Source organism: Argiope bruennichi, chromosome X1 (assembly GCF_947563725.1).
Source record: "Argiope bruennichi chromosome X1, qqArgBrue1.1, whole genome shotgun sequence".
Classification (NCBI taxonomy): Eukaryota; Metazoa; Arthropoda; class Arachnida; order Araneae; family Araneidae; genus Argiope; species Argiope bruennichi.
In genome coordinates, this window is record NC_079162.1 from 129,622,420 (window position 1) to 129,910,777 (window position 288,358).

A 288,358-nucleotide genomic window follows, 5' to 3' on the forward strand; every position below is an offset into this window, starting at 1 on the left:
ATATTAAATTTCAGTGTTTGTTTATTTCTGAGTTATGGGTATAATTATGTAGTAACAATTAATGACCCTTTTGATAAATGTTGCAGGTACAATAGCCAACAAAAATAACGGGACACCTTTGTAACTAAATTATTTATTATCGTATCTTCACAAAATGAATGTTGATGGAAACTGCTGGAGAAGACAGGTTTATTTAATTCGAAAAATTGATTCACATGGTTAATTGATTAATATATTAGAATTTTCCCATTACGGAAATCAAGATTTTTTAATAGTTCGATCTAGTATGCCTTTTTCTATATGTGTATCAAATTTCGATCCGAAATTCTCTCTAGTTCTTGGCGTATTATAATTTTGTTTGCTTAAAACTCCACCTCAATAGAGCCAATCTATTAATAACCATATATTAAATAAATCTCTTGAGTTTTTAAAGCATAAGATGTCATTTCTTTCGTTTTATTTCACTGATATTCCAAAAAATTAACTAATGCAGATAGATGAAATATTTAGCATGAATATTCATTTCCAAATTAATGTTCACAAAAAAAAAAAAAAAAAAAACCATTGTGACAGTAAATATCAAAGTTACAGAGGTGTCCCATTAATTTTGTTGACGACTGTACTCTTAAAATTACTCGATAGCAGTCTGGTTTTTTCTGTTTGTTACTCTAACCATTTTCAAGCAAAAGATGGCATTAAATTTTATATTTGAAAAGGGAACTTCGAAATGAATGCATATAATTACGCGAAAATATGCCCAATATTTGTTATGAAAGGATATATATACACCTTAATTTCAAAATAACTCCTGTATGTATAACAAAATCTCATTTTTACAAGTTTTTATATACTATATAAAATTTCTGGGAAATTGAATTGACTCGTCCTCCATTATACATTTCAGAGATCATGCATATATCGCAATAGATTTTAAAAGGGCTTTATCAGAAAATAATCATCCATTTATTGATTCTTATAAAATTTCAAAAAATAGTCAATATTATTTCGAAAAATTTACCCTGTGAGTATACGGTGACAAAACCCAATAAGCTTGATAACGAATAACGCTTCTTTATTCCATAAGAAAGCACGAAAATACAAATAACAAAATGGTCGAAGAATATAGAAAGACAGCACCACGGTAATTAACAGCACACGCGCAAACAGCAATTCGTTTTTAAAAAACTGCAACATCACAAAGCCCTCGGAGGAGAAGTCGACGATGATTAATGCTTCAAAGAGAGAATTCACTGAACTATTCATGCATTATGTACTATTGTGTATCTGCTGATATTCCTTCTGTGATACGATATGGTATATTCGATAAGAAGCAACGAACCTCGAGGATAAATAGAGATTTCGCCAAAATTTTTGCACATTCAAGAATCTTCTGATGTATACTTTGTACGCTTCTTGTCAATAGCTTGCTTCAAATTGTTTAACCGAATTAATTGTTTGGTTAGATGGCACTTGTAATAGACGAATGCCCTTTTAATCCCTACCACCACCAATAGAGTCAAACTTCCTGGGAATGGATATTGGCCTTTAGTTTGGTTGATGCCGACTCAAAGTCAAATAACTCCATTACCATTTTCGTTCACCAAAATGAATCCTATCTGTTTATTTATTTTTCATTTCTATTTCTTACCTGTTTAAAAAAAATCAACCATTTTATATATATATATATATATATATATATATATATTGTCTTTTAGAAATAAATTGTTCATGGAAATCGAGTCTTTATTTGTAGGGTGTCCAAACTTCGAAGCTAATATTCATAAATGACCAACATTACGAGCCTCCCTGCTGTTTGACGTATTTGTAATCGGTGCTTTAATATGGTCATCATCAAGAGGGGCTGGCCTACTTGAACGTAGCCAGTTTTAACAATCATAAAATTCATCCCATCTGAATTTCAGAAACCATCTGTAAATTGCTTGTTCGCTTACAGCACTGCCTCCGCAAACTTATATATTTTTAAAGGTTTTAAAAGCATTCTCGACTCTAAGGTTATAAAAAAAAACATTAAATTGTTGAAAATGTACATATAAGTTCTCCATATTTGCATTGACTCTAAAGAAATACAAACCAATGGTGATAATGAAAAGATATAAATACTGACTGAAGAAATACCTGTGCAAGTTTGAGATTCGAACTTGCAACATCACGCGTAACAAAGCCACTAGAAAAAAGTGTACACTCTTCTCCGGAAGTTGTTATCGGGCTTATGATGTTACCACCACAATAGTCCCCCACCAGTGAGTCGGTAGAGTTTATCGCGCCAGTTATGGCGAGCGACGAACGTTGTTATCACGCCAAACGTTATGGCGGGCGACGACGAGCGTGTGTGAGTGGTTGCTGCCGGTAGATGGAGCCACGACAGCTGAATGAAGGATGCGGTTGTTCAAAACCAGAGTCACCAATGTGCAAGTTTCAGATTCGAACTTGCAACGTTAGGGTTCGTAGCCGCGTAACAAAGCCACTAGACAAAAGTGTACGCTCTTCTCCGGAAGTTGTTATCTGGCTTATGATGTTACCACCACATACCTTCAGAAAATATCCAAAGGTTGATAATAGAAATTTAATGTCTAAACATTGATCAGAGTAAACTATCGAAAACCGTTGAAATTTTCAAACAATCCAATACTATCAGAATTTGTAAATTTACGCTCTTCCCAACATACTGTTTGGACGGAGAAGGCTTAATAATTAGGTTTCTAAATATTATATTTAAAATGTCTGAGATCTAGAATGTATAACGTCTGAAAAATATTCTACGAGTGTTGACTCGCATTTTGCGGTGGTAAAAGCAGACTGGAATAAAAATCGAATGCCAAACACGAAAAAGTTCCTCTTCCAGCTCGATGTACCAGATGGATATTTATCTATACATAGTATAAAATGAAGTCTCCTGAAAGCGTCTGTATGTTGAAACCCTAAAAGCTCGAGAAATATTTAACTAATTTTGGAGATATTTGTACCATTTGGTAGGGCATTTATTGGGAAAGGTTTTAGTATATTGAAGTCGTATCAAAATTAAAAAAAAAAAAGGAGTTTTATAATTGCGATTTTAATTATTTTCATACTACGATTCGCGCCTGCGTAAAGCAGCTGTATCTGTGCTTTGCACTTATCCGCGCGTGAGCGGAAATCTCAAACTTCGCATGTACAAATAGCAAGAGCTGTGGTATTCATATGCGATACATTCCTTAACACCAAAACGAAGGCGATTCTCTTATACCAAAATCTCGGCAGAATTGCTGGTTCCACATGGGGTCTGAAAAAAGAATTCAGGCGTCATCTCTACTTCACCGTTGCCGAGAGAATGATCCTACATGGAGCATCATCTTGGGCCTATCCTCTCTCATCCCGACAACAAAGAATCCTAATCTCAATACAGAGAAAATTTCTCCTGAGTATTTCTGGAGCATTCCGAACAACATCCACGGCAGAACTGCAAGTTATAGAAGGAATTCTTCCACTTCACATCAAAGCGTAAGCAGAAGCAACCTATGTAAGAGTAAGTCGTCTTCAATTACCTAGCCATTTTCAGAATATAACATTCCATCCTGAGAACTTCGAGATGAAATGCTCTCACACAAAAATCTTCCCCTCAAACTTTCTTCTTGAGGACATAATTTCCCTCAAACAAGACGGATATTTTTACAGATGGGTCCAAAATCGAGGGGAAAACCGGCTTTGCCTACTGCGTATTCCAAAATGAACAAATTACTCATCAGTGGCTCGGCAAACTGAACGAAAATAATTCTGTCTTTCAGGCAGAGCTGCTGGCCATTAAGGAAGCATGTAAATGGGCTAGCAAATACGATCATAACGCTAAAATATGGAGTGATAGCGAGTCCAGCTTAAAAGCGATCAGTTCATTCTCCACCTCAAGCCCAATTGTTCAGGAAATTCAAGCCATTCTGCTCCTCCAACCTTCTATTAAGTTAGGATGGGTTAAAGCACATGTAGGCCACAACGGAAACGAGGTTGCAGATTCCCTAGCCAAACAGGCCATTTCTGCAGGTACGCCCGTTCAATACCCAGCTCCTAGAAGCCATCTGAAAAGTATTGTAAATGAATTGAGCCTACAGCGATGGCAAGAAGAATGGGATAATGGCTCAACTGGCAGAAACATCCATCAAATCATCTCGAAAGTGTCCTTTAACCCATCATCTTGGAATAGGCTTGACATTATCTTTGCAACTGGTCATGGCCCTTTCCCTTCATATTTCAAGAGATTCCATATTAAAGGATCTGATCAATGTGGCTGCGGCGAAGTAGGCGATCCCCTTCATTATGCCACTAGTTGCCCTCTCACCACGTCTTTTCATCTCAAAAAACCCATCCACGACCTAGAAAATATCTGGTGGACCAACGTTATGAGAAACAAGATGTCCAAGGTTAAAATTAGAAATCTTGTGCGGTTCCTACAAGAGAACGAGGAATTGATTTCTCCAGACCCAAGCCCAGTATAAATTTTCGTTTCATTTCTCAACCAAGCTCTTCTCCAGAGTATATTACCTTCAATAGATTTCATCTACTCATACTCCCCACCGAACACCTCCCTCATCATTATAATATTGTATATAGTTATTGTGTATTGATGATATTTTATGTCTTTTTATGTGTATTGATATTTTATGTCTTTTTTTCTGTATATTGATTTTTTTGTCTTTTTATGTGTATTTCTTTTATCTTAATAAATACTCCCACGTATATCCTTTCAACCGACAGGAAATCCTAGAGATTCCAAGTTCGGGGATATTCTGTGGCGAAAGAAGAAAGACTGTCTATATTGTTCAGATTTAGAAATAGCTTTGATATACAGTCATTTTCGCCAAAAATAATTTATCGAACAGCAGCAATAACGTTTCCAATTTAAAGGTTGCGAGGAAAGCTGCAGCAAATTAACGGAAATATAGAAAAAAAAAAAAGTCAATAAATGCAGTAAAATGAAATGAATGCAAAAAAATTTAATCGAAAATAATGATAGTAAGTAGGAAAAAAATCAAGAGAAATGATCAGGAAAGATCGAAATACAATAGCATACAGTAACATAAAAAAATTGGCGGCCATGTAACCAAAAACAAAGAGCCACCGAAAAATTGCCTACCTCGCAATGCGCCAAATGACTGTATATCAAAGCTTAGCCCTAAATATTTCTGAATATGTGATATAAAAAATTGTTTTGTAGTTATTTTTGATGATTTCTAAATATCTTTTTGATCCCACATGACATATCGGGTGGAGGCTAGACTTAAGTCTAAAGCTAATTTTTCCTTTTAGATGTTATGCCACGGATAACGCTGTGCGGGTACTGCTAGTTCATAATAATGCGATATTCAATTTAAGAAACTCCTGCCTTAAAGGGCGTTCCTTCCAAGAATAAGCTCTTTTCAGATTTTAATACTCGAGAGAGAAGATAGATTCCGCTGATGCAGCGGTCGGGAAAATATACATATAGCATTTTCCTTGTAACATTTTTATCATTTTGTTCTTTTTCTCTTATTTTTAATTCAATCATTTTAATTTTTAAAATTCTCCTCTGATATTCTTTTATTTCGTTTAGAATTTGGGCGGGGGGATAGACCGAAAGTGAAATAAATGAAGCTTTCAATATGTGTAGCGACGCCGTATCGATAGGCGTACATAGAATGGTGCCCCTTCCATTTTTAAAAAACTACAATCTTCATATCCCCCCCCCAAAAAAAAATATGCTAGAAGTTAACTTCAACTTAAATAATTATATATTAAACATTTTTGAACTAATACGTCTTAGCAGCTAGTCAATACATCTTAATTATTTATACAGATTAATGAAACTATTTATAAAAATAAGCAATATAGCAGTTCAAAAACAATTGTTCACAAAAAATATAGTTAAAGCATTTGAAATTATATTTTAAAACGTAATGCCTGACAACAGTGGCGGACTAGTCAACTTGCCCGTAGCAAATGGGCACCCTTTAATATGGGCCACCAGGATTATGTGTGAAAGAGAGATAACGTGAGAAAGGAAAGAACACGCTCCAGCAGTGAATTTTTAGAATTTCTAAAAATTCACTAATCAAAATAGCGAAAAATTATTTTTTGATACAAACACGCAACTTCTTCTGAAGTATGGGCTTTTAAATTTTAAATATTGTAAGTGTCCAACGACGAGAGGAAGAGATATTACACGTCTTTGCTGGAAGTGTGTGGTCTTTGTGAGACGTGACTAAACGATGTGCTTTCTCGCTTTTTTTTACAGTTGCAATTTACTGTTAAAAAATTGTTCTAGAAGCTAACTGATCTTTCTGAAGAAAAAGAAAATCTTCGGAGGGTCAAAATTCTTCAAGAGGTATTTGCCACATATGGGAAAAAAAGGAACACACTTGCCTTTTCACATTCACAGATTTATATGTCTGGGGCAATTTATTTAATCATGTTTACAGTGTTGTCGGGAAGGCAAAGAGACTAAATTTTATCGAACAGATTTCTGTATATTCTTTCGGAGCAAGTAGTTGGAGGAAAATGAGATATTGTTGTTTCAATGAGCAGAGATTAAGTCAAGCCAGAAGCGGCGGAAGAGATTTGCCGACGAGGGGGCAAGGCAACTCCGACAAGGGGGCAAGCGCAATTTCTCTTATTTGGTTTCAGAATAACACATAATAATTATACATTAATGAATTACATTGATTTTATTAATTTTACATTTAATTAACAAAAAATTAAGTATTATTATTTTAAAATAATTATTATATATATATATATATATATATATATATATATATTCCCCCTGACCATCAAAAGACTGTCAATATTTGAGTCTATTTTTTTATGAGACTCTTAAGATTTAATTGCTCTGAGATCTAATTTATTTCATTCTAGATTTTGTATATAGATAGAAATACAAATTTTGCCAGAATGACATGTCATGATAAATGAACAAATGCATACTCTTATCATTTTATATCAGAAGCAATATGAAATGATTATTGAAACTAAATTCAAACAGCTTTATAAAATAAACTTTTTTAGAAATCCAGAATAATAATTTAAAAAAAATTTCGATGTTTTCGCAATTTTTTTTTTAACGTAGTCCTCTACCTAAAATAATTTTTAAATAAGGAATGGAACAACGAGCAGGAATTCAGATACATTTGGAATCCGTACGATGTATTTCGAATGAGTGCGTGGGCTCAACAAAACATGACAATTTAGGACATGAACAATTTAGAAAGCGGTAAAGATATAATGATGTTGTTTCTTATGAAGGTTGGAAAAAATGTTTTGCAAATATATGAACGAAATATTTTATATAAGAAATGAAAAAGGTTCTTGTGAAAAATTGACTACTTAAACATTATATTCTTCATCTATTTATTCTTCAGTGTATATTTAGGCTTAACAAACCAATGCATTTTATTAGAAAACAATTATATCTTGAATAGAACTCCCCTATCTTCATTTTTAGTCATGCGTTCTTATGGTTAAGTACTTTTTCCCCCCGAAGTTCTGCTAGTAAGCTCATAAGCCTCTCAAAAAGTTACTTTTATCCCCTCAGTTACATGTGTTGATTTTTCTTAATCCCATCATATACAATGACAAGTCTGACTCGCGCATAGAATTGCTAAATTTTTAATTTTAAATCAGCAATTAAATGAAAGTATTAAGTAATTTAAAATGCACAAATTACTTGAAAATCCAATATTACCTCAAATACCTTTATATTATTCTAGGGATTAAAATAATAATAATTGTCCCAAAAACGATGTGCCATTTAATTAAGTTAAGTAAATTCGTATATCAAGGGGTTAATATGTTATTTACAAATATTCTATGAATGACTATTTTAATCATCTTTTTATCAAGACATCCTTATCCAAAGTCTATTAAAAATTTAGAACCTGTAATTATATAGTCTTTGCCACGAAGACAAAAAATTGGGGAAAAAAATTTAAAGATACGCTCCCCATTTACATAGTTATAATACTGAATGCAAAGTCTGAAGAATTTAGGTAGTAATTTATTTAACAAATTTAATGCACAATTGAATAAATTTTTTTAGTGTAGCTAAAAAGCTATCATATCACATACATATATTTATTTTTTCCGTCAATTGCGGTCGGTTTTATTTCTTTAGTGTAATAATTGCAGCCTGATAAATTAGACTGCATTAAACAGATATTTTACTGCTAAATTAACTTAATTTTCACTTAAGCAATTTACTTATTCCAGGAATTTATATTGAATTCACATAATTTGGCTACAGTTAAGTAACTCTTCTTTACATGCATATGCACAAGAGTTCGAAAGAAAAGAGTACTTTATGAAATTTAATTTAACCATTAACTAGATTTTTGTCAGACAATTCTCATAGAGAAATAGATAAAAAAAAAAAAAAACACTAGTTCGTAACCGAGGAAGTAACAATTAGATGAAAAAGATGACGCTTTACTTTAGAACTTGAATTTGAATGATGAGTCAGGAAAACCAACTCTATCGCCGTATTCATGTGTAATATAAAAGCTTTAATTTCCCTTATAATTCCACTGGCAGGTAATCGGACTACTCGATGAAAATATTTTTTTTTTTCCATAACCTATGATAACATCTTAGCCGAAAGATAAAAATTAGTAGAAAAAAATTCTATAACTTATTCACTTGCTAGTTTATTGATTATTCTACTAAATGTAGTACAAATTATAAATTGAATGAACGGCATTTAAATCAGATGACTGAAAATTTGCGGACTTAACATCGTCGACATCCCTCGCATTGAATTCTTAGTCGATCGATTAAAAATGTTTGGTAAAATGTGATATATTGTTCACATGCCGCCTTGTCGGTTATATTGCCTAAAGTAGTGCAAATTAAAAGTTTGATGAACGACATTTGAATCAGATGTCTGAAAGTATGTGGATATAGTGCTCAACATTCATTGCATTCAATTCATATTCGGCCGTCCAAAAATTGTCAGCGGAATGCAAATATCTTTTTCACTTTGTAGGACAAATTATAAACTCGTTGAACGACATTTTAATCAAATATTTGAAAGTCTGCAGACTTACATCAACAATCACCACATTGAGTTCACAGTCGACCGACCAAAAATTGTCCGCAAAATGCGCCTATAACTTTGTCGATATCTTATTCACTTGTTACCTTGTCGGTTGTATTTCCAAAAGTAGTACAAATTATAAGTTGAATGAACGATATTTGAATCAGATGCCTGAAAACCTGCGAAGTTAAGGTCTCAATTGCATTCAGTACTTAGTCGGTTTATCAAAAATTGTTTGCAAAATACATCCTCTTATTGACCTGGCACCCTGTCGATTATTTTGCCAAAATAGTCAAATCGCTTTAAACATTACTTGGATATTTGGAAAGTTTACAATATATTAACTTTAAGATGGTTTTTAAATAATCATGTCCGATGATGCGCAACTCTCTACAATCATCCTGAAGTGGTGAAGACTTTTCCCGACAAAACTCGCAATCTCTCGCCAACGGGGGGGGGGCAATTGAACCCCTCCTATCGCCGCCTCTGAGTCAAGCGTATCTTGCAAGATAACTTTTTTTTTTTCAGTTTGTTAAAACAGTTTTATATATTTGAAAAGGATTTGACCAAAAGAAAGTCTTTTACCGTTAAATGAAAAAGTTTGAAGACACCGGTTATCTTGGGAAACTGAAAAAAAAATTAGATATTATTTCATTAAAAATTTCAAAGAACTATAATATACTTTGTTAACCCTTTTCGAATACTAGACATGTTTTATATTACTACTCATGCTCTTCTAATTAATGAGATTCCGAATGTGGTTATTCCTGATTTTATGGAGGAACTTCCTCTAACAGTACCTCCACATGTAGTTACATGATGGATCTCCAGCTCACCATATTACAATTGTGAAACAGTGGTTAAATAACGAGTTTCCAGCTAAGTGAATTGACTTGTATGGTCCAGTCGAATTTCCCCCTAGATCAACTGATTTAACACCAATGGATTTTTTTGTGGGGTCGTTTACGTACAGCGGTTTATTTATCACCTCTCTTATATAAAGCAGAATTGCAACAACGCATTTTAGAGGGTTGTCGTGACATCACCGAATAAGAACTTGATAAAGTGTATAGAAGTGTCATCAGACGAATGCAACCCTGTATTGGCATGGATGGAAAACATTTTGAACAAGTTATGTAATCTTTCCTTTAAGTTATTATTTCTACAAATAATACTTTTGAACCAATAAATAGCAAAATTTTTATTTATTTATTCAATCATTAATTTCTTTGGCAAATTGTGTACGACCCCTAAAACACGAACATCCGACATGATTTTTTCCTCATTGCGAAAAGTGGTTTAAGTCAGCATTTATGTAGTTTCATATCTTCGAGACTTAGTGATAAAATGCTTAAATTTTGTAATGATCTTATTAGTCTATGAAGCACAACTTACTCATTGGTATTTTAGTGTGTGTACGGGGGCCGTATAAAAATTTAAATTTTGTATTTTTATAAGTTTGACCCCTGAAAATTTTAATCGATTTCATAACAGTTTGCACTTCTTTTTAGGCAACTCTGTAATTTACAGTATATCTCTATGATCAATATTTTACAAATAAAAGCTGCGTTCAAGGTTTTTGAGACACACTGTATATATGTTAGTATGTTAGTTTCGGCGAATCCATTACTTATGTCCACAAAAATTAAGGAAAAATTAAATTTGCATAATTGATGGGTAATATTAAAGACAGCACAAAATGACCCAGGATACATATATGTATATAGATATTTTTAATTTTTTAAAAAAGGTAGAATTTTGATAATGTTCATTGTATTTAAAACTACTGTAGTGTATAATTTTAGTACGATTGCATTATGATGGCATTTTCGTGACTACATCGAACATAGTATTCTCGGTAAATTATTCTATAACTATGCTGAATGCAGCAGATTTCACATAGTTTTCAAAGCATATACAAATAAATTTTACACTTTCTCTATAATTTATTTGATTGTTTTAGTGTAAAACATTTGATTGCTTTTGCTTTTAAAATTTTGTTTCCGAGGAAATGGTCAATGTTTTGCACATTCAATAAATAACACGTTTTCTCTTAGTTATTAAGAAGAGAGTGAATATTAGTTTTTATAACGAAAATAATTATCAAAAAAAATTTTTATTAATGATATTTAGCCAAATCATAACATTTTATTTCACTTTAATTTAAATATTTATTATTGATAATAAGTGATCTGGGAAATAACATGAATATTACAAACATTTTAAGTGCGCTACCATGTCAAATCATGTTCTGAATTCTAACATCTTAGAAGTGAAATTTTGCTTTTCATGCAGCAGAAACTATACACAAATTTATGCAGAAATATTGTAGTCTAACTTTCGACATAAAGTAGACGAGCATTTACTGATGAAGGTGTAGAGCAGAGGTTCCCAAACTTTTTTTTCTCGTGGACCACTTTCAAAGTTTTAATATTTTCGGTAGACCCCCTGCTGCTACATTTCTACTGTATTCCCAAAACTCCTAAAAAATATCACCCTAAATTGGAGGTGTTAAGAAAAAAAAAACATTTTCTTGTGTCTTATTTATTAAAATAATACTTGTGGTTATACAAAATTATATTTATATTTTTGAGTACCTACCTAGTGAATGATACTACCTGCCTACGTTGATAGGTAAATCCAAGCCAAAATTTTTGTTCTTTATTATGAAAACCAGAAAATTTTTCGTGGACCCCCGTGTGGTCTCCTATGGACCCTTGGGGGTCCACCTGGACCACTTTGGGAACCTATGGTGTAGAGTATATAACGTTCGAGTTATAAATTGAACTTAAATCTCTAATCAAATAACGTAAACATAGGTATGGTAGGTTTGTACTAGGCGCATAAAACAAAATTATAGTTTTTAGTAAATTCAGCCTTTTTTCCCCCACGAAAAGAGTATTTTGTTGCTGAGAAATCAATAATAAATTTTTCATATGTACTAAACTGTGTTAATTTTTCATTTTCTTTTTCTTTTTTACTAACTAAGGGGCTTCGTGCCCTCCTCGTTTTCGCTCTGCAACCCAATGTTGTCCGATATTGTACCCAATGTTCATTAGTTAGAAAATTTTACTAGCCATTTGTTCAATGTTGGAAGCTTAATCTTTCCATGACGATAACATACATTTGCCAACAAGTCTACTTCTGATAGCCCCACAATGAGAATATTCTTCGCTTATATCTCCAATATCTATATATAATTCAATTTTTCACCTTTGCCGCCAACGGAGCAGCTTTTCTTTTCAAATCAGCAGATTCTAGCTCAGTCTTTCTTCGCAATTTTTCGTCATCTGATATCGTTGGACGTCCCATTACTATTTAAAAAACAATGCAGGGTTAGCTAGTGTATTGCTTAGGTATTCAGATAATTAAAAAAAGTAAACAAAATTATTCATTAGTGTTGCCATAGATGGTATGGCTGAAAGTAGAATTAACAAATGATATTGCTTTTAAGTCATTTGCTGTTCATTAAAGCTTTACTTTTCCTTTTTCAGCACCATATCACTTTGAAGTTCAATATAAATATATACTACGCCTTAATAATATTTCAAACAATACTGACGAAACAAACCTCAAATGTCATGAATCAGACGACTTGCTATCTGCCAATCACAAAGCGAATAAAACGCAATGCTCACATACATTTTTTTTATACAACAGATAAAAAAGTATTAACTTTCAATACAATAGCGTCTTCCAGATTAAAACAAATATGCACATATAGCACAATCTATGCGTAATCAGGATTATGATTATAAATAAACTGCGTTACTCTATGAAACGGCTTATCAAGCGAATGAATATTATAGTTCTTAGGGTTTCTAAAAATATTAACAGAATTTTGACGATTCATGTAAAAAACTTACTAGACTTTCTGACAAAATTTTAGTCTTCACCAAATACTGAACTGAAACAATTTTACTGAATTCTTTGAGAAAATTGCTAGAACAGACAACATCGCCATTAGAAAAATCGAAACTTATGATTCAATGCTTCTGAAAAATGCCAAGAGACCTCAGCTGTTCATTCATGCTTAAGATTTATAATAGCTCTACCACACCGATTTGACTTTGGACAGATTTTGCTGAAAAATACTAATCTAACATTGTGCTTCTTTATCTTTTTTTTTTCTTTCTTTCGGAATATAAGTTATAATCAATTTACTGTTCCATGAAAAATATTCACTTAAAAAAGCACAACCACTTGCTAAGTAATCTCAATGCTAGGTTAATACACATATCTCTTGTTCAGTCCGGGGGTTAATTCCGTGATACACCCATCGTCAAATTCAGACGACCACCATAATTGTATCAAAATGATAATTTCTTACTAGAATATTTTCAGAAAACAACAAAAGATATACAATAGAATGTTAATGCACATGGATTTCCAACGGTATTTGCTAAAGCACACTTATCGACATAATTGTTGATCATTAAATTCACACTCAGATGAGAACACAATTAAATGCCATCATATAATTATAAAAATTTGAAAGAAAACGTTTTATTAATGGTGTGTATTAAAATTGCTGCAATTATAGGATGTACAGCACAAAGTAGAAAATGTATACAATTGAGCAAATTTTACATTATTTTCATTGAAAATGGCTATGTCAATATTCAATTAATTTATGAAAAGAAAAATACAAGATATACAATTTGTAGCTTGATGGAGCAGGGTAAACAAGTATTAAACTAAAGAATGCATTATTCATAATGATCCAAAAATGCATAGAGCAGAGCATCATGGAACTATCAAATTTACTTTTTAACTACATAGTAACTTTACAAAACTATTATATGATAAAGAAGATAGTTTAAAAGTTTGACATAGCTCTTCTACCAATGCATCAAAGTTTACAGAGTAGTTCTTTTAGAAAATGCATATTTTGGATCTAACTATTAATAGCATGCAAATATACTGCAAACTAATTCATATTTTCTAAAGGAAGTTAAACTGCTATCCAAATTGAATACTTTTTAAGTAATAAAAAAAATCAAGATATTATTTTTTAAAAATATAGACAACTCAAATATAATGAATAAGTAAGCAAAATACAAAAATACTCTGATAAAAGCAAACAAATCTAATAACTACACAATTCTAGAATATAATGTAATGGTCATATCAGCATTTCCGATATATGCATAAAATAATTCATAATTAAACTTCAGTATTTTTTAATGAAATTACAATCAAAATAATAAACTGCATACAAAAGTAAGAAGTATGAACAGAATTAAAACCTGTATATTTACAGTAAAATATAATTTAACAATTTTCTATTTTTGCATATATAATGCTTGTTGAATCGGTAGTTTGGCAATAGTGATCATGTTAAACATAAATGTTTTTCCCAAATTAAGATGTTTAATGATTACACAGAAAAAAAAAACATTTTTAAAATTTATTCCCTCCTCCCAAAAAGCTACATTTCATAAAATTGCCAGAAGTTTTCTATCACAGTTTGATAAACAAGTACTTTTTAATACATATTCTACATAATATTTACATTTCCATAAAAAACACTTTAGAAATAAAGATCTAAGCGCAAACCATGCATTTAACACATTTTACAACAAAAATTACGATAGCATTTTATTTCACGACGTCAGACACGTATTTGGCTATGCTGAATTAAATGTAAATTATGAAGTTCTACAGAATAATGCACAACAAAACACCGAAAATCCGGATAACTTAATTAGAAATAAGTACAATTAACACCTATTTATGGAAAATAATAATGCAAACACAAGAGAATTTTCAGCAACGCTCTTTTCCTTCATTTACGAAATGATATGATATTTTACAAATTGTGATTTTTTTTTTCTTCCAAAATAATAATTGTATGTAATATATTGAAATTTTTATACTGAGGATTTCAGTTATATAAAAGGAATTCTATTCCGGGTCTTCGAAGTTTAACGGCAATTTTTCTCTTAGAACTCCATACCCCAGGTCATAAAAATGATTAAAATAAGCTATCAACCTTTACAAAAAGCAATTTTAAAATTCAACGTTCTAGCATTGTGCTTATTAGATGCATGGCATTTTATGCATAAAAAAAGAAACTAGAGAGAACTAAATTAACTATGTTAAAACTAAAAAGTCAGAGAAAGTAATTAGACAGTAAAGCCAATACAAAAGAGAACGTTTCTTTTCATTAAGATGAGCAGATCAAATATGTCAAAATTAATGTGCATGTCAGTCATCCCACATACAATTTTTACGATACAATATAAAATAATTCATACATTTACCACATGAATATAAATACAATTTTTCATAAAATATGATAGTCATTTCATTTTCTACAGCTGAACACTTCTTTACAAAGTGGTTTCAAAATGTTCTCTTAGTAATATTGATATAATCTTTTAAGATATAGTTCATAAGATAAAAGTAAACATCCATTTTACTTCAGAAATTTGAAATCAAAGCTACCTCCAGAAACAAAACAAAATGTTTGAGCTCTACTTATTTCTATTACTTATAAGGGCACTTCTTCAAAACACTTACTTTCATTGCCAATTTTGGCAAGCAGAACGCCATTTTTTTTAAATACTTTTAGTTCCTTCAATGAAGTTTGTATTAAAATGAGATTCAGAATTAAAAAAAGAAACTGTTTCAAATGCACAAAAGTAAAATGAATTAAATCTTTAACTGAAAAAAAAAAAAAAAAAAAGAAAGGAAGGAAACACTTTCAGATAATATTACAGAATCTTTCAAGGCATTACAGATTTTTCAGGTGATAAACCTCATAAGTTTTGCTGCTCTCAGTAGCGGTACTTATACCATGTCAACTAATATAATATAAATGTAAGCCAAAAGGATAAAAATGAATAAAACTGGGCACTACTTCAAAACACAATAAAACTTTTGTTCTTTTTTGAGTTTAGAAAACTATTTATTACCAGACGATAAATATTTATATGATTCCATATCAAAACTGAACAATTTATAAACCCAAATAGAACCGTAAACAGGAACAGTCAGCACTACACATACACACACAAAATAATAATAAGAAGAAAAAACCCGACGAGAAAAATTATTTTATTACAGATGATATAAAATGTCCGGAATTAAATAAATGATATAAAATATTAAAATTATATCAAATGTAGAAGCAACAAACCGATTCAGAAATTTGCATGAACTCAAGATTATATTTTCTGTAGTTGCAACTCATTTGAAATATAAATAACTTAAAAACAAAGAATTGTCATTAAAAATTATGGCTGAATAATTATATATCTAATAATGTAGAGCTAACTTTTATTTAAAAAATACTGCATTGAGACATATGCTTCTAATTACAAAGTTTCATAACATAAAGTGGTCATTAAAATTAAATTAAATTTTTTTACATCACCCATAGTGAAAAGGCTTCAATGAGTAAAGTAACGTAATGAGTACATTTATCAATGTACACACAAAGTTTCACATTTCTATCTACAGACTTTGTAGAGATATGCTTATTTTTAAATTAAAAGGGACTATCACAAAATAAAAGGAAAAAATTTATCTTAGAAATGTAAACTTATTTAGCACAGAGAAAATCATTATATATATATATATAATATACACGCTTGTGTGGTCAAATCGGGCCGAATTTGTTAGTCGTTCATTTGGCAGAAACTCGCAAAATCAAGGCAAGCATGTAAGCATAATTGCTTACATGCTTGCCTGGGTGGGAAAATGCGAGACAAGATTTCAAAAAAAAAAAAAAAAAAAAAAAAATGAATAGTATTATCAAACCAGTTATAACAAATCGAAAATGAGAAGTTAAGATAACTAAAGGTATTGAAGAAGAATCATTCATAAGATCCAATCTGAATAAACAAAATATAGCTGTAGAACGAAGTATCCGAACTACAAAAATATCACCAATTTCATTCGATAGTTTATTTCTCCACTTTGACGTATAGCTAATCAATCAAAATGCTCTATCATTATTGCTCAAGTATAATTTAAAATAATGCAATAAAAATAATATGGAATATTTATGTCATAAGATATGCTTGTCAAAGTTGATTGACAAGCCTATATTAATCCTATTAATAATCAGCGTCTTCGGCAATTATTTCAACATTATTAGTTATGTCAACTTAGTCTGATGAAATGCATCTTATCAAAACAGGGAGGAAAAGTAAATTCAATTCGGATTTTAAACATCTCAGAATTATATATCTTTGCTTTCTAACATTTACATATATATGTAATGATATCTTAATCTTAATTAAATCCTAATTTTTATCTGAATTTTACCCATATTAACTTCATTCTAAAATATTCGCTTATTTCCTGATCCAATTCCCACTTTTTATTTATTAATTCTTTATAAAACTGCCCGTCTCAGTATTTTCCCACTTTTCGAGAGAAATGGATAAAAATTTTTAATGCTTACAGCATTCTTTTAACGATACCTAAGATTCCATATCCTAAATCCACAAGTGTCAAAGAAATCCCTATCAAAATCTCATAATAAAATCACTAAAGGGAAAAACTCTTTGCTCTATCTTATGCACTTGTATTGCGATGTAAACGGAGTCAGCTTCATCATCTCTTCTTGAACATAAAATGCCTCCCGTAGTGAAATAAATCGAAGTATTAAAAGTACAAAAAGTTTCTTCCATTCGGCCATGCAACTGCTAAACATGTTTACATATATCACTCTGTTACCTGAAAATTTTGATTTTAGAAATTGATGAATTTTGATTTTTAATAATTGATATAAAATTAATAATAGCAGTTCAAACAATTTGAAATAAATTTACTTTTAATAATGAACGTATTTATCATTTTTTATTACTAGCAGAGAGGCGTAATTATATGGTGAGCGAGCTGGGATCACTTAGTGATCCCAGAAGAATTACAACGTGATTCTTGAAGATTGGTGAGCGGAGGAGTGTATTCCCCTAGTTCATAAATATTTATCTAGTAGTACATCGTCGAATCACCATGAAATCAAAGAAATTTGCTCTTCACATATAATGTAGTTCATTTTGATTAGTCGACAGTTGCAATATCCAACTTAATATTGAACAGCAGGAAAATAAAATTCATTGCTGCTTAAAAGAATGACATACTATATTAAAAAGGAAGGTTTGAATATGCTGATGATTTAAATTGTTTGTAATGCTGGCCTCGTTGCAGAAAAATACAAAAGTTTATTTCCGAATTTCGAGCATCTTTGTATGAAATTTTTTTACAAATAGTATAAAGCACAGAGAATGAGAAGCGTGAAAAGGAAGTTGGAAGGAAGGAGGAGGAGAGTTCCAAGGAGAATGAAGCGTTATTCATGTGACACAGAAACTGACATTTAGTCTTAATTTTCAAGTTACCTTCATGTTAGTTAGGAAATTAATTGGGCCCAAACTCTGGTAAAATCAAATCGTTCTTTCCGAAAAAAATAATTTAGACAAACGTACGTTGCTTTATTCGAGATAGTACCTTTCTTTTCCAAGTTACCACTTTTCGTATGGTAAAAATCTATTCTTTGTCCAAGAGGCCCATCATAAATAATAATTTTCTATAAACGTATAATTGCTTACCATTTTTAAACTTTAATGACAATCACTACATGCGTTATTATTTCTTGATTCTGCCTTCTTTATAATCTTTCTTATTATCTCTGAAAATCGCAACGAATGTCTCACTCAAAACCCGGTCAGAGGTTTGAAAAATTAGTCTCATTCAATAAGTTTGACTCTTAATATCTCAGCAAAATTTATAGATAGAAATATGAAGCTTTGCATTTATATAGATCGAAACAAAAAATATTTTACTAAATGACACTTTAAAAAAATGCTGTACACCGTATGGAATTTAATTTTGCTAAATTTTTATTATTCCTCTCCACCGAACCAAAACATTTTAAAAATCAGGCATCTTATTTGGTGAGACTTTATTTTTGGAAGTATATGTTTGATTGCAATAGTTAAGGAAATAAACATTTGTTCCATTTTTTGGGACGCTCTGTATATATCTGTTTCATATATATAAACGAAAATACCTATGCTTCTTATCTCCAATTGCAGAAGTTTGGTCTAATGACAAATCGGATCGTCTTTGCACTTCTCCATTGAAAGTACTTATAATTAAAATATACCAATTAATAATAGAAAGGGGAAAAAAAGACAATGATTTAAAAAATCTGTTTTAAATATATTTTAAAAATTAACATATAAGCTTACATACATATAAAAAATAAATATTAGGTGAAGGTAAAATAGATACGTTTGAAATACGACTGCAAGTAATTCCTTTCCAATTTCACACTTTCTTTCTTCTTCTTCTTCTTTCATTTCATAGAAATTTGTACTTGAAATGGAAAGTTTTATGAATTTTCTATAACTAAATTTCACATTTAAAGAAATAGATGAATACTGTATATTGAAAACATCAGAAATGCAATACTATTAGGTCAGCTTTTTAAGAAACATTATTAGCAAATGCTCAGCAATGGATATTCACTTTAGCATAACAGATTTGTGTTTAAAACTGTAAATTATCCAGAAATAAAGTTTCTGATCAATTCCAGTTTTCTGTATGCTACAAATCCTAAATAATATTTTTTCAGAATCTTCGTTCTGATCTGGATTTAAACTACAATGAAAATCAACTCAAAAAGAAAGATCACCGGTTTGAAAGAATTAAAAGCTTTCAGAAGATTGAAAATGGAATTTTACCTTCACTACTTACAGACATACATAAAGATAAATGATTACTATAAAATATTTAATTAAACTAAACATTACAGAATACCATCAGTGAGAAATGAAAAAGAAGATTACTCTAATAAATTATAATATCCACAACGACTTGATGACCAAATTTTAACTGAATTATCAAATCATGAGCTCATTCAAGATAAAAACAAGGCCTAGTGAACTGAAAAGATAAGAGTATGGAGAATAAGAATCTAATTGAAATGTCATCATCTTGATCTCCTTGTGGTTTAATGTTACAACAAAACAGCAATTAAAATACTGTAGTGAAATATTTTATATCGAGAATTATTAATGGAGTATATTTAAGAAGTTTAATAAGATTTTTAAATCTACAACCTCTTACTTTCAATTATCAGTTTGCTAAATGAAACTTATCTGTAGTTTTTTAAGGTGTAAATTCTTCCTATAACTGCATTAAACTGTTAATATTTTTACTTCAATACTCGTAAATCAAGTTTCTTCACTAAATCCTTATATTAAACCCTCTAGTATTAGAATGCTTTAAATAAATATTTAGATGCAACTTATTTATCTAAACAAACCAGTTTAACATACAAAACAGAAGAGTATAACTTAAAAGCAATATCGCACAATTGATCAAAATTCAACTTTCACGGCCTCCACCCCAACTCCCAATCAATGAGTTCATTTAAAACATCCATAAATATCGACAAAATCAAAAGGGGTGTTGAAATACAATTTAAATTTACAATCTAATTCAAGTTAACAATGATAAATTATAAGCTTTTGCAGCCCTGATTCACTTCAAATCGCCCGGCTCGTGTGAATAAAAGATTGCTTTAATTATTATTATTATTTTTTTTTAAATTCGTATAGTAGAACATTTTGTGATATTAGCGCATCGAATATTCTCGAGTAAATAAACTACTATCAATATCTAATATTAAAGGTTGAGATGAACACTCTTCAGAAATCATTTGAAATATAAAGAAATGACTTTACTTTTAGCATTAAGTTTAAATTTTATTTCTACTGCAGATAAAAGGAAACTGTGGCAAAAGCAAACAAATATTTACAAATGCTAATACGATCAATAGATAGATGGTAGAAATTGGAATAGACAGATATCAGTTGCTTTTAATTAAATTATGTAAACTGACAGCTGTGTTAAATGTAACAATTCTTTTATTAAAAAATTACAGGCATTTTATTTCAAATGCATTTTAATTTTTTGGACATTTTTTGCAATATTACTCCATTACGAGTTTAGGAGAAACCATTGTTTTCGCATCCTACCCGCACTTTCAGAGACAGAGGGACAAGAGGCTTTAGAGACGACTGATGTTTAAAAAAGTCTTCAAGGATGACTGCTTACTTTTATAACCAGACAAAAGAAAGCAAGATATGCATAAATACATTTAAGAATCCAAGAAGAAATTTAAGAATGTTAGATTAGATAACCGTCCTTATCATATTTCTTTTTTTGCTGATGTCAAATGGAAATTTCACACAAAGCCATACAAACTCAGAATAGTACTGCAGTGAACAAGACATATAATGCATAAATAAATAATGTTACGAAACTGTTTATAATTAATGCACAATAGCAGAAAAATAACTTCAATCCATAGCAGTTATACAAATGAACACATTGACTAATACATTATCTATATGTCTTATCAAAAAGGTTCTTACATGAAGTACATTAACATATCACTCATTGCAACAAGAAGCAATTTGATATTTTTGACTACAGAATCGGACTAGACTTAAAACAAAAGATAGCTAGCTTCCAAAAGTTAAAAAAAAATTTAAGTCTTACAAAATTTGATTAATATTCTAAACAATATTAATCACCAGAAAGGCAAATTTATCTAATTAAAACAAAAACACTCACATAATATATACGATGCAATTAAAACACAAATTAAAAAACTTTCACCCAAAAACAATAGTGAAATAGATTATACATATTATTTTATGCATTATTCACATTAAAGAAATAAAGAAAGGAAAAAAAAAAAAAAAAAAAACCTGAACATTTAGCAATATTGTTTTGTGATTATGCTCAAGAAAATATACACAATAAAAATCAGAGAATAAAATTTTAAACTATCAAAATGAATTCATATTTTAAAAATAAATGAATCACTATTTATCACAAAATTCATAAAATTCATTCAAATTACAACTAGATAATAGAAAAAGTAATATAAGTAATGTGATTAGATCTTTGGTCTGAGAAGTAACTTCATCTTGTCTTCTAGAATATAAATGATTTGAGAGAGCACATACATAAATAAAACAAAAATTTCTAAATAAAAAAAATGTTCAAATATAAATTAAAACTGATGCAACAGAGACCAAAACTGTACAAGGGTTAAAATTTGCGAATTGAATTTAAAAGCACTGAGTGAAATAAATTAACCAATTTCTATTTATACATGAACTTTGTTTGAATTATGCTGACCCTTATTTTTTGATTAAAAAATATTCATAGCTGCTACTTAAACATAATTTTCATTTGAAAATGAAATTATAAAAGTATTCTGAATATAAGTAATTTTGACAAACATAAACACAGATGATTAGACATTATAATAGATGAAATATAAAAATCTTGTGAGACTCTTTAAGTATTTATGAAAGCTTAAATGCTAGCATTACTTAAAGAATGATAAATAAGAACAATGGAGTGCCGGCTTCTTTATGATTTTTGTGTCCCATCCCGTCTGTACAAAAAATATTGCAACCCATTTTTAACAGAAATTATAAATGAAAAATATTAGCACAGTTACATGATGAATTATAGTCATATGTATTGGAATCAACATATTGGAACCCCAGTTTCAACATATTGAAAAATCAGTGACTCAAAGTATATATTTAGAGAAACTAAAACATTCAAATGAAAGATTAGCTAATTTTAAATGAGTTACTTGATAAATTATAGTCAAACATAATGGAATCATCAAATTAGAACAACTATCATGATAAAATCTGCGCCAAGACGCCAAAGCAAGTTAGCTGCTAATATAAGCACTGATGTGCAGCAATTATAGTTCAAGATATTAACTACGAAAAATTTAATATAAATTTCAGGTTCAGTAGAAAATAATTTCCAAACCTTTGTAAATGTGAGTTATGATTACATTATCAGTTATTACAAAATAGCGATCAAGATATCTTCAGTATCTGAAACGGCAGCTGGGTAGATTTTTCATAATAGCAATAAAAAAAAATTAAAAAAAGGAGCTTTGCCATGCATTATATATATAGGATTCTAAGAAATTAGGGGCAGGGGGGGGGGGACAGGCACAACATTAAAATGAAAAGAAAGATGAAACATGTAGTTAGTAGCCTTACTGTCATTCGTTCTTAACTTTCTCAATTCATTAAAAATATATATGTAACAAATTCAATTCACTCGAGTTCTTTTTATTTTTCTAATTATTTATAACTTCAAAGAAGAATTTCTGAATAGTATAGGCATCTGGTCCACTGTTAAATTGCAGTATCACATTAAGCAAATGCCTATTCAGGTATATTTAGGTGAAATCCTCTTTTCGAAACTACATATGCTCCGAATGCGTTCCAACAACTTCTTAGCTATCTTTAAGCACCAATGCTGAGGGGTTACTACGATGATTGACTAACACAGTTAAATAAAGAAATAATAATAATAAACTATAAAAAATGAATATTTTGCATAATGAAGAAAAACTGAAAAAAAACTATGATTCAAAGACACTTATCTCCTGTTTAATTTCTGGAAGAACATTACAAATCTTTGTTACTTTCTTTCTTCATCTATTCTCTTAAAAATTAAATTCTAAGGAGAACAATTCAGAGCTCTCAAAGGCAAATTCTAATATAAAATCAAACGACTTCAAAAAACTAGAAAAAATGAATATTAAAATGTGAAACAAATTAAAATTGGTTATTTACATTAGAAAGAATAATAAAATCATAAATAAATTAAAATTCTTATAATTCTTTTTCTTAAAATTCATATAGCAAGTATGTAATTCAAAAAAAAAAAAAAAATACCAGCAGTTATACCTATAATTTTGCAGGAAAGTTACAAATGGAACTAATTTGCTAGATTTCCAATTCTCATACTAGGCTAGGAAATCAAGGGTTCCAACAATAAAATGTCTTATAAATGGTTTTTGAATACTTTTTCAAAAAGTTAATAATCGTAATATTGGAAAATGGATTGAAGTAAGCAGACATACGAATTAAAGAGTATAAGTTGTTTTTTTATATATTGGCGAGGGGATAATTTTTAAAGGGAAAGAAATCCGAAATATAGAATGAACACTAATGAAATTTGTATTCACATCACAAATCTGTCATCAGAAATTTACAAGATAATTAATTCAATACAAATCGTCAAGAAGTGGTAAAATTTTTCGTTTACTGATAAATTTATTTTTAGAATCAATAGTAATGTTTCCTAAATATGCATTGCAATCCCCTTCCCCCCCCAAAAAAAAATTCTTTCCTCAACGATATTCCTTTTTAATGAAGCTCTCCTTGTTTTCAACAAAATTATGCAGCAAATATAAAATCAAGTTACATATAACAAAAATTATCATAACTAAAAATCTTCTGAATTATTTGAGAAAATGATAGCAATATGAATACTAGAAGAAATTAAATTTTTTGTTTTTTCATCATACGAAAAAAGTCATTTTAAAAAACACTACAACAGTTTTTGAGAAAGTTTAAAAAGAGTATTATGACAATGAGAATTTAAAAGAAATGTTTTACTTTGATAAATAAAAAATAATCCTTTAATCCTTTCTTTTATAAATCATATAACTGACTTTTAAGTAATGTCATATTGTAGTTACAAAAAAGGTTTATAATATTCAGAGCTGATTTTAGATTTCTTCATAACTAAAGACTCCATTTTCTTTATATAACAGACACAAGAAATAGAAACTTCTTAATAAGACATTTAGTGAAACATCCGTTTTATCCATCCAAATTATAAAGATTTACTACAATATGTTATACTTAATAATAAACGATTTATAGAGTATTATTTTTTATAGAAATTAATACAACATTAGATTCAATACGCGGAAGCATTCGATGATTCCCTTGCATTGAAAGATAAATAAAATTATAGTTTTAAACAATGAGAGAAACAATTTTTTATATTCGAAAATCCGAATCTTCACAGTCAATCATTGATATGATAATATAATTATAACAGATTACAAATATACCAAAACTTTACAGTGTCAAAAACAGCCCCAAATTCTTTCAAATTTATAAAATTAACTTTTACCTTTGGATTTCTGAGACGAAAACTTATATTAAAAACTTAAATAGACATTCCGATATTATTAAGGCAAAACTAATATAATTTCTCATTTATCCTGCCAGCAAAATATTGGAATAAAATTCAATTAAAAATTAGCACATAATAATGAAAAAGGCCCCACTTATTATTTAGGTTGAATTCAACTGTTTTCAAAACATAAATATTACAGTTAGCATTTAAAAAATTGCATGTAACAATTTAGCTACCAAAGAAAAATGTATTAAACGCTAGAAATTCTATAAAATATCTTGAGGCATTTCTAGTTATAACCCGAAAATACTAATTGATTCTATATTAGTATTATGTGGAGAATTTACTCCATCAAATGCCATATACGATGACAAGATAAAATTTATAAGGATATACTGCTAATAAAATAGCTATCAGAGAATATAAAAGCACCACTTTTTTGAAACAATAAAAACATGACATGTAGGAAGGGATATACAAAAAATACTGTGATTTTAAAAATTCAGCAGAAATGAACTTGTACAAAAATATAAATAATATAATAATTAATGCTTATTTAAACTAAAATTCTCTCATTTTCAAAGAAAAGGCATGTTATCTGTAATAAAATGAAAATCACTTTTAACACGTCAAAATAGCCAATATATAAATGTGGTAACTATACAAAACAGTGTAAAGAATCGACTTGTCATGATGACAAATTTTTAGAATTAATGTAATTTCTTTGACCAGTAACACAAGCTCTTTCAGCTTTTTCCTTCATGGCCATTTGATAAGCAACTTCAAAAGCTTGACCAAGAGTTAGAATTATTTCAGAAGCCAATTCCTAAAAATTGCAAATTTATAGAATTAAAAATTAAATCATTACATTCATAAAAATCAAACAAAAGTGAATTTATCAAAAAAGCATCGTAACAAATGCAGTTTATACTTTTCAACACCATAATGCAAAATTTTAATTTTCAGAGCATTATCAAAAAGGAATATGTTATTAATTGCATGAAAGTAAATACTAGGTAAAAAATAAGAATTCAGAGGAATTTGTCAATGCTTGAAGGAGAATTCAGAGGGATTTGTCAATGTTTGAGGGACACCACAAAAGCAGAGGAAATAAATAAGCAGTTAATAGCAAACAATAATGAAAAATATAAAGACACTTGCAATAAGAATTTTGTGCTCCCATTAACAGATATGATCCTGGTGAGAGTATTAGCATTTCATTTAAAGATTAATTACCAAATAAATATCGGACATGTTTTATGTAATTAAAGGCTTTGAACTAAAAAAAAAAAAACATTATGTATTTTAGGGCAATAACTTCATGCACAATAATAAAAATTCTTCCGGAATTTTACCAGAGTTCTTGAATATTAATACATCATTGATAAAGAAATTATACCTAATAATATCATTCTGATATATTTAAAATTTAAATTACCAGCATGAAGAATTTTGAAATCAAACTAATATATAAATAAAGAAGGTGATTATAATCAACCTTTTCTTTCCAAAAAGTTTTACATAATCTTAAATTTGCATTTTTAAGCAACAAATTCCAATGTAAGATTATGAAATTTTGTAAAAAAAATTTTTTAAACATAAAAACAAACCACATACCACTGTATGAGAAGAAAATACATGGCAATAATGATTGTGTGTTTGATGTTCTTTGGTAATATATGCAAAATGTCGCAAATCTTCCGCATCTTGACATGCACAATGAATATTGCGAATTTCATGTTCACAAACCAATTGCTAGAAAATTAAAAATGAAATACAATAAATATTTCTTGATTCTCAAAAATGACAGGATAAAAATTATTTAAGAAAATATAAAAAATTTTGGCCTGATTAAAAAAATTGACGAGCTTTGAAGCATACAATTTTAACTTCACAAGCATTATGGATCAATCCAACACAGCTTAAAATTTTGCAATAAAAAATTGAAGATATAACATAAATGTGTCGGTACACTTCAAAAAACTGTCTTGTACTTGCCCACTGTACTTGGGTCCTTGAACACCTTGACATACAATGACGTTTGAGAGACGTCATTTATTTCATGTATCATTGTAGTATTTGACGTCCCCGAGACACTAAGAACCGTCTCCAACGGACGCAGAGAATCGTCCATTAGCATTACATATCCATTGTCCATTATATATGTATTCCCATTATCATTATATATCAACCTGATAATAAGTTATACATAGAAATGCAAATTTTAAAATGTTCTCTTTCTAAAATTACCCATAAGTGTTTAGTTGAGCCAAATTAAACAGTATTTTTCGGACACATCTATGCCACTTTAATAGGTTAACAAATAAATCACATATTAGCGGTTATAGACAATACATTGTCTTTAAAAGTTCTCTCAAAAGTAACAGCACAATATTTAGGCTTGAATTAGAATAACTAATAAGTTAAACAGAGAATAATTTAATACTACTAATATTTTTTTTAAAATCTGATATAATAAAAATAAGTACCTGGGTTTCAGCATTAATAAACTTCACACCAGAATAGGATATGGATAATATAATACTAGGTTTTTTAGCGATATCTTTAGTAGAAGCTTTCAATTTCTGAATTGAAGCCTTTGTTGATTCTAAACCATGCAATTCTTTCACTAATGTAGAACCTAAGTACTATAAAAGAATGGCATATAATGGAAGTAGTTACAACAAGAAATTCAACAAGCTATTACCGACATGAATCATACAATTTATATAGCAAATATATAAATTTTCGTGCCTGTAACACATTTATTTGCTATACATATGAATAAAATCAACAAAAAGTACAGGGTGTTTATAAAGTCCCGGACCCATTTTGATGTTTAATAACTCATAAAATAATAAAGATAGATTTAAATTAATACCATAAATAGTTAAATAGACTCAAAAAGTTTCATGACCCTTGTCACTGAACTTCCACGTGTGCCCCTTTCGTCGCACGGAGAATATCAAGTCGATAGTCAATTTCACGCCAGGTAGCGTCAAGCATGTCGGCATCCACAGAGCCATTTGCGCACTTTATGGCGATTAACAATGCCAGAAACATGAAAGGATGCTTCATCGGAGAACATTATGCTCTTCAGAAAATCAGCAGCATCTTCTATCCTCCTTAGCATATCTGTTGCAAAGGCCATCCTCCTAGGTCTATCGTTCTGTTCCAAAACTTGAACAATTTGAACTTTGTATGCAAGCAGTCTTAATTTTTTCTTAATAACCTTGTACACCGTCGAAATTGGCATATCCAATTCTGTTTCCGCTGATCTCACAGATATTCTAGGATTGTGTAAAAATGTCTCTCTGACATGCTCAACATCAAAATCACTTGTGCAAGGACGTCTGGAACGTTTCTTATCTTCGATACTTCCAATTTCTAGAAAATTCTTTTTCCACCGCAAGATGCTGTTTTTGGATGGAGGATCTTTTTGGTAAATTCTTCTGAAATTTCTCTGTGCTTGCACTATCGATTTCATTTCTATGAACCACCATAAAATCTGTGCTTTCTCTTGTGGTGTATGCATTCTCCTTAATATCCGCTCGAATAAAACATCACATAAAAAGTACTACATAGAACAAACACATCAAAAGTAAACATAACATTGCAATAGTTGACAAAAACAAAAGAGAGAAAAATGCAATTAATAAGCAGACAATATTTAGAAAAGTACAGATATTTAGATTGGAAAATGAAATTATCTGAAATTAAGCACACGCGCAGACGATATTTACAAAAGTAAAAATATTCAAACCTGAAAAGGAAAATATATGAGTTATTCCATCAATAAATGTCATAAGTGTGTTTATATCTTTATTATTTTATGAGTTATTAAACATCAAAATGGGTCCGGGACTTTATAAACACCCTGTATATTAATTTCTATTTATTAACTACACAGCAGATTTTTATTACAAGACTTTTATTAAGACTGAGACAAGCACACAGTTAACAAAGAATTTGAAAACATAATTCTAATTTTCGAAATTGCAGTTGAAAATACTAGCATATTTCATAAATCTGCAAGTTCTTCCAATCCACAGAATGCAATGCTTTCCTCAAAACTTCTGAGGTTATGAAAGTGTATTATCTTTTGTTCTTATTATCTTAGCATTCGTGTACTTTAAAGACTGACATTTATAATTCAATTATACAAATAAAATATGAAAAATAATGTCAAATATCAGCTAGGTACACTATAATGTACTTTTTTTTTTGTTTATCATTAAAAAAAATAAAGCAATATTTTAGAACATGAATCATAGCTATTCTTAAGCAATACTCTACTCAAGTTTTTGCATGAAATATATCACATTGTTCTAAACGACAGACATGGCACAGGCTTAAGGGGAAAAAAAAAAAAAAAACGAACTTGGTGTGTATATATATATATAAATAAAATGTGCCAAATATAAACACCTAAAAATAAAAGCATGGTTTATTAAATAATAAAATGAACAAATCTATACAAAGAGTGCTTGTGATATTAAAAATATTGCGTATTTATTTTTAAAAAAAGAAAATTAAAAGTAATAAACTTCGAATTCGAAAATGCAGAAATCCGCGGAAACGTGCTATTTCTGAAGATATAAAATGCCATTAACATTACAGTACTTCTGTTAATCCTAGCTAGAATTATAATAGTAATTCTAAATTCAAGAACTCTTAGTAGTTTTAAATCAAACAATGCAATGAATTCTTAATCAGATGCTCATTATTTGAAACATAAAAACACGCAATTAATTGAACATATAACACTGATTAACAAATTCTTTTGGGTGTAAAAGCATGTTACCAACTATTCCAACAGACAAAAGCACTGCTCTAAAGACAAAAACATTCACAACAGAATTATAATTTATTAAAAATGTTCTATTTAAATTGACTATGACTATTTTTTAAAATTAAATATATAATTAAAATGATTATCATTTTATAAGCAACCAAATTATTAAGTAATGATGAGTAGCTTTATTTTATGATTTTAAATTATTTTGTATATTTGTAAAACTTTTCTAGGAAATTATTTCAGCACTTACCTTTGTCATATAATTACAACTATTAATAACAAGTTCATCAGGATGATGACGCCACTGGGCTTCAATCACAGAATAAGGAATCTTTCTCTCTGGATCTCGAGAATCGCTCATTAACTGTGTTGGTGACCTTATACGCAAATACGGTTTGGAAACAGAAGCAGATGAATGACCATCAAAAGATGCATTCATAGCATTATCTTTTCCATAGTATCCTTTATTTATGTTGTCAGCTACTTCCAATTCAGAAAGATCTAAGGTCTTTGAAAAAAAGTTGTTATTAGTCAAAGAAAAAATTAGATTCTATGCATGCAAAAGAACAAATAACCTCAGAATATATAAATGAAATTTTAAGACTTCCAAAATTAAATTTCCTGAAACGCAAAACAGATATAGTTTTTGTTATAATAAAATGCATGCTATCCTACAGATTAACATTCCTTTCCTATAATAAAGTATTAGTTTGTTTTGTTTTTTCTACTTATGAGCCATCAAAACTGAAAGCAAAAAAAGAAGTAAAGAGGCTTAAACAAAAACTATTAAATAATTACAAGACATAAATCCTATGTTTTAAGAATGAAACAGCATTTTAATTTTTAATTAATTGAACATCTCAAGAAAGCTCTCAAAGAAAATTTTATCTGAAAGTTTCCATTGAATAGTCCAATCAGCACAGAAAAGCTCATTTTTTTTTCTCTCTAATTGTCAAATTAAAAATTGTGAGAATATCGATTAGGAAGTATCTGAATAGTAAACTACCTTCTGACTTTCCATTTCAGTACAGCAAATACTAACACGAATTTACAGAAGATATTAAGAACAGGAATATTTCCATCCAATAAAAAATTATCAGTCAATTATTATATACAGTGTTCTGAAAAATGGAAAAAACGTTTATTTCCTTAACTATTGCAGCCGGATATATATTTTTAAAAGAAAAGTTTCGTCAAATAAGGCACCAAATGTATGAAATGTCGACTTCAGTAGAGGGCAATACAAGAAAAAAAAATTAGCAAAATTAAATTTTATACGGTATACGCTATATTTTAAAAGTGTCAATGAGTAAAATATATTTCTTGTATTAATCTATGCATATGTAAAGTTTCATTTTCTATCTGTAAAATTTTCTGGGATATGAAAAGGCAAATTTATCGATTTAGATAAATTTTTCATACCTCTGACGGTGTCTAAGCAAGACATTCGTTGCAATTTTCAGATAATACAAAACATTATTATGAGGACAGAATCAAGAAATAATGCATTTATAAACTTTCAGTAAATTTTTAAAAAATGGTTAGAAATAAAACATTTATAGAAATTTGCTATTTACGATGAACAGATTACAAATGATAGTTTGAAGATTCGGTCTCGCTTAATGCAACATTTGTCTGTCCAACATGCATTCATCATAAAAGAAGAATTTGAAAACACCCAAGAGATGGCCCAGCTGTGAAACTGTAGAGGCCGAATGTGCAGTTGCATCACTCTATAAACACAACGAATACTGTATGGATGCCAGTTATTATATTGAAATGCTCTCTACATTGTCGGTTTTGGAATGCTGAATTATACACCAACTGCTCATATACTAGCATGAAGTCTATTTCTGTATCTAAAATGTCTATTTCTGCATCACATATAACGCCTCACCCAGTCCATTCCTCTCTTGGAAAGTACGGATCCTATAGTTAGTAATCGCTGAATTGTTCTGAAAACACGCTTCTTCAAAACAATGACGAAAATTCATTACACGATGCTCGTATTCTTCGGTAAAAAGATCAGTATTATGATAAGATACAACATAAACCGTCAGCAAATCCAAATGTTACTTATACAAAATATCATACAATTTATTACTAATTTCACATAATTTATTTATGAAATAAGTAATTGTCTTAGGGAACAAATATGAGCAACAGTTTATTTTCTTGCTCAGCATGCTAGTACTTCTCTGAGATAAAGTTTCTCTTCCCTTCTTTATAAATTCGATGTTGCAACTATCAATTAATCAAAGTAAACAACATCATACCTGATTAACAAATTTCTTTCGATTAATAATGATGATTAGATGACATGCTATTAGACAAATATTAATATATGATAGTCTTTCTGTATTGAATAAATTTGCATTCCTGAAATAAATTCATTTTCAAATATTTCATTTCAATTTGTGATGTGTGATTTAAAAATAAAAATATCTCTGCACATTTTGTAATAGAAATGTGAAATATGTGAATAGATGAACATAGGGGAAACATTTTACTAATTGACACTTTTCCTCCATGAGGTAAGTAAAAAAAAAAAAAAAAAATTAATTTTAAAAAAATGTTTAAAATCAACCTTTCCAGAAGCCAAAGAGCTTTCGTTTAAATGTCCATCTTTTTAAACAAAACTTTGCGATTGAAAGTATATGTCTATATACAATATTAGGGATTAATAGGATACCCTGCATGCTTATATATATATATATATATCACCCTCTATATATTACTTTAGGAATAACTGCAAAATGAATGCAGTGTTTATAAGAAGGGGAAAAAAATTAAGATTACATATTCTATACTTTTACTTTAAAAACTGCACAGTTAGAATTTTTTAGATTTCAAATGCAATTTCTTAAGGAAAAAATTGCTTTCCTGCATTTAAATTAACCACTGTAAAAAAATTTCATCAAATTTCCCTATGTTTACCTTTATAAAACATTTATGAATCTGAGTGTATAAGTTTCAATTTAATTTTTATAATAAAATACTATAAAATTGTATGATAGATTTTATTTTTAGTGTCATCCAACATGTATTACAAAAGCAGAGCAAGTGAATTAGAAAAAAAAAAAAAAAAAAGCAGGGCCTTACTAGTTTTGTCAAGTCAAGCTCATTTGAATCAATAAAAGTACCAAAATGTTTGTCTCCAAGCGAAGCCAAAATACGTTTCCTATGACCTAATTTAGATATTTTCAAAACCTATGAGGAAAAAAACAGATTTAAAAATAAGTTTGAAATAATAACTGAAAAGAATAGAAAGAATTATATAAACTGTGTTAAAAAACTCACTGTGTTTAACTCTACTTCCCAAAGTTTCAAAGCTCTGTCCATATCAGTAATATTGTTGTTTGAAAAATTCTCACTGTATTCTAATAGATTGATGGATTTCAGCCATTCATCAACAGATTTTGGAAATTTTTCAGTTCCCCTGTATTTGCTAATAGGTTGCACAGAAGGCAACTTCTGAGCAAAAGTACACAGTTTCTGTCTATCAGAAACATTAAGTATCCCGATTTCTTGCAGATCAACTTCTTCTAATATATTTCCACCCTAAATATTAAAACAAGTTTTGAATATATAAATACTCAAAAATAGCTTCAAATATTTAAACACAATTTTAAAACAACAAAAGGGATTCTCCATTCACAAAATTAATAGAGAGAAAATTTAAAATGCAAAATAACTGATTCATAAAATGTAAAAAGATTCTTACAGTTCAGGTATAAATAGAATTACTGTGAAAGCTATACCTTAAATCACTAAGCAAAGTTAAAAAGTCATGAATATAATTCAAAAAGAATTCAAAATCAGTACATGTATTAGAACAGAAAAATCCTTGAAACTCGAAATTTAAATACTGGTTTATATAGCTCTAATAAGTAATCACAGATAATGTGGGCATTTGTAGTTTTCGCTATAAAAACACTGCTGGCACCATACCACCGTATTTCCCCCTGCCATCAATAAATATAATTTTTGTAGGATTTTTAACTACTTGGTATAATAACTTTTTTCAATAGATGACATGCTTAAAAATGTAGACATTAAGTTAAACAGACTTTAATAAACAAAAATGCCAGTTTTCCTATAATAAACAGAAAAAGCTTATATTTATTATAATTATTGTTAAACGGTTCAGAAAATACTATAATTTTTATGCAAGGAAACATTTTAATTGTGGATATTTTCATAAATTTTGAAGGCGTATTTACATTTGAACGACAGTAAAATAGATCTAAATTGAATTACTCTGAGTTGAGTTGTAACTAGTATCACATATATATAATATCTCCCACTTTACAATTTTATGGAATGCCAGAAATTGCAACAAAAAGAAATAAATCTAGTTTATTACTAATTTTAACATGCTAAACTGCTTTACTGACAACACCAGGGACTTCTTTGATTACTGAATCATCATCTGCACTGGAGTCAATGGCCTGAATTCTTGCGATTTTCATAGCCATTCTGGACTTTCCCACCATCTGATCTTCAATAAAATCTTTGCCCCACAATCGCCAAGATTTATATAATCTGGCAAGAAATATATTCCAAGAGCTGTCATTTTCGATCCACGTTAAGACAACAGTCGAGTCGGTCCAAAAGTATTTTGCATTATATTTTATCTCAATATCTGTCACCTAATAATATAATCTGGATAATATGAGTTATCAGTAGTTCTAATCGAGGAATTATGATTTTCTTTGTAGCTGACACTCTTAATTTACTTTCTACTAGATGCAGAAAAATCTTTCCATTACATGCAGCATGTAAGAAAATATATGTTGCATGGGAGACTTCACTGGCATCACTGAAGACTTATCTGACAATCGTTAAAAGTATTTGAAGTGAATTTCATGAAATTTTGCAATATTTCAGCAAATTTACATGCTACAGTTAAAATTTACTATATATGTCTCGTGGAAATCCTATCCATAATCCTATTCGCGGACGCCAACCAGGATCAATAAATATAATGGATTTTATATGAGAAAACACTTTAATAGCGGATGTTTACTGAAATGTAGAAAGCGTATTTACATTCGAAGGATAGAACAACAAATTGAAAATGAATTATTCTGAGTTAAGTTGCATATGGTGTGACATGAAAGTACAAGTATACATAGGAAACAATCATAATGAATTGAATAGAATGCAACGTTCTATGAAAAAGTTCTTTCATTTTCTCATTTTGGCGACATTTGAATTGGTTTGATCAATAAATGCAGAAATCGAACTTTTAGCGATGAATTATATATGAATCGAATATCAGTTTCTTTGAAAATTTCGGTAGCTATAAAACAGATATGCTCTACTTTACTATTTTGGCATAGGTAAATTTCATAGTTTTAGAAAGAGTAAACCTAAATCTAAACGTTATTTCCAGATTTTAAAATTTACGTGAATGAAAATTTGGTGGCGTTTATACTAATGTAACAATCAACAAAACTTTAATAATTTACTTAGCCATATATTTCTGTAGAGGTAAAAATTAGATAACAACAGCAATACAAAGGGTTTTGCATAAAGGAGAGAGGTCAAGTAGCTGGTTGTAATTAATTTAGATAAAACTGTTATTGAAACTATGGTCAGCATGTATACTAACCTATTCATAAGAAAGAAAACACTTTGTAATTTTGAATTTCAACATTCATCTCACTAAAAGTAGGCGGTGCTCTTAAACAACAACCTGACAAGAGGCAAAGATTATTGGGATGATCTGATCTCTAACATTAAAAATTTCATATAACCAAAAAACAAAAGTTAAAAAAAAAAAAAAAAAAACAGAGCTAATACAGAAGAGAATTAAAATGATTGTTGAAACGAAGTTACATATTCAATATCAATCAGAACAAAAAGTCGCTTAATGAAATAACAACCAAGTGTTTTTCTAGCACCTCACTATCAGATAATATATTTTTCCCGACTATTTAGCCTTTTATAACAAACGATATTATGTCTATAAACAAAAGAAAGTGAGTAGAATGCAATATTAAACTACTAGTTAAAAAAAAAGTTTAATATGACAGCAAATTTTTAGAGCAAAATCTGAGAGCTCTATTGCTTAAAACAAACACACAAAGATAATTGCAATATCTTTAAAAATTTAATTAATTTACTATTTTAATAAACACCAGAAAAAATTAATACAATGTAAAGATTAAAAAAATTGCATACCATGAAATTAATATCATCAAATCCATTCAGAATAAGTAAACTTTCATACTGAGGTAACCCAATTTGTGAAAGCCATTGTTCAAGACTGACTGCACAATAGGAATTCTGAGATGAATCTGAATCTATTACAAGAAAAAAAAATATTAAAAATAGAACTGAATAACTATATTGAAAAATGATGTTTTAACACTGATCAGCTTAAAATATCAAGAGCTTAATTAAGAACTTAACAAGAAAATAATTAGAAAGAAATATTTTTATGTGTCAGAATATTATTAAAGAATTTTCCATCATCTCAGATAATTACTTTTTGCCACTTTTTAATATATATAAATAATTTTACTTTTTCTCTTCTAACAATCTTATCATTTCTTTGCACTGCTAACATAAAAATATTCAAGATTTTTTTTAAAAATCAGAAAAATGAATTACATTATGGCCTGACTAAAGCAAAACTGAAGAAGTCGTGCTGTCATACATTTGGTGTGTTCTTGTTAAAGTAATTCAATCCAAAGTAAGACAACATTTAATATTTACATTTAAATATAACGCTCGTAGATTAACAGAGGCAGTGCTAATGCATATTTCAAATCTTTAGAATACAAGCCAATAAAGAAGGTAGAGTTGAGTTGTTATACAATTTCTAAGTTCAATAATAAAATGTTTTTCTGCTTCTTCGTTGCACCACAACATCTAATACTGAGTTCTAAATATATCTAGTGTTACATCAAAAGCAAAAAGTGGTGCATCTTTCATGCATAATTTTGAAAATTCTGATAAAAAGAATCTGATCCAACTTTTATTTAAAAAGCCGTGGAAAATTATTTTAAGCTAAATAGAAAAGTAAAGATAAATATTGATTATAGACTAGAACATGTTAAAAATAACAACCACCCTCGAAACTCCAATGGAAAACAATAATTAAAATTTATAAACAATATTACATATATAAAAGGTGTTTTCAAAGTATTTTTGTAAAAACAGAGAGAGTTTTAGGGACTTGCCAATAAAAACTGATTACAACTTACTAATATAAATTTTAAAAGATTATATTATAAATATAAATTATGAAGTGATAAATATAAATTAGTGAAAGAAAAATATAGAAAAAATTATTCTGATGCTCTACAAGTACAGAAAGATTCTCAGATTTCTAATTATCATTATAATATTTACTTTGTAGATGCCGAAAATATCACCAGAGTAATACTTTAACAAAAAATGAATATAATTATTTGAAATATTTGAAATTAATCTTCACAGTTAAATATATATAAAATGTATTAAAAAACATTTTGATTTCTATAAAATTTATTAAAGGACAATATAAAGTGAACTCGAATAAACTGCATTACTCTAAACAAGTAAATACAGTATAGTAACAATTATAATTCATCAACTCGGAGATGTCTATAAGTGTAACTATTCTCTTACTGAATTTAAAATGCCTCTTAAAGATGAACTGGTTGTATTATTGCATCATTTTGAATAAATACGATAGCCATTTCAGAACAGATCTCATAATTTTTGAATTTGAGTCAGAAGACAAGGATCTCTCCAAACTTCTATGCCATATCAATGAGAACATCAGGCAGATTATGGAAAATCTTTGGTGGAAGAATCTTTGGTTCAAATTTAACATCCTATGACCTCCCTACAAGGGAACTGCAGTCCATCATAATGAAAGAATAGGAAAGACATTTGACCAACAGAAATTTAATCTGGATCATGAAAAATTAGAAAAATTTCAAAGAAACAGCATAGTTGGGATTTCCCCTTTTGGAGGAATGCCAAGTTTTTTAGAAGTTCAAAATGCAAATTCAACATGAATGTTGAAAAACGAGAAGGCTGCAAACTTAATGAATAGAAAAGCATTAAACCACATTTCAGTAATGTTATAATGGGTGAAAAGGTCAAATTTCTTTCAAATAGTTATACTACAAAAAAATTTCAAAATAGTAAGAAACGAAGATGGAAGGAAGAAACAAAGCTTAACTATGTCCACCCATGAATCTTATGCATGACAGGTAAAAATTGCTTTCTGCCAATTTTTGGAAGTTCTAAAATTTGCTACAACCTTAGCACTATAGTTTCAAATATTAAGTATTTGGATTTCTACAACTGATATTAAAAATAAATATTTAAATTGGTTAACATTTTGTATTGTAATCAATTCCTAATAAAACAATAAAATGGGTATAAGTTGATGTTTGTTTTAACTTAATATCCATTCTGAAATGCCATGGGAACTATTTTGGGATGGATATCTTAATTTTGAACTGAGATGAGATAATGAGGATTACTTAAGGTGGCATTTTACATTCCAAACCTCTATATCTACAAGAAGACATCTGATCTTGAAATGATTGTAAATACATTAGACACTATGTACAGCAAATCAATAGATTTGGGCCTCCAACCTGCAACTCTTGGGTCCTGAAGCAGAAATTCTTCCACAAGTTTTGTAGGATCCCAAATTACACAGATAAAGATACTCCATAACTTCAATATTCAAAAGCCATAAAAGTATGATGGAAAATGTAGTCAAATAAAACTCGCAGTGATAATAGTTGACAATGTTGATTATTGGCAGAAGTCACAAACTGCAGTAACAGAGAAGTTTAAAATGTCACATTGCTACAAACATGCAATTGTTGTCAACCCATAAGGTAGCATGACTTTGGACCTTTTCCCACTGAATTTTGATCCATCAATAGGATCATAGGGTTTTTTTTCCCCCTTTGTCAACCAGTGTTCTTTTCATCTACTGACGTATACACAAGGAACATGCAATTTTCTTTTCTTCGAAGTTCTTTTGAAGTTTCAACCCCGCATTACAAAATCCTGGTAGGTTGTGAAGCAGATTGCCATCTCAAATTACTCTTTGAAAGAGGATTCTTCAAGGACTGTACCAACTGGAAAAAGAAGTAGAAGATCTATTTCCTGTTGCATGAAAAGCTTTTCATGACTCTCTAACCGATGATGCAGTGTTTTTTGCAGAGGAAAGTGGTGTTCACAATAGAATAAAGAGCAGCCCAACTTCCTTCAAAAATAAAGATGAAAAATAGCTTTGTAAAAATATGCCTACCAATGCCGCAGAGGTTTAAAATAGATTTATCATCTGTGGATGGAGGCGGGAGGGGAAAATAATTTTAGCAGTTTTTAAGAACTTGAAAAGAAACTAGACCATGTAAGGAATAAGAATTGAAAAGAAGAATTCCATTTTGGAATTATATATTTTAGTAGAAAGCAATAAATGTGCTATCATTTGAAAAACAATGCTCTTTAAAATTACAAATACATTAATTATAAAGATTAAAAATTTTCCAAGCTGAGGAATAACATTTATTCCACCAACAGGAAATTTCATAACTATTCTATAACAGGTCATGAAATTAAAAGTATATATTACAAAATATTTTAACTACCTGACTGCTAATGGGATAAGAAGCATTCAAAAGGTAATGCAACATCAACAATTAATTTTCACTGGACAATCATTTGAGATAAGTACTAGGAATAAGAATGAAATACTACACAATTTCCTTCCATTTATGAAATGTTACTCTCTTTTTTTTCCCTAAATTATTTATATCTGTATAAATGGTTCTCCTCCCCCAATTTATATTTTCTCCCAATTTTTGGCACTATTCTTCTGGTCCCTTGAAAACAAAAAAGAGGGGCAGTGTTTTAAAATGCTTAATTTTAAGAAATTTAATAATGTATACATTTCTTTTTAAAAGCAAACTTAAATGGATAATTTATGTTACATTTGGAGAGAAAATAGAAATAGAAAGTTTCTAACTTTCGATATTAAGTTATTTTCATAAATTGTATTTTAACCATTACCTGCTTTAAAAGCCTGTGTGAACTGAGATTCCATATCCTTCGCAAATACCGATTCACGTGCAATGGCACCACCAAAGGATGCCATAATGCCAGCGATTTCTGCCCATTCTGCCTTTTCATCAAAAGGACTCATGACTGATAAGCAGCTGCAATTGTTGCTTTGCACACCACAATCACTAACAGATAGAATAACTTTGTTTCTATCTTCTTCCATTGCTATTTGAACATTTTCATAAATATTCCGGGACTTGCAAGAGGAAATATGTTTTTCCCCTTTCTGTATCTGGGTTAAAAATGGTACAGAGCTTTCATTGGTGAATGGTACAGACACAGATCCGTGATGGAGACCTAGAATCAAAAATTGCAACAAATGCAAAGGGAATTTCAATTTAAAATGTTCAAAAGTAAAGCAGTTTATAAAGGATAGCCCAATAGCAATTTATAAAGTGAAATACGCATTTATTTTCTTAACTACGGTAATTAGACGTATACTTTCAAAAGCAAAGTTTTATCAAATAAAGTATGCAAATGTATGAAAATACTTCTATGATAATGAGAATAAAAAGTTATGAAAATTAAATTTTTACAAAGGTCTCATTGAGAAAAACATTTTTTCTTACACTCATTTATAAACACACAAGGTTTGTTTTTCTACTTGTAAAATTTGTGTGATATCAAAAAAGCCTATTCATTGACCTAGATATTTTTCTATACCTCAAACTGGTGTTCGAATGAGTCTTACATTTCCTTTTACAGGGATAACATACATACCACAAAAGCTTATTCAAAGGACAGAATCATAATGCATTCAAATAATGACACACTTGTTAACTTGCATTATATTTTGACAAATAGTCAAATAAAATATTAATTGAAGTATATAAAAAACAAAATGAACAACTTTGGCACCTATAAAAAGTCGCATTCTTTTAATAATACCAGCATACACATGATCTAGTTTATCAGCAGCAACATCAAGGCAAATTTCTTCACCTGTTCGTATCTATGGGAGACATATTATTAACAGAAGAATGTAAACAATTCATAAACAAAAGTGAAGAATGTGATATAAGAGAAAATTAAGCAGTTCCCTGTAAGTCAATCCACCTATCAAAGATTTCATCCTCCAACCATCGTTTTACAGCTGATGTACAATGAGAAAGAGCAACACCTACTTGCGAATATACCTGTAGAAGTACTGTAAAGGGTCATAGAGTTCAGTTATAAAGCAATTCAAAATTAACTGAATACAATAGTCTCCAATCAGCATAATGTTACGTTGTTGTTGTTTCTAATGGCACTTGTCATAGACAAGCCCATTGACTTTAGAAGTCGCAAAATGTTGTACAAAATAGGACCAATCGATGAGTTTATGAAAATGCCACACCACACATTTTTAGAAAATTGTTACTGATGATGAGCCTCATGCAGAAAGAATGGAACATTTTTCTTTTGAAAAGCGATAGTTTTTCAACTGCTGCTTCAAGCTTGATTAATTCCCTTGTACAAATAACAGTTCTGAAGAAAGATTCAGTTCCACCAGAAGTGGAACCTAATTGTAAAACTTAAGGTGCTTGATTGTAGTTGATCATGGAATCCACAAATACTTTTAGGTATGCTGGTAATTAAGTTGAAGCATTCTCAGCACAGCTGTTTTTGGAATATAGAGTTCTCAACTAACTATTTACACACTGGTACGAATGTAATTTGAAAAATAAATACGCCAAAATATAAATTTTTGCTTCATTTTTATAAAGCTTGCAGAAGTAAAAATTCTATAATTTGCAATCACTACAGTGTGCTGCAAATGCATTTTCTAAAAGGAAGGTGAAAACTTGGAAAAAGAATTTAGTATTCTTCTGCAACTAGCATTATGATTACTTGCAGTATAAATTATCAATTTTTCAAATTATTCCTCATTTTTTAATATATCATTCTACTGGTAAGCTTCATATCCAACACACAATTGCAAGCAAAGAATTTTCTTTTATCAGTATTTCACAATTTCTCTGAGATACCTTAATTTCAGTTTCTCAAATTTCTATATAATTATAATGAATGCTTGTATCAAAATTCACATATAATAAATATTTTCATCTAAATTTGTGAAAAGGTCCTCTAAAATTTAAAAATAATCATAGTTCTGCAAATATAAGCATGAAACTTTGTGTGTGCATAAATGAATGTAAGAGAAAAATTTTACTAATTGACACTTACACATGATAAGGGGAAGTATAAAATTTGTTAGCTTTTTAATTTCACACTCCACAGAAATAAAAGTATTTTCATACAATTGTTTCTTTTATTAAGTGAGACTTGCAACTGGAAATATATCTCTAGGCATAGTATCCAGGAAAATAAATGCTTGTTGCACTTTTTAGGGGTATCCTGTATATAAGTATCAATGCATACAAAGTAACATACAAAAATATAATGCAATTGAAACCAAATAAACACAAATGAAAGAAAATATAAGGTAAAATATAAGAAAAACCACAACATAATACAAAGTAAACCAACAGCAAACTGGAGAAAAAAAAGAAATGTAAATTAAATAAAATGAACAAAGGAAAGAATAGATAAACACATAAGCAAAAGAGATGCACAAAAAGCTACAATTCAAGAAACATTGTGGAAATAAATTGTAACATAATAGTAAAAGTCTAAAATAAAATTAAATGAGAACATAATGTCTCCACCTCTACAAGGAAGACAATATCTTTTCACTTCATTGTTCACTATTGTTTGCAGAAAAAACTATAATTTCATTCCTGTTCGCACTATTTCATGGCATGATGAGTGATTAATGCGTTGTTTTATACTCTGCTTTACATTTTATTTCCATTTTTACTATAATTTACATATAAAATAAACAAATGAAATATTATAAATAAAATATAAAAGGATATTCTTACCAGCAAAGGGATTATTTTGAGAACTTTCGATCTCAGTAGAAACGCATTTATTATCAGTAGCTAAGGTAAGCTCAACTTCGCCATGAGGCCCTAATGTTGCAACAAGTTGTTCATCAGTTAAAGTTTCAATATCTCTAGATGGTATTTTTTTCTTTTGGCTCTACAAAAATGAAATAAAATGTTCTGATACAAAGATTTCATAAAAGGGACTTTAAAAAACTTTCCAGATTATCACAAGATAAAAAAAAATGTTGGCACTTAAATATATGCTTAACATTTTCTTACAAATATTAAATTTTCAAACAGAAAACAAGTATATTTAACTTATATATATAAAATAACAAAATAGACATGTTTTTGTATGAATATTGTAGCAAAGAGAAATCAATAAAATATATTTTCATTTTCTTATTCTTGTCAGTTTTGTCAAAATTCTTCAAGTTTTTCTATGAAGCATTACCTATCATAAAAAAAATATCATTTCTGTCATAATTAAAAATCGGTAACTGTTTTTGGAAATAAAGCAAACCACTTATATAAAAGAAATACATTTTATTATTTGAAAATAGGAAGGACAAAGTTACCTGCTACTGAAAAACAAAATAAAATCAATGTTTAAACCCTTTATAGATCAAATATTTGCAGCTTGATATAAGCTTAGTTCTCCTCCCTCTCAGTCAAGATTCACAGTGCAGAATATTTGAAGGTTGATTGTATAAAAAAAAACTATCCTTTCATTAATCAAAGATGAGATTTTATAAATTTGACAACAAACAATCATATACAACAAAGGAAAGAAAGTAAAAAAGTCTTAAAAATAATAGAGTTTTTGATGAAAAGAAAAAAAGTTACTTCAGACATTGCTTTTCATAGGATAATAGAAATATCTGATGTTTGACTGTTTTATAGCAGTGAATATGCAGTTCCAACAATAAGAATTAACTGAATTGGTATAATGAAGAATCAATAACCATTTAGATATGCATCAAATGCAGCCCACAATAGTAGAAGAATTTGCATTATTTCATGAGAACTGCCATTTAAAATTAGTAACCTTTTGAAATTTGTTATATGAATTATACTAATTTGGAATAGCACCTTCTAAGAGCTACTCATCAATTAAAGATCAGTATTTCTTCAACAATGTTTCAGGTAGAGATGAAAGACTTAAAATTATGTTCATTACCAAAACAAGTCCTGCTTTAAAGTATCTAACAATACACAGATTAAGTTGGGGAGGATGTAACACCCAAATAACTCAGCATATAGAAGCAAAAGTATTTGTTTTAGGGGGGGGGGGAGAAACTTTGGCACAACTGGATTAGCATAACACTTAATAATCTTTCTGTATAACTGAAACAGATCACTAATGACTAATATATATATATATATATATATATATATATATATATATATATATCCATCCTAAGATCATTCCTGATTTAGGAGAAAGCAGGTTTGATTTGCTTTTCATAGGGCATAATTTCTTTCATTTTTGATAGAAGAATGTTTAGAATGGTTGGCCAACTTGGTTCTTGGACATAAGCCCATTTAGCCATGTTTGGAACATTCAAGGTTCAGGATTTGCATGCTGTTATTAGAAACAGTATTACAGATGAAAACTTCTTAAATAGAAGGAGAGAACAAAACCTAGTCCTTCCTTGATAACCTTTAATGACTATGCTGGAAAGGAATGGAACACTGCTTTTGAACTGGGAAAACTATGTGCCTTCAATATTCTTTTTTATCTAAGAAATTCAATAATTTATGCAATAACATACACAAGATATGCATTTATAAAAAAAATATTCTTGTTTTCCAACAAAAGACTAGAAGAAACGGAATTATTTCTAGCTCGGAACACGGCTTTCTTTTTATCCACTTTTACAAATTATATCAGTGAATATAATACTATTATTTGCTAGACTCCTCGGGAAAAAAAAAAAAGGCATGATTGCATTTAATAAAATATTTTATCTTAGTTTCAAACCTGAGCTTAGAGTGTTTATCTATAAAAGAAGCATTTATTTATTTTAAAAGAATCATAATTAAATTGATAAAAAACAGATATTTCATTACAAAAAAACTCTCATTAGGGTAATAAAACAGATAAGAATAGAAAATTCCTAATTTTTCCTACTTATATGTAATTTATATTTTTATGATGCAAGCATTCATGTTTATTAAAAATTATCAAAAACAATAAATAGCAATCAAACTTTTATTACCGAAGAATAAAATAAAAAATATAGCTTCCAATACAGCCACAAAAAATTAAAAAAAGCTTTATTTCATACAAAGGTCTAAATACCATAAATGATTTGCAAAGAAAACAATTTGTCAAAGTTGAATTATAATGATAATATGTGATCATGGAATTTTCCACATTTTATTGTATGATTTGCTTTATTATTAAAATAAATTTCATATGCTTATCTACACTTTTCTCTGATTATATATCATTCATAACAGAAAATATTCTTCCAGAAAATGTAATAGTTATTACAAGTCAAAGAGTAAATTTAATTTATTACAAAAATCATATTATAACTATTTTTCAATAATTCAGAGAAAATCTTTTATTAAGCATATTTAGAAGGATTTTTTCATTATTTTCCCCATTTACTATATGTTGTCTAAAAAATAAACAATTCTGATTCTCTTATACTAAACAAATTTTATGACACAAATGAATATAGAAGCAAATTTATCTTTTTAACAAAATAGCAGGACAGCAAAACACATAAAATAATACTTGCTGAAAGTTTTATCATTTACAGTTTAAAATGATATAACTGACAAAGAAAAAGTTGCTTCCAGGTTCCCCCATTACCGCACACATCTCAGCTCCTTAGTAATCGAAACTTTAGAGAAAGAACTAGCAATACCTAAACAAATGTTAAGCAAAGAATATATTATTCTTCAATGCAAATTTTCTTATTCTAGAAACAACCTACATTTAATACTGTTTTTTAATGTAGTTTTCTTGATGAATGTATAATACAATTTTATACCATATTAGGATACTGAAAATAATTAATCTCAACAGTGAATTACGATGGCATTTACAACAGCTTTGAAAAGCTCGGATTTATCAAGGATTTGATGTTACTAACAAGCTTAAAATGAAGCATGTTATGCAACTAATTATAATAAACTAAAAATCACAGATAGTATAGTAAAAAAATTGCAAACTCACGACACAATTACTATTTTCATGGTTCCATCAATATAACAGCATAAAAAAATTAAAGAAAAATTTAGAGCCTTAAGCATATTATTCAAATATTTATAATTATGCATAACTGATAATCAAATTAAGATGAAAATAAATTGCAGCAAAAATATATGAATAAAGTTTCTTAAAACTGATTTCAAAGTATATAACTGAAAATCATTCATTCAGTTATTTTCATTATACAATATATGTTAGCTGAAAATTCTAATTGAAATTATTATGTGATTATAAACCCAACCTATACAGATTTAAGACTCAAAACATAAATTCTGATATGGACATGTTAATCTTGCAACAATGGAAATACGAAGATCCCTGCATCCACCAGTAAAAACAAATATAGAAAGAAGGTTGAGACTGGTGGTAACCAAATCATATCGAACTGATATTAAAAAATCTTTTTCAATGTAATACAATACTTAATGATCTACTAATGAAGTATTTTAAAGATGCATGAAATGCTCCTGAACAAGGCAACTTTAAAATAGTATATATATATATATATATATTAATTATGAAAATATATAATATGTCCACTTATATATATATATACGTAATTATATATCTAAATCTAAATTAAATCCTAATTAATTTCCTAATTTTTATCTTAAATTAACCTATATGAATTCTAAAATGTTCTCTTATTTCCTGATCAAATTCCAATTTTTTTATTTAATTAATGTTACAGAAGCTCTTAAAATGCTTAAATCTGCGGCTCTCACGGTCCGAATGAAGGGATAAAAATCTGTAAATTCTCTTTTACTGTCTAAAGTTTCTTTGGGATGGAATAATATCACTGAATTGCCTATGTAATGCATTTTTCATCATCAAACAAATGAGACAGTAAGTACCCTCTCAGTTGAGCTTAAATAATTTTAACATAGATTTGTAAGAAATTATTTGATTTTGGATTTTTGAGGTTCAGTATATGAACAGTGCATCTAGTTAATATCTGTGATGAAAATAATGCAGATTCATGGTACAATTTATATATATATATATATATATATATATATCCTGATTTTATATTAAACTTATGTGAATATAAGGTAATATTACCCAATTTCAAAATTTTATTTTTAAAGTAATTTGCATACAGAAACTATCTTAGAAACTAAATCTAGCCAAAAGTTCTGCCCCAAGCATGTATAAAAAAATTCCTCTAATTAAAAATAAAGCATATAAACAACCTAGCATTGTTCTGATACTATAATGTTGCTTGAATTTACAAAACCATTATTTATCTTTATTACCTGTAAAGTGATAAGGGAGGGAAGAAGATTTGCATTTTTGGCTTAACAAAAATGCAAAAAAGCTACAACAATCCTCTTTAAGTTACTGTAGAAACTGAAACATTACATAGAAAATTGTTTACTGCAACATGCAGCGATATGATAAAGCATCATCTGTTAGAGATAAGCCTTACATTAGTAGAATTATTTACAGAAAAAGTTCCCCAAGCCTAGCAAGGCTGCCACTCTTCCTCAGCAATGATTTATCAGGATATGTTGTACCTGGGTCCTACTGTGGTCATTATCTTCAAAAAAGGTACAAAAACTATGGCCAGAATGTATCAGGAGGCCATTCTTAAGAAAGTACCGAAACTAATTGGTCCCATTATGTTTAAAAATAAACCAAGGGTTTTACATCAGGACTTAGCACCAACTCACAAGACAAAGATAAGTGAGGAGTAATTTTATGACAACATTGTATTAATCACTAATAGAGATTGGCCCTTACCCAATCAAGAATTAAATCATCTTGACTTAAAGATCTGGTCCTATTTGGCGGAAAAAATTGTCCTTACACTAAGATGACTGTGGTACACTCTACTACTAATGAATGTCTGCATCATTTATGAGCATGTATCCAGGCAATAGCTAACATCTTCATTAAATGTTGTACCCATTAATTTGTCACTTACTTTAGTATATATTGCATTACAATTTCTTTCTCTCCAAGCTTTATTTCATTTTTATAGTCTGCTGTTCTTCCGACAAAATTTATAACCAGACTATGTTTTTAAATTATAAATCTCTTTTGATTTGCTCCAACTGCAAGTCTTAATAAATAGTTATGTGAAAAGCAAATAACATAAGAAAAATATTTATGGGTTCACTCAATTGATAAACACACCATGTAAAAATTTAATTACATTTTTAATTTTTTTTTGTACATGATATAATTGCACCTAGCAAGAGACCGAATTGCACCACGATACCAGCTACACAAAGAAATTTGAAAACACTAATAAAGGGTTAATATCAAACACATCTTTAAAAAAAACTTATAAATTAAAATCCTAACATAGCAGATATCAAATGATAAAAAGTTATTATTCATCTTGATAACATTGAACTTTATGAATAGAATGGTATTAAACTTATTATTTCTTCCTTTCTTGCTGTACATAAAAAAAAGATATAGAAGACAATATTTTCTTTTTGTTTCACAGAAAAATATACTTAACTCTTCATTAGATTCTTATTTTGTTTACTGTTTGATGATAATACCTTGCAGTTCATCCAACCAGTCTAATAAGTACCCCATATCTTAAAAGGTATTACGATAATGAATGTCATTTCGCAAGTGTAAATATGCCAAAATTATAATATATTTTAATTTTACTGATTTGAATTTCTGGTGAAATCTATAATTTTATTCTTCATATAACAAAGACAATAATCGAGATATGCAACATTTAGAGTATTTGTTATTAATAATCTTATACTGTTTAAAAAGTAAAATATTTTATTTTGATATTTTTTTAATACAAACCGCTGAGCTTAGCACAACAGACTTAATGTAAGAAAATTTAACATAAAACAAACTTATGAATGAAAATATTTTTTCATAAAATAAAGCATGTAATTAAAATAAAAAGTATGCATTTACATTTAATATGAAGTTCAAACGGATAAGTGACATTATACTTCAAAAATATTTTAAGATATATATTATATTCCTACAAATTATATAAAAACATAAGAATCTTTACATTTTGCAACAATAAATGTTATTAAAAAATGTCTTAAATTATGTCTTTTTACAATAAATACACCGCTTTTTAAATATCTCCTTTGTTCATAAATTTGTTCACTAATTCTTCAAAACAAATAACACATTTAAACGTTTTAAAAGTAATAATATCAATAAATTTGTTAAAAATATCTGTAAATACAATCGGCAACTGTCATTTCAAATGAGAAAACAAACAATACAAATGAGTTAAAAAGCATTGTATGCCATGCGAAATCAAAATATAATGCAGTCAATCATTACTTAAAGTAGTCAATTCAATAATCAAATATAATCGAAAGTATTTACATGACAGGATACAACAACCAGTAAATTTATGAAAAGACTGTTCAGAAGAAGTGTAATGTGTCATAAATTTGCAAGAAACATATAGTATCTCTAACGCTATTTCATACGATCATAGTGTTTTACAACATGATCGCAACTACGTAATTGTCAGAATAACGTACTTGCAGAAACAGCCGCTAAGAACACATGTATTTGCATTTCACAACAGACCAACTGAGATTACAATTTAATACTACACTTGTTTACTCAAAATCACGTTTTGAAATCAATGTTGCCATACTAGACACCAAAATAATGCAAGACAGGAAAATAATAAAATTTTTTGTTTAGTTGGATACAGGTCGCACTGGAACAAAACACAAAACTGTCGAGAGAATTTAGGATGATTATAAGTAAAGATTAAATTATTCATAGGTAAATTATTTTTGGAATAGTCTTCCATGGTCAGGTTTTGTTTTATACAATTATTTTTTAATTCCTTGAACTTCCTGCGTACTAGTCTGATTTTTGATATAATGCTTTCTCTGTTAGCAAAAAATGATAAACAACATTGTTATGAAATATTTACGATATTGTAAGCTATTCAAAACACCAAACGACATCAAGGAGATAGATGACATCCTCATGACTTTGTAGGGCATTTAGAACACCGAACAACATCGTGGATATATACTACAATATCAAGTGCTAGTAGGGTGAGCAAAAGTGACGTTTAAATATTCAGTAATCGATTTGAAGCTTTATTCGAAAAACTTCGAATAATGTTACAATTTGAGGATACATGAAAATATCAAGCACCATTGTTTTTGTATTAATTATACAGAATGTTTATCTAAAATATGCTCTTTTCACAATTTGTTGCAGCAACAGCTTTTCTATCACTCTTTTTGGCAATAAAAATGCTAAAGAGTTACGAATGAATAATTACCTCTCTTCCGAATAAATCCAAATCAGATGCTGCTTTGTTTTAATCAACTGCTCATAAACATTAAATGACAAAAAGAGTAATAAAAAGGACAAAGAACTCGACGCTTTCTGTATAACAGTCAGACCAATTCATATTTAATGCTCAAAACAATAAACAAATAGATCCAGGGATTACTTAAATAAAAGGTTAATGTACAGAAAGTTTTTATAATTATTCACAGAATATTCATTCGTTCATTGTTAAGGAATTAACTGAAAAGAAAATTCCCGTGATAATTTAATTGCATTGTTTTTACAAACTTCAAACTTAACTGCAAGGTAAAATAATCACTTCTTAATGGAAAAAGAAACATAATAACAAGTTTAGCCATTCATCTTTTGTGGTAGCTACTATTTTGAACCATATCATGAATATAAATATTCTAAATGAACAAGATATTAGAGATTTGAATTTAAATAAGCTATCAGAAGTAGATATTATTTACACCAATATAAAACAAATAAATAAATGAGAAACACATAAATTTGCAATTAATGTATAAGCATACTATACATGTATATCTAAATACACATAATATCCAATGAATAAAAATGAGATTTCTAACAATGGCGAGCAATATTCTCTAGTGAGCGCACATACTATATCCATTACCTCAGTATCTGGCAGAATTACAAGTTTTTTCGTAATTATCCACTCGCACTTTTACTATATGAGTAGATGGAATTTAATTTTTACGAGTGACATTAAAAGAAGTTCAAAATGCACAATGCGCGGTCATGTAACAATCACTGATTTTATACAGCAGCTACAAGATTTACGTATCTCGAGTAAACATTATTACAAGATTAAAAGGAGGTACTTTAAAAAAATGAAATTATTTATGTCTTCATTTATTTAGCCGCTTCTTGAATAGCAAACTCGCCAGTTTCCCACAAACAATCCTTTGAAATGATATTTGAAGACCCCAGTTTCGATGAAAAGCCCCAAAAGAGAGTATTAAGAAAATATTTACATACGAAGTTTTATTTTAAACCCTCGATTTTTTTAACTTCCATGTACACGTCTCGATTAAGTTATTTGGAAGTTTACCATTGTTTGATTTCTCCAGCGTAAAAAATTATAGATCGGATTATACTGTATTACTTTAATCATTGCGAATTCTATCACCTTTCATTTTAGACTTAAATTTAAAAACTAGAAATGTACACACATCGTCTACGCTTTTCCCTTTATCTTAGTCAGTCACCAGTGAAGAATAATTAACAAGAGAAATTTCATCACTGAGTGGCATAAGATTAAATGATAAGCTAATGAGACTAAGATTGAATTATTCGTTTGACGTGAACTCCGTTGACATAGAACTTTGGGAAATAGGAAATTAATTTCATCACAAAACTTAGAGTAAACGATAGAAATGTATAAGGAAGCATTTTTATGAAATCTTTATTTTATGAAATAAAGAAAAAAAAATATTTCCACATCAGATCTTAAAATAAACTTTAAAGGATGCATTGGAATCAATTTTAAGGACCCTATGTGCATAAAAATAAAAAAGACCTACGTCGACCTTGTAATGATGGGGTCAGAATAGTAGCCCAAAACATGTTTGGAAGTGTCACAGAAAGTTTAAATGACAAGCTGAATAACACCCAACAAGAAAGAAGTTTCTTGTTCCCAAAACTGACCTGTGAGAAAATGTGAACTACGAAGAAACACTCATAGTCCGTTTTAAAACAAAATTTATTTTTATCTTATACTTTGACGAAGTCCAATATCATTTCGAAAATAGATAATTTCTCAAGTTCAAATGCCTTTAGGAGCCATAAACAATGTACCATTCAAACATTTTGAGAAAAGATATTCTTTTAAGCTCAGGTGTTTCGGATTTTCACCACTGGCACAGAAAAAGCGGCCATAATAACAAAACAGTATTGAGACCCCCGAAAAATGTTAAAAGGATCTTTAGAGTATTAAACTCATCCCATCAGAATGACTAATTATTGGTGCACTTCATATTTTGAGGCATTCAATTGCTCTTCATAACTGCTTTTAAAAATCTTTTAATATAGGAGGAGTAAAAAAATATTTCAATACTTATTGTATTTCGTTTGACATAACTTTGATTTTATAATTACATTTATTGATTTTTTAATTCAAGTGGACCGGATTATAGCAAGGTCTAAGTGTCTATGCAATTGTAAGACCTCGCGTCATCCTTTATGAATGGACTCAGTTCTTCCACTCTCTAGTTTTGCCATTGACAGCGAATGTTTATCAGACGTCCCTGATTTTTTTAAAACTTTACTCCTGAAAGCTTTTTTGCCACTTGAACTAGCCATATCAATACGAAACTTTGAGTTAAAATAAAATGCGGTCAGAAATGACACAATGATCACATGCACGTAAAAAAAATAATAATAAAATAAACTAAAAAGTCTCTAATGGGGGAAATCCAAGGTCAAAGGTGAATACCGGAAATGCGCTCATCGTTCCGCGTCTCACCCCTTAATGAGATAATCGGCGAAATGTGGTCGTTTCAGAAACCGTTGACGAATAGTAAATAATTCTATTATGCATCTCCCCCCCCAAAAAAAAGCGTCTTACAGTATTTTTTCTTATCCCAACGCAAACAATTATTTAAAAAATGCAATTGTATTCTGATAGAATTGTAGCTCAGTTTAGAATTCTTTTTGAGAAAGTGAAGCGTTCTATCCCATCAAAATGCAAACGATTATTAAAAAATATATATGTATTCTGGTAGAATGGGGTCAATTCACGCTTACGTGGCAGGTACCAAACAACCTGGGAGCAACGTTTCTACACAATCCCGATTATTTGCTCGTAACGATTGTTGTTTACTATTTTTCGGTTGCAAGATCAATCATAAGAACATGACTGATATGATGTGTCGCACAAGGTATTTCCGAAGGAGAACGATTTGATTTGTGCGTTTTTATATTAACTTTTTCATTAATTTTGAATTTTAAGTTAAGAAAAAGATTTCTATTTGTTAAGATTTAAGGTTAATGACTGGATTTGTTGGTTATTTTTTTAAAAAAAGAACAGACTATAAATTTTGGTTTTGAAGTGATCAAAAATTTAACTGTTTAAATTTTTGATCACTTCAAAACCAAAATTTAAGATAATTTTGATTAATTAAGCCATAATTTTGATTAAATTTTTGATCACTTCAAAACCAAAAATTAAGATAAAACCAAAGGTTAAGATAATTTTTCATTTATTAAAAAATAGTACTTTGATTGAACGAAAAAATTTCCAAAATTTTATCTTTTATGACATTTAAAAAAAATTACGTGAAATCAGAAGATGAGAGTGAGGAAACCATAGTATCATTGGAATAAAATTTAACATTTTGTACATTAAGAAAAGATTTATTTGACACAATATGCTATTGCTGATACTGTCTTCAAGTTTAAATGTAGAGCTATTCTGTACATTAACTAAAAAAAAAAAATATCTTACGCATTGCGCGCACGCACACACACACACACACACACACACAAAAAGAAACTTTGCAATTTAAATTTATGCTTTTCAATAAAATTGCCAATTGAGTAATTGCATATTTAGAGTACTGAAAAATAATAAAATGGAGCTATGTATTATTGAGTTGGAAAACAGAAATTGTTTTGAAATGTAAAAACTGCCTTTTTTAAAATAAATAAAATAGCTATTACAATTTAATAAACATTTTTCATTTCATTTGAAGATCTCTTTGATCATTTGAATGAATTTCAATTTTTAAAATTTCAGTTTTTAAATGCGTCAATGAATTTGTCATTTCTTGCTGCTATTTACATTTCGATTTACGAGTTAATTTTACTGTTTACCTTTATTATTTAAAGATGAATCTAAGCTGAGCAGAAAAATATTATCAAAACAACGGAACAACATTTGAGAAAACGGGGAGTTAAGAGAAATTGGCAGATAATCCTTGGGGCGGACCAAGTACATGTTGTAAATGAAGTAGAAGTATTGGCAGCCGACACATCAATGGAGAATAGCAGAGCTCGTAAAAATGGGAGAATAACGGGGATTCCGGAATCGTCGATTCAACATATTCCACACGGAATCGTGGGTCTGTATCCGCACAAGATACAGTAACTGCACCAGTTATTATTGGCAGATATAGATGAAAAACTAAACATTGCTACATAGGCGCTGGCACAAATGGAAGGTGATCCTCAATGGTTGCGGAACGCCATGTAGATGGATGAAGACCATCTTTCATTGCATGCATGATGAGATCAATAGGCAAAACAGTCGTATTTGGGCGATGCCAAATTCTCGCATCTGACCAAGTCACTGCATTCCTCTTATATGACTGTTTATTGTGGTTTCAAAGTGTCTTTTATTGCGGATCCTATCTCTTTCTAAGAAGGTCGTCCAGCACCCGGATGAAAAGCATGTATTATATCATTATAGAATGGTATGTTACGCTTTTGTTTGCATTGCTGGAAAGACATATGTTAGCTGTCGTCACCTACAAGCAAGACAGCGTCTAGTGTCTCGTCCCAAATTGCACGTGAAGTCAAGACGTTCTGTCTGACACTTCAGTGAAGTTCGAGTGATAAGTTGAGGGTATCAGTTTAAGTGGCTTTCACGATCACCAGTAAAAGCCTCACTTGCCTTGTGATGGTAGTCATGTTAAACATCTTTTATTTTAAAAGAAATGCAGAGTTTTATGTAATTGTAATCTGTTTTATTGTCTGTTTGTGTTTGCCTGAATTGCGTAAAACATGACCTGTGAGCAACTTCTTTCGGTTATTTTTCGAATACTTTTTTTAATACATGGAAAAACAATGAAATATCTTTCTGATTATATTCGCAATAATCGAAATCTTTCTCTAGAATTATTTATTTTATTATAAATTTTTGAAGTTGGCACGAATTCATAATGCGCCCTTATAAATGACCGATCACAGCGTTAATGTTGAAGAGAACTTTATTTGAACAATTACAGAAATGTATGAGTTTTGTGTGGCCTATTTTTAGAAACATGAAGTATATACTTCCAATAAGTATATAAAATTCTATCTTGGTAGCAAGGGTCGTTCCCCGGCATTATCAAGCTATCTCGAACTGATAAAAGAGTTTTTATGCTCCGATACATCTGAATCCCACAATTACGGGTTACATATTTGCTCATACAATGCTACATTAGCCAATGCGTTTATGGAAGCAGAAATAAGTCTTTCAAGTGGAAATGGACTTTATTGTCTAAAAATTCAAATATACCACAAGTTTCATCTTTATATAGTAAAATCAAGCCAAATGCTGGCTATAGTTAATTTTATATACTTGATCTCAGTGAAACCAATACTATGCGAATGTCGAGCGTAATGTTATCGATGCAGAAACGATAGAATCATGTTCAAAAGAACCATTCCTAATTCCCATAATACCATTAATCCCATCAGATAGTAAAATGCCTTTTACTTTTAAAAGGAAACGATTCCTTGTAGATTCGGCATCTTTGATGACTGAATAAATCGCAAGGTTTTTAAAAGTTAAGTTTTAAAAGATAAAGTTTTTAAAAGTAAGTAACACTGTTTTTATACACGGCTATGTAGGTTTGTCAGGGCCCAGATCATTTGAAAGTGTCATAGTGGTCTCTCCGACATAAGAGATATATAATTGGGTTTATAGAGAAGTACTATGAACATTTATATAACCCTTATGAGATAGCCCAGTATGCAGTTTATATTTCGACCTGTGACTGTATTAATTTTTTAAATATCTATATTTTTAAGAGAATTTTAAAAGAACATCAATATATTGATTATTTATGTAATTGTTGTTAATAAGGAAATCAGTTCTGTACTTGTTAAACTTTAATAATTTTCATGGATAGTTTCATTTGTCAGTTGAATTTCCTGATTTATCTTCATTAAACAAAAACGGCACTTGACAGGGCCAAAAATTGATTCTGTGTTGATGAAGGCGAAGAATCAATGAGAAACTTAATTTAGGATTTTTATTAATTCACAAAATTCGCTTTCTTATAATTATGCCAAGAAGTCACACAAGTTCTTCATTGCTAAATCTAAATAATTTGTTTCTAGGGTTATCTTTAAATAATCTTGAAACTCTTATCTCCTTTATTTTGAACATTCATAATCTTCTTTGTTAGTCTCATTCATCCTCCAAATGTTTACAAAAATCAAGAAAAAGACAGATTTCAAGGCCAAAATACTTTATTCAGCGCTATTTTGAACTAAGGCATTATAAGAAAATGAATTAAGTTCAACTATAATTGCGTTTTACAATAACTGTGATAGGACGTAGTGCCTTCATTATAGCAAGCGAGGCTAGCAAGTGTGAAAAGCAAACCTCAGAGGATGGTTATGCAATCTTTCGGGGTTGGCAAGCGTCAACGAATCGACAGCCGAGTCCTATAGTGTGTATAAATCAGGAAGAAGAAATAATAGCGCATGGAATAGTAAAATGCACGTGCTCGTTTAATCTCTTGTGATTTTTAAACAGTTAACAAAGTAATTATTTGTTTTTTATTTTATTTATTTATTTTGTTTTATCAATGACATCATTTATCCTTTTAGCCAAGTCTTGCACATCAGGTTTCCGGAATATTCCAGACTAAAAATTCATCTCAAGTTGCGATGATTTTTATTTAATATAACTAAATCGTATTTAAATAATAATAATAAAAGATTTATCAAATTCAATGTTTTTAAAAAAATTAGTTTCTTTAAAATTCCTTTTTTTTTTTCCCCCTCATATTTTACGTTATGCATGATATGGTCGCCTAATTTGTACAAGACAGAAGTAAAATGATTTGACATCCGGGATAAGTCGAGACAGTTCTGCATTTTTGACAGCTTGCCAATAATTTTTATTTATACTGATGAAGTTAAAATTAGAAAAAAGAATATTGAGATTTAATTAAATAACTTCCGAGGAATGTTGCTTCCCAGATTTATAGAGATTATGTTCACCCTAATATGACCAATATGGATATATAAATTGGAAGAAAAAAAAGACGAAAAACTGGTACACACATGTTAACACAAATTTTTTTTAAAAAATTTACATTGTCTGTACAGATACATTTTTGTTGAAATTTTAATTTGAGAATAACGACGCATGGAAATTTATATGAAAGCAATGATTTTTAAGAGAATTATACAAGCAATATTGAAGAAAATTCATTCAGAAACATCGGAGTGTTCTAGTGTTCGTTAATAAAGGTAGGTACTGATTTTCTTAATGGTGACTTTTCTTTAATCAGTTTTATTTGGATTCACATTAACCCTGATTTCCTAACAAAACATATATTTAAGATCCCCCCCCCTCTTCCCTGTGGCAGGTTGCAATTTTATTTTGGTCTATTACTTAAAACAAATTTTCTGTTATCTACTAAAAGCAACGAATGGCAATAGGAGTTCCAGTCGTCTTTTTCTGTGGATTTATTCACGTAGTTGTAGTTCATTTTCACGAGAAAAATTTTTTTAAGAAATTCGAACCTTTCATCCAAAGCATTGTCTATTATGAAGTCTTTGTCTTGACTCTTCTATCATAATTTTATTTTTTAAACTGCTTAAATAAATAGCAGCAATACTGTGTAAAAACACAAAAAATAATTTTAATAATACCGCAACATGCATGCGTATAAAACCAGTAACTTAAAGAATGAAAAGTATTGTTGTGTAATATACTTAAAAAATTTTTAAATTAGAGAACCGTGTTATACGGAAACGAAATTGGTATGATTGAAAAGCTTATTATTATTTTTTTTTTTTCTCCTTTAAAGTGAAGTGCAAAACTCTTTGGTCTAAGGCATGCTGAGAAGTTATTAAAGGGCGGGGAGATAAAATGTTGATAAATTTTTAATTAAAAAACCCAATTTAAAATACAGAAAAATCTTTTCTTTGTGAGCAACGAATTAATTAAGAAGTAACTACTAACTATATTCGGTACCTCTAGTTCTAAATGTTTATTTTATAGAGTGTTTTGAAATTCTTCGGATATCTCATATTCATTTAATCATGATTTATTTAGAAACGTTTTTCTAATTATTATATATCAAAAATATTTCAACAAAATTTCTCTCCATCTCTCTTAGTAGAAAACTAAGAGCCATTTACAGAGAGGTATGTTTTCGTTTAAAAACTGAACATCAATTAATTGCTCATATAATAAAAATATGATAAAATAATCGTTACATACAAATTACATATTAAAAAATAATAAGGGAGAGAAAAAGTAAGTCACTCAGTCTAATCACTGGTTCGATTATGCCAATTTTCGTTTCATATAAAAAACCACGCATTCATTAATGGTGGCCTACCTCCCCCCATCTCCTCGCACACACACCATATATCACAGACGCAAAGTATTTTTGAATTAAACGGATAAAAGGATACGGATAAGCTTTATAAAATATCTAGGGGGATTTCTATACACAAGGTCTAAAAATTTCGTTCCTTCTATTAAAATAATAAGAGGAAATTTTTTCCTATATAATTAGAAAAGTGAGTACGAAAAATGAATCGTGTTCAAGTACGCATAAAAACAGCTAGAAGTATGAGCGAGGAACAAGGTTTGTTCCTTGCGTTGTAGGAGAACTCACAGAAATCAAAGGTGGATTGCGAATATTCAGATGACCGCAGCTGTGACAATAGACAAAAGAAAAGAATTCAGAGGTTGCTGGGAAGTTTGCAACGCAGTAGAGACGAGACTGTAAAATGTCACATCAATTAAAGGATATAGTAGGGGTTTACTGAGTATTCCTCCGCGAAATGGTGAAACGAACGAAACAAAGGAGAAATCGCAGATCTTTTCCTCTTCAAATTATAAGGATAAAATGCAGTTTTAACACATTAAAAGAAATTTTTAATGTGCATCGGAAAGGAGAAAGAAATACAAAAGTTCTTATTTTGCTAATTATATTTTACGCACAACAGAAAGTTTCAAAAATTATTTAAATGTTGAGCATTGTTTAAACCGATAGAGAGACCAATTGAGAGAGAAAAAGAAAATTAACTGATTTTTATTATTTGTGTGCTTCATTCCTGCATTTCTTTATCAGTGTATACTATCCCTGAAATCAGTGCTTTTTACTCAAAAATGGACATGAAATGATACATCAATTTATTTTACGAGTAAAAAAAAAAAAAAAAAACACGTATTGAATTTCAATCACTAATAAATGTAAACCAGTTTTCTGTCTCGCTTTAATGGCAACTTTGTATTCTATATAAATGTTTTTTGAATGCGATGAATTCATTATATGAAGATAAGTATGCAGAACATATGCGTGCAACAGACCTGAAAGGCAAACCGTATATCACTTTATATGTTCATTTACTTTACATATCGTTAATTTCGATTATTGTAAAATTTTTTAAGCTATTATTCATCGTATTTTTGCTGCTTCTGATATGAATAGCAATTTCAAAATAGGTTTAATTACAGGAATAATTATTAATTCTGCTCAAGCTGAAGAAAATCTCTCAGAACCACGACGTTCACCTCCAATGGATCCCATCACACTTAAACATTAGTGGTAATGAGGTCGCTGATAGATTAGCCAAAGAGGGTAGTGAGAATGAAACCGCCACTGGCTCTTCGCTTACTTATCAAGAACTATATTCAAATGAAAGATCTATACTCAATTTAATATGGCGCATTCCACCTACGCACCAGTTGCACACGGGAACATCCCCTGGCACTCTGCCGGAAATCAAATGTGACCGTAGCTCCCAGACTACTCTGGCTAGACAAAAAGTGGCCACCTTAAATGTCTTTCCTTTGAAAGTGGTACAAAAGTCCATCCCACTCGTAAAAAATACTGTGACCATCCAGCTTCACCGGATCACATTCTGGGTTGCATCTGACTTTCTAAGGGAGACAATGTCCGATCCCTTTATTATTATAGATTTTTTGGCGGTCAACAACCTACTGGAGCTGATCTGACATATGTCAGATCTTTTGAGGATAAGCAACAACATTATTATATAATTACGACAGTAGTTATTCCATAGAATGTCTCAAAAAGTAGCCAGTTTAATAATCGAAAATTTATATTAGAACTCATTTTATGAAACATGCAAAATAAATTCAATCAAACTGTCATTTATCTATCAAATATATTAAATGGAGTCATAAAGTCAATTAAAAAAAAGTTACAAATGGTAATGATACATCTAAATGTAATTTATTAAAAACAGCATAATTATATTTAACAGTTTGATAATAGATATACGTGTGTAATTTTTACAACCGCTCTTAAAGGTTTTAAATTTTTTTCAACGGCATATAAGCATAACGCTTTAATACGTTTAAATAGAATTATTCGACAAATCAAATTGTTCATATAATTGAGGTAAAATAAAAAAAAAAATCACCGCAAATATTTTATGAAAAAGTCACTTATAATCTTTGGTCTTCGTTGAAAAATTCAAATCTTTAAAAAAAGTATTAATTTTAAAATGAATTTCCTTCGGAATTTATGCAATTTTTTGGTTATAAATTATTTTTGCTTACCAAGAAAAATTTTGACAAAACTTTATTTTCCACGAAGTTTATTCATTCTGACATGCAAACAAGCTGAAAACTATTGTTTTAAAATTTATTCGATCCATTTCTACTCTTCATCTAAATATTAAGCAAAAAATGCGTAATTTTAGACTTACAAAAATACTGGTAAATTAAAATATCAATTGATATTTCGAGAATCATTAAAATTATTTGAAATTCTCCGTCTTCACATATATTTAAAATAAATGTAAGACATATTTTGCGTTCAAAAATTAATGCTAAATGTATTATCTAATGACATTTTGATGCATGATTTTTTTTTTAAAATTCCATTTATGATTATATGCAATATTATACCAATAACAATTACGGCAAAACTGGGAATTCTCAATTTATAAAATTTGAGACTTTAGTAAAAAATATCGAGCACATAAATAAAAATCCATAAATTTAAACAAACACAAATGGCCCTTTTCTTGTTACATAATATGAAGTACGTCATGCATAAATTATAAAGAGATAATTTGGTATGTATATTGTATAATTAAATAGTTACAAGCCTATAAAGTATTTATTAGAAGATAAAATTCCCATTTTTCAGTAATTTCTTACATTCTGTAAGTGATACTATGTGAGCCGACGAGTAAAGATTTTCGCTTGCCAAAAGGATTGAGACTATACTCCACATTTAAAAGCAGCGACTATTAATAAAATATTACGACAATGGAAAGCATTTTACTCAGATTTCATATTTTCCGCCGCTGGAGATTTTTTTTAACATATTCTTACATTACAACCACCTGAGAAATGATATTTAATTCAAGAAATGTATGATTAGTTGTAGATGAATGCCAAGTAAAATTATGTCGATATTTTGAAATTAATGAATGAGTCCCTAAGTGTATCATTTTGAAACCAAAACAGAAAACTTAATGTAACAGATAAACTACTTGTACGAATGAGCTGAACGTTTTTACGCACCTGTAGAATACCTTGCCCTTTAATTTATACCGAAGTTGGTGTTGCCATTTAAAAATTTTGAAACATTAATCTTGAATTTTTTTCACATATGAAAGATTGCTTTTTAATTATAAATATGTATGTAAATTGCGTAGAAAACATCAAATTTTCATAATAAAAACAGTTGAAACCAATAACTGCATTATTTTTTAATGTACGGATAAAAGTTCAAAATTTAACATAATAGGTTCAAAAATTTTGATAGTTAATAATTTCGAAACAAATAGATCTAAACTACTGAAATTTGGTTTCTGGGTAGAGCTTGTGTTTTAGTTCTGAAATTTGAAGAAAAAAAATGGAAGCTGTTATTACAAATTTTGAAGTTCGTACTTATTTCAATATATAGACGGCTCGTTACAAAAATTTTAATTCAGAATTTTTAAGCATACGTCAATTTCTTTCGAATGACACCCTTTTTTTGAAGACTGTACGATAAAAGATGCGGGAATAAAGCTGTGTGACTTTTTTTTCCGCGACTATATTTTACAAAACGTAGTTGATAAAGAAATCCAATCCCCATATAAATGCTAAATTTTGCGTATCTATAAAGAGTGTTCTCTATAAATATGCCTACAAAGGCCAAGAAGTAGCATAGTTAGACTTCAATCAAATGATGGTCTTTTAAACTAAGACAAAATTTAAACCTTTTGAATGGCAGAAATGTATGTGCTCCAAAGGCAATGTGGAGACTCACTTTGGTCTCTCAGAAAAGTCTCATGCAATCGTGTAGTTAACTGTTCATTGCCAGATCAGCAGCAAACTGTGTTGCAAAATGGCGAAGAGTACACGAAACTGATACAAACTAAGAATATATGAAATAAATACTCAATATCAGTTTTTGTACTCGATTCACACCGATAGGTAATCGTGTCGATCTCATTCGTTAGTCAATCAGATGATATTGTATCTATCTGATACAAGTTATTAAACTGATATATGCTATTCACAGTCTTTTTGTCGACGCTTTGAGTATACATAAAGGTTTTTCTTTAATTATCTACATTTCATTCCTAGCCATAATTGTCCTTCATCCCATGTAACGGTGCACATACTACTTCGAAGAATCCCCCGCCATCTCTTACACTAACTATATCAGCAAAGTCTTTCCTCTTTTGCATGTTCTAGTTCACATTCTACAACAGAATTTTGATGTATATAAAATATTATTTACACATCAAAATAAAAAGCCCAGCTAAAGGTTTTGAGAGGCTTTTCTTTATATATCATAGGAAGTTATAGAGGACAAGCCAAAATGCCCTATTATGAAGATAAACGATATCGAACACTTCAAAGAATTAGATAAGTAATATTCCTTAATTTAATTTAAATCCTACTTTATTTCCAAATTTTTATCTTAAATCAGCTTATGTTACTTTATTTCAAATTTTTCTCTCGCTTTCTGATTCAAATCTCACTTTTTTTATTTAATTCATTCTAGCGAGCACTCTAAAAGAATTGTCAAGTTTCGACTTCCCACACTCCGAAAGAAGGGATAAGAATACCTCATTAACCTAAAAATACATAAGATTCCCTTTCCTAATCGACACGCATCAAATAAACTCCTAAAAGAATATCTTATTAAAATCATCAAGAAAAAAACTTCTCTTGCTTTGCTTTTATGTCGCGATGTAAACAGACGCGTATCATTGCGGTTCTCCGTGCATAATTATTTCCTCTAGTGATAAAATAAATTGAAATTAAATTCCCAAGTTGTTTTCTTGCTGGCTAAGCAGCATCAAAATTATGTTACTGTTCGTTTCAGTATCCTGAGACGACCACTTTTCAACGATTCTATCTCACTAAAGGGCGAGATGCGGAAGGATGAGCGCATTTCTGGAATTATTTGTCATTCTTTGACCTTGATTCCCACCCTATTAGATACTTTTTCGTTCAATTTTTTTTCTCGTGTATGAGTATTAACAGTTGGCCAACAAAGAATTTTTTAAAACGAAATTTAAAAACATTAAACACCAAATCTAACTTGGTGTCCTTTTCATATAACCCCACGATATCTAATTTCTTCGATTTGCAGGCGACATTGAACAGAAAAAAAAATATCTTCATGTATATTACGTTTAAATAAAGCTGTTTTTTTCAGCAACAGAAATATTTAGGTATATTCTTTTATGTGCATCTTTCTCTAAATTAATTAAAACTTATTAACAGGAGAATATATATATATATATTGTTGTTTATTGCCAGTCAATAGAAACTAGTATAAAATATAGTCTTAGTCCTAGGTGTCCGACATAGTGCTTAATGTGTGAAATAAAAAGAAGAAATCTAATAGCGAAAAGCTACTTAAATGTTGTTTTAGTACAAGACATTATTGGATCAGTGCTTAGTTTAAATATCCAAATCCTGAAAAGTATATCCAGAACTTGAATAAATTTAAGAAATAATACTATTTATCAGATTCACTGAATCGGATTTTTTTCGCTAACCACAAGAACATTCACTTTCATGTTTGAAAACTATTTCAAAAATTAAGAGCTAGAAACGCTGCTTCATTGTGCGTTACCGAAATGCTCTCGTTTATATTAATAGTAGCTTATAAAAAGCAAAGGCATTCTACAGAATGTCAAGATAAAATATGAACTATTTGTATACATCTAGGATAATTTAAAACGCTATTGCAATTTAATATTCAATAATAAATAGTTCAAAATCGGCCTTTTTTTTTATAACAGAAATGTTCCAGTAACTTCTATGTACAGAAATGTTCCTAGTATAGAAATCTACAGGGTCTTCCATATCGTATTTTCTGCATTTTTAAATACAACGTACCAACACGATCACGGAAAATGACATGCTGAAAGAAGCATGCTAATAAAAAAGACCTTCAATAAGAGAGACAACTTTAATTAATCCTCATCATCCTACCAAGTCATGCTTCAATGAGTTCGTTGGCAAATGTCTCGCAATGCTATTGCCTGCTGAAGTAAAAAGGGTTAGAAAGAAGGAGAGGGGAAAAGCATTACATAATGCACCGGAAATAAGATCGTATAAGGAGGAAAAAGACAAGTGACAAACACCTACTTAAATATCAGTAAACATTGCAATGCTAGCTAGGACTAAGAAGAGAACATTATAAACTGTTTGAAAAGTTGGAAGGTTTTTTTTTTTTAAATAAGCCGAAATTAACGCTATAATTTCAAACACGATATGCTGTTTATTTTATAATTATACAACACCGCAGTTACACGTCACAAATAATCAATTTAGTATCTTAAAAAAGCAAAAAACTGAAACATATAAACCTAATTCTTATCATTAATTCAATTTCTTTCCCCATTTACATGCAACTGAATTTGAAATAATCTGATTTTGGTGAATTAAATTCGCACTGCAGTTATACAGATGGACAGCCCCATAATTTGTCAATGCGCACGACTGAATAAAATGCTCCCATATGAGCAAATAAGTAAAAACTGATATGCAATGAATAAAAGAAAATTAAATTGAAAAAAATATTTACATTGTCCTGACTTAAATGTTTCTCTACAACGCATAATGTAAAAGTCATCAATCTGAATTTTTCTTCACAGAACGCCTCATATAATTTACAAATTAGGGTCATTTTAAATATAAATAAATTACAAGATATCTAAGTGATAAAGTGTCAAGCCTTAATGTAAAAGTCATCAATCTGAATTTTTCTTCACAGAACGCCTCATATAATTTACATATTAGGGTCATTTTAAATATAAATAAATTACAAGATATCTAAGTGATAAAGTGTCAAGCCTGTTTAAAATTATGGAAAACTAGTAAAGATATGATTAAAGATTTTGATTTGATAAAAATAATTAAAGAGTTATGAAATCTCCCTCCCGAAATTTTAGAGATTTTTTTTTCATATCTCTCTTTGAAAACATTACAAGAGACAACTCTTCGAATATTTTTTCCTGTAGTTCCCAGATGAATACTAGCTCAATTTTCATTGAAAATTTTGTATTACAAGCTCATTTTCCACTTAGCATTTCGCTCGTTTGTGAAAGGTAAAATAAAACACACACGAATCCTTTTAACTTGCATTTTATTTCAGCCAGGATAATACATTTAAACAAAACACAAATTATTACGATCTTCATTAAGTGAATTCTCCATGGTAACAAAGAGAAAATGTTATTTAAGTTAATTGCAAATGATTACCAATTTTCTTATAATAATACAAAGAAAACTGTGTTACCAAGGAGAATTTAATTTTTTCTATATAAACCTTTGCTTTAATGTCCTATTTATGCTTTTTATGTATTTAAGAAGGTGTGAAACAAAATTAACCCTTTAAAGGGCCATTTTTTTCTAGTCATAAAATATTTTTAGGCTTGAAATTAGAATAAGAAAAGGGATTCATTTAGCTAATTAGATAAATTTAATTTGATTAATTAATAATTAAGTAACAAATCAAGAAACATCATTTTGTGTGAGATAAAGAACTGAAGCATTTAAGTTTCTGTCTTTCTAAAAAAATTTGTCAGAACGTATGCCAACCTACATAATTTCATACAAAGATTGATAAATTTGGTAGGAAGCATACTTCCCACGGCCTTAGAAAGGGTTAATTAAAAGAAACTAACTGATAAACCATTAAAACTAAATTTCAAAATAAACGTACTAAATCTTTGCTTCAATAATATTTTAGTGAGATTAATGGGGGATAATCAGTTACTCCGTTTTGCCCAACTTCCAGTTTATTCTGTCAAAGTTCAGCTGATGCATAATTAATATTTATTAAAAAGATTTCACAATGCAGTTTTTTAACTTCAGAACACGTGTTTCTCGGATATAGATTTCCATTCGAAATTGTAAGACTTCATGGGGAAAATAAATATATAAATAATTTTTTTTCAATAAAAATCCAATTACTATTACTCTATTGTGCTTCAGGAGCTTACAATGCGCAGATGATAAATTATTCAATGTTAAAAGTTAAAAATGCTTTTTTCGTACTTACCTGAAATACTATTCATAAAATATCACGTTAAATATGATCCCTCCAAATCCTTCCAATTGCGTAAAGTGATGATATAGTAAGAAAGAGTTTTTGGTCGATGATTTATTTATAAAATTAAAAAAAAATGTAAGACAAACGCATGTTAATCAATTGATACAAACGGATCTGAATATCTAACTAATATCTATTCCTGACCTAAAAACAAAATGGTAATTTGGAGTACTGCTATAAATAAATCACCGAGTTCTGTTTTGATTAACTGGCTGACGTCTGAAAACTGACGTCTGGGAATACAGAAATAAAGTATTGAAATGAAATTTTACTTTAAGCAGTAACCTAAAAAGATTCCAATGTATTGTAAAAACTCTACTTAGCGATTGAATCATTGTAACAATTTGCCTTCACCTTTTTTCTTTTAGATACCTTAGAAGAGAAGCAATTATCAGAAATTATAAATTAATCTTTTTGGCACATGGCATTCAGCTCTACAAATCTCAGAACTTTAAAAATGCGTCATTCAATGATTATTTAAAACAAAAAACGGGGGTGAACGAACGAAGCTCCCTAGAATTACTATACATTCCTAAACTTCATGTCTCTTTTGAATAATTAATATGGATGAACTTCGTATTTAGAACTTCGTAAAAGACCCAAAAATTTATAGTCAATGGCAATTAAATAATCTTCAATATGACCTAGTGTATTTAAAAGTATTTGAAATTGATTAAATGGACGATTTTTTTTTTAGGGAAGGCTTAAAACCCAGATTTTCTAAATATATATATATGAACTAAATGATTACAGTTTTAAACATCATAATCAATATATAATGAAAACATTTTTCTATTTTTAATGGCTCTAAAATGCATATTATGAAATTCACAGCTGTTATTGTTTTTTTTTCTTTTGTTAACTTGAGCTGCACTGACCACAATGCCATATACAAAACGAGAATTAAAAGCAGATATATTACACTGATGTCGCTGTTCGCGCTAAGTGTCTGTGAAATATAGAGTAGCACAATATCACTTGCTTAAAAGATAAAATTTTGAACAGGGTCTCAAAAAATCTAACTGTAAAGTACAAAATGCATCTCTACTTCCACACATGTACATTCAATGGTATGCCTAGAAATTAACTCCACATGGACATATTCACATGAAAAATCTACATCTTGTCACAAATATTTTATACTTTTTACTTGAAGAACTTCTCGAGTGATAATTAAGAACAAAATAACAGTTTTCGACAAAGCGAAGTGGAAAAAATTAATAGCATAAGTTTATAAAATCGAGCAATGGGCAATTTTCAAAATTTCGTAGTAAGAGTTAATTAAATTGAATAGTAAAGGAAATAGATGCAAAGTACATTATAAAGCCAATGCATGGTAGAATAGTATTTCATGCGTATCTCTACCGGTTTCGTTTAAATATATAGCTTTATTTTTCAGTAGAAGTTTCTTTACAAGAAATTATCTTACCAGAATATCTACAGCTTAATTTGAACGGCGAATCGTTTCCTGAATAAACTTCAAATGAAGAGAAACTTTCAATTCAAGAAGTTTCTTCTTTTAGACAGACGAGTTAATATCACATCAACGCTACACAAGTTCAGTAAACTATAATAAAAGAGCCTACTCATAAGAGAAAGGACAAAACATTTCCTCCAACTTCTTTGAGTTCGTTAAATCACTTTCACACAGATGAAAAATAAAGCATCTTTGCTTATCTCAGAGGAAGTGGCGAAAACAAGAAAATGATTTCTACTGATGTTTATTAACCAGATAATCAGATAGCATAAAGTTTCGACGACAAGTCCAGGAAGAAGGAGAAAACGCAAAATTATTTGCAAAATCATCGCAAAGAATGGAATTTATAACAGTATTTTTTAATCTACAAAAATAATTGCAAAAAACTCAACTCACAAATTAAATTATGAGCAAGGTTATATAGGATTTCTGGAACAGACAGAGCGCACATAAAAACTTTATTAACCTATATATTTTCATTTCTTTCTCAAAGAAATTTATTATAAAAATATAGAAGCAACGGAACTGGCATTAAAGCAATGTGTGTTGTTATCAAAATTGGTAACAATATACATTTTTTTTTTTTTTTTTGCTGTTTATGTATTGTTATAAATCGATTTAATTTTTTTTTTTCATACTTAAAACACATTATATTTCTTTTTTTTTTTAAAAAAAAATAATGCATTTTGCAGTGTATAAAAAAGGAATAATTATTTTTCCCTCCCAAAAATATCTGGAGATCAAAATAAAAATCGCAAAAGAATGATACACAGATACAAAATAATTACTAAATAAATAATAATTTTACAAAAACGCCGAGGGCAAATAACAAAATAGTGCCCTTCTCCTTTTTCTAAAACAGCAATCGGTCATATTCCTCGCAATCCCCCCGGTTTTTTTAAATCTTTTGCTTAGGAGAAAACTGGTACTAAACTTAATTACATATTTATTATGCAAACAGAATAGCTAAACGAATTATAAAAATAAATAATGCAATCATTTTGCTTAGTGCTTTTTCAACATAAAAATATCATAAAAGGGCTTAAATAATTATATTAAAGAAAATAATTTATTTCATGAATAATAAATTTATTTCACAATCTTTCGCCTCTGATACTGGTGCCCAGAGTACCTGCCTTGTTTATTTCACCTGGTTACGCCACGGCGCAGACAGAAAAGTTTAAAGTAAATTGGTATCTGAATCACATCTATAAGTTACTTTAATTTTTCTATAATGAATATTTGGGACTTTTTGCTACTTATGATATTCTTTCATTGCCTTCTCCCATAGTTTTCTATGCCTCAAGCTTTTACAATTTTTTTTTTTTTTTTGTTTGATTTTTAGGTTTTTATTATTTTTCCCCTTAGTAATATACTGATAAAACATTTTTGAAAAGTTTTTTTTTTATCTATTCATTTCTAGTTTTTAGTTCTTTTTATCCCTTATAATGTTCATTACGATTTTATAAATAGACATAAAATTCCTAAGCCTTATCTGGAAATCGAAAGCAGGCACACTTATGAAGGTGAAACGTCGTACGCAAATCACTATTCAAATGGGTCGGCTACCTTTAAATTTACATCCATATTCTAAGAAGTCAAAAAATTTCATTGTAATGAAAACTGCTTTCTAATTATATTCTAGAGTTCTGTGAATAAATATTCTAATTAATTCTAATTTATACATAATCTATGTAAGATGGCAGTTCCTCTCCCACTTCAATCTCCGATTGACAATAAAAAAAAAGGGGGCAAGATTAGAGAACAGAATGAATTTATTACCAAAGTTATGCACAATCATGGGTCTTTTCAACAAAACCGTCCAGAAGATTCATGTCATTTGTCGTATTGGTGGATAGCCGACGTCATAGCCTAGGAGTAGAGCGTCTTCCCCACGATCTGGGCGTCCCGGGTTCGAGTCCTGGTTATTTTTTACCATTTGCTCTATCTATGAGGTGCGTGAAACAGCCTCTGTAAAAAGAGGTTGTGCAAGCGAGTGTGTGAGTGTTATCTTCTTATGATCTAGAGTCAGACTTCTTCCTTCTGCCCTCGGGTGCTCATGGGTCCTTACCCTCAGAAGCTACTGCACCCCCTTTCTCCGATCTCTTGGACTTGGTTAGAATTGGAGTTCAATCCAAGGACGATAAGCAACAACAACATATCGGTGGATAAGGTTTCCTATTTCATCTTCCAAAAAATATTGCCGTCAGAGATGTGAGATGGGTCTTAACCCATTAAATGCCTTTTTTTTTTTTTTTTTTTTTTTTAACTTTTTGGCCTGGTAAGTTTATATATATCGTTATAAAATGATGGATAAAATCATTTCAACAAAAACAAGATTGAGTAAGTGCCAGATCATTACTATAACCTCTAAATTACATATTTATGCACGGTATTTCATTACAATACAAAAACCAAACCAAACCAAAAAAATAATGCTCCAAATATGTCAATTCTGTTCATACAAATTTCAAATTTGTTCGCTTGTTGCAAAGAAACGAAGCACAGAATACACACTTTCTGCTACACACAATATTGTAGAATTATAATACATAGAATGAAACTAAATGTCAGGCTACCAAATACAATATTTTTGGCGCCGAAAAGGTGTACATAAAATTCCAAAATCCCCAAATGGGGATAATAGGGATTATGGGGGAATGGAGATTATGGCAGCTAATGGGCTAATATTTCTATGAGACTCCTCATTAGTTTGGAATAATTATTTTGGCATCTAGTCGGTTCTTCAGCACAGAGAAGACATGACAATCGCTTGGCTGTAGGAAGCATTCTCCACGAAATGGGACTAGAATGCAAGATTATCACAACATAAGATCTTGTTCAATGAATTGTCGTTTGAAAGATACGCAAGTTGCTGAAATCTTAGGCAAAGAGTTGGTCGAACAGCATCCCAATATTGCGACATATTGCATATCTGAATAATTTTCTCTTATTTGTCGATTGCATTCTAATTGTCTCAGAATTGAAAGCCTTTTCTAAAATATTTAACGTATTGCAATACTCTTTCATAAATGTGCTGACATTCCATAATGATATTCATACACACTTCAGAATTACTATTTTTAATTTCGAAATTTTCAAACCAAAAAATTCAATTCAAAATTATTTTCAATTTCAATCGAAGTTACTTGAATCACAATATATGAGCGGATTAGAAATAAAAGATTATGTACAGATAAAATATAACTGATTATATACAGTGGTGGCCAAAAGTGTGGACATTTTTTGAAAGTTTCATGTTTTTCAACTTTGCGTGCTTGTAGAATATATTAATTTTCACTTAAATACAAATGTTTATATATCAAATTGAAGGTAATTTAATGTAGAATTTAATAACAAAAACAGTATTACAATATCTGTATTACAAAAAAAGTTACGCTTATTTTAGTAGAACAAACAAACACAAATCGTTTTGAATAATGACATGTTTTGTAATAAAAGCGTACTAGCCAATCACAAAACTGTTCTGAGGACCAATCAAATGTCTGTAACTATAGTTTAGATTATTTGGATGGTAAAAGAGTTATTGTTGTGGAAATATTTTGCAGAATGATGCATACTAGTACAATTAAATAGAGTACTGCTGTTTTTTAATATTTTAAGTCCTTTTTTTTAATTAAACTAATTTTAAACAATGTCACCAACAAGAAGAACTGATTGGACATCTACAAAAAGAAGCCGAATTGTCATATTGAGAGAAAATGGCCTCTCTTATGCTGAAATTGCAAGACAAGTTGGTGGTTCAGTGACTTGTTCTGGTGTACGAAAGTTCTGTTTACGTTACGAAAAAACGAAATCAGTGGGAAATAAGGCCAAATCAGGTCGAAAAAAATGCACAAGTGCTACTGCCGATAGAAAAATTAAACGGCTATGCCTTCAAGATAGAAAAATTTCATCAGATGCCATTAGATGTGAAATGAGTGCAGCGGGTATTGCAGTAAGTTCAAGAACAATAAGAAGAAGGTTATCAGGATTTGGACTACAAGCTACAATTCTAAGGAAAAAACCATATTTAAATCAAAAGCAACGCGAAAAACGAGTTAAATGGACAAAAGAACACATTAAATGGTCAGAAAATCAATGGAAGCAAGTAATCTGGAGCGATGAGACTAAAATATCGCTCTTTGGTAGCGATGGTAGAAAATACGTGAGACGTAGAGTAGGTGAAGCGCTTCATCCTCATTGCATTGAAGCAACTATGAAAACAACAACAAATGCCATGATTTGGGCATGTAAGTCTGCAAATGGTGTGGGCCGAATTCAAGTGATTGATGGCATTCTGAATGCCAAAAAATACATCGAAACTGTCCTGGAACCAAAATTGATACCTTCCATCAGGGATTTCTTCCCCAACAAAGTACCATTTATTTTTCAGCAGGATTCAGCTCCATGCCACATAGCAAAAGTATGCAAAGCATGGTTTCAAAATAAAGGCATATATGTATTACCATGGCCAGGAAACAATCCTGATCTCAATCCAATTGAAAATTTGTGGCGACGTTTGAAAATTCTTGTACGACAAAAACGTCCATCCAATAAAAGACAACTTATTGAATCTACAATTGATTCTTGGCACCATGTTATTCCGAAAGATGAACTCCAAACACTCGTTCACTCGATGAAAATACGCTGTGAAGCTGTCTTAAAAAATAAGGGTTATCCTACTAAGTATTGATTGTGTAAGTATCACTTTAAAAAAATGCAAATCTAAGATACATCTTACTAAAATTAGCGCAACTTTGTTTGTAATACAGATATTGTAATACTGTTTTTGTTATTAAATCCTACATTAAATTACCTTCAATTTGATATATAAACATTTGTATTTAAGTGAAAATTAATATATTCTACAAGCACGCAAAATTGAAAAACATGAAACTTTCAAAAAATGTCCACACATTTGGCCACCACTGTATGTTACGGCCAAAGCCCGATGTACGGCCAGTTCGCGAATTGGCTGGCCAAGAGGTTTGGTCAAAGTCCGAAATACTTGCAAATAATATTGTATTTTCTACTTTGGCTGGCCATTTCGCGAAGTGGCCAGGAATCCTTGGCCAAAGCCCGATGTGATAATTTATACTTATAAATAAAGTTCAATGTGTGTTTACGTGAGTGCGTGCGCGTGTGTGAGTTGGCGCTCTACAGTCCAAACCGTTTAACATACAGTTATCAAATTTGGCATATATATACCTTGGAGGTCGGAAATGTGCACCGTGGAGCGATTTTTAAAAATTTTTAACTAGAATTTTAATTAAAAATTAAGCGTAATTTCGGCGTTTTGTTGCTATAACCAGAAAATAATACAGCACAAAATCGATTTTTGCATCAAATTAAAGCTTAAAAAATTATCTTTTTAATGATACCAATGTTTTAATTTATAAATTATGCTTAGATTTTTAATGAATTTTTAAAGAAATATTTTAACCATATTTTTCAATAACATATTTTGCTCAAAATAAAAATAAAATTTAATCTGCACGAACACGTCAAATTAAATTTTTAAAAAAAAAGCTTTTATCAACATGTTGCCATTACATTGATAGAAGTTTCAATTAAAAAATAAATCGACTATTATTGCAAATTTAATAAATAAAATTGTAATTTGCGGCAAGTGTCTGTATAAAATGAAAAAAAAAAAAAATGAAATAAGATATTTTCTGAAAAGTAAAAGTTTTCTATGAGCTTTGACAATACCTATAATATTAATTCAATAAAACAATTTAATTTAAGGCAAACATAGTTAAATATATACTTATAATCATTCTAATCAGTGACCATCAGCTAATTTGGGGCATACATTTGCTAACAAAATGGTCTAAAGGAACTAAATAATTATATTTAATATAACTTTAGTCAATAAATGCTCCGATGAATCAGGAATTTTAAATTTTTACGTAGGTTCTCTGACCTTTGAATCATATTTAACAAAATATTCTTGAGACACCAATATTTTAAATAAAAATTGTTGAACTCCAACCAACTAAATCAATCACTAAAACTGATTGATTTATGAAATTTCAATATCACTCTTCTATAAAAACTGGCGATTTTAGACAACTTCACCGCCTGTCTCAATGAAGATACGCTTATCTTCTGCCAGGATTTCTCGACAGTGATTGACCTGTGATTATGAAAATTTTGATTGTTCTAAAAGTGAAGCATAAAAACTTCATAAATCGGTCAGATTCATCGCAGAAGATAGGGCCGTTTGTTTATTAATTTAAAAGTTGAAGTGTCAAGAGTATTTCGCAGAATATGATTCCTTGGGACCAAAGGACTGTGTAAAATTTAAAATTCGTAATTTTTTCATAAGTTCATTTTTGACTGAAATAAAATAAAATATTTTTATTTGCATCACTTAAATCTTTTGAAAGTAAAAAATTAATTTTACGATGAACCAGAGAAATTTTTGTTGAATAATTATTTTATAAATTATTCTGCAGTGACAAAATAATTTCACTGCCAAACGACTCTGATTTCAATTTTCATATTTAAAAAAAGACATGGTTAGCTTCAATATAAAAAGCTTTTATATTGATTGCAGTTTAACATTTCCCCTTTCATTTAAAGTAGAAATTTTATGGATACTGACAGAACATTAGAGAAAGTAGTACAATGAACAGAACTGTTTAAGGCCTACATGCTCCTACATAAAAGTATGACTGAATCATATAACTACCAAAATATGAAGCTCAAAAATATTTTGCAGAAAAAGCTACTAAGAGAACAAGTTACATTAATTGAAAATTTTAGTGATCATTTAATACTGGCAAACCGGCTGGTCGCCAAAGGTCGCCCAAGTGGTAAATAAATACAATGGTATTTATGTATAAAATATAAATAAGGTCATGTTGTAGGTGAAATTCGACAGATGGCGCCAACAAAGAAATGTCTTTAAATGATATTAATAACAAAACTATATTTCCTTCATATTTGTTTTAATTAGCCCTTATATTTACTATTTGTCTTTGCAAAAAATTTCATATTTTTGAAGCGACATTTCGGAAGACAATGTGATCTGGGATCTTTAACATTACGTCCATGAAGCAGAAAAAGACTAAGGATCACCCTTAAAGGTAATTGAAAACTGAGTACTAAATTTGCCTTTGTATTCATACACGATATGCAACGCCTTTGCTCAAGATATAATTCGTTCATTTTGACAGGCGCAAACATAATCTTCACGCTATCACGTTGTTAAAGCATATACGTTCACTGAATAATTTCTATTATGGCTTTAATATGAGAACAGAATAACATGATATCATATTTTTATATATTACAAGCTTATTTTCAACTCAGAGGTGTCACTTATATTTTAACTCGTTTCTGAAGCAATTGTACTTTTAAAAAAAAAACAGTACACAGAAGTACTCATTTTTAAATACTTCATTTTTAACAGTGTGTAAAACAATCTGCTCTTGATTCCTTTCTGCCTATTTTGGCCGATCGTCCCAAGCCACTTCGCGAATTGGCCGGCCAAAGCCCGAAATCAAGAAAAGATCGGACATTGGCCGGTAAGTTTACAGCAACGTTGGCCAGCTCGGGAATTGGCCGCCCAATTCGCGAACTGGCCGATTTCGGGCTTTGGCCGTAACATATATACAAAATAATAGAGAGATGGAGACAAAATTTGTATTTATATTGATGAAGTTTTTTTACTAGATATTTTACGAATTACAGTCTATCTCAAAGAAAGCAGACAAAAGAAAGAGAGAGAGATAAAGGGAAAAATGAAAATTATTTCTAAAAAGAACAAAATCTGAAAAATGAAGCGGATGTGATATTTATTGAAGAGTCCCTCTATGTATGAACACAGATTACTTTCAGCTGCTAATGATATATCAAGAACTTGGAACTCGTTTTCATCATTGAAACATCACAGAAAGACATTTTCTGTCAGGAGGAATCATAGTGTGAATGTGCACCATGTTGATCAGTCGAACAGGCCTCCATACCTTTGAGATAAGGTTTGTGACAGTTAAAAGCTAAAGATATGAAGTTCTCGATCCTTATATTCTCTTGTTTCGAGGTGCTGCCGATTCTGATTTCATATTTATGGTTGATAACGTGTCTGACACTATGCGAGCCTGATCGGCGATTTCCAAGGAACAGAAAATATCCAATGCATACTGAGGCTTGTTCACTCACCTAATCTGAATTCTATCGAGAAACTACAGCCTTTCCACACCTATCAAACTCCGTTTCAGAACTGAAAGAACTCTTCGAGCCCACAACTCATCCACAATTTCATAGCAAGTATGAGAAATCATTGTACATAGTGCCTGCATGTCCGAAGTGATCACATATCTTATAAAGCTGCAGTAAAAATTTTTTTATTTTATTTGCATTTCACTAAAATGTGAACTTCTCTTATGCCACGTTTTCTTTTAAACTGTTTCTTAGGATAATAAAATAAAAGTGACTACTATCGTTCTTTCGCAATGTTTTCTTATTTTATGATCGTTTTACATTTGCGTATAGTATTTCCCACAATTTCAATTTAGACATTCTACATTATTCCCATAAATACCAATTATGTTTATTTTTTGGACACCAGTGAATATATCTTATTCTATGTTACTAATTAGCTTTGGTTTTCACCACACCAATAAAACATTAAAACTAAATTCCTCTTTCTTTCCAAATGAACATTTACTTAGCTCTTCAATATAAATACCAGACATTCTATGACAGATAGATAATTTGATACCTCAGATCCATCATAAAATAAGAAAATGGAGAAAAAAACCTTTGTTCCATAAAGCTAACTTTTCCTTTTGTTTTTAAACCTCAAACGTCTTTAAATATAACGAAATATGCCTAGATCATTCCAAAACTTCCTTTTTTTTTTTTTTGCATTGAAAACAAATACATGAACACATACAAATACATTCACACAGTATTCTAAGAAACAGAACCACTAATACATTAAAACATACAAAATAATACACTTTCCCATAGAAACAATTAAAGTATCACGCTCAGAATTGGTTGACATAAATTATAAACACTTCATATTACGTTTGTTGAAACTGTAGTCTCAGGCAAGCTGGTGCAGTTTATATCAGTTCATAAATTCCCCATCAACCAATATAAACTAAAAGTATTTTCCATCTAAAAATATCTTAGCGTTTAAAAAAATAAAATGCATATCATTTATCGATCTTGAAAAAAAAAATTGTGTTTCAATTTAAGATATTACATACTCTGATTTATACTATGACTAACAAATATCTATGACTAATAAATAATAGGATTTTGACATATAGGGGAGAAATTTGATATAAAATGAAAATATCAAAAAAATTATAATCGGCGTAGACGACTGTAATCAGCAAACTCATAAAAGATAGTAGTGTCAAAAAGGTTTTAATGTAATACAATGACCAGGATTAGGTATTAGATAATTTTAATATTTTTCAAACGATTTCGTAGTCTATTGTTCTACTTTAGATATGATTTCAAGCTATACTAATGTTTCGGCAAATTCTTGAAAATTATAAGTGAAGTTTGCTACTTAAAATAGAAGGAAAATCTCGAATGTACTTCGACCGAATCTCAGTCGCCATTACCATATAGAAGAAGAGAATCTAAGTATAACCATTAAAGAAAAGCCTGAGGTAATTCTTCCTTTAACACAATAATTTTCACTCAAGGGAACCATATAAAATAGTCTCTACGAATACGTTCAACTTGGTTATTTTGATAACGTACTCAAAGCAAGGAATTCCTGATCTACTTTTACTGCCAACAGATCATTTTACTGATTACAAAAATTAATTATTTGCTACACAGAAAGCCTTCTTGCATAGCACACGTTCAAATATATAATTACTAGAATCAGGGTTATTAGGCAAAAATAATGATGATAGAATTGTGCTAAAAAAAATCCATTCGATATTTTGAAAATATAAATCCACATGCAAGATGCAATGTTAGTAAATGCACAGAAAGAAAACAAAGACGTTTAAAAATTTCACTTAAATAAGAATAATTTATAAGAGGTTTAATCTAAATAATAAAAAAGTTGAATTAATGCAAGCTAAATTTCTTTATGTTTTTACACTTTTAAAGATGAAATTGTTACAATTCATCAAAGCTTTTCTATGGTTGAAACTCCTTACTAGATATTTTAGTGCAAATCGAATCATTCTGGCCATTTCCATACAACAATGGCACTAACTGGTTTAAAAAATGAAGTCTAAATTATCATGTACGTTTTGCTTTCTTCCATAAAATGCTCAGAAATCAATAATAATTATACAAGATGCAACATTTTAAGCATTTGAAAGACAAACAGCGTGGATAAATCATTTATTGAAATGATCTGTGAAACTGTCTAAGCTATAACATAAAATCAAATACACTTCTAGCTGTTTATAGAATTAAAAATAGGCCTTCAATTTGCCCTTCTTTATCTATATCCCTAAAGAAGAAACTCATCCAGCTATTTCATATATAGTGAGCAAAACACACACAAATATACAAGCAAATATACACAAGCAAAATGTTTTATTGCTTTGTTTATTAACTTCATATTCATCCAAATTTATCTCATAAGTTTTAATAATTTCTTTTATCTATATACTGCATGAGAGTTTTTTTTCTTTTCTATTAATAATGTTTCTGTTGTTCAACACTGCTTTTAAATTTTTCTTTCTTTCAATATTATATCACATTATTTTATTGTTATAATATTTTCTCAGCGTCTTACATAAATTGAATTTTGGCTTCTCTAGAAATCTTTATTCAAACGTGCAAAACAATTTTCAATAATTTGAAATAATAAAATTTGCTAACTATCAATTAAATTTATTTAACAGTTAAACAAGACAGTGTGTAATTATTATCCTGGTACAAGATCCATTCTCTAGATAAACTGCACCGATATTTAACAGCTGAGATCTTTTCCAGTTACCTTTAATATGCTTGTTAGTAGTGTTAATAATTTCATGTTGTTAAAGTTTTAAATCAGAGCATGAAAATTCAACAAATTGTATCATTAATATGCCAACAATATCTAATCAATTTGTTCTTCCAATAAAATTGAAAACATTAAAAAGTACTGTAATGCTTATTTTACATAAAGAAGAAATATTTCAAATCTTGCTTATTTTACATAAAGTAATAATGTAATGCTTATTTTACATAAAGAAGAAATATTGCAAATCTTCACCTATTCAAAGAATAATGATTATTAAAATTAAAGAAAATGAAGTAGAATGAATAATGTTTGACAGCTTTTTCAGCACTACAAACCTTTGAAATTTTGATTTTAATAATAAGATGCAATGTATAAAATGTTTTTTAAAAAGAAAAAACAGTCTGAGTAGAAAAAAAGTAAAGAACAAATCTTCATGAGAATTCGAAGGAAATCTACCAGTACAAACAATTCAGTTGCTGCGCTGATGATATCACCATAAATGACGGCATTTAAATTTACATTAAAAATTTTAACTCAAACTACTGAACTATTGCATTAGTTACATAAAAAAATCATTCGTTCCCAACGGATCATCACTCATGTTACATATACAAATGAATTTGACGATGGTTAAAACACTTGGTTTCATGAATTAATGTTAAAGGGTGAGCACAAAGTCTTTCTCTGACAAGTTAGTATAAAATAATCATTGAAAATATTGAAGAAAAAATTTCATCACTGCCTAGTTCCACTCTCACAATTTTATTTTTTTTTAAATCGTCAAAATCGGTTCAACGATTCAGCGATGAAACAAAATTGATTTTTTTAATGTCGTCAGCGAGGGAAAACATAATGCATTTTGTGGTTCCTCAAAATGTACACAAGGCACTCCACAATGGAGGTCTGTAGCTTGCCTGTTCCTAAATGCAAAATTTTCTGGCAAATGGCTTGGAAGAGATAAACAGTGGGCTTCAGGTTCTTTCGGTACTATTCCTCTTGATTTCTTTTTTTGAGGATTACATAAAGGGTCCTTGCAACACCAGTTTTCGATACTTAAACATTAAAAACTAAGATAACAGATAATTTGTCTAATGTTCCTATTTAATACTGGACAACATATGGCAATAACTAAAATTTCACTTAACATTCTCCGGACTATGGACATTCGTTTCATTACAATATTTACAAAAATAAGTATATGTCAAACAGTTTTTGCACAACATAGATTTTTTAAAATATTGAAAGACCGTTTTCATTCTGTATTAGATATCAGATATTTACTGCAATTCTTAAAAAAACACATATTTCTTCCAGTTCAGAAACATTTCTAAAAACGCATTTTCTCATTATTACTGGGGAGAGAGATAGAATCTAGATGAAGAAAAACCAAATCCAGTAATTTTTAAGACATTTTCAAAGAATAAATTAAAAATTTATTGGTTTCAAGCTTTTCAAAACTAATTAATTTTCTAGTAAAATCTGAGTAATTCACACTCTACTGTTTTTTTTTTTTTTTTTTTTTTTTGTTTGTTTTGTCACCCTACTAGTTTTTTACATAACTAAAAAAAATATCTGAAAAACATAATCCTAATATTAACAAAAATCTGTCTAAAGATAAAAATTGGAACACAAAAGAATACAATTAATATTACCTGTCGAACAGGATGAATTTTCTCGTGTATTCCTATCTCTGCAGTACCAGGAGATGGTGGTGGATTGTCAGGTGTAGGGGGTTGATCATAATTTGTTGGACTTGATGGTATGTGAACAGAAGCTCTTTTCTTGTCAATGTTTAAATTAGTTGGCTTTTGAAAAGGATACTCTTTACTAATAGAAGGAACAACTTGATCTAAAGTATGTCTAGAAGCATGGAGTGCAGGTGTACTCTTTGATGGCATTAAATTATTAAAGGAACTCCCTTTTCTGTAACCATCTTCATAAAATAATGAAAAGGGTAGAACTTCAGAAAATTTATTAGTATAGGAAGAACAGACAGAATCCTTTTTATCATCACTACCGGATGATGTTCTATTTACATCCAATCCATTGGCACATATAATGTCATGGTTTTCGTATGTAGCAATAAACTGATTTGGTAGAGACATGTCCACATATTCTGTTTTGTGATAAGGTTTAGCATAATCTGAACTTTTATTATTTTTATTTCTATCAAGGAACTTCGGTGAACAGTCATGTAAGCCACTAGTTGCAAGACACAGAAATTCATAGCTGTTTCTTTGAGATGAAATGTTTTTCGTTTCTGAAGAATGTGGACTCAAAGATTTTCTAGGAGGTTTAGCTGGAGGCTATTAGAAAAATAGAAATATTTTATAACAAAATGTTCCAGCATGTTAAATTATTATGCAAAATGAAACTAAAATCAAAATTAAAATAAAATCATATGTACACAGGTAGTCACAAAAAGAAGATTGAAATGTTAGCTAAAGATAAATAATACAAATCAATGTTTAAAAAAGTAATGATTATTTTTCTGTGAAATGTGACAACATAAAATTACACAATTCGGATAGTGTGGAATTCATGTACATATACAAAACTACACAGAACAAATGTCCGCATTTTACGAATGACATTCACTATCAGTTAAATTCCGAAAATACAAAAAAGAATTTTTCGTGCAAACGAAGAAAATTAATATCTTGAACTTGCATAAAATCAAACAAGATTTCTAAAAATATAAAGCTTTTAAAGACATTACGAACTAAATACATTAAACTGATGCTTGGTGACACAATCACTTAAGATGACCCTTAGTTCACAAAATTCGAAATGTATTGATGTAAAAAAATAATTAAAAACGAGTTGTGAAAATGTATTTACAGTATTTTAATCCACAGTTTGCAAAACACAGTTAAGTTTTTTAAACAAGAAAATTTTAGTTTCTTAATCACTGAGATTTTGAAATTTTTTAAAAAGGAGATTTATTATGTTTACGGATATTTGTTTAAGTAAAGTGACTGAAAATTTTGCTTTGAAAATGAAATAATGACAAACAGCTGACTAATATCTGCAATTTTTCTTATTCATTTCTATTGGAAATTATTTCAGAGGAATTTAAAATTAATTTCAAACAAATGCTTTGAGGAGATAAGAATATCATTAAATTTATATTTATGTTCAATATCATCATTTACATACTTGAGGACGGCTGTCACATGAATTAGCAGGTAGCATTGGAATGTAGCTGTTTTGTAATCTCCAAGCAGAAGAATCATAACAAATATCTGGAAGTCCAAAACAAAAAATGACAATTTTTCATTGGTATTAAAAAAAAAACTTGTATATATATATATATATATATATATATATATATATATATATATATATATATATATATATATATATATATATATATATATATATAAAACATATCTGAATCTTCAATGGATATTTAAAAAATCCTAATAATTTGACTACTTCTCACAGAAATAAAGGTTAAAAAACTTACTGTCAAATAAATATATATCTATTACTTAATATCAAATATTAAATAACTCGAATAGTTAAAAAATAATTTATTCACGACTCATTTATTTCAGTATATTCGGCCACACGTATTTCAAAATTCATACATGAATTCTTTTCACTTATTTGAATGAATAAATTTACAGCATTAAATTGCAATAGATTTCATTCAATATCATTAAAATATAAAGATCGCACTAAACTACCCCAATTTAAAGATGTCTATGGATGAAATTGTTGTTCAGAAAGTTTTGAAATTTTGCGTAGGACATAATGAATGGATGGGATTTTGTTTGACAGAATAAAAAATTAGTTCAAAACTTCACCGTTAAAAATGCATTTTTTAATTACACACTTAGCATACATTTTCGAATTTTAATATAATAAAGTATATTCAGCATGACAGTCATCATTCTCGGCTACCATCTGGAATAAAATAGCATGTTCCACAGTTGACCCCAGTGTGTTCTGGGATATGCTATGAACATCTCGTAAAATGCAGTTTTTAAGATCAGAAAATACTCTTGGATCATCACAACTTACTACATATTTCAAATATATGCCCCTAAAGCCAAAAGTCGCATGAAAAGCGGCTGGGGGGGGGATCGAGGAGGCCACAGATTACGCATTTGGCGGCTGATGACACATTCTTCTGTGAAGGGATTTTTTAAGGATGTTCTAAAACACAAAGGCTAATGAGTGGAAGAGTTCCATTTTATATAAAAATTACGCGTGAAAGACACTAACGAGCTAACAGATCCACAACAATTTTATTCTATTATAAACATGCATTCGCTACGCGGTGGTCGAGCAGACAACTGGATTTCTAGACTTAATTCCTCCGAAAAAATACAGGCCAAGAATAAATGCAATAAACCCACACCACACCATTACTTTTGGTGACTGCAGAGAAAGTATTAACACTGAATGCGGATTTTTTTGGTTCGCAAATTCGACAGTTGTGAGTATTCACCGAACCGTCCAAACTAAAGTGCGCTTCGTGTTAGGAGGATATTCCAAAGCCATTCTAAATGCGAGCAAGAAACTGAAATGAGAGCTAATGTGGAAGCAACTTCTGCAAAAGTTGAAGTTTGAACGTATAATACTGGAAAATACTCCGCATTATTTTCTAGACAAATAGAACATATCCATTTTTTCTGGCACACAACGGATACTAGACGGACTGCATGTTGAATCATCTCACTTGTCCTCTAATACCTGATAAATAAATTTCTCTTATTTCTGCGAAAAGGGGTTTTCTTAATGTTTCAGAAACTTTTCTTCAAATTGGACTACCATAAACAATCAATTGATCTTTCCTCGCCTCCTTCAAAATTCGATATTTCTGTTGAGTGTCTAGTACTGAATTAAGCCTTCGGTAAGATAATTTAACTAAAATAAGCTCGATCTATTAAATGCAACATTCTGATTAGCAACAGCGACATATTGACATATATGACAACATATTGACAAGAAAATTTCTAGATTATGTGATGTTATGCTGTTACGTGATGCGGATAAAAATTTGCATTTCTGTATCTCTTCCTTCATTTATTCAAATTTTTTTGTTCGAAAATTGGTTATCAAACTAGTTTTCGATCATCGCACCTTGTGCTTCACAGTTGCTCGCGCATTCAAAATTTCATAAGAGAACTCAAATGTCTACATCGAAAGACATTTCGCCGTTTGAATGTTTTGTTTTTCTCGTGTTAACTGTCAAAAGGACTATTTTTTTGTGCGTTTTGAGAGCAGTGAACTCCAGTATGTTCGAAGGCATTTGCTATCGAATGTGTAATTAAAAGGGGTTTAAAATGTTTTAATTAAAGTTTTATAATTCCCTTTAGAGATTGTGTAATTTAATAAGCATAAGCTATTGATTTTAAGGGGCCTATAGATAAAAAGGTGGTAAAATTTAAATAGGTAATTCCTTAAAAAAAACATGTAACCCTCTGGCGGCGAAATTCTGATTTTTTTTTTTTTTTTTTTTTTTTAAATTTGCTCAAGTTTTTGTCTCTTTATTCGTCTGGTGACAGTATTAAAATAGGGTTATTTAATTAAGGACACCACATACTTCACATGCAAAAACCCTATAACATACTATTACAGAAACTATGTTTTTACTATAAACAATAAGTTATAGTAATAAAATTAAAATAATAAAATAATAATAAAAGTTAATAATAATAATAAATAATAATAAAATAAATAAAATTTTAATAATAATAATAAATAATAATAAAATAAATAAAATTTTAATAATAATAATAAATAAATAAAATTTCAATAATAAAATTTTAATTAATAAAATTAATAATAAAATTTTAAAAGTTTGTAAACTAATTAATATAGCTGAATGGCATGAATTTGATTTATTGACAATAATGATAGGAACAAAAAAGAAAATTTAGGACCGAAAATTAAAGATTTATGTAATAAATACTAAATAATATGCAAGCAATCAAGACTCCACAATAATGAAAAAACTTCTAAAATTCTATATTCTTTATTAAATCTACATTAATTCCACTGAACGCACAATGAATTCTTTACAGGCGAATTAATAATCTAGCTAAACAGATGATTCATTTTATTTTAGGTCATTTCTTTTAGACATTTACAACTTTATTTTTAAATGTGAACTAAAATCTTTTGAAAAGTTTTTAAGTAAATTTGCTTGAAATATTAAATAATGTTTATGTGTTTTATTTAAAAAACCTAATGAATTTAAAATATATATTTTATTGTGTTTATTTCCCTATTATAGAAGTTTGAAAAATACGACCACAATACTACAAGAAATGTAAGTTGTTAAATTAATGTGGCACAACTAATAAAACAAAAATAATATTTTTCACAGAATATCTAAATGTTTGAAACTGAAATTAAAAATAGAATACAGCATTTCGTGATATGGAGTCAACACTATTTATTACAAGCACTAATAGTTATGTACCATTTAGGAAATATAAGATATATAAGACATTAAAGGGCAGAAACACTTTAAATAAGAAGAATTAGAAAATGCCTTGCCAATGTAAGACAAAAACAAAATAAGGCACTTCTATAATAATAATAATAATAATAATAAATTCACCTTTTCTTTCATTCATATCACACAAAGAAACATTCTGATAGATTGAACACTGCTGCAAAGGATCTGAATACCGTTTACTAGTAAAAAATGATGGCGGAGGAGGTATTTCATACAATAAATTATCGGCATCAACATTTTGATATATATTATTGTCAAAAGCTGATGATTCTTGAGGATCACATTTTGAAGGGCTGCAACTGCTGCACGAAGTTTGATCAAAAGACGAATCCTGAGACTGGGAAGGAGTGACTGAACTAAGGCTATCATTTATTCTGGAAAAAACACAAATTAAATTCGATTAATGAAAGATTTTTGGAAATAAAGAAAGAAAAAAAAAAGGCATTATTTCATATTTAAAAATTGTAATGCAATACTTCTGATGAGTACGTGCCCTAAATAAGAATGCTTTTCAGTTTTTACACAAATAATTCATTTCTTGAAAAGCAACACACGAAAACATAATTTTAATCACCAGCAATATTAGTCTGGTAAAACCGTAAGGTTGTCGTATGAACGGCATGTTTTAATTATAACAAATTTATTCACCATTAAAATTATTTCGTATGAAGTTTACTCTAACCATCTTAGTTTAGATTTTAAAAAATTGAAGATATCTGATTAGATATTAAACAAGCGAACTCTCCCTGAAACTTTCCCGCATACTCTCCAAATAAGATTTCCTCCCATTCTACCACATAAAATTCTGGACCTCGGGTAAGGCCGCGAATAACCTGCATGGCATTGATGAACTGCAATAACGAAATATAGATCCTTCGGCGTGCATCTAGTATTTTTACGGAATCTATTGCAAGAATAAGTACTCTGGGCCAATGTCACCAAAATTTGATACAAAGCTACAGTTGTAGTCACAAGATAGCATACTGAACTTCATTGATTTAAATCACTGCGTTATTACTTTTATATGCATGCGAAAGTACAGACAAACAGACGGTCAACCGTTTGACGGATTTGGTTCAGAATTTTAAAAAAATTCTATATTTTAGATACTAAACCTGTGTACTAAATTTTATCAACCTAGCTCATTGCGTTTCGTAGCTATCGAATTCATCCGTACTCGAAAAGTCAGACAGACAGGCTTCCTGTGAATGGATTTCCCTCAAAATTTGATATAATTATACAATTTTGGTCGTAATTTCAATTTTCGGCCGTCTAGCTCAAAACGTTTTTGAGTTATTGAGCTCACAGACAGACATAATTTTTTTTTAAAGTGTGCTTTTCGGACTCAAGGAGATCATAAACGTGGAGACTCATCAAAATTTAGTCTGGATTCTTTGATGATTGCAATACTTTCAGTACGCTTCGTGTAAAAGAAAATTTTTTTTAAAAATGAAGAAAAATCATACTTTTCGCACATTTTAAAAAAAATTCTGTAATTTTTTTCCAAAGCATAACAAAATTGTATTTTTAGGCCTATTGTTAAAATATATAATCTGGGCTTTCCTCTTTTGAAATAATAATTGTGGACCGTGTAATCTATAAAAAGAAAATAAAAACGTTTCATAAATCTGTGCTGTAGTACATTGATTACATGGTATAAAACAAAATTCTTAAGTTTTCCCGATGGTAATTTTAGTATTTTAAATAACGTACTACTTTTACTGGGGAAAGATATCAATATTTTTCTGATACGCAGAAATATAGTCTTATACCTCTGAAATTCCTAAAGTAGCAAATCACTTATACATCTTTAAATAAGCATCATTTGAACTATCAAAGAAATTTCACAAAGCATGTTATAAAAATGAATTTTCACAGCACAATATTTAGAAATTCTACCATACTATATTGCCGCATTCTAGCTAAGGAATCGGTAACCTAACGGTTAGAGCACTACTCTACCATCCCAAAGGGCCCGAATCCAAATCCAAGAACGATTGTTTACATTTATTTCCTTATTTAATTTATATGCAAATTATTATTTATGGAAATTTAATATATGTAAATATTCTCCCTAGTTGAGTGTTCTAGAATATTTCTCCAGGTATATAAAAAGACTACAGTTGAATAAGTTTTCAGTTGTGGTGCTGTTCGTGTTAAGTACTACAGCAAAATAAATATGTTCAGAAATTGTATCGCACTGCAAGTTCATTATTACGTGATAATATGATTACATACATTCGAAACACTGTTTACAATGGAAAAAATTACCTACATTTTAATTATTTTATGATTAAGTGCTTTTCAATCGTAATATTTCAATGGCTATTGCAATGGTAATTCAAAGCCCCATTCACCGACAGTATTCACGATAGCGAAAATTCGCGTGAGAAGACTTGAAGTCAACATTTTCCACAACAATACCTTAACGGATACTTATTTTTTCTCATCCTCGGTTTGAAATCATTCAGTATACAATAGTGTATTTTCACAAAAGTGACTGGTATCAAAACTGAGAGTCCCCGAGCAAAGAAATACAATTACTATACCAAGAGGATAGACTGTGGGCATTATACCACCTTCTAACTTGATAAAGTATGCTACTTTGCCAAGCAAAATTCTTAACGTAGGTTTAAAATTGAATCTAGGTTTAATGGATTTATCAGTTTAGTGCACATATAATTTCTTTTGATACAATGAAACTATTAACACAATATTGTTACATAAAATAGTGATGATTCATGAGATGCCATTTCTTATTAACATTATTTAAAAGATTACCTTGGAGAACTTGAGTTTACTAATTTCGGGGGAGGCGGTACATCATATAAACCTTCATCAAATGTAGGAGAACAAAACTGTCGAGGAGGTGTAATTTCAGAAAGGCTGCATCTTTCAGGCAATAGTGACTCTAAATGTGATCCCATTACAAATCCCTGTGGTGGCAAAATTGACGGCAGCGATTCATTGCTCCCAACATCAAGTTTAATTAATGTCATATGATCTATAAAGAAAAGGAATAAAAGATTTAAATTTTGCTGAAAAAGAAGGATATATAAAGATTGTAAAAGCATATATAATTGAAATCCTTGCAAATTACACTCATGAAGCACTCACAAATAATTTATATTTATGTTTAACATAGCAAGAAGACAAAAAAAAATTTTGGAAAATATATAAATCATTGGATTAAACTTTTTTTGCATCTATTCGCAAGATCACTTTTTCAATTTTACACAAATTTTATTGAAGAATCATAAGAATTTATTATATTCTTATGACATATATATACATATATATAATGATATTTTAAACTCTGATTTCAATTCTAATTAATTTATAAAGTTTTATCTTAATTTAGCAAAAAGTAAGTTCATTCTCTTATTTCTTGATCCAATTCCACTTTCTCTACTTAATTAATTCAAGAAAAGCTTTATAAAACTGCTGAATCGGCTACACGCCGATGCATTCTCATGTTCCGCGTGAAGGGTTAAAAAAAATGTCAAATAAGCACATTCTTTTTTAAAGATCCCTGTGTTTCCCTTACTTGTGATTGACATGCGTCAGAAATTCCTATCAGAATCTTAATATATTAGCACTGTAAAAAAATATTTTCCCTATCCATATCTCATGTTATATAAGACGAGGGAAAATTTGTTTCGCTCTTCTTCCCGACTTCTGCTTTTGTGGCGCACTGTGGCGGACATGTACCTTGTCCGCGCCTTCTTGTAAATAAATCATGTCTGCCTTCCGAGAGAGAATAAAACGAACTTAAAAAGTCTCTTCCCTGCTTATCGCACCTGCATTCTGCTTCACATAAAATAATGAAATAATGCTTATATATATATATATATATATATATATATATATATATATATTATAAAATGTAATTTAACTTACCTCTTATGACTTCTTCAATTTGTTTTGCAATAGAAGTGTTTAAATCACCCAATATATCGAAAACTACTCTCTTTCTTGAATTTTCAAGAGTTGGATCGCACCCTAAATAAACACAAATAATATAGTAAATAAATATATTTCACTGATAAATAATGATAGATAACTTTAGTAAGTATAAGATTTAGCGAAATGATAACCAAATATTTCATCTTCCTGATAAAGATCAGGAACATATTTTATTTGTTAAAATTATTCATGATTATTTTCAAAAATTAGTTAATACATCTGATAACACTTCATGTTCACATAACACAAAGAATTTTTTTTTTACAGAAGATGAAATTCAAAATTTTAAAAATATAAAAATTATATAAATAAGACAATTAAAATCACATATGTTATGTAATATGAAGTTGAAATTACTTTTATAATTAATGCACAGTTATACCATTTTAAGCTATTTTCCTAATCAATTAATGAAATTTTAGGCACTCTGTTAAAAAGTCTGTGCTATTTCCCAAAATATAGTTTTAAGATGAGAGGGAAAATAAAGAACACCATAAAACGTCACTAAACATTTAAATGCAAATAAAATAAAAGAATATTTTAGGGGGGAGGGAGAGCATACTGCTATAACACATCAAAGTTAAAGTCCCTAAACAAACTATAATCAGAATCAGAAAACTATAAATACTATATTATTACATAAAACAGGGAATTTCAAAACTGACTATATCCACTTGCTCCCTATGTTTCCAATGAAGGAAAACAATCGAAAATAAATGAACAGTAATTTACTATAATTGAATGGATGAAATCACACAAAAATGATCTTATTCATAATTTATTAATGACATGAAAGTTTTTTTGTTGCAATTAAATAGCTGATTAATCTTCTTTCTTAAAATAGAACAATGAAAATATTCGTGAACTTATAAAATATTTAAATAATAAATGCACATAGGGAAAAAACATCAGACTAAAGTCCCATAACCCAAATGGGGAAATCTGTATGACTTTAAAGAGAGGAATTTTACATACCATAATCCAAGAGCAACTTCACAACTTCTAATTTTCCATACATAGCTGCCTCATGTAAAGCTGTACCAATATCGGTCTGAAAGAAATAAAAACTCAGCATTCTTCTTTCTTCTCGTTTAAAGAAACTGTTTACACAAAAAAAGTTTTTGTATGTAATTTTCTAAAATCGGAAATATCAAACAGGATTTACAAAATTCCAAACTAATGAAATCACACCATTCATTTTGCCATGCATCACAGCTACATCTATTTTTTGAGTTTTACTTAGCCAACAAAAATATGAAATACAAATTGATTCTTGAATATTAATTGTGATCATAAATGACAGTATTGTTTCCATACATACTCTCTGAGCTAATAACACAGAAGTAATAATTGGTTTTTGTGTGCTGTAATGTTTCAATGCGATCATCTAATATGTGCACTTTAAACATTATCTGATTTATTCTGCAAAATTAAGCAATATAATCAAGTGATAACGGGTCATCTTCCAGTTCCACTATAAATTATACAACAATGTTGCTGCAAGTGAAAGCTTAAAATTAATAAAGTTTATGTGAAATATGCGTCCTTGCATGGAGACCTTGATGAAGAAATATACATAAAGCAACCACTATGACATGAAGACGGTATTCAAAGCATTTGTAAGTTAAAAAAAAAAGGCATTTATAGACTAAAACAAGCACTAGGATACTTGGATCAAGAATATAAGAGTTTTCTACATATTTATAATCTTCAACAAAAGGTTAACGACCTTTGTTTGTTTATAAACAGAGACACATAAACCAGCTTACGTAGATAGCAAATCAATAACTAGAAAACAGCAATAGTGCTTAATCTGCGAACACAATTCCAGAGAAGATTCGATTCTTTGTGTGAGCGCCTCGCCTTATGTCTCCTACAGAATGAGACGTCACATGGAATACTCCAGATCTCGGTTCCTAACAGAGATAGAACAATATCGCATTTTCCAGAACCTTCATCTTTCTCATCTTCGACAAAATTTACCAGAATTGCCGCCAAGATCAGGAATCATTCCTCAGGCATCCCTTAAAAATCGCTGTAAATTTATATTTCTTATCGTAAAATTAACATGAAGTGGAAGATGTATAGCAGATTCTCAACAATACGGATAATGGAAAAGTAGCTATGAAGAAAAAATATAGAAATTCCTAAATTATTTAAAAGAAAATTTTGTAGTCAGCAATGAAACAGCAAATTATTTTTTGAAAATGCGTATTCCACATTTAATGATTCTTCATTCTCTAAATATTTCAAAATTTTAATCCTGTTTCTATGCATGCAGAAAAAAATCTATCAGGTATAGAACAATCGGAGAAGCTACGTGAGGATATATATACCTTACAGAATAGACAGACAGTTTAATGTTCAGTTTGCGTACTTTTGCAAGTCTTTGACAAACCATTAAAAGACCATTAGAGTTCTGTCAAGAAAGTATTGTGAAGTATTTGAGAGGAAATTCTAGATGGGGAATTTTGTACAAATGGAGCCTCTTACACATTATTGGAAATACTTAGTGATTCAGACTGCACCGGAGATATTTCAACTAAAAAGAAATCATCAAGCTATATGGTTTTCAAATTTAGTGGAGTTGATATAACCTGAGTATTCCGACGTCAAAAGTACATATTGTTGTTCACTCTGAAGCTGAATTTGTTGCAGTTAGTCAAGCATCCAAAGACGCTGTTAGGTTGTATAGACTCCGTAACGACAAATGGCCCTAATAACTCATTTTAATTTTTTGTAGGTATACAATCAAAATGCATTCTGCTAATTAAAAATCCTTCCGTTTCATAATCGAACAAAAATATAGACATTCGATACAAATCTGTTTGTGAAAAATTTCAAAACGGACAATTTTAGTAGATGTCCAGTATTGTGAAAATACTAAACAAGACTCCTCATATATTTGATTGAAATTCGCACACAAAAGGCTGAGACATATAACTGGCATAGATAGTTTTCAATTTGAAAATATACAATTTTCTGATTTTATAATAATATTTATGTATCTAAGAATGTATTTAAGTAAAATGTTAAAGATACATTCATATCTAAGTATTAACTGTGATTTTAACAGTCAGTTTTGTTTTGATTCATATTTTCTGATTAGACAATTCAAAAATCATCTTTTGCACTTGTATGTTGTGATGTTTAAATGTAGAAATGTAATATTAAAACAGATATTTTAATATTAATTTATTATTAATTCTGCTATATTAAGCAGTAAAATAAGCACTGAAATATCAAAATTATTTTTAGACGCATTATTGGGAACTATATATATGGGCACGTATAACTCAATAATACCACAGCCTTTAGAAACAAAAGAGAATTAATTAAAATTTACTTATCTCTCAGTTTTCTTAATTGTACTCAATTCGTCTCTTGAAATACCTTAATGAATACCAGAGTATATGCATTACATCTTACATTATTAAAGTTAATACAACATTATAATTTCAAAAAATTTGAATATCGTAGTGTAAAAAAAAATTAGAGAAATTATTCAACCATAGTGTTAGTTACACTCCCTGGCTCGCTCCGCTCATCAATCCGCAAGAATCAAGCGATATTTTTCCCTTCACTCACTCGCCCTATTGTTATGCTTTTCTGCCAATAATAAAAAAAATTAGAAACACATTATTTATTAAAAGTAAATTTAAATTATTTCAAATTGTCTCAACAGCTGACATTAATTTTTCATAAATTATTAAAAACAAAATATAATTCTAAGATATTTAAAAATCAGAATTTTTTTTTCTTGTTATGATAAGATATATTCCATCATATTTCGGTATTATTCGTTAATAATCTAATCAATTCAATTACCAAGATAAATCAACTTTGATGAGTATATCTTATTACATAACCTTTATCATATTATTTTAAATTATATTTGAGAAATAATTCCTTCTAAGTGGTCAGCTGTATTTCAAAATCGCGAAATTAACTGTAATGAAAATTGGCGTATCTCAGTAGTTCGGAAACTCCAGTGTCCCATTCTAGTATCTTTTGTATCCTTTGTTGTGTAAAGTACAAAGCATACACCACAATTTCATCCTTTCTGACTTGATCTTCTTATGAATGATTTTTCAATACTTTCATTTGCCCTAACTTCCCATTTTCAAAGACTTCGATTCAATCGAAACTATATGATTTGCACTCATTTTTTCATATTATTCAACACCTATACAAGTATAATCTCAGATTTTTCCGCCGAGACAATCATAAACAATTCAAATATGCGAGCGGTATCCAAATGACGATTAACAAATTCGACTAGATTTTGCATCCACATAAGCGTTTTTTATAAATATATATGCTAGAGTAAAAACCCAAAATCAGTCAATACCGGAATTAACAAGGTAAAACGCGTTCTAACTGACAGCGCTGGCGGGAACCCGTTTTATTCGTGTTTTGACTGATTTGTTAGACAATATTATTTGTATTTATTCATGTTTTGTGGCCACACGTGGACTTTCGATAACACCAAAACTTCCTCAATTGGTATATAACATTTAATGGGCTCATTTGAAGAAACCAACTTTTTTACTCCATTGATTTCAAGAACGGTAAACCTTTATAATCTGTGGTACTGAACAGAAGTCTTACTAATGGCAGATTTTGCTTCTTCAACCTCAGATAAAAGAGTGTTGTATCCATGCTATGTTATAACATTAAAGTTACTCTATTTTTTATGTAACAACTGTAATTGTTTAAGAAATATATTTTCTCAATTTTTAGCGCAAAAAGCATAACATTTTCTTAATTCCTCATAAATAAATCAACCAGCCCAAGCACGTTTCAGCAAGAATTAAACTAAAAGACTGCACTTGCTTTGAACATTTCACAAGCAACAATTCGTACGGTTTTAACTGGTAAAAAAGCAGAAATAACTAGAGAAAAGTGGTTCTCCCTAGCACTGTCAATTAGAATGCGTTTTACCTAGTTAATACGTGTTTTGACTGATTTCAGGTTTTCATTGTAACATATATACAATTTAAAAATTTACTACAAGGGTAGGGAACTTGTAGAAATTTCGTGAATTCCGCATGACCAACCCTTTTCCATAATTAAAGTTTAAATCTTAAAGATTAACATAAGATAGATTATAGCAATACAGGTAACATTATTCGTCACATCAAAGAACTCAGAGACTTTCATTCTATCAACAAATGATTATTTCCCATTTAAAAAATGACTGTTCATTCAAAAGCTACATTTAAAATTCCTGTTTAGTTTCTATATCACTGTATTATTATGAAAGGCAAATTAAACAGAAAAATTTCACAAAGTTTTGCGATATATATTAACTAAACAAGGATGATATCATTAACGATTAAAATTCATTCCTTTGATTTTTCGTTTTACTACTTTAGGTTCCTTCATCTTGGTCATCGTTAAATTTTTTTCAGGCTCATTTTTCTTACACCAATAAATAATTTGGAGTAATTCGCTCACTTTCATTTCTTCATTCACCCAAAGCTTCCTCTGAACTTAGTATTTAAAGTTATAAAATACTTTCCATATCAGGTAATGGTCATTCATTAAAGATTCAAGTACCAACTAACCAGAGCATCATTTTCATCCGTAAGCGGAATATTTCATTCCAGATCAGTAATAATACCGAGGCTAGTGAAATGGTGACAACTGTTGCTAATAGTTGGAGATTTATGCAGCGAATATTGCAAAACATTAAACGCATTTATTTATACAGCAACACACACACACACACACACACACACACACACACACACACACACACACGAAGACATTACAGTAAATTGGTTAAAAAAAAACATGAAGGAAGGTTAGGAGCAGCATATGAAGGCATTCTCAAACATGAAGAAAACTTGATACCAACGTCTAGCATCTCATGTATGCGCAGCTTAGACACCTTACATAACGTCATATTCTAAGTTAGGATTAAGGAAGTTAATGAAGGGAAAATGGGCATAGATATAATTACGCTTACAGACGCAAATAGATCAAATAGCTACAATCCCAAAATAAAAGCAAATAATATCAGGATTAGCAAACTTTCATAATACCAAACAATCATTTATTCAAATGGAATAGTAACTGTTAAACAGGACTAGGATAACATTAAATCATGACAGAATTCGCAAACTTTCCCAGACAAGCTAAAGATATCAGTTATTTCATTCCAATCCCATTTTATATTTAAATAAAATATGAATTAAAATTAGTAAGTTTAGTATTCAAATAAATAAGACTGGGACTGATAATAAAACACCAAGGGATTCGCAAAATTTGTCAAACTGCATGCATTTGCTATACATTTCCAAAACAAATCTGCCCAGACATACTGAAAGCTTACCAGAAACTTTCTTTAGCTGCTCATATGTACAAATATACTGATACCTATAATGAATGATAATAAGTTTATGTTATACAGCTATGTTAATTCCTTATAAAATTGTAAAAGTTATAAGAATGCACATTTATATAAAACAACATTCCCATATAAATTAATAAAACTCTTTATTGTAACTCACTATTTCACATAAAACCGAAGAAACAAATAAGTGTTTCAAAAGTACTCCCTTGACAATCATATAAAAAACATGCATTATAAGGAAATTACAATTTTTAGTGGTTTATTAAGAATTATCCATGCATTTATATACAAAATTTTTTAAAAAATTTGTGACAAATATTTAAAATGAATATAGTAAGTTAGAACGTTCGATTCGCAATTTAATTTAATGCTGTCAGAGTGAGAGATAAATAAAGAAAGCTTTTGCTATATTTTATTACAGAAATTTTTCAAACAATCCTTAATTTTTTTTCATGATATTCTTGTTACATTAGTAATCTTAAATCATTCGCTTTGTTACAATCAAATTAAGTAAGATAGAACACATTCATTCCATATATATTTTTAGTAAAAAAAAAATTAAATGATTTTCTTCCATTCCCCGGCAACTTTAAAATTTATAAAATATATAACTTCTACCATTATTTTTTGGAAGGGGGGAATGGGGAGAACTTCGTAAAACTGAGCTTTTGTAAATCCAAGATAAGGCAAGTAATGAGAAAATTTTAAATTTATATTATAAGAAATTAGAAAATAAAACATATTGAATGACCATTTGCTTAAAGAAATTAATTTTACATTTAAGGTTTCCCCAATTCCTTTTGAAACTAAATTCTATAGATTTAAATTCTTCCCACAGAAAAAAAAGAATCATTATATTAAATTTAAACCAGTTTTCTGAAATCAAACACGCCAAAAAAAGAGGCTTCATTTGCATCTTCCTAGGAGTTTTTACAGAATGGTGTAACGCTAATTAACTACAAGATCTTTACTTTCCCGAGGGAACGGGGCGGGGAAGATTAAGCATAAATAAAATGATGCAGAAATTGACATCTTGGCTTATTTTTCAAAATACTCACATGCTAGAATGCATCAATTCAGAAATAAATAGTCCAAAAACAATAGAATATGAAATATTTCAAATTAATAACTGGCATCCATATAGTATTCGTATAGTCTCAGGACTGCTACAATAGTTACATGGTCAATTAACGGTCGACGTCTATAACAATGGGGCCCTATTTTAGGTTTAAAAAAATTCTTCTTTCCTCCGAAACGTAATTTGAATAGACAAATGTTGTTTTAATCGGGATAAAATATATAATTTTCAAAATTATCATTTCTGAACGGTAAAATTCATTCTTTGCACAAGAGATTCACAATCGGTGGCAATTTTCTATAAGTGTATGGTGTGGCTTTATAGAAACTCTTTGATTGGTTCCATTTTATAAAACAGTGCACTAAATGGTGATTGATATTACCAGTTAGTTTTGATTGACATATGTTTGAACTAAAAGATGAATTTGTTTCGGCAGTGCACGCTATATAGACAGACTAATTCAAAAAGTCCAACTTTAAGTTACAAGAGATGAACTCGTCATACATGAGCAAGTATTGATAAAAGAGAGCAATTTTGTATAGGTGTCGATGGTGCACGTTTTAATTTACTTTAATTTTTCTGCACTTCAAGTAATGCTTATCTGATCATTTTTTTTAAAATTTAATGGAAGTTCATAAATATGTTATTATTTTCTGATACTGCCCTTTTAATAATCTTTCGTGAAATGTATGTTATCCCTGATATTTGCATAGAAAGTATAGCTCAAACCACTTTCAGAGGTATGAAAAAATTATCTAAGTCAATATATCTTAGGAAGTCTTACTGATCGAAGCAAAGAAACTTTGTATCTTTATATATGAGTAAAAGAAAAACATTTTACTCATTGCTGCTTTTTCACCAGGGAGATGTACAAAATTTTAATTTTTCTATATCTCCCTCTACAGAAACTAAAATATTTTCATACATTTGGGTGCTTTATCTCATGAAAATATACAATTGGTAGTATATATTTAATTGTAATAGTTAAAGAAATAAACGCTTGCTGCACTTTTTGGGGTACCTGTATACTACAAATTATAAAATGGTTAATTGTATAAATATAATTTGTAATCTGCGACGAAGATTGTTAATAAAAAGTTTTTAAAAATTACATTTTAATACAGTCTTTATAGTGCAAAAAAGTCAATTAATATAAGATTTCTGTTCACACTTTCATCTGTTGAAAAAAACTAAAAAGCAAATTTATCACCTTAGATCACTTATTCATACCTGATGCTCATGTTTGAACAAATCTTTCATTTCGGATATAACACACATAATCATAGGTTATTAAATGGACGGAATCAGAAAATAACAATGCGTTTATTAAGTCGTATTAAATTTTTTTTAAAAATAGTCAAGTAATATATGAAGTATTTACAAAACTTATTCAAAATGAACATCTTACCGATAAAGAGCTACATTCTTATAACAATGCTTGCATATATTTGAATTTACAATACGATATCGATACAGAGCTGCATTTTTATAACAATATTTGCATATATCTGCATTTACAATACGATATCGATACAGAGCTGCATTTTTAAAACAATACTTACATATATCTGCATTTACAATACTATTACATACAGTATAAATTGTCATTTCAAAACAAGATGTTCATGTTTCAATAATAATTCATGTTTTTGAAACATGACAAATTTTAGGAAAGCTTAATATCGCGCACATAACTGCGAGCAAAGAATTTTATTTTTCTTGTCCGAAATTATACAACTTCTCAGACATACTTTAAATGCTCTATTCCTCAATTTTCTTTTCCCTATTTTTATCACATTGAAATTACAAATTTCAAACAACTAAATTAAACATCAGTATGTGTGATAAGCAGATTTCTTTAAATCATGATCACAGCACATTTGCTTATAACCATTTCCATGCACTGAATAAATCTGCATCCCTAAAATATATGTTTCCATCTAAATTGAAATAAAGCCTCTTTATATTTAGAAATAAGCATATCTTCAAAAATTTTACAGATAAGATAAAAGCCCGAAATTTTGTGAGTGCACAGAATAAGAGACGTTTTATTAATTGACATTTTTGCAATATGAGGGCAATATAAAAAATTTTTTTTTTAATTTTTATTATCAACATCCACAAAAGTCAAAATATTTTCATACAATTATCCACCTTATTTAATTAAACTTACTGATTGAAAGAATACGTCTGACTGCAATATTTAGGGAAATAAGCGCTTTTCCCATTTTTTGGGATACCTTGTAATTTAGTGGGAACATATAATTTAAGCTACAGGAGATTATGTGGCTGAATAAAATTGCACGAAATTAATTGGTGATTATTTTCACTATTAACAGTGGCATGAACCTTTTTGGATATCTAATAGTTGATTATGATTTAATACATCTCGCAATGAATCCTTAAACGCTTAGAATTTTGATGTATCTTGTATTCGTTCACATTTATCTAGCTATATTTTTATTAAACATATTAAAAATTATTTGTAACCTTGTATTAAATAAATCTGGAAACACCTATTTTATCAATCAATCATAAACCTACTATAAATTCAACCTTACTCTCACAAATAACAGATAGATTTATATTTCGAAAAAGATTTATAAAGTCCCTATCCTAAATCTAATCATATCCAAAAAAACAAGAATCTTGACAATTCAGAAGAGGACTTTGGCTGTTATCATCAATGCAGCCTTCTTATTAGTCCACCATTTAGTTAAAAAAAGAAAAAAATCTGTTCCCCTTGAAAAGTAATATAATTTTTTCACGGCTATTTTTTCATCAATCTGAAACAGTTTTTCAAAAAATCTAAAACAGTCTTTTTTTCAACATAATCAAATCGCGTTTTTTTTAATTCATGTAGCCATGCGAAGAAGAAAATCAAAATACAAAAATTTTCCATCAATTGCTTTTATAAATAAGAACATCGATGAAAACAGACATTTTTATACTGTCTTCGCAAAACAATTAATTGTACATAATTAAAAAGATAAAAAAGTTACCATGTAATTAACGTCAAATCCTGAATCCAGAAGAAGTTTAACTACATGCTTGTGTCCATTTTTTGCAGCCAAATGTAAAGGTGAATGACACCTGACTATGTCATTCAGCAAACCCGGATGAGAATTCAGTAGACACTCAACAGTTTCTAGACGTCCGTACTGGGAAGCTAAATCCAAAGGTGATTCGTTTCTAACATTCCTAACAGAAGGATAACATTTGTTCTGAAAGAAAAACAATCTATATTTGTCATAAAGATAAAGTAATTCTGAATAATAAAAGAAACAGAAACTCAAAACAATTAAATTCATGGTATGCTTTAATTTGACTACAATAACAATTTTAAAAGATAAATATATTTTTCACTTTTTTTATTGTTGTTCATAAAGGTTTTGCGATTTTGAGATTAAAATATGCAGAATTTCATTCCATCTAATTTTAATTATAAAATGAGGATTATAATTATAGTGAAAATTAGCATCCCTTTACTTTCAGCTATACAATAGTAGCATTAAACAAAAAATTCTCCAAAAATTTTGCAATTTCACAATCTCAGAAAGCATGTATGAAATTCACAGTAAAATAATTTATTACAAATATTTTTATAACCTAAAATTATGTTTCTAGGAATATAAATGGCTCGGTATTTTTATGCAGAATACAAGTGATATAATTTCTTTATGAGTAGCAATATAGGTCATAGTCGTTTTTCAAAACAAAACCCGTTAATATACAATTTTTTAAAAAACACTGTAAGATGATATATTTAAGTCATAATCACATTTATTGCAGTGAATCATTGCAATAAAAATATAAAAATTAAAGAACTTAATGATTTTTGATGGAATAAATTAATAGAAATCATTGCACACGATTTTTTTTTATTTCTTTCAATGACAAATAACAATAATAATTACTTAATTTTAACTCCCCAGATTTATCAATGGATGGCTTTTGAAAAATGAGAAAGGCGACTTTTAATACTTCCTATTTCAGGATTAATTAATTTGATATTAATTATATTCAAATCACATATCGATTAATCAGATAGCTTAGAAAATGAAAAAATTATAGATGAGACACGTTTGTCAAACAAAATCTCATGTGACAATGTATCAAAATATCTTATAAAAGAATTCAAAAATAATTTTAACCCTCAATAAAGAATGTTCATGTCTAAAAGACATATCAAACAATAATCATTCTTCAACAAGAAAGTGTTAAAAATATAAATCTAATCAATGGTGTAGTGACTTGGTGGCAAGGGAAACACAGATGGCCCATGTAGAATTCTTAAAATAATTACATTAATGCGTTTTTATATCATCTTTTAAATGAAATATCATATAAGGAGAAAAAATAATGTATTCTCGAGGAAACATTTACACTGATTATGATTGGGGCAAAAAAAAAAAAAAAAATCTTATGTCCGAAACTCTGTTTACACTCGTAACATTAATGAATCTGAAATAAGACTTGCTTTGTTGAACTTGAGGAGATCCGGTGCATTATTCTTCAATGTTTAATAACTATTGCATTTTTTGATATTATTGTATTCTGTATTTTTAAAAGCATATTTTATTTTAAAAATTGAAAATATGGAATTAATAACATAACGAGTTTTTGAGCTCAGCAGAATTTATTGGGGGGAAAAAACTGATAAGAAAATAATATACAAACCTCAAGTAAAAGTTTTACTATTTCAGTATGCCCATATTGAGCAGCAGAATGAAGAGCACTTTCATGGTCAAAATTCTAGAAAGAATGAAGATATAAATTCATTAAAATTGCCATCGACAGTAAGCTTTTTATAGTCATAAAAAAGTATTACAGAACACGCAAAAACTGATATATTCAAGAAATAATTGCAGGAATAACTGCTCGATAAAATTTGATTAACGGATGAGCGATTGTGTAATCTTTTATTTTAAGAAATGAAAGGTTGTTATTTGAGAAACGAAACTTCCATGATATAAAGGTTTCATTTCTCAAATTGGCTGGATTTCAATTTCAGTTAAATGTGACATATTTTATGCAGCCATTTAAATTTTGTGAAGGTTAGTACTTTGAGAACGAACAGATGTATGATCGCAAATAATTGTTTAAAACTTATTCACAAAATAAATCTGAAGGGTAAAATTTCTATACATTTTTTATCTCCTAGTCGTATACAACATACACGAATCGCCAAAAGCGTTGCTCAAAAATATGAGTCCCATCTATATTTCTTATGATAGAGTCAATGCACATAAGTAGTATTAGAAATATAAAGGAAATACTCAAAAATAAATTCTTCTATGCAGTACCATAGAAACACATAACTCTCAATTCTTTTTTAAGAAATTCAAATTCATTCTAGTACAGAAATTAAATATTAAAACTTGCCATATGATTTACACTTGGAAAAGAAGGCCCATGAGTCAAAAGCAGTTCAACAATATCTGTATTCCCTGACCATGCAGCTAGATGTAGAGGTGTACATCCTTTGTGATCAACAATATTAGCAGAAGCTTCATGTGTCAATAGCAATGCAACAATTTCTCTGAAAAATAAATAAATAAATAAAAAAATTAAGCAACAGCAACAAGTAAAAAAAAAAAAAAAATCTTAAATGGTTTTCAAATCCTCCAGTTTTCAAATATTTTACAATAAAAATATAAGAAATAAAGATAAAACACCATCTATCAAAACTGGATGGCGAGATGGTGTTTTATCAAATATTAGATAGATTTAAATCACATTCACAGAATAAAGATCTATGAATTAAAACTTCAGCATTTTATTCTTGATTAGAAGAGGTTAATGCAGTTGGTGAGTAAAGAAATTATTCTCAAAAAATTTGCCAACGAAAAGTAAGGGGTTAACCAAGTTTTAAGAAATGGAGAAAAGATTCTGGCGTCATTAAATGTTTTTGGTACTTTATTTTTTAGGCAATGAAACAAACAACTTCGGAACATCAGTTGTGTTGTGAAAAATACTAAAATCTTTAAAGTCATTAAAAATTATTAAAATACACCAATCAACCGAAGGTAGCTCATTGGTAAGTGGAAACCTCCTTTTAAAGTGGTGATATTGGGAAACATTTCATTTTCAGTGCTGCATAAGTTTTATGCGCAAATATTGTCAAGGCCAAAATTATATCTCTAATATCGTAGTAATATTCATCGTCGAAGATCACAATGATATTATACAATATAAGCAGGAATAATTATACTATTTTGCATCATCCAGATAGAAAAATTTTAAGAATTACAGCATTAAAAAAATTTTTTTAATGGAATAGTGTCCGGAACCTATACAATTGACAGAATGCGAATTACAGTAATATAGGAATCAAGGACTGACTAAACTGGCGGGCATGATTCCTAGAAAAGAATAATCCTTTATGGGTTATGATGACAATTCCAAATTGATTAAGATGCAATGCAGTGCGGATCTTCCTGAGTAACTGTAATTGGAATTAATATCTGCCAATAAGTGGATAACCTGAAGTATTATAAATCTCCCATAAATTAAATATCAAATATAAAACCTCAGATATTATATACATTCTATAATATTATTAATTATAAATATTATATACTCGACAGTACGCTGACGCTCGAATCCTCCTTTTTCTCATATTATTTAGAAAGCATCATTTATTCTCAAGCGTGAAATGTATTTTTAATTCCCTTCATAAGACTGCCTTTGGAAAAACGGGAAATAATGTTGGACAGTCTCTTTAACTCTTTAAACTCAACATTACGGATCTAAAATAATACAAAATAAAATTGCATAACAAATATGAATTTTTCAAAGAGATAAATTAAATAAAAAGAGATAAAAAATATAAATAGGAAGAAAAAAACTTACTTATGACCATTTAAACAAGCATGATGCAAAGGTGTATACCCATTATTGTCTTGGATATTTGGTCCTGGTCCACGCCTTAAGCTAGAGGGAAAAAACGGAGGGAAATGCATATTAAGAATCACAATAAAAACAACTCACTGCAAATAATAATAATCCATTAGCTTAAAATGCTGGTTCTGAACTGTTTTATCTAATGATTAAAATCACAGATACATACAAGAACTTCCTGCATTAAATGACTTTTATATGAAACCCCTTTTAATTCGGATTAAAAAAAGTTTTCAAATAAATATTTTTTTTTTTAAATTTCAATAGTTGATCTCCAAAGAGATTTATGCATTTCATAAAACTTTTTACAATGTCGTATGAATGATTTTACATCTTATTAATGAACGAGCTAATGAAATTACTACAAAATAAAATGTGATGACTAGTAATTCCTAGACGAGTTTTTCGGATTCCCGATTAAATTATATTCACAGTTCCAGAAGCACGAGAGGAGATGTGAAGATACGAAGCTAAATCCGTTCGATATACAGAAAAAGTACAATTCCAAAAAGCATCCTTGTATTAGAAGTGAATCCCCCCTCCCCAGGTTTTAAGAAAGCAGTCAGTCTCCCATTTGTACATTTGCAGAATCAGCTAATATTTATATTAAGAACTAGCGAATAGCGACCGGCAAGATGGCAATGTATTGAATCTGAATTTATAATGCTTATGGATATTTCTTTGGGCCTTACAATACTGAATCACTAGAACAGTTATATTAGAAGGACGTAACTTTGCCAACATCCACAAGAAAAGATTCCAAGGAACTTCAATGGTAAAAGATTATTATGGAATAGTGGAATAGAAGTAATAATCCTTTCACGTCTTTTTTTAGACCTCTATTTCTAGCATTAAGTTCTAATAATGTAATCAGTTATACAATCGATTAATTTCTTATTATATATATTTCAAACTGTGTGCAAAGAGAAAATATCTTACATGAGTAATTATTTCAGTACGCCAGGTTCTACAATTTCAGGATATTTAAAAAAATTAAAATCTTAAAAAGAAATTTTATTAATAGTTTATACTTTATAACTATCAAAAGTTTATGCCATAATGTAAATTTTATATGATTTGAAATGGAAAATAATACTTAAAAAATATTTTTTTTAACAGTGTGGTATTACATTTTTTGACAAAAATGCATTACTACTGCAAGGAATCAAATGCAGCACTCATATTTGAAATTGAAAAGCTCCAAAAATTATAATTTCAATTTTTTTATTCCAGTCCAATTTTCTTTATAAAAAATAATTATGAAATAAACGGAAATGCAGTGAGGCGAATTGAATGGAGTGTGACCTTGAACCTTTACCCCAGATTTGTTTTCCCCCTAATCGGCATTTTAGTTAAAACGCATCACTAAATTTTAGAATAATAATTGAATGCAATATTTATAAAAGGACGTCGCTCAAGTTGCGACATTTTACTATAATTTTGTCGAAGATTTCATTTACTGACGTATCTTGCTAACTTTGTAAAACTATGTTTTAGTAGAGTTTTCAGATGAATCTGATTCATGTGAATGCTAAACTCGCATTCATCAAAATCGACACAGATTCATTAAATTTCGCAAAAAAAGTTTTTAAAATCCATTTTTATTAGTGCACTAAAAAGTATAATTTTGTATATTAATTATAATTGACTTGTTATTCTTTTGTTATAGTAAATATTATGGAAGCTTGGAGTCAATTTTCTCAAGTTCACCACCAAATGGCATCGGATGTAGGTAATCAAAATTTGACTGAATTATTCGATTAACTTAAAATTAAATGGAAATATTAAAACTGTAAGTTTTTAATGAGAACACACAAGAATACAAAATTTCAAAACTTTAGCGCATCAGGAAGTGAGTAAAATAACCGATTACAAAATTCTATCTTTAAAAAATGGACCAAGTGAAACTAAGTAAAAGTTTATAATAATAAAGATAAAAAAAGTTTTTTAAAAATTGCTTTTTTATCAGTAAACGAAAAACTAATTTTTCTTCAAAAATCTGAAGGTCAAAACAAAAATTGCAAAGGTGAGAGTCACAACGAGAAATACTTAAAGTAACTTGGAATTGTAACCTCACTTATAATGTATTTACAGCGTGATATAACGAATGTTTAAGAATCTTTTGTTATGATAATCATTGAGACATAATATCTTTAATCTACTGTTTTTTTGCACCTCGCGCTTTTTAATTTTTAATATATCGATAAAAAGCATTTCCTTCGTTTTAGTAAAATACTCAAACCTTATCCGGAAATCGAACCGGGTTACTCTGGTGTTATAACAACTCGCAATCAATCTTACCAAATGACGTGTTCTCTTGAAGTTTACATCCAAATTATATAAAATTTCCTCTTGAAGAAAATTACTCTCTATTGACATTTCTAGAAATACATATTGTAATTCGTATGTGCATTTAATATTCCATTAAAATATTAAATACTATAGTTTGCATCAGTAATATTCTGATTACTAAAAATAAATATTTTGATTATCATCTTCTTGTAATTTTATTTATTTCTAATTGTTTATATACAGATTACTGTATATAAAAAATTTGAAAGCTAAAACAAAATCGTAAAATTGCTAGATTCTGATAGAAACACACTAAGTAAATTGAAATTTTAATTACATTTATAATACATTTTAATTTTTAATAAATGTCCAATCATTTCTTTCTTATGATTTACGTTTTGTTCAAAATTTCCTTATAATAATGCACGATTTCTGACAAATATAATTATTTCCTACTTTTTATAACTCTGATAAAAAGCGTTTAAAAACGTTATTTTTACTATTTTCTAATTTTAATCTTTAACAAATTCATAATTATAAACATCGTAGAATTTAAAAATTAATATTACTTAAATTTAATATTAGATGGAGTCATCCATATGCATTAGTATTTAGTTAAAATAATATATTCATTGGTAATTAAGTATAGTATTAAAATAATATATCATCCCAGGGAACAAATAATTGAATAGTGAACATGACCTATCATAACAATAAAACATTTCAAGGGGGGGAAAAAAGCGTTTATATGCAGTCTTTTCTGTTATCGATAAGTAAATAGTTAATAAACCTGAGGAGAACTGGCCCCATTGCAAATCGACCCCTTACACTTAAGAGTATGGCTTCCTAGGACGTGAATATCAGCTTGAAATTTTTCTAGATCTCAACTACACGAAATTAATATTACAGCAGAGTGAACCTTGGCGGACGGGGACAAAATAAATATCTTCACAGACAGTTTGTCTTCTGTGCGAATATTAAAAAATGTTGCAATCAAATTCACATTTATATTTTATGTGGATATTATATATAAATTTTTGAATGAAGTTTTGTAAGTCAGAAATGCGTCGGAGGACATTTAAAAAACCTTAGGAATAGAGCTGACAGATCAATTTCATGAGATTGTATCCAATTATGGTTAAATATTAAAAATTCTAATACCTTATTCTTATACAGTGTTTCTAAATTCATGGGCCAAATTTTAAGGGAAGGCAAAATACGTATAAAGAAGCATTTTTGTACAGCAGTATGTGGTCGAAAATGAAAAGTGTAGATGGAAAAAACAAGAAATGCAGAGGAAATGAAAATAATAATAATAATAATGAAAGAAAAAAAAAAGCACTTCCTTCACATAATATTTATAGAGCAGACGACATTCAAGTTAAGTGATATAACTTTAAAAAATGAATTTTAGGAAAGAAAAATGAAAAATATTGAAAAATGTGGTTTATTTAGTTTGCGTTTCAAATCGTCTGCGAAACAATTTTATTGAGTTTGAATGGCGAGTTCAAATGATTCTTTACTGTTAGAGAATAATACTCTGCGTGATAGTACAATTTACGCTCACTGAGAAAGCAGACATGCATCTTATGTACAGGGCTGCAAAGGAATGGAAGAGAGGCGTTTAGACTTTACCATAAACGATTCCTCAATAGGACAATGCCGAATCACAAAATTATTCCGCGTTTACATCGTCAGTTTTGCAAGCGCAGTTTATTTCATGTCAAGAGACCGAATGCGGGTTGATTTTGGCATGTAAGAATTCTAGAAATGAAAGAACGTAGTCTGAATGAATGTGAAGATAATCTAAGCCCTAGTACAAGATCGACTGCATGAAGTGCGGGTGTGAGTAAACACACTGTATGGAACCCTAAGCATTTCTTGTTTTTCCTCCCAACACTTTCCATTTCCGACTTCATATTGCCATACAAAAAAAAAAAAAAAATGTTTATATGTATTTTACCTACACTTAAAAGTTTGGCCCATGAATTCAGAGACACCTTGTATATAAAATACTTCTAAACGTCATATTTGTCAGAAATTTAATGAATTTTGAATGCATTCTTCCACATATATTTGAGAAACTATATGCCTACTGATTCTAATAACCTTTTAAAAAATTAACAAAGATTTAACTGTCCCAATAAATCATAAAAGATCTCTTCATATTTATTTAGATTTAAATTGTTTAATAATTCCACTTATGCTTGACACGCTTTCTCTGTAATGCTAACAACTATTGCTTGCTTTTCATCTACCGCTCAATTCAATTTTCTGATTGTGTGGATCTTAATAAAACCTGAGTGGACTGAAATAAAAACTTAGTTATCAAAAGAGAGAGAGACCAACTGTACGAATCAATTTATATGTACATATATAACAACTGAATCAATTAGCTTTTTAAAAACATTTTATGGCATACTATCAGTTTTTGAATTTCTGATTCTTTCTTTTCAAACAGTTATTTTGTATTTATTGTGCAATTTAATATTTGTTTGTTCGTTCGTTAATTGTTTATATATTAGTATATTGTGATAAGGCATTGTATTGAGGGTTTTTATTTTTTAAATTCCTGTATGCAGTTGACTGCATAAAATACATTTCCGTATTCTTAATTATTAATATTTGGCTAGGAAATATTTTTAAAAAAATATTAGACAAATTCGTTGATGGTTTAATTAAAAGTTCTGAAAATAAAAGTATGCTACACAACCACCAAAAGTGCACTTTAGTCTCAGTTATAAAAATTATTATTATAATTTTTTTTTTCTTCGGACAATACTTATAGTACGTGCATACTGTAATTAGTAATACATATAACATATTTTTTAGATTAGGAATGGATTAGATTAATTTCACCTTTTTGTGACTTATTTTTCATATTTACCTACTAGTTGATATTCTGAAAACAAACACATGTCACAAGCGTTCACATAAACGTTTCTTATTCTTTCGTATTAGCACGCACATTTTTAAGAACTTATAGCATGACAAATGACACATTAGATCAGTTGCTGTTAGATATGTGCTGTAAGCATAGTTTGAAATATATATATATATATATGAAATAATAGCACTGGATAGAATATCAACGCAGAAACAATAATTTTTTTAAATATATACAATATTTTAATGTGAAAAACACAAACATACAGGATGATTCCAAATACACGCTACAGACTTAGAGGGGAGGGAGGGAGCAAGGATACGAATAATATTCACATAGGAAACACAAGTCGCAATCCCATTCTTTAGTCGTAAATATAGGGCGTCTCAATTCAACTGAAACAAGATGTCTTGTTTCTAACTTCTATACTAGAGAGGATATTTTAATGAAATTTTTATAAGTGGGACATTTATTTAAAACAATCATTTATTGAACAGAAATGTATTGGCACAAGTGATGTAAATAAGAGAGGGAAAGAAAGACAAAGCGTTTCCTGACGGCGTCATTGACAAGTACAGTGTTTACAAAAACTGTTCAAATTGCGCCCACTTACAATGATTCATATTTGACAGCGTCGGTTAAGCGACTGGCATACACTGTCTAGATGCTAGGTATTTCACGCGTGCGACAACTGCTGATATTTTGGGGACAACTGAAGCCTCGTAAACTCTTCAGATGTTCCCAGACAAAGTGCTCGATGAATCCGGAGATTGGGGTGGCGCAGGGACCACGCTATTGCTGAAAATTACATTAAAATATCCTCACTAGTGTAGCAGTTAGAAACAAAACATCTAGTTTCAGTTCAATTAATACACTCTATATTTATGACTGAAGAAATGGATTGCGACCTATGTGAATATTATTCGCATCCTTGTTCTCTACCTCCCCTCCAAGTTTGTACCATGTATTTGGAATCATCCTATATAAAATAATGAAAATTTAATATTGCAGAAATTATATTTATATCTTTAGGCTTCAATTCACGCAAATTCAAAATTCGATCTATGTATTATTAAAACTGAATGTAAGTATGAGTTGTAGTATTATCTCTTGGTAACCAATATTTTCAAACACAGAGCGCCAGTGAACAGAGCTACTTAAAATATCTGCTCTAGAGTCGGCATAATCTACAAATAATATAATCATAGCGATTTATTGACAGACTATTATGATGCTAATGACAAACAATCATAATCTACATTATATTCATCATTCCTAATCTTACATGGAAATTTACAATAAATGAAAAAATATGCCCCGAAATATTTTTTTTTAATGTCGCACAAGTAACTTTTTTTAAAAGTTGCATAATAACTACATAAATGACTACATAAATTTTCGAACTGTACATATTAAACTTGCATCGTCAAAATAAAAATAAAAAAATCTATAACTTTCAGGCATTGAGTTGGAGTTTGGTAGTAGGAGAACTAACTAATCAGGTTTTACAGATTCATACTACAGATTACCAAAACAAATAAAATAAAACACACCAAGAAAATTGTGCTCCAGTCCTTCGATTTTGTAAGAAATATAAAGTTCGGGGAATATAACGGTATCAAGAAACTCTTCTGATGTTGACTTGATAAGTTTTTAGAGAAAAGAATTCAAAACTGTGTTGATGTTTTCATTTTATGCATTTTAAACGATTTAAAGAAAACTAGTTCAAAGTTTGAAGCTTACCAAAAAGTTTGCTATTGCTGCAAACAGAAACAATTGTCTAATTATATTAGTAAAATCAATGAAAGAATCTTATTCTAAAAATTTCTATAAGAATTAGAATATTTAAATGTAAAATAACAGATGCATTTGAATTCAAATGAAAGATGTGGATATTTTATAAGCAGCATTTAAATTACAAAACGCTTTTTCTTCTGCTTACAAAATTTTTCCTTTCATTTATATTATTTTTATCTTTACTATATTGTGATAGAAATGTATTTCCAAGATAGTTTTTTCGTTTAATTTCAAAAAACATCAGCAATACGATGCCGTTCTTTTCTTCAAAAGACGTAATGGACAAACCTGACATTCGCAATATTGTAAAAACAAAATGCCTCAGTTAAAGCTTAGTAGAGTCAAGACATAAGCCAAAATTTCGTTTTTGTTTCCTTTTTCTTTTTTTTTTCTTCCCAAAAGAATATTGTTACTCATAAAAGATTTATTTTTTTAATCAATGTTTTTGTATTTACTCTCATTCATAATTATATATGAATTGCAATTTTTAACATCAGACTATGCAATTTTTAACATTTTTGATACTTGTAATTTTTAAAAGTGAGACACTCATTATGCCTTTGAAAGCAGGTCTTTTTCCGTTTTGCTACTATACATTTTTTGACATCTTTTCTTCATTGAAAAAGTTTGAAATTTTTGAAGAAAGAATTCACTTTAAGAATATCTTAGCTCTCGATTAGCTTGATCTTTTTTCTTATTTGTATTTATAAATTTGAAAAATTGGCACTATAAATTTTCTCGATATACAACAAAGAAATTAAAATCATAACCACAAATGAAAGGAGATAGTGGTTAAAATAATTTATAATTTGAATAAAGAAATTCTGCATTAAAATTGCTTTTGAAACAAACTGCTGGCATAAGAAAAACATTTTAATTCGAATTGAAAAGGAAATAAGGAACAGAATAATAGAATTTTGAAAATAAAAGAAGAAAAATTGAAAAACGATTTTTTTCGTCGCATTTTTATGGTATAAGTCTCTAATCACTTTATACCTTACAAAGGACAATTTTCCAACAGAACAAAAGGGCTTATATTTATGGACGATATACACGAATATAACTGTAACACATGTAAAAAAATCCTTTTTTCATACTAGCCTTTCAAAATATCATAATTACTTCAAAGCTTAATCATCTGTCGTCAACTCAGGGCTTCTTAAAAATGTCGAATCAGCAGCTCCTGCAAAATCGCATTCCTCATTTTTATATATATATATATATCCCTCCATCAATTTTTAAATTAAATTAAGAACTTCAGTAAAAAGCATTTATTTTCTTCCCCATCGAATTTATACTCATACTTCTAATTTCAAAGTTTAATCAAATAAGATACACAAGTACAAAAAAAGATTTCGGTTTTTTGTAGAGACTGAAAATAAAGTTACAAAAATTAAATTTCTACACAGCCCCCATAGCAAAAAAAACCTCGATGAGTTAAACGCTTTTTTTATACTCATGTATAAGCACACAAAGCTGCTTAAATGTGTTGAAATATTAAAATGCAAATTTAATGAGTAAGATCACTTTTTCATACCTCGTACTGGTCTTTAAGGAAGTGTTTCGTAGTCTTTTTCAGAAATAATAAACATACTACAAAAAGTTATTAAAAGGTTGGAGTCATAATGCATTTATTAACTTTCATTAAATTTTGAAAAATAGACAAAATAAACATTAAATGAAATACTTATATACTTGTTCATTTAATATTTGTGGCATAAAGACAGGTTTTTTGAATTCTAGAAATCTGTTGCGTCTACAGGAGACGCGTTCAACAAAGACGAACGTAAGAAATGCCATAAATAAAATTCACCAGGCGTCAAGTCAGGTGATATCCAAGAAAATTAACAGATTCTTGTGAGCCAATCCACCTATCAAAAAATTTAGCATTCAACCATCGTCTAACAGCTGATGCATGGTGAAGATGAGCACCATCTAGTTGAGACCAGATCTATAGAAATACTGTCAAAAGCCAAAGTTTCAGACATAATTCCATTCAAAACTAAACGAATATATCGGTCACCACTCAGTATACTGATGAGCAAAATAGGATCAACTAAAGTTTCTAAATATGCCACACCACAAATTTATAGAAAATTGTTACTGATGATAAGCATGTTAAACGAAGAATGATCGTTTAAAAAGTGATCGTTTTGACGACTGATTTTTCCATCTTGATTTAAGCAACGTTCGTCTGTCCAAATGACATTTCTGGGGAAACAAAGATTCGATTTCGCATGAAGTGGGGCCTAATTGTAAAGCTCTAGATGTTGACAGGGAATTGATCATAGCTGTTCAAAAAGACTGTATGAATGCTAATAAATATATTGAAGTAATTTCTACACTGCAGTTTTTGTAATGACGAGTTCTGACAATTCGTATACTAGCATGATGGGAACTTCAAAAATAAATTATGAAAAGCTAATTATACAGAAATAGACCAAAATGACAGTTTCTTTATCACATATATTTCTGTATCACCCCAGCCTCCCCCTGGGAAGTTAAAATCCTGCAATCAGCAGTCCAATAAATATATTTTTTCAAAGGATGCGGAAAACTTTCCTATTCTTTTGCAGCATTATGATTACATACAATATTAATCATCAACATTCATCACTCTTTTGGTAAGCTAATACACACAAGCAAAATATTTTCTTTCTTCTTCCACTATTTATCTGAAATATTTTCATTTCAGTTTTCCAAATTTCCATAGAATGAAGGTTTATATCGTAATCTGAATAAAATAAGTTAGCCATCTTTGGCGACCAGCTTGTTCGCCCATATTATTGATTTATTTATTTTTGGCCTGCTAAATATTAATGTAGAATGTATGTATTTTTTAAAAATTAGCTTTATTATTTGATAAAACCGAAAAGCATGAATTTAATTGAATAAGTCAAAATAAATGACAATGCATGCTGATTAAAGAATGTATATATCGTCATTTTCACTGAAATAAAAAAGCGGAAGTGAAAAGTCTACTTCGGATTTGTTGTTCAAAGAAAATATTTTTTAAATCTTATCTTTGACGTTAGTAAAAGCACGCGATTGAATGCTCTGATGCAAAAGATTGAATTTCATAACACTGAAAATTGCTACAAATTGTGTATTACATTAAAAAAATCATTAAAAATATGGAAACTACTGTACAAAAATAATTTTGTTATCATTATAATACTAATTTTTTGAATTTTAAGAGTATAAAAACCATTTTTGTGAGATAATAGCTTTGAAAGATATGGTCATCAATATCCATTGGTAAATCATAGCAATTATCCATCTGGTAACAGTTAAGCCGATTTTTGCGCCTCATTAAACTTTGTTTGGAGCCTGTATCTTAATTTTTTTTACTCCTCCTTTCTTCTGAGTAAATAAAACTTTCGATGAGCTTTACTCAAAGCATTTCTGATAATATTTTTCAGCTTCATTAATCAGCGAAGCCTTGAATGCAGCTGTAAAAACGCTCACTTGAAAATGTAAAATTGTATATATGCTTAGATGGAGAAACATTTTAACTAAAACTGAAACACTATGGGGGCTGTATAAAAATTTATTCTTTAACTTTTTTAATATCAACCTTCAGCTGAAATGTTTTCATGCAATTGTTGACCTTATTTAATGAAATTTTGGAAGTATATGACCAATTATCATAATTAAGGAAAGAAACACTTTGCCCACTCTTTTGGGACATCTTGTTTATATGCTAGATAACGGATGTTGCGCTGTAGAATCTTGTATCAAATGCAATCGTTCATAACTCAGTTGATTGAAATTTTTAAGATTAAAGATTAATTATAAATGCAGATCATTAATTATCTCAGTGATTCCGAGCCATGACCGTTGGAAAGCAAAGTGACACAGCTTAGGTGCTAAGAAAAAAATATCAAAAAGAGAGTGAAAAAAGTGGCGACCTTTTAATAGCTCAGAAAGTAGGACCCTCGTTTCGCGAGTGAAGCTAGAACCGGACAAAAAAAAAAAAAAAAAAAAAAAAAAAAATTGCTTGGACAGCAGTTTAAGACAGTTAAAGTTACAGTTATGACATTCGGAAAGGAGTGGGAAAACTGCGCAAATCAGAAGTTTGCTTGTTAAAGATTGAATTTAAATGGCTAGAAAATAGTTAATTTTAAGAACACGGTTAAATTAAAATTATTACATACATATACTACAATCTGCAAAAAAGAGCAACTCTTTAGGTTTTACGACACAATAAATAGAAGGGGAGAATCCCGTAGCATACAATCACTGCATTACGAGATTTCTATGTTCATTCCTTTGACAGCACTTTGCTTTATCCTAGTAACTTTAATTTTGTTTTAATTCATTCAATTTCATTTTGTATTTATTTAACAGAAATCGATCAAATTTTGTCTTTATCACAAAGATAAGTCAATATCAAAAATCATCATTATATATATATATATATATATATATATATATATATATATATATAATGTTGTTTTTAAAAATTTAATTCAAACTTAATTAATTTCCTAACTTTCAGTTTAATTTAACCCATATCAAAGTCATTCTAAAATATTGTCTTATTTCCTGATCCCATTCCACTTTTTCTACTGAATTAAATCAAGAGAAGCTTTGTAAAAATGCTTACATTTGCACTTTCACACACTCCACGTGAAGGGATAAAAAAAGGCCAGCAAGCACTTTCTTTTAAAAAGATCCCTGTGTTTCTCTTGCTTGTGATTGACACGTGTTAGAAATCCCTATCGTAGTCTCATTGTGTATAGCATTGTGAAAAAATATTTTTCCTATCAATATATCATATTATATAAGACCAGGAATAATTTATTTCTCTCTCTTTTTACGCTAATCTGCTCCTGTGCCGCGCTGTGAGCGGACGTGCCTTGTCCGCACCTTCTTGTGAATAAATTATGCCTTCCCGGGATGAATTAAAGCGAACTTAAAATTTCAAAGTGTCTTCTTTGTCTTCAAAACTGCTTCTGCTTCAAAAATTATGCTTATATATATATATATATAATCATTTTCGTGGCCGAAGAGAGAGAAGACACTTTGAATTTTTAAATTTCGCTTTTATTCCATCCCAGAAAGCATAATTTGTGTACAAGCAAGAAGCGACGAGATACGTCAATCTAAAGCACGACACAAGAGCAAAACAGTGAAAGAGAGACAGAAATATTTTTCCCGGTGATTTCATATTATGAGATTCTGATACGGATTTCTTTACACGCGTCGATTTAGGTAAGGTATATTTTAAAAGAATTTACGTAGTTTGACAGATTTGTATTCTTTCACTCGGAGTGAGGGAACTTGCCGATTTCAGCAGCTTTACAGAACTAGTTTAGCATTAATTAAATAAAGAAGGTGGAATTGGATCAGGAAATAAAAGAACATTTTAGCATCAAGTTAATATGGATTAAATTAAGTTAAAATTAGGAAAATAATTAAGTTTAAATTAGATATAAAAATATCATTATATATATATATATATATATATATATATATATATATATATATATATATATATATATATATATATATATATATATATATATACACAAAAACTGAACAAGAATTATTTGTTTGCTTGATCCTGATTAATTTTTAATTTTCGTGTTTTCACTTCGGTTGCAGAAATTGTCTTTATTTATTTTTTAGGATTTCAATGATATATTTAATATAAAGCTTCAATGATATTCAACAAAAAGCGTATCCTCTGTGATAATAAGTGATAATTTAGAACAAAAAAAGATTTAATTTGTGACAAGATTTAAAAATAACGAAACAAAAAATATTTTGCAGAACTAGTCGAAGGTACAAGTAATAATCTAGATACTGTAGCTTTCAAATAATACCTGAGATATTTTGCTTTTAAAAGATTAAAATACATAAAGAAACAAAGACTTCTCTAAAAAGTCATACAATTGTAAGAACTTCGTACTTTACTTTCGATAATAAAAGGGGAAATTGGTTGGAAATTACAAAGAAAAAAGAAAACATCTGATCAGCAAAGCTAAAACACATCAGAATATGTACCGACTTTATTTCCGTATAATTTGATTTAATAAAGTTCAAAACAGCGAATAAAAAGAAACGATTTATTAAAAATAACAACGTTTAAAAAAAAGCATAGTTAAACCAAAGAAAAATACAATGGTACAAAAAAATAGTTCCAAATATAATTACATGTATCTGTTTTATGAGTATGAATAAAATTACATTTAAATACCTGCTTTTATAAGTACTATCAAAATTACAACTAAATGTCTACTTTTATCAAATTGCCCGAGCATAGTACCATCTCTCGATGAAGATTCAACAGTCTCAATCACTATCTTAGAAACAACAAGATGAAAAATGAGAAGTATTTAGCAATATGTTCTGAACCATCTTGGTCGATGTTTTCTTCTTTTCTTCGATTTCCTGAATAAGTCCGGAAGACTGATAGAGATATAACGGAAAGAAAACCATGAAGTCTTGTTTCACAAATAGTAATGATTATTACGAAATGTGATCATTTTCATGATTATTGCTCACGAACTTTCATCACAGTTTAGGAAATGTTTACTGATTCGGGATAGTTTTCATCGAATTTCTAGTTTTATGTCGTCATTTTCTAATTGTATTGTGACTCAACAAATGTCATTCGCTGATAACATTTCGGAAAATATCATAGCTTAAAGAAAGAATTTCATTAAGATGTATATTTGAAACGCTATATACAAAACTGCATCCATGCAAACGCATGTTTTCATTTCCGATAAAACATTTACATTATTTATTTTCAACCATTAAGTTGCCTCGACTTAAAATAAAGTATAAGATTCTTTTAAAACAATTCGGAGACTATTTTAATGAAATGAAACATCCGTATACAAAACATACGCCATGTCAAACTTGCATTTTTTTAAAGCAAAATCTCGGCGGTTAAACTAAAATAGTCAAATCAGGATTAAAAAAAAATAACAATCGTGATCAATTTCCTATCGTAAAGATTATACTTGGAAAATGAATAACATCTCTAACTACGGAAAATGATAAACAAAAAATCATCTCAATGATACTGGTCTAAGAGATGAAACAAGCATCAAACAGCATTATCAGTTGAATCTCTCTATCAAGCTCTGATATAATTTACCCTCCAATTATCAAAGAAAAGCACTATTAATGAAGCATCACTACTTACCACTCGAAGTTCGAAATATAAGAGCGATTATAAAATGGCACAGAACTCTATTAAGACTTTATGAAATTTAAAACTGAAGTCAAAATGCTCTGAATATTACTGAGCTGACTTCTTTTAAAACTCTACTCAGTCACTTTGTTACTGTATTTATATCCACTAGTCTAAGCGATTTCTAGAAGCTTATGGGATAGTTTACATTCAAATAGACATAAAGAGCGTCCTCCCAAAAAATGGAACAGTAGTTTATTTCCTTAGATATTGCAATCAGACATATAAATTCCAATTGTTAAGTTTTAATAAATAAGATAAGAAGTTGCATGAAAACACTTCGGTTTCTGTAATAAATAACAATAAAAAGTTGTTAATAAAAATGGACAAAAATGAAATTTTCCCAAAGTCAGTCAGTTTTCAGTCCCCAAACTGAAATTCAAAATTTTCTTCTTGTATTCATAGCACACAGAGTTTCAGGCTTCTATCTGCATCATTTGGAGATATATATTTATTTTCAAATTTAGAGGGATTACTACAAATTCAAATGGATATATAGGTTAACAAGAAATGAGTTTTTCACTTCATATGGCAATAGAATACCTTCTATCAGTCTCAATGAGACATATATTAAATTAAAAATTGTGCTTGCCATATATTAAATGAAAAATGACAGTACTAAAATTCACCAGTAAATGATGTTATAACACAAATGGTATTTACTTGCATATGCTAAAAATGTGAAACATCGTTTGCGTTATAACACACGTCTATTAGCATTATTTTTTGGATAAAAAGAATGGATTCTGCAAGAACATTAGTTACTTCTCTGCACATCATGTTTACGTTACAAGAAAAAGCACAACTAGTAAAATATTCCACCAGAACAAGCAAAACTCCGTTGCAGCTGTAAAAGCATCCCGTTGTATGAAGCGGATACGAAGAAATCCAATGTATCCATGCGCTCTACGCAAGATGATACAGAAATTTGAAAACTTAGCATTCTTCCAGGTAGAGGACGAAAGAAAGTCCTGTTTTCTAGAGTCGAAAATACGACTACAGTCGGCGCATGGTTGTGTAAGAGTGCCACTTTTTTTTCGTATTTTGGATATGCCGTATTTCATTGTATGAAAAATCTTACGGCTGATTTTACACTTAGTATCCCTACAAAATCAAGCCAGTGCACCTAATGTAGGGCAGGGATTCAGAGGTACGTAAAACTTATGCACTTTATTTCAGTGCTGAAATGGTGGTTGACGTCACTAGGCCATGGAACATTATGTGGAGTGATAAGCTGAGGGATTTTGTAATACACAATTTCTATAGTGTGAATGTCTTCAGGATATAATTTTTACGCAGAATGGCGCACCTCTTCAGATTAAACATCGTGTAAAGCAATTGCTAAGAGAGCATTTCATAGATGCCCGGGTGATTTAGCAGTCATTTTTCAATAGCATGGCCGCCTCGTTCGTCGGATATTGCCCGCTGCGACTTTTGGTTAAGGCGTTTTCTAAAGGACACTATCGCCTGTCAAAAGCCAACATCTGCGCCAGATCTGAAGGACAGCATTTGGCGATAAGTTCTTGATATTTCGACAGACATACTCCGATCAGCTGTGAAAAATACGATTCTACAATTAGAGCACATTACTGAATATGAAGAGGGATATATTGAGTAGTTTTAATGCTATTTTTTTATATTATTGGACATTTATAAATAATATTAAATGTTTTTGTGTGCACAGAGCCATCAACCGGCGGATTTTTGTAATAATTTTGTTTGTTTGTTTGTTTAATAAATGTCACATATTATTTGAATTATCTGTAGCTCAAATTTTATCTGATTTAAACTCTCTGAAGTGGTAAACTTATTTCTTCCTAACCTTGCATTTATTTTAGAAATACAAATTTATTCAATGCAGAAAAACTGCCACACGAAAAGTTTTCTGTGTTCATGAATCTGAAATGAATCGATATAAACGAAATTGTAAATTTTGTAATAGTATATCTTCCAACATCATAATATGAAAGAAATTTGCGAATCGGGATACTGTCGATACTATTGTTCATTCTGATTGGTCGACAGTTATAAATTCCATTTTATGAAAAAGAGAACTTCAAAAAGAAAACATCAAAGGAGTAATGCATACTGAGTTAAAAAATAAAATTATTTCAGCCCGACAGTATATATTAACTAGGGATTGCAATACCGGACCAAAAGTTCAATACCGGTATTCGGTATTTTTTAGATCTTAATACCGGGATACCGGTATTAATACCAGTATTAGAAATTTTAGGAAAAGAAAGAAAACACGGGTGTTTCTTTGTTTTATTTACCATTTTTATTAGAGAATGTAAATATCACAAAAATAATTTGTAGCATATAAATTATAACGGTTTATAAAGAATCACAAAAAAGTAAAGGAACATCTTTATTTCAATCACAAAAAAGTGCTGTTGTTGTCTCTGATCCAAAGTGGTATAGCTGCACTATACCACCTCCATGAAACCAAAGATCTCTAAAAAGCCCAAAAACAATAGCGGATCCCTTAAAATCTCAAAAATCGTAAAATTTAAGAATATGATTGGGGGAGGCTTGATCTGCCTTGCACCAAGGACATTCAGCAAAGATCTTCCGTCCGTGTTGGAAGATGAGGGATTTGGTGTGTCCACTTAAAAAACGAGAGAGAGCCGTTTGCTGTTTTCTAGAGATATTCAGACGGTGACACCAATCGGGACTCTTACCAAAGTACCAAGGGTGAGCAGGTGGAACTCTCCAAAGTGCACTCGACTCCATCTTTTTGATAGAGGAGATTTCAGAATAAGTTAGTGTTGCATCACCATGAAATATGTCTGCTGAGGCAGTCTTAGCTAAATTATCCGCTATCTCGTTACCATTTAAACCAACATGTGAGGGGACCCACTGAAAGTGTATAGAGTGTTCAGCGGTGAGCCAGGCAATAATAATGTTTACATAAACAAAAAAGTGTTAACATCACTATTCAGTCTGTAGTACTATTACAAATTTTTGAAATGTGATCTTAAAAACATAATGCATCAATTGTACTGTCATTAAGCCTGGAATGTAATTTTGGGCAAAAATTATCAGCTGTCGAAAACGCTCTTTCGGCATCTACGATAGTTGGTGGTACTGTTAGCAATTTGTGATATACTTTTTCCAAATATTTACTTCTAAATATCTCATCTTCAAATAAATCGATTACTCGTCGGATGGTTTTGAATATAGCTGATTTCTGTATTGTATTTTAGTTTGTTGAATATTTTTTATTTATCGCTAATTCTAATTTTTGTTCAAGGGACAATTCCTTTTCATTATCGACATTTGTGCCATGATAATCTCCGATAACTTGATACGAATCTTGTACCGATAATCTCCGATAACTTGTACCGTATTCTTCTGAATGTGGATAGGTTTGTGAGTAAAAAAATTTTAAGATAATTTACTATAAACTTGATCAGATTTGAATTGGTTAGTCTCTTTTCTTCTTTTTCATTTTTAAAATCATTATAATTATGTAAATACCATAAGACATTTTCTATTTCGGTATGCCTTTCTTCTGTGCGATTTTTCAATGTAATATATAATTCTTCAGATAGTGATGTGTGCTGTTCTTTCAGTGACTGTAACATGAAATTTATTGTTGCAATAGCTGTTAATTAGAATCTCTCCGACATAATGCCTCAACAGCCAGTTTTAATATTAAGTTTATATTAAGTTATAACAACCTGTTCTGGATATTAAGTCGAATTCACTATCTGAAAAATTAATTTGCTGGTTTAAGTCGATTATTGCTTTTTGGATTGGATTTCTCAGTTTCAAAAATCGTTCCATCATTAGGAGTAAACTGCTCCAACGTGTTTTGAATCTCCTCCTAAACATCTCCTTTCATCTTTCCTCTCACTCCTATTTTGTTAAAGTAAACCCATACTAACGCATGCGCAAAAGGTGGAGACTTTAACAATCCATTGTCATACAGTATTTTATCCCTTCTCATGATTGTACGATGCAACTTTGTATTCACAGTCTAATTAATTTCGCCCGTTAGGGAGACATAAAAACAAAAACGTATACTATTTTGCTATGTTGGCGATTCCTGAACAATTTTAAAAATTACGACAATTAAAAAAATTTCTAGTAAATACCGAAAAATCGGTATTTAAACTTGTGAATACCGGTATTACAAAATTGTACAATTGGCTCAAAATACCGGTATTCGGTATCAGGGTATTGCAATCCCTAAATACATCTATTACTCCTAATTGAATTCCATGTGCATAGCACAATTGCTGATTTGCACCAATCAACTTTTCAACTTTTTTCATAACTGTTGCTCCATCAGTCGTTACGGATATAATATCTTTTTTCGGGGATAATCCATGTTTCGCTAATTTAGATTTAAGCAATTAATTAAGCCATTCATTAACTAATTAATTTCGCCCGTTAGGGAGACATAAAAACAAAAACGTATACTATTTTGCTATGTTCGTGATCCCTGAACATATAGTGGAGACAGTTTTAAAAATATTTAGTAAATACCGAAAAACCGGTATTTAAACTTGCGAATACCGGTATTACAAAATTGTACAAATGGCTCAAAATACCGGTATTCGGTATCCCGGTATTGCAATCCCTAATATTAACCTTTACTAAAAAATGATGTATTTCAGTAATGAGAAACTTTTTGAAATACTGACGATTTATGCTACATGAAATCGTACTGCTGACCTAGCTGCAGAAGAATACAAAGGCCGTTTATCGAAATTCCGGCGTTATTCAATAAAAAATGTATTTTAGCTCATCCAATTAAGACGCCCAAATATAAAACCTTGGAAATAATTATCGTGAAGCTAAATTTTACCCTATTGATAGACTACTATTAGAAGAGTACTTTTTATAAAAATACACCTGGAGCTCTTCCCCGTTCAAAGATTCAAAATGCCACTATTTAGGGAAAGCCATTATCTCTGTGACTAATTATCGAATCAAATTCGTCTATTTTGTCCCTTGCTTTGATATTAAATGGCCTACAAGAAGGCTTTGCTTTATATTTACTTTAAAGCAAACGGTCATTTATAAATTTAGAATATATGTGAAAAAAGGTTTCTTTGCTTTCAGATTTTTGATTTTTCCATTAAATTTTTTTAATGTAATATTATGTAAAAAACGCTTTCTTAAAAGTTACAGCTTACACTTTCTTTAATCGATGTATATATATTTTTTTATTTATTTATGTGCAATATTATGTGCGGAGGGAAGTGGAGAGAAGCGAAGAAACTTCAGCGTAAACATGGCTGTTGCATGTAGTGTACGGAAGTAAAGTGCGAGACATTGAGCATGTTCAACTATACAATTAAATCTTTCATTTATAATCATAAATTTATACTGCTTAAAAACCTTTTTTATTCATAAATATAGACGGATATCTACAATTCTTTTGAATGAAATATATTTAGAGAGTATTAAGTATCGGAAATCTCGCAACGAATATACGCTGTACTGCAAGCTCCTCCCGATGTAAAAGACTCTATGCAGTTTTTGGCTAAATATTTCAAATAACTAGAAAGAAACAAATAAAATGAACAATAAAATTTTTTCTCCCCCGAAAATCTAAAGTGATCGAGGCTTCGTAAAAATTAAATGACTGCTTCAAAAACATTCAGTCTTTGAATAGAACAACCAAGTTATGAGGTACCATTTAGAAGTGCACTGGCCTCACAAGGCAATTTATTTTTGCTGAAACAACCGGAGAACGGAATTTGCATTTGAACACAACCAATGGGGGCTTTTATAAAAATGCCCCTCAATTAGTGATACACCAATAAGTTACAAACTACAGAATCTTTACTTCCTCGAGAAGTTTGAGGCGTTATACAAATGATACAGAAATCAACATTTTGACTTATTTTTTACCCTGCCTTATTAGTTCCCACCGGAGGCATCCTAAAATTGGGGATAAGGAACTTCCAATTTGTTGGTTGGCTCTCGCTTTTATGGTGGGTAAAGTAATGGTGTGGGGGTCACTACCTTCATACCAATGACGGGACATAACTCTTACGCGAAGGGTTGCACTATGGTCATTACGACTCAAGAATAGTTCTCGCCAGAGTGTTGTCGCGATGATGATGATGGATTTGCCGATTTGATGGATGTGTCACGGTGTTCTTGAAGGTTCTTAACTTCCGGGCATCTTTCAGTTTATCCAGAAAGCTACTACAGGGCGGAGGCAGCTCTTTTGTGGTTACCTCATGGTAGTGTATAAACAGTCAGTTCAGAACTCAACATTAAAAAAACGACAATGTAGAAAATACTTCTACGTAATATCTGGCGTCCATGCAGTATTCGTAGACGCTATGAACAGCTACTATCAAATCATGACATACGTTTATAATTTTGAAATTGAGACCTACTTCAACTAGAATCAAATCTTTCCAGAGAAAAATGATTTGGACAGAGGAATGTCGCCGTAATCTAGATGAAAGCATTAATCTTCAACACGATTATTTTTAGAATGATAAAAACCTATTCTTCGCAAACATCAAAATAATTCTTTATAAACAGGTGATAAGGCAATTTCAGAAATGTGTTGGCTGGACCCACTTTGTACACAAGTAGACTGAATGTTGATTGATATATTCAGTTAGTTTTAAACTGCATTGTGCCTGAAATAATGAACTGGTACTACTTCCATACATATGGCTGCAATTACATGGCGCTCTTCCACACTACAAGTCAGCTGTAAGACGACAGTTGAATGCAGAATGCCCTGGTTCCTAGTAAACCTGAATTGGCTTACAAAGATCTATTGAATTTCCTCCAAGATTATCTGATATGGTACCACCCAACTTTTATTTATGGGATCGTTTAGTTCTGTGTATAACAGGCCTTCTGTAGAAGTAGTAGATGTTTACCGACGAATCGAAGAAGCTAAAGTGATGTCCCAGGTTAAGAACTGCATCGCAAGTATTATTAGAGGAATAAAAATTTGTATAGTTATCAAACTTGGTCATTTTGAACACGTTTTGTAAAAAAAAAAAAAAAAGTATTATTTGTCCCTTTTTTAAAAAAATTAATAAGAGTAAACAATTGCACTATTATCTAAGTTTTCTAAATAAAATATTATATGAGTATTATGCTTGAGACGTGCAACGAAAGATTCGTTAAATCATCATGAGTTATGAATATGTATCTGTTATGAATCTGTAGTAAGAAAATAAACGCTAGTCCCGATTTTTTAGCACATTTAGTGTAGTTACAGAGAGATACTTTTTAATTATAAAGAGACATGCATTTCTCATATTCTGTTCGAGCTACTTGAAGTAACTAAATAATGTAAAAATCGGGTATGAAATTAATTAAATCATCACCTTAAAAAGTCATCATATCTATTTCTCTCGTCGTTTCAGACTGAAAGAAATTCATGAAGTCCCATAAAATATTTTAAATTCTTAAATACTCGTGCATTAAATCAAACATCTTTCCATTTATATGAATTGAAAATTATTTTGAAATAAGATACATAAGCTACATTTTTCTAAAAGCTGAAATTTTTTAATACCTATGCCCATCATATAAAGTATAGAATGAGTAAACAATCTTTTAAATATAAGAGAAATATAAGCCTAAGTAGAATAAAAAAATTAACCGAAAAATACAGCTTTATATTTTCCCGAAATAAATCGCATCTAGATGTTATTTAACTAACAGAGTAATTTTAGATGACCATTTATTCCTAACAATTGTAAAACCATATTCACTACCTAGAATATTTTCTCACATTAACTTGATATCATGTTTAATCAATATATTCAAAGCAAGATAGCTCAATGCATTATGTTTTATTTATTTACACTCATGCAACAGCCATTACGGCAGAAGTTGTCTGATCAGCATGAGATACTAATCAGACAACTAAAAAATAAGATAACAAATAAATAAGAAAGATTTAATTACAGTTTTTGAAAAGATATATATCTAGCAGCTAGAAAAAATTTTCATTAGTGTTTAGCATTATTTGCATCATTTTATATTATTTATTTTTTATTGACTTAAAAAAAATTAATGATAAAAAATGATAGCATTTAATTTTAAAATTTAAAATGTACGCAGTCTATTAAGTTGAATTGTATCACAATCATATATTTATTATTTAGAAGCATATTAAAGTTCAAGAACAACTTCACAAATATAGTGTTGTAGATTGTAATATTTTGAATTCTATTACATAAAGTCATAGAACTTTTGTACAAATTTCGATTTTCTATGCATCACGAAGATTAAATGGTCAAAGATTCACTCTAATTATGCTTTATTATTTTATATAATTTTTCCATTGGCAGTTGAAGTTTAAAGCTCTTAGATATTGCAAACAAATGAGTCATGTTTCAAAGTGAAGAAAAAAACCTCACAATTAAATAAATCAAATGTATATCATGCTAATTTAGTTTGATATTACAAAGTAGTCTGTTGAAATAAAGGTAATACAATGCAGAAGATACAATACTTCGCAGAAGAATTTCTTTTGCATTTCAGTATTTAACCATACAGAACTTAACATTTAACCTTTTTGCATTTCCTACTTTAGTATGTTAATCTAATACTAGACATTAAAAAATATATACACATATAATTCCAAAAACATATTGCAATTATTCAAACTTTTTCTATATTATAACAGATAAGCTTCAAATTAAAAGCAGACAAATACTTCCAGATTATTTTCCCTAAAATCTATATCAATACATTTTTTCAACGGAATATGGTTTTTCATTCACAAATCTAAATAAACAAATCAATGTAGCGTTCATAGAATTATATCTTTTTGCTTTGGGAAAAGGGCAGTGTACTGCTATGATCAACACATTAAGTTTTATATTTAGCAAATGGAAAAGGATTAAATTAAAAATTTCAATTGTTAATAAAATGTTTTGATGATAAAATAAAGTCATATTATTAAATAAAATTTCAAAAAAATAATTTTTACAAATTTAACTACATTATATATGAATCAATTTAAATTACAGCATATCAACTAGTAAACATTCTAACTTAATCCATTGAAATAAAAATTATAAAAATAAAATACAAAAGAAAAATGATAAGATACAGTAAAAGTAGATACACATAAAAAATCACTTTACAATGTAGCATATAATTATTAATCAATTTCAAAACTTCATGAAAATTAAAAAGAAATCAAATATTAAATTTTAGCATTGTAGTCAACAAAAGCTTTTGTTATGTTATTAAATATAGAAACCAACAATGGTGCATTTCTCACTCATCAGCTGTTGAGGACTAGTGGTCTGAGACGGGAGGAAATACAGATACTTCCCTTAAAAAATGTTATTAGCTTAGTTGCCAAATGAATAAATACATATATAAAACATACAAAGCTGTATGAATTATAAAATATTAATATTATTATAAAATCTTATTATTATATTAACATTGAATAATTTAAATCATCAGTAAATAATTTAAATTATGTATAATATATTGGAATATTGATGATTTATCGAATTTGTTATGTTATAATCCACTTGATCAGTTCAATATGATAATTTTTAATGACAATATTTGCTTGATATTTAATTTTTTCATTAATTTATCACAATAATTAAATATTTTTCCTTTTAAGGAAATCATTTAACAAATAATTAAAGTTAATTTTTCAGGCATATTATTATTTCACTTTCACCCCCTTGATATGTATATTAAATAAATAATATAACTAAAATAAATTATTAATATGTTGATTAAATTAAAAATTAGTTGAAATGTGTAACTAAATTGAAGTTGTTAAAAAGCAGCCTCATAATGTGCAGTCTGAAACTGTAAAATGCTTAAATCTGCCACTGGGAACCAGTAAACAGTCTATTACCATAATATGCAGGAATTTTAGAAGCTACTCTGATGATAGGCTAATTAGTTATATTTCTAAAAATATTTGTTAAAATTTTGTCTGTAAATGGCAAAAATAATAATAATCTGTAATCAGGCTGTAGCAATGCTAAAGTATATTTATAGTCCATTTCTGCACACTAATCTAAGAAAATCTGCAGGTGTATTTGCTTTCTCTTTTAAAAATGCAAAATTTTATCCAGTACTATAATAAACTCATGTAGATGAAGATCATTTTTACATACAATGGGTAAAATAATTACCATAGTTTTAAAACACTTAAAATTGTAATTACTGCATCAAATTAAATTTATTCAAAAGTTATAATTCCATATCATCTTTCAATTTGCTAAGCTCCTTGTTTGTTACCACCTCAAACTACAAACTCTAACAAAATCGAAATTGTTCATCTTCTGTAAACTATCAAATATTGATGTGCATTCTATCAAATTTCCAAAATGACAACAAAATCTGTTCAGTTCTGAAACAAAAATTTCAAGATCAAAATAAATAATAATTTAAGTACAAATAATTTAAACATATTTGTAAATCACAATCTAACCTACTGATGGTAAAACTCAAATTTTATTTTCATACTTTTTTTTTTGTGTGTGTGTGCTCTAATATAAATAAAGAATTAAACGGGTGGGCTAGTCAAACAATTTTCTTTTTAAATTATTCTGAAAAGCAATAATCTTTATTAAAATGATTTCTTAACTCATTTTTTAAAGACTAAATCAAAATAGTACTTAACACCAAATAATTTATTAAAGGAAGCACCATCAAAAATGGTTCAATCATTATTGAAAAAACTATTAACTATTTAAATAACAGGAAAAAAAATTGACAGCTGCTGGTCTTAAACGAAATACTATTTCCCTGCGTATTTGCAACCCCCCCCCCCAAAGCAGTTGATTTTGTATTTGCTAAATGCAGTAACATCCTTATCCCTAAGTTCCTACCTGAATGAAATATAGAAGCTACAGGTTCTGATTTCAGCAAAGATTCAGATTAAGATTAAGGCTTATGCAGTTTGAATTTCTAGTAATTCAAACATCTTCATAGACATCAGCAATGTAAAGAACATTTCTGTTATATGTATCTTCTGCCTACATGATGACAATTCATACTCTCATAAATTTTCAAAATGGGATGTTAATTTATAAACTGAACATGAATCCATCATACTGACACCAAAAGGGTTTACTGTTTCCGTTTGTGAAAACACTGAAAGTGCATGCTCATTCTTATTCTTCAGCATCAACAAATAAAAGTAATAAAGAAAATACTTTAGATATGGAAAGTCAATTACTATCCACCAAATAACAGCTTAATTTTTTGTAGCTGGTCATTTAAAAGATCATTTGTTTGCACATGTGGGATGGTAAGAAAAAAATTTAAGAGATAATGAACCTAACGTTATGTTGCATAATAGCTGATATAAGATATTATACATTCTTGAAACAATATGTAAGAGCCCTCTACTTAGTGAAATTGTCACATTTATATACATACATATAATGTCAAATTCAAATGGTTAATTCTATTTTATAAAACAGCAACTAACTAAAATCGAACAACATATATTAATAAAAGTCAAATAACTTTTAGCTTTAATTATTCACACTATATACAATTTTAACTAAATGAATTCTTTCCTTTTTTCCTACCACTAATACATCTGTTTTTTGCTTTTTTTTTATATATATAGTCCTTTTATTTACACTAAAACAAATAAAAGATAAGTTTTAGACACAAAATGCGCAAAAATAACCTGTAAACTCCAGTAAAGAAACATAAAAAAGGTAAACTGCAATACAAATACAAATGACTCAGTTTCATAGACGAAATATTAAAAGAATGATTGATATGAATCAAACAGAACATCACTCTCAAACTTTCAGCTTTATGTTAATTAATGCATTTGTAATGAATGGGAATAACAAAATATTAAAATTATTCAGAGAAAATTCATTCTAATATTGCATATACATTGTTCTGAAAGGTTTTGTCAACATCATAGGTCACAGTAAGAAAGAATGAACCCATTTTCCCAGAGAAATTTTCTTTTAATTGGTTTCCTCATAATTAGTTATGTTATATCAGCATCTCATTTCGAAGTTGTCTGAGGCTTCATTATGATGGACTTCATAATTCTGAATTGAATTTGAATGATGAGGAGGACAACTGAGCTTGCATCTCACTCCAACTACCACACAGTACTATAACTAGCCAGTGAAGTCACACAAAACCCACTTGAAGGAAGGGAAACACAAAATGCTGTTCACAAGAAATTAATTTTTTTAATTTGTCTGGCCATCCATTGCATAATTCAGTGATTAGATTTTGTCTTATTTACACACTAGTCTCTACTCACCAACATAAGCATTCACCAACATAAGCATTCACTGACATTTTCAACATGCTTATGTTAACTTGCCAAACTTGGGTTTAGTTACAGTATGAATATAACGAAGCAGTCACTACACTTGCATTTTCATGCAAATATTTTAGTGAAAACATGTCAAAAACCAAATAATAAAAGTATTGATTGATTATTTGATTTAAATTTTATTAACAGACATATGATGAATGGGCTCAGATCATAGAGTTGAAACAGTAATAGAGGAAGTGAAACCCTATTTTGGCATAGGACAAGATAAAATCGCATGACATTGGAAGAGAATTTGTATTCGCTTTAACCACATTCTTCATTCCCCATTATATTTCAAAGGCAGATTATTTCTCGCTTTTAAATGTTAAACTTTAAAGCTTATTTAAATAATGGTTAACTCTTGTTGGGCAATTGGATGCAAAGAAAAAGCTTTTAAGAATAGTCCTATATCATTTCACAGCTACGTACATTAAACATATTCTATTTATATCCATTTTAAGTCACTTTAAAATTTCCTAATTTGGATCACTCAGTGATTTTGATATTATATCTGAATAATATTTCATAGTTTAGTTTAGTTATTGTATTTAATTTAGTAAACTTGTTATTAAGCTTAACTTAACCTGATATAACTATACTATATTTTGCTACTTGCTTTATTTTAATCTCGAATATGTTGCATATGCTTGGCTGCAAGCTGGCATGATTTTTTTCTCACCAATACAAGTAGAAATATATAAACAATATATAAACATTATTGACCGATAAATAATTGTGTATTTATTTTAATGCAAATAAAGTTAATTATTATTTCCGATGTATTGTTCCTTTTTTACCATAAATATTCTAATTGTATTATACCATGAACAATATTAAATCATCATTGTGAATGAAATAGTGAAACTAAAACATACGTTTTATTGAAAACGTTGCATAGTAAAATTTCATAAAAGTGCAAGTAATAATTTCATGTTTTTATAAATTTTAATTAAGATCTAAAAAGAAACTAATGGATATTCTAAAGATAAACTATTAAAGAAAGAAATGCTATCTTTACAAATAACAATTTTGAATGTCAACATTTATTAATAACTTGCAGTATGTGCATACCCTAAAATCACCGTTTTTGTAAAGATTTCGAATTTCTTTATTATTTTGCATTAAAGTCCACACATTTAAGATTCTAAAAATGACTTACTTTTATTTCTGTGGTAGTTAGAAGCAAAGTTATTGGCAGAATAATAAACCAGAAGTAAAATTTTGTAAACTGATAACTAACAAGAGGAAGGCATGAGGTTGAAAATTGAGTTTGGGATGAGATTTTATATGATAGTATATATTTAGAATGTTCATTCATGAAAATATAAAGGCTCAAAAGTCAGCCAATTTTTAGAAAATAGTCCTGAAACTTTCAACATAGCTTATATTCTAATAATGTGTCACTGTGAACAAACGCTCAAATAGCATAGTGGTTAAGGCTCTGGCATAGCAATCACAAGACCAGGGTTCGGTCCTACACTAGTATTTTTTGTTTTCTTTTTAATTTATTTCAAAATAAGTCAACAGCTTTATTTAATATCCTTTTCATTTTTTATGCAAAAATAAGTATTTATTCTCCAATTTCTTGGATTATAATTTAATTTTTAGAAGGAAATATAAATATGAATGCATTTTTTTAAATATTCATAAAAAAAAAGGACTTAGGTCATTTTTATAATCTGTTTTTATAATTTTTTTTAATCTGAGAATGATAATGATAGAAAGTATTTGAACATGCAGTGTAAAATTAAAAGATACTAAAAGATGTTTTAGGTGAATGAAAGAAAAAAAAATGTTTACTTAAAGAAAAAAAAAATAATCATTTTTAAATAATGCAAAAAAAAAAAAAAATCTCAACATGATTTAAATCAACAAACTCAGCTACTGATGTTATGAAAAAGAAAGCATTATTTTCGAAACTGGTTTACTTAGTTTTCAAAGAATGATAATCTCAAAACAAGAAGATACAAAAACCTTTTCAAGAAATGTTAACCGGAAAAGAAAATCGACCGGACCCAAAGCCAGAAAGCAAAAGATTGTATGACAGTTTCTGAGTATGCCAAGATTTGTGATATGGTAGAAAAAAAGTTATTCTTACTCTCAGATTCTCCTTAAGTCATGTGACTCATGTTGGTCACACTTGTTTTGATAAGAAACAGGCGACTAGCCCTCGCCCCCATTTATATCTCAGCTCTGGGCTTAGAAAACTCATTCAATTTTGTTATGTTGAGTTTTTGCCATTTCTTAGGAAATTTTATACTTCTATATTGGCATAGGGAAGTTATTTGTGATGTTTTTGTGTAATTGTAGCCCATTTCGTTTAAAACTCAAATGGTACATTTAGAGGTACTAAAGTAAAATGCGACAAACCAACGATTTTTTAGTTTTTTTTATCATTTTCTAAAAATTGTTTATTTAGAAGAAATTATGGAATACAAAGGCATCGAAGCAGATGATATTTCATCACATGCTTAAACAGCTCTAAATATAACAACTAATATATAGTTCAAAGTATCCTATATGGATCATATCAGAAGTATCATACTAGTACAATAGAAGTATCATACTAGTACAGGTAACAAGTTAAAAATATTTTTTTTAGTTCTAGTTTTAAAATGCTTATGCAACTTTGACATGCGCAAAAGAGAAGTATACAGAAATGAAAATTACAAGAATGAAGCCAATGTTATAACAATTTCTTAAATGGCAAAGAAAAGAAATGCCATAAAAAAAAAAGAAAGTGTTGCAGCAACTTCACAAGCTGATGAAACAAAACTATATTTGAATCTACCACTTCAAGGAATAGTAATTTTCAGAGAAACAAAAAGAAAGAGCCACCGCAGAAAGAAAAATCTGTGACTTCACTAGATATTTTACAATAGTTGCCCCATATTAATTAAAAAAAGATGAGCCTGCACTTAGTATTATCACACAGATCGATAATACTGTTCCAAACATGTGCTTGACTATGTCAGAAGAAATACTAAAAAATTACATGATATCCATTCTTAGTATGGTATTACAAATTAATCAACATATTCCCTTCTCCAAATTAAGACACCAATATTAACAAGTTGAAAGCAAAGGATTTAGGGAGAAAATTTACAGAAGACCAGTTTTATGTTAAACAAATTAATGAAGTAACTGTTAAAAGAAAATGGATTTTACATTCCATTAATCAAAAGCTAGTATTCTGCAATCCTTGCATGCTTTTTGGACACAAGCTGAATCCTTCAGACACTTAAAAAGGATTTCATGATTGGAGGCATTTTGTTTGGTTATTTTCCAACATAAAATTCTTCAAAGTGCCGAAATTTGTATGCAAAATGTAAAGAGAAGGGGGGGGGATTTCAAATTAGGAAATACAACATTAATACAATTATGTACTGAATAAAAAAATGATATAACATGAAATATTAAAAATAATATTGGATGTTATTCTATACCTAAAATAACACTGCACTTAGAGGTACAGATAAAATTACTAGCAATCATAATTTTATAATATTTTTCAGATTTGATTGAATTTGCTAGCTATTATAATACTGTTTTAAAAGAACATACTGAAAAACATGTAAAAGTTAAGTTTCTTATTTCTCAACTACCACTCAAAATGAAGTAATAAAAGCAGTTGGGGGTCAAAACTAAAAATGACACAATTAGTACCATTTTATTACACTACACCTCTGATGTTCCAGGAGAAGAGCAAATGAATTCAGATTAAAACATGCCCATATTGACTGCAACAGAATATAATATAATACAAAGATCTTGCAGTTTTTTAAAGGCTACAATAAAAATGAGTGATAATATAGGATAAAGCAAAAAAAAAAAAAAAAACATAACATGAATACACAAAGTATGGGAATCTTGCACCCAAAAAAATAAAAATTGATGTCACTCAAATCTGAAGCTTAGAAAATCTGCATTGTGTATTATGTATATTAAAAAATGCAAAAAACTTGGAGAAATTATCTTTTACAGATTGATGATGAAGTTACAGGATATATCTTTAACTGCACATAATATTACATCAAATATGATTTAGAAATGATAAAATTTTTATAATGTGATATTATAGATTTGCACAATAAAAGATCATAATAAAATATATATTAGAAAAAAAGTAAATAAAATCTTCAAACAGGTCAACATTATACGAATAATGACAAAAAGTGAATGGCATCAGTAATTATAAAACAAAATAAACTATAGAGCAGCAGCTATTAACAAAGAGAATTCGCTGAAAAAACAAGGAAATATGAATGTAAACAAGATGACAAGATCTAAAATTTTTCTAGACTGTGAAAAATATTGTTTAACAAAAGCATTTTACTAAATTTCAGTTCTAAGTTATGAATGTTTTTTTATTTAGGATAGTTTATTCACACATGTCAAATTAATAAATTTTAAATACACTAAACTTGACGCAGTCCCAGAAAATATTGTTATTTGTGGATTAGTACTTGTATGTGTGCTTTTGATTTATATTAAGATCGAAATAAATATACAAACGTAATGAGGAATTTTGAAAAGTTCTATTTATTACACTGCTGCTTACATAATCTAATCCGAATTCAGAAATACATCTAAATTAACACATCAAAATAAACTTGCATTTAGGCAAGTGAACTAACAAGAATGAACGATTAGAATATAATTATATGAAAACTGCATACCTAGCGAGAGGCCCAGATTTCTTCGCGCGCTGATTTAAAATTCGTTCAACTACGGCGTAGTTTCCGCATCTAGCCGCATCTAATAATTCTTGATCCTTCCCCATTTTTATTAAGTCCGAAATCTAATTTTTGGGAAGCTCTTCATCAACATTTTACCTTGAAAATCCATAGCGGGCAAACAATTAGATTTTGAAGATAAATGCATGGGAAATGTTGTAAATATTAACTTGCACGACTGTCTATAAGATAAATTAAATAATTCTTCATTTAATAGTATCTAACATCATCCATAATGTCTCTTTTTTTAATAATCATCAAGCAAAACAATCCTTCAGGAAAACGAATAAAATAGAAGTTTTGTTTTCAGATTACATGATGACATGAAACTAGTTCTACACAAATGTAAACAGAGAACAGTAAAAGTGAAAACATGAGTATTCAGTTCACTTCAGCTGATTTAGTTGAATGTTTGTCAGCACATAAACCAGATCAACTTGACAATATTTTTTCTGCATTGAAAGCCTCTTCAGTAGTAATTTGATAAAATTTCTCAACTGGTAAATTCTCGATTCTGTTTCAAAAATGCTTGTATATCAGATTCTGGGTCAACTTTTTCAACCATCATCTTTCAAACAAAACTGCCATGATAAAATTTTCAATAAAGTTTCATAATTATATCCCGGAAATTCTTTTACATAAATAAGATAATTTGGATTTGACACGACAATCTTAGGTAAATAATTTTAATTCAGCCCATTTCGTCACCCGATATAGGTACAACTCTGGAATATTATTTATTCAATAAAACAGAATTTTCTTGTTCCAAGCTTCAAAATCAGTTTTTAAAATTTCACTGTAATACCATTTGTTCTTCTTAAACTGGAATTATGCTTTAATAAACAGAAATTTCCATCGAAAGGATTTTAGGGTTTGTGATTTTCTAAATTTGTATTGTGTTCGTTTAATATTAGTTCTTTATTACGCGAATAGCAAGATGGATAAAAGCAGTACTAAGTGGATTTTAGTCAATCCGATTGAAAGAACATTACTCTAAACCTTGCCATTTATTAATTAAATTCTTATATGAGTCAGCTATTCTCAAAAGCGTTTTTGAGTTGTTATCCTATAGTCCCTGTTAGTGTAAAGTACCCGACAACATTATCACGATATCTCATAATATTATCCGTCATTCAAATTGCTGAACAACATCGAGGAAATATAGTATAATAACTTGTGTCAATAGGGATAAAAGACTTTTCATACTTTATCTCATATTTGATGCGAATATAGAGCAACTATTTTCAAAAACTATTTACTTTTCTCTGCAGCCACTCTGTATATACCGTCAAACACCTCATTCAGTTATTAAATTTCCATAACAAATCTTTCTCTTTTTGTTTGTATGTTTAGTTCTATGTCCAAATCTAATACAGATTAGTTATAGGCAAACTTTCTTTTTCTTACTTTCATTTAAAGACTGAATATCGAACACCTTTTCTCCAAATATTCCTCAGTTTCTATTCTATGGTATAAATACTTCTTGTTTTCATACATGTCCAATCCTCTTATAAACCAGCTACACTAGAAAAATCATCCATTAAGGCAAAATGCTCTCCTGTTAAAAATAAAAGAGGTCTTTGGGTAATTCTTTGCAAGTGTCATACCTTCCCCTTCTTGCGCACGCAACCTTTGTCTAATCTAGTATTAACCGTTATTCAACTCTTTCGCTGTGTTTTGCTAAAGGATGACTGCTCGAAAGTAATTGGAAGTATTCGAAAGTTAAAGCAAAAGCGGTAAATAGTGTTTGCCTGATTGTTGAAAACAATGATTGTATGACTAATAAGAATTTGGTAAGTTTTCTGAGGCCCGCACATTCTTCCTATGAGATTAACATCAAATTGCTGCCATAATTGGGTTAAAAACTTATTATATATTCTTTCAAAAGTAAAAGTACTCAAAAGCTGCCTATTCATGTAGTTTCTTTATGTTTTTAGTTCCTCTCTATCAAATTGATTTATTACATCATCATTTTATTCTTTTCTGCTATAGTTTGGATTTCAACACTTTTTTTTCTTTCATTGCGATACCGTAAGTACAATTGTTTACTTTATGCATTGATTAAAGTACTTAAACATTTTGTTATTAATCCCTATGTATTCCAACTTGTACTACATTTTTTCAGTTCGAGAATTGTTGATATTTTTAAACACGATAACGTTTTTTTTTTTTTTTTTTTTTTTTAAATTTATTCCTAAACCGTTAGCCATTAGAAACATGAGCATTGTCTATTTCTTTAAAAGCATCCTATTTACAGATATAACTTCAAATTCGGGAATAAATCATGTCGAATATACATTTAAAAAAACAGTGTGTTTCTTTCTGTGAAAATCTCAAATGAATTATAAGGAACAATGAAACCAGAAAAACTAGTTACAAGAAATTACTTTAAATTAAAACTCATATTTTCTCTTTCTGATTTATTCAACTTCAGTTCTCTTTTATATACTTATTTAGCATATCTAGTAAAAAATATAACACTTTTATCACAATGATAGTGAATTTAAATTATGTTAAATGTTCTAACAGAACTTATTGTATACATACATCTCAAATTAGATAAAAACCTCCGCTTTGTCACTTATCAAGTGTAAAAGTACTATTATTTGTTGGACATAGAAAAATAACTCAGAACAAAGCATCAGCTTATGGAGAAAAGTTTTTATTTATTCAAAATGTTTCTGTACATAGTGAAATATGTGCATTTCTATTTGATGGTATTTCTTCATTAAGTTGATAATTATGCTGAAAAGCTGTTTTTTTTTGTGTGTGTGTGTGAAAACAAATATTGTTTTGTTCAATATTCCTAATTTCTAAACAATCTTCTTCATAAAAGCATTTGAATTTTGTTTCTAAGCTTATTCTTTGTGAAATTACATTCATTTTTATACTTGTATAATACATTTTAGTGTTATTTTGCATCTTTAAATGCTATTTTCTCAAATTCTAAATTTTGATTGAATTTTCTTTCAGAAAACATTGAAAATTAGAATATAATGCATATTTTTTTTTTTTTTTTCCAAATTTGGTATCAAAGTTTCTCAATGTGTTCTGCAGTTCCTGAACTGCAGAATAATAAGAGGACTAGAAAATAATCATTAAAAAATACTCCACAGTTTTTTTTTTTTTTTTTAATGTTGCTGTTTCCATATGAAAGAAATTGAAAATTTCATGTTACTTATCAGTTGAACTCCAATGTTTAAAGATTGGATAGAAAATGTTTTTTCAGTTCAACAAATAGGAAATACATTAAGATATTTGTAAGATTTTGAGGAAATCATTTGATAAACTTTTAAACAAGGTTTTTGCTTTGTACCACTTTCTAGCCAAAAAAAAAATCACATTTAACTTTTTAAAAATATTTTGACATTTAAAAGGTATAATTTGGCTTCATTGATGTTTTTTAAATATATTTTATGCACAAATTCAAAAACATAAAAATTTTACATCGTTTAAAAAAATTATTTCGAACATTGTCACATATCTGAAAAGGCTGTTTCCTGCATAAACTTTTCGTTGGAGAGGCCATATTTCGTTTTGTTTACGTCGCTACCTGGGTGAAAGGCCCACCAGAAAGCATTGCTTTCCTCCATTTTCGTCCCTGAATTTGGATAGCTATGTACTTTTGAATCCTATTTCTAAAAGGATTTCCTTGGGTTCTTGAGCTGTTGTTTTTCATTCTACCGATTTCTTTAACAAGTTCGTTATTACGGCACAAGTCTGATATTGAGACCACCTCTCTAATTAGACGATAACTTCTTTACTATCTGTTAATTATAGTAGAGAAGGAGTCATCGTATTAGATAGATGATTTGGAACATTTAGAGAGTAGTGGTGACCCACGGGTGACGCTCATGGCAGTGAACGTGTTAAACGACTAAACTGCAAGGTTCATCGCTTTTATCTTTTGAAATCTTAAGTGTTCTTATTTGACTGTTTTGAAGTTTTTATTTATTTATAATTTTAATGTCTTTTTTTAAAAAAAAAATCTTATATTTAAGTGCTTCAACAGTTTAGAAATTTATTGAGATTTTATAAATAGGGATTTTATTCCAGAAACTTTTATGAATGATATTTTTAGTGCTGTATAATATTTAATTTTTTAGTGCTCTCTTAAATTTTAATGATTGCTTCTCACTAAGCAGTTAGATACCTTAGGAGAAATAAACCGCTACTATTGTTTATTTTCCTGAAAACTCTACAAAATATAATTCCAACAAGGTTCTGAAAACTGTGACATCGAAATCCCCAAAAAATAAATATTTCAAGATGACCTAAAAATATCCTCCTCCTCCTTGAGAATAAATTATCAACAATGAAGATTCATAACAGTGTTCTGAATTTAAGATGTAATTAATGAGACTGGTTTTGAGGATGGGGTGGATACTCTGCTATGGAATAATAAAAAAATATTTATTAATTAATCCGATAAATTAACAGAAATCTTAATATTGGAATATTAGAAAAGTTATCTAGATTCCTAGTATATCTATGCTCAGATTAAAATAACACAATTCGAGACGCTCAGTATGAAAGAATAAAATTTCAATAATCATTTAGCAGCACTTAAGACAGATGCTACTCCTAGAGCGAGATAACATTAGTTTAAGAACCAGCATTGAAGAACAACGTGCTGTAACGGAAATTCTCTACAAAAAGAATCAACTCAATGGCCTTACAAAGTGTGGGGCCTTATTAGGAATAACTTTTGATACAGCTTGGTTGGCAGATAAATTTTATCCGGAATATGAAATAAAGTGAATTAAAAATCATTTTAAAAGCCCCTTTCAATAGTGAATTAAGAAATAGAAATTTCTTATTTTGATTGCTTTTGACTGCTTAGTCATTAATTATTATTATATACATATTACCACATGCAGTGGTGTAGTGAAGGTAAATGAAGCCCGGGTCATGATATTTCTTTTTTGTCCCATATCGCATTTAACTTTTAAAACTAGCATAATCTCATTATTGTTTTATCACCATGGCGCCCTTTAAGACTGGCATCTGGAACATGCACACTCTTCTTGCTTCCCTGTCGTCATGCCACTGCTCACGAAATGAAAATTTAAGTAAAGTTAAGATCAATTCATAAGTAAAATCTAAAGAAATTACAATTGTGTCAGTCAGAGGGAATACAAACGCCTCTAAGATTACAAAACTCAACCGTATCAAGAATCGAGTGAAAATTCCATTATAAAGATAGACAATCCATTAGTTATATAAATTGGGAATTCCCTTTTAAAGAACACTGTAAAGAGAAGAAATGTATATCAAATGTATGATTCATAAAAAAAAATAAAAAAAATCTAGATTTAAATCCAATTTTTTTATTATTTTATTTCTGAAAAAAAAAAAGAGTTAAATCATGCTATCTAAACTGGTATAAAGGACAAAAAAGAATGACTTTGAAGAAAATAAATAAATTTTAAAAAAAACTGTTGCGAAAGTAAGCTCAAGCTGAATTTCCATTCGTCATTATTAATCTATGGCATTCAAACAACAACAACAAATCCTTACTTCTTATCCAAATATGTACACATTTTTCCTTTCTTTTCTGATTTGTTTATTTTATGTTGAGCATCCAATGGTCCTTTGTATAATTTACAGAGCCATTTTAGATCTATCAAAACAAATCATGTTTTTGTAAGTAAAAAATGCAAAGTAAAATAATGAAAAGAATGGACTAATTTGAAGCTGTTTCAAAGATTCGATTTATTCAAAAATTTGAATTAAAAAAACTTGTAAAAAAGAAGCAAGTGTAAACGAGGAATTTTAAACTAAAATTGGCAAAGAGTAATTCATAATATTTAATAATTTTAGTAAATAGTACTTAATAAATAAATAAACTATGAAATTTTAAAGAGCAATAAAATAATATTTATTGATAAAAATTTTGATAATTTTATAATAATAATTATAGTAAACTTCCTTAATTTTCTTAAAACATCAGAAATTAAAAATTTATTTTATTAGATACGTTGAATAACAGGAGGGAATTAAGAGCATTAAAAAGTTATATATTTATGTTAGCAGTGGACATAAAGGGCTGATGTATTTAACTAATAAAAACAACCCAGAAATTAATTTTTTTTTTTTTATAATCTTGGCTTTAAACAAAATAAATTCCTCTTATAGAAACTGTATAAGAAGAATTTATTAATAGGAGATTCAGAGGGCCAGAAAAAAAATGAATAGCCGAAGAATAAGAATTAAAAACATTGAAATTAACCTCGTTACGCAGTAATAATAATGAATTAACACACATTTTATAAGTATGATTAGTGTAGAAGTTGATGTATGTGTTTGTCATAGAATTATTTTTCAGCTTTCTGTATTGAAATAAAAATGACTTTTCTAATCCACAATTTTAACCTTAGTAGTAATTCGAAATATTTGTCCAATTAGAATTTAAGGGTTTTGAACTGCATTCCTTGACCGTAAATCTAATGGAGTCATCAACATCGAACCTCTTTTTTACAATGAAACTTTGATAAAAATGAGACACTTCACGAGGTTACCTCCTTAAATGTAAAAGTTTTAAAATGAGACCATTCTCCACACTGAATCATAAACAGCCGCAATATCGAGTTTACCAATATGCTGTATTTCTTATCGTTATTGGCGTTAATAATTTTGTAAGGGATGATAGATAAGAATAAATGTACGGAAGAAACCCGGCATGCTCGAGTAAAATTTGGATGATGAGAAACGAATTATTCTTTTGAGGAGCATATTTTCAAAAACATTTCACATCACAGAAATGAGAGAGATTGAGCGAAAGGAAAAAAGATCTTTATTTAGTTCGCTTGATTTTCGAATAGGGAAGATTTTTATAATTTTCCAAACTTCGAGGATACCTTTATTTAATCGTCACAATATATTAACAAGTTTTCAACGGAATTTAGAGGCATAATTTTAAGAATAGTACTGATTTCATCAACTACTGAGGACGAAATGTGTGTTGAAGATATTGATTAATTTATTTCTTTAACTGAAAAAGGACAATTATAATTTTTCTGTTTCAACAGACAAATCAAAGGATAGGAAATGATTTGCTGTTGTTTGATAATATTCAACAAAAAGATTTGTTTGGATGACTAGATCTGTAATATGGTTATAACCTGAAATCTAGATATCGTTAGAATTATTTAATTTCGTTTCTATGTTATAAATGCTTTTAATTATTTTATAGATTTTTTTTTCCAGTGTTGGCTACATCTTCACAAGTTTCATCTGAAAAATTATTTTATCGGGTTTTGGCGAACCTCCCAAATGTTGATGATTATTTTTTATATTATATCCAAAATGTTGCCACATATTGAAACTAGCTAATCATAAAAATCGCTCCTCTTTTACCTCTCTCTCTCGTATATATATATATATATATATATATATATATATATATATATATATATATATATATATATATATATATATATATATATATATATATATATATATATATATATATATATATATATATATATATATATATATATATATATCGAATCCTGTCGACTAAATAATGTGCAACATATTTTGATTGAAGTAGAATGCAGGTTCGAAACAGTGAAGAGACTTGGTTTTTTTTAATTACGTTTTATTCTATTCCGAGTGGCAGGCATGATTATATACAAGAAAACGCGACGCGGCACACACAGAAGTAAGAAAAGGGAAAAAAGGGACGAACAGATGATGACTTGCCTTATATACCATAGGATTTCCGGCCACGCGCCGAGGGATTGACATTTGATATCTTTTGAAGGGTACCGAAGTATCACTCTCATTTGAAACGTAGTTCTTGATAGTGCATTATTTTTATAAAGGGATTAATTAAACCGAAAGTGGAATTGGATCACGAAATAAGAGAATATTTTAGAATGAAGTTACTATGGGCTAAATTAAGATAAAATCGTGGAAATTAATTAAATTGAAATTAGAATTAAAATATCATTATATATATATATATATATATATATATATATATAGGATTCTGAAATTGAATTTTGAATTATTTTGACAGTATCGAACAAAATGTATTCTTCTTCTGTACATTTGTGCTTTTTCTGTCACATTAAGAGACATTGATTGGATAATGATAGCTACCAAAAGGAGCTCGATGAACGAAGAACGACACCACTTAAATCAAGTAAAGTAAATTAGTTGTTGACAGAGTAAAAGGGGATGAAATCAAGGTATTAATTATAATCGAATCATTACTTGAAATCGAATCAATAAAGTTATTTGCGAAGGTAGAAGATACTTTTTATCCAACAGCTCAGTGATTAATATTGAGGTCTGATTAATATTAAAAAAGGTCTTCTTAAAACTCCAGTACGAATTTTGAGCCATTCTTAGCATTCGGAAAATAAGCGAAATTACAAGACTACCTAAAGCCTTAATTTATAGAATACTTGAAAAACATAATTGGCATTCATTTTGTATTCATGGATTTCAAGCACTCAATCCTTCTTATTTCAACCGGCACTTAGTATTCTGCAACTGGCTGTTAATGCAAAAAGACACAATTTCGAGCTTGTTAAAGAACTTTATGTGAACTGATGAAGGTTTGTTTACTTAAAATGAAGTAATAGACACGCAACGATCCTTATTGGAGTAATACAAAACCATTTTTTGTGCAACAAATACATCACCACCAAAAGTTTTCTGTGTTCGTATGTTTCGGAATTTGGAAATGAAAAACTGATTGATTCTGTGCTTTATGAAGGTACGCTTATAGCCCTAAAACATATGCATCTTATTTTAAATGATATAGTAACAGAAATTTCGAAGAATACACCCGTATCATTAGTAAAAATTATGCATTTTCCATAAGATGGAGCGCCTGCACATACCGCTAGAAATGTGACAAACTGACTAAACGAAAACTGATAAACAATGGGTCGGTTTGAATAGAGCCACAGAATACCCACCACAGATCCCCTTGCTAACGCAACTTTTATTTGGGGGGGGGGGGTTGACTTCGAACACTATAATACTCGGCCCCTAAACGCATCTGACCATAAAAAAAAAGATAATCGATATTTCCATCAATATTACTACAATATGTTTACAGAAGCATTATGAAAAGAGTTCGATTATGTATTGGATTGACAGGAAACATTTTGAAAATGTTTTGTGAATTGCGTTCTTTTTTTTAGTTATATTTCTAATATTTTTTATAAAAATTTCCTCCATTAAGTCAGTATCGCTCTCACTAAAAATCCTTCAAGATCCAAAATTTAGAATGAAAGTGAACTTGATAACCACCCTGCCGTATTTGCAGTCATATGTTGAAATATAATTATGAACTACAATTACATATAATAAATAAACATAATTTTTAATTTTTAAACGATGTTAATGTTTCAGTATTATATGAATTTACGGATAATTTTACTAATTTTAATTGGCAATGAAATCTTTAATAAATGTAAATATTAGTAATACGATAGTGCATATTTGTGAGAAAATGAAACTTGCTTAACAATGTTAACGAGTTTGCAGATTTTCCTTTGTCTTGTGAGATATGTATTTAATTTGTATTATTTTACATGAACTTCAGATAAAATTGTTTGACTAGAAAGTTTTAAATTGGTTTTTACACAAGATGCTAAATTCGAAATATATTCTTTCTAAATGTATGTTCTGTATTATTGTTTTTTTTTGGTATTTTTATTGAACTAGAAATTAAAAACAATCGCAAGATCTTTCTAAAATATATTTAATAAAATATCTATCTATTCGTATGTATATATTTTTATTTTGTGCGCCAATTGCCAGACCGAAATTGAGGGCCGCATGCATCCCACTGCTCTCATAGGCAAACCACTGGTTATCTCTGCATATTAAAGCTTTATTTAGGGAAATGGGGATTTTTTTCTTTACTTACGCTAACGCATTTTTGATCTAAAAATTTCCAATATCAATTTGTTTATGGCTCCTCTTTTCACCGAAGAAACAGCATTTTAAGTTATGTAATAATGACATAAGTCAATTTTTCCTGTATCGTAATTCATTTGGTTTTAAAGATACAGTTATGAGGTTTTTCCTTGAGGGATAAAAAAGAAAAACTTTCTAATTGACGAAATTTTTTAGAGGGGCAGCATAAAAATTTAATAAGTGTAACTTTTTGAAAATTAACGGTTAATTTTTTTATTAACTTAGTCTTGTTTTGTACCTTATTTTGAACTATTTTGCAGTTTACATTGTCGTCTTATCTCTAGTGGGTAAAGAATTAAACCGCGTTTCAATCTCTTTTGGATATCTTGTTTATACATTATAAGTCTTTTACTAATACAATTATTTCTGTCTCCCTTAAAAGCTCTTAAAATTAGCTTTTCGAGAGAAGCTGTGGCAGGGACACGAACTTTAATCATATAAAATGGTCGGAAAGTGGTAAATTTTTTTCTTTCAAATCCTAATTCTGATACACTGGGTTTTTTTTCTCTCTCTCTACTAAATTTTAATCTATGTAGGAACGGTGGGCTTAATAAAATGAAAAGAGGAGTTGAGAATAAACTGGATTCCAAAACCATCTTAAAAACGATTAAGTATAGAAGCGGACTATCCTTGTTTGGGTTGTAAGGCAGTGCAAGAAGTAAAATGTTTGGGCTGTACGACAGCACAAGAATTAAAAAACTTTCCTTGGATTAAAAAAAGAAAATATTTTGTGTATTAGGTACCGATAAAATAGAATTTAAGTCAAACTTTGTCTCCCAGCGACGTAACTACCTCAAACACATTACGGAAATTATAAAATTATATTTCCGATACCTCTGTATGCAGTACCTAAAGACTTCACCCAAACGTGTACAACAGCAAAAACGAAGTTAATGTGGGAGCCAAATGAAGGGGGCATATGAGGGAGAGTCCGTTTCCTTCTGAGGGAGGAGATCGTATTAAGAGAATTCGACTTTTCTTCAAACATGCCATCGTCGATTGAGTCGATACTTCCGTTTTTAATAATGTAAGATCGCTTAGTAAAAATTGTATTATAATATTTTTCTAAATCAGTGAAAAAACTCTAAATGCAGTAAGCTAAAGCAGCAATTAAATACTTAAGAGAATAATTACTTTTTTTTTAGTTTCCCCAAATTGAAATCAGATGGAAATCCAAGCCAATTTGTAATGCAGACGGAAAGCGACCTTTATTTATTTTAAAACACATCAAGAATTATCTGTGGAATACTATGAATAAAGCATTTAAATGAGCTGTCACTCTTATTTATCGAAAATGTGATGCAGTATAGGAATTACACTATAAAAAAAATCTAGATAATTTTTCCTAGTTTGGAAAGTGATAATTAGTATTTCGATGCTTTCAATATCTATTTATACACTGAAAAAACAGAAAAAATTGTACGCTTACCTAATATGTACAGCCCCCAAAAGTACGCAGAAATGCTGCAAAAAGACTTGGTATGAACTCGACAAACATCTGAAGGTATACTGGTGGCAATTCACGTCATGAATTCCGCAGAGCAGCCCACAAATCTACAGGAATGTGATATCGTGGAGGTCTTTACTGAAAAGCATATTGTAAGGCATCACATATATGTTTAATAATGTTCATGTTTGAAGATTTAGGTGACAAACAGAAGTGTATAAAGTCAGAATATTCCTCATTAGCAATTCTCGAGGAATTATCGAAATACTTCAAAACGTACTATGGATATAGGAGAATGGACAAGATTATTACGTATACCTTCACTTGCCAGGGTCCTCTCTCAACATATCAGGTGATCTATATCACGCCAACTGCATACGTCCCATTTATCTCAACTTTTACAGCAATGAAATAAACAGGAATTATTATTTTGAAAAAAAGTTTTATTTGCACAAATTTACAATACATGTGAGAAATTCACTTCATTATTCAAATCTGAAACTTTATTTCTTTTATTTTTATTATTTGTTTTGCTTATTTTAAATTAATTTATTATTGGAAATGTTTTTTACATTTCAAAGAAAATTAATTGTAAAATTACCTTTCATTTCAAAGCAACTCATTTAGAAACATGGAATTCCCTCCAATTACAAAGAAATTTCAAACTTGTCCAAAAATCTCGTTTCAAAAATTGCGATTATGAAATGCAGAACAAGTATAGTTAAACTCTTGCACAAATATTGAATCTAAGAATAATATAATGGAAATGGCAGCCATGAATATACTTAGATTTAAATTTAATGACTATACTGATTCGGCAGAGTTAACTTCTAAACATTAAATCGCATAGATACTAGAAATTTTTTTAATAAAGCAAAAAAAAAAAAAAAAAAAGCTTTGAAATATGGCGAAAACCAATTTCCACTTATCAAAATTTTGTTCACGCTAATCTAATACATAAAAATGAATTTTGCTTGTTCGGATTTTATGCGCTGCCATACCGTTCAACCGATTGCGATAAAACGTGATCACCTTATTGCTTTCACCTGCGCGAAGGTTATAGGCATAGTGCAGTTATCATATCAAATATATAAAAATGAATTTTTGTTTGTTTTGTTAGAATTTTTTGCACTTCGTACCAATATATATATATAATGTAAGCATATAATTTTTTTTTAATCAGAAGGCAGTTCCGAATATATTGAAGAGACTTTCGATTGTTTGACGTATTTTTATTTCATCCTGGAGATTCACGCATTATGTACAAACAGGAGCGACGAGCACGCACACAACACAGAAAGAAATGAGGGAAAACCTTTATCCCTGGTCTTATATACTGTGATGTTTCAATAGAGATTTCCATCGCATGTCAATCAAAAAGCAAGGGAAACACAGGGATCTTTTAGAAGAATTTGTCAAGTCAGCGGTATTTTGTCCCTTCACTCGGAATGTGGGAACGTTTAGGCTTTTAGCTGATTCAGCAATTTTACAAAGCTTCTGTTGAATTAATTAGATAGAAAAAGTGGAATGGAATCAGGAAATAAGAGAATGATCTAGAATGAAGTTAATATGGGCTAAATTGAGCCAAAAATTAAGAAATTAATTAAGTCTAAATTAAATTTTAAAATATAATTACATATATATATATAGCAGAAATGGAATAAATATTATTTATACTTCTCCTTTATACATCCTTCAATTTCAATGAATATATTAATTGTCTACAAGAAAATTAATATAATTCTTTCTATCATTTCTAATTAAACAAGATAGTTATTTCAAATGATATTTCCACAATTATTTCTTCTGCAGCAAAACGCGCCGAGTACCAGCTAGTCACTTGTAAAATGTTCTGCGATTTTTCGAGTGAATTAAGAAAATTTTTAAAATCATTCTCTTACGATCACTGAAGATGCATAACAATACAGACATATCTACATAAAACGCTAACGTACGTTGCACAGAAATCGTTCCTATTACTTATTGTCGAATGGGAACGAATTACATTATGCACATGAAGATTTTGTACAGTTTCCAATAAGAAACTCTTGATATCTAAAGAATTATTTTATATTACACACACACACACACACAAAAAAAAAACATTTGAATAATAGCGAGTTTTACTTATCCAGATCAATTACAAATCCCGAGACTGAGACGGGAAGATAGGGACCAGTTTTCGGCCCTCTTTCTCTCGCAAAATCTTGATTAAAACTGGATTGCTCTCCAAGACGTTTTTGTTTTACATTCCGAAACTCTCCAGAATCCTTAACGAAGGCATCTGGCTCTCATTTCTTGTGACCAGAATTACATCTCCGAAGAATGTCGCATACGTGCCCCTGGGTCTATAAACAAAACTCCTGCAGACTATCCATACCTCACCGCAAATCCTCATTTTGGTACATTGTACAAATAGCAAAATTATGTACACTATTGCAAGTTAGATTTCTCACATTAATTTGCCAAAAATGTTGCCTAAATAAATGTAAGACCGTTTGGGTCACCAACACAATTTTTTCCTAACCTGAATGTCTTGCAAAATTATTTTAGAAATAGCATGATCTATTGATGAGGTAAATCAGAATCATGCAAACTACTACCAACTCTAATTACTTCTGATAAATTATCCAAAAATGGTGACAGAAATTTTAGTTTATTTGCAGGGATTACCTGTTGTTGGGTATTTACGCTAATAAATTCATCAGGAAGACCCAATTACTGGCACCGATGAAAGAAGCTAATACTCACCTACTTGAATAGCTAGGTCTGATGGAGGACCGTTTTTATTTTGATTCTTACAGTTAGTTGCTTATGAATCTAAGAAGAAAACTAAAAGCACATATTACTTTTTTATAATTGTTATTGATATTCAAAATGGTAATTGAGAATTCAAAAAATTTAGAGGCAGTAAATTGTAAGCTTTTAGGTCCTTGAATTCACACAAGAATTGAGAGTCTGTGAATGTATCAGCTAGTTGTTGGTCGTTAAAAATTCACATGAAGGAATGGTAGATCATCTCACTACAAATTTTGTTCTGCCATTTGTCTCAGAAGTGCTCTTGGAAGCACATCTACTGAATTTAAATTTGATGGCACATGCTGCCTTTCAGGTTTCAGTCAAAAATTGAATCTTAACTGCTATGTGAACCAAAAATGTTTTTAGACAATGAAATGGTGTCTGGTTCTAAACCAACAAGAAGGCTGAATCAGTGTACATCAGGGTGCTGTTCTATTCGACGGTTGATTGCCTGTTCAACCTTGGGTTTTAGTGGAGCTGCTAAAAGACACCAACAAAATTAAAGTCTTGGAGTAGATAGGATTCAGAGTGGGATGATTCGGGATACGCTTGCTTCAAATTTAGGGATTAAAGTATTATAGCACATGACGTATTAAAAGTAAATAATCGTGCCATATGCAGCCTGTGACTCGGAGAAACAACGTAGCACTAATTTCTGAGGGTTGTCGATAAGAATCCATCTAGGAATCTTTACCTGTTCAATCGCTTTTAGTGATGGAACTAAATGATTCCACTCCACTGCAATGGTTTGAGGGAGAAGGTCATGAAAACTCACTTTCTCCAACTGCAACTTTTGAAGAGAAATCTTCATATTGCAGGCAACTGGCCCAGCAAACCTATTGGATCATACAGCCTTGCTATCACAAAGGGTACATTTCTTTTGTGATTAGGTTCATATTTAGAGTCAACTCTAAAAATAAAACAATTGTCTATGTATAACGAGTTCATGCCTAATATTTTTGAAATGTGGATATTGATAGGAAAGGTATGTTCTTAGTTTGAGCGAAGATAACTATTTAAAAGTTCCCGAGAATTCGAGTTCTGTTGATGCCATGCCATGTAAACTTTTGCGAACATATCAATCAGCTGGATTTGTAAAATTAGAACCATTTTTAAATCATTTGTCCCAGTAATTCCATTGTCCATGTAAAGCAACTTCTGAAGCTGATGGAAAATTTGATGACTCATCTATGGCGAGCTGTTTTACTGCGAGTATTGCATAAAAGGATGCATAGCTAGTTCTATATGCAATCATGTTAAGTTTGAATGTATGGACTGACACATATTTTTCTCGAACCATAAAAATATATTCTCTTTGTCTGTGTAATCTCTTTGACGTGTAGCTACTAAAACTTGTTAGACCGTCTTCTGGGTATCAGATGTAAATGCCAACTTATGTTTCTTGAAGCTAATTGTTAATTCAAAAATGTCTTCGAATACTTCGCCGTACAATAAAATATCATTTAGAGAAACTCTAAATATTTACTGCGGGATGTGGCGGCCTTAACGACTACTCTCAGGGGAATAGTTGTGGATTTTGATTTGAAAACTCCGTAATGAGATAAATCGTGATTATCACTAACAATTTTCATGTGACCTAGAGTTTTATACTCCTCAATGAATTAAGAATAAAGAATTGTCATATGAGAATATTATGAATATTAGAAAGGTTGTCAAATGAGAATTAAATATATATCATATTTAAATATATTTTTACACATTAAATAAATATATCATGCGCTATATATTTTGATTCACCTCTAAAGGAAAAAATTTTTTCATTGCCATTTCTACAATATATCTACTTTCATTGTTTCTTTTATGGGATTTCTTAAATTGTTCCTCACAAAAAATCACTTCTGAACTTAAAGAACGAGGAAGATGGGAGGAAATGTGTACCTCAGAATGTGTACTAAAATTCACTTTTCTCATTGACCAATCCCAGCTCGCGAAAGAAAGCCGCTACATATATCCATGTATATGAGCAAAGCAATCGTACATGTGATTGGCTAACGTGCAAACGTGATTGATTGTGTATGTTTATATTTCGGAGATACTAGCGGCTAAAGCTCAACACGGTTGTGGATTGGATGGGCGAATCTATTTTATTCGTAGGTAAGTCCGGTTATCATACGCAACCGTGTTGCTGCTTTCGTCCGCAGCTATGTTGTTGGATAAGCGTTAAAGCATAATCGAGGGTTGAAGGAATCTTACTTCATTGAAAAGGCAGATTGGGTTTTTTTTAAAAGATTGATTTTTTATTGTTTTGTTTTAAAGCCTATTTATTTGGATCTCCACATCTGTGTTTTCTTAATTTATTTTATGAATAATAGAATTCAAGTAATGTAATTTTTTATAGAAATACTGCATCCGAAAACGAAACCGAGTATTTTCCATCACTTTATCAAATAAACACTATTCAAAATTATAAATTAATTTACAATTTGATCTACCAGCTCATTTTTATCTGTATCGGAATACTTTAGTGAATGTTTCCACCACAATTTTAAAATAAAAAATTAATTAAAATTTAAGTAGTGAATTAAATTAATTTTATATTACTAATAATTTACTACGATTGATTGAATGAAAATATATATTGCAGGTACATTACCTACTGATTAAATACCATTTAAAGGCGCTCTTTCTGCGATTTAAATGTTATTTACAGATATTCTAATTGTGGATTAAATTTCTTTTGAAGTTACGAGTAATTTACGAAGATTCCCCCCCGCTTACCTTTAAAGAAGTATATATTTATATATATTGTTGTTGGACTAAGACTCAAACCATTTAACTCAATCGCTTTTTAAAAAATTTTATTCAATCATTAAAAACTGCCATTAAGATGTTATTTTTTTTTAAATATCATATGGGTTTTCATACAAGAATTATGTTTTTCATTGATTTTTCATGTTTTAAGGAATTTCTCAATACTTTCCCCTTTAAAGTATATTTTGATAGTAATTAACGACGGAAGGGCCAAAAATCTAAATGTAACACCAAAGTGCATCAACCTATAAGCGATAAATTACGAGAAGAAAACAAGCATTTGTATGTGCTGTTTATACAAAAAAAAAAAAAAAAAAAAAATCGTATTATCGCCAACGAATCGCCAATCTTTCTCTGTCAATTCATAAGTACCACATTTTTTGTTATTGTAATGAAACTCAAGGCTTTTTGTATTGTTTATTCAAATATCTATTCTCTTATTTTCATTCAATTACTTAAATCTATGTCAACATGTTTTTTTTTATTATTATTATTTTGCACTCCTTTAAATGAAATAAAGAAAAAATTAAATTAAATTAAATTAATAACTAGGCAGTCCTTGTAAATTTATAAAAATTTCAAATAAAAAAATAGAAATACTTTATTTATATGTAAATAAAAAAGAAAAAATACACACGTTTATACAGAAATATACATTTTCCAAAATTTCTATTAAAGTCTCTCAAGGACTAATATTTTTAATATAATTTAAAATAACATTTAACTTAAATACAATAATTAGTTCAAAAAATTGTTATTGATGATTTTGTTTTGATTTTTTCTTCTTTACTATAAATTTTCTTTGTTTGCTAATATGTTTGTTTGGTGGAGCTTTGGATACTTTTAACATTTCCTTTTCTTTATGAAAACTACTAGTCGAAGCAGTGGCTACCTGAAAACTTGTTTTTATGGCTTTGATTTTTTCTTCCACATTTGGAAGAGGATGTAATGTGTCCCATTCTAATATTATTGACTGCAGTTCTTTTAAATGTTGAATCATTCGATTTTTCCTAATATTTAGGTCTTCAGTGATTTCGATATGTATAATTAAATTGTCTTCAATGTTATCTACATTTTGTTGTGAGTTATCATTCGTTTCTAATTTTTTACAAATATAATGAATATGTTTGCAAATTAAAAATTTTATTGATTCAGGTCCAGATCTGAAATTTTTAAAATGTTTTCTTAACATAAAATGTGCTCTTATTAATGAAATGTGCATTGTGAAAATCACAAATAACAGCACACACACAAAAAAATCACTGGACTTTCTTTTGTTCATCGAACTGATCAGAAGATTGAAAATAGAATAAAAAGAAAAAATATTTCCTTACGAGGAAAATACATATAAACTATGCACCATTTGCTAAGTGCTGTGTAACAAGGGAGGCACCAAATATCATTCATGCCTCAAGCAAAATGAACTTTAGATCAGACTTTGGTTAAAAATGTATGTCAATATATAGTACAGAGTATGGAAGCTCTAAAACTTTTAAGGATTTGTAACACTAAAACAATTTAAAAAACATGAATAATACAAATATTTATTATAATGAAATTTGCTGGAATTAAATATATCTGTAGCTAGATAGATACAAATATGTCCCTTGCCACATGCAAATAAACTTTAAATGTAACCTTGTTATTATCTAAATAATAAAATAAAAAGTGTCTAAAATCACACATGTAATGCATTTGAAGCAATAAAATATGAAATATTAGTTATTACTTGTCGCACATTGTGCTGGCATATTAAGTCACACTTAGTATAAACATTAAGGCGCCCAGTTGATTTGTGTGTTTTCTGAACACGCCTAACTGTTTCTGATTTTTGTTCATATTCTTTAATCCATTCCTAAAATATGTGTTACAAAAATGCAAGCAATAAGTATTCAAAAGAGATATATAAACTATATATATATTTATAAATCTTGATATTAAGTTAATAACTAAACAGAATTCAATTCTCTGTTTTCTGAAAATTCCAGCTTGCTGAAAAAGAATTTCCTAAAAGTTTAGAGCTCAAAGAAAAGTCAGAAATCTCTGGGCAATCCTTAAAAAATGAAACCATTGGGAAGGTTGTTTCTTCATTGCAAGATAAGTCAGAAATATTGCGATTTTTATCCATACCAGAGTTGAAATATTCGAGGAGCAGCTGGTGCTCACCACTTTACAACATTTATCTGCTATCTGTTTCTTGATACATACCATCAACGTTTCATATTTTAGAAAATGAAGTAATTTTTTTATTGCCAAAAGTAAGAATTTTATATTTAAATTTTAAAAAAAATAAGCAAAAGAAAGTTTGATTTTTAATTCATTTATTTTGAATCTCTCTTGATTCAATATGTCTCCTCTTGTGATATTTTATATGCATATTCAGTGTGAATTGAAATAATTTCTGTACCATTTAATTTCATCCAAAATATCTTAATAAATATAATGCATTTGCAGATAGACATCTAATGGTAATAATTTTAATATAAAATTAAAAAATAAATCTCTTCTTGCACATGCATATTCAATAATAATTATAATGATTTCTATACCGTTTAATGTCATCGAAATATCTTAATAAATATAGTATATCTGCATATAGATATTTTATGGTAGCTTATAAAAGCTTGAGTTTCAAGTCTTATTTTTAATTCTTCACGCTAATTCTTTATTTATAATATCGGAAATACGGAAAACAGCCAAATTTTCATCAATCCCAATTACTTTATACTTATATTTCTCTGGAAGATTTATTTTCTCCATTTCGAAAAAGAGCAGACGAAAAAGTACGCATAAACCAAACTAAACAACACGTATTGGTTGCAGCAAATACAGCGCAGAAAATTCTGTGAGAAAGAAATCTACCAATTAGAGCACAATTTGCGAACTCCTGCAGTTTTGTAAACAAAAACTAGTCTCTTCCTCTTAAACCTTGTCCCTACAAAAAAATTCGTCTTTCAATGGACTCGTCCGTCTCATACACAGCGTGTTGTGATTTAGCCGCTAGTTTCGGAGATGAACAGCAAACGTGTGTCAGATTCTGTCTGGTTAATCGTTGAAAATTCACAGGTGGTTTGAGACACAGAAGTGTGAAAGAATTTATGAGCAATTGTTGGTATATGTGGGATAGTAAACATAAAAATATAGTTCTTTTTATCATGTACATAATGTTATTCCATTTACATTAACTTACAAGTCCTCAGTAACATGTGGGATGATTATGATTTAAAGTATATTTGTATGTATCACCAAATAAGTAGCATATTTAGATAAATGATTTTTTTAAAAATATATTTCAAAGATTTTATTTTCTAGTGATTATTATTTTTTTTTTTCGTGCAGAACATGCAAAGAAGGCTTTCTATCAATATCATGTTTTCATAAGTATTGAGTCATAATTTTTAACAATGATTATCATATTCATATTTAACTATCAGAACTTTAATTGCTGCAGATATTCATATTTCCTCAATTTTAAATACTTTCATCTCTTTACTTTTTGTTCCCCTTTGTTTCAATAACACTTAGTTCCCTTAAGCCCAACTAATTATTGACATTCTTATTAAATACTAATTTTACCAAATTGTTACATGACAAGTCGTAATAAGCATTGCCCTTTTTTTGTTTATTTATTTATTTTGCATTGAAATGGAATATGTAGGGAAAAAAATACTCATATATTGAACATATTGAAAGTGAAAAGGAAAATTTGTATTTTAAAAATATAAAATTGGTTTTTTTTTTTACTTCTTAAAATCAACTACATAGACTCAAACATTGATTTCTATTTATATAGCAATTTCAGCAGAATTAGTCAAACAAATGTCTTTCTCAAACTATAATGGCACGGCAATTTGTGCAATTCTTAATTGCTATTCCTTCGATATAAATTATGAAGATCAAGCAACTCATATATGTGTGAATTTTTGAATTGCTTGTATGTGAATTTACATTGAAATATTTTAATACCATCTGCTTTTACTTTATTTCATATTAACCATTTTAAAATATATCTAAATTTATATGAAAGACATACTTCTAATAACATGTTTTCTGTATTTTACTCAATATTTTGCAATACATATATATATAGTGTAATTTTAAATAGCCATGTTATATTTCTTCAAAAAATTTTTCAGCATATTTTTTTCTGAATTGGTTTGAATTAGTTCTTTTAATAACATATATATCCAATACAAAAACTTTCATATTCCAATGAAGGTAAAATATGCCAATCAATTGAATGCCTTTTTTCGTGTAAAGGTGAATATTTTAAAATCCTGTTATGGAAGGCTTTATACAGATTTATGAGGCCTCATATAATGCACTTAGAATTTTAATACAATATTTTACTTGTTAAAGAAATATAATGATCATCGTATGATATTAAAATGCATACATGTTACATTTTTCTTAAAGGATTGAGAAATTATGTATATTTAAAATATACTATACAGAAGTTTCATGCAAGGATAATAAATAGTAGTTAGTTCCTAATAATTTGTTTTAAATACAATTAAAGTTGGTACCATTCAGCAACTACATTTGTTGACGATTATCTCAGTGTCAAATAAATGTTTTAAGATTTAAGTTCTTAAAATATCTCTAATTTTATATAAACCTTGTCCTGGTTTTATATTAATCTTCAGTTTCTAAACTTTTACATTACATTGCAACTTCATCTCTTCACATAATATAGTGAAGCAAAAAAAGAGTAATATTTATTTTTCATTCCTTTTAACAATTTGCTATTTTGTTAAAATTTGTTTTTAAATTAAAATAGCTTTCTAACAAATAAGATGCCAACATTCTTTCTCTTGAAACTTAGCAAAAATTAAATGCTTTGTTATTTCATTTTCTGGAAATATTTAAGTTAAACAATATTAATAAATAAATGTTGTATAATCCTGGTTCAATGTAAACTGATTTTATGAAATATCTCTGATATTGCAAATTCAAAAAACAAATACTTATTGTAGGGAAATAATTGGAATTCTTCCAATGAAATTGCAAAATTTCTGATTTTTTTATGAGTAATATATATGCTATTATTCATATACTACAGTTTAGAATTCGTTTTGTATTCAAAACATTTCAGATCCCCCCCCCCAAAAAAAAAACTTGTATTGCCTGCCTATATGCCTCTACAGAGTTTATTTTTGACCTGCTATCAATTATTAGGTTCTAATCCATTCAATTTTTTTTTTCACTTACTGCTTATTGTGCTAACAAAGAATATAATATTAATAAAATAAAAATGATACAACATGTAACAAAAATTTAATGAACCCAAATGTGGTACATAGTGCAAAGTTTGGATTATATTTCTAACATGATAACGTTTATAGACTTGTGTACTTTTTATAATTTCAACATGCATGACAAAAATCATTCAAAATGGTTTACAGAACAGATCATCGCATCTACAACTACAAAATCCGGCATGTAGTTACTTCTTACGTTGCTGATGCTCATTAACCCTTTCAAGAGATATGGAAAATATGCTTCCTCCCAAATATTTCAATTTTTGTGTGAAGTTATGTAGGTTTACTTAAGTTCTGACACAAATTTTCTATAGTATGGTATAGTTTAGGTTTTCTGGCACAAGGTACGATTTAGGACAAGCTGTGCAATCCACAAGGATATTTAAGCAGCTCCATCATAAAGGTGTAAATAAAACAAGAATACATTGTAAAACGTCAAAAGTTTAAAAGGTCTATGATTTATAATGATTTGGCACAAGAATAAAAATAAATCTCAAATTTTAAATGCTATGAAAGAAACCAGTGGCTTTTAAAAAGTCAAAAATTTTCAGTGAGGTTTCTCACCCACCAGGTCCTGTAAATTTGAAATAGGCGAATGAAAGTGAGTTAAACGATCAGAAGTAAAATTAGGACATTGAGTAAGAATATGTGCAATAGAATTGATCACTCCACAGTTCGTACAATGAGGAGCTTCTTCACCAAACAGCAAATGTCTATGTGTATACCTTGTGTGTCCAATGCATAGACGAATTAATTTCACATCTGCACATCGGTGTGGTAAAACTGACCACAAAAGTAATTCGGTCTGAGAACTAGTACATTTTAATGTTGAACTTATGGCGGCACTATAATAAGGCCAGGTTTGGGTGTTCTGTCTAAAACAAATTTTTTCGCTTCTGCGTATGAAATATTTCTTCTAACTTTCAGGCTTTGAATTACTTTTTCCGTTTTCCATTTAGGACAGTCACGGAAATAAGCAGGATGGAGCCCAGAGCAGTTTAAACATTTGAAGGTCTGTGAGCTACAAACTGAAGTTTCATGAACATCAGCTGAACATTTGGCACATCGACGGCTGCCATGGCAAGTTCTCTGCGAATGTCCGAATCTCTGACACTTAAAGCAACGTAGAGGATTCGGTACATATGGTTTAACTTTGGATTGTATATAGCCAACACGTATAAATTTCGGAAGTTCCAGACTACTGAAAGTCAGAATGACATGTTTTGTTTGGAATGAATGAACCATTACGTTCAATTTTTATACGATGAGCTGCACAAACTTTTTGGGAATGCAATTCCCGAATGAGTTCATTCTCCGAACAATCAAAAAGATCTAAATCAGAGATGACTCCTCGAGAAAAATTCAGTGTCCTGTGAGGAGTTACCTCTACAGGGAAGTCTTCAAGTTTTGTCAATTTCTGCATCGTAGCAATCTGCGTTTTTGATGAGGTCTCAATAAGAAGATCCCCGGATGGAAGTTTTTTAGTAGATTTGACATCACCAATAAATGGAGAAATCAATCTTTGAACTATGAAAGGTCTCTGGTGTGCGTAATATTAGAAATCTAGTATCTTCAGTGATAGGTAAACATGGCAAAGTGTCTCAAAACTCATGCAAAAAGGGAAAAAAAATTCAGGCCACGACGACACCGCCTTCCACGGAGCCCAACAAGGGAAGGCAGCCACTGGCTCTGGCCATTCCCAGCCTTAGCGCTTATCATGGCGCTAGCTGGAACCTATACGCTGAGAGTCACCCCCGGGGACAGTCACCACCCTTAACGCCAAGCCCAAGGAGTAACCCCTTCGCTTGATCCCCTTGAGCAGCCCAGTCAAATATCTGGGATACCGGCCGATTGATGCATCAGGGACCGACATGTACCACCCGTTTAGACGGTTGGTACATTTCGTTTAGACCCTTAGAGGGTCGCCACGCACGGCGAACACGAGGAATTTTTGGCTGTTCATGCGAAGAAAGAAGCAAACAGAGCAGCGACAGCTTCTCATGGAGAGCTCCCTCGCTTACCGTCGAGAGATGGAAGAATGAAGAAAACAGAAGGGGAAGGGGGGATTTTAAGAGAGAAGGGGATAAAGAAGAGAAAAGGGATAGAGGAGTAGGAAGAGAAAAGAAAGAGTAAAGATCCCTGGGTACCTCGGGATTGGGACACCTGTACCCACTTAAAGAAGGTGAGCCCCTGAGGGGACAAATTTTCTATAAGACAGGAACTTAGATGTTTCAGTTCCTTATTTCACATAAAATAGTGTGTCTTGATTTGTTACTTAATTATCAAGAAACCAAATTTAATTAATGTAATTAGCTAAATGAGTCACTTTTCTTAAGCCAAATTCAATCCTAAAAATATTTTAACAAATCATGATTGTGTAAAAAAATGACCTTTTAAAGGATTAAGAAAGAGTTTTTCAAAATTTGAATTAGATTTTTCACCTAAACATTATTTAAAACTTTAAATTTTTCCTTCAATAATTTTGAAGCATATCAGACACAAACCATTTTTTAAATTATTTTAAAAATACAAAAATGAGTTTTTCGATGAAATTTATTTTATTGCCGTGCGTGTTTTTACTTGTAATTTATATAAAATTTTTAAAATATTTTTTAATATACTTTATAATTTTTTATCTGTAGTAACTGGATTTATACTCACACACATTCCAAAGATATTAAGTATATTCGTTAGTAATTATTTTCGGTACAATAAAATCAGAGGAATCAAACATAAAATATTCCAGTCGAATTATCATGTAAAGTACCAAAATGTGGAGCAAGTTCAAGAAAAAAAATAATTTAGGAGCAATAATCCCCTCTCCTTTCAACACGTCTCTGATCACAATGTATTCTTAAAGTCGAATTAAAGGACTTAGTTGCAATTCTAAAAAATTTAGTTGAAACTGATTTTCTATCATTGGGGCAATTGTGTTTTTAGTAGTCAGACAGAATAACGTTTACTGAATTTTAGAATGAAAGTCTTTAAAGGAGGCTATGGAAAAATAAACCCATTCATCGTAATAAAAATTCTTATAAAGAACATTTCCAAGAAGTTGAAGATCTTAAGTCAGATAGTGAACCGAACTAAAACGAAGTCTTCGAATGCCAATTAAACCCTAAAAGGGGTCGTTTCTCTTTTCCTCGCCTCAACAATATCTATATAAACAGTTTTAAGAAAAAAATTTCATCAAACTGAAATAACAAAAATTTTTATTGCGGATCACTTTCTAAAGTTCAGTATATCGCAATGCCAAATTAAATTTTCGAAAAATTCAACACAAAATAAGTTTTAAGACTTTTTAAAGTCAATCTAAATAATATTTAATTATAGATTTGATATATTTATTTTAAAATATAATGCAGCTTTTTTTTTTTTTTTTTAATTATGGAACAACAAAATATAAAATTTTCGGTAGAACAATGCTCTAAAAGTAAATAACGAACTGCTAGAAAAATATTCTAAAATTAATATCAATAATTATAATAATAATTAAGTTTGCACGGCTTTTGTACACTAGGCGACAGTACAAAATGAAACTATCGGAAATACCACAAATATATATATATATATAGAGAGAGGGACCTAAGCAGTTGTCTACTTAATAAAAAGGTCATATTCAGGCACTGCAGAATTGTATTCAGACTATCAACATATACTCTGTTGAAGATATTTTTCATTAAAATGAACTTTTTTTTACACGAATAAAAACAATGCAAGGAACATAAGTTGCTAAACTATCAGATGTGAAAAATTACTAAAAGAAATAACCGCATGATTGACTTCTTAAAAAAAAATTGCTTAATATTTCAGTGACAAGTTGTTTCATTCATCATTTAGATAAAAAGAAATAGTTTGTCTTCAATATTAGGATATAAATTTCTTGGATAAAAAATTCATACAATTATTAATTCTTCAGACTGTTTGTGTTAAAAAAAAAACTTGTCAACACTATAATGAAACCTCATTTCTTAAAAAATGAAAATTACCTTAATTTTACAGAGTTTTTTAGATCCAATATATTTAATTCACCCAAAAAAAATTGCATGCAATAATATAGCCTTCAAATGAAATTTGGTAAGGAAAAACTAGTCCAAATATAGTATTCATATATTATGAGAGACTTCCTTTTTTACAGAATTTTAACAGAGTTTAATTATTTTTTTTTTCTATAAATTTGGTACTCATTCTTTCTGAATTTCACAGAAAAAACGGAATATCAGCTCTTCCCTAGAAAAGAAAAGAAAAAGACAAGAACTCATTTTTTCAAGCTGAAAGTTTAAAAGCAGGAAGTATAGTCATAAAATCCAGTATTCACATTCTACCTTTCTTTTTTCCATTGAAATTTCCCACTCACACCCTATGAGCATAAACAATCAATATCAGCATTTGGCAGGAAAAGTTTTATAACTGAATGAGCTGATTTTTTAGTGATTCACTTGTTACTACATTTTAAAATTAGGATTTATCACATACCTATTTTGCTTATAAAAAATCTTAACTCATAATTAAAAATTTTACAATATTTAACAAATATCTTCATTACATTATGAAAAAAAAAAAAGACTAAAAAGATGTTGTTTATTTATTCTTAACTTCATAGACATGGCCTTTTACGTTGGATATTGGCAATAACCTAGTCACATTTTCCAAAAAATATTCAGTCAACCGACTCCAAGCAAGACACTGCAAAAATGTGCTGTGTAGTAAATTATATAAAACATAAAATCAGGAAACAGTACTTTTTTCTTTACCTTGCTAGATAGTTTATTGCCACTGTAAAATTCATTTTTTAAAAATACAAATCTTCAAAATCATAAATAATTTTGTTAAATATAAAATTTGTTTCTATTTTGACACTTTTATTTTATTCTTTCAAGTTGTAAATATATGATATTCTCTCAGTACTCCAATGTGCCAAAGAAATAGATGAATTTTATTAAGTTCACTAATTTTATATACTATTCCAAGCACTTATAAATTTGTTTCATTTGCAAAATGAAGAAAAAAAAACTGTATCTGGGAGACATTTATAAAATTAATTGATAACCAAAGATTAACTATATTTATTAACTATGTAAAAAGAAATCATTAAGTAATAAGTATAAATGGAAAAATAAAATAACAGAGAATTATTAAAAATCTGTAATTTGTGAAAAGTAATAATGTAACATATATTCTTATTGTTTTGTTTCACTTCAGAATGTGAGAACTATACATCTTGATATGAGCTGAAAGAAGAAAAATCAAGCTCAGCAATATCCTTGCAGATTTTTAACAAGCATGGCAAAGTGATGAAATATGCAGACAATGAATAGATCTATATATATTTTAACCATCTACATCTAAATAATTTTTATACAGATTTCTATGCCCCCCCTTTATAAGAATGTACACTAAACAAATGAAATATAATTCTTTTCATATTATCTAAATGATCTATTTTAATTTTAAATACAACACAGCTACAGCATGGAAAATGTTTCATTTCTTAGCTGTCACTTACTGTTTTATTTCTTGAATTTTTGTTTGGATACATTTGTTAGTTCAGAGCCAGGGTCACCAATGAGGAAGATTGATGAGGACGAGGAGCAAACTCGTAACATTGGGGTTTGTAGCCGAGTAACAAGACCACTAGACAAAAATGTATACTCTTTCCAGAGGCTGTTATCTGGCTTATAAGCTTCACCACAATTTCTTGTATGGATTTATCCTGATACTAAATTTTTTTTTTTCATAAAGGAACTTCCTAAAAGTTAAAAGCTTAAAAAGAAAGCCAGAAATTTCTGGACAACCTTTTCAGCTAAAACCATTGGGAATTTGTTCCTTTATTTTAAGACAGTAGAAAATAAATTGAAATACATACAATATAACAATATAAACTGCAGTGTAAAAAAATTTATTTTTCTCATAAATATGTATACTATTTTGGTTACAATGAGCTTTTATTGATATACTGATTCAAATTACATTCACTAAATGACAAACAACATTTAATAAACCCATTAAAATGAGACAAGAACAATTTAAAGTAACACAATCATATATTTATATTAAAAGTCATTTTTAGTATATTGCTTCCATTATGAGCTTGTTTCTTCCTGTTTTGAATATGTGATTAACTTAAATTTTTGAATTTAGTCACTTACCTTTTCTTGACACCTTCAAAGCACTCCATTTCCAAAATTATCTATTCTCACCGACATTAGCAATCATAACTTGCATTAAATCTTCTGTGAAACTAATAATAAAAGTTAAGCTTAAGAGAAAGCTAAAAATAAAATCTTTAGACAAAATTAACCATTGGGAATTATTTGTTTATGGTGTTTAAAATTTAGAAGGGATAAGGGATAATTCCCATTAAGTAAGATTAACAATTAATGAAATTTATTATTTTTAAATTAATATCAAAATTAATATTTTCACAATAAAAGATTTAAAAATTTAAGTTTTTAGTAATCTGTTCAAACATTAGGGCTCTAAATGAAAGTATGTTGAAGTCCTGAGTTAAAGAAAATTTATTCAATTTTTGACGTGCATAGAAAATTATATAAACTCCACAATTAAAATCATCAGTTTGTTTTATATGAGGTGGAAAAAACTATCTGCCACTGGCTTTCTGAATTAAATAATTTATTTAAAATCCTAGACCACTTCCTTATCAAAATTGCAGTATTATTATCTGGTCTGCCACCAAGTGGATCAAAATATTCAAATGTTTTATATTAACAATAATCAAAGTCCAATGACAATTTAAATTGACAGGGATAATTAATAAATCTAGATTTGGCAACTCCTGAATCCAAGAAAATTTAAGAATATCTTTCTGATTAAAAATTAAAACTGATTGCAAGGATTCTATTGCTTTACAATTTCTGAATTTCTCAGTTAACAGGAAAAGAAAAGCATCTATAACAGAATCATAAAGCCAACCCTTCTTAAAGCTCGGTGACACAGATAATTCTCTTCTTTCAGAGTAACAAAAGGATCTAAAGATTTTAATATATAAAAAGAAAGATTGATATTATTAATAGTTACTACTGTTGCAGTGGGATTATCTGATTCATCTTACTAAATTTATTAAATATATTAAGGCTAGTACATACAGAACTTTCTTTAGCAGAATAAGCTTTTAAAAGGAATAATTTCCTTTTTATGACCATCAAGATCATCACTACTTTTTTCATCATGACTAAAGCATTTAGAAATTTCTCCCGCAGGATATGATTGTAAAGGTGCAATCTGCTCTATAATACTGTCAGGTTCATCAATATTTTTTTCATTTACTCTTTGCCGTTACCCATTTTCTTTTTTCACGAAATGATTGTCTCCTCTTATGTCTTTGAGAAGTTTTAAAAAAATTTAATCTGCGGGGGAATTTTTTGATTGGGAGCAACATATACCTGAGGCGTGACAGGAGCAGGATCATTTTTATGACAGACAACTCCACGCATACCAGATACTAAAGTATTTAAACAATTTACTACATTAGTTAGCATTGTTTCTTGAATACGAGGAATTTTAATTAATTCCAAAATCTTAGAGCATAGTTTTTTTGCATTCAGCTTCTTTTGTGTTAAAACATTCAGACAAAACATCACCTTTCAATTTTAAATTTAAGATTTGAAGGTCAATTCCTTGTGCATTTGTTTCATTTTCAACAGCATAAAAATCATCTGTAATGCATGTTTTTATTTCAGAATACAATAAATGTACTTTATACAATGATCTAATAAAAGACAAACATCTGTAATTTTTTTACTGAGTATACTATTCCCTTTTTTGTCTGTGAATTTACCAACCATTGATCATCATGTTTAACTATATCATTAATGAGAATGTTTACACCCATTTCATGCTTTTCTTTAATAGTTTTATTGAAATTTGAATTTAATGGAAATTTATTTACAACATTAGAAGAATATTTTAAAAACCTATCCATTTCCATCTTTAAAAGAGTTGAAATTAGCTCATCTATGCACCTATTGAATTTACGCTCAAAATATGCAGTTTTTAACTGATTATGAAACGATTCACACTAATTATTTGTATTGGTATCACTATGAGGAAACTGCCTATAGCAGGTAGTCCATAATGCTTTTCTAGCAAAATAATTTTTTTACAAAATAATCAACAAAATTTTGGCATTCATTTAAATATTTACTAATGAAAATTGAAACTTTATTTTCAAAATCCTCTAGAGACTTTCCATTCATTATATTTAATAATTCATACGAAGACATTTATCATGGACTTTAACAGTCAACTGCTTTTTCCAAGCACGGTATAGTACATGCCACTGACGCAATAGATGCTTGATATCGGGACCAAATACAGAATTGAAAGCATTAAAAGTAAAACCATCATCATCAGTCATGACTGTATTCACTTTCAAATTAGGAATTCGACAATGTAAACTAGAAAATAAAGCCACCAATGTACGAAAATCTAAATCATTTGTAATAAAATGTGCAACAGGATATCCCTGACCATACTCATCTTGCACATGCAATGAAAGAAGAAAAAAATCATACTGGTTTGTGCCATGGGTAGCATCACTGCAAAGGATTTTATGGGAGTGTTTCATAAGCATGTCTTTTTGAGCTTCAATTTGAAAACCTAATGCAAAAGAATTTTCACGATTTGGTAAGCTATCCAAATAAGAAGGTTCAAAAATAGTATCTGACTTTTGTAATTTGAAAATTAAAATGGGATTATATTTTTCATTTTTTAATTTCTCAACAGTACAGAAAACCGACATGGCATCATTAATCAGCTTTACTGTATTACGTAGATGCCTTGAATAAGACTGTATAGTCTTCCGAGAAATAAGAACTTTTATTCAGCAGAAATTTCTTTTATCTCAACAGCCTGCATCACCACGAATTAAGCTTATTATTTTCGAAACAGGAAATGATAGCAATAAATAATCCTTGTGAGAGTTATTAATGTCCAATACAATACAGTTACTTTTAACTGGTAAACGTGATACAGTTTGAACCTCAGATATACAGCAACGCTTTAAATGATAGCTAAAAGAGGATTTAAAAGAGTAAGACTTTAAACATAATTTACAAATTCTAGGATATGTATTTTTAACTTTGAAAGGATTTTCAAATTTTTGACAAACATCTGAAACTGAAGATGTTAAATTAACATCTCTACTTGCTTGTAGATCCTTTGCAGGTTTTGCCACCGATTCTGTCAGACATGCATTTGTTTCCAAAACCCTACTGTAATTTTTTCCAGGTTGGGATAAGAAAACACGAGTTTTTGATTTGCTGCATTGATTTAAATGGTTTGAAAAAGAAGATTTAGAGGAATAGGACTTCAAACATATTTCACGTAGTTTAGGATAACAGTCTTGAGCAGGTTGCAGGCATTTAAATTTCTTCAGGTAATTTGAAAATGAGGACCGTGCAGAATATGTTTTCCCACAATAAACACAGTTTTTTAGAATAGGAACAATTTCGAGGGCCTCCACCATTTATTTCATGCAATATGTTATAATTAGTTGACAAAACTGAAACTTTATTTGATGTGGGAATACTACTAAAAAACATTTTCACTAAACTGATAGAATGGAATGCATGGGTTCACAGAAAGTATAAATTCAGTATTACCTTTAGAAGATGGCAGAGAAGAAATATCTTCCGTGAGCAGAGCAGCTGACTGCTGCATGGGTGTAGAAATTAGCCGAGCAGGTTGCACGGGCCTAGAAACTGGCCCGGCAGACTCTTGCTTTGGCAGAGCAGGTTGCACGGGCCTAGAAACTGGCCTGGCTGGTCCTTGCTTTGGCCAAGCAGAAGAAACAAATGCTGTGGGAAAAGATGACAATAGAGGAAACTCTGAATCATCAAAAGAAAAACCAGAGTTGGAAGACCGAGTCTTTACAATCTGTGAAAATAAAACAAAAACCAATTATAAATTATCGACTTCAGGCTTGCATGAATTTTTAAACTCATTGCGAAAAAAACAACAAAAACAATGTATTCATACATACCTTTTTAGATGCTATATCAGCTGAAATGCATCCTGTTAAGGATTCAAGAAAACAACCTACAAGCAGCTTATTACCCCATTTATTTAAATGCAAGCCATCTCTTGCAAGATAATTTTTCTAAGATGGCTGTTAAGAACTGCAAAAGAGAAACGTTTGGTAATAACATAGTTCTTTGAGTGCACAGTTTATGGCTCAAATCTTATAGTTTAGTGTCTGTAAATGATACTGATTCCTTATACTCCTTTCTGTAGAAATCAAAATGTGGCCAAAGCTCTATATTTTTTAAGTATTACTTTAATAGTATCCAAAGATGCATTATTTGTGCCAACATGCACTAAGACCCAGTCATAATTTTTGTGTACAGAAATATTATTAACTAATCTTTCAATAGTTGCACCAGGATAAGAAACAATGTCCAAATGAAAGTCAAGTGATTCAACAGATATATACTTATTCAAGTATTTGATCATGGAATCGCTAATAAAAAGAGCCCTCATTGTAAAACAGTGAGATAAAATGGAATTCTTTCAAAAGCTAGTAATAGTAACAAAACTCTGTACAAACTGCCAAAAAAGCACAAAGCAAAACAGAAAAAATATATATATTCAATACACAGAAGATGTTCCAAGATTTTTTATTAGATACCACAAATAAATTTAAAACTATCAAGTTCAATATACCACTGAATAATGAGAAAATTGAAATAATATACAAATTAAATACAAAAAGTATGAACTTATCGTTTGATTTTCAATTACACTGGTGGACAAAATTAAGAGATGGAAGACATTTTCCCAAATATCTCAAAAAATACTGAATATAAATAAATGAAATTTGGTATGGATATAGCTTATACCATGATAATAAATCATGCGAAACAAAAATGAAAGTGCCATTCACTGGCAAGACCTATTGCCAATAAATCCAATGTAGTCTGAACTTAAGGATAAAAGATGACAATAAAAGTGAGGCTTGTATAGTGTGTGTTGCCTCTAGTATGGTGTATGGTCACCCCTGACAGACAGACAGCATGCACAACGAGTATGCATGCTGTTAATAAGGAAGTTAAGGAGGGGTTGTGGAAAACCCTCCCATTCTTCCACCAGAGCAATTTTCAACTCTAGAATTGTTCTGGGGGGAGGTTGGCGCATCGCAATATCTCTCCCAAGCATGTTCAATAGGATTCAGGTCAGGGGATTTGACTGGCCAATCATTTGTTGAATGTCCTCGCTTTCCAGATACTCATCAACCATGAATGCCCTATGTGGTCGCGCATTGTCGTCCATAAAAATGAACGCAGGGCCAACAGCGCCCCTGAAAAGACGCACATAGGGCTCTAGGACCTCCTGCCTGTACCTCTGGGCATTCACGGAACCATTGTCAAACACATGGAGCGGTGTGCGGGTATCTTGCATGATCCCTGCCCAAACCATGAGTCCTCCACCAGCATAATGGTCCCTTTCGATAATGTTGCTGGGATGGTATCGGGTTCCAGGTTCCCTCCATATCAATAACCGTCCAGAATCAGGTTGTAGACTGAATCTGGACTCATCGGTGAAGAGAACATTAGCCCATTTAAGCTGTGTCCAATTCTGATGTTGTCTGCACCATTCTGCACGCGCTCTTTTGTGGGAAGGAGTGAGTGGGATGCAAATAGTGGGCTTCCTGGCATACAGCCCTCTTTCATGGAGTCTTCTGGAAACTGTCTTACTCGAAATTGATGTTCCTGTAGCAGCCGCGAGGTCCCTAGACAATTGAGTGGCTGTAGCCGTCCTCTGGCGCTTAGATGAAAAGAACAAATACCGGTCTTCATTGGTCGTTGTAGCCCTCGGGCGACCTTGTCCTGGTCGTCTGCATACTGTCCCACTAGTTTTAAATTGACTCCCCAAATTGGAAATGACGCTTGGTGTTATATCTAATTCCCTAGCAATCTAAGCTTGGGACTGGCCTGCCTCAAGTATACCCACAATTCTCCACCTCATACCGTCATCTAAACGATGATGTTCACTCATTTCACCTAAAACCCAGCAAGAAACAACACGATTATTCAAAAAATGCACTAAAATCTGCAACTGTATTGAAGAGTGGAATGAGATGAACAGCTCGATGCGGACTTTTATACCTCCTGCTGGCTTAGCAACGCCCACAAGAATGCGTAAACTTATCTCAGGGTCAATAGCGCTACAGTGACCATATATGGCAATCAACTGCCCAGGCTTTGTGCGGTAGTTTTAGAGAAATGTGCGAAAATGCTTTCCATCTCTTAATTTTGTCCACCAGTGTACAATGTAGAGAAATATCGTGCACTTTTATGAATTAATGTCTGAATTAAGATCTTATATGGTGCTGTTTTGTATATTTCAATTACAACTATCAACTAGAGTAAAAAGGAATTTTTGAAAATCATTACTTTTTAACAAAAAATATATACTTCGGTGTTGTGTATGAATTGGGAATTGCCTTAATGGCATACAGTAGCTGGACATAGTCAATAAACTAAAGTGATATTTTTGGCGATTACTTGCTATTATTATTTAGTACAAGTACACATACTTTGGTAAAAGTTATAATGGATGCATTTTTAATAATACAGCATATTCTAATTTATGCGATGCACATCAAACAAAAGAACTGTCAAATTAACAAAATCTTCGAAATAATAAATGAATTTTAATTTAAAAAAACTGATGTTTACTGCACAAAATATGCAGATTTAATTTTAAAAAATTATATTTCATGAATAAAATATTGCACATTATAAATCAGCATTTAAGCAGTAATTTACTTTATGGTCTGGCAAGATAAATGGCATCCGGTTAGTAAATTAATTAATCACTATAATAGGCAAATTCATCATAATTTCTTAGGATAGCAAATTATGCCTTTAATCATTCCGGCAGTACATATAATAAAGAAATATTTGAATTGCATCAATGTAATAATCCATCCCAGCTAATTAGCAAATTATAAAATCTTTAAATATAATATAAAAAAATTATATACATCAATATACGAGATCAATAACTAATGCGAATTTGATTATTTTATTTAGTACTCAAAAGTTTTACGAACATCCATTTTCTGCCGTCAATAAAAAAATAAGTGCTTTTTCACCAAATTTTTAGTACATTTTATGAAAAATATGAAATTTAAAAATATTTACCCTCTAAAATTCGAAAGCATATCATGGCTAACGATAAGCGATTATTTATTAATACATATACAATAGTCAAAATAAACATAAAAATTATACTTTATTCGTACTGAAGGTCAAAAATTTTTTAAAAAAGGGTCGGTATTCATCTCAAAACTGCCAGCATAATCAGTCATTCCTCAGCGGATCAGGACCCACAGTTAAGAAGCACCGTTATTCAACAACTTTTGTTTCAGTAACTGAAAATCAAATGGCAACACTCCCGTTTCTTCATTTCCACAGAAGTTGAATTCGACATTTGAGAAGTTACCATTGATTTGAAACAACTGCCTTGAAGTTAATAAATAAGCAAAAATGGATAATGAAAATATTTACGGTGGAGATATTCCATCGATTAGTGAACTTTTACAAGTTGTAGGCCATCAATTAACCCGCCGTGACATCATCATTCGTGTGGTTGCATTCGCTACGGGATTTTTTGGAGGATGGATTCTTTAGTAAGTATAAAACTGAAATATCCAAGTCATTTATATTTCACAGAAAACTTATGTGCACATAAATACATATATTATGCATGAAAAGTACCAACTATAAATTCAATTTTTACTCCAAAAGCTATTGTTGAAAGCAAAGTGTCATTCTATTTAACAAATCTCAGTTAAAGCATGAATTATTACAAATTTGCAAATAGCTATATCATATAAGATTTTTTTATTCATTATACTACAAATTGAAAACGAAACAGAATCAAACAACGATAACCACATAAGGTTGGAGTACTGAAATGGCAACTTATTTAGCCACCATGTTAACAATTGTCAACTGTAAAAGGGGCAACATTCTTATAAATATAACGTGACATTCGCGATAACTCCATTTTTATATTTAAAAAGCGCATTCGGAATCTTAAGTTTAATAAATTCATCCATATATTGCCTCTTCTTTCCTTTTCTGTGTAAATCTCAAAGCAAAGATTTTTTGTAAGAAAATAGAGGTGACAGACAGCATGAATAATTTTTTTTTTTTTTTTTTTTTTTTTAAGTTCTTTCTCCTCTCTTTGCAGTTATGTTGGGAAAACGTTTCTTTTGGAAGGAAACCAATGATGGATGAAGAAAACACAGCTGACCAGGACTTCAAAAATTGTGTCAAAATTAATATCAATACAAAATTACTTCAAAATTGTCTTCAGAAAATATTTTTCTTTTGTTTCCGTTATCTGTTCATGTATGAATCTACAATATCTTTAACAGCTGTGGTTAAATAAAAATAAGTCCCAAAATTTGCTGTCTTTCTTGTTATAGTACTGTTGTGCATTTTTTTAGTATACATTAAGTATTGGTTTTAGATGTCTGACACATGAAAAACTTCACAAATAATAGCAATATCAAATTTTATAATACTTTTCACAGATGTTTACACATCAAAGTTTGTAAATTATTTTTGTGCAAAACTATAAACTTATATAAACAACCTAATTCTGTAGAAAAAAATCAGTGTGCCATTAAAATGACTTTACATAGTCTGATAGGAAAATTAAAGAAAAATATCAATTAATATATAAATTTTTTGAAGAATTGTATATCCTACATGTAATTCGTTCTAAACTATTTTTAAATTCGGGTAAAAAATTTAATTTATTTAGAATTTTTAAAATACCAAATTGTCTTCTTTTTACTAATTTTTGAAGCACTAAACAAAACATAGTAAAATTAATGCTGTTAGAGTTTGGAGTGACTTGAAGAAAATTTTGCATGAAACAAATAAAACTAATAAATATTTCTTATTTATAAAACTTTTTAATCTATATATTCAAAGAATAAATATTGCCAATTATATAGACAATAAAAATGCAGAAATTACTGCTTAGGCTTTTTTTTTTTTTTTTTTTTTTTTTTTTTACATTTGAAAAAACAATGTCGTCATCTCTGGGCAAAAAGTGAAGTCATTATGTAGTTAAGTATGTAGCTTATAAAACACTATGTATGAAGACAAAGAGGAAATTTGTATTAACAAACATTTTGAGTATATGTGATCTAATCCAGGTGGGATGCAGAAACTGTTTGCCCAAAATTATTCTGTAATAGGTATTTCAAATCAATTTCACTATTGAAATTAACCTTGAATAGTTTAAGACAATAAAATATTCTTTTTCTCAACAATATTAATAAATTTAATACATTCTTCTTAAAAATAAAATTTTTTACACACAGGATACATTTTAAGAATAATTAATTTTAAATCCAAATATGGATTTCAAGGTGTATTTTTGTTAATAACTTTTTCGGTGTTCCTCACTATCTATTACAAAACTATAGTTAAGAAATAAAAAGAAAATCCCTTAAATGCAGAATAAATGGAGGAAACTATTATCATATTTATTCATAAAAAATGTGTAAGGTGAAATTATATATAAAAAAAATTTGAATGGATATTATTAATTGTATCTTTAAACATTATTCAATATAAAATCCATGATTTTCTTATTTAAAAAATCAAGTTTTATATAAGTGAATACTAAAAATAATGCTTATTATTTTTTTAATAATTTTAATATAATCCTATTAATTACATTTTTTAAACAAAGAAGATACAGTTTACAAATAATTCATTTTAATTCCAAATATGGATTTCAAGGCGTAATTTTATAAATAATATTTTCTGTGTTCCTCACCATTTATTACAAAACTACAGTTAAGAAATAAAAAGAAAATCCCTTAAATGGAGGAATATTTATTCAAAAAAAAAAAAAAAAAAAAAAATGAGCAAGGTAAAATTATATATAAAAAAATGAATGGATATTATTAATTGTATCTTTAAACCTTATTCAATAACAAATCCATTATTTTCTTATTTAAAAAATCAAATTTTATTTAAGTGAATATAAAAAAAAATGCTTATTATTTTTCTTAATAATATTAATAATTTTAATATAATCCTATTATTAGCATTTTTTACACGAAGAGGATACACTTTATAAATAATTAATTTTAATTCCAAATATGGATCTCAAGGTATATTTTTGTTAATAACTTTTCTGTGTTCCTCACAATCTTTTATAAAACTACAGCTAAGAAATAAAAAAGTAAATCCCTTATATACAGGATGGGTAATTGTTTCTAAAAAAAGTTCTTTCCTGTCTTTGCAGTTATGTCGGGAAAGTTATTCCTAAAGAAGGAAACTAATGGTGATACAAGAGTCAGCTGATTTAAATTTTTAAAAACATTGAAAAGGAAGCTTCTTTTAAAATTGTTTCAAATAGAATTGTCTTTTTCCTAGAAAATAATGCCTTTCTATTGATTTCGTCATTTGCTCATGTATAATCCTACACTCTCTTAAACAGATATGGATAAAATAAAAATAACTCTCAAAATTTGCTTTCTTTCTTGTTCTGGTACTGTAGTGCATTCTTTTAGTATGCGTTAAAAATTGGTTTCAATTGTCTTACACGTGAAAAACTACACAAATAATAGCAATATCAAATTTTATACTACTTTTCATAGTCTCCTACATATCAAAGTTTGTTCATTATTTTTGTGAAATACTATAAAAATATGTAAACAACTAAATTCTGTAAGATTTTGCTTCCGTTCTGTTTTCAAGATAAAACATGAACGTATATTATTAATCATGTCTCTAAAAATTATTTCATTTTTAAAGTTCATGATTATTTTATTAAAATAATTAAGTTTCATTTAAGTGAATATTACAAAATGTTTCATTCATTGAAACCACTTCAATAATATATAACTTATCCTCACTTTAAGCACATTTCAGAAGATACTTTATTATAAAAATGTAGAAATAAAAATTAAAGCTTATCCACTTACGCAGTTATGGTAATTATTAAGATTAGTGAACTATTGGTGAACTCATTACTACTTGTTATACTACTTATGAAGATTGGTATGAAGATCATTATACTAAATTTTTATGCTTGCCTTGAGGTTTTTAAAGTCATAATTATTGACATTCTTTAAGAAATTATATTCTTCTTATCTACCCGGATTTTATTGCAAGACAAAACTTTGTAAATATTGGGTCATAAACTCAAATAAGAATAAACAAAATAATTTAAAGTATCTAAACATATTCAATGTTCTATCTTTCAGACCATGATAATCAAAAAGAGTTGAAAAAAATCATTTAAGTTATAATGATTGTTATTCATATTAAATTAGAAGAATAAAACATTCATATTTTATTTATCTCCTATTAAATCTTACTTTTAAAGATTATTCTAATGTCTTAATTTTTGTTTGAAAAGAGAACAATGCAAGTGAGAGAACAAAATGAGTAGAAAACACCATTGAATCTCTTAATGCTATGTTAACAGAACAATATTAAATTTAAATGAAAATGTTATCAACAGTTTTTTAATTTTCAAGAAAATCTTGACACTATTAAAGCTTTCATTTATATTTAACATATGCAAGTCAAAATTAAAATTTTTCCCGTTCTTTTTTAACAATCCTCAATTTATGTTTCCGATTTAAAGTAGAACTAGTTTTTAAACTATTTTAGAATGTTGTAACAATGAGAAAAAGGGCTTCCCCTCTCCTTTAAAAGTTCATTTGAAATAGTTCAAGTCCTATAAGTCATTCTAAATCAAAAAGCAGCTATTACACTTCTCAAAAACAGAACTTTCCCTTCTCAAAAATGCAAAATATATTTCATTATCAGTAAAGAAATAAGAAATAATTTCTTTTAATAATTCATTATTCGTTTTCTTCTTTTGGATTAATATCATTAATAAAATTCCTTTCCATTCCTCCATGATAATAAGCTTTTATAATACATTAGAAACATCCTGTCATTTCGATAAGAGAAAATGTAAGCTGATAAAAAGGAGAATAAAAAATAATAATGTCTTCACTTGTATGGTTTAAATAAATATAGATTCATTAATAGTATTCATAAAAATAATGATATTCAATAATAATTTAAACATTGTTTAGAGATAAGTTATATTATTAAGCAGCGATTTTAATTGAAAAACTTAATTTTTGTAATTATATATTTTTTTAATTCTTAATGTCAAAATAATATCTATTAATAATATTTATATAATTTATTTTTTATTTATATATTTATTAATAATAATTACTAGTAGATTAAAAATTAGCACTTAAAAAAGGTAAAATTACAATGAAAATATCAGAGAAAATTCACTTAGTTGTAATTAATTATTTGAATATTGGAACTCAAAATATTTTATGCTTTCAGTTCTGATACAGTTTAAAAGATCGTAATATAATTTGTTGTCTTTATATGAACTTGAAGGCATGTTTGAAATCCATTGATTAATGCACATATAATCAAGGCAATTTAAAAGTTAGGGTAAATTTAAGTAAGTAAAAAAATCTTGTGAAAAATTCAATTCGAAGAGCGAAATTTCTAGAGCTTCCATCTCAAATGCTTTAGATATTCAAACTGCGGGAGGGGAAGAATTTCTTTAGAATTTTGAAAATATCAAATTGTCTTATTTTAACTAATTTTTGAAGCACTAAACAAAGTATAGTAAAATTAATGCTGTTAGAGTTAAATAAAATCTAGCAATATTAGAAAAAAAGAAATGCAATTTATGTGAGTGAAATAAATAACAAAAAAAAAAAAAAAAAAGAGGGCGATACAGAAATCTCATAACAGAACAAAATAATAAGTGATAGAATGGCCTGGAAGAAAATTTTGAATTACTTTTGCATAAATCGAATAAAATTTAGAAGTATTTCTTATTTATAAAACTTTTTAATCTATATATTTAAAGAATAAATGTTGCCAATTATATAGACAGTAAAAATGCAGAAATTACTGCTTAAACTTTTTTTTTTTTTTTTTTCACATTTAAGAAAGCAATGTCATCTCTGAGCAAAAAGAGAAATCGTTACGTAGTTAAGTATGTAGCTTATAAAACACAATGTATGAAGACAAAGGGGAAATTTGTATTAACAAACAGTTTGAGCATATGTGATCTAATCAAGGTGGAGTGCAGAAACTGTTTACTCAAAATTATGCTGCGACAAGTATTTCCAATCAATTTCACTTATTGAAATTAACCTTGAACAGTTTAAGACAAAGTTAATAAAATATTCTTCTTCTAAACAATATTAATAATTTTAATACATTCTTCTTAATAATAACATTTTTACACAAAGAGGATACATTTTATAAATAATTAAATTTAAATCCAAATATGGATTTCAAGGTTTATTTTTATTAATAACTTTTTCTGTGTTCCTCCCCATTTTTTACAAAACTACAGTTTAGAAATAAAAAGAAAATCCCTTAAATGCAGGAAACTATTTTCATATTTATTCATAAAAAATGTGTAATGTGAAATTATATATATAAAAATGAATGGATATTATTAATAGTATGTTTAAACATTATTCAATATAAAACCCAAGATTTTCTTATTTAAAAAATTAAGTTTTGTTTAAGTAAATGCTAAAAAAAATCTTCATTCATTGAAATCTTTGCTATAGTAAATAACTCACTTATATTATACTTCAGATGTTATTTTATCCTCCAAATGTTAAAATAAAAATCACAGTTCCTCCACTGATGCAGTTATGGCAATTGTCAAGACTGGTGAAAGATGAATCATTCTGAAAATGGTAATTATTGACTTGCTTCAAGAAATTATATATATATTTTTTAATCTAATCAGATTTCATTCTACGTCAAAACTTCTTAAATATTAGGTCACACTTCCAAATAAGATTAATTTTAAATATCTAGACATTTTTATTATTCTTTCATTCAGATCATGATAAGGAAAAATATTTGAAAAAGGATTGTTATTTAAATTAAATTAGATGAAGAAATAATTCATACTTCACTTGTCTCCTATTTAATCTTATTTTTGAAAATTATTTTAACTCTACTGTTTGTTTGAAAAGCGAACAATGTAAGTCAGAGATGAGAAAATAACAATGAATCTCTTCATTGTTATTTTGTTACTTGTTAATAGTATGCATGTGTTATTATACTAAAACTTGAAACGAAAAATGTGTGGTATGCAGAGAAAAATATGAGCAATATAATTTCTAAAATTCAGAATAGGGAAAAAAATTAGATACTGAATAATGATTTTTCAGAAACCACAAACAAAACATTGCAAAAAATACACGCTAATAATAAATTTTAAACAAATCAAGAAAGCTTGTCACAAATCTGTGAATCGGTATGTTAATATGTTATATAAAGAAAGAGGATTCATGGCTGAGATAGTGAAGAATATATAGACAAGTTACATTAGAGACTATGTTCTTATATTTTTCTTTATATTTTAAGGTTAAAAACTTATTTACATCAAATTATTAGAGAGCATTTCCATGTGTTTTTTTAAAGTAATAAATTCTATTTTTAAATGAAGGACATAAATAAATAGTTAATTTAATATATAGTCTTTTTCGAATTTAATAGATAGGGCATTTTCGAAATAATGCTCTTAACTAAATTGTGATTAGATGATGCAGACCACATCTGCACTGCAAATCAATTTCCAAAACACACTGTTAAGACATCGGACACAAGATTGATAACTCTATTTGCAACCAGAAATTCCTCACTAACAGGCCCATATAGTTTTCATATTGAAGATAAATAAATCATCTTTATATTTTAGGACTGGTAATGTTCACAAAGGTGTTTTTATTAATTTTTAATTGACCAGAGAGCAAGGATAATCGTCTTGAACAGCATCTTAAAGGAAACAAATAAATCTCATACAATATCCTTGCATAAAGTGTTACTTTGTGGACAATGATTATTAATAAATGCAAACACCAAATGGTATGGGCACGTTTTGATTTCTTAAGATTCCTATATTTCATATGTTTATAAGTGGCGATTGTCTAAATAAATTAAAACATAATTCAAAGAAACATGTGACGTTTTTGTAAATATATTGTCTTTTTTTGTGTGTGTGTATGTGCAATCATTTTTTAACTTTGGAAATCGGAAATGCAAGAGATGTCAGTATCTATGGGACTAATTCTCCAAACATGAGATGTTAATAACTGATTTTTCACTATTTATCCATTTTCGAAAAGTTCCTTCAGTGAGTAAACTCTTGTAAATGTTATTTAATAAACGAACTGAGGAATTCAACGAATTTTTTTAAATATTTCTTTCACATGTATGCTACATATTTAAAGAAATGTTCCCGAAAACATAGGACCTCTTGCTTCCACTGCATGGATCATAATGATGTTTATTCCACCACAAAATAATGATATTCAAAAATAATGTATGAAATAGAGCACCTTTAACACTATTAAGAGACAGTTATATTATTATGTAGAGATTTTAACTGAAAAATATATAAGATTACAAATTTATTAATGTAAAAATAATATTTATTAATAATAATTATCAGTAGATTAAAATTTAGCATTTAAAAATGGTATAATTAGAATGCAAAATATATCAGAGAAAATTAACTAAGTTGTAATTAATTATTTGAATATCAGAACTCAAAATATTTTACACTTTCAGCTCTGATGCGGTTTCAAATAGCATAATATAATTTGTTGTCTTTATATGAACTTGGAAGACAAGTTCTAAATCCACTGATTAATGTAGAAATAATTTAAGGAAATTTAATAGTTAGAACAAATTTAAGTACGTAAAAAATCTCATGAAAAATTCAATTCGAAGAGCGAATTTTCAAGAGCTTGGATCTCAGATGCTCTAGATATTCAAACCGCCAAAAATTACACGTCAGGTAAATTTTCCAACTCCTTTAATACCAGCACAATTTACAAATAACATAAATTAATTAAAAAATTACAACATCGAATATACATATGATTAAAATGCCGCAATATTTATTTAAATTTTTAGCCTCCTGAACGGCCGTTGCAGTTTTAAAATTAATAAAAAATTAAATATACAAAATTTGCATTATTATATTTTGAAAAAGACGTCGATAGAAATATACAAACTATACAAAATTTGCATTATTTTGAAAATGGCGTTGATAGAAATGTATAGACGTAATAAATCCAACTGTCCCCACTGGAAAGAAATGCTTGGTTAATTAAGGAAGTCAGTTAATTTTAACAGCTTTCCCCCTCCTCCCAATTGGTAGGTTACTGAATGTTCACCGAAAACCAGAAAATATGCTAATTATCCAAGACTTCGGAAGCATGCCAATGACTTTTCTAACTGCATAAGGTTAGGTTTTTCTACATTTTTTTGTAGAAAGGTGAAAGGGAAGGAGCAGTGCAAAACTGCCTTTGAATTTCCCACGCGCCCTGAAAGGAGTTCCAACTCTTATTTGGAGAAGGGATACACAATAAACGCATTTCAACAATAAAAGGGAAATTTGTTTAGGGGCGGGGAAAACGGGTGATGTGCATTGCATCGCATGCGCGAAAAAATTCGACAAGATGATTTTATGAACTACCATATTTACAATATATCGTACCTTGCATTTCCATCACACATACGTATTGTATATCTAAAAAAGTTATCCTTCCCGTATAAAGTTTATAATTTTATATTTTTTTTTATAAAAGACGGCGCTCTTCGAATTTAAACGAATTTGTCTACCGATCTATGTTTTGATGTAAAACTCAATTATTAGCAAGGTCAAATTAACAGCGTCTGATTTATGAAATTCAAATGCACACACACACGAAAAAAAAAAAAAAAAAAAAAAATCCAGAAACCTGTTTGCGAAATACGGTATTAATAAATGAACATGAGAAACGACTAAGTTAATGCTTTATTCCTGAAACTCAATAATTCCAAAAGTCAATCTAGCTCTCTTGTTTCAAATCTAGCAGCCAAACATTTACAAAATTCATTCAGGCGAAATTCAATGGAATGTTTCCCTTCGAATCTGTATACAACTGGATCACCATCAATGTATTAGAATTAGTAATCGATCACTGGCCAGTGATATTTATCGTAGTTCTTTACTTCTTGCTACCATCTAGATGAAAGCACAATTTCTATTTCTTATTACCTCAATTCAACGCTTGCTGCCATCTGAAATGATTCGAGCTTACGGCCAGGATCAATATCCATCTGTCATGGATTTTCCAATTATTTTTCGATTACTGCTAGATTTTTAAATACAAAATTTAAATTTACCCAAACTCGGTGAAACAAGAAAATTATTAGGTTAATTAATCTGTTATATCAATTGATTTCAATAATCTTAGGAAGATTATTACCCGTTTAGCTCAAGTTCTTCCAACCAGTGGTGGAAAAATAATCCTCCATGCGTTCAGTGTATTTTGGCCATCTATTATTAATCTTTCAATTACCTATTCATAAATTAATTCAGAAATTATAAGATAAATTTATTTGCTGATAAATCACTTTCCATCGCAAGGAAGAAAAATCAAACTATTTCATGTTGCCTGTAGAGTTTTTAAGAAATCAACAATAGTTGGCATTCGTTGATAAGACATTTAATTGCGAACTTGAATCTAATGGTTATTTCCTTGACATGGAACCCATATGTTTAGTTAACCTTTTCATGCCGAAAGAAAGTATCATATCTTTGCGAGGAAGACCGGTCCAATTTGACTTTGCTAGGATTTGAGAAGATGCTCATAAAAAAATAAAATAAAAATGTTTGCAAATTCAAAAAGGAACATAAAGAATAAATTGATACCTGTTGTATTTCAATAATTTTTGAAAATTAAGGCACTCGCCTACATAACGATATATCGTCGTTAGCATTTTCCCCAAATAGTTTAAAATCATCGTTTTCGATAAATCGAATTAATTTTGTAGTCCACATTGAAAATTTTCTAAACCATCTATGTGAATTACAAATGAAGTTAAAGTTGTTTTATTTCCACGTCACGAATCTTGTTTTGTGTCTTATTGAAATTTTAAATGAATTTTCTGGAAAACGATATTTTTAAAGAAAACGTTCTGAAATGGGAGACTGCTCTCTAACTACAGATTTTAGAGGAAAATTTAAAGCAAAGATCAATACTGAATATAAGTAACAATTTTGCGTATAAATAAAAAGCAATTTTATAAAAAATTGCTAGTTTAATAACTTCGTCAGCCATACCTCAAAAATATTCTTTGAATTACATGAAATACTTTAGAGAATGCCACAGATAACTATCATAAAAATGCACTCCTGCAAGGTTTTATGCTTGTTTAGAATATAATTTTGCCTATGACTGTTTACCGTCAGGGTGATAGTTTTTTTTTTTTTTTCTTTTCTTTTTTTCAATTTTCTCAATTTTTTTTATATATCTTGAAAGCATAATTTTAACATATTTTTCAAAGTTTTGAAACATGTGGAGTTGAAAAAATAACATTTAAGTTATTGTTCAAAAAAAAAAAAAAGTTCCAAACACAGTCGGATATCATAAGAGAAATGCTTCGTTTTAAAGTTACACGGCCAACAATTATTTTCCGACGAACGTCGAAATTTTGAACAGATGATAGAGGACAATACATGAGCATACAGTCCCCTTTCCAAACTTCTCCATCACACCAATGGGAGAAAGTTTGCATGCCCCTGACCGGTATAGAGTACAAAAATATTCTGTAGAACACATATCAAGACCCGTCATGAAACATCAATGGAGCAACATAAATGCAAGACTAAATTCATTTAATTTAAATGTAATTATTAAAAACCATTTCACATACTGCTCAAAGAGACTCACTTTTTTTTTTCTCTTCATAACTTCACATTTGAATTTTTTATTTGAGGTGGGGGGGGGGCAGGTACAGTTTTCTTTGTATCAAACAAGATAACTGAATAGAAAAATGCGCCGTTTCAGAACTGGATAAAAATTAAAAAGACGGCAAATGATCCTGCACTTCCCACTCCAATTTTTCATATCATACCAAAGGGCAGGGGGAAGAGTTTGCGAACGTGTAGATATTGTTGGCCAAATTTCTCTTCTGCCTACCTTCCAACACCTGCAGTAGATTTATCCAGAATACGCCACGTCATTGACGGATCCAAATTTTTTAAAAACTGCTCTAACGTATTAGAAGAGAAATTTCACTTTCTTGTATACGAAAAAATACAAAGAGAAAGTATCGTAAACGTCTCAAAAAATTCGGACTCGAGATTTTCATAAATATGCTCGTTTCAGACCACCACGAGTCCGAAAAACTCATTTTTGGAATGTCTGTCTGAATACGGACACTCAAAACGCCTTGAAATTTGATGTGTTGTCTCTAAGCTAATTCATAGACTCCAACTAAATTTTGAAGAATATGCATTCACAGAAAGTTCGTGTGTCCGAGAGTACAGGAACGCAATAAATGCACAATGCAAAGTGCTAGGTGGGTAAATTTCAATAAAGTTTTAGCATTTAAAATGTACATCCGAATCAAATTTTGAAACCAAATCCGTAAAGGAGTTGACCATCTGTAAGTCTGCACATTCTCAAGCATGTAAAAGTGATAACTTTAAAAATTCAACAATTTAGATTTACCAAAGTATCAGATTTGTGTAGGATTTCGATTTCGAAAAAGTATCCAAAATGCCTACATAAATTTCTTCCAAAAATTACGAAGTACAAAAAGCTCATGTACAAGACTCGCAAAAATAAAAATCTGAGAACTAGTGGCCATTCATGATTTTGCCTAAATGCCCCAATTTTTATGCAGGATGGAGGGGGTAACACTTTTATTAGGGAATTTGTAAAAAAGTTCCGGAAAAACCACTCCCACTGGCATCAACATCACTAAAATATCTTAATTACAGCCAGATAAAAAAATAAGTTTTTCAAATTGTCCAATTGGGCAGAAATACAAAAATTTTGACTTACTGACTGAATGAAAAATTCAGTCACTAAAATAAAGTTCGTGGTATGTTGAAAAACTAGAAGTATATCGGTAAGAAGAGAACTAACGGAAAATCCACAACAGTTAGCGGTTCGGCTGTATTGCTAAGTGGGGTGAAGATTCATCACAAGTATATAACAGCCGTTCAAACTGTAATATTGGGGGGGGGGGGGGGGAAGACAGCTGATATTTTTTTCTTAAAATAAAAATATGTGAAACAGCTTAGTTCACCTAAAAAATTATTAAACGTGAAAAACTATTAAACTGTAAAATTATTATTCAAAAAATTATTAAACGTGATAAATGCAAAAAGAATAAATTACATTTAGTTTATTTATATTAACGCACCGTTAAGAAGCAACAATAGCCTTATTTTGGGTCGGATATCGTAATTTTAAATTCCGGTCAGGGGATGAGCACGATACCTGGTACCTTCCTTTCCAAACTGGCGCATCATACCTGCAGGAAGGAATTTAGGCCCTAAGGGTTGAACTAATACCGAAAAAACCTACGCCATGATGTTTCGGTGGAATCGGGTTTCGAACAGGGAAACTTCTGGTTCTGGTGCCCACGACTAAACGGTTGTAAAATACCGAAGCATATTGTACTCACAAAATATGCCTCGAGTTTTGAAAAATAAGCCTAGGATGAAATATGATACATTGCGAAATTCTTGGAGTTGACAAGAAAAAAAGAAAAAAAAAATCCGAGTTCACATACTAGATAAATCTCATGTTTTTAAATTACGTACAGATTATGGTGTAACTGTATATTCTGATCTGTGATCAGATGAAAAAGACATCTGATCCGCCATCGCACTCTCCTACCTTACAATCCATATCCAATTTAAGGATGTGATACCCGACAGATCTACAACGTGCAATAACTTTTAAAATGGGTCTCGAATGGTATTAATTATCTTAACAGCCCGCTTGAAAGCAATAATAGGGCTATATTTCGAAACGGGCTTCATAATTTTGAACCAAGGGTCAATTGACGGGAATGATACCTGAGGTAGAAACTCCCCCCCCCCCATCGCAGTCCTGAAAATATAACTAAAATTAGAAGATGGACTTCTATGTATTGAATCGTTAACTCAGAAAAACACGCAATTAGCAAACAGAAAGCCGAGTTTGGATAGAAATCCATCCCCGTCAGGCCCCGTCCAAATGGATGAGGCCCATTCCAAGTACGCAATCCTTACTTAAATAATTTAAAGAAAGTTTGGTTAAATAAAATTTATGTACAAATATACTTACTAAAATTTTCATAATATAATTTTTTTTTCCAATATTAAATATTATTACACCTGTCATGACTTCTTGCATTTTCGTAATCGAAGTGCTTAGACGTGCGATAAAGATGCCTCGGAAATCACGATTCCACCCCCCCACCACCACCACCACTTATCCACACACATCTTGCATTCTTCCCGATAGGAATCGACAAATACGACGGGAAAGGGCGAAAAATAACTGCTCGGCGCCACCTATCCTCCCTGACTTCGTCTCCATCAAATCTTACACAAGAATCCCTGAGAGTGGGGAGGAAAAAAAAGAAACATGGAATGCTCTCACTGAAGTTTCCTCGCAATAAAAGTGCGATTACCATCTCTTCCGCATAAAATTTTGGGACTTAGGACAGAAAAGTGAAGGCCACGAATATTCAGCTCTTTTTATTTTCAGATTCCCAAGCATGAGCGTTTTATGCTTCGTAGCATAGTGAAGACAATCCCATATACATTTTGGACGCCTTTTTGTCGACTTATTGAAGCCAAAATTTGACACAGAACGGCAATTTTAGTAACAAAGTTAAAAGAAATTTGATATTTAATTAAAGCGTATATTTCACAGTCATGCGAATATACAAACAGACTGTCACCTCATTTAGGGATATAGTTCAAAATCTGATACCGATCTACATTTTAAACGCTAAAATCATGCGAATATACAAACAGACTGTCACCTCATTTAGGGATATAGTTCAAAATCTGATACCGATCTACATTTTAAACGCTAAAATTATGTACCAAATTTTATACACTTAGTTCTTAGTATTTGGCAGTTAACAGATTTTTTCGAAATTTGAAAGAAATCTGCAAATTTTGTATATTGCACATGTCCAATTTCATTGGAGAATGAAGACCCAATATAAAGGTAACTTTTGTACAAACACTGCTTATTTTTGCCTTATTTGCTGAAAAAAACGCAGCATGGCATCAGCCAGGGATGGCGAACGAATGGCACGGGGTACAATATTTTGAGCACACCGCCAATCAAAACGGTTTGCATTTTAGTTCAAAATGACAATGTTCACTACAAAGTATTATGAACAAACGCCAGTGTTCCCATTCCATTTAAAAAAGGGCACATATATTTGTACCGCAGTTAAAAATTCGCTTTCCGAGAAAGAAATTGATTTGAAAAGAATTATTTCAGTAATTGATGGTATTCCAAATATGGTGGGAAAAAAAAAAAAAAAAAAAAAAAAAAAAAGGCTTCATTAGTTTATTTCAAACAGGCGCAGGTCATTCGATTCTTTAGCTCCACTGCATTATTCTCCACAAGCCTTGTGTTCTAAGAGTGGTTTAACATCTCTTGATAATGTAATGGCGTTAGTCACAAAAACAGTCAACCTCATATCGTCGCAGGCTTTAAATAAGTGAAAGTTTGAGGCATTGTTGGATGAAGTCAACTCGGTGTATAATGGCCTTCTAATGTATAATATGTTCGCTGGTTGAGCAGCGGGAACAAAATGTGGGGGGAATTCAACAATATCCACAATTGTTGGATGTAATGTGGCTCTCAAAATTGATGATTTTTATAGACATGTGCCAACATTTCAACGAACTGAATGCAAAGCTTCAAGGCACAAATAAAACAATTATCATCGTGATGGATCAAATTCGCGCTTTTGACGCTGGATTGCATGTTTTAAGAAGGATATTATTAAAAAAAAATACAAGTACTTCCTAAATTTAAATATATATCAGATTAGATGTACATGAGAAACCAGACGAAGAAAAAGTTATTGAAGAATTTAATTCTGTAATTGATTCGTCAATCAAGGAATTTTTAACCAGATTTTCTCAGTTCAAAGTATTATCGGAAACGTTCAAGTTTATTATGTATACTGATGTGATTTCATTTCATAAACTGAACTTGTCCCAATTCGATTAGTTGCAAATTGGAGAATTTGAAATGCAACTGATTGATTTCCAGTCTAGTTCAATATGGATTCAAAAATTTATTTTAACGAAAGAGTTGGAAAATTGGTTTAAACAGAAAGATTAACAACAAGCAATATACGTAAAAATGCCAGTACCGACATTTTGGAAACATGGAATTCGATTCCAGACACATTTAACTGTTTGGAGAAGCTGCTATGCTATTTTAACCATATTTTCATCTACCTATGCCTTTGAGTCATTGTTTTAAGAGATGAATAACATTAGACTCTCTTAGAAACCGTTAGGCAGGTGACTCCAATTCAGCATGGATTCTGCCAAAAGCAACAACTTGCAATCCTAATCTAAGTTATTTGTCATCTAATCTGCAACAAAAGAAGTGACACTAATGTTACTTTGATTTGAATTACACGTATAACTAAAGCCTTTACTATTATACAGTGCAAATTGTATTGTTTCGTTGTAAATAAAGAGTTTTGAGTTGTTAGTATTTAGTTTTATTATTTTCCCAATAATCACAAGTCAAAATTACTGACGCCACGTCTATACCTCATTAAATAAGTCTTTAGAAAAAATGGCATACTGATCCATAAAGGTTAGCTACCCCTGGCATAAGCTGAAACATAGAATGACATCACATCAAGGTGACGGAACTCTCAATTTTGACCGATAGTTGCATGTAGGAACAGAATAATCAACCCACTCTCCAAACTTCGATTACAACGCCAGGATATTAGACCAACAAAACGTACAGCAACAACCCATACACTCTGTTGATATTTTGATGAATGTGATCAATTTAAGACCCTCCAGTCCCAAATTAAAGATTCTGCCAATGTGACGGCCCTAGGAGAAAAAATTCTCAGCTTGTTCCCGTAAGCGAAAATGCAGTAAATAGTCTTATTCTTTCAAATGCCAACGCTAGATAAGGGAAACCTTACACAAAATAATAATCAATTTTAAAACATTTATTCTGTGAAATATTTCAAAATTAGTTAGAGCCGGATAATTTTGAAATATTCGGCTATATCATAAGCCCCCTTGTATTTTCTGTTTTAGATACTGAAAGAAATTAGCATTTAGAAAATTTTTTAGAAAGATATAGGAGTTAAAAGAAGGGGAAAAATTGGGGGAAAGAAAAAGAACGGGGAGTATGAAAAGGGAGTTTAAAAAAAAAATGAAAAAAAAAGTGAAAGAAAAGGGAGTTTTAAACTAGCACTAGATTTTTAATTCCTTGATGCTCCACTGCTGCACAAATACTCCACAACATTTAAATGCTTTATAGCCAGTCACTTCCCAACCCACTCTGATTAAAGAATTAGTCGTCAAAATTAATATCACGATAATATACAATAACTTTTTCATACACTTAATAAGAATAAATGGCGGTCAGGATATTTTTTTTTTTTTTTTGTCTCACTCACCATATTTGATTTTAAAATGAAGTAAAAGGCTTGATATTTAAAAAATTTGAAGTAAATGTTTTTATATTTTCCTTTCGCCACTCCAACAGTGGCAAATGGGGCATTAATACGCTTCTTATTCTCATGTCACTACACCACTGCTCACATTATTAAATGGGATGCAACATGCTAAAACGCGTTTTCGGTTTCGATTCCACTTTATGCAACTTCCTAAAAATTTAAATTTTAAAATTCAAAATTTTTTATTATCGATTATTAAAATGCACGAATCTTCATATTTCATTGTTAAGATTAATTACAAAAATTATTAAAATCAACACCTTTTATTAAATAGTTTATTATTAAATGATTCATCACCTAAAAAAATTGAACGATTTATCACTGTATCCCCAACTAATGGGAAATATAAAACAATTCCTTATAAAATAAAAACCACTTGGAAGATTTTTCAAACACAAATACCAATTTTTCCCCAAATCACTTGAATGTTTGTTCATCATTAACAAAAAAGTGACGTAACCATAATAGGAAACCGGAAACACATATCACCACCAACTTCGTATAAAATAGATCACCTGTCAAATTGAGACGCGTCCAAGTCAAGGGATCGAGGGTGAAAAAATGAACTTCCAAAAGATAAATTAATTAAAATTACACCAAAATTGCTCCCCAAAAGCGCTAGATGATATTTTTACCGCCATTTACGTTCAAAAAGGAAATTTTTAACATGTTAAATAATACAATATGTAATAATATTTTTCTATCAAAATTAATTTTTTTATCAAAATATTATCGATATTGCGATTATAATTTCCGGCGAATAACGGTTTTTTGCCATTTCAATTTTTGACTTTAATGCTTAGTATGAGCATTTTTTAGTGAAATTTCGTTTTTTAGTTTCAAAGGCTGTTGGTAAGTCCTTTTAAAATTTTAAAGTGCATTGAATTTATTTATGCTACCAAAAGAATTTATTTTATGCTTAATCTGCTTATGCTTTTGTGACAAATGGGTCTATTGAACATTCTTATAAGCCATTCTTTTGTATTACTAAATTTTGAGGCTGTTTATTCTATTTTTGAAGAATTCTAGGGATTTCCGTTCTAGGCATTCACCAAGTTAATGATGGGAATTAAAAGCCGTTACTTGTCATAAAGTATTAGTAATCGAAATAAGCGTTATTAACATGAATTAGATTATTGAATGTTAATTGAATGAACATAAATTCTTTCATACTTCTTTTACGTACTTTGAAATCGATATGAATTACATCTTTAAATATAATTTGAATTAATATAAATGATTATTATATTGCATGTTGTTATAAATTTTTTTTGCTTGCTGCAATTAAGTATGAGCATTTCCGTTTCGTTTTCGTATCTCTTAAGCAAAGCCAGCGTTATAATGATCTAGCCTTTTGTACTTAAAACTAAGTCTTTTTTTTTTTTTTTTTCAAGCATAAGTTTCAAGGAAGCATTAGTAATTTTTTCCCTCCCTTCAGAGCCAACAAATACAATTTCAAAATGAATACTCATTCCACATAAGGGCAGCTCGATAGTGACATTTTTACTGAATTACATTTTTATTTCTAAAAATTTAGATATTGCAGTTTTAAATGTTTTGTCACATTGATTTGTACTAATCCAATTTATAACCCCCCACCTTATTTTTTTTTTTTTTTTTTTTTTTTTTTTGCAAAATCCACAATTTTGTAAGGTTTTAAGAATAGGTAGTATCACTGCAATATAGAATATTAACATTGAAATAGGCATTTGGTATATTGATGGACACAATAACATATTGCTGCAGTTTAGAGACTGGAGCATCAGGTTAAGTAGTCTTGTCATATGACCAAAATTCCAAATTACTAAGCCCATTCTTAACAGCACTTCAGCAGCTTTAAAATTGGGTTTCATTCAAAAATTGCTACAGATGATAAAAATTAAATATCAAATTTTTGATTTCATAGCTCATAGATCACATTTTATAATTCTAGAATTTGAATACTAATTTTGGTTATTTAATAAAAAATTATTTTTAATTTGAAAATCTTGATTTTTAAACTGGAATGATAAAAACATTCAACAGCAATTACAATGGAAATAGAATAATATGGATGGACATATTTTGAGTACATAATGCTACATAATTCAATTTCATTTTAAATACTTATAATTTAATGCAGGCCTTAAATGATAACATTCAATGAAATATCTGAAGAAAATCAGTTTCCATACTATAAGGAAATTCAAATTCATGACTAATGAATTTTTTTTCAAGATTTAATAATCTATATGAGTTTTAGTTTCATAGATATAGTTTTAGAGAAGATTTTGTAACAATTATTTTTTTTATTACGAACAAAACTAAATAAAAATTAAATGAAAGTATTTTTTTTTTTTTCTTAAACCACAATGGTTATATCATTAATCACTCAGATGTTTTCTATCAGATTGCTGGTTTTTAAGAGATAGAGTTGATTTGTAATATTTTTAAATCTATCTTCAATCTGTACAACAATAATAACAATTGCAATGTTAAAAAATGACATCTCGCTCTACCGGGTTTTCTATAACTTCATCTCCTGCCATTTTGGAATATAATCTTCCTTTTTGAAATTCATTAGTTAAATTTTGCTCTTAGATTTTAATTTAATTTTACTTAGTAATAATTCTTAGACTCTTAATATTTCTTAGATTTTAGATTTAATAATGACTTAATTAAATTAAATCAATCAAGAACAACTGTTTCTGCTCGAAATAATTTATTGATAATGTCAATTTTGAGCAATATTGCCAACCAATTAAACATAAAATAAATAGCATTTCTCGTATTGAAACCAACAGACTTTGAGCTTCGCCTGCTGCTGCATTATCAGTATTTGCATCAATAAATTCTTCTAGGGCATTACAAGTTTGTTCAAACTGTGTGCAAATTGCTTGAACAGAATCTATTTTGCTTCCCAAAGAGTGTCGCATAGTGGCTTAAGAGTAATTTTTTAAATGATTTTGTAGAATTTATTTTTTGTATAAGAAGAAAATTACAAATGTTGCAATATCCAACAAAAAAACAACATATACTACTGGGTACATCACAAATTAATAAATTAAAAGAATGTGATAGGCAAGGCACATAAATTGTATTAGGGTATAGAGCAATTATTTTAGATTGTACATCATTTATATTTCCCTTTCATGTTGCCACCGTTGTCATATGTCTCTTCTATACAATTCATGATATCTCTAAAAGAATTTCACTTATTCTTTTCAATAGAGTTTAGCTAGTCCTTCTCGAGTTACATCAGTTACTTAAAAAAATCCTATAAATGATTCATTTATAGTTAGTCTTTTTCTTTAAAATTTATATAACTAATAATGACTTACTTTGTTCCTTACGGGAAATATTAAAATTGCAAACCATTTGGACACAGTATTATGTGGCTACTTTTGCATCATTGATTTTGTCTAGAACTTCATTTCCTAATGCAGGAATAGTTTGTCCTTGTGATCTATGGGGTAAATTATTCACAGCTCTATTTTTTGAATTTTTTATATCTGTTTATATGATCCATTAACACAGAGTCCTATTTACTTAATAAATCGATTAACAAAAATTTCCATTATTAAGAGTTCCTATTATTTCATGGGTATCTGGAAGTGGAAGATTATTACATGTTAAAAATAGAATCACATTTACAATTCTTTGAAATAGTAATTTTAATTGTTCCGTTTCTTTATATATAGTAACTTGATTTGTTGTATCAATAGTCAAACTTAAATTTCGTCATTTTAGTAATTCTTTCCCAGCAATAAACGGATTAAAGTGTCGAATGCACATAATCTTGAATTACATTTGTCGGCTATCTCCAATTACTATAGCCACCAATAAATCATATAGACTTTTCATTTCTTCTTCTTTTGGAAAATAGTATACAACTAAAGCAAAGTATTGAGTCTCTGGTATTTGAATACATTAAGCAGCTGCAAAGCAGGGTTTCACCATTTGACATTTTTTTTTAACCATTATGTAGAGGAAAATGATCCACCTTCAGCATTCTTTGCTAACAGCATATCAGATATATGATAGCTGCAGCCATTCAAATATTTTTATAGTTTTTTTTTTTTTTTTAAATAAGTTTCTGTAAAATTCTAAGAAGTCGCCACTAGTGAAAAATAGTACAAAACTAAAAAAATGAGAAATTTCATTTAAATTTAAAAGCTAATAAAAAATTGGAGGTGGTGCATTTTTGTAAAACAAGCTGTTTTAAAACATGCCTCTTGAACTAAATTTTTTATCTACATAATAAATCAATAATCAACTATTTTGTAATCTATTTTACACCTATCTAAATGCAAATTATTCAATAAAAATCTCATCTAAATTAATTTCAACTTTCAACAATTCCTACTTTTACATAAATTTCCTCAAAACATTTGCCCAAAAGTTTTTCCGATATGAGCCTTTGCATTTTAATAACTCAATCATGCAGTACATTTTATATAGGTATAGTATTTTCAATATTAATTAGCAAAACATAATGAAATCAAGTTAAATGAGTCAACTAACTTTATTCAAGTGTAAGGCCTAATAGATAGGTCTAATAGACTTGATCACATTTATTCTTATATGCTGGATTAACACTTTCTACTATCATTGTGCTGTAGTTAGTTATGGTAGGATAAAGTGTAATTAGGTTCCTGAGTCGCGGACTGATGATAAAAATGAACAGTATCGTGTTCTGCTGTTCAAAAAAAAGTAACCAAAAGTTTTAAGCAGAAATAATTGCAAACGTAACTTAAATGATGATAAATATTAATAAAATTTCTGAATTCTGAAAATTTCATTAAATTTTTGATTACATACAAGAAACAGAAGGGTTTATCGTAAAAAAATTTGAAACAAGATTGGATATATTTTGATATCTTGCACAACTGATCAATAATTGAATATCCATAAGAGAAACTTTAAAGGAAGCGATTAGAAAAAAAAATTCATTTACCTTCAAAAAATAATTTTTTCTGCTTAAATATAAAATTCTGATTCCAGTATTAGGTGAATGAACATTTATTTTTGAGAGTGATTTATTCTGAGAACATTTATCTTTGATTGATAAAAGAGAGATATTAATTAAAATTATAATTTCATTTAAATATTTTTCAAAAGAAAAACATATTTATATCTTTAATTTAAAAAAAATTATAATTCAGTTATTAAAAGAAAATAAATTTATTTTTCCATACAAAGGGGAGTATCATAAAATTAACAATCTAAAGATGGTTTCAATTAAGTAATTCTGAATATAAAAAAAAAACATTACAATTCTTTTTTGGGTATCGTTAATATTACGTCAGAGCTTTATCCACTATTCTATTTGGGTCTCAGCAACAGCGACTCTTTATTGGCATATAAGCTGGGCTAAAAGTTTGAGGGCCATTTTCTCGAAATTGGCTGGTTATAGCACTTTAATATTTTCATGAAGGAACATTCTAAATGTATACTACCATTTTAGTACATCTCATCTTGAACTCAATTTCAAACCTCGTCCTTCCTCTGTCCGACCTTTAGCAGCAGCAGCTTGTCAATGCAAAATCCATTAGTGCTGCAAAAAGATATTTTTCAGATTGTACATTATCTGTTCAAGACAGTGGGATAACATTTTGCAAATTTTCTTGGATATTCACACAATACTGCATGCTTTGTGCTTAACCTTATATAACACAGAGAATCAAGTAACAATTTTGGATTTCTTTCTATTACCTTATTGGGAGTCGAAATTTACAATGTTGATGTGAATTACAAATATCAAAATTCATTTAACTCCAAAATAAAATAAGTATGATAAAGTGTTTACATACATGATGATTAAAGTCTACCCAATTGATGGATATGTCAAAAGTTAGGGACATACCAATAATTTTAAAATGTTATATACCAAAATTACTTCATCTAGCTAGTTGCAATTGCGAGTTACCGCATTCACACTTAAACAAACCAATCAACAATCTTCTGACAGATTTGTACCTAAATTTGATATAGACTTTAAATTCTAGTAACAAAACCACATATTTAATTTCTTCTATCTAACTTGCAATGCTTTTGAGTTACTGTGCTCACATGAATGGTCATGAACATAATTATTTTCTTTCAAAAAAGTTTTGATCGACTGGTCTTTTAGGAATTTAGTTCTTTACAAAAGAGCATATTAATTATTTATTATTAAAATGCAACAAGAAATTTATTTTATGTGAAACACATCAAAAGTGTCAATTTATTACTTATCCAGAACTATGTTTTTAGATCATATAAATTCTATTTACATCTTTAAAATTACAAATTAATTAAAAAATATTCATAAACAAATCAACAATTGTATATATATATATATATATATTATTAAAACAAATGTTTCTTTACGTACATTTGTTAGTTATATATTTTTAATATATTTGAATACTGCTATTAATTGATATATTTCAATAATATTATAAAGAGATTGCCTTGTGAATTAATTTTTATTTCTTAAATGCTTTAAGAGTAATGTATTAAATAATTATATTATTTATATAGTTATATTAATTAAATTATATTTTAACCTTAAACTATATAAAAATCATAAAATTATAGGACAGTTAAAGATTTCCATGAAAAATAGAAATTGCATGATTGAAAATTTTCAATACAAAGTATTAAATTAGATACAATTATTAAGTGAACTTTTTGACCCAGTTTCACCTCAGCTTTTTCAATATGAAATTACCTGTTTTAAAACTGGGGGAGGAAGGATTGTCATTGTACGAGATAAATTCTCATTGCAGGATTTATTACCACAATGACATACACTTATTATACCAAATTAAATGAATTTTACAGCAAAAATTTAAAATATTTTTATTCCATTCAAACCAACTGGGGTGCAAATATATATATAGTTCACTAACCGATTCCATAACATTTTTCAAACATGTGATTTCTATTTTATTGCTTATTAGGATTATATTTATAATTTATTTACTAAGAGTCTGTAATTTAGAAGTGTAGAAATTACTTTTACAAAGTATTAAATTAGATCTTTTTATATAAATTTTCTGACCCATTGTCACTACAGCTTTTCAATTTGAAATGCCGTTTAAAAACTGGGGGATAAAATTGTCATTGTACAAGATAAATTCTCATTGCAGAATTTATTGCCACAATGACATACACTTATATATCAAATTAAATGAATTTTACAGCAAAAATTTAAATGTTTAAAAAAATATATTACATTTAAATCAATTGGGATGTAACTATATACAGTGAGAGAGAAAAGGAAGTAAAAACCCATGATTGATATAGAAAATGTTTTATATTAGATATATTATTGACTTGTACTATAAAGTAGATATATACAAATGTTAACTTATTCATGTAGGATGCAACAACTTGTAAACGTTTAATTAAATCAAAATGCAAGAAGAAATAATTCAACTGACACAGAAAAATATCAAATTTCCTAAATCAAAAAAAAAGGAAACAGAACACTGATACTGACAAAAACCATAAAAATTGTAATGTTAATAATTTGTTTGCAGTCCTTTAGATTTTATAACTGCCTTTAATCATCTAGGCATACATGTGACCAGTTTTTTTGTTAGTTTGGGAGGGATTTTTTGACATTCTTCTGTGACAATTTGTTTCAATTCTTCTCTGTTAGAAATGGTTCTTTGACACAAATTTTTCTCAAGTTATGCCCATAAATTTTCAATGGGTTTAGATCTGGTGATTGTAGATGATGGTCCAAAGTCATCGCAACACGATAAGAGTTACCATTCTTTCACAATCTTTGATGTGTGTTTGGGATCATTATCATATTGGAAAATTCAGCTTCTTGACAGTATCGAATTCGTAACATTATTTTTAAAAATATTTAGATAATCCATTCTGTTCATTGTAGATATGACAAATAAATTCCCGATTCCTGCAGCCACCATACACCTGCAGATCAAAGCAGATACACCTCCATGTTTAAATGTCTTAACTGAATACTGATTGCTAGATTCTACATTCTTTAGTCTCCATATTTTTAAAAGTTTCTGTGCACATAAAAATTCAATTTTTTTCCCTCATCACCAAATAAAATGTCCTTTCAAATATCTAAATTCTTCTTAAGGAGCTTTTCAGCAACGAGCAGGCACTTTTTCTGGTTCGATTTTGTGGTAAATGGATTCTTACGTTTAATCCTGCTATGTAACCCATGTTCATGAAGAGTCAGTAAATGGTCTTGGTCTCCCTGGTCTATTTGGAATAATTACTTTTCTTCAATGTTTGTGTTTAGAATATTTGTTACAAAAAATTTGATCGCTGTACAGTGGCTTCTTTCAACAATTTTTCCTATTTCACGTAAGAACTTACCATTTTTCTTTAAATTTGTTAACAATTTCTTTCATTTCTAGTGTTTTTGTTTCCCCATTGCAAAATCTCTAAGATTTTTTGAGGTATTCACATAAATTCAGGCGGAATATAAGACTTTCACTTATATCAAGATCCTCTATGAAAAAAAATGATATCTATAAAATTAAAACATTTGAAGTAGAAAGAGTTATGAATGTTTACTTTTTTTTTTTTACACATAAAATCTGATGATGTTACTTTCAAGTTGGTTTATTTCTTAATGTATTTTACTTCAACTGAATGTTTTGAACTTGTTCAATCCTGTTTAAATAAGTTCATAATTTATATATATATATATATAATAATCAATAATATATTTGAAATAACACATTTTCTAAATTAATCATGGGTGTTTACTTTTAATCGACTCTTACTGTATATAGTTCACTGTCCTATTCCATAAAAATTTTTAAACATTAATTTTCATTTATGCTGGTTATTATGATTAATTTTATAATTTATTAAGTAGAGTAACGTGCAAGTGCCAAAATTACTTTTACAATGGATTAAATACGATATCATGTATAAATATAGACCTAGTTTCACTACAGCTTTTTCAATGTGAAACTGCTTGTTTGAAAACTGGGGGGGGGGGGGGATTGTCATTGTAGGAGATAAATTCTCAATGCAGGAGTTATTACCACAATGACATACACTTATTACAACTTTAACTAATTTCACTGAAAAAATTTAACATGATTAATTCATCTAGTATTTGGTTTCAGTTTAATATATATTATAAGAACTATTCATTGATTGTACTTTTGATTCAATGATGAATATGAATAATATTGACATATAGAATTTATTTAATAGTTTTAATAAAAATAATACTCTTATTTATCATGTATGAAGTCTAAGTGAGTATATCTAGTTTATAACTAAATATAGTATTGTATTCATAGGTATAAATACTTAATAATAAAGCTTTTTGTCTAGGGTCTTCCAGCACAGTTTCTTTCTAAAAGCTAACTGCCCCCCCCCAAAAAAATAAGACAACATTAACTGGTATCATAAATTCTGTCTACAGTATTTATTAGAAGCTAAACAAATAATTATAAGAAAAAATATTAATGAATTTTAAGAGAAAAATCTGAAATCTTATATTTCTTTAATTTTATATGTATAAACAGAATTATATGAACAGATAACAGAATTAACCCAAAGGCATTACAATGTTTGAAAACTATTGTACTTTATTTTATATTCTCTTTTATGAATGCATCCAAGGTTACATTAACCTCAGATTCTATCTTTCAATAATTTGAAAATACAGAAAGTACATTTCTTTTTCTCCGCTAAAATCGTCTTCTTAAAAGCTAGGCCATAATCTAAAGTCAACAAATAAACACACAAAGTTACTTTTGATCCCACCATTTCTCTCATGAAAACTTTATTTTTGTTTTGGAGTTTTTAGTTTTTCAAAATGTATAATGTTTATTTCCTGCAACTTGAGTTGCTCATCTAGAATTTTGTGCAATTTATGAAATGAGATTAGTTTAAAATAAATTTAATTATCTTAGGCACTAACAAGTCAGAAATAATTTATTTTATTCTTTGTTGTAAATAATTCTTCTATTCTGAATGTAAATATACATAACATATGTTTTAAGAACAAAAATTTACTTGAATAAAAAAAATTTCAATAATAAAACAAAACTGAAATCAAAAGTATTATTTGAAGATAAGTACTTTAATTTACGAATAATTAAGATCATATGAAAAATAAGTAACCATGTTAAGGAAGATCTCTTGTAAGTAAACAATTCTTTAATATATGCTAAGATTTCACGGTAAAGATCAAAACTTATTTAATGGAAATTAATGGCTTGACATGTAAATTTTTTCATTAATGAATAGACAAAAAATTCTTGTTAAATAATTACTACTTAGAGATATAATGGAGATACAGTAGAATAATAGGTTTAATTCTTTTTCAACTATGAATTCCTGTTATTACATACAGTGCTAAACTTATAATGGTATAAAAATTTAAATATTACAATTTATTAACATTTCTTTTCAAAATTTAAAATAGCACCATTTAAATGATTTATCATTATTTAATCTGTCAAATTATCTTCCTTTTGTTTTTAACAACAAAAAGGGGCACATTAGAAATTTATTTTCTTCCTATGATTTAATGTACCATTAAGTTTGTACTTCGCCGAAGTTACAGAATATTTCAAAATTATAGTCAACAGCAAACTTCAATAATTTATTAACTAAAACTTACGATTAAATCGTATAACTTGCTTCATTTTTTGATGATGATGGGCCAGCAAAGGAATTAGCAAAAAATATTTTTCAAGTATTTAAGTAAAAGCAATGAGATATGAATTAAAATGCAGTTGAACTGAAAGCCTTGATAAGAATATATTTTTTTCATAAAAATATAGAAAAATTTGCTTCGACTAATGATTTCATCACAAATACACTTTGTAAAATAGAAATCTATATGCTTAATAAGTAGGATGATATCCAAAGGCATAAATTATTCAATAAACCGTTTGGCTTTTATTTCATGGTAAAGAATGACGATCAGAAAAACTGACAGCCAATCCAATTTCGTACAGAAAAATCTTGAAGATTAAAAAAAAAAAAATTCCCGATTAATCAGCTCAGCCAATAAAAATATAAACACAACAAATTCAAAACATTACAAATGAAAGAAACTACTTGTTATAACTAAATTAAAATAAAATAAATCGTAGCTCTCTTCTATTTATTAAAAATGAATTCCAATTATTTAAAATTATCAAAAAATAAAATAAAACTGCTCATTCCTTTAGAAAATGTGAAAGCAGAAAAGAGATCGAATAATTGATTTTTATTTAATCATTCAATTTAAATTTAAATACCAGTTTTTTTTTAAATAAAATGAAATGTTTACAATAAATAGAAAGTTGAATCCATAGATCAAACCATATTTATATATAATTACCTTTTATGCAGGAAATTCTTCACGTCCAGAAAAATTTGAACGCCGGTGATGGAGAACGTTCCCCTTCTACTTTTGTATTAGTAAATAAACATATAATTTTACTCAGTATTCGACCGCCAGTTATACATTCGATGAGTTAGAACTTTAAATAAACAACGTTTTTAAAATTATACTCAAATTCTAAAAATTTTGTTTTGAGAATAATAAGCAGAATGTTGAGCATAATAGAACTTTATATAACTTAGAAATCGAACTATCTCTCGGGCGTAATGATACAGTGTTCGAATGGAGAGTAAAATGGCTAAACCTTTGCGAATAGAGGAGGGAAGCAGTTACTCGGCAACTGCGCTTGCGCAATAACTTGAATTTGTGTTGAAATTTAAAGTCATGTTGTTAAAAGAGTTTATTTTGCGATACTTTATTTCCGAATTGTTTTTTTCCACAAAAATTTAATAACTTTGAAACCTGATTGTATTCGTTAAAAATAATTCAATATATACTAATGCGAATTGTGAACAGGTTGCATTTAAAAGAAATTGATATAAATCCATGCTCGAATTAATTATAAAAAATTTCATTAACACATAATTTAAGTGATATATTACTTTTTAGCAAAACAAAAATTTCTTTCTGTTGACTTGATCTATTTTCTCCTCTGCGCACACTCAATTATGCAATATTAACTCCCTCTTAAAATCATCAGTTATAATATCTTATTACACTATTCTGTTGCCAATCATCTATGAACAGTTTAAATTTAACAAATTTTGCGGGGGGGGTATTTATTTATTTTTTATTTATATATTTACCACTTATCTAAATTTGGATTTGTATGTATATGGCTAAATCATGAGTACACAATGTTTTGTTTAAGTCAAACAATTATTCTAAAATTAGAACCAAATGTTGTAATTACATTGTCAGAAATTCTTAAAATTAAGCAAAACGTTTACTCACTTAAGAATTTTGACATTTTTTGATAGCTAAATGGAAATGGCACGCTTTCGGCAAACGAAAGCCTTTCTAAGCTCAAATTCCAAGACACTACTATACAAAGATATACCATTGTTTAAAGTCACGTATATCTAAGTTTTTAGTCGTTGTGAATATTTAAAGAGACACATCAAAGGTTGTGTTCATGTATCGCAATTATACTCGTTTCTTTCTGAATAATTATCTAAGAAATTGAAGAAAAAAAAATAGTTTTAATAGGAAATAATTTTTAGTTGCGATTTCGAAACTGTTCGAAACTGATTTCGTTTTCAAACTATTTCTTACTATAGATTGGTTGCTTGTTCTTGCATTTGGTTGGAATTAAGCTGCAGGTGCGCTTTTCCACGAACTGCAAATTTTTAAATATTTTTAATAGTTTTTTAAAGGGTTTTTCTAAAGGTTTTTTTTAATATATTGCCTAAAAATTTTTAAAATTTTCAGATCATTTTCCTGAATTTACTTTTTCGAGAATTCCATGTTTTATGGCGTTTGGGAGATATATTTTCATTTTAATAAATAAATTAAACTATGAAAGAAGTTAATAACGAATTTATCATAGCGCATGGCCCGTCGCGCGCTCTACCGAGGGGCACTGTGGATAGCTTTGTGTCAGGAGCATTCACGGAGAAAAATTTACTGACACAATCGTTTTGTTTAAAAAATCTTAAAAATACAAAAAAAATATAAAATGTCTGGAAACGGGAAGTGTAAGACATGTCCATTATCAGGTAAGGAACAGATCAATAATGCAAACTCAAAATTACAAATATTCTGTAAAAACAAAAACTTGATATATCTCCTTAATTGTTCAGAATGTAATTTAAAATATATTGGCCAAACTAGCACCGAGCATAATTTAAGAATTAACAATCACAGATCCGATATAAAAAACTTCATAAAAAAATAGGACCACTGACTTCGAACTGGAGCATTTTCAAAAACATAACTTTAACAATATTAGTATCTGCATTCTAGAAGACAATATTAACGAATTAAACAAAAGATTAGATCTGGAAAACATTTATATTTGCAACCTGAAAACTTTATTTTATTATGGTCTTAATAGTAAATTAAATGGGGAAGGCTATGCAGATTTAAACAATAATTGCATTTATGACAAATTTAACATATTTAAAAATTTTCTAAATAAAGATAACTTTTCTAAAAGATTTAAAAGAGGTAAAGGGAAAGGAGGCAATTTTCAAATTATATTGGAGGAATTTCAAAATTACTGTAATCTGGAACACAATAGTGAAAACATTCACAAAATTAGGAAATACATTTTTGATCTTAAAAATAATAAAATTAAATGGTTTTTAAATAATAAATTCGGGGATTTAGAGTTTAAAAATTCATACACAAAATGTATTATTCTAGATCTTATTAAATGTAAACTTAACATTGGAAAAAACGATTTACTTTTTAATAATAAAAATAATGTTTACAAAGAATTCTGTGTGATTAAATTCTTGGATATTTACTTCGAATATCTAAAATTACCCAAAATTATACATAATAATAATATATTTTTTCCTCTTTCAGATAAAACAACTGTATCAGTAGCGTTTAGTTACTCTTCAACTTTAAAGAAAAAAATTTGTAATTATAATTACTATAGCAAAGATTTAGATAAAATAAATAAAACAGATTGTTTCTGTAACAAAGAAAGCTATAAAGATTTTATAGATGTAGATAAAGGTCATATTATTACAGGTAATTTAAAAATTATTGAATCCAACTCTTTAAGAGATTTGATGGAAAGAGGAACAAAATTTAGATTAAGAGAAAAAATAAACCATAACAAAATTTTGATTTCTATTGGTAATGATTTGGATGTTTTTATTGCTAAATTATCTAGAAAATACCATTGGCCTGCGAAAGGTTTCGGGAATGGAAAGTGTGAATTTTAAAGGAAATTAAAATAAAAATGAATAATGATTTTGACAGATCTAAAGAACGTGGGATTTATTTTAGTAAAACATTAAAAAACGAAATAAAAAATTAAAAGAAAAATTTGTTATTACAGTAATAGATAAATCAGCAAATAATTTCTGTTTAATTTGTAAATATTATTATAAAAAACTTTTAATTAATGGATATAACTCTAATGCAACTTATATGTTAAAGAACAAAGAAAAAGGAATTAGATAAAAAAAATGCTAGCTTTCGCTAAAAAAAACCAAAACTAAGACTTGCTCTCTTAACTATCCTTATTTATTCCCAACAGTTAAATTTCATAAAAATCCATTAAAATTCAGATTCGTAACCTGTAGCACTGGCAGTTATAATTACTATACGGGTAAACATTTCTTTAAATACTTAAAAATTATCCTGGACAAAATAAAAACTGAAGACAACTTTATTATTTCTAGTAACAAAGAAGTACTGGATTTTCTTAAAGATAACAACATTAATAAACTTAATACTTTTGATTTCGAAAATTTATACACTAATCTACCTCATGAAAAATTAATAAAGGTCTGCACTTTTATATATGACGAATATTTAAATGAAAATATCATTCCTAAAAATAACTGGCTTGAGTTATGTAATTTTAATATTACTGAAAATAACGTATTTAATGGTATTAATTTTTATAAACAAGTCAAGGGCATTCCAATGGGAACAGCTTTCTCAAGTGCTTTAGCTAATATTTTCCTACATTACTATGAGAAAAAAATAATTAAATATAATTTAATAAACGGGTGGAGATATATTGATGACCTACTTTTGATTAACTTCGACAATACTAATATTATTACTAATTGCTATCCAAAAGATTTAATTCTTACAGAAACAAATAAAAATCAACTTGAGGCTACCTTTCTGGATTTTAAAATCGAAATAGCTAATGATAAAACAATAGTTGGTATATACGATAAAGGGGATGAATTCAACTTTAAAATAACAAAACTATGTAACTACCATTCCAATCTAAACTCTAAAATTTTCAAAAATCTAATTTTCTCACAAGTTAACAGGATCAAAAGGGTTTGCAATAATAAAAATTCTTATATTGAAGCATCAAACAACCTCCTTAAAAATTTAATTAAAAATGATTTTCCTAGAAATTACTGTAATGTCAATTTTTTAATTAAACAAGGTATGGTTTGGGATTAATCCTTTGGCTTAAATAAAAATAGAACTTTCCTTGCATATTAGATCACTTAATAGATGGCGCTGGGAGCCTTCAATTTTTTTACCTAATTTACCGTTAGATTTTTTACCGTTTCTGTTTTTAAAAAGCGGGAATCACAATCGGTAGCTTAAAATTTCCTTGACTGCTGATGGTATACTGGCCTTTTCGTTTTTTCCTTTAATGCTATTTTTTGTTTTTATTGTTATTTTTGTTATTGTATTTTTACTTTGTAGTGGTTATGTTTTTCTAATTTGTTGTTTTGTTTTTTCCTTTCTGTTAAAATGGTATATCTCTTCGGCCTAATTTCAGGGGATTTTCGGGTCACGAGGAATCATTATTAGACCAATGTCTGCATTCCTTCACAGAAAAAACCCCTTTCTTTGAATCCCAGCCTGAGGGTGACCCTTGAAAAAGTCTTCAGGCCGGATTCTTTTTTATATTTTTTTTCGTTTAATTTTTATTTGGTTTTTTTTATTTTCCTATTAACTTGATTTTAATACTTTTGCATGTATATATATATATATATATATATATATATATATATATATATATATATATATATATATATATATATATATATATATATATATATATATATATATATATATATATATATATATATATATATATATATATATATATATATATATATATATATATATACATGCATATATATATATATATATATATATATATATATATATATATATATATATATATGCATGTATATATATATATGCATGTATATATATATATATATATATATGCATGTATATATATATATATATATATATATATATACAGGATTCTGAAATTGAATTTTGAATTATTTTGACAGTATCGAACCAAATGTATTCTTCTTCTGTACATTTGTGCTTTTTCTGTCACATTAAGAGATATTGATTGGATAATGATAGCTACCAAAAGGAGCTCGATGAACGAGGAACGACACCACTTAAATCAAGTAAAGTAAATTAGTTGTTGACGAAGAAAAAGGGGATGAAATCAAGGTATTAATTATAATCGAATGATTACTTGAAATCGAATCAATAAAGTTATTTGCGAAAGTAGAAGATACTTTTTATCCAACAGCTGAGTGATTAATATTAAGGTCTGATTATAGAATACTTGAAATGGAATAGAATTTATAGAATACTTGAAAACCGTAATTGGCATTCATTTTGTATGCATGGATTTCAAGCACTCAATCCTTCTTATTTCAACCGGCGCTTAGTATTCTGCAACTGGCTGTTAATCCAAAAAGACACAATTTCGAGCTTGTTAAAGAACTTTATGTGAACTGATGAAGGTTTGTTTACTTAAAATGAAGTAATAGACACGCAACGATCATTATTGGAGTAATACAAAACCATTTTTTGTGCAACAAATACATCACCATTTTCTGTGTTCATATGTTTCGGAATTTGGAAATGAAAAACTGATTGATTCTGTGCTTTATGAAGTTACGCTTATAGCCCTAAAACATATGCATCTTATTTTAAATGATATAGTAACAGAAATTTCGAAGCATACACCCGTATCATTAGTAAAAATTATGCATTTCCCATAAGATGGTTCGCCTGCACATACCGCTAGAAATGTGACAAACTGACTAAACGAAAACTGATAAACAATGGGTCGGTTTGAATAGAGCCATAGAATACCCACCCCAGATCCCCTTAGCTAACGCCACTTTTATTTGGGGGGGGGGTTGACTTCGAACACTATAATACTCGGCCCCTAAACGCATCTGACCATAAAAAAAAGATAATCGATATTTCCATCAATATTACTACAATATGTTTACAGAAGCATTATGAAAAGAGTTCGATTATGTATTGGAGTTGACGGGAAACATTTTGAAAATGTTTTGTGAATTGCGTTCTTTTTTTTAGTTATATTTCTAATATTTTTTATAAAAATTTCCTCCATTAAGTCAGTGTCGCTCTCACTAAAAATCATTCAAGATCCAAAATTTAGAATGAAAGTGAATTTGATAACCACCCTGCCGTATTTGCAGTCATATGTTGAAATATAATTATGAACTACAATTACATATAATAAATAAACATAATTTTTAATTTTTAAACGATGTTAATGTTTCAGTATTATATGAATTTACGGATAATTTTACTAATTTTAATTGGCAATGAAATCTTTAATAAATGTAAATATTAGTAATACGATAGTGCATATTTGTGAGAAAATGAAACTTGCTTAACAATGTTAACGAGTTTGCAGATTTTCCTTTGTCTTGTGAGATATGTATTTAATTTGTATTATTTTACATGAACTTCAGATAAAATTGTTTGACAAGAAAGTTTTAAATTGGTTTTTACACAAGATGCTAAATTCGAAATATATTCTTTCTAAATGTATGTTCTGTATTATTGTTTTTTTGTATTTTTATTGAACTAGAAATTAAAACAATCGCAAGATCTTTCTAAAATATATTTAATAAAATATCTATCTATTTGTATGTACATATTTTTATTATGTGCGCCAATTGCCAGACCGAAATTGAGGGCCGCATGCATCCCACTGCTCTCATAGGCAGACCACTGGTTATCTCTGCCTATTAAAGCTTTATTTAGGGAAATTGGGATTTTTCTCTTTACTTACGCTAACGCATTTGTGATCTAAAAATTTCCAATATCAATTTGTTTATGGCTCCTCTTTTCACCGAAGAAACAGCATTTTAAGTTATGTAATAATGACATACGTCAATTTTTCCTGTATCGTAATTCATTTGGTTTTAAAGATACAGTTATGAGGTGTTTCCTTGAGGGATGGAAAAGAAAAACTTTCTAATTGACGAAATGTTTTATAGGGGCCGCATAAAAATTTAATAAGTGTAACTTTTTGAAAATTAACGGTTAATTTTTTTATTAACTTAGTCTTGTTTTGTACCTTATTTTGAACTATTTTGCAGTTTACATTGTCGTCTTATCTCTAGTGGGTAAAGAATTAAACCGCGTTTTAATCTCTTTTGGATATCTTGTTTATACATTATAAGTCTTTTACTAATACAATTATTTCTGTCTCCCTTAAAAGCTCTTGAAATTAGCTTTTTGAGAGAAACTGTGGCAGGGACACGAATTTTAATCATATAAAATGGTCGGAAAGAGGTAAATTTTTTTCTTTCAAGAAATCCTAATTCTGATGCACTGGTTTTTCTCTCTCTCTCTCTCTCTCTACTAAATTTTAATCTATGTAGGAACGGTGGGCTTAATAAACTGTAAAGAGGAGTTGAGAATAAACTGGATTCCAAAACCATCCTAAAAACAATTAAGTATGGAAGTGGACTATCCTTGTTTGGGTTGTAAGGCAGTGCAAGAAGTAAAATGTTTGGGTTGTACGGCAGCACAAGAATTAAAAAACTTTCCTTGGATTTAAAAAAAAAAAATTGTGTGTAAGGTACCGATAAAATAGAATTTAGGTCAAGCTTTGTCTCCCAGCCATGTAACTACCTCAAACACATTACTGAAATTATCAAATTATATTTCCGATACCTCTGTATGCAGTACCTAAAGACTTCACCCAAACCTCCAGACCTAAATGACATAGAAAATTGTGGTTTCAGTTAGAGATATTTATTCATGACATGACTTGGTGACTAAATGGGATTTGAATAAGGTCTTAAGAGAAGAATAATCTAAAATTTCAGTTGAAGCAGCCTAAACGTTGCTAGATTCAAGTCTAAAAGTTGATAAGTTGTGATCCAAGTGAAAGGATTTGTATTTAAATATTAATTTGCCTATATCAATAAAATTAATAAAAATGCATACTCAATTTTGTGGAATTGTTCCTCATCCGAGTGGTATATTTATTCATTTAAAGAACTTGATTACAAGATTTTTTTTCTGCCCATATTGAAAGTTGATGAGCAAGAGTATCAACAGTAAAAGTCACGATATACCTAAATCAAAATTTATTCTTTTAATAAAATCATTTAAGTATGCATTTAGTTTTGAGACTCACAGTGTTTTATATTTCTGTAATAGATTCGTAAGTATTAACTTAAAAATAACTGATTAAAACTCTCCTAAATAATCAAATTCCTTAAATTTCAAGTCACACTTCAATGCAAATTTTTGAATCAAACTGGATCCTTTATCTGAAGTCGGTTCACACACTAAATAGGAGAAAATAATGAATTAATAGCACGAAATAGTGGACACATTTCTTGGACACGTTGTATACATAGTGGCGGTTTTCTGCACTGGCATTTGAGGCCGTCGCCTCGTACTCAAGATCTAGAGGGGTCCTTAAAATCTCTTTTACCCTTTTCGCGAATTTTTAATGTTCTACATTACAATTTTGTTCATTAAAAATTTTCCGCCCTTACTTTTTCTTTAAAAAAAGAAAGAAAAAAAAAGTTGAAAACGGACGAAGGAAAAGGGCCAGCGTACAGGAAAATAAGCACTAAAGAAAACATGGGAAAAAATAATACCAATAAATAATTGCAAAAGTGGGGATATTTGAGAAATTTCTAAGCTATGAAAAAGATATTAAGTCAACAGTGCCTTTAAAGCTAATCGCATAAATGCAATTGCTGTTAATCCTTTATTTGTTCAATGGAAGAGATACATTTTGAGTATAATCATCTCTATTTCCGGTGTTCGTACTTCAAATTTTTTTTTTCTTAGAATCTGCTTAGCTGGTATTGAGGGATGGATTTTAAATACTTTCCTTGAGTGCACGTCTACTCAGCTCAGTCTGAAAGTAATTTTGTAACCTTAAGAAGTAAAAATCTTGAAAAACATTCAAAAAGTTGTCATTATTCCAAATTAGAGGAAGAAATAAGTTGTAAATAAGAACACTGGTGAGAGCTGTAGGGAAAATTCGACGAGTACAACAGCAAAAACGAAGTTAATGTGGGAGCCAAATGAAGGGGGCATATGAGGGAGAGTCCGTTTCCTTCTGAGGGAGGAGATCGTATTAAGAGAATTCGACTTTTCTTCAAACATGCCATCGTCGATTGAGTCGATACTTCCGTTTTTAATAATGTAAGATCGCTTAGTAAAAATTGTATTATAATATTTTTCTAAATCAGTGAAAAAACTCTAAATGCAGTAAGCTAAAGCAGCAATTAAATACTTAAGAGAATAATTACTTTTTTTTTAGTTTCCCCAAATTGAAATCAGATGGAAATCCAAGCCAATTTGTAATGCAGACGGAAAGCGACCTTTATTTATTTTAAAACACATCAAGAATTATCTGTGGAATACTATGAATAAAGCATTTAAATGAGCTGTCACTCTTATTTATCGAAAATGTGATGCAGTATAGGAATTACACTATAAAAAAAATCTAGATAATTTTTCCTCGTTTGGAAAGTGATAATTAGTATTTCGATGCTTTCAATATCTATTTATACACTGAAAAAACAGAAAAAATTGTACGCTTACCTAATATGTACAGCCCCCAAAAGTACGCAGAAATGCTGCAAAAAGACTTGGTATGAACTCGACAAACATCTGAAGGTATACTGGTGGCAATTCACGTCATGAATTCCGCAGAGCAGCCCACAAATCTACAGGAATGTGATATGGTGGAGGTCTTTACTGAAAAGCATATTGTAAGGCATCACATATATGTTTGATAATGTTCATGTTTGAAGATTTAGGTGACAAACAGAAGTGTATAGAGTCAGAATATTCCTCATTAGCAATTCTCGAGGAATTATCGAAATACTTCAAAACGTACTATGGATATAGGAGAATGGACAAGATTATTACGTATACCTTCACTTGCCAGGGTCCTCTCTCAACATATCAGGTGATCTATATCACGCCAACTGCATACGTCCCATTTATCTCAGAGGCCCCATTAGATTGAACCGTCCCCTATTAAAGTATCTATGGATGGATTTAAGAGGTTGTTTCCATACCCGTACACATCTATCTATCCCTGCGATACAAGTAGAAACGAAATTCGTCAGACAATGGCTCATATCTGACGAATCTCGTTTCCACTTGTATCCATTAGAGGTGTTGGTGTCCCAGGCAAATGACCTTGGCAACGTCTTGGTTGAAACAGTTTCAAATTCGGCTTATTCTTCTTCACTACCTCCAAAACACAATGATCATAGATATATGTTCAGTTCTGTGGGGTTCTATCCACTTCGTGTGAATAATTTTTAATATATACACAATTATTTCTACACAAATGAAATAATTTATCTGAACTGACTATTGTAAATTATTTTTCGAATAAACAAACAGCAATTATTCTAATTTAGATAATATTAGAAAAATTTCATTTATTTCTACATCAGGATCAATTGTTCATCTCGTTATTCTAATCTTTGTTTTCTTATATTTGCAGTTATATTGATGGGATATCGAGGAGTACGCCAGAACGTTGAACTAATTTGGATTCATACGAAGTGCAAGATCAGTTTCTAACTGCTACTCCATCATTTAAAAAACACTACACCTCATATCAGCTTTAAACTGAGTATCATCTTTATTTTATTTAAATAAGGCTAAGAAAATAACAGCTGCAAAAATCATGGACGTTACTTTCTTTCCTTTCCCTGCACATACACCGATTATGAACTATGCCTTATCTATTATCAGTAAACGCGATATCAAAAATCTGATTGGAGAATTCAAAGTTTTCGACAAAAACAATTTTGGTTGGACAGAGGTTATTGACCAAGAACAATGGAAATATTTGGGTGGATTGGCAAGGAAGGAATTATCCAAGATTAATCACTCAATGCATAAAGCATGGCAAGACAGAGTAGTAGGTTTAGTTAGACCCCTTTGCGTTGAGATTCAAAAATGGATGGATGATCACCGATATATAGAGATGATTGGTATTGAAGACAGCTTTTATTGGTCCTATGTAGGGTTGATTAATCGAGAGAAGACTGCAGAGGAATTGGTAAGAAATGAAAGTTTGTCTATTCAAAGCCGTTATGAATTGGCATGCAACTACTGCTTCATGTACCATATCGAAAATTTATGGAATTTAATGACCGAATCGGAAAAACGACGTTATTCTGGAATGTATAAGCAGAATAACAGGATTATAGAATTTTGGACAAAATGGGTAATCACAGGAGCTAGGAAAGATTTGTTACTCTCTCCAGATAACGATTTTGATCAACTATGCTTCAGTGCCTATTACAGTAACTCGGCAACTTTGAGTTACTTTCTACAGTTGCTGACAACGGAAGATAAAGAGCAATATTTGACCAAAATTGCGCGAGAGAAATATTTGATACCTAACGTGATGCATTTCTGTCTCTTAGAAATGGACTGTAACCAAAAAGCTGAGATGTTTAAGAAAACTCCTTTCAAAACACTGAAATGTTTTTTGGATTATCCTTGGCAAAACACATTCCTGATCATGTCAAGGTACATGTGGCCATATCTCCAAGAAACTGAGTTCGTGAATTTGATTTATTTCATTATCTATGAGAGAATAATTCCGGAATGGGACGACTGCAATTATGTAGAATTGCTTACTGAATTTTGGTTTCAAAGTCCTGACCATTTTAAGGCATATGCACATAATCAAGATATCTTTAAATTGTTGAATTTTTTAGTAGATGAAATGATTGTTCAGGGTTTCGTTAATACTATAGATTTGAATAATTTTTTGAGTAATTTTATTTTGCCTGAAGCCGTTGAAAAGAGATACCAGAAGGCTTGTCGCTCATGCTGAATTATTTCTGCTTTTAAAAACTATTAATTTTGTTTATAAAAATTTATATTAAGAACCAAATTAATGGTATATTCTTATTTTTATTAATGTTTTAAATTCTTATAATTTTTAAATATCTTGACAGAACATTTTTAAGATGTGAATTTATTTTACTAAAAATTTCCTCATTCGTTTCATTTTTTTTGAGTGACCTTTCCTGTGAGAAATTTTTCTATTGCATTTAATAAAGAGTATGTATGGATTAATTTTGGTTCTTGAGTTTTCAATTTTATTTCAATCTTTCTGAGTTTCTTTGAATGCATAATATGACTTCTTCTTGTCGGCCTGGACAAAGAATTTATTTGTGGCACATTATATAATTTTGTCTTGGGCTGGAAAGATCTAAATATCAGAATAAATAAACTTTGCTTAGAAATTAATTGATTTTCGTCAACGAAATGGGAAAAAAAAAATGTATCGCTGTATGTAATATCTGAATGCAGATTCCTTTTACAAAAAATACAATCGAAAAATCTTTTCATTACTTTTAAAATTTACATGAAAAATAAAACGTATTTTTGGTTTTTATTCAGATTTCAATATGGTTTCAAGATACGTAAAAGAAGACAAACAATATGGATATGATCTTTTTAGAATCATTAACCTTCAACGGACTCACTTAATAAGAAACATATTTTGAGAATAAGTCAGCACATTATAAACTGATGTTATAATGGGGTCATTTCAAACTTATGTGACAATTATTCGATGACACGCTCTAACCAAAATTTTGAAGTTTCTACGCTTCTATGAATATCTGTTGAATTCCTACAAAAGCAAAATATTCTTACGTCAGAAGATTGATATATATTGTGCTTCGCATTTTTTAATTAGAATGATGGAATTTTTTATTAGTTAAAAATTGTTGATTTCAATGATTTGTATAATTTTCTAATCCATTTAAGATTGCTTTCTCAGTAGCATTAACCAATATAATTAATTTTGTTCGTTTGGTTGTCTAATGTATATCGTATTCAAGTTTTAAAAATTAATGAAAAAATGAAACTTAAATTAATCATTGAATAATTTTTTAAATCATTTGCTTTGTTTTATTAATTCATTATTCGTAAAATGTGAAATACGTGCCACTTTAGAAGGACCCTTTTTCTATTTCAACTGATAGTCTAACTATATTAGAAAAGGATTATATGCAAAATTTAAATTTGTTATTAAGTTTATCATATAGTTTAGGCTTTCTTTTTTGTCGAAAGTCATAGATAGTGCTGAAATATCCTCTGCTTATTCTACTTCATTTATGGCAACATAATCAAATCGTTGGCTTGAACTTTCTGCTGCTGTATTTGAAATCAGGTAAAAACTATAATTAAAAAAAATATTTAGTTGTTATTATAAACTTAGCTAGAGTTTTAAACTTAAACAAATTTTTTTTTCGTAGGAAATTTGCAAGTATAAAGTGATCAGCAATTAAATTTTTATATTTGATTTTAAAAAATATAATTAGATTTGTTCATGGAGATTTTATTTTTTTCTATTGTTGCCAGTAAACCGAGTTACGAAATAAGATTCTAAAACTTAACTAAACTGTAGATCAACTGATGTGTTCCTAATTTTATGATGGTTAATGATGAATAAGAATATAGTAAATTCTTACATAAAGGGAAAGCATATTTTACTTGCAGTTAAAGCTTGATTTAAAAAAATCTAATAATTATGAAACGATGTAGGTCCTAAATTTTTATTTGTGAATTGACATTTCATTGAGGGCCTTTGAATTCTATGAAATGTGTTCCTATCTGATTTTATATACGACAATATTTGCTTTATATGATTGTTGTATTGCATTTTCTTCTAAAAAAACTGATTTTCAAAGAAACTGCATTGTAGTATTTAGATCTGCTCGATAATTTTCGATCGAGTAATGTTTCAAAGAGAATACTTTTCACTGCTATTACGGACTGTCCAATTATATTTTGAGAGATGTAAAGCTTTGTTTTAGATTTTTAAAAAACGCATTGCTATTTTTTATTTTCACTACTTTCATATAATTTGCAAAAATTAATATAGCTATTGGAATGCTTTTGAAATGCTATGTTTTTCTTTTTGTTGATTAGAAATTCTATTTTTTGTACGTTTAAAATTGTTTTAATTTGTAACTGAAGTTCGTGCATTTAAAAAAATTCATTTAACTAGAATTTTCACTCAAGTCTCTCTCTATGCTTATTAAATTGATTTTTTTTTTTTTTCAATTCTCAAACTAAAAATCAATAAAACCTGAAATTAGAACAAACTTAATTATATAAAGAAACACTGCAAACTTTATCACATGAAAACACATTTCAAATATGTGTAAGTAACTTTATTTACAATTTAGTTTCATTGGATTTTTCACATATTTTAAAATTAAATCAAAAACATCTTGTCTAAGTTCATATACCATACGTATCATTGAGCGTTTAAGAATTTTGGCACATTCAGACTTAAGTAAAACACCAAATTTCACTTCACACCAAATTTCAGAGTGAGAAACCGGTTTTGATGAGCAGGTTTGCTCATACCTAAAGACGCGTTTATACGAGGCCAACTATTGCTCGAAATGGAAAGCCACCCTACCTCAGGAGCATCACGTGACACCAACGGGGCCATGTCAAATGGTTGTCTCATCGATACAACTATTTGCCATTGTCCCATTGTGGTCACAGGATCTTCCTGAAGTAGACGTGGCCTTCTCTTGCGTGCAATAGTTGACCTCGTGTGAACGCTGCTTTAGGTATGAGCAAACCTGCTCATCAAAACCGGTTTTTCACTCTGAAATTTGGTGTGAAGGGAGCTTTTACGTAAGTCTGAATGTGCCAAATATATATAATTATAAATACATATGCAATTCTAATTCATATACAATTAATACATATTTAAGCTACATTACAAGTGAATAACAAATTAATTGCTGCAGATATTTTCATACATAAACTATGAGAATAACCATTTTGTGAAATGCCCAAATACATACATTTATAGAAAGAAAAAAATCATAGCTACCATTTAAATCATTCATTTACATAAAAAAAAATACATCACCACCCAAATACGATTCCGAAACATTAATGATCATTTGTTCTTAATAGAAAACACATTAACATTGAAAAGATATAAAATATCTAAAGTGTCAAACTTTTGACAAAAAATAGATCTAATTTATGTAAAAAAAAAAATTAATCATTGAAATGACATACGGTTCAAATGATTATTATAATAATCACATTTCCTTTGGTGATTAAAAATTACTTATTTAATCTAGTATTATCGTATTTCCGAATGACAAATTTATAGTTACAGGTTCTTTTAAAATAAGAAGAAATGGCATCTTATGAAATCCATAGTTAAAAATATCTATATTTGAAGAAGCTATAAAAATCTTCAAATCTCTTTTAATATTACAAATGAATTCCTCACTTTTGTACTTCCTGGTAATAGCATTCAGGGCACATTCCCTCCCTGCCGCACTCAAGTTTCCCTTCTGTAATGTGATACTTTTTAGATTGAAAAGTCATCCGTTTTTTATATCTATAGTGAAAATATCTTTATTAATAGTAAAAGGCAGTATTATTTATAGTATCTATTGATAAATAGTTTGACTTAATGTTATTAAATTATAATTAGCATAAGTATATTTTGGAAGGTGGGAATGTGCACCTCGAAGAGTTTATTTCGAGATTTTAAACAGAATTTTAATTTGATTAAAATGTAAATGGTAGTTTCAAAGTTTCATGTTGAAAATGTCTGAAAATATTATCGCACAAAAATAATTTTTACATTATCACAATATTTCAAATATTATCTTTTCAATGATTATGGGGCTTCATTAAAATAATGTTATGCCAATTAAAAGTTCGCATTTTGAACGGCGTATCAGTTCAGCAGATAACAGAATTGATAGTAAGCACTTTGCAAGAGATTATTTACCATTTGGACATCTGCAAAATCATTATTGAAATTTCACTGAACTTCATCAGGCTACAACGAAATGTGAAGATACTCCCAATTTAAGTTAAGCAATTGAAATTTATAACCTGTTATCTATGATTTGCTGAATTAAGTCAGTAAATCTGGAAACTTTTAATCCAGACTCACTGCATACGTTTTTACATCTTGTGCATTTACTTACTTCGGTCTTATTAATGTGTTTTTCTTTAAAGCATTCAAGGTTTGTTAATGGAAACACTGAGATTTTCCCATTATCAATGACAAAAATTCGAAAAAAAATTTCGTAAATATTGGTATACAATTTTATTTCTTTTATTTCAAAAGTAAAATTCAGAAATTCACACATCTGTGAGTGTAATTCCAGAGGAAAATTGTGTTTTAAAACTAAAAAAGTATTCAAATGGGTATCGTGTTGTATTTTAATATTTAATATTTATAATTATTTAATATTAATAATTATCGTGTTGTATTTTTTTTTCAATAAATTACGTTCGAAATCAATAATCTAAATTATATTATTGATATCGATTTTTAACAAGAATGAGTGAAATTTGCTACAGTAGATGTTAAACGGATGAGAAATCGTGTATTTGCATCCCCAAACAAATGCACTGAAATTCTAGATTCTAACTTTCAATCTAATCCAATAAAATTGCTTGCCTAAGAAAAATAATTAGCCTATGAGAGATGACTTTTTTGCTCCATAGTATACAAATGGTGCAGAAATTAAGGACATAGATATGATAAAATTATCAGAAACAGCAGTAATTATTAGTATGGTTATTCAGAAAACTATTTCTATAGACATTCGTAATAAAGTGTGCTTTATATGTGATGCTATCACTTCAAGTCAAATTATCAAGTCCTATAAGTGTTACGAAGGTTGTTATCTGTTCCTTCATAAGTAACGATAAGAACTTAACTGTGAAGGGAATGAAGCATTGTGGGAAATTCATGTGTAAAAATTCTTATGTGACCACATGTTAACATTTTCAAATCTGATAATACACTTCCACAATTTCACTGTATTTTCGGTAGCAGAAGAAAAGATATCATTCTGGGTTCGAAAGTCATTCCCCAACATTTTAATTTCACTTAAATTGTAAATTAAGTGTAATTAGTTTAAAATTCAGTTTTGAAATACATCTGCAAAAAATTTTAGTTTATCTTATTAGAATAGTGTAACTTAAAATTTCAAATTGTATTAGAAGCAAAATAATTAGAAATAAGACGGGTTAAAGGCGGGCATTCAAAATCAAAATTTTTATTATATAATGATAAAGAAGATATTATCTGTCTTATATCCGGAAGAATTTTATTATTTCTATAAAATCCTAAAGCGAATTAATACTCACAACAAGGACAAAATTAGGATAATGGCACATTCAAATTTAACTTTTACAGCAATGAAATAAACAGGAATTATTATTTTGAAAAAATGTTTTATTTGCACAAATTTACAATACATGTGAGAAATTCACTTCATTATTCAAATCTGAAACTTTATTTCTTTTATTTTTATTATTTGTTTTGCTTATTTTAAATTAATTTATTATTGGAAATGTTTTTTACATTTCAAAGAAAATTAATTTTAAAATTACCTTTCATTTCAAAGCAACTCATTTAGAAACATGGAATTCGCTCCAATTACAAAGAAATTTCAAACTTTTCCAAAAATCGCGTTTCAAAAATTGCGATTATGAAATGCAGAACAAGTATAGTTAAACTCTTGCACAAATATTGAATCTAAGAATAATATAAGGAAATGGCAGCCATGAATATACTTAGATTTAAATTTAATGACTATACTGATTCGGCAGAGTTAACTTCTAAACATTAAATCGCATAGATGATACTAGAAAATTTTTTAATAAAGCAAAAAAAAAAAAAAAAAAAGCTTTGAAATATGGCGAAAACCAATTTCCACTTATCAAAATTTTGTTCACGCTAATCTAATACATAAAAATGAATTTTGCTTGTTCGGATTTTATGCGCTGCCATACCGTTCAACCGATTGCGATAAAACGTGATCACCTTATTGCTTTCACCTGCGCGAAGGTTATAGGCATAGTGCAGTTATCATATCAAATATATAAAAATGAATTTTTGTTTGTTTTGTTAGAATTTTTTGCACTTCTTACCAATATATATATATAATGTAAGCATATAATTTTTTTTAATCAGAAGGCAGTTTCGAATATATTGAAGAGACTTTCGATTGTTTGACGTATTTTTATTTCATCCTGGAGATTCACGCATTATGTACAAACAGGAGCGACGAGCACGCACACAACACAGAAAGAAATGAGGGAAAACCTTTATCCCTGGTCTTATATACTGTGATGTTTTAATAGAGATTTCCATCGCATGTCAATCAAAAAGCAAGGGAAACACAGGGATCTTTTAGAAGAATTTGTCAAGTCAGCGGTATTTTGTCCCTTCACTCGGAGTGTGGGAACGTTTAGGCTTTTAGCTGATTCAGCAATTTTACAAAGCTTCTGTTGAATTAATTAGATAGAAAAAGTGGAATGGGATCAGGAAATAAGAGAATGATCTAGAATGAAGTTAATATGGGCTAAATTGAGCCAAAAATTAAGAAATTAATTAAGTCTAAATAAAATTTTAAAATATAATTACATATATATATATAGCAGAAATGGAATAAATATTATTTATACTTCTCCTTTATACATCCTTCAATTTCAATGAAAATATTAATTGTCTACAAGAAAATTAATATAATTCTTTCTATCATTTCTAATTAAACAAGATAGTTATTTCAAATGATATTTCCACAATTATTTCTTCTGCAGCAAAATGTGCCGAGTACCAGCTAGTCACTTGTAAAATGTTCTGCGATTTTTCGAGTGAATTAAGAAAATTTTTAAAATCATTCTCTTACGATCACTGAAGATGCATAACAATACAGACATATCTACATAAAACGCTAACGTACGTTGCACAGAAATCGTTCCTATTACTTATTGTCGAATGGCAACGAATTACATTATGCACATGAAGATTTTGTACAGTTTCCAATAAGAAACTCTTGATATCTAAAGAATTATTTTATATTACACACACACACACACAAAAAAAACATTTGAATAATAGCGAGTTTTACTTATCCAGATCAATTACAAATCCCGAGACTGAGACGGGAAGATAGGGACCAGTTTTCGGCCCTCTTTCTCTCGCAAAATCTTGATTAAAACTGGATTGCTCTCCAAGACGTTTTTGTTTTACATTCCGAAACTCTCCAGAATCCTTAACGAAGGCATCTGGCTCTCATTTCTTGTGACCAGAATTACATCTCCGAAGAATGTCTCATACGTGCCCGTGGGTATATAAACAAAACTCCTGCAGACTATCCATACCTCACCGCAAATCCTCATTTTGGTACATTGTACAAATAGCAAAATTATGTACACTATTGCAAGTTAGATTTCTCACATTAATTTGCCAAAAATGTTGCCTAAATAAATGTAAGACCGTTTGGGTCACCAACACAATTGTTTCCTAACCTGAATGTCTTGCAAAATTATTTTAGAAATAGCATGATCTATTGATGAGGTAAATCAGAATCATGCAAACTACTACCAACTCTAATTACTTCTGATAAATTATCCAAAAATGGTGACAGAAATTTTAGTTTATTTGCAGGGATTACCTGTTGTTGGGTATTTACGCTAATAAATTCATCAGGAAGACCCAATTACTGCACCGATGAAAGAAGCTAATACTCACCTACTTGAATAGCTAGGTCTGATGGAGGACCGTTTTTATTTTGATTCTTACAGTTAGTTGCTTATGAATCTAAGAAGAAAACTAAAAGCACATATTACTTTTTTATAATTGTTATTGATATTCAAAATGGTAATTGAGAATTCAAAAAATTTAGAGGCAGTAAATTGTAAGCTTTTAGGTCCTTGAATTCACACAAGAATTGAGAATCTGTGAATGTATTAGCTAGTTATTGGTCGTTAAAAATTCACATGAAGGAATGGTAGATCATCTCACTACAAATTTTGTTCTGCCATTTGTCTCAGAAGTGCTCTTGGAAGCACATCTACTGAATTTAAATTTGATGGCACATGCTGCCTTTCAGGTTTCAGTCAAAAATTGAATCTTAACTGCTATGTGAACCAAAAATGTTTTTAGACAATGAAATGGTGTCTGGTTCTAAACCAACAAGAAGGCTGAATCAGTGTACATCAGGGTGCTGTTCTATTCGACGGTCCATTGCCTGTTCAACCTTGGGTTTTAGTGGAGCTGCTAAAAGACACCAACAAAATTAAAGTCTTGGAGTAGATAGGATTCAGAGTTTTGATGATTCGGGATACGCTTGCTTCAAATTTAGGGATTAAAGTATTATAGGACATGACGTATTAAAAGTAAATAATCGTGCCATATGCAGCCTGTGACTCGGAGAAACAACGTAGCACTAATTTCTGAGGGTTGTCGATAAGAATCCATCTAGGAATCTTTACCTGTTCAATCGCTTTTAGTGATGGAACTAAATGATTCCACTCCACTGCAATGGTTTGAGGGAGAAGGTCATGAAAACTCACTTTCTCTAACTGCAACTTTTGAAGAGAAATCTTCATATTGCAGGCAACTGGCCCAGCAAACCTATTGGATCATACAGCCTTGCTATCACAGAGGGTACATTTCTTTTGTGATTAGGTTCATATTTAGAGTCAACTCTAAAAATAAAACAATTGTCTATGTATAACGAGTTCATGCCTAATATTTTTGAAATGTGGATATTGACAGGAAAGGTATGTTCTTAGTTTGAGCGAAGATAACTATTTAAAAGTTCCCGAGAATTCGAGTTCTGTTGATGCAATGCCATGTAAACTTTTGCGAACATATCAATCAGCTGGAGTTGTAAAATTAGAACCATTTTTAAATCATTTGTCCCAGTAATTCCATTGTCCATGTAAAGCAACTTCTGAAGCTGATGGAAAATTTGATGACTCATCTATGGCGAGCTGTTTTACTGCGAGTATTGCATAAAAGGTTGCATAGCTAGTTCTATATGCAATCATGTTAAGTTTGAATGTATGGACTGACACATATTTTTCTCGAACCATAAAAATATATTCTCTTTGTCTGTGTAATCTCTTTGACGTGTAGCTACTAAAACTTGTTAGACCGTCTTCTGGGTATCAGATGTAAATGCCAACTTATGTTTCTTGAAGCTAATTGTTAATTCAAAAATGTCTTCGAATACATCGCCGTACAATAAAATATCATTTAGAGAAACTCTAAATATTTACTGCGGGATGTGGCGGCCTTAACGACTACTCTCAGGGGAATAGTTGTGGATTTTGATTTGAAAACTCCGTAATGAGATAAATCGTGATTATCACTGGGTAATCGTGATTATCACTAACAATTTTCATGTGACCTAGAGTTTTATACTCCTCAATGAATTAAGAATAAAGAATTGTCATATGAGAATATTATGAATATTAGAAAGGTTGTCAAATGAGAATTAAATATATATCATATTTAAATATATTTTTACACATTAAATAAATATATCATGCGCTATATATTTTGATTCACCTCTAAAGGAAAAAATTTTTTCATTGCCATTTCTACAATATATCTACTTTCATTGTTTCTTTTATGGGATTTCTTAAACTGTTCCTCACAAAAAATCACTTCTGAACTTAAAGAACGAGGAAGATGGGAGGAAATGTGTACTAAAATTCACTTTTCTCATGGACCAATCCCAGCTCGCGAAAGAAAGCCGCTACGTATATCCATGTATATGAGCAATGCAATCGTACATGTGATTGGCTAACGTGCAAACGTGATTGATTGTCGGCAACGGCAACGTCGTCAACGTCGTGATGTTTCGGAGTTCCGCGATGTGACAAAGTGGTCACGAGCACCTCCACATCATAATTTGGAATAGATTCCTTATTTTGTTAGTTTAGGGAAAAGTTAAATTTAATTGAACTAGTTTGGACGAGCGCAATAAAGCTCTAACGTCATGAAATTTGGTATTTAATTCATATTATTATTATTTATGATACAATTAATTAATTTAAAAATAATATTTATATTATTTATGGGGTAAAATAGAACTTTAGTGGAATTACGTTGCACGTGCCATAACTATTGGGGCTTTTTTGGGAATAAACTTTCTGAAGGAAAAAATTTCAAGAAATTTCACGCGTGTAGCTCATCGTAGCTATCTGAGGCCAAAACAAATAATTTTGATAAATTTAATCCACCAGATTGGTAACAGAGTTAATTAATTCTCAGTTTTTTGACTGAGGGAAAATTGATATAGACATTGTCTATTGCAGCTCTAGGTCTTTTCCTAGAGCTGGGTACTGCAGGATCATATGCAGGTAGATTAAGTAACTTGTTACGAATCTGGGGCAGTTTTTCGAAGAAATTTATTGATGTTCTTCTAATAAATTCCGAAACAGGTTCAATTTTGAGATCGTCATGTAAGATCTTTCTCCTGATATACCAGGGGGCGTTAACAATCTTCATCAGGTGCCTATTTTGAAAAACTTGCAACCTCTTAATGTTTGTGGCTGATGTCGCCCCCCATATTTGGGAGCCGTACATCAGTATTGGTCTTAAAATAGCTTTGTAGAGCAGAAGCTTGAGCCTAATCGATAGCTTGCTCCTAGGAGAAATTAAGCTGTTGAGTTTAACACTCATTCTAGTAGCTTTGGTGAGGGCTGCTTTAATATGACTATTAAAGCTTAATTTTGCGTCTAAAATTAACCCTAAGTATTTGTATTCATTTACAAAGGGGACGGGTTGGCCGAAAATTTGGATAGGGGCTAGGTCAGGCATATTCACTTTTTTAGTAAACAGGAGGCACGCGCATTTACTTGGGTTGACTTTTATTTTCCAGCCGATGAGCCAGCACTGCAAAATGGTCATGTACTGTTGAATGTTTGCTATGACTATGTTTGGGTCCCTATGCTGTGTAAGAATGGCGGTATCGTCTGCAAAAATTGCTAAGTGACAATTGCTAGCTCTAGGTAAATCGTTAACGTAAATGTTAAAAAGAGTTGGAGAGAGTAAACTTCCTTGCGCACAACCGCTTCGGATTGGTCTGGGGGAAGAAATTACATCATTAACTCGTACCCGAAAATTACGAGAAAGTAGGTACGAGCGTAAAATTTTGACAAATTGCGCCGCAAATCCAAGTCGCATGCACTTGAATAAAAGCCCTTCGTGCCAAATTTTATCAAAAGCCTTGGCTACGTCCAGAAAAAGTGCACCTGTGGTTTGGGACTTCTCAAAGCCACTGTGAATCAATTCTGTAACACGAATTAGCTGGTGATTCGTCGACAGATTTTTACGAAATCCGAATTGCTCGGAAATTAAAATATTTTTGTCGCTGAGAAATTGATTCAGGCGTTTGAGGAGCACAGATTCGTACACTTTGCTCAAGCTACTAAGTAGCGAGATGGGACGGAAATTTTGAGGTAAAGTCAAATCAGAGTTTGGTTTTGGAATAGGGACAACCACAGCTGTTTTCCAGCAATCGGGAAAATAACACAATTCCATTAATTTATTTATTAAAAGAGTTAAATATAAAATAAATCTAAAAGGGAGGTTTTTAATCATGCGATTTGTAATTAAATCCAATCCTGGCGATTTATTCGGCTTAAGGTTATTCATGAATTCCATGATTTCCTTGGGCCGAACGGGTTGAAGGTTGTTTACGTGTTGTTGCGATAAGAAGCTCTCCAGCTGATCTGTGACGAATTTCGTCAGTGGGGGGTTCGCCAGCCACGCGTCCGCGTGGGGGGCGAACTGGTCTTGTAGGCTATCTGCCAAAGTTTCCGCCTTTTCAATGGGAGCAAGAGCGAGTTCTCCCGTCCCCCCTCTGAGGGGGGGGGGATCGGGGAGAATGGTTTTCTGATAAAGGAGGAGCGGCGCCAGAGGCCTTGCGTGTCTAGGTTCTCTAATTGACTAGCTCGCCGTTGCTCGAAGTGACCTACTTTTAACCCTTTGATCTCATCCTGGGTTCTGCGAAGTTCCGTTCTCACTTGAGGGTCGCGAGAACGTTGCCAAATTCTTCGCAGGTGGTTTCGCAGTTTAATTTTGGTTTGGATTTCGAAAGGAAGCTTTTCTGGAGGTTTGTTAAATTTTGGTTTTGAGGCTTCTGCGAGCGCCTCCGTTAGAATTTTTCCTAGACTTCCAACTGCAAATTCAGCGTCATCATTGCTATTAATTTTGAAGGGAGGGAGGGGTTTTAAATTTAAAATATGCCGAAAGTTCTCCCAGTTGGTGGAGAAATGTGCTGGTGAATTTAGAGAAAAGGTTCCAGTATCAAAAGTCAAAACTACTGGAAGATGATCAGAATCTAAACAATTTAGCACTCTAATTTGAGAGTGGAAAGGAATTCGCTTTAATATTGCGAAATCTATGACGGAGTCATTTGAGCTAACTTGATTAATGTGGGTTGGAGAGTGGGGCGCCAAAACATTGACTCCGTCCTGCGTTGCAAGAAAATTAAACAACTGCATTCCATACCTAGTTGATTTATATATTATTCCAAGCGATATGACCTGCGTTCATATCGCCCGCAATGATGACGTTTGGGCCTAAATTTAAAAGTTTTTCTAAATCCTCCAGAGGGAACATGTACGAACTCCCAGATCGTACATATGCTGACACAATTTTGAGAGGGGGGAGATTTCCTAATTTAACCTCAATAATTGTCGCGTCTATCCTCTCTAAAACGGGAGTGGGGATGACGTGATGTTCAATTATTGATTTCACATAAATACAAGTGCCTCCATGATTGCCTGGCCGATTAACACTATTTCCGGATCTATCCGGGGGGAGTCGGGTCTCTTGTACCAAAAACACATCAAGATTTTGCTCTGAAACAAAGTCTCTTACTTCCGCGATCTTGTTACTCAAGCTATTTGCTTTCCAAGTGCAGACCTTAAGATTATGCAAGTTTATTATGTTGTTGCGATTGAATGTTAACGTTGGGGACCGCAACTAAGACTGACGTATTCGTTGAATAGAAAATACGCCATATCAGCACCGTGGGATGCAGCACGAATTGCTGGTAATGCCTTTCTAAAGGCTTTATGTTTATATTTCGGAGATACTAGCGGCTAAGAACGAGGAAGATTGGATGAAATGTGTACCCCAGAATGTGTACTAAAATTCACTTTTCTTATTGACCAATCCCAGCTCGCGGAAGAAAGCCGCTACGTATATCCATGTATATGAGCAATGCAATCGTACATGTGATTGGCTAACGTGCAAACGTGATTGATTGTGTATGTTTACATTTTGGAAATGAACAGCAAACGTTTGTCAGATTCTGTCTGGTTAATCTTTGAAAATTCACAGGTGGTTTGAGACACAGATGTGTGAGAGAATTTATGAGCAATTGTTGATATATGTGGGATAGTAAACATAAAAATATAGTTCTTTCTATCATGTACATAATGTTATTCCATTTACATTAACTTACAAATCTTTAGTAACATGTGGGATGATTATGATTTAAAGTATATTTGTATGTATCACCAAATAAGTAGCATATTTAGATAAATGATTTTTTAAAAAATATATTTCGAAGATTTTATTTTCTAGTGATTTTTTTTTTTTTTTTTCGTGCAGAACATGCAAAGAAGGCTTTCTATCAATATCATGTTTTCACAAGTATTGAGTCATAATTTTTAACAATGATTATCATGTTCATATTTAACTATCAGAATTTTATTGCTGCAGATATTCATATTTCCTCAATTTTAAATACTTTCATCTCTTTACTTTTTGTTCCCTTTTGTTTCAATAACACTTAAGCCCAACTAATGATTGACATTCTTATTAAATACTAATTTTGCCTAATTGTTACATGACAAGTCGTAATAAGCATTGCCCTTTTTTTGTTTATTTATTTATTTTGCATTGAAATGGAATATGTAGGGGAAAAAATACTCATATATTGAACATATTCAAAGTGAAAAGGAAAATTTGTATTTTAAAAATATAAAATTGTTTTTTTTTTTTTTACTTCTTAAAATCAACTACATAGACTCAGACATTGATTTCTATTTATATAGCAATTTCAGCAGAATTAGTCAAACAAATGTCTTTCTCAAACTATAATGCCACGACAATTTGTGCAATTCTTAATTGCTATTCCTTCGATATAAATTATGAAAATCAAGCAACTCATATATGTGTGAATTTTTAAATTGTTTGTGTGTGAATTTACATTGAAATATTTTAATACCATCTGCTTTTACTTTATTTCATATTAACCATTTTAAAATATATCCAAATTTCAATAAAAGACATACTTCTAATAACACGTTTTCTGTATTTTACTCAATATGTTGCTATACGTATATATATAATATAATTTTAAATAGCCATGTTATATTTCTTCAAAAAAATTTTCAGCACATTTTTTTCTGAATTGGTTTGAATTAGTTCTTTCAATAACATATATATCCAATACAAAAACTTTCATATTCCAATGAAGGTAAAATATGCCAATCTATTGAATACCTTTTTTCGTGTAAAGGTGAATATTTTAAAATCCTTTTATGGAAGGCTTTATACAGATGTATGAGGCCTCATATAATGCACTTAGAATTTTAATACAATATTTTACTCGTTAAAGAAATATAATGATCATCGTATGATATTAAAATGCATACATGTTATATTTTTTTTAAAGGATTGAGAAATTATGTATATTTAAAATAAGCTATACAGAAGTTTCATGCAAGCATAATAAATAGTACTTAGTTAGCTCCTAATGAATTTGTTTAATTATTAATGAATTAGTGAATTTGTTTTAAATACAATTAAAGTTGGTACCATTCAGCAACTACATTTGTTGATGATTATCTCAGTGTCAAATAAATGTTTTATGATTTAAGTTCTTAAAATATCTCTAATTTTATATAAACCTTGTCCTGGTTTTATATTAATCTTCAGTTTCCAAACTTTTACATTACATTGCAACTTCATCTCTTCACATAATATAGTGAAGCAAAAAAAGAGTAATATTTATTTTTCATTCCTTTTAACAATTTGCCATTTTGTTAAAATTTGTTTTTAAATTAAAATAGCTTTCTAACAAATAAGATGCCAAAATTCTTTCTCTTGAAACTTAGCAAAAATTAAATGCTTTGCTATTTCATTTTCTGGAAATATTTAATTTAAACAATATTAATAAATAAATGTTGTATAATCCTGATTCAATGTAAACTGATTTTATGAAATATCTCTGATATTGCAAATTCAAAAAACAAATACTTATTGTAGGGAAATAATTAAAATTCTTCCCATGAAATTGCAAAATTGCTGATTTTTTAATGAGTAATTGATATGCTATTATTCATATACTACAGTTTAGAATTCGTTTTGTATTCAAAACATTTCAGATCCCCCTTCCCCAAAAAAAACTTGTATTGCTTGCCTATATGCCTCTAAAGAGTTTAATTTTGACCTGCTATCCATTATTAGGTTCTAATCCATTCAATTTTTTTTTCATTTACTGCTTATTGTGCTAACAAAGAATATAATATTAATAAAATAAAAATGATACAACATGTAACACAAATTTAATGAACCCAAATGTGGTACATAGTGCAAAGATTTGGATTATATTTTTAACATGATAGCGTTTATAGACTTGTGTACTGTTTATAATTTCACCATGCATGACAAAAATCATTCAAAATGGTTTACAGAACAGATCATCGCATCTGCAACTACAAAAGTTACTTCTTACGTTGCTGATGCTCATTAACCCTTTCAAGAGATATGGAAAATATGCTTCCTCCCAAATATTTCAATTTTTGTGTGAAGTTATGTAGGTTTACTTAAGTTCTGACTCAAATTTTCTATAGTATGGTATGGTATAGTTTAGGTTTTCTGGCACAAGGTACAATTTAGGGCAAGTTGTGTCATCCACAAGGATATTTAAGCAGTTCCATCATAAAGGTGTAAATAAAACAAGAATACATTGTAAAACGTCAAAAGTTTAAAAGGTCTATGATTTATAATGATTTGGCACAAGAATAAAAATAAATTTTAAATGCTATGAAAGAAACCAGTAGGTTTTAAAAAGTAAAAAATTTTCAGTGAGGTTTCTCACCCACCAGGTCCTGTAAATTCGAAATAGGCGAATGAAAGTGAGTTAAACGATCAGAAGTAAAATTAGGACATTGAGTAAGAATATGTGCAATAGAATTGATCACTCCACAGTTCGTACAATGAGGAGCTTCTTCACCAAACAGCAAATGTCTATGTGTGTCCAATGCATAGACGAATTAATTTCACATCTGCGCATCGGTGTGGTAAAACTGACTACAAAAGTAATTCGGTTTGAGAACAAGTACATTTTAATGTTGAACTTATGGCGGCACTATAATAAGGCCAGGTTTGGGTGTTCTGTCTAAAACAAATTTTTTCGCTTCTGCGTATGAAATATTTCTTCTAACTTTCAGGCTTTGAATTACTTTTTCCATTTAGGACAGTCACGGGAATAAGCAGGATGGATCCCAGAGCAGTTTAAACATTTGAAGGTCTGTGAGCTACAAACTGAAATTTCATGAACATCAGCTGAGCATTTGGCACATCGACGGCTGCCATGGCAAGTTCCCTGCGAATGTCCGAATCTCTGACATTTAAAGCAACGTAGAAGATTCGGTACATATGGTTTAACTTTGGATTGTATATAGCCAGCACGTATAAATTTCGGAAGTTCCCGACTACTGAAAGTCAGAATGACATGTTTTGTTTGGAATGAATGAACCATTACGTTTAATTTTTATGCGATGAGCTGCACAAACTTTTTGGGAATGCAATTCCCGAATGAGTTCATTTTCCGAACAATCAAAAAGATCTAAATCAGAGATGACTCCTCGAGAATAATTCAGTGTCCTGTGAGGAGTTACCTCTACAGGGAAGTCTTCAAGTTTTGTTAATTTCTGCATCGTAGCAATCTGTGTTTTTGATGAGGTCTCAATAAGAAGATCCCCGGATGGAAGTTTTTTAGTAGATTTCACATCACCAATAAATGAAGAAATCAATCTTTGAACTATGAAAGGTCTTTGGTGTGTGTAATATTAGAAATCTAGTATCTTCAGTGATAGGTTAACATGGCAAAGTGTCTGAAAACCCATGCAAAAAGGGGAAAAAAAAATTCGGGCCACGACGACACCACCTTCCACGGAGCCCAACAAGGGAAGGCAGCCACTGGCTCTGCCCATTCCCAGCCTTAGCGCTTATCATGGCGCTAGCTGGAACCTATACGCTGAGAGTCACCCCCGGGGACAGTGACCACCCTTAACGCCAAGCCCAAGGAGTAACCCCTTCGCTTGATCCTCTTGAGCAGCCCAGTCAAATATCTGGGATACCGGCCGATTGATGCATCAGGGACCGAAATGTACCACCCGTTTAGACGGTTGGTACATTTCGTTTAGACCCTTAGAGGGTCGCCACGCACGGCGAACACGTGGGGTTTTTGGTTGTCCATGCGAAGCAAGAAGCAAACAGAGCGGCGACAGCTTCTCATGGAGAGCTCCCTCGCTTACCGTCGAGTGATGGAAGAATGAAGAAAACAGAAGGGGAAGGGGGGATTTTAAGAGAGAAGGGGATAAAGAAGAGAAAAGGGATAGAGGAGTAGGAAGAGAAAAGAAAGAGTAAAGGTCCCTGGGTACCTCTGGATTGGAACACCTGTACCCACCTAAAGAAGGTGAGCCCCTGAGGGGACAAATTTTCTATAAGACAGGACCTTAGATGCTTCAGTTCCTTATTTCACATAAAATAGTGTGTCTTGATTTGTTACTTAATTATCAAGAAACCAAATTTAATTAATGTAATTAGCTAAATGAGTCACTTTTCTTAAGCCAAATTCAATCCTAAAAATATTTTAACAAATCATGATTGTGTAAAAAAAAAATGACCTTTTAAAAGATTAAGGAAGAGTTTTTCAAAATTTGAATTAGATTTTTCACCTAAACATTATTTAAAACTTTAAATTTTTCCTTCAATAATTTTGAAGCATATCAGACACAAACCATTTTTTAAATTATTTTAAAAATACAAAAATGAGTTTTCCGATGAAATTTATTTTATTTCCGTGCGTGTTTTTACCTGTAATTTATATAAAATTTTAAAAATATTTTTTAATATACTAATTATAATTAATTTATACTCACACACATTCCAAAGATATTAAGTATATTCGTTAGTAATTATTTTCGGTACAATAAAATCAGAGGAATCAAACATATCATATTATCATGAATAACATATTATCATGACATAACATATTATCATGACATAACATATTATCATGAAAAGTACCAAAATGTGGAGCAAGTTCGGGGAAAAAAAATTTAGGAGCAATAATCCCCTCTCCTTTCAACACGTCTCTGATCACAATTTATTCTTAAAGTCGAATTAAAGGACTTATTTGCAATTCTAAAAAATTCAATTGAAAACGATTTTCTATCATTGGGGCAATTGTGTTTTTTAGTAGTCAGACAGAATAACGTTTAGAAATTTAGAATGAAAGTCTTTAAAGGAGTGCTATGGAAAAATAAACCCATTCATCATAATAAAAATTCTTATAAAGAATATTTCCAAGAAGTTGAAGATCTTAAGTCAGATAGTGAACCGGACTAAAACGAAGTCTTCGAATGCCAATTAAACCCTCAAGGGGTCGTTTCTCTTTTCCTCTCAACAATATCTATATAAACAGTTTTAAGAAGAAAATTTCATCAAACTGAAATAACAAAAATTTTTATTGCGGATCACTTTCTAAAGTTCAGTATATCGCAATGCCAAATTAAATTTTCGAAGAATTCAACACAAAATAAATTTTAAGACTTTTTAAAGACAATCTAAATAATATTTAATTATAGATTTGATATATTTATTTTAAATTATAATGCAGCTTTTTTTTTTTAATTATGGAACAACAAAATATTAAAGTTTCGGTAGAATAATGTTCTAAAAGTAAATAACGTACTGCTAGAAAAATATTCTAAAATTAATATCAATATTTATAATAATAATTAAGTTTGCACGGCTTTTGTACACTAGGCGACAGTACAAAATGAAACTATCGGAAATACCACAAAAATATATATATATATATCTAGAGGGACCTAAGCAGTTGTCTATTTAATAAAAAGGTCATATTCAGGCACTGCAGAATTGTATTCAGACTATCAACATATACTCTGTTGAAGATATTTTTCATTAAAATGAACTTTTTTTTACACGAATAAAAACAATGCAAGGAACATAAGTTGCTAAACTATCAGATGTGAAAAATTATTAAAAGAAATAACCGCATGATTGACTTCTTAAAAATAAAAATTGCTTAATATTTCAGTGACAAGCTGTTTCATTCATCATTTAGATAATAAAATAGTTTGTCTTCAATATTAGGATATAAATTTCTTGGATAAAAAATTCATACAATTATTAATTCTTCAGACTGGTTATGTGTTAAAAAAAACTTGTCAACACTATAATGAAACCTCATTTCTTAAAAAATGAAAATTACCTTAATTTTACAGAGTTTTTTAGATCCAATATATTTAATTCACCCAAAAAAAAAATTGCATGCAATAATATAGCCTTCAAATGAAATTTGGTAAGGAAAAACTAGTCCAAATATAGTATTCATATATTATGAGAGACTTCCTTTTTTACAGAATTTTAACACAGTTTAATTATTTTTTTTTTCTATAAATTTGGTACTCATTCTTTCTGAATTTCACAGAAAAAACAGAATATCAGCTCTTCCCTAGAAAAGAAAAGAAAAAGACAAGAACTCATTTTTTCAAGCTGAAAGTTTAAAAGCAGGAAGTATAGTCATAAAATCCAGTATTCACATTCTACCTTTCTTTTTTCCATTGAAATTTCCCACTCACACCCTATGAGCATAAACAATCAATATCAGCATTTGGCAGGAAAAGTTTTATAACTGAATGAGCTGATTTTTTAGTGATTCACTTGTTACTACATTTTAAAATTAGGATTTATCACATACCTATTTTGCTTATAAAAAATCTTAACTCATAATTAAAAATTTTACAATATTTAACAAATATCTTGAATACATTATGAAAAAAAAAAAAAAAGACTAAAAAGATGTTGTTTATTTATTCTTAACTTCATAGACATGGCCTTTTACGTTGGATATTGGCAATAACCTAGTCACATTTTCCAAAAAATATTCAGTCAACCGACTCCAAGCAAGACACTGCAAAAATGTGCTGTGTAGTACATTATATAAAACATAAAATCAGGAAACAGTACTTTTTTTCTTTTCTTTTTTTACCTTGCTAGATAGTTTATTACCACTCTATAATTCATTTTTTTAAAATACAAATCTTCAAAATCATAAATAATTTTGTTAAATATAAAATTTGTTTCTATTTTGACATTTTTGTTTTATTCTTTCAAGTTATAAATATATGATATTCTCTCAGTACTCCAATGTGCCAAAGAAATAGATGAATTTTATTAAGTTCACTAATTTTATATACTATTCCAAGCACTTATAAATTTGTTTCATTTGCAAAATGAAGAAAAGAAAACTGTATCCGGGAGACATTTATAAAATTAATTGATAACCAAAGATTAACTATATTTATTAACTATGTAAAAAGAAATCATTAAGTAATAAGTATAAATGGAAAAATAAAATAACAGAGAATCATTAAAAATCTGTAATTTGTGAAAAGTAATAATGTAACATATATTCTTACTGTTTTGTTTCACTTCAGAATGTGAGAACTATACATCTTGATATGAGTTGAAAGAAGAAAAATCAAGCTCAGCAATATCCTTGCAGATTTTTAACAAGCATGGCAAAGTGATGAAATATGCAGACAATGAATAGATAATATAACATTATAAATTTCTCTATATATTTTAACCATCTACATCTAAATAATTTTTATACAGATTTCTATGCCCCCCCTTTATAAGAATGTACACTAAACAAATGAAATATAATTCTTTTCATATTATCTAAATGATCTATTTTAATTTTAAATACAACACAGCTACAGCATGGAAAATGTTCCATTTCTTAGCTGTCACTTACTGTTTTATTTCTTGAATTTTTGTTTGGATACATTTCTTAGTTCAGAGCCAGGGTCACCAATGAGGAAGATTGATGAGGACGAGGAGCAAACTCGTAACGTTGGGGTTTGTAGCCGAGTAACAAGACCACTAGACAAAAATGTATACTCTTTCCAGAGGCTGTTATCTGGCTTATAAGCTTCACCACAATTTCTTGTTTGGACTTATCCTGATACTAAATTTTTTTTTTCATAAAGGAACTTCCTAAAAGTTAAAAGCTTAAAAAGAAAGCCAGAAATTTCTGGACAACCTTTTCAGCTAAAACCATTGGGAATTTGTTCCTTTATTTTAAGACAGTAGAAAATAAATTGAAATACATACAATATAACAATATAAACTGCAGTGTAAAAAAATTTATTTTTCTCATAAATATGTATACTATTTTAGTTACAATGAGCTTTTATTGATATACTGATTCAAATTACATTCACTAAATGACAAACAACATTTAATAAACCCATTAAAATGAGACAAGAACAATTTAAAGTAACACAATCATATATTTATATTAAAAGTCATTTTTAGTATATTGCTTCCATTATGAGCTTGTTTCTTCCTGTTTTGAATATGTGATTAACTTAAATTTTTGAATTTAGTCACTTACCTTTTCTTGACACCTTCAAAGCACTCCATTTCCAAAATTATCTATTCTCACCGACATTAGCAATCACAACTTGCATTAAATCTTCTGTGAAACTAATAATAAAAGTTAAGCTTAAGAGAAAGCTAAAAATAAAATCTTTAGACAAAATTAACCATTGTGAATTATTTGTTTATGGTGTTTAAAATTTAGAAGGGATAAGGGATAATTCCCATTAAGTAAGATTAACAATTAATGAAATTTATTATTTTTAAATTAATATCAAAATTAATATTTTCACAATAAAAGATTTAAAAATTTAAGTTTTTAGTAATCTGTTCAAACATTAGGGCTCTAAATGAAAGTATGTTGAAGTCCTGAGTTAAAGAAAATTTATTCAATTTTTGACGTGCATAGAAAATTATATAAACTCCACAATTAAAATCATCAGTTTGTTTTATATGAGGTGGAAAAAACTATCTGCCACTGGCTTTCTGAATTAAATAATTTATTTAAAATCCTAGACCACTTCCTAATCAAAATTGCAGTATTATTATCTGGTCTGCCACCAAGTGGATCAAAATATTGAAATGTTTTATATTAACAATAATCAAAGTCCAATGACAATTTAAATTGACAGGGATAATTAATAAATCTAGATTTGGCAACTCCTGAATCCAAGAAAATTTAAGAATATCTTTCTGATTAAAAATTAAAACTGATTGCAAGGATTCTATTGCTTTACAATTTCTGAATTTCTCAGTTAACAGGAAAAGAAAAGCATCTATAACAGAATCATAAAGCCAACCCTTCTTAAAGCTCGGTGACACAGATAATTCTCTTCTTTCAGAGTAACAAAAGGATCTAAAGATTTTAATATATAAAAAGAAAGATTGATATTATTAATAGTTACTACTGTTGCAGTGGGATTATCTGCATTCATCTTACTAAATTTATTAAATATATTAAGGCTAGTACATACAGAACTTTCTTTAGCAGAATAAGCTTTTAAAGGAATAATTTCCTTTTTATGACCATCAAGATCATCACTACTTTTTTCATCATGACTAAAGCATTTAGAAATTTCTCCCGCAGGATATGATTGTAAAGGTGCAATCTGCTCTATAATACTGTCAGGTTCATCAATATTTTTTTCATTTACTCTTTGCCGTTACCCATTTTCTTTTTTCACGAAATGATTGTCTCCTCTTATGTCTTTGAGAAGTTTTAAAAAATTTAATCTGTGGGGGAATTTTTTGATTGGGAGCAACATATACCTGAGGCGTGACAGGAGCAGGATCATTTTTATGACAGACAACTCCACGCATACCAGATACTAAAGTATTTAAACAATTTACTACATTAGTTAGCATTGTTTCTTGAATACGAGGAATTTTAATTAATTCCAAAATCTTAGAGCATAGTTTTTTTGCATTCAGCTTCTTTTGTGTTAAAACATTCAGACAAAACATCACCTTTCAATTTCAAATTTAAGATTTGAAGGTCAATTCCTTGTGCATTTGTTTCATTTTCAACAGCATAAAAATCATCTGTTATGCACGTTTTTATTTCAGAATACAATAAGTGTACTTTATACAATGATCTAATAAAAGACAAACATCTGTAATTTTTTTACTGAGTATACTATTCCCTTTTTTGTCTGTGAATTTACCAACCATTGATCATCATGTTTAACTATATCATTAATGAGAATGTTTACACCTATTTCATGCTTTTCTTTAATAGTTTTATTGAAATTTGAATTTAATGGAAATTTATTTACAATATTAGAAGAATATTTTAAAAACCTATCCGTTTCCATCTTTAAAAGAGTTGAAATTAGCTCATCTACGCACCTATTGAATTTACGCTCAAAATATACAGTTTTTAACTGATTATGAAACGATTCACACTAAATATTTGTATTGGTATCACTATGAGGAAACTGCCTATAGCAGGTAGTCCATAATGCTTTTCTAGCAGAATAATTTTTTTACAAAATAATCAACAAAATTTTGGCATTCATTTAAATATTTACTAATGAAAATTGAAACTTTATTTTCAAAATCCTCTAGAGACATTCCATTCATTATATTTAATAATTCATACGAAGACATTTATCATGGACTTTAACAGTCAACTGCTTTTTCCAAGTACGGTATACATGCCACTGACGCAATAGATGCTTGATATCGGGACCAAATACAGAATTAAAAGCATTAAAAGTAAAACCATCATCATCAGTCATGACTGTATTCACTTTCAAATTAGGAATTCGACAATGTAAACTAGAAAATAAAGCCACCAATGTACGAAAATCTAAATCATTTGTAATAAAATGCGCAACAGGATATCCCTGACCATACTCATCTTGCACATGCAATGAAAGAAGAAAAAAATCATACTGGTTTGTGCCATGGGTAGCATCACTGCAAAGGATTTTATGGGAGTGTTTCATAAGCATGTCTTTTTGAGCTTCAATTTGAAAACCTAATGCAAAAGAATTTTCACGATTTGGTAAGCTATCCAAATAAGAAGGTCCAAAAATAGTATCTGACTTTTGTAATTTGAAAATTAAAATGGGATTATATTTTTCATTTTTTAATTTCTCAACAGTACAGAAAACCGACATGGCATCATTAATCAGCTTTACTGTATTACGTAGATGCCTTGAATAAGACTGTATAGTCTTCTGAGAAATAAGAACTTTTATTCAGCAGAAATTTCTTTTATCTCAACAGCCTGCATCACCACGAATTAAGCTTATTATTTTCGAAATAGGAAATGATAGCAATAAATAATCCTTGTGAGAGTTATTAATGTCCAATACAATACAGTTACTTTTAACTGGTAAACGTGATACAGTTTGAACCTCAGATATACAGCAACGCTTTAAATGATAGCTAAAAGAGGATTTAAAAGAGTAAGACTTTAAACATAATTTACAAATTCTAGGATATGTATTTTTAACTTTGAAGGATTTTCAAATTTTTGACAAACATCTGAAACTGAAGATGTTAAATTAACATCTCTACTTGCTTGTAGATCCTTTGCAGGTTTTGCCACCGATTCTGTCAGACATGCATTTGTTTCCAAAACCCTACTGTAATTTTTTCCAGATTGGGATAAGAAAACACGAGTTTTTGATTTGCTGCATTGATTTAAATGGTTTGAAAAAGAAGATTTAGAGGAATAGGACTTCAAACATATTTCACGTAGTTTAGGATAACAGTCTTGAGCAGGTTGCAGGCATTTAAATTTCTTCAGGTAATTTGAAAATGAGGACCGTGTAGAATATGTTTTCCCACAATAAACACAGTTTTTTAGAATAGGAACAATTTCGAGGGCCTCCACCATTTATTTCATGCAATATGTTATAATTAGTTGACAAAACTGAAACTTTATTTGATGTGGGAATACTACTAAAAACATTTTCACTAAACTGATAGAATGGAATGCATGGGTTCACAGAAAGTACAAATTCAGTATTACCTTTAGAAGATGGCAGAGAAGAAATATCTTCCGTGAGCAGAGCAGCTGACTGCTGCATGGGTGTAGAAATTAGCCGAGCAGGTTGCACTGGCCCGGCAGACTCTTGCTTTGGCCTAGAAACTGGCCTGGTAGGTTGCACGTGCCGAGAAACTGGCCTGGCTGGTCCTTGCTTTGGCCAAGCAGAAGAAACAAATGCTGTGGGAAAAGATGACAATAGAGGAAACTCTGAATCATCAAAAGAAAAACCAGAGTTGGAAGACCGAGTCTTTACAATCTGTGAAAATAAAACAAAAACCAATTATAAATTATCGACTTCAGGCTTGCATGAATCTTTAAACTCATTGCAAAAAAAACACAACAAAAACAATGTATTCATACATGCCTTTTTAGATGCTATATCAGCTGAAATGCATCCTGTTAAGGATTCAAGAAAACAACCTACAAGCAGCTTATTACCCCATTTATTTAAATGCAAGCCATCTCTTGCAAGATAATTTTTCTAAGATGGCTGGTAAGAACTGCAAAAGAGAAACGTTTGGTAATAACATAGTTCTTTGAGTGCACAGTTTATGGCTCAAATCTTATAGTTTAGTGTCTGTAAATGATACTGATTACTTATACTCCTTTCTGTAGAAATCAAAATGTGGCCAAAGCTCTATACTTTTTAAGTATTACTTCAATAGTATCCAAAGATGCATTATTTGTGCCAACATGCACTAAGACCCAGTCATAATTTTTGTGTACAGAAATATTATTAACTAATCTTTCAATAGTTGCACCAGGATAAGAAACAATGTCCAAATGAAAGTCAAGTGATTCAACAGATATATACTTATTCAAGTATTTGATCATGGAATCGCTAATAAAAAGAGCCCTCATTGTAAAACAGTGAGATAAAATGGAATTCTTTCAAAAGCTAGTAATAGTAACAAAACTCTGTACAAACTGCCAAAAAAGCACAAAGCAAAACAGAAAAAATATATATATTCAATACACAGAAGATGTTCCAAGATTTTTATTAGATACCACAAATAAATTTAAAACTATCAAGTTCAATATACCACTGAATAAATAGAAAATTGAAATAATATACAAATTAAATACAAAAAGTATGAACTTATCGTTTGATTTTCAATTACAATGTAGAGAAATATCGTGCACTTTTATGAATTAATGTCTGAATTAAGATCTTATATGGTGCTGTTTTGTATATTTCAATTACAACTATCAACTAGAGTAAAAAGGAATTTTTGAAAATCATTACTTTTTAACAAAAAATATATACTTCGGTGTTGTGTATGAATTGGGAATTGCCTTAATGGCATACAGTAGCTGGACATCTATACTTATAATAAAGTTCAATGTGTGTGTGTGTTGGCGCTCTAAAGGCCAGGTCATTTGACATACAGCTACCAAATTTGGTACATGTATACCTTAGAGGTCGGGAATGTGCACATGGGGTCTATTTTTGAATTTTTAATTAGAATTTTAATTATTAATTAAAAGCTAACTTTTCCGACAAAAAAATATTCATTTTCCCCACCGCCAAATGAGTAAGGCTTCAGTTTTTTCCCCCCAACAGTAATGAGGCTAGGCTTGAGATTTTTCGGCGGATTATTTCAAACGATTCTGTTTATTTTCTTAATGTTTTATGCATTTAAAATTAAACATTGTTAATTAATCCGTTTCAGATTCATTCTGAAGTACTTTTGAATTAAAATAACACAGAATAAAGGAAATTAAAAATGTATAATCTGCATAGCATTACCCCAACTAGCGTAGAAAAATTCACGCATTTGAGTTACCCAACTGGCGAAGAAAATTCACGCATGCGCATTGTTCTGATTGTTGTCATGACAACCACTATCAAAGGATTATTTAAATTATTTTTAGGTTAGTTGCATGCTTTTGTAAGTAAACCGTATTTATGTTAGTTATATATTTTTTTGTATATGCTTACAGTTTTAAGTACATCATTTTTTAAGTAGTTTTTTTAAACCTGCTTTCGACCGATTATTTTAAAAGATTCATTTTATTTTCTTAGTGTTTGATGCATTTAAAATTAAACATTGTTAATGAATCGATCTGTTCATGATGAATCTGAGAAAATTTTGTTGACAAATTCTTGAGATATTACATAAATTAAGAAAGATATTCTTTAGTGCTCATAAAGTTTAAACGCTCAGTGACTCTGTTATCAGCAATCATATTATAAAAAAATGCTCTGTTTCAGTAAAAAATATTATTATATTAATTGCAGATTAATTCTTTCCATTTTAATTTAAAGCATAAATTCTAAGAGAGTTAGCAGAAAATTAGAGAGATACATATGACGTTATGACTGAAGGCCTTTATAATATTATGAGTGAATTATATGACTATCAAAATTTAAAATTTAATATATTTTGATGAAGAATCTATTAAAATTGGAATTGCGTAAAACATTTAATTATAAAAATTTAAACGAACATTAAGATTGGCGAACCGACTGGTCGCCAAAGGCGGCTAGTAGTCAATAAACTAAAGTGATATTTTTGGCGATTACTTGCTATTATTATTTAGTACAAGTACACATACTTTGGTAAAAGTTATAATGGATGCCTTTTTAATAATACAGCATATTCTAATTTATGAGATGCACATCAAACAAAAGAACTGTCAAATTAACAAAATCTTCGAAATAATAAATGAATTTTAATTTAAAAAAACTGATGTTTACTGCACAAAATATGCAGATTTAATTTTAAAAAATTATATTTCATGAATAAAATATTGCACATTATAAATCAGCATTTAAGCAGTAATTTACTTTATGGTCTGGCAAGATAAATGGCATCCGGTTAGTAAATTAATTAATCACTATAATAGGCAAATTCATCATAATTTCTTAGGATAGCAAATTATGCCTTTAATCATTCCGGCAGTACATATAATAAAGAAATATTTGAATTGCATCAATGTAATAATCCATCCCAGCTAATTAGCAAATTATAAAATCTTTAAATATAATATAAAATATTATATACATCAATATACGAGATCAATAACTAATGCGAATTTGATTATTTTATTTAGTACTCAAAAGTTTTACGAACATCCATTTTCTGCCGTCAATAAAAAAATAAGTGCTTTTTCACCAAATTTTTAGTACATTTTATGAAAAATATGAAATTTAAAAATATTTACCCTCTAAAATTCGAAAGCATATCATGGCTAACGATAAGCGATTATTTATTAATACATATACAATAGTCAAAATAAACATAAAAATTATACTTTATTCGTACTGAAGGTCAAAAATTTTTTAAAAAAGGGTCGGTATTCATCTCAAAACTGCCAGCATAATCAGTCATTCCTCAGCGGATCAGGACCCACAGTTAAGAAGCACCGTTATTCAACAACTTTTGTTTCAGTAACTGAAAATCAAATGGCAACACTCCCGTTTCTTCATTTCCACAGAAGTTGAATTCGACATTTGAGAAGTTACCATTGATTTGAAACAACTGCCTTGAAGTTAATAAATAAGCAAAAATGGATAATGAAAATATTTACGGTGGAGATATTCCATCGATTAGTGAACTTTTACAAGTTGTAGGCCATCAATTAACCCGCCGTGACATCATCATTCGTGTGGTTGCATTCGCTACGGGATTTTTTGGAGGATGGATTCTTTAGTAAGTATAAAACTGAAATATCCAAGTCATTTATATTTCACAGAAAACTTATGTGCACATAAATACATATATTATGCATGAAAAGTACCAACTATAAATTCAATTTTTACTCCAAAAGCTATTGTTGAAAGCAAAGTGTCATTCTATTTAACAAATCTCAGTTAAAGCATGAATTATTACAAATTTGCAAATAGCTATATCATATAAGATTTTTTTATTCATTATACTACAAATTGAAAACGAAACAGAATCAAACAACGATAACCACATAAGGTTGGAGTACTGAAATGGCAACTTATTTAGCCACCATGTTAACAATTGTCAACTGTAAAAGGGGCAACATTCTTATAAATATAACGTGACATTCGCGATAACTCCATTTTTATATTTAAAAAGCGCATTCGGAATCTTAAGTTTAATAAATTCATCCATATATTGCCTCTTCTTTCCTTTTCTGTGTAAATCTCAAAGCAAAGATTTTTTGTAAGAAAATAGAGGTGACAGACAGCATGAATAATTTTTTTTTTTTTTTTTTTTTTTTTAAGTTCTTTCTCCTCTCTTTGCAGTTATGTTGGGAAAACGTTTCTTTTGGAAGGAAACCAATGATGGATGAAGAAAACACAGCTGACCAGGACTTCAAAAATTGTGTCAAAATTAATATCAATACAAAATTACTTCAAAATTGTCTTCAGAAAATATTTTTCTTTTGTTTCCGTTATCTGTTCATGTATGAATCTACAATATCTTTAACAGCTGTGGTTAAATAAAAATAAGTCCCAAAATTTGCTGTCTGTCTTGTTATAGTACTGTTGTGCATTTTTTTAGTATACATTAAGTATTGGTTTTAGATGTCTGACACATGAAAAACTTCACAAATAATAGCAATATCAAATTTTATAATACTTTTCACAGATGTTTACACATCAAAGTTTGTAAATTATTTTTGTGCAAAACTATAAACTTATATAAACAACCTAATTCTGTAGAAAAAAATCAGTGTGCCATTAAAATGACTTTACATAGTCTGATAGGAAAATTAAAGAAAAATATCAATTAATATATAAATTTTTTGAAGAATTGTATATCCTACATGTAATTCGTTCTAAACTATTTTTAAATTCGGGTAAAAAATTTAATTTATTTAGAATTTTTAAAATACCAAATTGTCTTCTTTTTACTAATTTTTGAAGCACTAAACAAAACATAGTAAAATTAATGCTGTTAGAGTTTGGAGTGACTTGAAGAAAATTTTGCATGAAACAAATAAAACTAATAAATATTTCTTATTTATAAAACTTTTTAATCTATATATTCAAAGAATAAATATTGCCAATTATATAGACAATAAAAATGCAGAAATTACTGCTTAGGCTTTTTTTTTTTTTTTTTTTTTTTTTTTTACATTTGAAAAAACAATGTCGTCATCTCTGGGCAAAAAGTGAAGTCATTATGTAGTTAAGTATGTAGCTTATAAAACACTATGTATGAAGACAAAGAGGAAATTTGTATTAACAAACATTTTGAGTATATGTGATCTAATCCAGGTGGGATGCAGAAACTGTTTGCCCAAAATTATTCTGTAATAGGTATTTCAAATCAATTTCACTATTGAAATTAACCTTGAATAGTTTAAGGCAATAAACTATTCTTTTTCTCGACAATATTAATAAATTTAATACATTCTTCTTAAAAATAAAATTTTTTACACACAGGATACATTTTAAGAATAATTAATTTTAAATCCAAATATGGATTTCAAGGCGTATTTTTGTTAATAACTTTTTCGGTGTTCCTCACTATCTATTACAAAACTATAGTTAAGAAATAAAAAGAAAATCCCTTAAATGCAGAATAAATGGAGGAAACTATTATCATATTTATTCATAAAAAATGTGTAAGGTGAAATTATATATAAAAAAAATTTGAATGGATATTATTAATTGTATCTTTAAACATTATTCAATATAAAATCCATGATTTTCTTATTTAAAAAATCAAGTTTTATATAAGTGAATACTAAAAATAATGCTTATTATTTTTTTAATAATTTTAATATAATCCTATTAATTACCTTTTTTAAACAAAGAAGATACAGTTTACAAATAATTCATTTTAATTCCAAATATGGATTTCAAGGCGTAATTTTATTAATAATTTTTTCTGTGTTCCTCACCATTTATTACAAAACTACAGTTAAGAAATAAAAAGAAAATCCCTTAAATGGAGGAAACTATTTTCATATTTATTCAAAAAAAAAAAAAAAAATGAGCAAGGTAAAATTATATATAAAAAAAATGAATGGATATTATTAATTGTATCTTTAAACCTTATTCAATAACAAATCCATTATTTTCTTATTTAAAAAATCAAATTTTATTTAAGTGAATATAAAAAAAATGCTTATTATTTTTCTTAATAATATTAATAATTTTAATATAATCCTATTATTAGCATTTTTTACACGAAGAGGATACACTTTATAAATAATTAATTTTAATTCCAAATATGGATCTCAAGGTGTATTTTTGTTAATAACTTTTCTGTGTTCCTCACAATCTTTTATAAAACTACAGCTAAGAAATAAAAAAGTAAATCCCTTATATACAGGATGGGTAATTGTTTCTAAAAAAAGTTCTTTCCTGTCTTTGCAGTTATGTCGGGAAAGTTATTCCTAAAGAAGGAAACTAATGGTGATACAAGAGTCAGCTGATTTAAATTTTTAAAAACATTGAAAAGGAAGCTTCTTTTAAAATTGTTTCAAATAGAATTGTCTTTTTCCTAGAAAATAATGCCTTTCTATTGATTTCGTCATTTGCTCATGTATAATCCTACACTCTCTTAAACAGATATGGATAAAATAAAAATAACTCTCAAAATTTGCTTTCTTTCTTGTTCTGGTACTGTAGTGCATTCTTTTAGTAAGCGTTAAAAATTGGTTTAAATTGTCTTACACGTGAAAAACTACACAAATAATAGCAATATCAAATTTTATACTACTTTTCATAGTCTCCTACATATCAAAGTTTGTTCATTATTTTTGTGAAATACTATAAAAATATGTAAACAACTAAATTCTGTAAGATTTTGCTTCCGTTCTGTTTTCAAGATAAAACATGAACGTATATTATTAATCATGTCTCTAAAAATTATTTCATTTTTAAAGTTCATGATTATTTTATTAAAATAATTAAGTTTCATTTAAGTGAATATTACAAAATGTTTCATTCATTGAAACCACTTCAATAATATATAACTTATCCTCACTTTAAGCACATTTCAGAAGATACTTTATTATAAAAATGTAGAAATAAAAATTAAAGCTTATCCACTTACGCAGTTATGGTAATTATTAAGATTAGTGAACTATTGGTGAACTCATTACTACTTGTTATACTACTTATGAAGATTGGTATGAAGATCATTATACTAAATTTTTATGCTTGCCTTGAGGTTTTTAAAGTCATAATTATTGACATTCTTTAAGAAATTATATTCTTCTTATCTACCCGGATTTTATTGCAAGACAAAACTTTGTAAATATTGGGTCATAAACTCAAATAAGAATAAACAAAATAATTTAAAGTATCTAAACATATTCAATGTTCTATCTTTCAGACCATGATAATCAAAAAGAGTTGAAAAAAATCATTTAAGTTATAATGATTGTTATTCATATTAAATTAGAAGAATAAAACATTCATATTTTATTTATCTCCTATTAAATCTTACTTTTAAAGATTATTCTAATGTCTTAATTTTTGTTTGAAAAGAGAACAATGCAAGTGAGAGAACAAAATGAGTAGAAAACACCATTGAATCTCTTAATGCTATGTTAACAGAACAATATTAAATTTAAATGAAAATGTTATCAACAGTTTTTTAATTTTCAAGAAAATCTTGACACTATTAAAGCTTTCATTTATATTTAACATATGCAAGTCAAAATTAAAATTTTTCCTATTCTTTTTTTAACAATCCTCAATTTATGTTTCCGATTTAAAGTAGAACTAGTTTTTAAACTATTTTAGAATGTTGTAACAATGAGAAAAAGGGCTTCCCCTCTCCTTTAAAAGTTCATTTGAAATAGTTCAAGTCCTATAAGTCATTCTAAATCAAAAAGCAGCTATTACACTTCTCAAAAACAGAACTTTCCCTTCTCAAAAATGCAAAATATATTTCATTATCAGGAAAGAAATAAGAAATAATTTCTTTTAATAATTCATTATTCGTTTTCTTCTTTTGGATTAATATCATTAATAAAATTCCTTTCCATTCCTCCATGATAATAAGCTTTTATAATACATTAGAAACATCCTGTCATTTCGATAAGAGAAAATGTAAGCTGATAAAAAGGAGAATAAAAAATAATAATGTCTTCACTTGTATGGTTTAAATAAATATAGATTCATTAATAGTATTCATAAAAATAATGATATTCAATAATAATTTAAACATTGTTTAGAGATAAGTTATATTATTAAGCAGCGATTTTAATTGAAAAACTTAATTTTTGTAATTATATATTTTTTTTAATTCTTAATGTCAAAATAATATCTATTAATAATATTTATATAATTTATTTTTTATTTATATATTTATTAATAATAATTACTAGTAGATTAAAAATTAGCACTTAAAAAAGGTAAAATTACAATGAAAATATCAGAGAAAATTCACTTAGTTGTAATTAATTATTTGAATATTGGAACTCAAAATATTTTATGCTTTCAGTTCTGATACAGTTTAAAAGATCGTAATATAATTTGTTGTCTTTATATGAACTTGAAGGCATGTTTGAAATCCATTGATTAATGCACATATAATCAAGGCAATTTAAAAGTTAGGGTAAATTTAAGTAAGTAAAAAAATCTTGTGAAAAATTCAATTCGAAGAGCGAAATTTCTAGAGCTTCCATCTCAAATGCTTTAGATATTCAAACTGCGGGAGGGGAAGAATTTCTTTAGAATTTTGAAAATATCAAATTGTCTTATTTTAACTAATTTTTGAAGCACTAAACAAAGTATAGTAAAATTAATGCTGTTAGAGTTAAATAAAATCTAGCAATATTAGAAAAAAAGAAATGCAATTTATGTGAGTGAAATAAATAACAAAAAAAAAAAAAAAAAAGAGGGCGATACAGAAATCTCATAACAGAACAAAATAATAAGTGATAGAATGGCCTGGAAGAAAATTTTGAATTACTTTTGCATAAATCGAATAAAATTTAGAAGTATTTCTTATTTATAAAACTTTTTAATCTATATATTTAAAGAATAAATGTTGCCAATTATATAGACAGTAAAAATGCAGAAATTACTGCTTAAACTTTTTTTTTTTTTTTTTTCACATTTAAGAAAGCAATGTCATCTCTGAGCAAAAAGAGAAATCGTTACGTAGTTAAGTATGTAGCTTATAAAACACAATGTATGAAGACAAAGGGGAAATTTGTATTAACAAACAGTTTGAGCATATGTGATCTAATCAAGGTGGAGTGCAGAAACTGTTTACTCAAAATTATGCTGCGACAAGTATTTCCAATCAATTTCACTTATTGAAATTAACCTTGAACAGTTTAAGACAAAGTTAATAAAATATTCTTCTTCTAAACAATATTAATAATTTTAATACATTCTTCTTAATAATAACATTTTTACACAAAGAGGATACATTTTATAAATAATTAAATTTAAATCCAAATATGGATTTCAAGGTGTATTTTTATTAATAACTTTTTCTGTGTTCCTCCCCATTTTTTACAAAACTACAGTTTAGAAATAAAAAGAAAATCCCTTAAATGCAGGAAACTATTTTCATATTTATTCATAAAAAATGTGCAATGTGAAATTATATATATAAAAATGAATGGATATTATTAATAGTATGTTTAAACATTATTCAATATAAAACCCAAGATTTTCTTATTTAAAAAATTAAGTTTTATTTAAGTAAATGCTAAAAAAAATCTTCATTCATTGAAATCTTTGCTATAGTAAATAACTCACTTATATTATACTTTAGATGATATTTTATCCTCCAAATATTAAAATAAAAATCACAGTTCCTCCACTGATGCAGTTATGGCAATTGTCAAGACTGGTGAAAGATGAATCATTCTGAAAATGATAATTATTGACTTGCATCAAGAAATTATATATATATTTTTTAATCTACTCCGATTTCATTCTACGTCAAAACTTCTTAAATATTAGGTCACACTTCCAAATAAGATTAATTTTAAATATCTAGACATTTTTATTATTCTTTCATTCAGATCATGATAAGGAAAAATATCTGAAAAAGGATTGTTATTTAAATTAAATTAGATGAAGAAATAATTCATACTTCACTTGTCTCCTATTTAATCTTATTTTTGAAAATTATTTTAACTCTACTGTTTGTTTGAAAAGCGAACAATGTAAGTCAGAGATGAGAAAATAACAATGAATCTCTTCATTGTTATTTTGTTACTTGTTAATAGTATGCATGTGTTATTATACTAAAACTTGAAACGAAAAATGTGTGGTATGCAGAGAAAAATATGAGCAATATAATTTCTAAAATTCAGAATAGGGAAAAAAATTAGATACTGAATAATGATTTTTCAGAAACCACAAACAAAACATTGCAAAAAATACACGCTAATAATAAATTTTAAACAAATCAAGAAAGCTTGTCACAAATCTGTGAATCGGTATGTTAATATGTTATATAAAGAAAGAGGATTCATGGCTGAGATAGTGAAGAATATATAGACAAGTTACATTAGAGACTATGTTCTTATATTTTTCTTTATATTTTAAGGTTAAAAACTTATTTACATCAAATTATTAGAGAGCATTTCCATGTGTTTTTTTAAAGTAATAAATTCTATTTTTAAATGAAGGACATAAATAAATAGTTAATTTAATAGATAGTCTTTTTCGAATTTAATAGATAGGGCATTTTCGAAATAATGCTCTTAACTAAATTGTGATTAGATGATGCAGACCACATCTGCACTGCAAATCAATTTCCAAAACACACTGTTAAGACATCGGACACAAGATTGATAACTCTATTTGCAACCAGAAATTCCTCACTAACAGGCCCATATAGTTTTCATATTGAAGATAAATAAATCATCTTTATATTTTAGGACTGGTAATGTTCACAAAGGTGTTTTTATTAATTTTTAATTGACCAGAGAGCAAGGATAATCGTCTTGAACAGCATCTTAAAGGAAACAAATAAATCTCATACAATATCCTTGCATAAAGTGTTACTTTGTGGACAATGATTATTAATAAATGCAAACACCAAATGGTATGGGCACGTTTTGATTTCTTAAGATTCCTATATTTCATATGTTTATAAGTGGCGATTGTCTAAATAAATTAAAACATAATTCAAAGAAACATGTGACGTTTTTGTAAATATATTGTCTTTTTTTGTGTGTGTGTATGTGCAATCATTTTTTAACTTTGGAAATCGGAAATGCAAGAGATGTCAGTATCTATGGGACTAATTCTCCAAACATGAGATGTTAATAACTGATTTTTCACTATTTATCCATTTTCGAAAAGTTCCTTCAGTGAGTAAACTCTTGTAAATGTTATTTAATAAACGAACTGAGGAATTCAACGAATTTTTTTAAATATTTCTTTCACATGTATGCTACATATTTAAAGAAATGTTCCCGAAAACATAGGACCTCTTGCTTCCACTGCATGGATCATAATGATGTTTATTCCACCACAAAATAATGATATTCAAAAATAATGTATGAAATAGAGCACCTTTAACACTATTAAGAGACAGTTATATTATTATGTAGAGATTTTAACTGAAAAATATATAAGATTACAAATTTATTAATGTAAAAATAATATTTATTAATAATAATTATCAGTAGATTAAAATTTAGCATTTAAAAATGGTATAATTAGAATGCAAAATATATCAGAGAAAATTAACTAAGTTGTAATTAATTATTTGAATATCAGAACTCAAAATATTTTACACTTTCAGCTCTGATGCGGTTTCAAATAGCATAATATAATTTGTTGTCTTTATATGAACTTGAAGACAAGTTCTAAATCCACTGATTAATGTAGAAATAATTTAAGGAAATTTAATAGTTACCGCCAAAAATTACACGTCCTGTAAATTTTCCAACTCCTTTAATACCAGCACAATTTACAAATAACATAAATTAATTAAAAAATTACAACATCGAATATACATATGATTCAAATGCCGCAATATTTATTTAAATTTTTAGCATCCTGAACGGCCGATGCAGTTTTAAAATTATTAAAAAATTAAATATACAAAATTTGCATTATTATATTTTGAAAATGACGTCGATAGAAATGTATAGACATAATAAATCCAACTGTCCCCACTGGAAAGAAATGCTTGGTTAATTAAGGAAGTCAGTTAATTTTAACAGCTTTCCCCCTCCTCCCAATTGGTAGGTTACTGAATGTTCACCGAAAACCAGAAAATATGCTAATTATCCAAGACTTCGGAAGCATGCCAATGACTTTTCTAACTGCATAAGGTTAGGTTTTTCTACATTTTTTTGTAGAAAGGTGAAAGGGAAGGAGCAGTGCAAATCTGCCTTTGAATTTCCCACGCGCCCTGAAAGGAGTTCCAACTCTTATTTGGAGAAGGGATACACAATAAACGCATTTCAACAATAAAAGGGAAATTTGTTTAGGGGCGGGGAAAACGGGTGATGTGCATTGCAACGCATGCGCGAAAAAATTCGATAAGATGATTTTATGAACTACCATATTTACAATATATCGTACCTTGCATTTCCCTCACACATACGTATTGTATATCAAAAAAAAGTTATCCTTCCCGTATAAAAGTTTATAATTTTATATTTTTTTTTATAAAACACGGCGCTCTTCCAATTTAAACGAATTTGTCTACTGATCTATGTTTTGATGTAAAACTCAATTATTAGCAAGGTCAAATTAACAGCGTCTGATTTATGAAATTCAAACGCACACACACACGGAAAAAAAAATCCAGAAACCTGTTTGCGAAATACGGTATTAATAAATGAACATGAGAAATGACTAAGTTAATGCTTTATTCCTGAAACTCAATAATTCCAAAAGTCAATCTAGCTCTCTTGTTTCAAATCTAGCAGCCAAACACTTGCAAAATTCATTCAGGCGAAATTCAATGGAATGTTTCCCTTCGAATCTGTATACAACTGGATCGCCATCAATGTATTAGAATTAGTAATCGATCACTGGCCAGTGATATTTATCGTAGTTCTTTACTTCTTGCTACCATCTAGATGAAAGCACAATTTCTATTTCTTATTACCTCAATTCAACGCTTGCTGCCATCTGAAATGATTCGAGCTTACGGCCAGGATCAATATCCATCTGTCATGGATTTTCCAATTATTTTTCGATTACTGCTAGATTTTTAAATACAAAATTTAAATTTACCCAAACTCGGTGAAACAAGAAAATTATTAGGTTAATTAATCTGTTATATCAATTGATTTCAATAATCTTAGGAAGATTATTACCCGTTTAGCTCAAGTTCTTCCAACCAGTGGTGGAAAAATAATCCTCCATGCGTTCAGTGTATTTTGGCCATCTATTATTAATCTTTCAATTACCTATTCATAAATTAATTCAGAAATTATAAGATAAATTTATTTGCTGATAAATCACTTTCCATCGCAAGGAAGAAAAATCAAACTATTTCATGTTGCCTGTAGAGTTTTTAAGAAATCAACAATAGTTGGCATTCGTTGATAAGACATTTAATTGCGAACTTGAATCTAATGGTTATTTCCTTGACATGGAACCCATATGTTTAGTTAACCTTTTCATGCCGAAAGAAAGTATCATATCTTTGCGAGGAAGACCGGTCCAATTTGACTTTGCTAGGATTTGAGAAGATGCTCATAAAAAAATAAAATAAAAATGTTTGCAAATTCAAAAAGGAACATAAAGAATAAATTGATACCTGTTGTATTTCAATAATTTTTGAAAATTAAGGCACTCGCCTACATAACGATATATCGTCGTTAGCATTTTCCCCAAATAGTTTAAAATCATCGTTTTCGATAAATCGAATTAATTTTGTAGTCCACATTGAAAATTTTCTAAACCATCTATGTGAATTACAAATGAAGTTAAAGTTGTTTTATTTCCACGTCACGAATCTTGTTTTGTGTCTTATTGAAATTTTAAATGAATTTTCTGGAAAACGATATTTTTAAAGAAAACGTTCTGAAATAGGAGACTGCTCTCTAACTACAGATTTTAGAGGAAAATTTAAAGCAAAGATCAATACTGAATATAAGTAACAATTTTGCGTATAAATAAAAAGCAATTTTATAAAAAATTGCTAGTTTAATAACTTCGTCAGCCATACCTCAAAAATATTCTTTGAATTACATGAAATACTTTAGAGAATGCCACAGATAACTATCATAAAAAGGAACTCCTGCAAGGTTTTATGCTTGTTTAGAATATAATTTTGCCTATGACTGTTTACCGTCAGGGTGATAGTTTTTTTTTCTTTCTTTTCTTTTTTTCAATTTTCTCAATTTTTTTTATATATCTTGAAAGCATAATTTTAACATATTTTTCAAAGTTTTGAAACATGTGGAGTTGAAAAAATAACATTTAAGTTATTGTTCAAAAAAAAAAAAAAAGTTCCAAACACAGTCGGATATCATAAGAGAAATGCTTCGTTTTAAAGTTACACGGCCAACAATTATTTTCCGACGAACGTCGAAATTTTGAACAGATGATAGAGGACAATACATGAGCATACAGTCCCCTTTCCAAACTTCTCCATCACACCAATGGGAGAAAGTTTGCATGCCCCTGACCGGTATAGAGTACAAAAATATTCTGTAGAACACATATCAAGACCCGTCATGAAACATCAATGGAGCAACATAAATGCAAGACTAAATTCATTTAATTTAAATGTAATTATTAAAAACCATTTCACATACTGCTCAAAGAGACTCACTTTTTTTTTTCTCTTCATAACTTCACATTTGAATTTTTTATTTGAGGTGGGGGGGGGGGACAGGTACAGTTTTCTTTGTATCAAACAAGATAACTGAATAGAAAAATGCGCCGTTTCAGAACTGGATAAAAATTAAAAAGACGGCAAATGATCCTGCACTTCCCACTCCAATTTTTCATATCATACCAAAGGGCAGGGGGAAGAGTTTGCGAACGTGTAGATATTGTTGGCCAAATTTCTCTTCTGCCTACCTTCCAACACCTGCAGTAGATTTATCCAGAATACGCCACGTCATTGACGGATCCAAATTTTTTAAAAACTGCTCTAACGTATTAGAAGAGAAATTTCACTTTCTTGTATACGAAAAAATACAAAGAGAAAGTATCGTAAACGTCTCAAAAAATTCGGACTCGAGATTTTCATAAATATGCTCGTTTCAGACCACCACGAGTCCGAAAAACTCATTTTTGGAATGTCTGTCTGAATACGGACACTCAAAACGCCTTGAAATTTGATGTGTTGTCTCTAAGCTAATTCATAGACTCCAACTAAATTTTGAAGAATATGCATTCACAGAAAGTTCGTGTGTCCGAGAGTACAGGAACGCAATAAATGCACAATGCAAAGTGCTAGGTGGGTAAATTTCAATAAAGTTTTAGCATTTAAAATGTACATCCGAATCAAATTTTGAAACCAAATCCGTAAAGGAGTTGACCATCTGTAAGTCTGCACATTCTCAAGCATGTAAAAGTGATAACTTTAAAAATTCAACAATTTAGATTTACCAAAGTATCAGATTTGTGTAGGATTTCGATTTCGAAAAAGTATCCAAAATGCCTACATAAATTTCTTCCAAAAATTACGAAGTACAAAAAGCTCATGTACAAGACTCGCAAAAATAAAAATCTGAGAACTAGTGGCCATTCATGATTTTGCCTAAATGCCCCAATTTTTATGCAGGATGGAGGGGGTAACACTTTTATTAGGGAATTTGTAAAAAAGTTCCGGAAAAACCACTCCCACTGGCATCAACATCACTAAAATATCTTAATTACAGCCAGATAAAAAAATAAGTTTTTCAAATTGTCCAATTGGGCAGAAATACAAAAATTTTGACTTACTGACTGAATGAAAAATTCAGTCACTAAAATAAAGTTCGTGGTATGTTGAAAAACTAGAAGTATATCGGTAAGAAGAGAACTAACGGAAAATCCACAACAGTTAGCGGTTCGGCTGTATTGCTAAGTGGGGTGAAGATTCATCACAAGTATATAACAGCCGTTCAAACTGTAATATTGGGGGGGGGGGGAAGACAGCTGATATTTTTTTCTTAAAATAAAAATATGTGAAACAGCTTAGTTCACCTAAAAAATTATTAAACGTGAAAAACTATTAAACTGTAAAATTATTATTCAAAAAATTATTAAACGTGATAAATGCAAAAAGAATAAATTACATTTAGTTTATTTATATTAACGCACCGTTAAGAAGCAACAATAGCCTTATTTTGGGTCGGATATCGTAATTTTAAATTCCGGTCAGGGGATGAGCACGATACCTGGTACCTTCCTTTCCAAACTGGCGCATCATACCTGCAGGAAGGAATTTAGGCCCTAAGGGTTGAACTAATACCGAAAAAACCTACGCCATGATGTTTCGGTGGAATCGGGTTTCGAACAGGGAAACTTCTGGTTCTGGTGCCCACGACTAAACGGTTGTAAAATACCGAAGCATATTGTACTCACAAAATATGCCTCGAGTTTTAAAAAATAAGCCTAGGATGAAATATGATACATTGCGAAATTCTTGGAGTTGACAAGAAAAAAAGAAAAAAAAAAAATCCCGAGTTCACATAATAGATAAATCACATGTTTTTAAATTACGTTCAGATTATGGTGTAACTGTATATTCTGATCTGTGATCAGATGAAAAAGACATCTGATCCGCCATCGCACTCTCCTACCTTACAATCCATATCCAATTTAAGGATGTGATACCGGACAGATCTACAACGTGCAATAACTTTTAAAATGGGTCTCGAATGGTATTAATTATCTTAACAGCCCGCTTGAAAGCAATAATAGGGCTATATTTCGAAACGGGCTTCATAATTTTGAACCAAGGGTCAATTGATGGGAATGATACCTGAGGTAGAAACTCCCCCCCCCATCGCAGTCCTGAAAATATAACTAAAATTAGAAGATGGACTTCTATGTATTGAATCGTTAACTCAGAAAAACACGCAATTAGCAAACAGAAAGCCGAGTTTGGATAGAAATCCATCCCCGTCAGGCCCTGTCCAAATGGATGAGGCCCATTCCAAGTACGCAATCCTTACTTAAATAATTTAAAGAAAGTTTGGTTAAATAAAATTTATGTACAAATATACTTACTAAAATTTTCATAATATAAATTTTTTTTTCCAATATTAAATATTATTACACCTGTCATGACTTTTTGCATTTTCGTAATCGAAATGCTTACACGTGCGATAAAGATGCCTCGGAAATCACAATCCCCCCCCCACCACCACCACTTATCCACACACATCTTGCATTCTTCCCGATAGGAATCGACAAATACGACGGGAAAGGGCGAAAAATAACTGCTCGGCGCCACCTATCCTCCCTTTGACTTCGTCTCCATCAAATCTTACACAAGAATCCCTGAGAGTGGGGAGGAAAAAAAAGAAACATGGAATGCTCTCCCTGAAGTTTCCTCGCAATAAAAGTGCGATTACCATCTCTTCCGCATAAAATTTTGGGACTTAGGACAGAAAAGTGAAGGCCACGAATATTCAGCTCTTTTTATTTTCAGATTCCCAAGCATGAGCGTTTTATGCTTCGTAGCATAGTGAAGACAATCCCATATACATTTTGGACGCCTTTTTGTCGACTTATTGAAGCCAAAATTTGACACAGAACGGCAATTTTAGTAACAAAGTTAAAAGAAATTTGATATTTAATTAAAGCGTATATTTCACAGTCATGCGAATATACAAACAGACTGTCACCTCATTTAGGGATATAGTTCAAAATCTGATACCGATCTATATTTTAAACGCTAAAATTATGTACCAAATTTTATACACTTAGTTCTTAGTATTTGGCAGTTAACAGATTTTTTCGAAATTTGAAAGAAATCTGCAAATTTTGTATATTGCACATGTCCAATTTCATTGGAGAATGAAGACCCAATATAAAGGTAACTTTTGTACAAACACTGCTTATTTTTGCCTTATTTGCTGAAAAAACGCAGCATGGCATCAGCCAGGGATGGCGAACGAATGGCACGGGGTACAATATTTTGAGCACACCGCCAATTAAACGGTTTGCATTTTAGTTCAAAATGACAATGTTCACTACAAAGCATTATGAACAAACGCCAGTGTTCCCATTCCATTTAAAAAAGGGCACATATATTTGTACCGCAGTTAAAAATTCGCTTTCCGAGAAAGAAATTGATCTGAAAAGAATTATTTCAGTAATTGATAGTATTCCAAATATGGTGGGGAAAAAAAAAAGAAAAAAAAAAAGGCTTCATTAGTTTATTTCAAACAGGCGCAGGTCATTCGATTCTTTAGCTCCACTGCATTATTCTCCACAAGCCTTGTGTTCTAAGAGTGGTTTAACATCTCTTGATAATGTAATGGCGTTAGTCACAAAAACAGTCAACCTCATATCGTCGCAGGCTTTAAATAAGCGAAAGTTTGAGGCATTGTTGGCTTCAGTCAACCCGGTGTATAATGGCCTTCTAATGTATAATATGTTCGCTGGTTGAGCAGCGGGAACAAAATGGGGGGGAGGGGGAATTCAACAATATCCACAATTGTTGGATGTTATGTGGCTCTCAAAATTGGTGATTTTTATAGACATGTGCCAACATTTCAACGAACTGAATGCAAAGCTTCAAGGCACAAATAAAACAATTATCATCGTGATGGATCTCATTCGCGCTTTTGACGCTGGATTGCATGTTTTAAGAAGGATATTATTAAAAAAAAATACAAGTACTTCCTAAATTTAAATATATATATATATCGGAGATTAGATGTACATGAGAAACCAGACGAAGAAAAAGTTATTGAAGAATTTAATTCTGTAATTGATTCGTCAATCAAGGAATTTTTAACCAGATTTTCTCAGTTCAAAGAATTATCGGAAACGTTCAAGTTTATTATGTATACTGATGTGATTTCATTTCATTAACTGAACTTGTCCCAATTCGATTAGTTGCAAATTGGAGAATTTGAAATGCAACTGATTGATTTCCAGTCTAGTTCAATATGGATTCAAAAATTTATTGAAACAACGAAAGAGTTGGAAAATTGGTTTAAACAGAAAGATTAACAACAAGCAATGTACTTAAAAATGCCAGTACCGACATTTTGGAAACATGGAATTCGATTCCAGACACATTTAACTGTTTGGAGAAGCTGCTATGCTATTTTAACCATATTTTCATCTACCTATGCCTTTGAGTCATTGTTTTAAGAGATGAATAACATTAGACTCTCTTAGAAACCGTTAGGCAGGTGACTCCAATTCAGCATGGATTCTGCCAAAAGCAACAACTTGCAATCCTAATCTAAGTTATTTGTCATCTAATCTGCAACAAAAGAAGTGACACTAATGTTACTTTGATTTGAATTACACGTATAACTAAAGCCTTTACTATTATACAGTGCAAATTGTATTGTTTCGTTGTAAATAAAGAGTTTTGAGTTGTTAGTATTTAGTTTTATTATTTTCCCAATAATCACAAGTCAAAATTACTGACGCCACGTCTATACCTCATTAAATAAGTCTTTAGAAAAAATGGCATACTGATCCATAAAGGTTAGCTACCCCTGGCATAAGCTGAAACATAGAATGACATCACATCAAGGTGACGGAACTCTCAATTTTGACCGATAGTTGCATGTAGGAACAGAATAATCAACCCACTCTCCAAACTTCGATTACAACGCCAGGATATTAGACCAACAAAACGTTACAGCAACAACCCATACACTCTGTTGATATTTTGATGAATGTGATCAATTTAAGACCCTCCAGTCCCAAATTAAAGATTCTGCCAATGTGACGGCCCTAGGAGAAAAAATTCTCAGCTTGTTCCCGTAAGCGAAAATGCAGTAAATAGTCTTATTCTTTCAAATGCCAACGCTAGATAAGGGAAACCTTACACAAAATAATAATCAATTTTAAAACATTTATTCTGTGAAATATTTCAAAATTAGTTAGAGCCGGATAATTTTGAAATATTCGGCTATATCATAAGCCCCCTTGTATTTTCTGTTTTAGATACTGAAAGAAATTAGCATTTAGAAAATTTTTTAGAAAGATATAGGAGTTAAAAGAAGGGGAAAAATTGGGGGAAAGAAAAAGAACGGGGAGTATGAAAAGGGAGTTTAAAAAAAAAATGAAAAAAAAAGTGAAAGAAAAGGGAGTTTTAAACTAGCACTAGATTTTTAATTCCTTGATGCTCCACTGCTGCACAAATACTCCACAACATTTAAATGCTTTATAGCCAGTCACTTCCCAACCCACTCTGATTAAAGAATTAGTCGTCAAAATTAATATCACGATAATATACAATAACTTTTTCATACACTTAATAAGAATAAATGGCGGTCAGGATATTTTTTTTTTTTTTTTTTGTCTCACTCACCATATTTGATTTTAAAATGAAGTAAAAGGCTTGATATTTAAAAAATTTGAAGTAAATGTTTTTATATTTTCCTTTCGCCACTCCAACAGTGGCAAATGGGGCATTAATACGCTTCTTATTCTCATGTCACTACACCACTGCTCACATTATTAAATGGGATGCAACATGCTAAAACGCGTTTTCGGTTTCGATTCCACTTTATGCAACTTCCTAAAAATTTAAATTTTAAAATTCAAAATTTTTTATTATCGATTATTAAAATGCACGAATCTTCATATTTCATTGTTAAGATTAATTACAAAAATTATTAAAATCAACACCTTTTATTAAATAGTTTATTATTAAATGATTCATCACCTAAAAAAATTGAACGATTTATCACTGTATCCCCAACTAATGGGAAATATAAAACAATTCCTTATAAAATAAAAACCACTTGGAAGATTTTTCAAACACAAATACCAATTTTTCCCCAAATCACTTGAATGTTTGTTCATCATTAACAAAAAAGTGACGTAACCATAATAGGAAACCGGAAACACATATCACCACCAACTTCGTATAAAATAGATCACCTGTCAAATTGAGACGCGTCCAAGTCAAGGGATCGAGGGTGAAAAAATGAACTTCCAAAAGATAAATTAATTAAAATTACACCAAAATTGCTCCCCAAAAGCGCTAGATGATATTTTTACCGCCATTTACGTTCAAAAAGGAAATTTTTAACATGTTAAATAATACAATATGTAATAATATTTTTCTATCAAAATTAATTTTTTTATCAAAATATTATCGATATTGCGATTATAATTTCCGGCGAATAACGGTTTTTTGCCATTTCAATTTTTGACTTTAATGCTTAGTATGAGCATTTTTTAGTGAAATTTCGTTTTTTAGTTTCAAAGGCTGTTGGTAAGTCCTTTTAAAATTTTAAAGTGCATTGAATTTATTTATGCTACCAAAAGAATTTATTTTATGCTTAATCTGCTTATGCTTTTGTGACAAATGGGTCTATTGAACATTCTTATAAGCCATTCTTTTGTATTACTAAATTTTGAGGCTGTTTATTCTATTTTTGAAGAATTCTAGGGATTTCCGTTCTAGGCATTCACCAAGTTAATGATGGGAATTAAAAGCCGTTACTTGTCATAAAGTATTAGTAATCGAAATAAGCGTTATTAACATGAATTAGATTATTGAATGTTAATTGAATGAACATAAATTCTTTCATACTTCTTTTACGTACTTTGAAATCGATATGAATTACATCTTTAAATATAATTTGAATTAATATAAATGATTATTATATTGCATGTTGTTATAAATTTTTTTTGCTTGCTGCAATTAAGTATGAGCATTTCCGTTTCGTTTTCGTATCTCTTAAGCAAAGCCAGCGTTATAATGATCTAGCCTTTTGTACTTAAAACTAAGTCTTTTTTTTTTTTTTTTTCAAGCATAAGTTTCAAGGAAGCATTAGTAATTTTTTCCCTCCCTTCAGAGCCAACAAATACAATTTCAAAATGAATACTCATTCCACATAAGGGCAGCTCGATAGTGACATTTTTACTGAATTACATTTTTATTTCTAAAAATTTAGATATTGCAGTTTTAAATGTTTTGTCACATTGATTTGTACTAATCCAATTTATAACCCCCCACCTTATTTTTTTTTTTTTTTTTTTTTGCAAAATCCACAATTTTGTAAGGTTTTAAGAATAGGTAGTATCACTGCAATATAGAATATTAACATTGAAATAGGCATTTGGTATATTGATGGACACAATAACATATTGCTGCAGTTTAGAGACTGGAGCATCAGGTTAAGTAGTCTTGTCATATGACCAAAATTCCAAATTACTAAGCCCATTCTTAACAGCACTTCAGCAGCTTTAAAATTGGGTTTCATTCAAAAATTGCTACAGATGATAAAAATTAAATATCAAATTTTTGATTTCATAGCTCATAGATCACATTTTATAATTCTAGAATTTGAATACTAATTTTGGTTATTTAATAAAAAATTATTTTTAATTTGAAAATCTTGATTTTTAAACTGGAATGATAAAAACATTCAACAGCAATTACAATGGAAATAGAATAATATGGATGGACATATTTTGAGTACATAATGCTACATAATTCAATTTCATTTTAAATACTTATAATTTAATGCAGGCCTTAAATGATAACATTCAATGAAATATCTGAAGAAAATCAGTTTCCATACTATAAGGAAATTCAAATTCATGACTAATGAATTTTTTTTCAAGATTTAATAATCTATATGAGTTTTAGTTTCATAGATATAGTTTTAGAGAAGATTTTGTAACAATTATTTTTTTTATTACGAACAAAACTAAATAAAAATTAAATGAAAGTATTTTTTTTTTTTCTTAAACCACAATGGTTATATCATTAATCACTCAGATGTTTTCTATCAGATTGCTGGTTTTTAAGAGATAGAGTTGATTTGTAATATTTTTAAATCTATCTTCAATCTGTACAACAATAATAACAATTGCAATGTTAAAAAATGACATCTCGCTCTACCGGGTTTTCTATAACTTCATCTCCTGCCATTTTGGAATATAATCTTCCTTTTTGAAATTCATTAGTTAAATTTTGCTCTTAGATTTTAATTTAATTTTACTTAGTAATAATTCTTAGACTCTTAATATTTCTTAGATTTTAGATTTAATAATGACTTAATTAAATTAAATCAATCAAGAACAACTGTTTCTGCTCGAAATAATTTATTGATAATGTCAATTTTGAGCAATATTGCCAACCAATTAAACATAAAATAAATAGCATTTCTCGTATTGAAACCAACAGACTTTGAGCTTCGCCTGCTGCTGCATTATCAGTATTTGCATCAATAAATTCTTCTAGGGCATTACAAGTTTGTTCAAACTGTGTGCAAATTGCTTGAACAGAATCTATTTTGCTTCCCAAAGAGTGTCGCATAGTGGCTTAAGAGTAATTTTTTAAATGATTTTGTAGAATTTATTTTTTGTATAAGAAGAAAATTACAAATGTTGCAATATCCAACAAAAAAACAACATATACTACTGGGTACATCACAAATTAATAAATTAAAAGAATGTGATAGGCAAGGCACATAAATTGTATTAGGGTATAGAGCAATTATTTTAGATTGTACATCATTTATATTTCCCTTTCATGTTGCCACCGTTGTCATATGTCTCTTCTATACAATTCATGATATCTCTAAAAGAATTTCACTTATTCTTTTCAATAGAGTTTAGCTAGTCCTTCTCGAGTTACATCAGTTACTTAAAAAAATCCTATAAATGATTCATTTATAGTTAGTCTTTTTCTTTAAAATTTATATAACTAATAATGACTTACTTTGTTCCTTACGGGAAATATTAAAATTGCAAACCATTTGGACACAGTATTATGTGGCTACTTTTGCATCATTGATTTTGTCTAGAACTTCATTTCCTAATGCAGGAATAGTTTGTCCTTGTGATCTATGGGGTAAATTATTCACAGCTCTATTTTTTGAATTTTTTATATCTGTTTATATGATCCATTAACACAGAGTCCTATTTACTTAATAAATCGATTAACAAAAATTTCCATTATTAAGAGTTCCTATTATTTCATGGGTATCTGGAAGTGGAAGATTATTACATGTTAAAAATAGAATCACATTTACAATTCTTTGAAATAGTAATTTTAATTGTTCCGTTTCTTTATATATAGTAACTTGATTTGTTGTATCAATAGTCAAACTTAAATTTCGTCATTTTAGTAATTCTTTCCCAGCAATAAACGGATTAAAGTGTCGAATGCACATAATCTTGAATTACATTTGTCGGCTATCTCCAATTACTATAGCCACCAATAAATCATATAGACTTTTCATTTCTTCTTCTTTTGGAAAATAGTATACAACTAAAGCAAAGTATTGAGTCTCTGGTATTTGAATACATTAAGCAGCTGCAAAGCAGGGTTTCACCATTTGACATTTTTTTTAAACCATTATGTAGAGGAAAATGATCCACCTTCAGCATTCTTTGCTAACAGCATATCAGATATATGATAGCTGCAGCCATTCAAATATTTTTATAGGTTTTTTTTTTTTTCAAAAATAAGTTTCTGTAAAATTCTAAGAAGTCGCCACTAGTGAAAAATAGTACAAAACTAAAAAAATGAGAAATTTCATTTAAATTTAAAAGCTAATAAAAAATTGGAGGTGGTGCATTTTTGTAAAACAAGCTGTTTTAAAACATGCCTCTTGAACTAAATTTTTTATCTACATAATAAATCAATAATCAACTATTTTGTAATCTATTTTACACCTATCTAAATGCAAATTATTCAATAAAAATCTCAACTAAATTAATTTCAACTTTCAACAATTCCTACTTTTACATAAATTTCCTCAAAACATTTGCCCAAAAGTTTTTCCGATATGAGCCTTTGCATTTTAATAACTCAATCATGCAGTACATTTTATATAGGTATAGTATTTTCAATATTAATTAGCAAAACATAATGAAATCAAGTTAAATGAGTCAACTAACTTTATTCAAGTGTAAGGCCTAAAGGATAGGTCTAATAGACTTGATCACATTTATTCTTATCTGCTGGATTAACACTTTCTACTATCATTGTGCTGTAGTTAGTTACGGTAGGCTAAAGTGTAATTAGGTTCCTGAGTCGCGGACTCATGATAAAAATGAACAGTATCGTGTTCTGCTGTTCAAAAAAAAGTAACCAAAAGTTTTAAGCAAAAATAATTGCAAACGTAACTTAAATGATGATAAATATTAATAAAATTTCTGAATTCTGAAAATTTCATTAAATTTTTTATTACATACAAGAAACCGAAGGGTAATTATCGTAAAAAAAATTGAAACAAGATGGATATATTTTAATATCTTGCACAACTGATCAATAATTGAATATCCATAAGAGAAACTTTAAAGGAAGCGATTAGAAAAAAAAATTCATTTACCTTCAAAAAATAATTTTTTCTGCTTAAATATAAAATTCTGATTCCAGTATTAGGTGAATGAACATTTATTTTTGAGAGTGTTTTATTCTAAGAACATTTATCTTTGATTGATAAAAGAGAGATATTAATTTAAATTATAATTCTATTTAAATATTTTTCAAAAGAAAAACATATTTATATTTTTAATTTTAAAAAAAAATTATAATTCAGTTATTAAAAGAAAATAAATTTATTTTTCCATACAAAGGGGAGTATCATAAAATTAACAATCTAAAGATGGTTTCAATTAAGTAATTCTGAATATAAAAAAAAACATTACAATTCTTTTTTGGGTATCGTTAATATTACGTCAGAGCTTTATCCACTATTCTATTTGGGTCTCAGCAACAGCGACTCTTTATTGGCATATAAGCTGGGCTAAAAGTTTGAGGGCCATTTTCTCGAAATTGGCTGGTTATAGCACTTTAATATTTTCATGAAGGAACATTCTAAATGTATACTACCATTTTAGTACATCTCATCTTGAACTCAATTTCAAACCTCGTCCTTCCTCTGTCAGACCTTTAGCAGCAGCAGCTTGTCAATGCAAAATCCATTAGTGCTGCAAAAAGATATTTTTCAAAGATTGTACATTATCTGTTCAAGACAGTGGGATAACATTTTGCAAATTTTCTTGGATATTCACACAATACTGCATGCTTTGTGCTTAACCTTATATAACACAGAGAATCAAGTAACAATTTTGGATTTCTTTCTATTACCTTATTGGGAGTCGAAATTTACAATGTTGATGTGAATTACAAATATCAAAATTCATTTAACTCCAAAATAAAATAAGTATGATAAAGTGTTTACATACCAAATTGTTATATACCAAAATTACTTCATCTAGCTAGTTGCAATTGCGAGTTACCGCATTCACACTTAAACAAACCAATCAACAATCTTCTGACAGATTTGTACCTAAATTTGATATAGACTTTAAATTCTAGTAACAAAACCACATATTTAATTTCTTCTATCTAACTTGCAATGCTTTTGAGTTACTGTGCTCACATGAATGGTCATGAACATAATTATTTTCTTTCAAAAAAGTTTTGATCGACTGGTCTTTTAGGAATTTAGTTTCTTCACAAAAGAGCATATTAATTATTTATTATTAAAATGCAACAAGAAATTTATTTTATGTGAAATGTATCAAAAGTGTCAATTTATTACTTATCCAGAACTATGTTTTTAGATCATATAAATTCTATTTACATCTTTAAAATTACAAATTAATTAAAAAATATTCATAAACAAATCAACAATTGTATATATATATATATATATATATATATATATATATATATATATATATATATATATATATATTATTAAAACAAATGTTTCTTTACGTACATTTGTTAGTTATATATTTTGAATATATTTGAATACTGCTATTAATTGATATATTTCAATAATATTATAAAGAGAGTGCCTTGTAAATTAATTTTTATTTCTTAAATGCCTTAAGAGTAATGTATTAAATAATTATATTATTTATATAGTTATATTAATTAAACTATATAAAAATAATAAAATTATAGGACAGTTAAAGATTTCCATGAAAAATAGAAATTGCATGTTTGAAAATTTTCAATACAAAGTATTAAATTAGATACAATTATTAAGTGAACTTCTTGACCCAGTTTCATCTCAGCTTTTTCAATATGAAATTGACTGTTTTGAAACTGGGGGAGGAAGGATTGTCATTGTACGAGATAAATTCTCATTGCAGGATTTATTACCACAATGACATATACTTATTATACCAAATTAAATGAATTTTACAGCAAAAATTTAAAATATTTTTATTCCATTCAAACCAACTGGGGTGCAAATATATATATAGTTCACTACCCGATTCCATAACATTTTCAAACATAAGATTTCTATTTTATTGCTTATTAGGATTATATTTATAATTTATTTATTAAGAGTCTGTAAATTTAGAAGTGTAGAAATAACTTTTACAAAGTATTAAATTAGATCTTTTTATATAAATTTTCTGACCCATTGTCACTACAGCTTTTAAATTTGAAATGCCATTTAAAAACTGGGGGATAAAATTGTCATTGTACAAGATAAATTCTCATTGCAGAATTTATTGCCACAATGACATACACTTATATATCAAATTAAATGAATTTTACAGCAAAAATTTAAATGCTTAGAAAAATATATATTACATTTAAATCAATTGGGATGTAACTATATACAGTGAGAGAGAAAAGGAAATAAAAACCCATGATTGATATAGAAAATGTTTTATATTAGATATATTATTGACTTGTACTATAAAGTAGATATATACAAATGTTAACTTATTCATGTAGGATGCAACAACTTGTAAACGTTTAATTAAATCAAAATGCAAGAAGAAATAATTCAACTGACACAGAAAAACATCAAATTTCCTAAATCAAAAAAAGGAAACAGAACACTGATACTGACAAAAACCATAAAAAATGTAATGTTAATAATTTGTTTGCAGTCCTTTAGATTTTATAACTGCCTTTAATCATCTAGGCATACATGTGACCAGTTTTTTTGTTAGTTTGGGAGGGATTTTTTGACATTCTTCTGTGACAATTTGTTTCAATTCTTCTCTGTTAGAAATGGTTCTTTGACACAAATTTTTCTCAAGTTATGCCCATAAATTTTCAATGGGTTTAGATCTGGTGATTGTAGATGATGGTCCAAAGTCATCGCAACACGATAGAGTTACCATTCTTTCACAATCTTTGATGTGTGTTTGGGATCATTATCATATTGGAAAACTCAGCTTCTTGACAGTATCGAATTTGTAACATTATTTTTAAAAATATTTAGATAATCCATTCTGTTCATTGTAGATATGACAAATAAATTCCCGATTCCTGCAGCCACCATACACCTGCAGATCAAAGCAGATACACCTCCATGTTTAAATGTCTTAACTGAATACTGATTGCTAGATTCTTCATTCTTTAGTCTCCATATTTTTAAAAGTTTCTGTGCACCTAAAAATTCAATTTTTTTCCCTCGTCACCAAACAAAATGTCCTTTCAAAAATCTAAATTCTTCTTAAGGACCTTTTCAGCAACGAGCAGGCACTTTTTCTGGTTCGATTTTGTGGTAAATGGATTCTTACGTTTAATCCTGCTATGTAACCCATGTTCATGAAGAGTCCTACTTATAGTGCTTGCTCGTACTGTCTTCGCTAATCATTGCAAGATGCTTGGAGATATTTTAAAAGAACTCGCAGCTGGATTACCTTTGACTTCTTGTCTTGCTGCTTTCAGTACTGTATCAGTAAATGGTCTTGGTCTCCCTGGTCTATTTGGAATATTTCTTTTCTTCATTGTTTGTGTTTAGAATATTTGTTACAAAAAATTTGATCGCTGTACAGTGGCTTCTTTCAACAATTTTTCCTATTTCACGTAAGAACTTACCATTTTTCTTTAAATTTATTAACAATTTCTTTCATTTCTAGTGTTTTTGTTTCCCCATTGCAAAATCTCTAAGATTTTTTGAGGTATTCACATAAATTCAGGCGGAATATAAGACTTTCACTTATATCAAGATCCACAATGAAAAAAAATGATATCTATAAAATTAAAACATTTGAAGTAGAAAGAGTTATGAATGTTTACTTTTTTTTTTTTTACACATAAAATCTGATGTTACTTTCAAGTTGGTTTATTTCTTAATGTATTTTACTTCAACTGAATGTTTTGAACTTGTTCAATCCTGTTTAAATAAGTTCATAATTTATATATATATATAATAGTCAATAATATATTTGAAATAACACATTTTTAAAATTAATCATCGGTGTTTACTTTTAATCGACTCTTACTGTATGTAGTTCACTGTCCTATTCCATAAAAATTTGTAAACATTATCTTTCATTTATGCTGGTTATTATGATTAATTTTATAATTTATTAAGTAGAGTTTCTTAAACGTGCAAGTGCCAAAATTACTTTTACAATGGATTAAATACGATATCATGTATAAATATAGACCTAGTTTCACTACAGCTTTTTCAATATGAAACTGCTTGTTTGAAAACTTGGGGGGGGGGGGGATTTGTCATTGTAGGAGATAAATTCTCAATGCAGGAGTTATTACCACAATGACATACACTTATTACAACTTTAACTAATTTCACTGAAATAATTTAACATGATTAATTCATCTAGTATTTGGTTTCAGTTTAATATATATTATAAGAACTATTCATTGATTGTACTTTTGATTCAATGATGAATATGAATAATATTGACATATAGAATTTATTTAATAGTTTTAATAAAAATAATACTCTTATTTATCATGTATGAAGTCTAAGTGAGTATATCTAGTTTATAACTAAATATAGTATTGTATTCATAGGTATAAATACTTAATAATAAAGCTTTTTGTCTAGGGTCTTCCAGCACAGTTTCTTTCTAAAAGCTAACTGCCCCCCCCCCCAAAAAAAATAAGACAACATTAACTGGTATCATAAATTCTGTCTACAGTATTTATTAGAAGCTATACAAATAATTATAAGAAAAAATATTAATGAATTTTAAGAGAAAAATCTGAAATCTTATATTTCTTTAATTTTATATGTATAAACAGAATTATATGAACAGATAACAGAATTAACCCAAAGGCATTACAATGTTTGAAAACTATTGTACTTTATTTTATATTCTCTTTTATGAATGCATCCAAGGTTACATTAACCTCAGATTCTATCTTTCAATAATTTGAAAATACAGAAAGTACATTTCTTTTTCTCCGCTAAAATCGTCTTCTTAAAAGCTAGGCCATAATCTAAAGTCAACAAATAAACACACAAAGTTACTTTTGATCCCACCATTTCTCTCATGAAAACTTTATTTTTGTTTTGGAGTTTTTAGTTTTTCAAAATGTATAATGTTTATTTCCTGCAACTTGAGTTGCTCATCTAGAATTTTGTGCAATTTATGAAATGAGATTAGTTTAAAATAAATTTAATTATCTTAGGCACTAACAAGTCAGAAATAATTTATTTTATTCTTTGTTGTAAATAATTCTTCTATTCTGAATGTAAATATACATAACATATGTTTTAAGAACAAAAATTTACTTGAATAAAAAAAATTTCAATAATAAAACAAAACTGAAATCAAAAGTATTATTTGAAGATAAGTACCTTAATTTACGAATAATTAAGATCATATGAAAAATAAGTAACCATGTTAAGGAAGATCTCTTGTAAGTAAACAATTCTTTAATATAAGCTAAGATTTCACGGTAAAAATTAAAACTTATTTAATGCAAATTAATGGCTCGACATGTAAATTTTTTCATTAATGAATAGACAAAAAATTCTTGTTAAATAATTACTACTTAGAGATATAATGGAGATACAGTAGAATAATAGGTTTAATTCTTTTTCAACTATGAATTCCTGTTATTACATACAGTGCTAAACTTATAATGGTATAAAAATTTAAATATTAAAATTTATTAACATTTCTTTTCAAAATTTAAAATAGCACCATTTAAATGATTTATAATTTTTTAATCTGTCAAATTATCTTCCTTTTGTTTTTAACAACAAAAAGGGGCACATTTGAAATTTATTTTCCCCCTATGATTTAATGTACCATTAAGTTTGTACTTCGCCGAAGTTACAGAATATTTCAAAATTATAGTCAACAACAAACTTCAATAATTTATTAACTAAAACTTACGATTAAATCGTATAACTTGCTTCATTTTTTGATGATGATGGGCCAGCAAAGGAATTAGCAAAAAATATTTTTCAAGTATTTAAGTAAAAGCAATGAGATATGAATTAAAATGCAGTTGAACTGAAAGCCTTGATAAGAATATATTTTTTTCATAAAAATATAGAAAAATTTGCTTCGACTAATGATTTCATCACAAATACACTTTGTAAAATAGAAATCTATATGCTTAATAAGTAGGATGATATCCAAAGGCATAAATTATTCAATAAACCGTTTGGCTTTTATTTCATGGTAAAGAATGACGATTAGAAAAACTGACAGCCAATCGAATTTCGTACAGAAAAATCTTGAAGATTAAAAAAAAAAAAATTCCCGATTAATCAGCTCAGCCAATAAAAATATAAACACAACAAATTCAAAACATTACAAATGAAAGAAACTACTTGTTATAACTAAATTAAAATAAAATAAATCGTAGCTCTCTTCTATTTATTAAAAATGAATTCCAATTATTTAAAATTATCAAAAAATAAAATAAAACTGCTCATTCCTTTAGAAAATGTGAAAGCAGAAAAGAGATCGAATAATTGATTTTTATTTAATCATTCAATTTAAATTTAAATATCAGTTTTTTTAAATACCATGAAATGTTTACAATAAATAGAAAGTTGAATCCACAGATCAAACCATATTTATATATAATTACCTTTTACGCAGGAAATTCTTCCCGTCCAGAAAAATTTGAACGCCGGTGATGGAGAACGTTCCCCCTCTACTTTTGTATTAGTAAATAAACATATAATTTTACTCAGTATTCGACCGCCATTTATACTTTCGATGAGTTAGAACTTTAAATAAACAACGTTTTTAAAATTATACTCAAATTCTAAAAATTTTGTTTTGAGAATAATAAGCAGAATGTTGAGCATAATAGAACTTTCCATAACTTAGAAATCGAACTATCTCTCGGGCGTAATGATACAGTGTTCGAATGGAGAGTAAAATGGCTAAACCTTTGCGAATAGAGGAGGGAAGCAGTTACTCGGCAACTGCGCTTGCGCAATAACTTGAATTTGTGTTGAAATTTAAAGTCATGTTGTTAAAAGAGTTTATTTTGCGATACTTTATTTCCGAATTGTTTTTTTCCACTAAAATTTAATAACTTTGAAACCTGATTGTATTTGTTAAAAATAATTCAATATATACTAATGCGAATTGTGAACAGGTTGCATTTAAAAGAAATTAATATAAATCCATGCTCGAATTAATTATAAAAAATTTCATTAACACATAATTTAAGTGATATATTACTTTTTAGCAAAAAAAAAAAAATTCTTTCTGTTGACTTGATCTATTTTCTCCTTTGCGCACACTCAATTATGCAATATTAACTCCCTCTTGAAATCATCAGTTATAATATCTCATTACACTATTCTGTTGCCAATCATCTATGAACAGTTTAAATTTAACAAATTTTGCGGGGGGGGGGGTATTTATTTATTTTTATTTGTTTATTTACCACTTATCTAAATTTGGATTTGTATGTATATGGCTAAGTCATGAGTACACAATTTTTTGATTAAGTCAAACAATTATTGTAAAATTAGAACCAAATGTTGTAATTACATTGGCAGAAATTCTTAAAATTAAGCAAAGCGTTTACTCACTTAAGAATTTTTACATTTTTTGATAGCTAAATGGAAATGGCACGTTTTCGGCAAACGAAAGCGTTTCTAAGCTCAAATTCCAAGACACTACTATACGAAGATATACCATTGTTTAAAGTCACATATATCTAAGTTTTTAGTCGTTGTGATTATTTAAAGAGACACATCAAAGGTTGTGTTCATGTATCGCAATTATACTCGTTTCTTTCTGAATAATTATCTAAGAAATTGAAGAAAAAAAATAGTTTTAATAGGAAATAATTTTTACTTCCGATTTCGAAACTGTTCGAAACTGATTTCGTTTACAAATTATTTCTTACTATAGATTGGTTGCTTGTTCTTGCATTTGGTTGGAATTAAGCTGCAGGTGCGCTTTTCCATGAACTGCAAATTTTTAAATATTTTTAATAGTTTTTTAAAGGGTTTTTCTAAAGGTTTTTTTTAATATATTGCCTAAAAATTTTTAAAATTTTCAGATCATTTTCCTGAATTTACTTTTTCGAGAATTCCATGTTTTATGGCGTTTGGGAGATATATTTTCATTTTAATAAATAAATTAAACTATGAAAGAAGTTAATAACGAATTTATCATAGCGCATGGCCCGTCGCGCGCTCTACCGAGGGGCACTGTGGATAGCTTTGTGTCAGGAGCATTCACGGAGAAAAATTTACTGACACAATCGTTTTGTTTAAAAAATCTTAAAAATACAAAAAAAATATAAAATGTCTGGAAACGGGAAGTGTAAGACATGTCCATTATCAGATAAGGAACAGATCAATAATGTAAACTCAAAATTACAAATATTCTGTAAAAACAAAAACTTGATTTATCTCCTTAATTGTTCAGAATGTAATTTAAAATATATTGGCCAAACTAGCACCGAGCATAATTTAAGAATTAACAATCACAGATCCGATATAAAAAACTTCATAAAAAAATAGGACCACTGACTTCGAACTGGAGCATTTTCAAAAACATAACTTTAACAATATTAGTATCTGCATTCTAGAAGACAATATTAACGAATTAAACAAAAGATTAGATCTGGAAAACATTTATATTTGCAACTGAAAACTTTATTTCCTTATGGTCTTAATAGTAAATTAAATGGGGAAGGCTATGCAGATTTAAACAATAATTGCATTTATAACAAATTTAACATATTTAAAAATTTTCTAAATAAAGATAACTTTTCGAAAAGATTTAAAAGAGGTAAAGGGAAAGGAGGCAATTTTCAAATTATATTGGGGGAATTTCAAAATTACTGTAATCTGGAACACAATAGTGAAAACATTCACAAAGTTAGGAAATACATTTTTTATCTTAGAAATAATAAAATTAAATGGTTTTTAAATAATAAATTCAGGGATTTAGAGTTTAAAAATTCATACACAAAATGTATTATTCTAGATCTTATTAAATGTAAACTTAACATTGGAAAAAACGATTTACTTTTTAATAATAAAAATAATGTTTACAAAGAATTCTGTGTGATTAAATTCTTGGATATTTACTTCGAATATCTAAAATTACCCAAAATTATACATAATAATAATATATTTTTTCCTCTTTCAGATAAAACAACTGTATCAGTAGCGTTTAGTTACTCTTCAACTTTAAAGAAAAAAAATTTGTAATTATAATTACTATAGCAAAAATTTAGATAAAATAAATAAAACAGATTGTTACTGTAACAAAGAAAGCTATAAAGATTTTATAGATGTAGATAAAGGTCATATTATTACAGGTAATTTAAAAATTATTGAATCAAACTCTTTAAGAGATTTGATGGAAAGAGGAACAAAATTTAGATTAAGAGAAAAAATAAACCATAACAAAATTTTGATTTCTATTGGTAATGATTTGGATGTTTTTATTGCTAAATTATCTAGAAAATACCATTGGCCTGCGGAAGGTTTCGGGGAATGGAAAGTGAGAATTTTAAAGGAAATTAAAATAAAAATGAATACTGATTTTGACAGATCTAAAGAACGTGGGATTTATTTTAGTAAAACATTAAAAAACGAAATAAAAAATTAAAAGAAAAATTTGTTATTACAGTAATAGATAAATCAGCAAATAATTTCTGTTTAATTTGTAAATATTATTATAAAAAACTTTTAATTAATGAATATAACTCTAATGCAACTTATATGTTAAAGAACAAAGAAAAAGGAATTAGATAAAAAAAATGCTAGCTTTCGCTAAAAAAACCAAAACTAAAACTTGCTCTCTTAACTATCATTATTTATTCCCAACAGTTAAATTTCATAAAAATCCATTGAAATTCAGATTCGTAACCTGTAGCACTGGCAGTTATAATTACTATACGGGTAAACATTTCTTTAAATACTTAAAAATTATCCTGGACAAAATAAAAACTGAAGACAACTTTATTATTTCTAGTAACAAAGAAGTACTGGATTTTCTTAAAGATAACAACATTAATAAACTTAATACTTTTGATTTCGAAAATTTATACACTAATCTACCTCATGAAAAATTAATAAAGGTCTGCACTTTTATATATGACGAATATTTAAATGAAAATATCATTCCTAAAAATAACTGGCTTGAGTTATGTAATTTTAATATTACTGAAAATAACGTTTTTAATGGTATTAATTTTTATAAAAAAGTCAAGGGCATTCCAATAGAAATAGCTTTCTCAAGTGCTTTAGCTAATATTTTCCTACATTACTATGAGAAAAAAATAATTAAATATAATTTAATAAACGGGTGGAGATATATTGATGACCTACTTTTGATTAACTTCGACAATACTAATATTATTACTAATTGCTATCCAAAAGATTTAATTCTTACAGAAACAAATAAAAATCAACTTGAGGCTACCTTTCTGGATTTTAAAATCGAAATAGCTAATGATAAAACAATAGTTGGTATATACGATAAAGGGGATGAATTCAACTTTAAAATAACAAAACTATGTAACTACCATTCCAATCTAAACTCTAAAATTTTCAAAAATCTAATTTTCTCAGAAGTTAACAGGATCAAAAAGGGTTTGCAATAATAAAAATTCCTATATTGAAGAATGTAACAACCTCATTAAAAATTTAATTAAAAATGAATTTCCTAGAAATTACTGTAATGTCAATTTTTTAATTAAACAAGGTATGGTTTGGGATTAATCCTTTGGCTTAAATAAAAATAGAACTTTCCTTGCATATTAGATCACTCAATAGATGGCGCTGGGAGCCTTCAATTTTTTTACCTAATTTACCGTTAGATTTTTTACCGTTTCTGTTTTTAAAAAGCGGGAATCACAATCGGTAGCTTAAAATTTCCTTGACTGCTGATGGTATACTGGCCTTTTCGTTTTTTCCTTTAACGCTATTTTTTGTTTTTATTGTTATTTTTGTTATTGTATTTTTACTTTGTAGTGGTTATGTTCTTCTAATTTGTTGTTTTGTTTTTTTCTTTCTGTTAAAATGGTATATCTCTTCGGCCTAATTTCAGGGGATTTTCGGGTCACGAGGAATCATTATTAGACCAATGTCTGCATTCCTTCACAGAAAAAACCCCTTTCTTTGAATCCCAGCCTGAGGGTGACCCTTGTTTATTTTTATTTTCCTATTAACTTGATTTTAATACTTTTGTGTGTATATATATATATAGGATTCTGAAATTGAATTTTGAATTATTTTGACAGTATCGAACAAAATGTATTCTTCTTCTGTACATTTGTGCTTTTTCTGTCACATTAAGAGATATTGATTGGATAATGATAGCTACCAAAAGGAGCTCGATGAACGAGGAACGACACCACTTAAATCAAGTAAAGTAAATTAGTTGTTGACGAAGAAAAAGGGGATGAAATCAAGGTATTAATTATAATCGAATGATTACTTGAAATCGAATCAATAAAGTTATTTGCGAAAGTAGAAGATACTTTTTATCCAACAGCGGAGTGATTAATATTGAGGTCTGATTATAGAATACTTGAAATAGAATAGAATTTATAGAATACTTGAAAAACATAATTGGCATTCATTTTGTATTCATGGATTTCAAGCACTCAATCCTTCTTATTTCAACCGGCGCTTAGTATTCTGCAACTGGCTGTTAATCCAAAAAGACACAATTTCGAGCTTGTTAAAGAACTTTATGTGAACTGATGAAGGTTTGTTTACTTAAAATGAAGTAATAGACACGCAATGATCATTATTGGAGTAATACAAAACCATTTTTTGTGCAACAAATACATCACCACCAAAAGTTTTCTGTGTTCGTATGTTTCGGAATTTGGAAATGAAAAACTGATTGATTCTGTGCTTTATGAAGGTACGCTTATAACCCTAAAACATATGCATCTTATTTCAAATGATATAGTAAAAGAAATTTCGAAGAATACACCCGTATTATTAGTAAAAATTATGCATTTTCCATAAGATGGAGCGCCTGCACATACCGCTAGAAATGTGACAAACTGACTAAACGAAAACTGATAAACAATGGGTCGGTTTGAATAGAGCCACAGAATACCCACCCCAGATCCCCTTAGCTAACGCCACTTTTATTTGGGGGGAGGGGGTTGACTTCGAACACTATAATACTCGGCCCCTAAACGCATCTGACCATAAAAAAAAGATAATCGATATTTCCATCAATATTACTACAATATGTTTACAGAAGCATTATGAAAAGAGTTCGATTATGTATTGGAGTTGATGGGAAACATTTTGAAAATGTTTTGTGAATTGCGTTCTTTTTTTAGTTATATTTCTAATATTTTTTATAAAAATTTCCTCCATTAAGTCAGTGTCGCTCTCACTAAAAATCCTTCAAGATCCAAAATTTAGAATGAAAGTGAACTTGATAACCACCCTGCCGTATTTGCAGTCATATGTTGAAATATAATTATGAACTACAATTACATATAATAAATAAACATAATTTTTAATTTTTAAACGATGTTAATGTTTCAGTATTATATGAATTTACGGATAATTTTACTAATTTTAATTGGCAATGAAATCTTTAATAAATGTAAATATTAGTAATACGATAGTGCATATTTGTGAGAAAATGAAACTTGCTTAACAATGTTAACGAGTTTGCAGATTTTCCTTTGTCTTGTGAGATATGTATTTAATTTGTATTATTTTACATGAACTTCAGATAAAATTGTTTGATTAGAAAGTTTTAAATTGGTTTTTACACAAGATGCTAAATTCGAAATATATTCTTTCTAAATGTATATTCTGTATTATTGTTTTTTTTTTGTATGTTTATTGAACTAGAAATTAAAAACAATCGCAAGATCTTTCTAAAATATATTTAATAAAATATCTATCTATTTGTATGTATATATTTTTATTATGTGCGCCAATTGCCAGACCGAAATTGAGGGCCGCATGCATCCCACTGCTCTCATAGGCAGACTACTGGTTATCTCTGCCTATTAAACTTTATTTAGGGAAATTGGGATTTTTTTCTTTACTTACGCTAACGCATTTTTGATCTAAAAATTTCCAATATCAATTAGTTTATAGCTCCTCTTTTCACCGAAGAAACAGCATTTTAAGTTATGTAAAAATGACATAAGTCAATTTTTCCTGTATCGTAAATCATTTGGTTTTAGAGATACAGTTATGAGGTTTTTCCTTGAGGGATGAAAAAGAAAAACTTTTTAATTGACGAAATTTTTTAGAGGGGCCGCATAAAAATTTAATAAGTGTAGCTTTTTGAAAATTAACGGTTAATTTTTTTGTTAACTTAGTCTTGTTTTGTACCTTATTTTGAACTATTTTGCAGTTTACATTGTCGTCTTATCTCTAGTGGGTAAAGAATTAAACCGCGTTTCAATCTCTTTTGGATATCTTGTTTATACATTATAAGTCTTTTACTAATACAATTATTTCTGTCTCCCTTAAAAGCTCTTGAAATTAGCTTTTCGAGAGAAGCTGTGGCAGGGACACGAATTTTAATCATATAAAATGGTCGGAAAGAGGTAAATTTTTTTCTTTCAAGAAATCCTAATTCTGATGCACTGGTTTCTCTCTCTCTCTCTCTCTCTACTAAATTTTAATCTATGTAGGAACGGTGGGCTTAATAAAATGTAAAGAGGAGTTGAGAATAAACTGGATTCCAAAACCATCCTAAAAACGATTAAGTATGGAAGCGGACTATCCTTGTTTGGGTTGTAAGGCAGTGCAAGAAGTAAAATGTTTGGGTTGTACGGCAGCACAAGAATTAAAAAACTTTCCTTGGATTTAAAAAAAAAAAAAATGTGTATAAGGTACCGATAAAATAGAATTTAGGTCGAACTTTGTCTCCCAGCGATGTAACTACCTGAAACACATTACTGAAATTATAAAATTATATTTCCGATACCTCTGTATGCAGTACCTAAAGACTTCACCCAAACCTCCAGACCTAAATGGCATAGAAAATTGCGGTTTCAGTTAGAGATATTTATTCATGACATGACTTGGTGACTAAATGGGATTTTAATAAGGTCTTAAGAGAAGAATAATCTAAAATTTCAGTTGAAGCAGCCTAAACGTTGCTAGATTCAAGTCTAAAAGTTGATAAGTTGTGATCCAAGTGAAAGGATTTGTATTTAAATATTAATTTGCCTATATCAATAAAATTAATAAAAATGCATACTCAATTTTGTGGGATTGTTCCTCATCCGAGTGGTATATTTATTCATTTAAAGAACTTGATTACAAGATTTTTTTTCTGCCCATATTGAAAGTTGATGAGCAAGAGTATCAACAGTAAAAGTCACGATATACCTAAATCAAAATTTATTCTTTTAAATAAAATCATTTAAGTATGCATTTAGTTTTGAGACTCACAGTGTTTTATATTTCTGTAATAGATTCGTAAGTATTAACTTAAAAATACATGCTTGAAACTCTTCCTAAATAATCAAATTCCTTAAATTTCAAGTCACACTTCAATGCAAATTTTTGAATCAAACTGGATCCTTTATCTGAAGTCGGTTCACACACTAAATAGGAGAAAATAATGAATTAATAGCACGAAATAGTGTACACATTTCTTGGACACGTTGTATACATAATGGCGGTTTTCTGCACTGGCATTTGAGGCCGTCGCCTAGTGCTCAAGATCTAGAGGGGGCCTTAAAATCTATTTTACCCTTTTCGCGAATTTTTAATGTTCTACATTACAATTTTGTTCATTAAAAATTTTCCGCCCTTACTTTTTCTTTAAAAAAAGAAAGAAAAAAAAAGTTGAAAACGGACGAAGGAAAAGGGCCAGCGTACAGGAAAATAAGCACTAAAGAAAACATGGGAAAAAATAATAACAATAAATAATTGCAAAAGTGGGGATATTTGAGAAATTTCTAAGCTATGAAAAAGATATTAAGTCAACAGTGCCTTTAAAGCTAATCGCATAAATGCAATTGCTGTTAATCCTTTATTTGTTCAATGGAAGAGATACATTTTGAGTATAATCATCTCTATTTCCGGTGTTCGTACTTCAAATTTTTTTTTCTTAGTATCTGCTTAGCTGGTATTGAGGGATTTATTTTAAATACTTTCCTTGAGTGCACGTCTACTCAGCTCAGTCTGAAAGTAATTTTGTAACCTTAAGAAGTAAAAATCTTGAAAAACATTCAAAAAGTTGTCATTGTTCCAAATTAGATAAAGAAATATGTTGTAAATAAGAACACTGGTGAGAGCTGTAGGGAAAATTTGACGAGTACAACAGCAAAAACGAAGTTAATGTGGGAGCCAAATGAAGGGGGCATATGAGGGAGAGTCCGTTTCCTTCTGAGAGAGGAGATGGTATTAAGAGAATTCGACTTTTCTTCAAACATGCCATCGTCGATTGAGTCGATACTTCCGTTTTTAATAATGTAAGATCGCTTAGTAATAATTGTATTATAATATTTTTCTAAATCAGTGAAAAAACTCTAAATGCAGTAAGCTAAAGCAGCAATTAAATATTTAAGAGAATAATTACTTTTTGTTTAGTTTCCCCAAATTGAAATCTGATGGAAATCCAAGCCAATTTGTAATGAAGACGGAAAGCGACCTTTATTTATTTTAAAACACATCAAGAATTATCTGTGGAATACTATGAATAAAGCATTTAAATGAGCTGTCACTCTTATTTATCGAAAATGTGATGCAGTATAGGAATTACACTATAAAAAAAATCTAGATAATTTTTTCTAGTTTGGAAAGTGATAATTAGTATTTCGAAGCTTTCAATATCTATTTATACACTGAAAAATTGTACGCTTACCTAATATGTACAGCCCCCAAAAGTACGCAGAAATGCTGCAAAAAGACTTGGTATGAACTCGACAAACATCTGAAGGTATACTGGTGGCAATTCACGTCATGAATTCCGCAGAGCAGCCCACAAATCTACAGGAATGTGATATCGTGGAGGTCTTTACTGAAAAGCATATTGTAAGGCATCACATATATGTTTAATAATGTTCATGTTTGAAGATTTAGATGACAAACAGAAATGTATAAAGTCAGAATATTCCTCATTAGCAATTCTCGAGGAATTATCGAAATACTTCAAAACGTACTATGGATATAGTAGAATGGACAAGATTATTACGTATACCTTCACTTGCCAGGGTCCTCTCTCAACATATCAGGTGATCTATATCACGCCAACTGCATACGTCCCATTTATCTCAGAGGCCCCATTAGATTGAACCGTCCCCTATTAAAGTATCTATGGATGGATTTAAGAGGTTGTTTCCATACCCATACACATCTATCTATCCCTGCGATACAAGTAGAAACGAAATTCGTCAGACAATAGTTCATATCTGACGAATCTCGTTTCCACTTGTATCCATTAGAGGTGTTGGTGTCCCAGGCAAGGGACCTTGGCAACGTCTTGGTTAAAACAGTTTCAAACTCGGCTTATTCTTCTTCACTACCTCCAAAACACAATGATCATAGATATATGTTCAGTTCTGTGGGGTTCTATCCACTTCGTGTGAATAATTTTTAATATATACACAATTATTTCTACACAAATGAAATAATTTATCTAAACTGACTATTGTAAATTATTTTTCGAATAAACAAACAGCAATTATTCTAATTTAGATAATATTAGAAAAATTTCATTTATTTCTACATCAGGATCAATTGTTCATCTCGTTATTCTAATCTTTGTTTTCTTATTTTTGCAGTTATATTGATGGGATATCGAGGAGTACGCCAGAACGTTGAACTAATTTGGATTCATACGAAGTGCAAGATCAGTTTCTAACTGCTACTCCATCATTTAAAAAACACTACACCTCATATCAGCTTTAAACTGAGTATCATCTTTATTTTATTTAAATAAGGCTAAGAAAATAACAGCTGCAAAAATCATGGACGTTACTTTCTTTCCTTTCCCTGCACATACACCGATTATGAACTATGCCTTATCTATTATCAGTAAACGCGATATCAAAAATCTGATTGGAGAATTCAAAGTTTTCGACAAAAACAATTTTGGTTGGACAGAGGTTATTGACCAAGAACAATGGAAATATTTGGGTGGATTGGCAAGGAAGGAATTATCCAAGATTAATCACTCAATGCATAAAGCATGGCAAGACAGAGTAGTAGGTTTAGTTAGACCCCTTTGCGTTGAGATTCAAAAATGGATGGATGATCACCGATATATAGAGATGATTGGTATTGAAGACAGCTTTTATTGGTCCTATGTAGGGTTGATTAATCGAGAGAAGACTGCAGAGGAATTGGTAAGAAATGAAAGTTTGTCTATTCAAAGCCGTTATGAATTGGCATGCAACTACTGCTTCATGTACCATATCGAAAATTTATGGAATTTAATGACCGAATCGGAAAAACGACGTTATTCTGGAATGTATAAGCAGAATAACAGGATTATAGAATTTTGGACAAAATGGGTAATCACAGGAGCTAGGAAAGATTTGTTACTCTCTCCAGATAACGATTTTGATCAACTATGCTTCAGTGCCTATTACAGTAACTCGGCAACTTTGAGTTACTTTCTACAGTTGCTGACAACGGAAGATAAAGAGCAATATTTGACCAAAATTGCGCGAGAGAAATATTTGATACCTAACGTGATGCATTTCTGTCTCTTAGAAATGGACTGTAACCAAAAAGCTGAGATGTTTAAGAAAACTCCTTTCAAAACACTGAAATGTTTTTTGGATTATCCTTGGCAAAACACATTCCTGATCATGTCAAGGTACATGTGGCCATATCTCCAAGAAACTGAGTTCGTGAATTTGATTTATTTCATTATCTATGAGAGAATAATTCCGGAATGGGACGACTGCAATTATGTAGAATTGCTTACTGAATTTTGGTTTCAAAGTCCTGACCATTTTAAGGCATATGCACATAATCAAGATATCTTTAAATTGTTGAATTTTTTAGTAGATGAAATGATTGTTCAGGGTTTCGTTAATACTATAGATTTGAATAATTTTTTGAGTAATTTTATTTTGCCTGAAGCCGTTGAAAAGAGATACCAGAAGGCTTGTCGCTCATGCTGAATTATTTCTGCTTTTAAAAACTATTAATTTTGTTTATAAAAATTTATATTAAGAACCAAATTAATGGTATATTCTTATTTTTATTAATGTTTTAAATTCTTATAATTTTTAAATATCTTGACAGAACATTTTTAAGATGTGAATTTATTTTACTAAAAATTTCCTCATTCGTTTCATTTTTTTTGAGTGACCTTTCCTGTGAGAAATTTTTCTATTGCATTTAATAAAGAGTATGTATGGATTAATTTTGGTTCTTGAGTTTTCAATTTTATTTCAATCTTTCTGAGTTTCTTTGAATGCATAATATGACTTCTTCTTGTCGGCCTGGACAAAGAATTTATTTGTGGCACATTATATAATTTTGTCTTGGGCTGGAAAGATCTAAATATCAGAATAAATAAACTTTGCTTAGAAATTAATTGATTTTCGTCAACGAAATGGGAAAAAAAAAATGTATCGCTGTATGTAATATCTGAATGCAGATTCCTTTTACAAAAAATACAATCGAAAAATCTTTTCATTACTTTTAAAATTTACATGAAAAATAAAACGTATTTTTGGTTTTTATTCAGATTTCAATATGGTTTCAAGATACGTAAAAGAAGACAAACAATATGGATATGATCTTTTTAGAATCATTAACCTTCAACGGACTCACTTAATAAGAAACATATTTTGAGAATAAGTCAGCACATTATAAACTGATGTTATAATGGGGTCATTTCAAACTTATGTGACAATTATTCGATGACACGCTCTAACCAAAATTTTGAAGTTTCTACGCTTCTATGAATATCTGTTGAATTCCTACAAAAGCAAAATATTCTTACGTCAGAAGATTGATATATATTGTGCTTCGCATTTTTTAATTAGAATGATGGAATTTTTTATTAGTTAAAAATTGTTGATTTCAATGATTTGTATAATTTTCTAATCCATTTAAGATTGCTTTCTCAGTAGCATTAACCAATATAATTAATTTTGTTCGTTTGGTTGTCTAATGTATATCGTATTAAAGTTTTAAAAATTAATGAAAAAATGAAACTTAAATTAATCATTGAATAATTTTTTAAATCATTTGCTTTGTTTTATTAATTCATTATTCGTAAAATGTGAAATACGTGCCACTTTAGAAGGACCCTTTTTCTATTTCAACTGATAGTCTAACTATATTAGAAAAGGATTATATGCAAAATTTAAATTTGTTATTAAGTTTATCATATAGTTTAGGCTTTCTTTTTTGTCGAAAGTCATAGATAGTGCTGAAATATCCTCTGCTTATTCTACTTCATTTATGGCAACATAATCAAATCGTTGGTTTGAACTTTCTGCTGCTGTATTTGAAATCAGGTAAAAACTATAATTTTTTTTAAAAAAAATATTTAGTTGTTATTATAAACTTAGCTAGAGTTTTAAACTTAAACAAACTTTTTTTCGTAGGAAATTTGCAAGTATAAAGTGATCAGCAATTAAATTTTTATATTTGATTTTAAAAAATATAATTAGATTTGTTCATGGAGATTTTATTTTTTTCTATTGTTGCCAGTAAACCGAGTTACGAAATAAGATTCTAAAACTTAACTAAACTGTAGATCAACTGATGTGTTCCTAATTTTATGATGGTTAATGATGAATAAGAATATAGTAAATTCTTACATAAAGGTAAAGCATATTTTACTTGCAGTTAAAGCTTGATTTTAAAAAATCTAATAATTTTGAAACGATGCAGGTCGTAAATTTTTATTTGTGAATTGACATTTCATTGAGGGCCTTTGAATTCTATGAAATGTGTTCCTATCTGATTTTATATACGACAATATTTGCTTTTAAGTAACTGTATGATTGTTGTATTGCATTTTCTTCTAAAGAAACTGATTTTCAAAGAAACTGCATTGTAGTATTTAGATATTGTAGTACCATACGTATCATTGAGCGTTTAAGAATTTTGGCACATTCAGACTTACATAAAAAACCAAATTTCACTTCACACCAAATTTCAGAGTGAGAAACCTGTTTTGATGAGCAGGTTTGCTCATACCTAAAGCAGCGTTTATACGAGGCTAACTATTGCTCGAAATGGAAAGCCACCCTACCTCAGGAGCATCACGTGACATCAACGGGGCAATGGCAAATGGTTGTCTCATCGATACAACTATTTGCCATTGTCCCATTGTGGTCACAGGATCTTCCTGAAGCAGACGTGGCCTTCTCTTGCGTGCAATAGTTGACCTCGTGGGAATGCTGCTTTAGGTATGAGCAAACCTGCTCATCAAAACCGGTTTTTCACTCTGAAATTTGGTGTGAAATGAGCTTTTACGTAAGTCTGAATGTGCCAAATATATATAATTATAAATATATATGCAATTCTAATTCATATACAAGTAATACATATTTAAGCTACATTAAAAGTGAATAACAAATTAATTGCTGCAGATATTTTCATACAGAAACTATGAGAATAACCATTTTGTGAAATGCCCAAATGCATACATTTAGAGAAAGAAAAAAAATCGTAGCTACCATCTAAATCATTTATTTACATAAAAAAAATACATCACCACCCAAATACGATTCCGAAACATTAATGATAATTTGTTCTTAATAGAAAACACATTAACATTGAAAAGATATAAAATATCTAAAGTGTCAAACTTTTGACAAAAAATATATTTAATTTATGTAAAAAAAATTAATCATTGAAATGACATACGGTTCAAATGATTATTATAATAATCACATTTCCTTTGGTGATTAAAAATTACTTATTTAATCTAGTATTATCGTATTTCCGAATGACAAATTTATAGTTACAGGTTCTTTTAAAATAAGAAGAAATGGCATCTTATGAAATCCATAGTTAAAAATATCTATATTTGAAGAAGCTATAAAAATCTTCAAATCTCTTTTAATATTACAAATGAATTCCTCAGTTTTGTACTTCCTGGTAATAGCATTCAGGGCACATTCCCTCCCTGCCGCACTCAAGTTTCTCTTCTGTAATGTGATGCTTTTTAGATCGAAAAGTCATCCGTTTTTTATATCTATAGTGAAAATATCTTTATTAATAGTAAAAGACAGTATTATTTATAGTATCTATTGATAAATAGTTTGACTTAATGTTATTAAATTATAATTAGCATAAGTATATTTTGGAAGGTGGGAATGTGCACCTCGAAGAGTTTATTTCGAGATTTTAAACAGAATTTTAATTTGATTAAAATGTAAATGGTAGTTTCAAACTTTCATGTTGAAAATGTCTGAAAATATTATCGCATAAAAATAATTTTTACATTATCACAATATTTCAAATATTATCTTTTCAATGATTATGGGGCTTCATTAAAATAATGTTATGCCAATTAAAAGTTCGCATTTTGAACGGCGTATCAGTTCAGCAGATAACAGAATTGATAGTAAGCACTTTGCAAGAGATTATTTACCATTTGGATATCTGCAAAATCATTATTGAAATTTCATTGAACTTCATCAGGCTACAACGAAATGTGAAGATACTCCCAATTTAAGTTAAGCAATTGAAATTTATATCCAGTTATCTATGATTTGCTGAATTAAGTCAGTAAATCTGGAAACTTTTAATCCAGACTCACTGCATACGTTTTTACATCGTGTGCATTTACTTACTTCGGTCTTATTAATGTGTTTTTGTTTAAAGCATTCAAGATTTGTTAGTGGAAACACTGGGATTTTCCCATTATCAATGACAAAAATTCGATAAAAAATTTCGTAAATATTGGTATACAATTTTATTTCTTTTATTTCAAAAGTAAAATCCAGAAATTCACACATCTGTGAGTGTAATTCCAAAATAAAATTGGGTTTTAAAACTAAAAAAGTATTCAAATGGATGTCGTGTTGTATTTTAAATATTGCAATTTTTTTCAATAAATTACGTTCGAAATCCATAATCTAAATTATATTATAGATAGGGATTTTTAACAAGAATGAGTTGAATTTGCTACAGTAGATGTTAAACGGATGAGAAATCGTGTATTTCCATCCCCAAACAAATGCACTGAAATTCTAGATTCTAACTTTCAATCTAATCCAATAAAATTGCTTGCCTAAGAAAAATAATTAGCCTATGAGAGATGACTTTTTTGCTCCATAGTATACAAATGGTGCAGAAATTAAGGACATAGATATGATAAAATTATCAGAAACAGCAGTAATTATTAGTATGGTTATTCAGAAAACTATTTCTATAGACATTCGTAATAAAGTGTGCTTTATATGTGATGCTATCACTTCAAGTCAAATTATCAAGTCCTATAAGTGTTACGAAGGTTGTTATCTGTTCCTTCATAAGTAACGATAAGAACTTAACTGTGAAGGGAATGAAGCATTGTGGGAAATTCATGTGTAAAAATTCTTATGTGACCACATGTTAACATTTTCAAATCTGATAATACACTTCCACAATTTCACTGTATTTTCGGCAGCAGAAGAAAAGATATCATTCTGGGTTCGAAAGTCATTCCCCAACATTTTAATTTCACTTAAATGGTAAATTAAGTGTAATTAGTTTAATATTCAGTTTTGAAATACATCTGCAAAAAATTTAGTTTATCTTATTAGAATAGTGTAACTTAAAATTTCAAATTGTATTAGAAGCAAAATAATTAGAAATAAGACGGGTTAAAAGCGGGCATTCAAAATCAAAATTTTTATTATATAATGTTAAAGAAGATATTATCTGTCTTATATCCGGAAGAATTTTATTATTTCTATAAAATCCTAAAGCGAATTAATACTCACAACAAGGACAAAATTAGGATAATGGCACATTCAAATTTAACTTTTACAGCAATGAAATAAACAGGAATTATTATTTTGAAAAAATGTTTTATTTGCACAAATTTACAATACATGTGAGAAATTCACTTCATTATTCAAATCTGAAACTTTATTTCTTTTATTTTTATTATTTGTTTTGCTTATTTTAAATTAATTTATTATTGGAAATGTTTTTTACATTTCAAAGAAAATTAATTGTAAAATTACCTTTCATTTCAAAGCAACTCATTTAGAAACATGGAATTCGCTCCAATTACAAAGAAATTTCAAACTTTTCCAAAAATCGCGTTTCAAAAATTGCGATTATGAAATGCAGAACAAGTATAGTTAAACTCTTGCACAAATATTGAATCTAAGAATAATATAAGGAAATGGCAGCCATGAATATACTTAGATTTAAATTTAATGACTATACTGATTCGGCAGAGTTAACTTCTAAACATTAAATCGCATAGATGATACTAGAAAATTTTTTAATAAAGCAAAAAAAAAAAAAAAAAAGCTTTGAAATATGGCGAAAACCAATTTCCACTTATCAAAATTTTGTTCACGCTAATCTAATACATAAAAATGAATTTTGCTTGTTCGGATTTTATGCGCTGCCATACCGTTCAACCGATTGCGATAAAACGTGATCACCTTATTGCTTTCACCTGCGCGAAGGTTATAGGCATAGTGCAGTTATCATATCAAATATATAAAAATGAATTTTTGTTTGTTTTGTTAGAATTTTTTGCACTTCTTACCAATATATATATATAATGTAAGCATATAATTTTTTTTAATCAGAAGGCAGTTTCGAATATATTGAAGAGACTTTCGATTGTTTGACGTATTTTTATTTCATCCTGGAGATTCACGCATTATGTACAAACAGGAGCGACGAGCACGCACACAACACAGAAAGAAATGAGGGAAAACCTTTATCCCTGGTCTTATATACTGTGATGTTTTAATAGAGATTTCCATCGCATGTCAATCAAAAAGCAAGGGAAACACAGGGATCTTTTAGAAGAATTTGTCAAGTCAGCGGTATTTTGTCCCTTCACTCGGAGTGTGGGAACGTTTAGGCTTTTAGCTGATTCAGCAATTTTACAAAGCTTCTGTTGAATTAATTAGATAGAAAAAGTGGAATGGGATCAGGAAATAAGAGAATGATCTAGAATGAAGTTAATATGGGCTAAATTGAGCCAAAAATTAAGAAATTAATTAAGTCTAAATAAAATTTTAAAATATAATTACATATATATATATAGCAGAAATGGAATAAATATTATTTATACTTCTCCTTTATACATCCTTCAATTTCAATGAATATATTAATTGTCTACAAGAAAATTAATATAATTCTTTCTATCATTTCTAAATAAACAAGATAGTTATTTCAAATGATATTTCCACAATTATTTCTTCTGCAGCAAAATGTGCCGAGTACCAGCTAGTCACTTGTAAAATGTTCTGCGATTTTTCGAGTGAATTAAGAAAATTTTTAAAATCATTCTCTTACGATCACTGAAGATGCATAACAATACAGACATATCTACATAAAACGCTAACGTACGTTGCACAGAAATCGTTCCTATTACTTATTGTCGAATGGCAACGAATTACATTATGCACATGAAGATTTTGTACAGTTTCCAATAAGAAACTCTTGATATCTAAAGAATTATTTTCTATTACACACACACACACACACAAAAAAAAACATTTGAATAATAGCGAGTTTTACTTATCCAGATCAATTACAAATCCCGAGACTGAGACGGGAAGATAGGGACCAGTTTTCGGCCCTCTTTCTCTCGCAAAATCTTGATTAAAACTGGATTGCTCTCCAAGACGTTTTTGTTTTACATTCCGAAACTCTCCAGAATCCTTAACGAAGGCATCTGGCTCTCATTTCTTGTGACCAGAATTACATCTCCGAAGAATGTCGCATACATGCCCGTGGGTTTATAAACAAAACTCCTGCAGACTATCCATACCTCACCGCAAATCCTCATTTTGGTACATTGTACATATAGCAAAATTATGTACACTATTGCAAGTTAGATTTCTCACATTAATTTGCCAAAAATGTTGCCTAAATAAATGTAAGACCGTTTGGGTCACCAACACAATTGTTCCTAACCTGAATGTCTTGCAAAATTATTTTAGAAATAACATGATCTATTGATGAGGTAAATCAGAATCATGCAAACTACTACCAACTCTAATTACTTCTGATAAATTATCCAAAAATGGTGACAGAAATTTTAATTTATTTGCAGGGATTACCTGTTGGGTATTTACGCTAATAAATTCATCAGGAAGACCCAATTACTGCACCGATGAAAGAAGCTAATACTCACCTACTTGAATAGCTAGGTCTGATGGAGGACCGTTTTTATTTTGATTCTTACAGTTAGTTGCTTATGAATCTAAGAAGAAAACTAAAAGCACATATTACTTTTTTATAATTGTTATTGATATTCAAAATGGTAATTGAGAATTCAAAAAATTTAGAGACAGTAAATTGTAAGCGTTTAGGTCCTTGAATTCACACAAGAATTGAGAATCTGTGAATGTATCAGCTAGTTGTTGGTCGTTAAAAATTCACATGAAGGAATGGTAGATCATCTCACTACAAATTTTGTTCTGCCATTTGTCTCAGAAGTGCTCTTGGAAGCACATCTACTGAATTTAAATTTGATGGCACATGCTGCCTTTCAGTTTTCAGTCAAAAATTGAATCTTAACTGCTATGTTAACCAAAAATGTTTTTAGACAATGAAATGGTGTCTGGTTCTAAACCAAAAAGAAGGCTGAATCAGTGTACATCAGGGTGCTGTTCTATTCGACGGTTCATTGCCTGTTCAACTTTGGGTTTTAGTGGAGCTGCTAGAAGACACCAACAAAATTAAAGTCTTGGAGTAGATAGGATTCAGAGTGGGATGATTCGGGATACGCTTGCTTCAAATTTAGGGATTAAAGTATTATAGCACATGACGTATTAAAAGTAAATATTCGTGCCATATGCAGCCTGTAACTCGGAGAAACAACGTAGCACTAATTTCTGAGGGTTGTCGATAAGAATCCATCTAGGAATCTTTACCTGTTCAATCGCTTTTAGTGATGAAACTAAATGATTCCACTCCACTGCAATGGTTTGAGGGAGAAGGTCATGAAAACTCACTTTCTCCAACTGCAACTTTTGAAGAGAAATCTTCATATTGCAGGCAACTGGCCCAGCAAACCTTTTGGATCATACAGCCTTGCTATCACAGAGGGTACATTTCTTTTGTTATTAGGTTCATATTTAGAGTCAACTCTAAAAATAAAACAATTGTCTATGTATAACGAGTTCATGCCTAATATTTTTGAAATGTGGATATTGACAGGAAAGGTATGTTCTTAGTTTGAGCGAAGATAACTATTTAAAAGTTCCCGAGAATTCGAGTTCTGTTGATGCAAAGCCATGTAAACTTTTGCGAACATATCAATCAGCTGGATTTGTAAAATTAGAACCATTTTTAAATCATTTGTCCCAGTAATTCCATTGTCCATGTAAAGCAACTTCTGAAGCTGATGGAAAATTTGATGACTCATCTATGGCGAGCTGTTTTACTGCGAGTATTGCATAAATGGATGCATAGCTAGTTCTATATGTAATCATGTTAAGTTTGAATGTATGGACTGACACATATGTTTCTCGAACCATAAAAATATATTCTCTTTGTGTAATCTCTTTGACGTGTTGCTACTAAAACTTGTTAGACCGTCTTCTGGGTATCAGATGTAAATGCCAACTTATGTTTCTTGAAGCTAATTGTTAA

General features: G+C 29.3%; 2 protein-coding genes across 2 annotated transcripts; both read right to left on the minus strand.

Annotated features, from left to right (window-relative positions):
* Positions 1–24,609: 24,609 nt before the first annotated feature.
* On the minus strand, positions 24,610–135,640 carry LOC129958952 (ankyrin repeat and SAM domain-containing protein 1A-like). The gene is made up of 20 exons (XM_056071708.1): positions 135,228–135,640; positions 104,020–104,100; positions 102,550–102,706; positions 101,845–101,919; positions 100,167–100,388; positions 90,701–90,776; positions 89,660–89,761; positions 88,541–88,763; positions 85,862–86,133; positions 82,441–82,526; positions 80,934–81,587; positions 42,815–42,974; positions 39,900–40,247; positions 36,051–36,172; positions 33,162–33,422; positions 32,964–33,071; positions 30,112–30,369; positions 27,553–27,711; positions 26,681–26,818; positions 24,610–25,889 (listed from the first exon to the last, which is right to left on the minus strand). Exons 1-20 carry the CDS (start codon positions 135,329–135,331, stop codon positions 25,752–25,754), a joined length of 3,744 nt encoding a protein of 1,247 aa, XP_055927683.1. The 5' UTR covers positions 135,332–135,640; the 3' UTR covers positions 24,610–25,751.
* A 97,202-nt stretch (positions 135,641–232,842) lies between these two features.
* On the minus strand, positions 232,843–268,489 carry LOC129959563 (uncharacterized). Its single transcript, XM_056072475.1, has 4 exons — positions 268,249–268,489; positions 262,291–262,388; positions 236,450–236,723; positions 232,843–233,073 (listed from the first exon to the last, which is right to left on the minus strand). The coding sequence occupies exons 2-4, from the start codon at positions 262,306–262,308 to the stop codon at positions 233,057–233,059; spliced, it is 309 nt and encodes a 102-aa protein (XP_055928450.1). The 5' UTR covers positions 262,309–262,388; positions 268,249–268,489; the 3' UTR covers positions 232,843–233,056.
* Between the last annotated feature and the right edge of the window lie 19,869 nt (positions 268,490–288,358).

Coding starts and splice junctions, on each gene's coding strand:
- LOC129958952 (XM_056071708.1), bottom strand. CDS start 135,331: ATGGGGAAGGATCAAGAATTATTAGATGCGGCTAGATGCGGAAACTAC. Junction 104,101..135,227: donor AAATCTGGGCCTCTCGCTAG/GTATGCAGTTTT, acceptor TTTTCCCTCTAG/CTTAAGGCGTGGACCAGGAC. Junction 101,920..102,549: donor TTCCAAGTGTAAATCATATG/GCAAGTTTTAAT, acceptor CATTCTTTCTAG/AATTTTGACCATGAAAGTGC.